Consider the following 255,841-nt stretch of genomic DNA (forward strand, 5'->3'; position numbering starts at 1 on the left):
TTGAAAGAGAAAAACGCCTAGATTTCGACCCAAATCGGGAGATAGACGTTTATCTCACAAAAACGAATAAATCGGTATAATGGAAAGCCGATTTTGGACGTTTTCAACTGCACTCCATCGCGGAAGCGTACAAAGTTGACGGGGCGTGTCGGAGGCGTGGCGAAGGTGGAACTGGGGCGTGGTTATCGGCCAAGGAGAGGGGCGCCTTTCGCCGATAATGGAAAAAAAGTATGCGTTTGTAGCTAGAATTTAGGGCACTTTTCCTGGACCCTGTTTTTTCACGAATAAGGCCCCAAAAAGTGCCCTAAATGACCAGATTACCCCCAGAGGGAATCGAGGATGACCTCCCCTGACTCCCCCAGTGGTCACTAACCCCCTCCCACCACAAAAAATGATGTTTCACAACTTTTTATTTTCACCCTCAAATGTCATACCCACCTCCCTGGCAGCAGTATGCAGGTCCCTGGAGCAGTTGTTAGGGGGTGCAGTGGACTTCAGGCAGGTGGACCCAGGCCCATCCCCCCCTACCTGTTACAATTGTGCTGCTTAATGCTTAGTCGTCCAACCCCCCCAAACCCACTGTACCCACATGTAGGTGCCCCCCTTCACCTTTTAGGGCTATAGTAATGGTAAAGACTTGTGGGCAGTGGGTTTTGAGGGGGATTTGGGGGGCTCAACACACAAGGGAAGGGTGCTATGCACCTGGGAGCTCTTTTACCTTTTTTTTTTTTTTGTAAAAGTGCCCCCTAGGGTGCCCGGTTGGTGTCCTGGCATGTGAGGGGGACCAGTGCACTACGAATCCTGGCCCCTCCCACGAACAAATGCCTTGGATTTATTCGTTTTTGAGCTGGGCGCTTTCATTTTCCATTATCACTTAAAAACAAAAACGCCCAGCTCACAAATTGTCGAATAAAACATGGATGTCTATTTTTTTCGAAAATACGGTTCGGTCCGCCCCTTCACGGACCCCTTCTCGGAGATAAACGCCCATGGAGATAGACGTTTTCGTTCAATTATGCCCCTCCACGTGTCCTTAAATAAAAACCAGACAAAGGATCGGATGTAATACAAATCAAATGGTCTCCCAGCAGAAGAGCTGTATAAGGTTATATTTTTTAAAATTTTAATTCAATTTTAATTTTTATTTTTTACCGAACATAGTCCCATCATCAATATAATTTACATATCCTGTGTTATATCAGATCACATTCATTGTTGTTTTTCATACAGTATTTTCTTCACCGCATTTATTAATCGATTATTGCATATAAATTTGTTTTAATTCATAGCTATTTTCCCCATTTTTTTAGTCTGTGGCATTTTTTAATTTAATTTGCCGCTTTTTTAAACTTTGACACGGAAATGATGCATATAAACATCACAGGACACTTGCAATAGTTTTTCCAGCTTCAATAATGGTGTGTCCATTTGTGTATGCTAGAGACCACAGAAAGTATATTTTTGTTTTGAGACACATTTTATGTATGTGTATCATTGCACTATTGGCATTTACATTTTAATATTTAAACTGTAGCAAATTTTTTAGAGACGTTGCTATCCATACTCATGTTGGTCTCTGCTCTAACGCTGGAGGCGTCCTTGTTCTCATACATATTGCACTTTTGTTTTTAATCTTCAGACTGCAGCAGTTTTGCTTTTTAGAGACATTGATATCCACACTTTTTGTGGTCCCTGCTTTAATGCTGTAATCGTCCATGTTTTTATATATAATCACTCGAAGTAGTATAGCAGGATGTTTACTGGCAACGTGGTGGTTTAATTCTCCTCCGATGCTGTATTAATATTTCATTGTGCTTCTGTGAGCCTTTAAGGGCACTGATAATTGTTTGTCATACATAACAATAAGTGCATCAATTTATAACACGGCACTTGTAACATTTTAGATATTTTATCATTATATCGCACTTAGAGGGGCATAATTGAATGAAAACGTCTATCTCCATGGGCGTTTATCTCCGAGAACGGGTCCGTGAAGGGGCGGACCGAACCGTATTTTCGCAAAAAATAGACGTCCATATTTTATTCGACAATTTGTGAGCTGGGCGTTTTTGTTTTTCAGTGATAATGGAAAATGAAAGCGCCCAGCTCAAAAACGAATAAATCCAAGGCATTTGTTCGTGGGAGGGGCCAGGAGTCGTAGTGCACTGGTCCCCCTCACATGCCAGGACACCAACCGGGCACCCTAGGGGGCACTTTTACAAAAACAAAAAAAAAGGTAAAAGAGCTCCCAGGTGCATAGCATCCTTCCCTTGTGTGTTGAGCCCCCCAAATCCCCCTCAAAACCCACTGCCCACAAGTCTACACCATTACTATAGCCCTAAAAGGTGAAGGGGGGCACCTACATGTGGGTACAATGGGTTTGGGGGGGTTGGACGACTAAGCATTAAGCAGCACAATTGTAACAGGTAGGGGGGGATGGGCCTGGGTCCACCTGCCTGAAGTCCACTGCACCCCCTAACAACTGCTCCAGGGACCTGCATACTGCTGCCAGGGAGGTGGGTATGACATTTGAGGGTGAAAATAAAAAGTTGTGAAACATCATTTTTTGTGGTGGGAGGGGGTTAGTGACCACTGGGGGGAGTCAGGGGAGGTCATCCCCGATTCCCTCTGGTGGTAATCTGGTCATTTAGGGCACTTTTTGGGGCCTTACTCGTGAAAAAACAGGGTCCAGGAAAAGTGCCCTAAATTCTAGCTACAAACGCATACTTTTTTCCCATTATCGGCGAAAGGCGCCCATCTCTCCTCGGCCGATAACCACGCCCCAGTTCCACCTTCGCCACGCCTCCGTCAACTTTGTACGCTTCCGCGATGGAGTGCAGTTGAAAACGTCCAAAATCGGCTTTCCATTATACCGATTTATTCGTTTTTGTGAGATAAACGTCTGTCTCCCGATTTGGGTCGAAATCTAGGTGTTTTTCTCTTTCAATTATAAGGTGGTTAGTGTTTATATATGTGACATTGCTGTGCCATGATGTTGTTTTGATTGCAAGACTTTTTATTTATAGTATTCTTATAAACACATCGCACTGGTCATGTCAATACACAATGTAGTGTCAATACACCCTATGATACCTAAACTAATGTCATATTATTAGTCTTGATCCGCTCTAATTTTATTTTTTGTTTTTATTAATTCTTTTTGATTTATGATTATAGGGATTCCCGTTTGAGCTGGTTTTTTCTTGACTTTTATGCACCATATGTGAGTAACATTTTTATTGTTTACATTTGTCTTCATTTTTTATCTTCATTTATTTTTATCTTTCATTTTCATTTTTATTTTGTCATAATTTTTCTTTTTCCTTATTTATTTTTAATTCATTTTTCTTTTTTTAGTTCAATACATACTACCCCATTTCTCATTTTTGGTAGCATAGAATATTATTTGATTGTGTCCATGTTCACTTTTTTATAGTTGCCTCTTTACAAAGGTTTCACATTAGGTATGTTCCCTTTTATTATCTCATTTATACATTTTTTTATACATATTTATATTGTAGTTCGTAACCTATACCAGTGCCTTTGCTTTGATGTTATTTGATGTCAGTTTTTATTATGCTTTTATATATATGTTTATATGCACTGTCATACATACACTTCTTTTATATATATATTTTCTTATATATGCTCTTTTGTGTACATGTATATATATAAATATATATATATATTATTTATATTGGACAGTGCATAGCGATATGCTTATTCATGTAATTATTCTAGTATACGTATACTTAGTAATATTCCATATTTTATTATTTGTTTTTTGTCAGTTTATACATTTGATATATTATGCTTGTATGTGTGTTATATTTTATTTATTATGATCTATGATAATTATTATATATTTGTTCATTGTAGCCCCTGACGCAGCCCTAGGTGGGCGAAACACGGCCTGTGTCGGGCGATTTGTTCATACACAGTATCTTCAATAAAATCTTTTTGTTGTGATATTGATCTGCTGGCTTTCTTTTCCATATTGGATTTTGCAGATCGTTTGCCTTGTTGTTTTTTTGGGCCCTTATAAAATAGTCAAGTCACAACAATTAGTTCATGGGGGGGAGGGGGGTCCCTAAGACCAGAGAGGGGGAAAGGGGGTGCCTAAGAACACAGAGAGGGGGGAAGGGGGGTCCTCAGAGAGGGGGGAGAGGGGAGGACACTCACTGTCTCACATACGCACACTCATTCTCACATACACACACTCTCTAACAGACACACTCGCACCCACTTCCACTCTGTCCCACACACACACACTTGCACATTCAATCTCTCTCTCTCTCACACACAGTCACTCTCACAGACACTCTCTCAAACATACACACTCCATGGAAAACCCTGCTAGCGCCCGTTTCATTTGTGCCAGAAACAGGCCTTTTTTACTAGTAAAGGAAGAGAACCAGGAGTGGATCACTTTGTGGCCTTGACCTGAATTCATGTAAACTACAAGGCTGGAACTGCTGACCAAGAGATAGAAAGGCTCAAGAGACTCAGGACCCAGGGATATTATCACAATGGCACCTGGTGGGAATTCATGGAAAGCAATGTGCAAGCATTTGAATGAATAGGACCCTAGCCACCTTCGTAGAGCAATTGCCAGCAGTCACACATGGTAAGGGGTACCAAGTGTGGGCACTGCTGTATAGGTGGAGAAGCTAAAAGGATGGCAGGAGAAAAAGTCTTCAAGGACCCAGGGTGGGTTGGTGAAAACCTGGGTGGGGACTTAAGGAGCCACACTTGGGTCCCTGTCTGTATTTATTCCTAGGCCAGCTGATGCCATAGTGGTGGTGTAGGAGCATTCCGTCCAGGGAAGATAGAAACCCAACTTGAGGCCACCATAGTATTAAAAGGCTCTAATTTATTTCTTACCTAGTAGGAATATGCGGGAGAAAGAAAGAAAGAAAGAGGAGTGCAGAGAATGAAACGGTTGCATTCTGCACTTCGATTTGCCTGTTCTTTCTTTCAGGTCCAGGTTCGCCCAAAGAGGCTGCATGGAGATCAGAGACATGGGACGAGGCAAGTCCAGGAGGTCTGCAAAAGCAGAGATCCTGCTGTCATGGAAGACTCATCCTGGAGCAAGGCCCTCAAAAATGGACAATGGGGACTCTGAATTATGGGGTACTTTGGGTCTAAGGAGGGGACCTTTGCTGGGAGGGTATGTTGTTGACTGTGACTACCAAAGGGATTCTGAAGGTGGGGCCAAGGCATTTGAAGGCCTAAAGGTCCCATGGAAAAAGGGTATTGGGGGACCAGAATGGGAAATAGGTGATCATGTTGAAGGGATGTCCAGCTTGATTAATGGGTGTTGTATGGGTGACCAGGTAAAGATAAGGTCACGTGAAATACAAGGGGAAAAATGGTCTTCCAGTGCTTGTGTATATTTGCTGGGGGCCACACTGGAGAGGAATGTCTGTATGGAATAGGCCCCGAGAAAGGGATTGGAGTTTCCACTGGGGTGGTGAAAACTGAGCCTGGGCCTGAGGTGGGACCTTGTAGCCAGGAGAAGCCCAAGTAACCAGTCCCATATAGGGTAAATTAGGAATAGGAATGCCTGCAGGAAAATATTACCCAGGTGGCTGCAGACTTGCAGACCTTATGGGAGTGAGGAAAGAAACCTAGTAAGGTACAGTAGTGCCTTCATGTCACAATCATGACACTTCAGGAAGCTCTAGAATAGAACAGGGATTTATTGCAAGTCCTGATAGGAAACATGAAGGCAGAGGCAGCCAGTGAGTATGTTATGCAAAGATACCCAACTTTTAGTACTAGGTCAAGTTTGAATGGACCTGGAGAAGCGTTGCCGGAAAGAGAGAGACACAGCTCAGAAACTGGGAGTGGTTCAAGCTGAAGCTCAGCATCAGCAGGAGATTAGTGAACAGCTTCTGGCTACAGTAAGGGAAGAGCAGTTAGTAGAACAAAGGTGTAGAACCGAGAAAGAGAAAGAGTTGGCCCAAGTAGGAGGAATGTTAAGAGGCTTGAAATGGCAATATGAGGCTCAGTTGGCAGAGGTGCAGCAGTTACACATGTAAGCTACAGTGGCAATGGCCACAGAATTATAGCAGGCCAAGGAAATGGCTATAAGCTTAGAGGAGGTATAGCAGGGACAGGATAGGGTTACCATATGGCTCCAGAAAAAGGAGGACGGATTGAGCCAGCCGGGTTTTACTTCCATTGCTTTCAATGGAAAGCAATTGCTTTCAATGGAAGTAATTGCTTTCAATCGAAGTAATTGCCCATTGCTTTCAATGGAAAGCAATGGAAGTAAAACCCGGCTGGCTCAATCCGTCCTCCTTTTTCTGGAGCCATATGGTAACCCTAGGACAGGAAGTTCAGATGGTGGAACTTCAGAGGGCATTGGAGCACTCCAAGGTCATGTTAGACATAGAGAGGCAGCAATGCAAAGCCTTGGTTGAGGGTCTAGAGCAAGCCAAGGGGGAATTAGAAGCTCAGGTGGACCAACTTCAGCATGAGCATGTAGAAGAACTCACTGGGTTAGGAGTAGAGTTACAAGTAGCTCAAAAGAAAGCTGAGAGTCTGGAGAAAACTAACCAGGAGCAGAAAGCTCAGCTAGATAAGTTGCAACAGATACACACCCAGACAATAACTACCTGGATGTCAGAGGTACAGCAAGCCCAGGAGGAGGCCGAGGGCCTCAACAGGGCAAAACAGGAGTGTGAAGTTCATATAAAAGAGCTGTGGCGAGTATGTGCCCAGATTATGGAGGAGCTAGCCCTAGAGTTACTCCAAGTGAAGGAAAAGGCAGAAGGCCAGGAAAAGATCAATCAGAAACTGAATTATAAGTGTAATGAGTTAATGGTTAGAAGCCTCAGACAGGGTCAGCAGTGCGTAGAGCAAGAGCAGGAGTTTTTAGGGAATCAGGTGAAAAATCTCCAGCAGCAACTTCAGGTGGTGGAGCAAGCACCAGAGGCCCAGTTAGAGTTCAAAGAGAAGGGTAGAAAACCCTGATTAACAAGGAGTCCAAAACCATGGACTTAATGGACAGCAGTCCCAGGGAGATAGAGCTGAAAATCTGCTAAGATTGCCCAAGATACAGAGGAAGCAAGGAAGAGAGCAAGCAAAATCTTTGCTGGTGGTAAGAACCCCAAAATAGGTGGGAAAATGTGGGATACAAGTGCAATAATTAAATAAATAGCAACTTGCTGAGAGGAGTTAGAAAAGCCACGAGTAGGCAGCTACCTAACTCGGTTGGGAGTGAGGTTAAGGGTTCACCGTGGACAAGCTCAGAGTCGTCAAAAAGGATCCTAAAAGGGAAAGGGGACTTGATATACCACCTTTTTGAGGTTTTTGCAACTACATTCAAAGCAGTTTACATATATTCAGGTACTTATTTTTGTACCAGGGACAATGGAGGGTTAAGTGACTTGCCCAGAGTCACAAGGAGCTGCAGTGGGAATTGAACGCATTTCCCCAGGATCAAAGTCCACTGCACTAACCACTAGGCTACTCCTTAGTGGAAAAAAAGGTTGAGACGTCAGAATTAAAGGTAAAACGCGCCACTAAAAGCCAAAAGATTGGCCCCAGAAGAGATGTGACTTTCTAGAGTAGTATTCTAAAGGGGAGCTCAACTCCTATTTATAGGAAGGATTGCCCAAATAGGATTTACCCCCAAGCATGGAAGGCAGCCCCCACAGGGTATGAAAGGGATGTCAAGTATCAACAGGACAGGGCATTTCCTACGTAAAGTCATAAAAAGCTTCCAGGAGAAGGGTATAGCCCCAAGAAAAGGTAAGGAATACAATCTTGGTAGGAAATCATTACGGAGGGACCCCCTAAGGCTTAGGAAGGGTATTAGGTGGAAGTTTGGACAGATCATCCTTAGGATCCCAGGTCAAAGTTTTAGGCTACAATGGACCCTCATTGCAGTTAACCCTACTTCGAAGAAGAAAGGGAGAGACTTCCCCTGGGAGAGGGGGAAGACTAGTGGCTTCAGGTGAGGTATGTGTGGCAGGTGGGGCCCAGTGCCCAGTCATGGTCTGAAGAGCATTGCACAGGCAGGATACAGGGCCATGATGAGGCCCATCCTATTGTATATTATGGGTTCTTCTAAGGCGGATAAAGGAGAGTCAGAGAGTCACAATATCTTAGAGGGACGGGGTTAGGAATCTGTGATTATGTAATCCCAGGAAGCCCCTCTAGGGGGTGGATTCTCAGCAAAACAACCCTCAGGGATAAAGTTTCTGGCCTTAGACCTAAGGGAAAGAAAGAAAAACTGGAATGCCCTCAGGAAACAAGGATTAAGCTTGTTCCTCCTCTCTCCCCTGCTCTCCTCTCCATCCATCCATGTCCAGCAATTCTCCTCTCTCCCCTGTCCTCCCCTCCATGTCCAGCGATTTCTCCTCTCTCTCCTACCTTCCCCTCCCATCCATGTCCAGCGATGCTCCACTGCCCTCCCCTCCCATCCGTCCAGTGACTCATTCCAACCCCAGCCCAACTTGCCCGCCCTCTTCTCCAACAACCCTCCTTGCCTTCCCTCAGCGTCCCGCACTCACGGAAACAAGAAATGAGCACGGGATGCTGAGAGGGAAGGGGATGCTGAAGGTGAGCCTGCTCCTTTCACTGCCGCTGCAACTTGAGGTAAAATGAGTTTTAAATGCTGGGCAGCAAGGAAGGCTGTAGTTGGAGAAGAGGGCGGGCAGGTCAGGCCGGGGTTGGAACCAGAACCGACGCGTTCTGGTTAGGTGACGCATTGTGGTTGGGTGACGGGTCGCAAAAATATTGGGGGTGCTCAAGCACCCACATTACCCACAGAGTCAGCACCTATGCCTAGAGATACCACTGGTGCTGATGTGAGAACATTCATACATACCCTGAGGAGTCTCAAAGGCTTCTCTGAGCTGGAAGAGAGCACCGGCACAATGTCACCATCAGTGACATCATCACGATGTCTACCTGCATCTTCCTTGTTCATCTGTGAAGAAAATGTCATACAAAACTAAAAATGTGTTCTTCAATAAGTTGATATTATTGTATAATGGAAATGCTAATGTTTAGTGATGTTTAATAATATGATCACATCAGCTGTAGAAGGATACATCCCTTGTGGTCTGTATTCTGCAGTCACTGCAAAATTACTGAGTGATTAAAATTAGATTTAGTAATTGAAGTGATCCGAGCTGGCAGTCACAGCACAGTGAGACATGACAGTCACTCTTTTTTCTTTCCATCCAGCTTCTCCCCTCCCCCTTCCATCCAGCAAATCCCCTTTCTCTTTCTCTCCCTTCCATCTAACATCACCCCTCGTTCTCCCCCTTCTGTCCAGTGTCTCCCTCCTTTCATCCATCTCCTCTCTCTTCCTCCTTTCATCCAGCGTCTCCCCTTTCTCTGACTCCATCCAACATCTTTGATTTCTGTCCCCCCCCCCTCCATGCAACATTGCACACTGACACTTTCTTCCTCCTCCTTCCAAATAATATCTTTTTATTTCTATCCTTCTCCTGTACCCTAGATCCCCAGGCACCCAAAAGGCTGCTATCTTCTGGGACCAGCCAGGGAGCTCAGCTGCATCCCTTCTACTCGCTGCCACTGCTTCTCTGTGAGCAGCTGCAGCAAAAGAAGAAAAAGAAGTGTGGGGCCGCAGCAGCCTTTCAGGCATGCACTGTTGACTCTGCTGTCATCTGCCCCAGCTGACGTCAATTTCCCATTTCAGGGACAGAGGGCCGACAGTGCATGCCTAAAGGCTGCTGCGGCCCCACGCTTCTTTTTCTTCTTCTGCTGTGGCTGCTCAAAGAGATGCGGTGGTGGCAGAGGATCATCTCAGCGGGAGACTTTCCCACTTTGGCGGGAGATCACCCGCCAAAGCGGGAGTCTCCCGCTGAATGCAGGAGACTTGGCAGGTCTGTATGTACAATGTGATTCATTTTTTATCTTTGAGGGGCTTCAGGAATACAAATAACTGCCTCTTTAACATTGCTTTTGACTAGTAACCACTCGCCTCCACCTACCCTCCTCTCCTCTTTCCTCTACACATTAATTGATTTGCTTGCTTTATTTTTTGTCTATTAGATTGTAAGCTCTTTGAGCAGGGACTGTCTTTCTTCTATGCTTGTGCAGCGCTGCGTACGCTTTGTAGCGCTATAAAAATGCTAAATAGTAGTAGTAGTAAAACACATCTGACAAATGAGGAACTAGTTCAAAAGGGAAAAACTGGGGCACAAACCTAGCTAATACATCTCACAGTGGATTCTATACTAATTATTCATCAGTTCTAGGAGCTCTAAGAAGACTAGAACTGCAGCCTATAGGGATCAGTGAGAGACTGAGATTTGAGTGAGCTGAACTACTACCAGGGTTACCAGCTGGGAAAAATTTTCCCAGCCCCAAACCAGCCGTAAACCCGCCCAAAAACCACATGTAGCCAATCCCCGCCGTCTCCCGCGTCACCAAACCCCACCCCCAGTGTCACCAACCACGCCCCCTGCATCACCTAACCCCGCCCCGTGTCATTAACCCCGCCTCCAATGTCACTAGCCACGCCCCCTACGTCATCCCTGACGTCAACCTCGCCCCTGAAAGGCTTCTATTGGTCCAATTTGGACCAATAGAAGCCCCGGAAAACCTTCTATTGGACCAATAGAAGCCCCGGAAAAAACCACCAAACTCGCACAGCGGCGACGGGAAAACCGCATCCCGCGGCCGGCGAAATTTTCCCCCCGCCGCTGGCGAAAACCCGCCCAATTGGGCGGTAAAACTGCTCACCTGGCAACCCTGACTACTACATCGTGCTATGGGAACATGAGGGACCAATGAGGAGGCTTGTTTTATACAGCCTGTCAGTGAGTCAGCCAATTAGAATCTTTATTTCATCCATTTGCTCAGTAGAAGAGCCCCATAGGGTAAAATTACAGATGCTAACCAATAACATTGTTTTTCTGTAGGTTTGTCAGTGAATGATAACCAATAATGGAGTGTCTGTCATTGAATACGTGAACCTACCAATGAGAGCAGAGGTGGGTATGGGACGAGCCAATGAGAAATCTCTGCACATTTATTAATGTCTCCTCCCTGCAGTGAATGTGACTCTAGATCCTGAAATTGCTCATCTCCATCTGTCATCCTGTCTGAGGATCTAAAAAGTATCAGATAGAGAGACACCGGACAGAACCTGCTGGACAATCCCCAGAGATTTGATGTTTTTCTCTTTGTCCTAGGGTGTGAAACAGGGGCGTAGCCACGGGTGGGCCCAGGCCCACCCAGTTTTGTTTCAGGCCCACCCAGCAGTGGAGCGGAGGGAGCAGGCTGAGCTCCGATCCCGCATCTGCCTCCCCAGCCCGCCACTGCCCCGCCGCCGCCGCCGCCGCCCGCCGTACCTTTAAATATTACAGTTTTGCTGGAGTCGCGGGCAGCCGGCATTGAAGACATCGGCAGGCTTACGCCGGTTCCAGCAGACTTCCCTTCCCTCGTTGCAAGTCGGATGATGGCTCCGCCCTCTTCTGACGTATTTCCTGTTTCTACGAGGGCGGAGCCATCATCCGACTTGCAACGAGGGAAGGGAAGGCTGCTGGAACTGGTGTAAGCCTGCCGATGTCTTCAATGCCGGCTGCCCGCGACTCCAGCAAAACTATAATATTTAAAGGTACAGCGGGGGGGGGGGCAGGAAGGAAACAGGGCAGACGGGAGAGGAGAGGAGAGGAGGGTTGCTGCACATGGTGGAAGAAGGGGAGAGGAGGGTTGCTGGATGGAGGGAAGGGGAGAGGAGGGTTGCTGGACATGGTGGAAGAAGGGGAGAGGAGAGGGCAGGGGAGAGGAGGGTTGCTGGATGAAGGGAAGGGGAGAGGAGGGTTGCTGGATATGGTGGAAGAAGGGGAGAGGAGGGTTGCTGGATGGAGGGAAGGGGAGAGGAGGGTTGCTGGACATGGATGGATGAGAGGGAAGGGAGAGAGAAGAAATGCTGGACATGGATGGAGGGGATGGAAGAATGAGGAAGGAGATGAGATGAGGGAAAAGGAAGAGAGGAGAAAAACTGCACATGGATGAAGAAAATAGGCAGAAGCTGGATCCACTAGACAGTCAAAGTCTGCAGAGGACCCAGCTTTTACTTATGGATATAGAGCAAGAAATGAAGAAGAAAGGAGGAAAGTAAAGAAATAAATGGAAAGGAAGCCCTGGAAATGGAGTTAAGAGGACAGATAGCAGCAGAATCGGATACTGGGCCAGCATGATCAGAAAAACAGTCACCAGACAACAAAAGTAGAAAAAAATCATTTTATTTTCATTATAGTGTTTGGAATATGTCCACTTTGAGAATCAGGTGCTCAACATTAAAAGTTTATATTTATTTACTTATTTATGGCATTTTATCCCACATTAAACATGAATTAAATTGGAACCTGGGATCATTTAATTTTTTTTTCCTGGAGACAGTAATGCATTGCCCCCCCCCCCCCCCAGGCTCTCTCCCCGGCTATAGCCAGCTCTGCAATTTTGAGGGGAGGTGGACGGGGGAGGTGGACGGGCGCAGAGGTGGACCGGGGAGAGAGCCTGTTGTTAAACATTTACCAGCACACCACTGTCTAGTGCCCACCCATCCAACCTGTTGGCCCACCCAAAAATTGACTTCTGGCTACGCCACTGGTGTGAAAGCTTCACCTGGGGGAGACATTACTGGGAGGTGGAGGTGGGAGACAAGACTGACAGGGATTTGGGGGGTTGTAAAGATTCTGTGAGCAGGAAGGGGATGATCCCACTATTATGTAATACTAGGAAAAAATGCCTGTTTCTGAGTGCAATGAAACGGGCGCTAGCAAGGAGCCCCCTCCCTCTGTCCCTCGGAGCTACTTGCGTTACTTGTTCGGGGTTCGCATTCGCCTCGCGTTTCGGCCCTCAAGTGTTATAGCTCCGCCCTCGACGTCATGACGTTTTGACGCGAGGGTGGTGCAGACACTCCAGGGCACACCGGATATCTCGGGCGCCTCAACTTCCGTGGAGGCTTCAGAACGTTGGGGTTGCCTTTTATATAGAGAGATATGGTAACATATATTAAATGTTTTTTCCTGGGGCTCTGGGGGGGCTTGTTCCAGGGTTTTGGTGGAGGCTGCTGGCTGGAAAAGGTTTAAAGTTTAGTTTGGGAATTGTTAATGGAGTTAGCTGAAGAAAGTGTGAGATGTTTCTTAAATATGGTTTTATTTTTCAAGGAATAAACCATGATTAGGTGGGGATTGTACTTTAAAATGTTCCTTTCTGTTTTGGGTACAAGTCAGGTTAATATTTGACTTTAAAATTCTCTGTATAGGAAGTTTTGCATTTACTTCTATGGGGGAGGGAGATTCGAAACAGATCAGAAAAAAAAACAGTCTTTAGCTGACAAGCTGATTGGTTGAGTGATGTCAGATCCTCTAGGGGGGGGGTGAGTTGCCAGGGAGACTGGAGTGAGCAGAGAGACCAGGGCTGTGAACATGGATTGAGAAAGAAAAAACGTATAGTGTGTGTCTGTGTAAATGTAAGAATAAAAGTATGGATTTTGTGAGTTTATGTTGCAGGAATGACCACTATTGTTAGCAGAATCTGTGGTACTTCAGGAGTCAAACAGCACACACCAGAATGAGAGAGAAGTCTTCTTTATTTGCCAGCAAACAAAGTAGGACATCAGCACTAGGTCTCTTCTTCTCTTTCTCAGCTCTCTGGATCTTATGGCTTCTGTCTCAGCTCCTTCTCTTCTTCTTAGCTCTCTTCTTCTAACGTAAGCTGCTTCTGCTCCCAGTTATATAGGGTCCTAAGCCCTCTCTAGCCCCCCTTACTTTCCAGATGGTAAAGAATAGATTAATTACCCTATCTTGAACTAATTATTACTTACATTTACTCCAAAATATCAGTTACATAGGTTTGATATTTCCTAAACTGACCTATGACCTGGGGCCTCTCACACTAGACATTGTGGCATCTATCTCTTGCATTTTATTACATTTCCTAAACAAGTACAGCCACATCTGAAGAAACTCATACCAAACCAGCCTTCTGTGGGCACATTCTACATGCTATCCAGAATCCACAAACCTGGAAACCCTGGCAGACCAATCATATCAGGTATTGACACACTCACAGAGGAAATATCTGGACTCATAGAGGGAATTCTGAAACCTCTTGTGCACAAAACTAACAGCTTCATACAAGACACCACAGACTTTCTAAATAAATTGAAAAATATCAAGCAATTACCACCAAACACCCTTTTGGTCACGATGGATGTATACAGCAACATTCCCCATGCGGATGGCATAGCTACATATGGGAGACTCCTAAAAACATCCACACTGGACCATCAATACTCACCAGAAACTATTACAAAATTAATCAAATTTATTTTAACTCACAACTACTTCCACTTCAACAATGATATCTATCTACAAATAATGGGCACTGCGATGGGCACCAGGACAGCACCCCAATATGCCAACCTTTTTATGGCTGAGCTGGAAGAGACATTTCTGAATACATGCCAGACCAAACCTCTAAAATACTACCGGTACATCGATGACATTTTTATGATTTGGACTGAGGGGGAAGAAACTCTGAAACAATTTTACTATTCCTTCAATACATACCATCCTACAATCAGATTCAAAATTGATTACTCCCCAGAAAAAGTCAATTTTTTGGACACCACGGTCTCAATCAGCAATGGGTATATACAAACATCTATATACAAGAAACCCACAGACAGATGCAGCTACCTCCACAACTCCAGCTTCCACCCTTCACATACAAAGAGATCCATTATTTACAGCCAAGCCACAAGATACCACCGTATCTGCTCTGACCCAAGGGACAGAGACAGACATCTTGAAATCCTGACTGCATCCTTTGAAAGGAAAGGCTAAAACCCCAAAATAATCTCCAAAAATATTGCCTCCTCCCTCAAAACACCCAGGGAAAATCTTCTACAGTACAAAGAAAAAAAAGCCACAGACAAAATCCCCCTTATAGTGACATACAACCCAGAGCTGGAAAAATTACGAAAAATCATAAAAGATCTTCAGCCTCTACTCCAAGAGGATGAATTACTGAAAGAGATATTCCCAGCCCCACCAGTGCTGGCCTTCCGACAGCCACCCAACTTAAAACACAAGCTAATTAGATGTACGCTTCCAACACAGACTCAAAAAGAAGAGAATGGCACACATCCTAACAATATACCCAGCTGCAAGCTATGCCAAAACATTTCACAGGAACCCACAGTCATTCACAAAGGAAAAATATTCAACATAAAGGAATCTTTCACGTGCTCATCTTCCATTCAGTGTAAAAAATGTAACGAAGGATGCTATATTGGAGAAACAGGCCAGATGCTTAAGACAAGATTTAATCTGCATAGACATAACATGAAGAATACTGGTGCCAGCCAGGTTCCTACCCCTGTGGGGCAGCACTTTACCAGACCAGAACACTGTACCAGTCATTTCATAGTAAGAATCCAGTCATTTCATAGTAAGAATCCTGAAAGGTAACTTTAAAACAATACAGGAACGTAAGATGTTTGAAATCAGAATGAATGAATATTTTGACACCCAACAGACAGGACTTAACAAAGATCTGGGTTTTCTAGCCCATTATAAACCATAAAGTTGTATTTATTTATTTATTACATTTGTATCCCGCACTTTCCCACTAAAAGCAGGCTCAATGCGGCTTACATTTCTCTGTTTATCTCCCTCTTCCCTCACCTACCCACCCCCACCCTGTTAGACTGTCAATGAAATGCTTGGATGTTTCACTTATATATACTGTCATCTTCCACATTTGCTTATTTCCGATCTGACGAAGAAGGGCAACCTTCGAAAGCTAATCAAGAAATGTATTAAGTTATGTCCAATAAAAAAGGTATCATCTTATTTTCTTTTCCATGTTTTATTTTGTTTGATTTCTATTGATAACCTTTAAGAGTGGACTAACACGGCTACCACACCTCTCTGCTGAGAACATGGAATCTGAATTTTCCTGGTGTCAGCTCCATTTTAAAACCACAAGTCCCGTAGACTTTAATGGGAAAATCACATTTTCTAAATATTTTGATACCCTGATAACTTTAGAATTTAAAAATACATATTCCACCAACCGCACCGCATTTTCCCCCCAAAAACCCCATAAAATAATTCATAAAATTCTCTGTTTACCATCTAAAAATTTCCCTTACATCCCCCTCCATCCTATATAACCACTGGAATTTCAAAACGCACCCCCGAAGATGTGCAGCCCCCCAAAACCGCGTATCTCTCTAAAGACAACTTAAAAACAATATTCATTTTGGTCAGATTCCCCTTTTGCACCCAACAAGGACCCCCAAATGCCCTTACCATCAAAAAGAATCTAATTAATTAATCCTCACCAAAGCCCTGTTCAGGCCCTGATTTCAGGCCTACTCAAAACTTAGAGTCTCACTGAGCATGTGCAAAACTTGCCATTACCCAGTAATGCTCTCTGTCTCTACTTCACTTAAAGCCAGCCAGCAGGGCTGGTCACAAACATCTCCTGCCCCTAAAAATGTCCCAAATCGAGCCTGGAACCCCATAGACTTCCAGAAGGAGCTCCCAATTAGACAAAGACCCAAAAGGATCTGAACTGGTCTCTGCTCTCCTCCAGAATACATCTCAGAATGCCTCATTAACCTTTGCAGCCCTGAGGACTCTCCCGCACTCCCACAGAAAAAGGTAAAACTTTTGTATTCTTTTTTTAACCATATTACATATATAATATATGTAAATAATATATTTAAAATATAAAATATACAATCTAAATAAAATAATTAAACTGTGTGTAGGTCTTCATGTTCAAGTGTACAGCGCTGCGTACGTCTAGTAGTGCTATAGAAATGATAAGTAGTAGTAGTAGCACTGTTTCACAGCTTTGGGGGCCTTCCCCATCACCAAACTTTGTATATCTCCTTCCCACACCTCTGTGCTGTAGCCACTGTGTCCTCTGCATTCCTTCCACAATTCTATGACTACCCACCTGTCTGTGTGGCTCTCTTGCACATCAGTTTCTGTAGTACACTGCGCTCCTTGTCTCCAGCTCTATACCATGTACAATGACATCTGTGGCTTGCCTGCCAATCCCATTCCTCACATCTCTTTGCTGGGTCTTTGCCTGTGGGGCTATATATATATGAATGCTGAAAAACAAAAGCGGGTTATTTTGACCAACACACTTCCTCCCCTTTTGCTATGCAGGTAATGACAGCCAGTCGGAGGAAGAAGCTGGCCCTAGTGGCCACCAGTCCCAGCACACAGAGCAGCAAACCAGTGGGCCTGCACAAGACACCACACAAGACCATGGGGTGGAACTACAGGACCCAGCAGCAGCAGCAGCAGCGCCGGCTCTCCCTCCAACACCCGCAGCAGAGGCTCTCCCTCCACCACCCACAGCCTTTGCTGATGGTGGCACTGAAGAAGAAGCTGAAGATGCAGAAGGGGAGGCACCTCCTCAGCAGAGGCCATCCAGCCAGAGGAGGCAGCTACTGAGCCTCGCCACACAATTGCTGTGCCAGAATGTGCAGATGGAAGACTACCAGCGCCAGAAATTGGAGCTGCAACGGGAAGCGCTCCAGGCCCAACGGGAAGCAGTACAGGCCCAACGTGATGTGATACAGCAGCTCCAACGGCTGGAGCACAGCATCGAGGGCCTACACCGTGACCTGAGAGCACCTAATACAGCCCTGCAGCAGCAACAACAACTGGCATCAACTTCCACCACTGCACAGCAACCACCTGCTAAGAAGTGAAGCTTGAGATCCTCAGCCTCCCCAACCACTGGTCGAGCAGCCACCACACCAGCTCCCCTTCTGGGTCCTGTGCCCAGGTTGCAGGGCAAGCCACAGAGCGCAATGTGGCCAGACTTCCACAGGGCAGCTGAGGCAGCAGGCTGCCTTGTGGATACAAAGGAGGAGAGTGGGAGCTCATCAGAGGACTCTCAAAAGAGTTCCCCTGCAGCAGTGAACGGAGAGGGATGGGGAGATAGAGGAAGGAGTAGTGGTGTCTGGGTTTGGGGGCTAGAAGGGGTAGGTAGGGAAAGGTGAAAAGGTAAAACACAAATGAGGCAGGTGAGGCTGAAAACGTTCCGACCACAGCACACAGACAAAGGTAATAGGTACTCAACAAACTCTCAGCTTTCTCTGCAAACACCAGTTCAGCTTTCTCTCCCAACAACGATCTTGCCACACTCCAACTCCACAAAATCGGTAATGGGTCTAAAGACGAATTCCCCCTTACTCCGGTTGCTTTTATTTCCGGTCTAACTAATGACGGCCATGTTCCCGCCCATGCGAAACCATTTCGCTAGCTGTTATACGTTGGAGGCGCCTATCTCTTAATGCCGCCCATAACACACCCCTAACACACCCCCTGTGGAGCTGGCCATAGATGTGCGTCCTCGCGTTGACGCTGCCCTTAGGGCCCGGTTTCAATTATTGGATTTAGCCAACTTTCTTTCACGGGGACGGCCATGGGCCTTTTGTGTCGCTTTTTGGCTGCCTTTCTTGTTCAAAAATAAGCAGGCTGGTCACCTGGGAGGCAATCACACCTGAGGTAATGGCCACTGACTACACAGGCAAGGTAATTGTAATTTTTCACACAACCACTTTCTTAAATGCTTCCCTCCCAACTGCCTAACACAGCAGTTAAGAACCCTGCCCGGGACTCTGGTTTGGCTCCAAGGGGTAGGGACTTGAGGCAGCTTGGGCAGAGAAATCATATTTGTTAAATTTGGTTCAGTCCTGTAAAGTGGAGGAATGCCATCTGGGTTTAATTACTCAGAAGTCTAGCTTTTGCTAGACTAGAGTTTAAAAGGTCAGAGAGAAGTAATTATTTACCACATCTGGATACCATTATAAGCAAGGCATATTGCAGGCAGTTTAAAGGATTAGGCTAATGCTGTCTAGAAGTAGATAGGGTAGGTTTAAATAATTCTAGATGAGTTAGAATTTGTCTTATAAGGAATTCTGATTTCTGCTTATTTTAGAATATGTTTTATTCTGTGTAATTAATAAGTTCTATTTCTATGTAGAATATCTTTTCAATTTAGTGTTACATCTTTGACTGACTTTTCAAGTGAGCTTTGTCTGCAGTTTAAGAGGTCATCATCTGGTTTGAATTATCCACAGTCCTAGCTAGTTTTGTGTATGAAACTAATAGGTGAAAGAGGTAAGGGAAAGTCTTGATTAATTATAGCTAAATGAAGGACTGGTAGTCTGAAAGTAATAAATGTATGTGTGCCATTAAGCAGGATTGGCCCCTTGACCCCTTAATGAATGCCAGAACCCAGTTAGTATGAAGTTAGCTGGGAACCTAAGAATTTAATAATAATAAAATGCAAGAGATAGGTGCCACATTGTCTAGTGTGAGAGGCCCAAGGTCATAGGTCAGTTTAGGAAATATCTCAAACCTATGTAACTGATATTTTGGAGTAAATGTATAGAGATAATTAGTTCAAGACAGGGTAATTAATCTATTCTTTACCATCTGGTGAGAAAGGGGGGCCAGAAGGGCTTAGGACCCTATATAACTGAGAGCAGAAGCAGCTTACGTTAGAAGAGAGCTAAGAAGAAGAAGAAGGAGCTGAGACGAGAGAGGACAGACAGGAGACGCAGGATCCAGAGAGCTGAGAAAGAGAAGAAGAGACCTAGTGCTGATGTCCTACTTTGTTTGCTGGCAAATAAAGAAGACTTCTCTCTCATTCTGGTGTGTGGTGTTTGACTCCTGAAGTACCACAGATTCTGCTAACAATAGTGGTAATTCCTGCAACAGACTTACATTTGTAATAAGCCTATTTCTTCATAAAATACCTATCTCCAAGCCACACCTGTTTATTGTATTGTGCTGTAACCCCCACTGCTTCTGAGAAATGGAACCAGGCCCACAAGAAAAGTACAAGACTAGAAATGAAGTTGACACCTGCATTTTACAAAAAATTGTGATCTTGGGCAAGCCACTTAAACCTCCATTGTCTTAGGTACAAAATTAGGTTGTGAAACTTCCAGGGAAAGGGAAATACCTCGTGAACCTGTATGTAACTCACCTTGAGCTAGTACTGAAAAAGGTGCAAGCAAAATCCAAATGAATAAATAAAATATATAAAATGGTCTCTGGCGAGCAAGTGATGCAACCGCTGTGAGATGGCTGCGTGATCACGGAGCTCCACTGGAGCCAAATTATATTAACTGGATTCGCCCAGGAATTAAGACCAGATTCCTCCCCAGTTTAGTTTTGAAGTACCCAAAATGATCTCTGGCACCTGAGCTCAAAATGGCTGCTCTAACCCTCATAGTGGTAGTATTGTGGTACTACCACTAGGGGTCAAGCTGCCAAATAAGAGCATTCAGATGCACCAAATAAGGGCTTAGAGATGCCATTTTAAACTTGGGTGCCCATGAGGCAGCACCATTCAGCGATCGCTGCTGCCCCCATGGATCAGTCCTGCCCCTACTAGAAACCAGGGAAACCTCCAGTATGAGCAGGGAGGATCAAGGAAGTAGGGGGTTATGGATCTTGTCTGGGGGGGGGGGGGGTGGAGGGGTCATGGATTGTGTCAGGATATCCAGGGGGCAGGGGGTATTGGAGAATTTGTTGTTGGCCCAGAGGATGGAGGGGTTTGTATTTTCCGCTTCTGCCCCTGCCCTGGCAAGCTAGTACTTGTGCGTACTTCAGAGCAGATGCACAAGTCAATATGGATATTTTTTTTAATATAGACGTAATTTTCCACTGTAAAATGGGATATATATGTCAGTTTTGGAGGCACACCCCTTTTAAATGTCTGCATCCTAGGGGAAGGGGTGAGGTAATACATGGCTTCCTAAAATCACTATTTGCACTGTATGCAATCTAGATGTGTAAAAGGTGCTGTTTGCATGTTTTTTTATAAAGCACTAGGGCTAAGGTGGAAGAAATCTGGGCCAGAATGAAGCTGTGGACATTTACACCTGTTCAGAAACAGACATAAATGTCCATCTGTTAAATATGTGTGAACACATTTACTTAAAAAAATATACATGTAATCATGACTGCACCCAAAAGTCCCTGAACACCCCTTAAAAGTATGCACTTTCTTTTGACCATGCACACTTCTGCATGTATATTTTGGGATAACTGTATAAAAGGCTTTTTACATAGCAAACATTTGTTTATAAAATTACCCCCATAGAAAGTGAAATTGCTGGACCATCTTTTTTATTTGTTTTTATGGATTTTATGTTTTGTACAGTGTTGTGAACCGCTTTGCTCTCTTCAAGTTATATGGTATATTAAGTTTTAAATAAACATTGTATAGAAGGACTGCTTTATTAGTATTTTATAAAGGTGATGTGTGTCAATGTGCCTTTATACAATAGGGTTCTACAATGACTCTTAGCCAAGTTTACATCTGCTCTGAAAGGGTATAAATATGTGCATTTTCTCTATAGGAGAACTTGCATAGCTCAGCCCAAACTACATCCTAGTACTGCCTAGCCTGCAGCCCTCATAAAAGTAGGAACAATTTTGCAGTGTATCTACCAACCTTTCACCCATTTATATTCTCATGCAGTTTTACAACACCCATTTTTCAGGTGCAAAGCTTCCTTTGCAAAATTATCCCCGGCCGTGTTTTGTGAATTATGTATGGGCTGTTGTGATCTGCTGTGAATGTTTTTTTGGAACAGATTGGCAGAATATAAATATTTTTAACAAATGATTGAATGCCACAGCCTGATTGCAGTGTTCTCACTCTGGTGTGTGGCTAGATGGGTGGAGAACTGTTTCAGTTGAATAAATTGCACCTGCCATAAAGCAAGGGCAAAGTCTAGAGGTCCCAGTTACTTTCACTTTCTCTCAGAAAGAGAAGGAAAAAGCAGATTTAAGAAAAGAAATGTAACGTTTATGCTGGAAAAGGTAGAAGAAACCTCTGACATCCTGGATTTTAAACATTTAGGTGGACAAATATGTTCCTGTTTTGACATTTCCAAACTGTTGTGGTATGAAGGACAGAAGACCGGACAGTTCCGAGGGAGCTGATCTTCCCAAGACTTTCACTGTGAAGACTAAACGCAAGAGGTAGGATACACCCCCCCCCCCCCTCCACCCTAAACATCCCCAATTCTTCTTCTAAACCTCATTGCCTCCAGTTATCCTGTCAGTAGACCTACAGAGGGGGAGTGAGGGGAGGAACTGGGGTTTATTGCTGGGAATGAATGGGTGTGTGGTCAGTGTGGTATGTAAAAGTGTCCATGGGGAGAGGCAAAAATATCCTTTTCTTCCCTAGAAGCCCTAGACCCCCTCCAGACAACCCTCGCCATCATTTCAGTGAGATTACCCTAATTGCTGCCCTGCAGAGCGCCTTCATTTTAAATACAGAAAGGAGATAACAGTAGATGAGATTTATCATTATTGCTACACTGGCACATTTTACAAGGCTGTTCAAAAGTAAATTTCCATCACCAAATCTGAATATAAACCTCTTTTTGTAAAACCAGGTATGACCAGAGCAGATGCATTTGAACATTGGATTCCCCTATTCTCCTACTGAAACACATATATGCACACACGTCACTCTCCCGACGCACCTTACTCCTGCTCTGCAGCACCTGAAACCTTCTTTTGGTTTTGAAACCCAAGATCTTTCATGTAATTGTAATTCTGATTTCACTCTGTGCTAGGTAACAAACAAACATGATTATTGTATCCTGAGGGGTACTGGAGATGTATTTTCCTGAATGCTCCCGGAGAATGGCTCTCGCCTCCCTTCACGGTTTTATTCTTCTGTTGATTTCTCCTTACTTCCAGACTATAAATGCAGGTAAGAGTGTGTGTTTCCTGTTCAGCGCTGCGTGCGCCTGGTAGCGCTATACAAATGTTAGTAGTAGTAGTAGTAAGAGTCACTCCAGTATTTTCTGGGTCTTTCATGAGTGTGCACTTTTCAGAAAGCACATTTTGGTGCTAAGCTGTAGAGCCTTTGCTCCCATGGACAAAGGGACAGTAATTGTGTGGTTTCTTTTTTGATGTTGGTGGTGCGAAATGTGCACATGCTCACTTATACTTGCTGTTTGAATGGGATGAATTTTGCTTGAAAATAGCCCTCCGTGACCCAAACACATTCTCAGGACACCGCCTTTGTTTCTTTATAGAACAGGCTTCTGCCATGTTCCCAGTTCTAGAACCCCTCCCTCTCCCCATGACTCAATATTGTCCCAAAATGAGTAATCTGTGGTTATCACCATTGCTAGACTGGTTCACACCTTAGTGCTTTCTCATACTGTTTGTTATTCTTTCCAGCCCTCCATTGCCCCAGGTACAAAAACTTAGATTGTGCATCCTCTAGGAACAGAAAAAGTACCTTCACATAATGTGTACAGTGCTGCCTATGTCTATTAGCATTATAGAAATGATTAGTAGTAGTATTCCAGCCCAATTGAAGTTGGAAAGAATGATACAAAAAGAGGTTGAGAATGTCTGGGGGCAAAATAATTCTTGAAAATGTAACAGAATGGGATGAAACTTTGCATGAGGGAAAAACTGGTAAAAAGATAAACAAGCTTCAAATGGACCAAATTGTACTCGGGGTTCCAGAGAAATAGAGAAATGAGCCCCCCCCCCCCCGAAAAAAAGAATAACCCAATAAATTATTATGGGAGAAATCATTCCAGCCTTTATACCAAAGAAAAATTACCAGCATGGGAAAAGTCAGTAAAAAGACATGTGGAGGGGCATAATCGAATGAGGCGCTCACATTTTCATGAGGGTGTCCTCGCAAGATGGCCCTGTAAAGGGGGGGGGGGGCAACCCGTATTATCGAAACGAAAGATGGACGTCCATCTTTCGTTTCGATAATACGGTCGGAGACGCCCAAATCATGAATTTAGGTCGATCTTAGAAATGGTCGTCCTTAGGTCGTTTTTGAGATGGTCATCCCCAGTTTTCGGCGATAATGGAAACTGAGGACTCCCATCTCAAAAACGACCAAATCCAAGCCATTTGGTCATGGGAGGAGCCAGCATTCATAGTGCACTGGTCCCCCTGACATGCCAGGACACCAACCGGGCACCCTAGGGGGCACTGCAGTGGACTTCAAAAATTGCTCCCAGGTGCATAACTCCCTTACCTTGGGTGCTGAGCCCCCAACCCACTCCCCACAACTGTACACCCAGGGCCGTGCCAAGGGTCTCTGGCGCCCCCTGAAGACTATCAGTTGGCGCCCTCCCCCCCCCCCCCCCCCCCCCCCCAGTGAAAATGATGGCTCACCACTTACCACACTGACAGGAATTGTCAGCAATATTCTTAGAAACAAATTGCTATACATTGCAAAATAAGATAGCAGATGTAAATTCTCAAAGTGGACATATTCCAAACACTAAAATGAAAATAAAATGATTTTTTTTCTACCTTTGTTGTCTGGTGACTTTCTTTTTCTGATCATGCTGGCCCAGTATCTGATTCTGCGGCTATCTGACCTCTTAACTCCGTTTCCAGGGCTTCCTTTCCATTTATTTCTTTCCTTTCCTCCTTTCTTCTTCATTTCTGGTCCTCAGCTTCTGCCTATTTTCTTCATCCATGTGCAGTTTTTCTCCTCTCTTCCTTTCCCCTCATTTCATCTCCTTAATCTCTCTTCCCTCCCCTTTATGTCCAGCAATTTCTCCTCTCTCCCTGAGCCCTGTCCTGCAATCCATATCCATCCATGCCCATCTGACCCCTGCCCCCCTCCATTCATCCCTATCCAGCAATTCCCCTCTCTCCCTGAGCCCTACCCTCCCATAAATCCATGCCCATCTGTCCCTTGCCCCCTCCATTCATCTCTGACCCTATCCAGCAATTTCCCTCTCTCCCTGAGCCCTGCCCTCCCAATCCATGCCCATCCATGCTCCTCTGTCCCCTGCCCCCTCCATTCACCCCTATCCAGCAATTCCCCTCTCTCCCTGAGCCCTGTCCTGCAGTCCATATCCATCCATGCCCCTCTGTCCCCTGCCCCCTCCATTCATCCCTATCCAACAATTCCCCTCTCTCCCTGAGCCCTGTCCTGCAATCCATATCCATCCATGCCCCTCTGTCCCCTGCCCCCTCCATTCATCCCTATCCAACAATTCCCCTCTCTCCGAGCCCTACCCTCTCATCAATCCATGCCCATCTGCCCCTTGCCCCCTCCATTCATCCCTGACCCTATCCAGCAATTCCTCTCTCCCTTCCATGAACCCTGCCCTTGCATGCTCCTCTCTCCCTTGCTCTCCCGCTCCCATGTCCCAACTGCCCGCCCTCTTCTCCCTCCCCTTCCAACATCCCGAGTTGCCAACTCAGTAGTTTTCATGCAGAATTGAGTGGCTGTGGCTCTTTTAAACTTGCCACAGGCAGTTTTCTCCAGTCGTGGGTTTCTTTTTGTGGGCAGTTTTTTGCCGCGCTGGTTGTTTCTTCCCCCCTCCCCCAGCTCCTCAGGCAGCTGTTTTGCGTGTCAGGCTATTTTTGGGCTACTTTTGGCCCCGAATTGGGCCGGGGAATTTTCAGACATCCGGCAACTATTCCCTTTCTTTTTTTTTTTTTTCTTTTAATTTTACCTCCATGACCATCCGGCAGCGCAGCGTCAGTGCAGGAGGCGGCGCTCCCGACGTGTCTAGTGTTCCCCTTCGCTCATGTTCCGCCTTCTTCTGACGTCAAGGAAATGATGTCAGAAGAAGGCGGAACATGAGCGAAGGGGAAGGCTAGACCGGGAGCGCTGCCTCCTGCACTGACGCTGCGCTGCCGGACGGAGGTAAAATTAAAAGTATTAAAAAAAGAAAAAGGGATCTTGCTGCAGGAGAGAAGAGAGTGCGGGCAGTTGGGCAATGGGAGTGGGAGGGCGAGGAGGTTAGCATGGTGCGGCGGCGCCCCCCAAATGACGGCGCCCCCCTGCCATGCTTACCTCGCTTACCGTATTGGCACGGCCCTGTGTACACCACTACCATAGCCCTTAGGGATGAAGGAGGGCACCTACATGTGGGTTTCTGGTGGGTTTTGAAGGGCTTACATTTACCACCACAAGTGTAACAGGTAAGGGGGGTGGGCCTGGGTCTGCCTGCCTGAAGTGCACTGCACCCATTACAACTGCTCCAGGTACCTGTATACTGCTGCGATGGACCTGAGTATGGCATTTGAGGCTAGCATAGAGGCTGGCAAAAAAGTATTTTTACACTTTTTTTATGGTGGGGAGGGGATTAGTGACCACTGGGGGAGTAAGGGGAGGTCATCCCCGATTCCCTCCGGTGGTCATCTGGTCAGTTCGGGCACCTTTTTGAGGCTTGGTTGTGAAAAAACATGGACCAAGTAAAGTTGTCCAAGTGCTCATCAGGGCGTCCTCCTTTTTTCCATTATCGGCCGAGGACACCCATCTTCTAATCACGCCCCAGTCCCGCCTTCGCTACACTGCTGACATGCCCCCGTGAACTTTGGTCGTCCCTGCGACGGAAAGCAGTTGAGGGCACCCAAAATCGGCTTTCGATTATGCCGATTTGAGCGACCTTGCGAGAAGGACACCCATCTCCCGATTTGTGTCAGAAGATGGGTGCCCTTCTTTTTTGAAAATTCACCTGATAGAGTGAAAAAATGGGCCAAATTGGATTGGGAGCCTGCAGAAATAAACCCTCCTTTTAAAAAAAAGTTCCAATATATTTCTATGAGAAAAGAAGTTCCAGATTTTGTAGCATAGAATGAAATGTATCAGTTGGAGATCAGACAAGTGTAAATCACTGCCCAACTGTGGCGTGGGCTGAGTGACTATGAAGACGTCTCCTAGCATTCTCCGGCTCCTGCGGGCACAGAATCTCTCTCTTCTAAATGAAAACAGTTAGGTAATTCCTCAAACTGGGTGGCCATTCCTGAGTTCCCTTCAGTCTTCACAAAAGCCTCTCCAGGAGGGGCCTCATTGGACCTGGAGATCATGAGTCTATTTCTCAATTCAATTCAAAATGTTAGCTTAGTCCAAAACATTTGGCCCTAAAATGTCCTCAAATAGAGAAGCAGACAACTTTAATTCATCCATTTAAAATGACTGCAATAACTTCAATAATATGTAGGGTCAGGCATATCGCAAGAGCCTATCCTCCTGCCACCACTGTATAGTTCTTCCATTTATCTGGCGGGAATAAATCTACATAATCTTACTAACACTATGTTAGGAGAGTTTTCATTAAAGTTTTAATTACATTTAATCAGTTTCTGAGAAGTAAACACTAAACAAATTACATATTACACCATATAATCTTAAGACTCTTTATATTCATCTGATATCCCTAGTACCTTAAGAAGTTTTAATTAAACTACTATAATACTAAGATGCAGACAAAAGTTCAGCAGCAAGAGGGCTGGTATCCAGTCTTTTGCAATGAGTGCCACATGTATGATTATCTCCCAGTTGGCAAGATGCTATATGTTTGTGCTCAATGCAAAGAGCTCCTATCTCTCAATGAATATGTTCTCTTGAGGCTAGAGTAGCAGACTTGGTGGAACTGAGGGAGACAGAGAGGTATATAGAGGAGGTCTACAGGGACGTTGTAGAGATGTCCCACCTCCAGCCTGGCAGCCCCTCTGCTGCCTTGGAGGATGGAGGTCTTCTAAAAGCAGAGCATCACCCTGGTGCAGCTGGAAGTAATCCTGTAGCCAGAACCAACCAACCAAGGGATGCAATATTCTCTTACACTGAGTATGTGTCTCCAGGAGCTTCTGGAAAGAAGGGAAGAGTTAGGACTGCTGTTGAAGTTGGTGATTTGATTATTAGGCATGTAGAAAGCTGGGTGGCTGAGGGATGTAAGGATCGCCTGGTCACTTGCCTGCCTTGTGAGATGGTGGCGGACCTCACGCATCACCTAGATAGAATTTTAGAAAGTGCTGGGGAGGAGCCGACTGTCTTGGTACATGTGGGCACCAGTGACATAGGAAAATGTGAGAGAGAGGTTCTGGAAGTCAAATTTAGGCTCTTAGGTAGAAAGCTCAAATTCAGAACCTCTAGGGTAGCATTTTCCAAAGTTCTCCTCATTCCATGCGCAGAGCAAGAGACAGGCAGAGCTCTGGATCTCAATGTGTGGATGATGTGATGGTGCAGGGAGGAGGGTTTTAGATTTGTAATGAACTGGGAAATATTTTGGGAAAGGGGGAGCCTATTCCGGAATGATGGGTTCCACCTTAACCAGGATGGAAGCAGGCTGCTGGCATCAGCACTAAAAAAGGAGATAGAACAGCTTTTAAACTAGAAACTGGAGGAAGGCTGACAGTCATTCAAAAGTGAATGGTTTGAAACAAGATATCTTTCAAAGATATCATCAGAACAGGGAAGATAGGGTATCCCGATAGTGAGGTTGCAATAGACTACTACTACTTAACATTTCTAGAGCACTACTAGGTTAACAAAGAAGAACTGGCAATAGAGACCATAGTAGATCAGATGTCCTTAAATAAAAATCAGAAAAAAACATTGCAAATTAACACTGTCAACTACTGAGCAAGATGTAAATAGGAACAATGAACATAGTTTGAAATGTCTCTATGCGAGTGCCAGAAGCCTAAGAAATAAGATGGGAGAGTTAGAATATATTGCACTAAATGAAAAATTAGATATAATAGGCATCTCTGAGACCTGGTGGAAGGAAGATAACCAGTGGGACACTGTCATATCGGGGTACAAATTATATCGTAGTAATAGGGTGGATTGAATTGGAGGGGTAGCATTGTATGTTAAGGAGGGCCTTGAATCAAACAGATTGAAAATTCTGCAGGAAACAAAATACATCTTGGAATCCCTATGGATTGAAATTATATGTGTAAAGGGGAAAAGGATAGTGATAGGAGTGTACTACCGTCCGCTTGGCCAGGATGAACACACGGATGTAGAAATGTTATCAGAAATTAGGAAGGCTAACAAACTGGACAACACAATAATAAGTGATTTCAATTACCCCGATATTGACTGGGTAAATATAACATCCGGGCATGCTAGGGAGGTAAAATTCCTTGATGAAATCAAGGACTGCTTTATGGAGCAGCTGCTATAGGAGCCAACAAGAAGAGGAAAAATTCTAGACCTAGTCCTTAGTGGAACAAGTGATTTGCTGCAGGAGGTAATGGTGATGGGGCTGCTTGATAACATTGATCATAATATGATCAGATTTAATATCGACTCTGGAGTAAATACACACAGGAAATCCAATTCGTTAGCATTTAACTTTCAAAAAGGAGACGATATTTATTTATTTATTGCATTTGTATCCCACATTTTCCCACCTCTATGATAAAATGAGAAAAAAGGTGAAAAAAAACCTTAGAGTAGCAGCTGCGAAGATCAAAAATTTACTTCAGGCGTGGAAGCCCAGGCCAAATATATTCTGTATGTTAAAAAAGGAGGAAGGAAGACCAAATGACAGCTGGCATGGTTAAAAAATGAGGTGATGGAAGCTATTAGAGCTAAAAGAAAATCCTTCAGAAAATGGAAGAAGGATCCGACTAAAAATAATAAGGAATGGCAAGTCAAATGCAAAGAAGGCAAAGAGGGACTTTGAAAAAAAGATTGCATTGGAGGCAAAAACACATAGTAAAAGTTTTTTTTTTTAGGTATATTAAAAGCAAGAAGCTGGCAAAAGAATCGGTTGGACTGCTAAATGACCGAGGGGTAAAAGGGGAACTCAAGGAGGACAAAGCCACAGCAGAGAGATTAAATGAATTCTTTGCTTCGGTCTTCACCAAGAAAGATTTGGGAAAAATACTGGTGCCAGAAAAGATATTCAAAGTTGATGAGTCAGAGAAACTGAATGAAATCTCTATAAACCTGGAAGACATAATGAAGCAATTTGACAAATTGAACAGTAGCAAATAGCCTGGAGTGGATGGTATTCATCCCAAAGTACTAATAGAATTGAAAAATGAACTTGCAGAACTATTGTTAGTAATATGAAATTTCTTAAAAATCAAACATGGTACCGGAAGATTGGAGGGTGACCAATATAATGCCGATTTTTTAAAAAAGGTTCCAGAGGTGATCTGGGAAATCATAGACCAGTGAGCCTGATGTTGGTGCCAAGCAAAATGGTGGAGAGTATTATAAAGAACAAAATTACAGAGCATATTCAAAAGCATGAATTAATGAGACAAAGTCAACATGGATTTAGTGAAGGGAAATCTTGTCTCACCAATGTACTATATTTCTTTGAAGGGGTGAACAAATATGTGGATAAGGGTGAGCTGGTCGATATTGTGTATCTGGATTTTCAAAACGTATTTGACAAAGTACCTCATGAAAGACTCCAGAGTAAATTGGAGAGTCATGGGTAGGTGTTCTATTGTGGATTAAAAACTGGTTAAAATGTAAATATATATGTTACTTTTGTATTATTCTGAAAACTTATAAATAAAGATTTTTTTAAAAACTGGTTAAAAGATACTACTTAACATTTCTAAAGCGCTACTAGGGTTACGCAGCACTGTACAATTTAACATAGAAGGACGGTCCCTGCTCAAAGAGCTTACAATCTAAAGGACACGTGAACAGTCAGTCTGATAGGGGCAGTCAAATTGGGGCAGTTTGGATTTCCTGAAAGGTAAGAGTTAGGTGCCGAACGCAGCATTGAAGAGGTGGGCTTTAAGCAAAGACTTGAAGATGGGCAGGGAGGGGGCTTGGCGTAAGGGCTTGGGAAGGCTGTTCCAAGCATAGGATGAGGTGAGGCAGAATGAGCGGAGCCTGGAGTTGGCGGTGGTAGAGAAGGGTAATGAGAGGAGGGATTTGTCCTGTGAACGGAGGTTTCGGGCGGGAACGTAAGGGGAGATGAGGGTAGAGAGGTAGTGAGGGGCAGCAGACTGAGTGCATTTGTAGGTAAGAAGGAGAAGCTTGAACTGAATGCGGTATCTGATTGGAAGCCAGTGAAGTGACCTGAGGAGAGGGGTGATATGAGTATATCGGTTCTGGCGGAATATAAGATGTGCAGCAGAGTGCTGAACAGATTGAAGGGGGGATAGGTGGCTAAGTGGGAGGCCGGTGAGGAGTAAGTTGCAGTAGTCAAGGCGAGAGGTAATGAGAGCGTGGACGAGAGTACGGGTGGTGTGTTCAGAGAGGAAAGGGCAAATTTTGCTGATGTTAAAGAGGAAGAAGCGACAGGTCTTGGCTATCTGCTGCATATGCGCAGAGAAGGAGAGGGAGAAGTCAAAGATGACTCCGAGGTTGCGGGCAGATGAGACGGGGAGGATGAGGGTGTTATCAACTGAGAAAGTGGAGGAAGAGGAGAAGTGGGTTTTGGTGGAAAGACGATGAGCTCAGTCTTGGCCATGTTCAGTTTCAGGTGGCGGTTGGACATCCAGGCAGCAATGTCAGATAAGCAGGCTGATACCTTTGCCTGGGTCTCCGCGGTGATGTCTGGTGTGGAGAGATACAGCTGGGTGTCATCAGCATAGAGATGATACTGTAAACCATGAGATGAGATCAGGGAGCCCAGGGAAGAGGTGTAGATTAAGAGAAGGGGTCCTAGGACAGATCCTTGGGGAACACCCACAGATAGCGGGATGGGGGTGGAGGAGGATCCATGAGAGTGAACTTTGAAGGTGCGGTGGGAGAGATAGGAGGAGAACCAGGAGAGGACGGAGCCCTGGCTCCCTCAATATTCTGGGGTGGATCCCGTCCGGTCCCATGGCTTTGTCCACCTTTAGCTTTCCAAGTTGTTGATACACAGGCAGCTCCTTGTGACTCTGGGCAAGTCACTTAACCCTCCATTGCCTGCCGCATTGAGCCTGCCATGAGTGGGAAAGCGCGGGGTACAAATAAAATAAATAAATAAATGAGGACAGTGTGGCAAGATGTAAATCATGATTGACAGTGTCAAAAGCGGCGGATAGATCGAGGAGGATGAGGATGGAGTAGTGGCCTCTGGATTTGGCAAGGAACAGGTCATTACAGACTTTAGAGAGTGCTGTTTCTGTCGAGTGTAGAGGGTGAAAACCGGATTGAAGTGGATCGAGGATGACATGAGAGGAGAGAAAATCGAGGCAGCGGCTGTGAACGGCACGCTCAAGTATTTTGGAGAGGAAGGGTAGGAGGGAGATGGGGTGGTAGTTGGAGGGACAGGTAGGGTCAAGTGATGGTTTTTTGAGGAGAGGTGTGACTACAGCATGCTTGAAGGTGTCAGGGACAGTTGCAGTGGAGAGAGAGAGAGGTAGAGGATATGACAGATGGAGGGGTTGACAGTATGAGAGATGGTGTTAAGTAGGTTGGTGGGGATGGGATCAGAAGAGCAGGTGGTGCATTTCGAGGAGGAAAGAAGGCGAGCGGTTTCCTCCTCGGTGATGTCAGGAAAGGAGGAGAAGGAGGCCTGGGTTGATTGGTCGAGGGAGAGGGTTGAAGGGTGAAGAGGAGGAGATGGCTTGGTAGTGAACTCAAGGTTGATCTTTTACACCTTGTCGCGGAAGTAATCGGCCAGTGATTGAGGAGAGAGCGAGGGGGGGGGTGGGAGCGGAGGGCACTTTGAGGAGGGAGTTAAGGGTGGCGAAGAGACGACGGGGGTTGGAGCTGAGAGAATTGGTCAAATGGGTGTAATAATCCTGTTTGGCAAGGAATAGGGAGGAGTGGAAGGAGGATAGTATGAATTTGTAGTGAAGGAAATCTGAATGGGTGCGGGATTTCCTCCAGAGGCGTTCAGCAGATCGGGCGCAGGAGCGAAGGTAACGGATGCAAGGGGTCAGCCATGGCTGGAGAATAGTATGCTTAGTGGGACGGGTGGTGGATGGTGCGAGGGTGTCCAGAGCAGAGGAGAGAGTGGCATTGTAAGCGGACACAGCCTTGTCGACAGACTCGGAGGACATGATGGAGAGGAGGAGATTAGAAATACTAGAGGATAGGGTGGGAGGGTCAATAGCCTGGAGATTCCTGGAGGTAGTGGTTAAAGTTGGACGGGGCTGAGGGGGGGGGGGGTGAAGAAGTGTGAAGGTGATCAGGAGATGATCGGAGAGAGGAAGAGCTGAAGCGTGGAAATTGGGGGGAGAGCCGGAAGAGGAGAGGACGAGGTCAAGACAATGGCCATCTCAGTGAGTAGGGGTGGTGGAGCAAAGCTGGAGGTTGAAGGAGGATGTTAGAGTGAGGAACTGAGAAGTGTGAGGGTCGGATTGGTCATCAACGTGTATGTTAAAGTCTCCGAGAATGAGGGACGGAGATGAGGGTTCGAGAAAAACGGAAAGCCAGGCATCAAGGTCGGTGAGGAAGGAAGAGAGGGATTTATTAGGGGGGCGGTAAATGACTGCCACTCTGAGTGGCAATGGGTAGAGTAGCCAGATGGAGTGTGCTTCAAAGGATGAGAAGCAGTGAGACTGCGGTAGGAGGAGGGGTTGGAAACTACAGGAGGGCGAGAGTAGAAGCCCGACGCCTCCACCACGGCCAGTTGGGCGGGGAGTGTGGGAGAAGAGATAACCTCCATGGCAAAGGGCCGCGACTGAGGCAGAGTCATCAGGGGAGAGCCAGGTTTCAGTTAGGGCGAGCAGTTGAAGGGAACGAGAGATGAAGAGATCGTGGGTGAAGGGCAGTTTGTTGCAGACCGAGTAGGCATTCCACAGGGCACATGAGAAGGGGAAGGAGGAGGGGGGAAGGAGGGGAATAGAGACGAGATTGGAGACTTCACGGAATCGTTTGCATGGATAGGAGGAGGACAGGTGAGGGGGGCCTGGATTAGGATTATTGTCTCCCGCGGATAGCAAGAGTTAGGAGGAGGGTGGGGGAGGTCAGGCGACGAAGACGGGATGCACTTAGGAGGAATGGTGATGGGTTAATGGCAGGAAGGAAGTGTTGAAAGTTAAGAGCTAGGAAGGAGGAGGGGGACAAGAGAGATGGTGAGGTGGTGAGTGATGGGGGTGAATAGGGTAATGCCGTAGCGAGCAGGACGGGAGGGGACATGGGTGGGCAACGATTTCCAGTGGTAGACAGCGGTAGGGGGAGGGGGAAAGATTAGGAAGGGACAGGGCAAGGAAGAGAATGTGGACAGGTGCCATAAGTACTGATTGAGGTGTAACAGGTGTATGTGTAGTGACTGGTGTGTGAGGCAGATAGATAGAGCAGAAAAGCTAGATTGGAGGTTTGGAATTGGTGGAATTGATGGAATTGATGGACTGGAGAGCAGGTAAGTCAATGGCTGACAAGCTAGCAGGCGGGCTGGAACAAGCTGGTGCAGATGGACAGGAACGAGCAGGGAGAATTGATGGAATTGATGGACTGGAGAGCAGGTAAGTCAATGGCTGACAAGTTAGCAGGCAAGTAAGTCAATGGCTGACAAGCTAGCAGGCGTGCTGGAACAATCTGGTGCAGATGGACAGGAACGAACAGGGAGAAGCTGGATCAGGCGGGCCGGAACAAACTGGATCAGGCGGGCTATAACAGCTGGAGCGGAGGGATTGGAACAAGCGTGTGCAGATGGACAGGAACGAGTAAGGAGAAGCAGGGAGAAGCTGGATCCGACGGACTGCGGCAAGCTGGAGCAGGTAGCTGATCAGGCGGGCTGGAACAAGCTGGTGCAGATGGACAGGAACGAGAATGGAGAAGCTGGATCTGACGGACTGCGGCAAGCTGGAGCAGGTAGCTGATCAGGCGGGCTGGAACAAGCTGGTGCAGATGGACAGGAACGAGAATAGAGAAGCTGGATCCGACGGACTGCAGCAAGCTGGAGTAGGTAGCTGAACAGGCGGGCTGGAGCAAGCTGGTACAGATGGACTGGAACGAGCAGGGAGAAGCTGGGAGAGGCTGGATCCGACGGACTGCGGCAAGCTGGAGCAGGTAGCTGATCAGGCGGGCTGGAACAAGCTGGTGCAGATGGACTGGAATGAGCAGGGAGGAGCTGGGAGAAGCTGGATCCGACGGACTACGGCAAGCTGGAGCAGGTAGCTGATCAGGCGGGCTGGAGCAAGCTGGTGCAGATGGACTGGAACGAGCAGGGAGAAGCTGGGAGAGGCTGGATTCGATGGACTGCGGCAAGCTGGAGCAGGTAGCTGGAACAGGCAGGGAGAGGCTGAACGAGCTGGATCAGGCGGGCTGGAACAAGCTGGAGCAGATGACTGGAACAGGCAGGGATAAGCTGGATCCGACGGACTGGGACAAGCTGGAGCAGGTAGCTGGGACAAGCGGGGAGAGGCTGGGTCAGGTGGACTGGAACAGGCTGGATCAGGAGAGGCTGGATCAGGTAGACTGGAACAAGCTGGATCAGGCGGGCTGGAAGAAGCTGGAGCAGATGGGTGGCACAAACAGGGAGGAGCTGGATCAGGCGGACTGGAACAGGCTGGTGCAGATGGACTGGGACGAGCTGGATGAGCTGGATCAGGCGGGCTGGAATAAGCTGGAGTAGATGGCTGGAACAAGCAGGGAGAAGCTGGATCCGACGGACTGCGGCAAGCTGGAGCAGGTAGCTGGAACATGCAGGGAGAGGCCGGACGAGCTGGATCAGGCGGGCTGGAGCAAGCTGAGGCAGATGGCTGGAACAAGCAGGGAGAATCTGGATCCGACGGACTAGGACAAGCTGGAGCAGGTAGTTGGAACGAGCAGGGAGAAGCTGGATCCGACGGACTGGGACAAGCTGGAGCAGGTAGTTGGAACAAGCAGGGAGAGGCTGGATCCGGCGGGCTGGATGGGCTGGCTGGAACAGCAGGGAGGAATTGGGTCAGGTGGCCAGGAACACTCTGAACAGATGTACCGGAACAGGCCGATGGATCAGAGCAGGCAGGGAAAAGTTGGGTCTGCAGACTGAAACAAGCTGGGGCCGGTGGACACTGCCTCTGTCGGCCCGACGCAAAGGGCGCTGGACGCAGCCAGACGCAGGCCGGGGCTGATGGACTCTGCCTCCCTCTGTTCCCAGTCGTGCCCCGAAGCCACCGCGTGGTCAGCAACTGCAATTCGCGCCCAGCCCGTTCCGGCCGGGGAGCGTGGCTGCAGCGCACGGGACCATGGGCGCAACCAGTGCAGCAGACTATGGCCCGCCTGGTCCCTCCGCGCAGAGACCCCGAGCCCGGGCTCCCCCAGAGTGCACGGGGCAAGGCAGAGAGGCCGCGGGAGCTGGACGACAGTGGGGAAAGGCCGCAGCCACGCGGCAGGCGGCAGATAGCCGCAGTCAACCCCGGGCCGCACGCCCGCGTCGGAGTCCAAGGAAGCCGCCGCAGATCTCGCCCGACGGCTCCCCGATGTCCGCTCCCCTCCTCCTCCCCCCTGATCGATCCGGGAGGGTCCAGGACAGCGCAGGTAAGTCCTAATTCTTAGGGCCCCCTGAGCTCATCACGGAGCTTCCTACCTGGTGGCCATCTTTGACAGGAACAAGCTGGAGAACATGCTGGAAGAAGCTATGGAGACAAGACAAGCAATGCAGGTGGGCTGGAGCAAGCTGGAGAGGACGGACTGGAACAAGTTGGAGCAGAAGGAAGTGGAGCAGCAAGACTGGAACAAGCTGGAGCAGGACTGGAAAAAGCTGGAGCAAGCTGGAATAGGCAAACTGGAACACGCTGGAACCGACTTCTCTGACCTCATGTGCAACTTTCTTTGAATCACTCACTTGCTGTGTGCTTTGATACCAAGGTGAAAGCTGGATCAGCAGAAGCTGGTAGAAACGCTGCAGGATCAAGAGCTGGGACAGGCTGGAGAGCTTCAGTAGTGCGCCGGTAGTTGAGGCTATGTTGCACAAGGGCAGGAACGAGGTGGTTGGGCTGTATGCAGTTCTGTGGATCCCCACCTGGAGTGACTCCCTGTGTGCTCCGATCGCTGATTTCCCCCTTTGGCTTGCCTGATGGTTTGTTGTAGTTCGGTGCCCTGACGTGTTCACTTTAGCCGATGCTCCGATGACCAACTCAGTGTGGTGGGCCCGGGCTGAGGGCTCCTCATGGGCTGCGAGGCCGGCTTGGGAGGGGACAGAGATGAGGGAGTTGATGCTCCGAGGGCCAGCTCGGCATGGTGAGCTCAGTCTGAGGGTTCTTGTCGACTTCGGTTCTGTTGGGTCTGTTCCGATCAGGATCTGGTCCGGTCCAGGTCACTTCATGGCGGTATATTAGCAGAGAGCCTTGTTTGGTTTGTGGGCCTCTGTTCGAGTTGGGATCGGTGAGTCGGAGGGTCAGGCTCTTTGGATTTCGCGCTCAGCAGCGACTCTCCGCAGTGTGCCATGAGGCAGGTAGTGAGCCGCGATCGGTTTGCGTGTCGTCCGTTTGTACTGGGGTTCAGCTGGATGGATCAGCGATCCCCGTGTTTAGCGACCACTTTTTAGACCGTTCCGGCATTTGAGCGGTTCTTTTTGGCCGTTTATCAGTCGGGGTCATCGGAGCAGTAGCTCCGTGACTCTCCTGTCGGCGGCCATCTTGAAAGCATAGATAGAAAACAGAGAGTAGGGTTAAATAGTATTCTCAATGGAGAAGGGTAGATAGTGGGGTTCCCAAAGGGTCTGTGCTGTCATCAGTTTTTTAACATATTTATAAATGATCTAGAGATGGGAGTAACTAGTGAGGTAATTAAATTTGCTGACAACACAAAGTTATTCAAAGTTGTTAAATCGCAAGAGGATTGTGAAAAATTACAAGAGGACCATACGAGACTTGGAGACTGGGCATCCAAATGGCAGATGACGTTTAATGTGAGAAAGTGCAAAGTGATGCATGTGAGGAAGAGGAACTATACCTACGTAATGCAAGGTTTCATGTTAGGAGCCACGGACCAGGAAAGAGATCTAGATGTCATCGTTGATGATACGTTGAAACCCTCTGCTCAGTGTGTGGCGGCGGTTGGTAAGAAAGCAAATAGAATATTAGGTATTATTAGGAAAGGAATGGAAAACAAAAATGAGGATGCTATAATGCCTTTGTATTGCTCCATGGTGCGACCGCACCTTGAATATTGTGTGCAATTCTGGTCACATCTCAAAAACGAGTGGAATTAGAAAAGGTACAGAGAAGGGTGACGAAAATGGTTAAGGGGATAGGTCGACTTCCCTATGAGGAAAGGCTAAAGTGGCTAGGGCTCTTCAGCTTGTAGAAGAGACAGCTGAGGGTAGATAAGGAAGGGGTCTATAAAATAATGAGTGGAATGGAACGTGTAGACATGAATCGCTTGTTTACTCTTTCCAAAAATACTAGGACTAGGAGGCACACAAAGTAGTAAATTTAAAACGAATCCAAGAAAATATTTCTTCACTCAACATGTAATTAAACTCTAGAATTTGTTTCTAGAGAATGTAGTAAAAACAGTTATCTTAGCGGGTTTTAAAAAAGGGGTTTCCAGAAGGGATACCTTCTGGAAAGAAAAGTCCATAAGTCATTATTAAAATTACTTGGAGAAAATCCACTGTTTTTTCTAAGATAAGCAGCATAAAATGTACTGTTTTGGGATCTTGCCAGGTATTTGTGACCTGGATTGGCCACTGTTGGAAACAGGATGCTGGGCTTGATGGACCTTCGGTCTGTCCCAATATGGCAATACTTATGTACTTATGTAACAGTTTAACAGGTAAAGATCAGAAGGAAAATAACAAGTTAGTATCTTCTCCCATGCAGTGCAGTCTTCAGCCTCTGGCTCAGCTTCTTTCCATTGGACTTTCAACAGGAAGACTGAGCTCTGTCTCAACTTCCAGCCTCTTATAGGGCAGTAGACTTCTCCTCTAAGTCCCACCTAGAAGCAGGATTGGTAAGGAATAACTGTCCAATACTTTGTTTGGAGGGACTGGAGGGTCCTGTCTTCAGAGTTAAGGTGGTTTCTCTTCTCTGCATTTATCCCCAGGGATTGATTCTGCAGTTCACCAGGAACTTATGTTATATAACTCCCTGTGGAGGCTGATGCTAGTTTTTGGTTTCTAGTCCCTGCCTTCACCTTTTTCTCCAGGCCCTGGGTTTTCCTATCCAAAGGAGCATAGACCCTGTTACAACAAGGCAATTTAAAAGGTGAAATTCCCTACTCTTCAAAACCCACAAATAGCCCCTACCTCCCTAAAATTACGTCTTGAAACTTCCTCACCCCAAACTGCCCCCACAACTGTTATATCACACCACAAACAGCTCCATCCCCTAAACCTTCTGCCCTGTAACTGCCCCAGCTCAAGAAATTACCCTTCCATATCTGCCACTTCATCCTGTAAACTACCCTGTAAAACTAACCCACCCAGCCCCCAAATTGACCCACCTCCAAAATTAGTCGCCCACAACTACCCCTGCAAGTTGTAGGCAGGGCCAGATTAAGCCATTGGCAAACTTTTCCCATATATTCTGGCCACATATTTAGGGAAGAGGGGACTTTGAGATGTGTTCAGGACTCAGGAGGTTATGATTGCTGTCTATGTCTTTTTGTATTTATGTGTTTAAAATAATTATCTGTAGTTCCCTCTGCCCCATTCCCCCCCCCCCCCCCACCCCACATGGCCCTGCCTGCTCCCATTGTAACCAGCAGCAGAGACAGTAGGAAGCATCCAGCCGATGGGAATGCACTGGGGGCAGAGGATTGAAAAGTAGCTCTTGTCACAGGAAGGGAGGAGGTGATCTGGAGGAAGTTTCTGTGCTATACAAGTGAAGTTCCTACATGTGATTAGAGGTGGAAGAGTAATGAACACACTCCAAAATATATAATTCTTGTTCTTGCTTCTTTATATTGGCTTCCTGTTAACTAGTGATTTCTGTTGAAATTACTTTTGTTGGTAGATCAAAATTGGTAGGTTATTTCCATACATCCCAACTCAAGCTCTCAGGTCTATCCAGGAAACATCTATTAATTGTCCCTTCTCTTTCGCTTACATGATTGATATAGAGAAGAGAGAGGGAGGGAGCTTTTTTGGTGATTTCCCCCCCTCCCAATTCTTGCAAAGGAACTTAGATAGGTTTAGGGTTGTTTCAGGAAAAACAAACTAACGGCTTGGTTGTTCCAAAAAGCTTTTTTCTGTTATATGACTCTTATGATTTTGTTTGGTATTTTAAGTGATTTTATGCTTGTATCTTGATATACATCAACTTTAGATTTTGAAAGTGTGATTTATAAATGAAATAAATGGCACTCACACTCACTCACTCTCTGGGATGGGTACTTCTTGTTATAGGAGTCATGATTTATACAGACTGAGATGATCACTTTGAAGATTATCCAGTTTTATACAGAGAAAAGTTTTTAGAATTATTGGTCATTTTTATTCTTTGCATCTCTCAGTAATCAGTCCCATATTTTCCATTGCTAATTAATGTCTTTCCATTTGTTTATCATATAATTAGCAGAAGACTTTAAAGTCATTGGCCCTGATCAGCCAGTGATTGCCGTTCTGGGTGAAGATGTTGTGTTACCCTGCCACCTCTTCCCAGCCATCAGCGCTGAGCATATGCAAGTGAGCTGGCTTCAAACCATCACCAACGTAATTGTGCACCAGTACGAGAATGGGATCGATCAGAACCAGCATCAGATCTCAGAATACAGAGGCAGGACGGTGTTCATCAAAAATTACATTTCATGTGGAAGTGTGTCATTGAGAATAAGCAATATTGGGTTCAATGATGAAGGACCATACACCTGTTACTTTCAATCTGATACTTATTATGAAGAAGCAATAGTGCAGCTGAAAGTAGCCGGTAAGTGGAAGTTTTCATTTTCTTTTGACTTTCCATCTTTTCTGTTTGTTCTAACATTGACTTAAAGACATAAGGAGCCTTTATTGCAGGAGACATCACACTGCCATATTGTGGATACAGTGCAGGACTCGCTGATCTTACAGACACATTGATAAGGACGGAGACAGAGAAGTGATGGAGATTTTGTGTGGACAGTGAATGAACCAGGAGTGAATGTACAAAGCCAGGCACCTCCAGCAAAGAAAGCCACATGTCAAAATGTATTAAATGGAACAAAGATCATCATGAACCTAGATAAGATCCTTCTAAGGCACCTGGAGAAGTCACCCAAAAGCTTCCCTGTAAGAATGATTAGTAGAACCCTCTGGGAAATGCTGAGGAAAACGTGATAATTTTTCAAATAAGTAACTTAAACTCTCTGAGACTAAGACCACCAAAAGCTTTTCACTTCACAAGAATTCTCTCAGGTTGTTTTTCTATTGATAAATAGGATGGATGCATCCACACAGATGGTGACATCATCCAGATGGCCCCAGAATGGATAAGCCTAAAAAACTTTTCTAGGCTCAGGCAGTTGTTCCTGCATTTACCACAGCTAAAACGGGCTTTAGTTTCATTCATCTGCTTGACTCAACCAGACCTGTATCAGTGCTTCTACAAATATCATATCCTTTAGCTAACATCGTCTTCTGATGCATCCCTGCCTGATCAATGCATTCTTAACATCAGCTCTGTGCAGCAGTGCACAACACCCTGAGCTGACGCACATGGGTCCTCCTCAGGCCATACAAGTCCATATTCCTCTTTGCCTTGCAGCTCGAAGGACCAAACTGAGGAGTGTGAGGCCAGAAAGAAGAACAAAGAGGTTGCTGGCACATTGCACAAGGCAGCCTACAGCACCACCCAGAGGCTACCAGAGTCAGCACATGCTGATGCTTCAGGAGGCAGCTCTAAGCATACAGCATCAACTAAGATGGATAAAACCAAAGCATCATTGAATAGGACCCATACTGCCCCTGTATAACCTCCACCCCAACAACCATCTGCTAAGGTACACTGGATCTGATACTCACTCTCCACCCCATAATGCCGACATGTGAGGAGTCACCAATAGCGCCATCTCAAGCAGCCTCACAAAACGTATCCCTTCTGCTTCAACTGTTGCAGAAGATTACTCAGGACAGTCAGTCCTTTTTTCAGGCTAGTGTTCCAACTTACCTGGGTCAAGACCTGACCCCTCAGCAACAAGTGCCCCATGCCCAGAGAATACTAGCCATCATAGTCTCACTATTCTGAAGGCACTTTCTTCAAAGAACTTGACTCACAAGTGGCCCAGACCCCAGAATGGGGTTTTACCTCAAACCACCCAGATTATGACACAACTGAGCCGTCCATTACTGAAACTCCTCATGAGCAGCCATCAGTGCAGGAGCCAAATATCTCTTGTCAACATCTCTGAAGACAACACTTACTCAAAAGTTTCTAAGTAATTGGTGAAGCAGATCTCTATCCTTGCAGAGACCTGCTGAGCCCAATCGGAAACTGACCAGTCTTCTGAAATGTATGGACACAGCAAAAAAAGTGATTTGATCTACCAGTTCACAAGTTCTTACAGGCCCTATAATCGAAAAATTGGCAAGCATCCTTATCTATATCCATAACTTCTAAGAGACTCAAAGCAAAGTACAGAACACAACCAGCACCTAGACATAACTATTCACAGCTTACACACTGTTATGATTCTGCTAAATAAGCAGGGGAATGGCTGGAACCCATTTTGCTAGCAGGCAGGGGAATAGCTGGAACTCGCTTCTCATTGTCCTGTCAGGGATTAAGTTGACATCTGTAGCTGCATACGTCAGAAGCCAAGATCTACTTAACCTTACCTCTCCCTACAACCTTTGCTTTAGCATTTTATTCCTGTCAGCTGAAGCCTGCTCCCTGTTCTCTGTCTGTGCTCTAGCACTCTGTGTGTTTGTTGGAGTTTGCCTACTCTCCTTGTAGCTTCTAGGTTCTGTGTTTCCTGGGTGTTCCCAGCGTGCGCTTGATTGTTTCACTCCCCTGCACCTGAGTCTGTTCCTTACTTCGCTGATGTAGTGTTATCTGTGGTAAGCTTGTCTGTTGTATCGTTCCAGTCTGTTTGTTTAAGTTTCCATTTCCTCTGTGTAACCCTTTATGTGCTGGGCTTAGTATTTGCCTCTTGTTGTCCTGCCTCTGTTGGCAGTCACCCTGTCCTTAGTTTGCTCCTGTTTGTTTAAGTCTTCCTTTGTTTGTTTGTTTGCCTTACCTTTGTCTGCTGTGTATACCCTGCTTCCTGCAGTTTAGTGTCTCAGTAGCAGCCTTTCCCTTTAGCTTGTTTTTTCCCTTTGTTTGTTGAGCCTGTCTCCTGATTATGGTGAGCATTGCTCCTTATCTGATCTGTGTATGTTAAGGCAACTTTCTCTGTTAGCTTCCCTTTACCCTTCTGTGGTGTGGGGCCAGCCTTGTGCATTCCTGTGTATGGATTCCCTCTACCCTTGAGCGCTGTGTGGCACAGCCTTGTGTATTCCTATAGGCAGCTTCCCTTTACCCTTGTATGTTGTGGGGCCAGCCTTGTGCATTCTTGTGTGTGGATTCCCTTTACCCTTGTGCGCTATGTGGCACAGCCTTGTGTATTCCTATAGGTGGCTTCCTCTTACCTTTTGAGTGCTGTACAGTATAGCCTAGAGTATTCCTTTGAGGGGCTTCCCTTATCCTTGTCTGCCATGTAGCACAGCCTTGTGCAGCTTCTGTCCGTCACCCTTTCCCTTGTGTCTCTAGTTAGCGCTGTGTGCGTTGCTTGTGCTCCAGTCCCTTGGAGGACCCTTCATTTTTCTTTCTCCCTTCCCAGTGTATGACTTGGTTCCTGTTCGGCCGTGAGGCCCGCATGCTTGGACTCTGTACGAGTGGGTTCCCATTCGGCCCGCCTGAGTGGTCTGTGTCTCTTTTTCTGGTGGTGCTGGTTGTTTGTCCTGCGTGTGTGGGGCTTGGTGGCTGGAGTTGTGCGTAGTGCCTGTTTGGTCTACCCTAGGCCTTGGTCAAGATCCTTCCTAGGCCTCGGTCTGGGCTGAAGGGCTCATGAACAGATTAGCACACACCAATCAGTGGTGGTCAAAGCAGCCCCCCAAAAGCTAAAAGATCAAACCCATCTTCAACTGCACTGCCAGGAAAAGACTTGAATACTTGGTCTTGTAGGGAGGAAAGTCTTTCAGGACCCCATATTGAATAGCACCAGTTACAAATGCTCCAAGACCACCATTCCATACATGAGCAGATTTTGATCCTCCTCCCAAAACTACCTTCTGACCAACAGATCCCAGTCTCCCAACTACTGAAAAGCATGGAAGAGTGTGATATTTACTTGAAGTGATCTACTTGCAGTTCATATGACACAACAACCACAACAGCTGCAGTCACCATCTATGCAAGCAGAATGGCACAGCTCAGAGCATCCAGACTCCTTGAGAACCTCCACTAATGACTGACAGATGCTCTTTGTCTAGGGGATCACTTAGTTTAGTTTGTTTATTTATATTCCGCATAATAACTATGCTGATTACAAAAAATACATACATAATCATAAAATTGAATGACAAACCAAAATACAAACACATTCACTTATCTCTGCTATACAATCATTGATTTCTCTAGCCAACTGTAAATAAATTATTTATTTCAAATCCCAAATGCCTCTGCAAATAAGTTTGTTTTCAACGTGTTCTTAAATTGACTTGTATTCATCGTTATCCTAATCTGTTCCGGCAATGAGTTCCACAATCTTGGACCCACTATCGAAAACGTTTGCTGCCTCATCTCTTCAAAATGGATCTTCTGCAAACCTGGAATAGATAATAAACCAGTCCCTGCTGATCTCAGAGACCTATTTGGTTGATAGATCCTGAGAACAGTTCTCAAATAATAATCAGCTACCTGCACAATCAACGGACTACACATCTAGCACCCAGAAGAATGTGCAGTTTTCACAAGCAGCATTATTATCAGAAGGTTCAAACCATATGTTTGCAACTCACAGCATGTTCTATAGCATCCTCAATTTACAAGAGCAAGACCCAGGAAGTGGAAACAACAGATCTCCTCCTAGCCAGCCAAGAAAATCTCTCCTAGTTTTTGACAATTTGCCAGTTGAGGGTTGCCTCCTCTTCTTCAAAAAATCATGACTGAGCAGAACGTGGTATTGTCACTGTAACTACTGCACAAGCTTGCAGGGTAATCATGGTAAAGCGCAAAGGAGAGATACGCTCCTATCTGTCGGGTGATGCTTCTTCCTCAGCAGTCGATAACCAACTACAAGACCAAAATAGAGGTGTTTTAGACCAGAGGACTCAAGAGCTTGGTGAAGGAGAGCCTATTCCCACAGCATTGGATATCTCACTAAGCCCCAGCCAACTAGAGATTCCTTGGTTGTTCTATTGGATACTCCTGGAATAATGAGAACTTACCCCAGAGAGTCTATCCACATGGGAGAGGTATGTGGCTCAAAAATGCTGAGAGAAGTTTGAGCAGCAATTGGATCCTTGGAGAAGTCTCAGCTATGTAAGATTGATAAAGGTTTAGAAATGAATATTTTTCTTCAAATTCAAGTACATTCACAAATTCAGACTTTGGCTGGGCAAGATCAAAGAATTAAAGAGGTAGAACACTCTGTTAAAGTTCTGAAAACTGTTCAATGGGAAATGCTCAAAGATAATAACACAATAATGAAGAAGACAGAGTCATTAGAGAACTATGAGGGGCAATTAAACCTCTGATTTTGGAATTTTCAAAACTCTCCCTGATGGTCATTTGTGGAAGCCTTGAAGAAATATCAGAGGGGTCTTTTTACTAAGCAGCCGGAAAAAGGGCCTTGCAGTAGCTGTGGGGGCCATTTTTCCTGTGTGCCAGGGACCTTTTTACTGCAGCCAGTAAAAGCCACCCAAAAAATGTCTACACGGTAATATAACTCTTACCATGTGGCCATGTGGTGGGGAGCCCTTATCACCACCCATTGAAGGCTCCCATAGTAACCTGGCGGTAAAGACCCGATTACTGCTGGGTTACTGCCGTGCTAACCATTTCCTGGATTTTTTTCCTTCCCTCCAGAAATGGTGCACACTTGACTCGGAACTACTTCCAGTGGAGGGAATCAGGGATAGACCCTTTCCCAAACCCCAAAAATGTGATTAATAATATTTACCAGCCTCTATGCCAGCCTCAGATGTTATATTCAGGTCCACTAGAGCAGCATGCAGGTCCCTGGAATAATCTATGGTATTTTTGAAATAAAAGACATGTTTTCCTTTTTTTCGAAAATGACCACCTTTCCTATTTGGGTTTTGGACATTTTGTGCAAAACATCCAATGTCAGACTTAGACATCATATCAAAAATGTCCCTCTATATACAGTGGGGGAAATAAGTATTTGATCCCTTGCTGATTTTGTAAGTTTGCCCACTGACAAAGACATGAGCAGCCCATAATTGAAGGGTAGGTTATTGGTAACAGTGAGAGCACATCACAAATTAAATCCGGAAAATCACATTGTGGAAAGTATATGAATTTATTTGCATTCTGCAGAGGGAAATAAGTATTTGATCCCCCACCAACCAGTAAGAGATCTGGCCCCTACAGACCAGGTAGATGCTCCAAATCAACTCGTTACCTGCATGACAGACAGCTGTCGGCAATGGTCACCTGTATGAAAGACACCTGTCCACAGACTCAGTGAATCAGTCAGACTCTAACCTCTACAAAATGGCCAAGAGCAAGGAGCTGTCTAAGGATGTCAGGGACAAGATCATACACCTGCACAAGGATGGAATGGGCTACAAAACCATCAGTAAGACGCTGGGCGAGAAGGAGACAACTGTTGGTGCCATAGTAAGAAAATGGAAGAAGTACAAAATGACTGTCAATCGACAAAGATCTGGGGCTCCACGCAAAATCTCACCTCGTGGGGTATCCTTGATCATGAGGAAGGTTAGAAATCAGCCTACAACTACAAGGGGGGAACTTGTCAATGATCTCAAGGCAGCTGGGACCACTGTCACCACGAAAACCATTGGTAACACATTACGACATAACGGATTGCAATCCTGCAGTGCCCGCAAGGTCCCCCTGCTCCGGAAGGCACATGTGACGGCCCGTCTGAAGTTTGCCAGTGAACACCTGGATGATGCCGAGAGTGATTGGGAGAAGGTGCTGTGGTCAGATGAGACAAAAATTGAGCTCTTTGGCATGAACTCAACTCGCCGTGTTTGGAGGAAGAGAAATGCTGCCTATGACCCAAAGAACACCGTCCCCACTGTCAAGCATGGAGGTGGAAATGTTATGTTTTGGGGGTGTTTCTCTGCTAAGGGCACAGGACTACTTCACCGCATCAATGGGAGAATGGATGGGGCCATGTACCGTACAATTCTGAGTGACAACCTCCTTCCCTCCGCCAGGGCCTTAAAAATGGGTCGTGGCTGGGTCTTCCAGCACGACAATGACCCAAAACATACAGCCAAGGCAACAAAGGAGTGGCTCAGGAAGAAGCACATTAGGGTCATGGAGTGGCCTAGCCAGTCACCAGACCTTAATCCCATTGAAAACTTATGGAGGGAGCTGAAGCTGCGAGTTGCCAAGCGACAGCCCAGAACTCTTAATGATTTAGAGATGATCTGAAAAGAGGAGTGGACCAAAATTCCTCCTGACATGTGTGCAAACCTCATCATCAACTACAGAAGACGTCTGACCGCTGTGCTTGCCAACAAGGGTTTTGCCACCAAGTATTAGGTCTTGTTTGCCAGAGGGATTAAATACTTATTTCCCTCTGCAGAATGCAAATAAATTCATATACTTTCCACAATGTGATTTTCCGGATTTAATTTGTGATGTGCTATCTCTCACTGTTACCAATAACCTACCCTTCAATTATGGGCTGCTCATGTCTTTGTCAGTGGGCAAACTTACAAAATCAGCAAGGGATCAAATACTTATTTCCCCCACTGTATATTGGCAAACAGAAAATATATTTATTATAAATCTGACATATGTATGAATCAAAACTTATTCACAAAAATACAGTGCCAGCATTAAACATATTTAAAACAGAGCTCAATGGGCAAGTCGGCTCATTAACTCAATGGGCAAGCAAATATCAAACTCCAGCATCCAGGTCAATTTGTCATCATCACCCAAAATTCCATTTTATAAAATATTATTTAAATAAGACTGTCTCTCAAAGTCCATGTATTCATTAACATTCTATTGGAAATATGTTCTTCATCACACATAATGCAAAATAGATTTTAAAAATAGGAAAATCATCATACATTTCATTCTTCTGTGTTCCACATGGAATATCCATGATACACTGCTCAACCCACAAAAACATCCACTGGATACCATAGTTCTGCACCTTCTATGGTTCCACCCACCCTTCTAACAGACCTGTTAAACAGCATGATTTCATAATTTTTTTATTTTAGTTACATTTGTACCCCGTGCTTTCCCACTCATGGCAGGCTCAATGTGGCTTACATGGGGCAATGGAGGGTTAAGTGACTTGCCCAGAGTCACAAGGAGCTGCCTGTGCCTGAAGGGGGAATTGAACTCAGTTTCTCAGGACTAAAGTCCACCACCCTAACCACTTGGCCACTCCTAAAGTCACTCTGACCTGGCCATAACATTTTCACCCTAACCACACAAAGTTATTCAAAGTTTTTAAATCACAAGAGGATTGTGAAATATTACAAGAGGACTTTACGAGACTGGGAGACAGGGTATCTAAATGGCAGATGACGTTTAATGTGAGCAAGTGCAAAGTGATGCATGTGGGAAAGAAGAACCTGAATTATAGTTACGAAATGCAAGGTTCCACATTAGGAGTCACTGACCAGGATAGGGATCTAGGTGTCATCGTTGATGATATGTTGAAACCCTCTGCTCAGTGTGCAGCGGCGACTAAGAAAGCAAATAGAATGTTAGGTTGTTACGGTGGACGAGTTGCAGTGAGACAACAGAAGTTTGTGGAATTTAAGCTAACTAGCTCGCTCTGCCATTTAGCATTTTACTAGTTCTTGCTATTTGAAAAGACTGAATTGGATAGAATTGCATTGAATTAGTGGATTGCAGAGTTCCTCAATTAAAGGTTGGGGGGTGTTTCTCTAAAGTTTTCCACGGAGATTTAATGATGTACAGAGTATGATAGTGGGCCTTAGTAACGGCTAGACTTGCTGATACATTTGCTCGGCTGAAGGATCAGCCTATACTGAACTCTCCTGGGGTTTCCCTTTTATTGTTGAAGCATTAACAGTTTAGGAGTGTGGAATTTATTGAACACCCTACATCACTATAATGGTATTGATTATCACAACTATGGGCATATGAGAACTTGATTCCTCTTTGGCTTGCATATAGTGCCTGGGTCTAAATGGTCTATCTATGGGAACCCATTTTCTTGCCTAGTCTTATCCAGCCCTCAAACTTCCCTCCCCTCCCCCCCCCCCCCCCCCCCCCCCCCCCAACACACACATACACACTTTCTAGGCTCAGTGAGCTACATTCAGATGCACTACATATTTCCCTCACCCTGGATGGCTCATAATCGAATTTTAGAAACCAACAGAGAAAAATGTTTTCTTTTCAACTACTGCTTTTGAGAACCAAAGTGGCCTTCTGTTGCCAGATGATCACCTACTATAACATCAGAAACATTCTCCCCATTAGTAAGCACTAACTCCAATATGACCCCATCCTGTGTGGGTTCCATTATCAACTGCTGGAATAGTTCCCCCTGTACAGAATCCAGGATCTCCCACTTCAAAAAGACCCCACAATAGGGATACCCAAATCGCCAAGACTTCACTAAATAGATTATTCAAAATTCGGCAGCTCGACTGATTTTTTTTCTTTCAGTCTTAATGATTCAATTACACCATATCTACTCAATCTACATTGGCGGCTACCAATGGACTCGAGGGAGCAGTTTAAACTAAGATCATTGTTTTTAAGCTACTGCTGGTGAGGTTCCATCTTATTTATTAACAACAATAAATGTATCTACTAGTGCTAAATCAGGTCGTTTAAGAGGACAATTTTTACTAAAATTTCCTTTGGTGCAAAAGATTAGGTTTAAGAAGATTTTGTTCACTTCCGTTTTCTATCAGGCAGTCTCAGTCTGGAACTCCTTACTGTTAGATCTTCACAAAATTAATAATTATCTAACCTTTAGGAAGGCCCTCAAAACTTTTTTTATTTCAAAAATATTTTAATGTGTAACTTTTAATAGATTTGAAGTAAATGTTTTTATTTTATGGCATCATATTGTTAACTGATGATGTCTATTTAAGCAACTGGTTCATTTTGTTGTATGTGATCCACTTTGAACTATGATGGTATTAGCGGGGATACAAGTCTGTCATAAAGTAAAGTAAATATCTGGTATATTAAAATCGCCTATTAGTAGTGCTTCTCCTTTCACAGTTATATTTTGAATGCATAAGTACATAAATATTGCCATACTGGGACAGACCAAAGGTCCATCAAGCCTAGCATCCTGTTTCCAACAGTGGCCAATCCAGGTCACAAATACCTGGCAAGATCCCAAAAAAGTACAAAACATTTTATACTGCTTATCCCAGAAATAGTGGATTTTCCCCAAGTCCATTTAATAACGGTCTATGGACTTTTCCTTTAGGAAGCCGTCTAAACCTTTTTAAAACTCCACTAAGCTAACTGTCTTTACCACATTCTCTGTCAACGAATACCAGAGTATAATTACACACGTTGAGTGAAGAAAGATTTTCTCTGATTCATTTTAAATTTACCTGAGGCAATCTCTAATATTCTGACAACAGGATGTTCTTTTCCTATAGTTCTGGGCAGTGTTCCTTCCATCTCTGTGAATGAACATCAGGACAAAGAGATAAGTGTCCTGTGTCAATCTGAAGGATGGTTTCCAGAGCCTGAAGTGACCTGGAGACATGAAAATGGACAGAGTCTGACACCAGCATCTGAGACAGAAACAGAAAAGCACAATGGTCTGTTCAACATCAAAACTTCCCTTCAGAGAACAAACCAATATGGCAGGATTTCCTGTCACATCAGAAATGTTATCCTCAACCAAGAGAAAGAATCAGCGATTTCTATACCAGGTCAGTTATAGTCAGACAGAGAAGCTTCAGTAATACAAAGTGTTCATGTGATTGAGATCTACTTTATATCATGAAAGGGATTGGGACTTTATATTTTATTTATTTATTTATTTATTGCATTTGTATCCCACATTTTCCCACCTTTTTGCATGCTCAATGTGGCTTACAATACATCATGAATAGTGGAAATAGAAGAGAATAGACATTTGGTATTACAGAAGGTTTTTGGGTTACATGATAATGTTAGAACATGATAGTAATATTGCAAGAAAACATTATGAGACAATTCTGGATACATGTGGGGGAGATTCACAGGTGTTGATCTTTGTGGTATGTCTTGTTAAAGAGATGGGTCTTCAGTAGTTTGCGTAAGTTGGCCAGTTCATAGATCGTTTTTAGGGTGCGCGGCAGCGCGTTCCATAATTGTGTACTCATGTAGGAAAAGGTTGATGCGTGCGTTAGTTTATATTTTAGACCTTTACAGTTGGGGAAGTACATAAGTACATAAGTACATAAGTAGTGCCATACTGGGAAAGACCAAAGGTCCATCTAGCCCAGCATCCTGTCACCGACAGTGGCCAATCCAGGTCAAGGGCACCTGGCACGCTCCCCAAACGTAAAAACATTCCAGACAAGTTATACCTAAAAATGCGGAATTTTTCCAAGTCCATTTAATAGCGGTCTATGGACTTGTCCTTTAGGAATCTATCTAACCCCTTTTTAAACTCCGTCAAGCTAACCGCCCGTACCACGTTCTCCGGCAACGAATTCCAGAGTCTAATTACACGTTGGGTGAAGAAAAATTTTCTCCGATTCGTTTTAAATTTACCACACTGTAGCTTCAACTCATGCCCTCTAGTCCTAGTATTTTTGGATAGCGTGAACAGTCGCTTCACATCCACCCGATCCATTCCACTCATTATTTTATACACTTCTATCATATCTCCCCTCAGCCGTCTCTTCTCCAAGCTAAAAAGCCCTAGCCTTCTCAGCCTCTCTTCATAGGAAAGTCGTCCCATCCCCACTATCATTTTCGTCGCCCTTCGCTGTACCTTTTCCAATTCTACTATATCTTTTTTGAGATACGGAGACCAGTACTGAACACAATACTCCAGGTGCGGTCGCACCATGGAGCGATACAACGGCATTATAACATCCGCACACCTGGACTCCATACCCTTCCTAATAACACCCAACATTCTATTCGCTTTCCTAGCCGCAGCAGCACACTGAGCAGAAGGTTTCAGCGTATCATCGACGACGACACCCAGATCCCTTTCTTGATCCGTAACTCCTAACGCGGAACCTTGCAAGACGTAGCTATAATTCGGGTTCCTCTTACCCACATGCATCACTTTGCACTTGTCAACATTGAACTTCATCTGCCACTTGCACGCCCAATCTCCCAGTCTCGCAAGGTCCTCCTGTAATCGTTCACATTCCTCCTGCGACTTGACGACCCTGAATAATTTTGTGTCATCGGCGAATTTAATTACCTCACTAGTTATTCCCATCTCTAGGTCATTTATAAATACATTAAAAGCAACGGACCCAGCACAGACCCCTGCGGGACCCCACTAACTACCCTCCTCCACTGAGAATACTGGCCACGCAATCCTACTCTCTGCTTCCTATCTTTCAACCAGTTCTTAATCCATAATAATACCCTACCTCCGATTCCATGACTCTGCAATTTCTTCAGGAGTCTTTCGTGTGGCACTTTGTCAAACGCCTTCTGAAAATCCAGATATACAATATCAACCGGCTCCCCATTGTCCACATGTTTGCTTACCCCCTCAAAAAAATGCATTAGATTGGTGAGGCAAGACTTCCCTTCACTAAATCCGTGCTGACTTTGTCTCATCAGTCCATGTTTTTGTATATGCTCTGCAATTTTATTCTTAATAATAGCCTCCACCATCTTGCCCGGCACCGACGTCAGACTCACCGGTCTATAATTTCCCGGATCTCCTCTGGAACCCTTCTTAAAAATCGGAGTAACATTGGCTACCCTCCAGTCTTCCGGTACTACACTCGATTTTAGGGACAGATTGCATATTTCTAACAGTAGCTCCGCAAGTTCATTTTTTAGTTCTATTAATACTCTGGGATGAATACCATCAGGTCCCGGTGATTTACTACTCTTCAGCTTGCTGAACTGACCCATTACATCCTCCAAGGTTACAGAGAATTTGTTTAGTTTCTCCGACTCCCCCGCTTCAAATATTCTTTCCGGCACCGGTGTCCCCCCCAAATCCTCCTCGGTGAAGACCGAAGCAAAGAATTCATTTAATTTCTCCGCTACGGCTTTGTCCTCCCTGATCGCCCCTTTAACACCATTTTCGTCCAGCGGCCCAACCGACTCTTTGGCCGGTTTCCTGCTTTTAATGTATCTAAAAAAATTTTTACTATGTATTTTTGCTTCCAACGCTAATTTCTTCTCAAAGTCCTTTTTTGCCCTCCTTATCTCCGCTTTGCATTTGGCTTGGCATTCCTTATGATCTATCCTGTTACTTTCAGTTGGTTCTCTTCTCCACTTTCTGAAGGATTGTTTTTTGGCTCTAATGACTTCCTTTATCTTACTGTTTAGCCACGCTGGCTGACGTTTAGTCTTTTTTCCCTTTTTTCTAATACGTGGAATATATTTGTCCTGAACCTCCAGGATGGTGTTTTTAAACAGCATCCACGCCTGACGCAAGTTTTTTACTCTGCGAGCTGCTCCTTTCAGTCTTTTTTTCACCATTTTTCTCATTTTGTCGTAATCACCTTTTCTATAGTTAAACGCTAGCGTACTTGATTTCCTAGTTTCACTTCCTTCAATGCCAATATCAAAACCGATCATATTATGATCACTGTTATCAAGCGGCCCTCGTACCGTTACCCCCTGCACTAGATCATGAGCACCACTAAGGACTAAGTCTAGTATTTTTCCTTCTCTTGTCGGCTCCTGAACTAGCTGTTCCATGAAGCTGTCCTTGATTTCATCAAGAAATCTTATGTCCCTTGCGTGTACAGATGTTACATTAACCCAGTCTATATGCGGGTAATTGAAATCCCCCATTATTATTGTGTTGCCCAGTTTGTTTGCGTCCCTGATTTCCTTTAACATTTCCGCATCCGTCTGTTCGTCCTGGCCAGGCGGACGGTAGTACACTCCTATCACTATCCTTTTCCCCTTTGCACATGGAATTTCAATCCACAGTGATTCCAAGGAGTGTTTTGTTTCCTGCAGAATTTTCAATCTATTTGATTCAAGGCTCTCGTTAATATACAATGCTACTCCTCCACCAATCCGATTCACCCTATCACTACGATATAATTTGTACCCCGGTATGACAGTGTCCCACTGGTTATCCTCCTTCCACCAGGTCTCAGAGATGCCTATTATATCTAATTTTTCATTTAGTGCAATATATTCTAACTCCCCCATCTTATTTCTTAGGCTCCTGGCATTCGCATATAGACATTTCAAACTATGTTTGTTGTTCCTAAGTACATCATGCTTAGTACTTGACAGTATTAATTGGCAATCTTTTGTCTGATTTTTATTGTTATTTAAGGATACCCGATCTACTACAATCTCTTTTGCAACCTCACTATCAGGATACTCTATCTTCCCTGTTATGGTGATATCTTTGAAAGATACCTTATCCCGAACCATGCTCTTTTGAGCGACTGTCGGCCTTCCCCCCATTTCTAGTTTAAAAGCTGCTCTATCTCCTTCTTAAACGCCGATGCCAGCAGCCTGGTCCCACTCTGGTTAAGATGGAGCCCATCCTTTCGGAAGGTTAAGGAATGTGCGAGATGATTTTTTATTCCTGGGTGGTAAGCCGATCAGGTCTGACATGTAGGCTGGGGCTTCGCCATGAATGATTTTGTGAACTAGGGTACATATTTTGAACGTGATGCGTTGAGTGGGAGCCAATGCAACTTTTCTCGTAATGGTTTGGCACTTTCATATTTTGCTTTTCCGAATATTAGTCTAGCTGCAGTATATACTGCCTTTCTGTGGGGTTTGCAACTACTTTCAAAGCAGTTTACTAATATATACAGGTACTTATTTGTATCTGGGACAATGGAGAGTTAAGTGACTTCCCCAGTGTCACAAGGAGCTGCAGTAGGAATTGAACCCAGTTCCCCAGGATCAAAGTCCACTGCACTAACCATTAGATTGTTCCTCCACTCTGCTCAGCAGCACCTCCTACAATCGGATCCAAAAAAGGATACAACTGTGTCTTTCCTCTTCAGAGAGGAACATTTCTATATTTGGTTCTCTCTCTCAAACACACACACTCCCAGGAAAACCTTGCTAGCGCCCGTTTCATTCGTTCCAGAAACGGGCCTTTTTTACTAGTATTCTATAAAACTGTGCCCAATTTTCTGGAACACTCCTGAGCTGCCCATGCCCCTCCCATGAGAAACCCCCCTTTGCAGTTACATGTGGATGCACTTGGGCACTGTCCTATAACTCAGCACATAAATGTATTTTCGTGCTGATCTGTCCTTTCGGCACCTTGCATTCGTTAGAACACATTTCCGTGCCGAATGGTCGGTGCAGAATTAGCACCTAACTTCATGTGCCATATATAGACTTTCCTAGTAAGTGTGTGATACTAGAATAATTAAAGCTGCCATCAGCTGATTTTATCTTTTCTTTTTCAGCTGTATTTTACCAGCGGGTGTCCCGTTGGATGGTCTCTCTCACCCTCATTCTGGTGTCTGTGATAATCCCTTGTGGTTTACTGGTTGTGTTGGCTGTTTACCACTTGAAGAAGGAAAGACAAGAGAAAGGTAAAGTGTCTGCCCCCACCAAAAAACAAAAAATGCTGACAGTGCCTCAGGAAACTCACAGCAGGAGAAAGGAGGGGAGGATCCCTGTAGAGATAAACAGCTGTGAGAGCTAAGGAAGAGCTTTAGCTAAGGTTCTTTATGTCACTGTCAGCTATGATTTCCCAAATGTCAGATGTGACTGGCTTTCATCTGGTTCTGAGTTCCTTTCTTTGGTCCTTCCCAATGCTCAGAGGGCAGCGCGCCAAACGAGGGCACTTCTCCCGTGGAAAACCCAACACCAGCTCAGAGCTGGCATTAGGGTTGTGCTGAGGAGGGGTGTAATAGGGAGCCCTGACCTGTGAAATAGCCCTAGTGGTACAGTGGAACCTAGACCCCCACCTCCCAAAGACCAGACCTGGTGGTCCAGTGGACCCCTGACCCACCCACCCATCAAGGACATAGGGGTCTGATGGTCCAGTGGGCTCCAGACTCCCCACCTCCCCCAAAATAATAAATAAAACCATGCTGTTCCAGTGGGACCCCTGGCTTTGCTCCCCATCCTGAAGACTAGACTTGGTGGCCTAGCAGTGCCCCCCACCCCTCCTACATTGACGGAGGAGGGAAGGAGTCCTAGTCCCTCCTCCTGCTGGATGTGCCATCAAAATAGCGGCACCGTGTCCTGCCTGGTGCAACCTGGGATGCATTGGGTGGGGCTTAACTACCATATTGTCTCTTATATGGTTGTTAAGCCTCACCCATCTGAATTCTCTTTTTTTCCTAACACCTTCATGTGTATAATTTGGTTTGTTTGATTTGATATTTCCTGATTACCAATGAGGTGTGACTTCTTCTGAAGGCCCAGTTGTTGGAGACCAGTTTTTTTTAGTTTCTATTGTTTTTCCTGAGCACTGGTCCTAAGACATGTAATCTAAGCCCCAAAGGGTAGGAGACATCCTGTCTGTCTACCTACACTGACATCACCAGGGATCAGATTGGGGGGGGGGGGGGGGGAGAGGAGGAGTCAATGTTGCTCTCCCAGAGACCTTTATCTAATTCTCTGGGTAGGCCCTGGATCCTTAGGCTAATTTTCAGGTTAGACTCTGATCCACACAAGGTAATGCTGACATCTCCCACACTTTTTTTTTTTTTTTTTTAAGTGTGCACGGGAAAAGATGGCAGCACACCTGGGTACCTAATACAGCAGTCACACCCGCCACTGCTTTATACACCGCAGTGACTAGCTTGCCATTCTTTTATGCATCACATACCTCCAATAGTACCTCTCCTGCTAGTTCCAGCAGGTTCCCTGTCAAGATAAGCAAGTCCCATTATGAGTCCAAACCTCATGTCTTAAGTAGGGCAGCCAGTACTGGGTGGGAAAACTCAATATGCCACCTCAGTGCCCGTCATAGAGAGAATGGACAGTGCATAAGGGCTGCAGGAATTTCTGAGGCGGTTAAGGCCTAATGGTACCAGGATGCCATGGGTGAGGGTATGATAGTGTGGGAATCAACAATATACTATGATTGACCCTAGTATACAATGCAGTAGAAAAAGCCAAATTAGCAGGCCAAATTAAATTGATTTCAGAGGTAGATGCTGTGAAAAAATTATTTGTAGCTACCTTAAAATGTTTATGGTATTTTGTAGGACATGGGCTGCATGGAGATGTACATGCGTCTCATTTTACAGCACAGGAAAATCCTGATGCATAGCAATAGTTATACAACAGTTAAAATAATAGTGTGAAAAAGAACATAAAAGACATGATCAGCAGTAGGTGAATATCCAAATAAAAGTTCCCATGCAGAGACATAAGTATCTTGTAGCAGATTTTAAACAGTTTGTTGAATTTGTCTGTTCTGATAAACGATGGTATGAGTCACTTTTTTGGAGGTTGTCTTAAGGTGATCAATATAGGCATAGAGTCCTGTCAAGTTCAATAGTTTAGAGTCTCTTCCCCCATGCCAAGAGGAAATGGATGCACAATGTATGGGATAAGGTCTGGAATTTCAATAGAGTCATTGGTAACCAGAGGCATGAAATAGGCTGGCCCATTAATAATGATGGAGACCAGAGGTGTATGACTGCACAAGGTATTGTTAAGTAAATAGTTCGAACTGTACAGCAACTTAGGAAGGTGGATGCCATGTACTCAGGGTGCAATAGAAAAAAATATTTTGGGGAAAAAACAGGTGAAAACAAAAATGTTCAGTTCTGAGGGAGTACAAAATGTGTGATATAGTGGGTGAATATGAGAGCTTGGCAGGCAGGGAGCAGGAGGAAGAATTGTTCCAGCAGGAGCTGTCAACCTCTTTAAACTGATAAGGTTCACACTGGAAATGAAAGTGTATCTACTTACACAAACTGGGATCCAGTGGCTGAACCAAGTGAGATGGTCCAAAGGATACATTAGCATATTATCAAACTGCATACCAATGTTAGCCAGAGGATAAATAACAGTGTGGTGTCCTGGTGCTAGCCATCTGAACAAGAGATGGTGGCCAATGACCTAACTTAGCAGTGATCAGAATGTCCTTTAAGATAGTAATAACTTGATCTGTACTTGATCACAGGCCATAGCCTATTAAATATTCCTTCCAACCTATATTCTTCATGTGCTAAGGTCACAATTTTCTGTTCTATAATGGGTGATAAGAGCAAAGGTATCTACAATTACATTGGATAGTTTAGAAGGACATTCAACCTGCCCAGAAATGCAACATACCACAGCCTTGTCAATATTTAAGACCAAATAATGGTCCTGAAGCCAACCCAGAATGGCATCAAGGTAATTTTGCAAAGAAATTAAATCAGGGACACGGGCTTCTACCTTTGCAACCAACAAAATGACATCCACATAAAGATGGACACCAATACTAAAACTTTGAATGAGTGTAAAGAAGGGACTCAAAAATATATTAAAAAGCATGGGAGATAATGATGAACCTTGGGGGACACCATACTGCACAGCAAAAGTATTGAGATTGATGACTGAAATTTAACACAAGAAGATCTATCTTGCAAATAAAGATACAAACCAATTCAATATTGAGCCTCTAACTCAATATCATGTAACCACTCACACAATAATTTATATTCCACAAGATCAAATGCTGACATTAAATCTAAAGACACAATCAATGCTACATATCCCTCATCCATAAAGCTGTCATAGTAGTTTCTGTACTGTGTCCTACACAGAAACCTGCTTGCTGAGGATGTAAAGCATTCTTTCTTTCCACAAAATCTACTTAAAAATTGTTCCAAAACTACTTTGTGCAAAACTTTAGCTAGAAACTTTACAATTTGCTATAGGCCTAAAATTCTCTTCTTCCAAAACAGCTGAAGGGGCAGCTTTTAAAATAGGTCAAATCAAAGAGGGTTTCCATGATAAAGGAACACCACCAGAAGATAAACTCTGATTAACCATCTGCAACAAAAATGGGATTAATCCATGTTTTGTGATTTTAATCCAGGCATTAGGAATCGCATTCAATTCACAAGACTTGACACTCATTGCAGAATTTAATTTAGAAAAAGACTAATGAACATGGCTTAAATTTGCTCCGTTGAGCAGTAGGAATTAGTGCCTCGTCAGGACAGTCCTCCTCATTAACGAAGTTAAACCTAGATGGAGACAATGCAAAGGAAGATTGTAAACTAAGAATTTTAGATTTTAAAAAATCTGCCAAAGAATCTTATGGAAACTTAGAAGAGTGAGGGTGTATTTTCCCTCAAATGCGTTTCATTTACTAGTTCAAACATTGGTTCTAGCTAATTTAGATTACTGCAATATTGTATATGCAGGTTGTAAAATGGCCGTGGTGAGGAAACTTCAGACAGCACAAAATACTGCAGCTCACTTAATATGATAGGGTGACTCCACTGTTGGTGATTCTACATTGGTTGTCGATAGAGGCGCATTCAGTATTTAAGCTAGCAGACACTGTATGGTATAGCTCCCAGTTACAACATAACATAACCATTTATCTTATATTCCGTAGTACACCTTGCAATTTTACGTGGATAATACCGAGAAAAACTGGCTATTTCCAGAAATAACAAAATCTCATAAAAGAAGAAACACTTATGTCCAGGAATTACATTATACATATTCTCAATATGATAGAATCCAATTTATAAGATAACCTGCAATAACATCAGATCTAATCCTTATCCAGTACAAATTTTTGAAACAAGCATGTCTTAATTAGATGTCTAAAATTCCTATAGCCAGTAGCACTTAAGAGCATACCAAAAATTTCCTTGTCCAATTTTGAAGTCAGTAAAGAAAACAAGTTTTCCAATTGTTTAAGTCTTTTCCTTCTAAGTCTTTTCCTGTCCCTTGGGGAAGGAAAAGCAAACAACTTAATATTCCTAAAAGAGCTAGTAGGTGCAAAAATAAAGTGTTTGATCAAATAATAAGGTGCCAATCTGAATAATACCTTATATAGGGCTCCTTTTACAAAACCACGGTATGATTCCTGCACGGGAAATGCAACAAAGCCTATAGGAATTGAATGGGCTTCATCACATTTCCCACGCTGGGAATCACTACTGCAGCTTTGTAAAAAGAAGCCCTTAAGAAACAAAAAATAAATTAAATTACCTTTTTGCCAGTACAAGAAGCCAATGTGTTTTAACATAGGATACTGAATGTTTGTCGGATTTTTTCAGTGAATAAATCAAGCATAAAGCTGTATCTTGGACTTTTTGTAGTTTTTTCAACAATTAGGAAGGGCAGCCCAAGTAAATTGTATTACAGTAATCTAAAAGACTCAATAATGGAGCCTGCACAATTAAATGAAATCAGTTCCAGTTTGCGAATATGTTGGGTCGTCTGATCCCGGTATTGTGCTAGAGAAAGGGCCGCTTGATCTGCTAGCGATTCCAGAGATTCCACTCGGATTTGAAAAGCAGAGTGTGAAGCTGTAAGCGATTGTATTTGTAGTTTTAAATCACATGTGGTTTCATAATGCTTAGTGGTGAGGTCTTTTAGAGCACAGATTTCATCCATCATAAGGTCAGCTGAAGTAAGAGGCCTTCCCGGAGAATTTCTCTGGTGAAGGAGGATCTTGTTTACTTCGTTTAGATCCAGATTGTAGAAGGGTAGTAGTGGAGTCCTCTTTGGTTAGTTTCGACATTGACATGTTGAGTGTAGGTTTATAATGAGGATTTGCAAAAAAATAATCTATAAATAATTATCACCTCCAACATTCTGAAGCTCAGTCTGTGGCAGGGAAACAGTGAAGCCCTACACTGTTGGTAGGCTAGGCTGTCAGAGCCACTCACTTTCACTCATGCACCACTCACTCTCACTCATAGACCCGCCCTCAGCCACGCCCCTTCTGGACATAATTCGCAACCCCAACGTTCTAAATGAAGCTGCAACTTCCTCTTGCATGGTGGTGTAGATCGGAATTTCTCTTTTCCACCATGACTGTTTGCCCCGCCCTTGCGTCAAAACGTCATGACGTCGAGGGCGGTGCAATGACATTCAACAAACACCATCGCTCACCCGCCCCAGCCTCACCTGTAAACCTCATCCCCTCCCACCGACTTGCACACTCCACCCTCCCTCCGAAGTCAACAACCCCCCCGTCCACGTTAAGACCCCTGGACCTCCCTTCCGCAACCCTGTCGACCACCGCCGCTAGTACCTGTGCTGACGGGGGACCCAAACCCCCGACAGCCGAAGTCCTGTTCTAGCCTTCCCCGTTGCTTCCTGAATGCTCTTCTGTTCAAGTTCCTCTGCGTGCGTCTGACGTCAGACGCATGCACAGAAACTTGAAGAGAGCTTTATTCAGGAAGCAACGCCAGGCAACACGACAACAGAACTTCGGCTGACGGGGGTTCGGGTCCCCCGTCATCACAGGTACTCGACGGCGGTGGGGGCCGGTTTTCGCCGGGAATGGGGGGGGGGGTTGACATCATCGCAGAAAGCGGGGGTCCACGGGGTCGTCACGCGGAAGGGGGGGGTGTTCAATTGAACTCCGTGGGTGGGAGGGAGGAAAACTTTTCTAGCGCCCGTTTCATTTGCCTTTGAAACGGGCATTATTTACTAGTAATAATAATAATTTGCAAAAGTTAACAATCTGTTTGGAACAATTTTCTAGATAAGGAGAGGAGAGACAGTTTCAAATGTCCGTGCTTGTCAGTGGCTCAACAGTGCCCCCTCAGCTGAAACTATTCCAGTTCCTGCCATTCTATAGAAATGTAGTATCTAAGTGTGGATCTCTTGGTAACTGGACTGCCTGGTTTGAAGGTGGTGAACCTCATATGTTACCTAGATAAGATTTTAGACAGTGCTGGGAAGGAGTCTGCTGCCCCAGTATTTGTCACTACTGAAAACAAAGGAAGATGCAGGAGGGAGGCTTTGGAAGCCATATTATTTGCAGAGAGAGGGCTGAGCTACTCATTGAATGCATTTATCTAGGAGGAATATTTGAGTACCTGTTAAATGTCACTGTCTGTTTGTGTGCACTGATTCTTCCCTTTTTTTTTTCTTGTAGAAAACCTTTCTGCACAACTTGGTGAGTCATTTTATAATCATTTTCTGTGGCTGAAACTACCCCAGTTCCTAAGTCAAAGGACAGAAATGTATCTGAGTAAGGATTTCTTGATAACTGGACCGCCTGGTCTGAAGGCAGTGCTGGGAAGGAGTCTGCTGTCACAGAACATGTAGATATTGATAACATAGGAAGATGCAGCAGTGAGACTCTGGGAGCCAAATTATTTGTGGGGAGAGGGCAGAGATACTTAGTGAAGGGCCCTTTTACTTACCTGTGCTAAAAAGTGGCCTGCGGTAATGTGGGCGTGTGCTTTCGGCATGTGCTGGGCCATTTTTTACTGTGGCTGTGAAAAAAGGTATTTTTCAGTAGAGCAATAAATGGCCGTGCACTAAAATTAAATGTAGCAGTATTTACTGCCTGAGCCCTTACCGCCACCCATTGTCCTAGCGGTAAGGGCTCACGTGCTACTCACACAGTAATTATGCAGTGTGCACCAATGTGGCTGCACTGATGGTTACCACTGGGAACTAGAGACTTGTATGGGAATGGGATTCGTGGGAATCCCGTGGAACCTTCAGGGTTCCCGTGGGGACGGAAGCCATTCCTGCGGGGTTCCTGTGGAAGTGTATGCTGTACTTGCGCCAGCCTCTCACTTACCAAGTACCAAGTTCTTTGAGTGTTGTCTCTTCCCCCTCCTTGTTTTAACAACACAGAAAGTCTCCATTAAGGAGGTAGTAGAGACACAAATGGTGACGGAATTCAAAAAGGCATGGGTTGAAAACAGGATCTTTAATTAGAAAATGGAAGTTATAAAAAAACCTAAACTTAAATGGCTGCATGTGTGTGGATGTGTCCAGTGACGCTTAGATGGTGACTCCAGCTATGATGAACTAGGACCAATACTAGGCAGACTTTTATGATCTGTGTCTCGTATATGGCATCTGGTTTAGGATGGGCTGGAAAAGGCTTAGACAGCAACTTTAGTAGCTGGAACATGAGGACAGTGCTGGACAGACTTTTACAGTCTGTTTCCTGCTAGTGGGAAGACAAATAGGCTGGAGTGGGCTTAAACGACATAAAGAACATAAGGATAGGGCCGGTCGGACTTCTATGGTCTATGTCCAGAAATGCCAAAAAGAGAACATAACCAAGTATATAATATCACATTCATTGTTGATTTAATTATGAATTGATAATCAGCGTGATTATTGGGCAGACTAGACCGTTCAGGTTTTTAATCTGCTGTCACTTACAATGTTACTATTAATCCTCTCTGCATCCAGGCTGATGTGCAGACCTCAGTTCTGACACAGGCACAAGCATCAGATGTCATCTGACCTACTAGCACGCGCATGTGGCAACTTCTCAGCACACAGTGCCAGTGATTCAGAGACAAGTCTTACATGTGCGCACCAGAGTGTTCCAAGTTCCAGCTTCTGTTCCTTCCTTGCCTGCATTGCAGAGACAGAAAGCCAACCAGAATTTTTTTATGTACCATGAAATTCTTGCGGGGACAGGTGGGAACAGGTTAAATTCTTGCGGGGATGGGTGAGGATAGGTAAGATTCCAGTGGGGACGGATAAGATTTCTGTCCCCATGCAACTCTCTACTCGGAACGCCCCCTGCAGTAGAGATTACCGGAACCAACACATGCCAACTTTGGAATTACCACTGGGTGCCCGCGCTATCTCGCTACCTATGCGTTAGCCTTACATAAGTATTGCCATACTGGGACAGACCAAAGGTCCATCAAGCCCAGCATCCTGTTTCCAACAGCAGTCAATCCAGGTCACAAATATCTGGCAAGATCCCAAAAAGTACAAAACATTTTATACTGCTTATCCCAGAAATAGTGGATTTTCCCCAAGTCCATTTAATAATGGTCTATGGACTTTTCCTTTAGGAAGCCGTACAAACCTTTTTTGAACTCCGCTAAGCTAACTGCCTTTACCACATTCTCTGCCAATGAATTCCAGAGTTTAATTACATGTTGAGTGAAGAAACATTTTCTCCAATTTGTCTTAAATTGACTACATTGTAGCTTCATCGCATGCCCCCTAGTCCTAGTATTTTTGGAAAGCGTAAACAGACGCTTCACATCTACCCGTTCAGCTCCACTCATTATTTTATAAACCTCTATCATATCTCCCCTCAACTGCCTTTTCTCCAAGCTCAAGAGCCCTAGTCACTTTAGCCTTTCCTCATAGGGAAGTCGTCTCATCCCTATTATCATTTTCGGCACCCTTTTCTGCACCTTTTCTAATTCCATTATTGTTACGTTCCTCACCTGGCTCCAGGCCTGCGCGGCCGATTCGCCGGCGAGGTGCGGTCCGGCAGAGATAGCCGGCTATTTTGGATGTGGTTTCTCCAGGATGGATCGGTTTCTGTTTCCTAGTCCGGCAGCCGTCATCCGGTTTGGAGCAAGGACAGCAGCCATCTTTAGCTCATGAGGGGGCAGCCATCTTGTTACGAGAACAGGAAGGAAGCCCATATTTGGGCGCTGTGCTACTCTGCTGATGGGGGCAGCCATCTTGGATCAGCTGCACATGTTTGAGCCTAATTCCTCCACTACTTAAGGCTCTGCCCCCAGCCCTTCGTTGCTTTGGCTTCTGCTGCATAGAGGTCGTGGTTCTCATCCATGTTCCATATCAGCTATCCGGATTCCAGTGTTTCCTGTGTTCCAGACCTTGGCTTGTTTTCCTGACCACGCTTGTTTGCTGCCTGCCTAGACCTCGGACTGTGTTGACTATTCTTTGCCCTACGGATTACTTGGCTATTGGACTGTGTCTGCTTGCTCGCCAGCCTGGTCAGCGGTTATGCAACCCCGCCGGTTCCAGAAGTCCTGGTGGCCGCCTGCACCTGGGGCTCAACTCCCAGGGAACGGTGGTCACTTCCCAGGTGAAGCTAGGGGTTGTCTGGCTGCCTGACCGAGTGCGGTGCCACTCCATCTTCGCCGTGCTCAGTCGGGGCACAAGGGCTCACACTTACCAGGTCATAACAATTATCTTTTTTGAGATGTCGTGACCAGAATTGAACACAGTATTTGAGGTGCAGTCGCACCATGGAGCGATACAAAGGCATTATAATGTCCTCATTTTTGTTTTCCATTCCTTTCCTAATAATACCTAACATTCTATTTGATTTCTCAGCCGCAGCAGCACACTGAGAAGAAGGTTTCAATGTATCATCAATGGCAACGCCTAGATCCCTTTCTTGGTCTGTGACTCCTAACGTGGAACCTTGCATGATGTAGCTATAATTCGGGTTCCTCTTTCCCACATGCATCACTTTGCACTTGCTCACATTAAACGTCATCTGCCATTTAGATGCCTGGTCTCCCAGTCTCGTAACGTCCTCTTGTAATTTTTCACAATCCTCCAATAATTTAACGACTTTGAATAACTTTGTGTCATCAGCAAATTTAACCTCATTAGTTACTCCCATCTCTAGGTCATTTATAAATATGTTAAAAAGCAGCGGTCCCAACACAGACCCCTGGGGAACCCCACTAACTACCATTCTCCATTGAGAATATTGACCATTTAACCCTTCTCTCTTTTTTTTTCTATTTTTTAACCGGTGTTTAATCCACAACAGAACTACCTCCTATCCCATGAGTCTCCAATTTCCTCTGGAGTCTTTTATGAAGTACTTTGTCAAACGCCTTCTGAAAATCCAGATACACAATATCAACCGGCTCATCTTTATCAACATGTTTGTTCACCCCTTCAAAGAAATATAATACATTGGTGAGGCAAGATTTCCCTTCACTAAATCCATGTTGACTTTTGGGCTCATTTTCGAAAGACAAGGGCGTCCATCTTTCGACATAAATCGGAAGATGGACGTCCTTATCCCAGGGACATCCAAATTGGTATAATCGAAAGCCGATTTTGGACATCCCCAACTGCACTCTGTTGCAGGGATGTCAAAGGTTCAAGGGGGTGTATCGGAGGCATAGCGAAGGCGGGACTTGGGCGTGCCTAACACTTGGACGTCCTTGACCCATAATGGAAAAAAAGAAGGACGTCCCTGACGAACACTTGGATGTGTTCACCTGGACCTGACCAGATGACCACCGAAGAGAATCGAGGATGACCTCCCGTTACTCCCCCAGTGGTCACTAACCCCCTCTCACCCTCAAAAACATCTTTAAAAATATGTCGTGCCAGCCTCAGATGTCATACTCAGGTCCGTGACAGCAGTATGCAGGTCCCTGGAGCAGTTTTAGTGGGTGAGTGCACTTCATACAGGTGGACCCAGCACCATCTCCCCCCCCTACCTGTTACGTTTGTGGAGGAAATAGCGAGCCCTCCAAAACCCACTAGAAACCCACTGTACCCACATCTAGGTGCCCCCCTTCACCAGTAAGGGCTATGGTAGTGGTGTACAGTTGTGTATACTGGGTTTGCGGGGTTTGGTGGGGCTCAGCACACAAGGTAAGGGAGCTATGTACCTGGGAGCAATTTCTGAAGTCCACTGCAGTGCCCCCTAGTGTGCCCAGTTGGTGACCTGGCATGTCAGAGGGACCAGTGCACTACAAATGCTGGTTCCTCCCATGACCAAATGGCTTGCATTTGGTTGTTTCCGACATGGACGTCTTTGGTTTCAAAAATCGCTGAAAATCAAACGTTCATGTCTAGGGACGTCCATCTCTAAGGATGACCAAATTTGAGGATTTGGACATCTCTGATGGTATTTTCGAAACGAAAGATGGACATCCATCTTGTTTCGAAAATATGGGTTTCCTCGCCCCTGGATCGGGACGTTTTGCAAGGACGTCCAAATCGAAACGTGGACATCCCTTTCGAAAATGCCCCTCTTTGTCTCAATAATCCATGCTTTTGAATATGCTCTGTAATTTTGTTCGTTATAATAGTCTCTACCATTTTGCCCTACCACAGCTTAATAAAAGGGCTCCTAAATGAATTTATCATTAGGGAATAAATCCAGGACAAATATTAAATACCTGCTAATGTCACCGTCTCTCTTGTTTTCTTGTAGCAAATCTTCCTGCAGATAATGGTGAGTAATTTTATAATTTATTGTGGCTGAAACTATTCCAGTCCCTGTCATTCTATAGACCTGTAGTATCTGAGTGAGGATCTCTTGATAACTGGACTGCCTGGTTTAAAGTTGTTGAACCTCCAGTGTTACCTAGGTAAGATTTTAGGCAGTGCTTGGGAGAAGTTTGACATCACAGTACATGTAGATAACAACAACATAGAGATGTGCAGGAGTGAGGATCTTGAACAAAAATTAGGGAGAGGGCTGAGCTACACAGTGAATGCTTTCATCCTTAGGGGCCGATGCAGAAGGCTTTCCATATGATCACTTCAGGTTTAGCTCAGTTTTACTATGGGATAGCGATACAGAAAGGGTTTCACATGGAAACCCTTACCACAGTTGCATTTAAATGAATGCATGTGTTAACCCAAGGCATGCAAAATTTAACCACGTGACTACCACAGGAAAAATAACGCCAGGGTCCAGGGCAGTGTAGAAGGGTTGGTTAAGAGGAGTGGGTGTGTACCGGCACCCTCTGTCTTCCCCCAAGCTGACCACACTGTCCCAGATCCATGTATCAGCCCCTCTGGTGATCTAGGGGCCCCTCCCCAATGGTATAACCTGACCCTGTGGCCCACCCCATTCCTCCCCCCAAACCCAAACCCATTTCCTCCAATATAAAAAAAAACTAAAAATCCCTGGGGGCCGATATTCAGACTGCAGGAGGCAGCCTGGCTAACTCCCATGGTCGGTGTTGAGACCAGATACTCAATGCTGGGCCATTTCCAGGAACTGGCAGTGAATATCATGTTTATTTTTGGCCAGTTTAAACTTAACCAGCCAAGCCAATATTCAGCACTGGCCAGTTAATAATAATAATAATAATAATAATAATATTAACATTTGTATAGCGCTACCAGACGCATGCAGCGCTGAACACCTGACATAGAGAGACAGTCCCTGCTCAATAGAGCTTACAATCTAAAAATAATACAGACAGACAAGACAATTAGGGGCGAGGGAAGTACTGGGTGAGAAGGAACAAGGGGAGGCAATTGAGTAGTAGCTAGGAGCCAAAAGCAGTGGTGAAAAGGTGGGGTTTCAGCATAGATTTGAAAACAGGTAGAGATGGAGCTAAACGTACAGGCTCAGGAAGTCTATTCCAGGCATAAGGTGCCACAAGGGAAAAGGGACGAAGCCTGGAGTTAGCGGTGGAGGAGAAGGGGGAACGACAAGAGAGATTTGTCTAGTGAGCAGAGTTCACGGGGAGGAATGTAGGGAGAGATGAGAGTGGAGAGGTCATTATTATTTTTATTATTATTACATTTGTATCCCACATTATCCCACCTCTTTGCAGGCTCAATGTGGCTTACAATTCATCGTGGATACTGGAAATAGAAAAGAATGTACTTTTGGTTTTACAGCAAGTTTTGGGTACATGATGGTAAAATACATGATAGTGTTAAAGCCATAGACATTAGGTGCATGATAGTGTGAAAGCAAAAGACATTAAAGAACATTCCTGGATATCTTAAAGAACATTCCTGGATATCTTAAAGAAAGTAGAGTTACGCGTGTTGTTCTTTATGATATATTTTGTCGAAGAGATACGTTTTCAGGAGTTTGCGGAAATTGGTCATTTCATAGACCGATTTCAGGTTATGTGGCAGTGAGTTCCAGAGCTGTGTGCTTGTATAGGAAAAGGTTGATGCATGCATTGATTTGTATTTCAAGCCTTTACATTTGGGAGGATGAAGATTGAGGAATGTGCGGGAGGATTTTTTTGCATTTCTGGGTGGTAGTTCTATTAGGTCCGACATGTAGGCTGGGGCGTCACCATGGATGATTTTATGGACCAAGGTACAGAGTTTGAACGTGATGCGTTCTTTGAGTGGGAGCCAGTGTAGTTTTTTGCGAAGGGGTGTTGCGCTTTCGTATTTTGGTTTGCCGAATATAAGTCTGGCTGCCGTGTTCTGGGGGAGCCAGTTAAGTTAAACCAGCCTAAGATTGACCTGCTATTTCTGCGGCCTGATTTGGCCGCCAAATATAGTTGGCGATGAGCTGAATATTAGTGGATAGCCAGTTATATCACATGATATAACTGGTTAGCCGCTAACGGGGGGGCGGGGGGGGGAATTCTATATATGACGCCTAATATTACCACACGGTAAGCAATTTCATCTAAGCATATTCTATAAAAAATGCTTGGATTTATACACAGTATATAGAAAACACCTAGACGGACCACTGCAACTAAAAGTATGTGTACCCATTTACACCAACGAAAACATGGTGTAAATCCCTGCGCGTAGATGTGGTCTCACTGGGCCATATTCTATAATAATGCAGGTAAATTTTGGAACACCCACAAAACGCCCATTTCCCCATCCATATCCACTCCTCCTTTTGGCTGAGTCTGTTAGGATTTAGTCACACTGTGTTACAGAATATCCTTAGGGATTTGTGTGCATAAATTGTAATGATTGCCAGTTAGTGCTTATTATTGCTTATTAAGAGTTAACAATGCACCTAGATTTCTGCATGGAAATCCAGGTGAATTCTATAACAATGTGCGTTACTTAATTGATATGACAAGGTAATTAGCATTGGTAACAGCATACTTACTCCAGAGCTTATATCAGATCTTCATGTTATGATCACTGTTATCAAGCGGCCCCAGCACCATTACCTCCTGCACCAGATCATGCGCTCCACTAAGGAGTAGATCTAGAATTTTTCCTCCTCTTGTTGGCTCCTGAACCAGCTGCTCCATAAAGCAGTCCTTGATTTCATCAAGGAATTTTACCTCCCTAGCATGCCCTGATGTTACATTTACCCAGTCAATATCGGGGTAATTGAAATCACCCATTATTATTGTGTTGCCCAGTTTGTTTGCATCCCTAATTTCTGATAACATTTCTACATCTGTCTGTTCATCTTGGCCAGGTGGATGGTAGTACACTCCTATCACTATCCTTTTCCTCTTTGCACATGGAATTTCAATCCATAGAGATTCTAATGTGTTTTGTGTCCTGCAGAATTTGTAGTCTATTTGATTCAAGGCCTTTCTTAACATATAATGCTACTAATTCGATCCACCCTATCACTGTAATATAATTTGTATCCTGGTATGACAATGTCCCACTGGTTGTCCTTCCACCAGGTCTCAGAGATGCCTGTTATATCTATTTTTACATTTAGTGCAATATATTCTAACTCTCCAATCTTATTTCTTGGGCTTCTTGCATTTCCATATAGACATTTCAAACTAGGTTTGTTGTTCCTATTTGCATCTTGCTCAGCAGTTGGCAGTGATAATTTTTAATCTTTTGTCTGCTTTTTATTAAAGACACCTGGTCTACACCTGCCACCTCGTTTTCGGGATGCTCTATTTTCCCTGTTTTGCTGATAGCTTTGAAAGATACCTTGTTCCAAACCATCCACTTTTGAGCGACTGTCAGCCTTCCCCCAGTTTCTAGTTTAAAAGCTGCTCTATCTCCTTTTTAAATGTCAATGCTCACTCTGATATTGGCTCCTGGCCCATTCAGGATGGTTTAAATGGGTAGGAGATCACAATCTGTCCTGGAGGAGCCCATCTTGAGTTATTCTTAATTAGTGATTCATAAGATGCTCTTGCTGATCTATACCTTCATACTAAAGTTAAATAGATCCTCACATATCTGAAAAGTGTTTTATCTTTGAGAGGGGACACAGACCAAACTCTTTTTGAAACAACTTTGTTTTTAATACTTCGAGTTCTATGTCAGTAAACTTCATTATAGAAATTTAGACAGCTGGATGACTGACGTGCATGATCATAATTTGGCATCTGGTATAGAGGTGGTAACTTTGTGTCACTTCCATAAGATTTTAGAGATTTGTGGGGGGAGGCTGTTATGTGACTACCAGCAACACAGGAAGGAGCAGGATGGAAGATGTAGAAACCAGAGTATTTGTGAGGAGAGGGCCAGAGTATTTAGTAATGCATTTCATCCCTGGGAATTAAGTTCTAGTGGAATTATTAAATCCCTGATATTATTAATGTCTCTAGCTGTATGCACTGATTCTTACCTCATATTTTCTTGTAGCAAAACTTTATTCGCATATTGGTTAGTAATTTTACCATTAACTGTGGCTGAAATTATTCTAGTTCCTAAGTCAGTCAATAGAAATGTAGGTAACTGGACTGACTGGTTTGAAGGTGATGGACCTCATGTGTTACCTAGGTAAGATTTTAGACAGTACTGGGATGCAAATAACCTAGGAAGATGCATGAGTGAGGTTCTGGAAGCCAAATTATTTGCAGGGTGAGGGCTGAGCTACACAGTGAATGCATTTATCCATGGGAAGGCAGTCCTGAAAGAATTTTTAAATATCTCTTAATGTCACCGTCTCTCTTGTTTTCTTATAGCAAAACTTACTGCAGATTATGGTAAGTAATTTTACAATTTACTATGGATGAAACTATTCCAGTTTCTAAGTCAGTCATCAGGAATGTAGGTAACTGGGTGAGAATCTCCTGATAACTGGACTGCCTGGTTTAAAAGCGATGGACTTCCTGTGTTACTTAGGTAAGATTTTAGCAGCGGCATTCCTAGGGGGGCTGACACCCGGGGCGGATCGCCGATGTGCATCGTCCCCCCCGGCGAAAGAACCCCCCCCCCCCCGGGTGCACGCCGCTGGGGGGGGGGTTGCCGCGCGCCTGCCGGCTCTTCATTTTCATGCTCCCTCTGCCTGTTCCGGGGCAAAGGGAGCATGAAAACGAAGAACCGACAGGCGCACAGCACCCCCCCAGCGGCATGCACCCGGGGCGGACCGCCCCCATCGCCCCCCCCCCCCCTTGGTACGCCACTGGATTTTAGACAACACTGGGATATCAATAACATAGGAAGATGCAGGAGTGAGGCTCTAGAAACCAAATTATTTGCAGGGTGAGGGCTGAGCTACACAGTGAATGCATTTATCCATGGGAAGGGAGTTCTGAAAGAATTTTTAAATATCTCTTAATGTCACCGTCTCTCTTGTTTTCTTATAGCAAAACTTACTGCAGATTATGGTAAGTAATTTTACAATTTACTATGGATGAAACTATTCCAGTTTCTAAGTCACTCATCAGGAATGTAGGTAACTGGGTGAGAATCTCCTGATAACTGGACTACATGGTTTAAAAGTGATGGCCTTCCTGTGTTATTTAGGTAAGATTTTTAGACAGCACTGGGATATCAATAACATAGGAAGATGCAGGAGTGAGGCTCTGGGAGCAAAATTATTTGCAGGGACAGGGCTGAGTTATACAGTGAATGCATTCATCCTTGAGGAGGAAGTTCTAAAGGAATATTTAAGAATCTGTTAGTCTCTTGTTTTCTTGTAGCAAAGCTTACTGCAGATAATGGTGAAAGTAATTTTATAATTTACTGTGGCTGAAACTATTCCAGTTTCTAAGTCAGTCATTAGAAATGTAGGTAACTGAGTGGCTGACAGGCGTGAGGATGACTTGGTAAATTGGCTGACTGATATGAAGATGGTACCACATAGAAAAAAATTTAGAACGTGCTGGAGAAGAACTGGTTATCAAAGTGTATGTATGTTCCAGTATTAGTATTACTGCATGAAATGATTCTTCCCTCTTGTTCTCTTGTAGAAAAGCTTTCTGACTATAAGGGTGAACAATTTCATAATTATTTACTGAAACTGAAGTCAGTGATTAGAAATGTTGATAGCTGGGTGACTGGTGGGTGTGAGGAAGAGCTGGTTAACATAATATAGGTAGGTTCTAGCATCTGTATCATTACATGAATTGATTCTTCCCACTTTTGTTCTCTTGTAGAAATGCTGACTGTAGAGAAGAGTAAGTAGTTTTCTATGTATTTTTTTGTTGCTGAAATAATTCCACTCTTAGTAATGACTGGTATAGCGCCTATGCATTACCAAGTTTTTATTTGGAAAAAATGTTTTTGTTTTTTTCGAAGACCTCAGTCAAACAGAGAAGTGGAGCTGTGTGTTTTCTCGGCTGCCACTCTCCTATCATCACCAGTCTTCAATTTTCTAAACTTTGCAACTTCTCAAAATTAATTTGAGTTTCTTCAATATTTCTAATTAAATATCACATTTAAATGGTTTGAGTGAAATTATCTGGTTCACTTATCTTAATGTGAGGAAATGTTTTCAACGGGGAGTCTTATTCGACATGGCGTCATGTTTCGCCCAGCGGCTTTATCAAGAATTATCCCCTGAAAAAAGGTGCATCGCATTAGATGGATTCAAATGAAATCATTCCCAATATACAGCACTCATTTTTACCAGAAAATGTTCTGCCATCCGTGTCTTGCTGAAGATGAAATGCTTGGACTATTCGGACAATCATGCTTTTCACATAGTAGAAATTAAGACATAGTTCAACTTGCAACTCCTTAAATATCAACCCAGCCCAAGTTCCACTCGTAGACACTTAGGCTATCTGGATAACCACAGGACACTGCAGCATAAAACCCTCACCCATGAGCCAGCCCTCGAGCAGGAAATAAAATGACAGAGTGACACACCCAAAACCCATGTAAACAAATAAAGACTACCACAAAACCACACAAACTCAACCGAACTCAAACGCACACACAACCACACACATACACGTCTGAGCCACAAACGAACCCCAAGATGGCAAACATAAAAGCATGGGTCCTCTAGTACACAATAACACTGTGGATTTTGGGAATACCAGCAACAACACTGAAAGAATGGAACAAAATACCAGTATGCATCACAGGAAGAAGATGAGCATCCATACAATTGGAAGAGCCCAACCACAACACAAACAACAACACAGAGGCCAAACAAACAACCGGTAGCATGAAACCAAACACAAACTATACCCAACCCCCCCCCCCCCCCCCCACAAACACACAATATCAAAACAGACAAACAACTCAGACAACTACAAACTGTGAAAACAAACACTAAATATAGCATGTATGCCCAGATACCCATAGGCTACATAAACGCGAGATTGGCAGTAAACAAGACAACACTACTAAGAGACTGAATAGACACAAAACAACTAGTACTACTACTCATAACAGAAACATGGCTACACCTCGAAGTTGACCATGCAATACTAGACCTCTGCCAACCAGGATACAAAATAATACATATCAACAGAACTAAAACGAGGAGAAGAGGCAATTGTATAGAAATCCTCTTTCATAGTAGAACCAGTCACTAAACATGACTAACAAAACACTAACCGACCAATTATGCATCAATACTATTCTACACCCCCCCAGGAAACTGGACAAATGCCCAAGATGACTTTATAGACTTCATATCAAACATCTGCACCAACCACCCCAATGTCCTACTTATGGAAGACATAAACTTGCACCTAGAAAAAACAATAGCAATACAAACACCAGAACTCTAATGAACTTCTTAAACCAATGGAATTTCATAACTGCAAAAGGTGACTCATCGCACATAAAAGGTCATCTATTAGACATACTAGCCCACAGACTCTTAACACAAAACAATCACAAACTGCCAAACCACAAGTGGGAAGAGGTACCATGGTCAGACCAAACTCACTGTCACACTGCAATGGAAAGAAAATGGTAAGAAAAGAGAACCCAGAACTGCACACACATTCACAGCCAGAGGGAAAGTGGACAACAATACCTTCTGGACAACAACGATTAATGAAGAAAACAAATTATTACCCAAGGAAATACACTTCATGAGAAACTGGGACGAAGCAAGTAAAAACACACTGAACAAAATAGCACCACTCAAAACCAAAACAAAAACCAACCACGACCATGGTTTAATGACAACCTACTACTCATGAAAAAACTATGCAGGAAATTTGAGAAAGCATAGGCCAAAAACAAAACGGACACAAACAAAACCATATGGAGAAAAGCAATAAGAACATACTCAAACAGCATAAAGAAAGCAAAAGAAGAACACTACAGCACATACACAAACCCCAAAGAGAAAAACACACAAAATTGTTCAAGCTCATGAACAAACTACTGAAAACCCAGAATATACTTGCGACAACTGAAATACCACCTTCTGCAGATGAGCTTGCACAGCACTTCAAAAACAAAATAGCTAATACAAGATCCAACTTTGTAAAACCTCAAACAATTATCATAGACTATCTACAAGACTGTGAAACAAATGACGACCACACTGCGGCAGACAGAATATGGACCACTTTCACACCACCCCATCTAAACACAGTACAGTCACTACTGACAAAATATGCTCCTGCATACTGCCTACTAGACAACTGCCCCAAGTACCAGTGGCGTAGCTAGGTGGGGCACAGGGGGAGCGGTCGCTCCCCTAAACAGCTGTTTTGAAAAAAATGGCGCCTATGCGCCTCGTGGAAATAAATATTTTTTAATGCTCCCTCCTTCCCGAGTCCTCTTCTGGCCGTCTCTCCCGTCCTGTCCGCATGGTCACTTTTTACTTCCCTGAAGCCTTCTCCAGCTCCCTCCTGCGCAGCACTGGCAATTCACAGTCAACCTTCTGCCAGCGGCGGGGGCTCTCTCTCCTGAGGCGCGTCACGCCTACTCTATTGCAACTTCCTGTTTTCCGCAGAGAGAGGCCCCGATGCTGGCAGAAGGCTGACTGTGAATCGAATCGCCAGTGCTGCGCAGGAGGGAGACGGAGAAGGCTTCAGGAATGTAAAAAGTGACCACGCGGACAGGACGGGAGAAACAGGCAGAAGAGAGGGTGAAGCCAATTTTGGTAATCTGTTTCCACTCTTCCCCCCCCCCCCCCCCCCCCCCCCCCCCCCCCGCGCAGCCGTTGTTGACGTTTAAAGCAAGCAACCTTACAATCTGCTGCATGCACATTGTCATTCTTTATTGTTGGTCCATATGTAAAAATGCTAAAGCTGTTTCAGATGATAGAATATACTGAAATTAAATGGAAGCAGAATTAAACTCTCCTTTCATTGGGGCACATGGAATCACATCTTCATCTGTGTTGTAGAAGTTTACCTTTTAGATACACAAATTGATTATTCTGTTTTTTGAACATGTTTCAGGGGCATGTGATTTTATAAGTCAAAATAAAATTAAATATTTTGTTTCATGCAGATCTCTTTTGTTTAAATATAAATGGGCAATAAGCCCCTAATGCAGTCCATTTGTTTTCTTATATTTTGTTCTTATGATGACTTATACTGTGCCAAAACTGAAAACTCTTATCTCTATCTGGTCGATAATAAAAGGAACACTATCCACCCTAAAAAAGTTGTTTTGTGGCAGTACATGAGGAATTGTGATATTGGATAAATAAGTATATGTTTGTGTCCCTAGTCATGCATCCTACGTTTATATAATTCTTTCAAGAAATCCAGTTAATTGTGTGACATTAGTGGAACATAGCCACAGAGGCATGGTATGGTTGCATTTTTAATATGCTAATACTAGGGCCCAGCTAAGGAACAAGTTATTTTGAGTTAGTCTTCCCTGGACCAAACTTGCTTTCCTTGTGCCATCACTATCCAGCAGGATAGGCAGTGTCGTGGAGGATAAAGGATTTATTTATTTTTTTTACATTTAAATCGCACATTTTCCCAAGCAAAGTCGGATTCAGTGTGGCTTACATATAACACATGCTAGAGTGTCCCTATAACCAGCCCCTCCAGATGACACACTGATTACAATTTATAACCTATTACTACTCTTCCTATGAAAATCTATTCTGTTATACTTCTGTGTACATCCGTATACTGCACAAATCGACATGTTTGAAAATATAAGTGAGCTTAAATACAAATGCTACCAATAATAAAGAGTGACAACGTGGATGCAGCAACTCATACATTTGCTTGCTATCTTTTGAGAATGCGGCGATGACAGCTGCGCGGGGTAGGGGAAACTGAGGCTGGCCTAATTCTTTTTACCGTTTTGACGTCACTTGGTCTCCTGTCTATTAAAACCTCCTTGGAGCTGCCAGAGGATGGACCGTGGGAGCAGGCCAGGGAGATATGTGGCCCTAAGGAGGATGGGGAGTGCTGAAAGAGATGGGGAAGAAGGTTAACATGGGGAGAGAGAAGGATATAGTAAATTCTGGATAAGGAGGGAGAAGGACACAGAGTCAATACTGGACAGGGAGAGGGTAGGGACACTGGAACACAAAGAGGCAATGCTAGAAAAAGAAGAAATGGGGACACAGGGCACTATGGAAAAGGGGGAGAGATAGGGTCTCTCCAGTACTGCTCCTCTGTGTCCCTATCCCCCTCCTTTTCAGTAAAGGGGGGAAGGAGATAGGGACACTACTGGAAAGGTGAAGAGGAGACAGGGACACAGAGGGGCACCACTGGAAGGGGGATATAGGGACAATGGTGAAAAGGGGGTGAGATGGGTTCAAAGAGGTAATACTGGAAAACGGGGAAGATGGTAACGGGGGTAATGCTGGGAAAATGGGGACACAGGACAATGTTAGAAAAGGGGAGAGGTGGGGATACCAGATGCTAGAAAGGGGGAGATAAGGAGACCAGATAGGCTTGTGCTGAAAAAGGGGGGAGATGGGGACACAGAAAGGGCAGATGCTGAACTTGGGGATAGGATAGGAACAAAGAATGCAGAAGGGAGATGCTGGACAGGACAAATAGTGGTGCAGAGGAAAAAAAGGATTGTGCACTTGGAGACAGATGTAGAGAAGGAAAGGAAGAAGACAAGAGGCAAGCGAAGAAATGGAAAGGCCAACCTGGAAAATAATTTGTAAGGATGACTCATGGAACATGGAAAAAAAGACTGGGACCAGCCAAATTTCCAGACAACAAAGGTAGAAAAAATTATTCTTATTTAATACTTTGTAAGGACTGAGATGTACCTGCTTTGTAAAATGTACATTTTTTCTATTTTTATTTTGCAAAGTACAGGAGAAAATGCATGTCTCTCTCTCTTTTTGTTTTACCAGTATTGCACTGTTTAGAGTCTGGCTTCCTTGGGCAGGGAGGGGTCTCTATTTCAATTTTTGTTATTTTTTTTTGTGGCTCCATATTCTGCATTAGATTGGTAGCATGGAATGTTGTCACAATTTGGGTTTCTGCTAGGTGCTTGTGACCTGGGTTGGCCACATTGGAAACAGGATACTGGGCTAGACGGACCATTGGTCTGACACAGTATGGCTACTCTTATGTTATATAGATGAGGGTCTGTCCATGTTCTGCATGTTTGACTGAGGTGAAGGATTCTGCTAGCATGTAGTATCTGTGTAGGAATGTGTAATGGTGCAGCTTGTTCCAGTTTCCGAATAGTAGGTATATTGGTGCTCCAGAGCCCAGTGTACTATATATAGCACTGTCGTCTGATAGGTGGGTTAGGGCTGTTATGGTGTGGCAAGTTTTGTGTTCTAGGGTAGTCCTGGAGTACCCCCCTTGTCAGTCAGGTTTTCAGGATATCCACAATAAATATGCATGACATTGATTTGCATATACTGCCTCCATTATATGCAAATCCTTTTCATGCAGATTCATTGTGGATAGTGTGAAAACCTGAATGGCAAGGGGGTACTCCAGGACCACCTATGGAAACACTTCTCTAGGTCCCACTGTAATATTTATAGCACTGTCTTTTCATAGGTGGGTTAGGGCTGTTAGGGTGTGTTAAGTTTTCAGTATAGGTTTTGGGTGTCTTTTTGCAGGGGTTTGTGTTATTTCACAAAGTGTCTAGCCCTATTTGAAAGTAGGCTCTGGGGCAAGGGCCTTGTCACCCAAAATAAAAATGCTCAAGAGTAGTGTTCTTCACATCCTGTAGTCACCACACAAACAAAAGCCCATCTTGATTTAAACAAGGTGTCTGGCAGTGGAAAGACTAGGTGTGCTATTCCTGAGGTGATGGTCTCGATTTGAATATTTTTATTTGAAGTTAAGAAGACAGGTTGCCTGCTCTGGCCAGTCCAGGGACCTCTTCTGTGTCCTGCCTCCTGATGTAACTTACTGTTTCCTTGTAGGCAGGACGCAACAGAGACAGCCTGTATAGTCTGCTCCCCCTGAGATCAAAACCTGGCTACGCCTCTGCCAACTACATGCTGAAGAATCCACTGGACTGGTTCACCGAGTACTACACCAAACACATCACATACATGTTTGAACTAGGCCATTTCCCAACAGACAAAGGTGACATAGTACTCACACCTATCCCCAAAAACGCAACCAGCAAGATCCACGATATAATGAACTACAGACCAGTGTCCTCAATACCACTACTGACCAAAATGATGGAGGGTCTTGTAACACAACAACTAACAGAATATCTGACAAAATTTTCAATCCTTCACATATTACTACTTCATATTACTACTTCAATTCAATATATTGAGTGCATTCGACTTAGTAGACCCATACTAAGTCTGCTCAACAGCATGGGAATAAGCGGGGCAGTGGCAAACTGGTTCAATGGCTTCCCAAGGGCCAGATCCTATTAGTAAAAATGTCTAGCCAGATATCTGCCCCATGGATCTCTGAGTGCGGGGTACCACAGGGATCGCCAATATCACCAATACTGTTCAACATCATGATGGCACCACTCAGTAAAAAGCTGGAACAAATGGGGTTCAACCTGTTTTTTTTATTCAGATGTCACAATCTTCATACCTTTCTACAACAGCACCACAAGCATACTGAACAAAATTTTAAAAGGCCTGGACCTCATGAAAGAATGGGCAACAACGTTCAAACTCAAACTGAACAGAGACAAAACCAAATTCCTGGTTCTATCCAGCCCACACAACCCTACATTGTACAAAAACTTCACGATCAACCAACAAACGTACCAAATCGAATCACAACTAAAAATACTAGGAATCATCTTCGACAAACACCTAACACTGGATAATCAAATATCAGCAGTTACATCAAAGTGCATCAGAACACTATGGAAACTGAGAAGGATAAGAAACTACTTCCCTAAACACTCATTCAGGCTACTAGTCCAAGCAACGATATTGTTGCAACTAGATTACTGTAATGCATTATATGTAGGGTGCAAGGAAAACGCATTAAAATCCTTACAAACAGTCCAAAACACGGCAGCAAGACTGATGTTCAAGTAATCAAAATACGAGAGAGCAACCCCACTATTAGAAAAACTACATTGGCTACGAATCAAGGCAAGACTACTTTTCAAAACAAGCACCCTAATCTTCAAAATACTATTTGGAATGGCACCCGAATATATGCTGGACATGAAATGCAAGCCCAGAAACCAGGAACTGCCTGCTACTACACCTACCCAACTGCAGAAACATTACCTACAAAACCATATACACAACAGGATTTAGCTATCAGGGCTCCAAATGGTGGAACTCAATACCAAAAGCCATAAGATGCATCACAAACCTCCTCCAATTCAGGAAAGAAATGAAAACCTCTCCAAAAAAGTTCTACAACTAACTACAAAACTACCAATTACCCGCCCGCTGAATCTATCTCTCCACAAACTCTATTGAATAATTACACAAACTACAGAAGCCCTTTTTACTTCAAATGTAGTTGTAAGCCACTTTGAACTGAAACTAGCTTTTGGATAATAGTGGGATACAAGAATGCATAAATAAATAATCTTTCACTCATTACCTGAGTCTAGCAATACATTTCTTGATTCAGAGCACAAAGACCTGTTAGAGGTGTAACAGGCATTCTCCGAGGACAAGCAGGCTGATCATTGTCACAATTGGGTCGTTGTCCGCGACGGCCCAGAAGACCGGCAAAATCTTTGCTAGCAAGAAAGAAACTTCTCGAACGCTGCGTCGTGCGAACAGCTTCCCGCCCGCCGCATGAGATCCACAGTTTCTTTTTGACCGCGTCTTGGGTGGCACGTTATTTTTTCAAGGCACTCAGTTTAGGCCCAGGAGACTATTTTTTCGCGTTTCATCGCTTTCCCTTTTGTCTTTTACCCTTCTAGTCTTAGTTCTTCTAGAATATTGTTTAAAAAAGTTTTTTCCCTTATTTTCTTAGTTTTATTCACTTGTTTAAGTTTCCTTTTCTTTTTCGTCGCGGCCGCCTGTTAGGCTGCTCGGCAAGGTCTTTTTTCCCCTTTTTGTGCCCTTTTCTCTGGCAAGATCGAGACCTTTAATTTCGCAGCCGCTATTTTTCCGTCCATGTCATCGAGGACTCCCAGCGGCTTCAAGCGTTGTACTCGCTGCAACCGGACCATCTCGGGTACTGACCCCCACGCGTAGTGTCTCCAGTGCCTTGGGCCCGATCATCTGCCAGCTGCTTGTAAGCTGTGCCCTTTGATGAAAAAACGGACCCAGGTGTCTCGGGAGGCTCAGCAGGAAAAACTTTTGGCTGATTGGTCCGGTCCTTCGACATCGACATCAAGGGAAGCAGCGACTTTGAAAGCACAGGTAATGGCTGCCGAAAGACCACAACGCGTTGGAAGCAGCGAGGCATCGAGTGGGTCTCCACCTGTCTCGAGGCCTACTGCTATGCAAGCCCCCTGGGACCGGCCTTCGTCAAACCTAGCCCTGAGGAGGCGTGTGGATTCCATGTCCTCCTCATCTGTACCCAGGAGTCTCGATGATGGGCGTTGAGCGAAGGCTAAGAAGCACCATCATCGTTCCCCTTCCAAGCATGGTACTGAGAGCTCCGGGGAGCCGAGTGATTCGGCACCTAAGAGTCTGCGCCGAGAGGACCGCTTGCCCTCTATACAGGAGGTTCTGATGCGTCGGTCTTCTGGCAGCCTGGTACCACCTCTTGAGCCCCAGCAGATTCTGCCACCGGCTCCTACACTGGCCCCGCAGCTTTTTCCGATAGAGGCTCTCGACGAGCGCATCAGGACCCTTCTTCCAGAGCTTCTGGAGGGATTGCTGTGCCACTCTGTGTCGATGCCAGGGGTGAATGCGCCTTCTGCATCAACTGTGGAGGCAGCATCTGGGCCTTCGCCTGTGGTGAGGTCCCCGGCATCGGGGTTGGCCGCCGCTCGGGTCTATTCCCCCTCGACATCGGTGGAGGTAGCATTGCCGCAGTTCAGGCAGGGGTCGACTTCTCAACATCCCCCTTGAGGACGTTGATCCTCGACGTCGAGACAGGCTCGGGTGCGGGCTGCTCTTAGAGAGCTTTTGTCTGACACCGATAAGGAGTGCTCATGGGAGGAAGAGGAGGATCCCAGATACTTTTCGGAGGAAGAGTCATGTGGATTTCCCTCTGATCCTACTCCACCAGTTGAAAGAAGGATGTCTCCCCCTGAGAGTCTTTTTTTTTTCTAAGGACATTCCTTTCCCTATGGAGGTTGTGGATGAGCCCAGGGCCGAGATGCTCGAGGTCTTGGACTATCCTTCTCCGCCCACAGAGGTTGCAACGGCCCCCTTGCATAACACACTCAGGTAAGTTCTTATGCGAAACTGGTCGTTCCCTCTATCTAATCCAGTGGTCCCCAAAAAAGCTGAGTCCCAGTACAGAGTCCTTGGAGAACGAGTAATGGTGAAGGCCCAACTACCTCACGATTCCATGGTGGTGGACTCTGCTCTCAGAAGAGCCAAGAGTACGAGACTATGCCTCGGCGCCCCCAGGCAGAGAGTCTAGGACCTTGGATTCTTTTGGGAGAAAGACATATCAGGCCGCTATGCTTGCAGCCAAGATCCAAACATACCAGCTCTACACGAGCATCCACTTGTGGAACTCGGTGAGGCAACTGTCCAGTTTGGTTGAAGCACTTTCTCCGGAGCTTGCCGAACCTTTTCACCAGGTGGTCAGGCAGCAAAAGGCGTGTCGCTAATTCCTGGCCAGGGGGGTCTTACGACACTTTTTATGTGGCATCCCGAGTAGCTGCTCAAGGTATAGTGATGCGCAGACTCTCATGGCTGCGTGTCTCTGACCTGGATCATAAGACCCAGCAGCGAATGGCGGATGTTCCTTGCCGGGGGATAATCTTTTTGGAGCAAAAGTAGAGGACATGGTTGATCAGATCAAAAAGCATCATGACGCCATGGATTCTCTCTCCCGCCGGACGTCTTCTGCTACTGCCTCCTCTTCTAGGAAGTTTTTTTGGGGGAAGAGGAGTGCTCCCTATTCCTATAGCAGGCGTAGGTACACTCCTGCTTCTCGGCAGCTGGTTCAGGCTCAGTCCCAACATGTGTGTTCTCATCAATGCCATGCGCCCAAGGCCCCTAGGGCTCCCCAGCAAAAGCAAGGGATGGGTTTTTGACTGGTTCCAGTGCAGCATAGCCACAAAACAAGTGTCTGTGCCGGATGGCTTGCCTGTCAGGGGGAGGTTGATATTTTTTAACCAAAGGTGGCCTCTTATAACCTCCGACAGGTGGGTTCTTCAAATTGTTCGGTTAGGATACACTCTCTCAATCTGGAATCTATGCCTCCAAATTGTCCACCGGGAGCTCAGTCCTTCAGCTCCCAGCACAAGCAGGTTCATGCAGAGGAACTCTCCGCCCTTCTAAAGGCCAATGCGGTCGAACCTGTTCTACCAGGGGAAGAAGGGCTGGAATTCTATTCCAGGTACTTCTTGTGCAAAAGAAAACAGGGGGGATGCATCCCATCCTAGAACTAAGGGCCCTGAACAAATTTCTAGTCCGAGAAAAGTTCAGGATGGTTTCCCAGGGCACCCTTCTTCCCATGATTCAGAAAAGCGATTGGCTATGCTCTCTGAACTTAAAGGATGCCTATACTCTCATCTCAGTACTCCCAGCTCACAGGAAGTATCTTCGATTTCGGTTGGGAACTCGGCATTTTCAGTACTGTGTACTGCCTTTTGGCCTCGCGTCTGCGCCCAGGGTCTTCAGAAAGTGCTTGGCAGTTGTCGCAGCATCGCTATGCAGGCTGGGAGTGCATGTGTTCCCTTATCTCGACGATTGGCTGGTGAAGGCAGGCGCTCTACAGTCCATGTGGATGACTATTCAAGTGCTGGAGCTACTGGTGTTTGTAATCAATTATCCCAAGTCCCACTTTGTCTCGGTCCAGACATTGGAGTTCATTGGAGCTCTGTTAGGTACACAGATGTCTCGAGTTTATCTAAATTTGATCACATTTCCCCTGTACTTATGCAGTTACAATGGCTTTCCATAAATAGGTGTGTTAAATTCAAGGTGCTCACACTAATACACAAAGTATTACCAGATAACTTTAACCAGATATTCAGTGAGACTTAACTTTTTAAGTGTATTCCTCTCTCAATTTCCTCCTCACTTAGGGGCAAAGGCAGCAAGCCGTAGCTCTATCACAAAAGTACTGCTGCGGGAAGACCACGGGATGCAGTATTCAAAGAATATGCAAATTACTGCCATATTAAAATCATGGCGGTAATCTACAGTTCATTGGTGAATGTTATCCTCCTGTCAGTGCATGACATTTATAAACAAAAATAAAACATCCCACCTCCCTCCTGACCCAATCCCCCTACCCACATTAAGATTTCCCTGTTAGTCTAGTGGCCCCCCACCCTTCCACCCACATATCTATACATTTCCCTGGTAAAGCCTAGTGGTCCACCCCCTGTCTACCCCAATACCCAAACCTCTTTTATCAAATAAAAAAAATAAATCCCTGGGGTTTAGTGGCACCCTTCCACATCCCTTATATATTATTTATTTATTTACAGTAACTTGATATACCGCCTTAACTAACACGTAGGCCTAGGTGGTTTACAATCTGAAACAACAATAGTCTACTATAATAATTTGCACCTCCAACTTTCTGAAGCTGACTCCGTGGCACACTGCAGTGAAGGGTTTGTAGGGTTCGTAACTCTGTAACCATCTCTCTCTGTCCCGTCCTCGTGTCAAAACGTGATGACGTCGAGAGCGGAACGTTCTGAAGCTGACTCCGTGGCAGTGTGGCAGTGAAGCCGTGTAGTGTTAGGGTGATCCTCCCTCCCTCCTTCCACTCCCCTCCTAGTTCCACGCCTCCCCTCCCTTCCACTCCCGTGCGACTTTCATGCCCCCCTCTCCTACAAGTTCCACGCCCCCGCACCTCCCTCCTTCTCTGTCTCCCCTCCTACTGCGAGCACGACCTGTCCTCCGGCAGACCCTCACCTTTCTGCGTGTTGGCTCTAATTTTAAAATTGTTACCTTGGGGTCTGGCATCAGCATTGAAGGCGAGCGGCGCTTCACACTGCCTTCGCATCTGTGTGAGCTCTGCCTCTGGTCCCGCCCTTCCGGAAACAGGAAGTGACCACTGCAACTCCTTGTGACCATGGACAAGTTACTAAACCCTCCATTACCCCAGGTACAAAAACTTAGGGCCCCTTTTACTAAGTGGGGGTAAGCCCAACATGGGCTTACCGCTCACTTAACAGGAAGTACTGCCAGCCTACTGCAGCAACCCGGCAGTACTTCCCACCCCTAGCATGCTGTCATATCTGGCAGGTTAGCGCAGGAGCCCTTACCACCACCTGAATGGGTTGCAGTAAGGGCTCCCCCTTAAATGGCTGCATGGCCATTTCCTGCAGGAAATAGAGACTTCCCTTATATACTCTGCAGTAAAAGAGGAACTTGGCGCGCGCTTGATAAAAGGGGCCCTTAGATTGTCTGAGATCTCTAGGGACATAGAAAGTACCTGCATATAGGAGGGAGTTCTATATATGACACCAAAGAACTTTGCAAGTAACTGAAAATAAGCCAAAATTTTAAAAAAGGACTTCAAAGGCTCCAGTCACATCTCAGTATAACTTTGGACTAATGACTGGGCAAATTTCTTAACCAGTCCTAAAAAAAGCTTCCAATTTCACTCAATTTTTATTTCTTGTTATCTTTTTATATAACAGTATTCTGTATTACTCTGTGCTTATCCATTCTGCAGTGAGAATTTATCAGGGTATATGCGCTGCCTTGCTCTACAGTGCATCACCATTTCATAAAGGCTTCATCAGGAACGTCTTATAAATGCAGCCACCAGAGTACCCTATACATAGAAATTTTAGCATTATTAACTTCTGTGGTACCAAGGATTCTTTGTACTTGCAGCTGCTCAGTGATAAATAAAACAAGACCGCTGCTAGATCATCTCTTACCCTTATGTTTAACCTGTGAGTTCTTCTTACATAAGTATATAAGTATTGCCACACTGGGACAGACCAAAGGTCCATCAAGCCCAGCATCCTGTTTCCAACAGTGGCCAATCCAGGTCACAAATACCTGGCAAGATCCCAAAAAAATTCAATACATTTTATGCTGCTTATCCCAGAAATAAGCACTGGATTTTCCCCAAGTCAATTTAATAATGGTCTATGAACTTTTCCTTTATGAAGCCATCCAGACCTTTTTAAAACCCCGCTAAGCTAACTGCCTTTACCACATTCTCTGGCAACGAATTCCAGAATTTAATTACACACTGAGTGAAGAAACATTTTCTTCAATTGGTATTAAATTTACTGCTCTGTCGAGCAGGGACTGTCTCTTCATATTGAAGTGTACAGCGCTGCTTACTTTGTAACTTCAGCGCATGCCCCCTAGTCCTATAAATTTTGGAAAGTGTAAACAAATGATTCACGTCTACCCATTCCACTCCACTCATTATTTTATAGACCTCTATCATATCTCCCTTCAGCCATCTTTTCTCCAAGCTGAAGAGTCCTAGACGCTTCAGTCTTTCTTAATAGGGAAATTGTACCGTCCCCTTTATCATTTTCATCGCCCTTCTTTTTACCTTTTCTAATTCCACTATATCTTTTTTGAGATGTTGTGACCAGAATTGAACACAATATTCGAGGTGTGGTCGCACCATGGACTGATACAAAGGCATTATAACATCTTCACTTTTATTTTCCATTTCTTTCCTAATAATACCAAACATTCTATTTGCTTTCTTAGCCGCCACAGCACACTGAGCAGAGGGTTTCAACGTATCAAAAATGATGCAGAGATCCCTTTCTTGGTCAGTGACTCCTAACGTGGAACCTTGCATTACGTACCTATAGTTCAAGTTCCCCTTTCCCACATGCATCACTTTGCACGTGCTCACATTAAACATCTGCCATTTAGACGCCCAGTCTCCCAGTTTCGTAAAGTCCTCTTGTAATTTTTCACAATCCTATTGTGATTTAACAACTTTGAATATCGTTTATCGTTTATTTATTTACTATACCGTTTCTAGTTGCATACACAAAACAATGGTTTACATCTTAGAATAAAATCATGTTTTAAAAACATATAAGAAATCCATTGATTTGATAGAAAAGCACAGCAGAACTAAAACAACCATTCTAAAAGATACTAACACCAGTGGACAATGGACAACCATTCATAACAAACTATATAAACAAATATATTATTTTTACTACGTATTCATTCTGCCTGTTTTTCCCCTTTTATCCCAGATTATTATGAAACGTATTCTGAAACAGATGTGTTTTCAAAAGTTTACGAAACTGAACATAGGACGCTTCCAATCTAATAATTTTAGGAAGACAATTGCAATAAGAAGGGGCTAGAAAGAAAAAAGCTGAGTTCCTAGTGGATTCCCATCTAGCCTTTTGTGGTGGTGGAATTACTAATCTGTTATCTGTAAGCGATCGAAGTGTTCCTGTAGGTGAGTATGGTAAGGTAAGATTAGCTAAATATGATGGAGTCAATAAATATAAGGCTTTATGTGTCAGCGTAAGAATTTTAAATTTTATTCTGGCTTCAACTGGAAGCCAGTGAAGATGATATAAAAGTGGTGTAATCCTATCATATTTTGATGCCCTAGAGGTAATACGAGCTGCAGTATTCTGTATCATCTGTAACCGTTTTATGCTAGTCTTAGTAAGTCCCGCATAGACGGTATTGCTGTAATCCAAACGTGTTATAATATATGCATGTGCTAGGGTACATAGCGAAGCTTCATCAATTGAATTTCTAATTGAACGCAGCTTTCGCAGATGATAAAATGATTTCTTGACTACCTCAGATATTTGCTCACTAAACGATAGAGCTGAGTCAATAATGACTCCTAAGTACCTAAAGGATTTCACCGTTGGAAACTGTTTATCAAATAGTGTAGGTATTACAGAAGGAATTGTTTCACAGCCTGTAATCCAGGATGTAACATTCTTGTTTGTATTTAATATTAAATGATGTTTTTTGAGCCAGCTAGCCACCTCATCAAGACAATTTTGAATTTGTGTTAGTTCAATATCTAATGGTTTTACATAATGGATCAAAAGAAAATCATCTGCATATGAATAAAAGCTAATACCCAAAGACTGGATGAGTAATGCAAGAGGGCTGATATATATGTTGAACAAAATTGGTGATAGAACCGATCTTTGTGGTACCCCACAAGAAACAGGATATCCTTTTGAAGTAGAACTTTGTGTCATCAGCAAATTTAATTACCTCACTAGTTACTCCCATCTCTAGAACATTTATAAATATGCTAAAAAGCAGCGGTCCCAGCATAGACCCCTGGGGAACCCCACTATCTACCCTTCTCCATTGAGAATACTGACCATTTAACCCTGCTCTCTGTTTTCTATCCTTTAACCAGTTTTTAATCCACAGTAGGACACTACCTCCTATCCCATGACTCTCCAATTTCCTCTGGAGTCTTTCATGAGGTACTTTGTCAAAGTCCTTTTGAAAATCCAGATGCACAATATCAGCGACTCGCCTTTATCCACATGTTTGTTCACCCCTTCAAAGAAATGTAATAGATTGGTGAGGCAAGATTTCCCTTCACTAAATCCATGTTGGCTTTGTCTCATTAATCCATGCTTTTGAATATGCTCTGTAATTTTGTTCTTTATAATAGTCTCTACCATTTTGCCTGGCACTGATGTCAGGCTCACCAGTCTATAATTTCCTGGATCCCCTCTGGAACCTTTTTTAAATATTGGCGTTACATGGCCTACCCTCCAATCTTCCGGTACCACACTCGATTGTAAAGAGAAATTACATATTACTAACAATAGTTCCACAAGTTCATATTTCAATTCTATCAGTTCACTGAGATGAATACCATCAGGTCCAGGAGATTTGCTACTCTTCAATTTGTCAAATTGCCCCATTACATCCTCTAGGTTAGAGATTTCATTCAGTATGTCCGACTCGTCAGCTTTGAATACCATTTCTGGCACCGGTATCTCTCCCAAATCTTCTTTGGTGAAGACCAAAGCAAAGAATTCATGTAGTCTCTCCGCTATGGCTTTGGCTTCCTTGATTGCCCCTTTTACCCCTTGCCGCCTCATAATCGAAAGAGAAAAACGCCTATATTTCGACCCAAATCGGGAGATGGGCGTCTTTCTCCCGTGGGCGCCCAAATCTGTATAATCAAAAGCCGATTTTGGGCGTTTCCAACTGCAATCCATCGCGGAAATGGATAAACTTGACGGGGGCGTGTTGGAGGCATGGTGAAGGCGGGACTGGGGCGTGGTTATCAGCCGAGGAGAGATGGGCGTCTTTAGCTGATAATCGAAAAAAAAGGCGTTTTTACCGCAATTTTGGGTCACTTTTTTTGGACCCTTTTTTTTCACAAACAAGTCCCAAAAAAGTGCCCAGATGACCACTGGAAGGAATCGGGGATGACCTCCCCAGACTCCCCCAGTGGTCACTAACCCCCTCCCACCAAAAAAAAATGCCACTTTAAAACTTTTTTTTCCAGCCTCTATGCCGTACCCACCTCCATGACAGCAGAATTTGTTCTATCCTCTGACAGCCTTTCCCTAGTTCTGATGTGGCTCTCAAGTGAGTTTGACACCTTTTCTGTTATGCGCACTGCAGAATCACATCAGCAATGCATTGTGGTGGGTGTAGGGTATTGGGCTCCGTGATTCCACTAGCGTGTGGTAAATGCTCACAATGTTGGTGGTTGGTAGGCTGTACTCCCATGGTGCTTTTCCCCCTGCTAACTGGGTCAGAGTGTGTCCAGTTTTGTTTCCAGTAGTCCATGAGGTAGTGGCCATTTTTGTAAGCCAGTTTTAGATCCCTTTCATGTGTTTACCACGTTAGAGAACTTAGTTATTACCTTGAATGTGACTGAAAGAGGGCATTGTACAGCATTCTGCCAGCTCTGACCTACTGCTAATCTCAGTACCAGGGAGACTTGTTGCCAGTGGGCCACAACCTCTGATCTGCAGTTAACTGTGAGTAAACGTGCTTATTCCAATAAAGGACGTTTTCGGAGAGATTAGTGTTCAGGTGTAAACTGGTGTGCCAAAGTTATACAGCAGCAACAAGTCCTAGAGGTCTGCGTGTATGCAGGTCTCTGGAGCACTTTTAGTGGGTACCGCAGTGCACTTCAGGCAGATGGACCCAGGCCCATCCCCCCCTACCTGTAACACTTGTGCTGGTAAATGGGAGGCCTCCAAAACCCACTGTACCCCCCTTCACCTTTAAGTGCTATGGTAATGGTGTAGATTTGTGGGCAGTGGGTTTGGGGGGGGGGGTTTGGGGGGCTCAGCACCCAAGGGAAGGGAGCTATGCACCTGGGAGGTAATTTAATGTTTATTTCTATTTTTTTACAGTTGCCCCCTAGGGTGCCCAGTTGGTGTCCTGGCATGTGAGGGGGACCAGTGCACTACGAATCATGGCCCCTCCCTTGACCCAAAGCCTTGGATTTGTTCGTTTTTGAGCTGGGCCGCTTCGGTTTCGATTATTGCTGAAAAACTAAAACGCCCAGCTCAAACGCCCACACCCAATGCATTTGCCTGGCACAAACCGTATTTTCGAAACTAAAGATAGACATCCATCTTTTTCGAAAATACGGTTCGGTCCGCCCCTTCACGGACCCATTCTCGGAGATAAACGCCCATAGAGATAGGCGTTTGCATTCGATTATGCCCCTCTTGGTCATCTAGCAGTCCAACCGATTCATGTGCTGGCTTCTTGCTTTTAATATACCTTAAAATAATTTTACTATTTGTTTTTGCCTCCATCGCAATCTTTTTTTTTTAAAGTCCCTCTTTGCCTTCCTTATCAGCCTTTGCATTTGACTTGACATTCCTTATGCTGTTTCTTATTATTTTCAGTTGGTTCCTTCTTCCATTTTCTGAAGGATTTTCTTTTAGTTCTAATATCTTCCTTCACCTCACTTTTTAACCATGCCGGCTGTCGTTTGGTCTTCCTCCCTCCTTTTTTAATACACGGAATATATTTGGCCTGGGCTTCCAGGATGGTATTTTTGAACAGCATCCTCCACGCCTGATGTAAATTTTTGACCCTCGCAGCCGCTCCTCTAAGTTCTTCTCATTTTATCATAGTCTTCTTTTTGAAAGTTCAACGCTAACGTATTGGATTTCCTGTTTCTACTTACTCCAAAGCTAATATCAAATCTGATCATATTATGATTACTGTTATCAAGTGGCCCCATCAACATTATCTCCCGCACCAGGACTAGGTCTAGAATTTTTCCTTCTCTTGTTGGTTCCTGTACCAGCTGCTCCATAAAGCAGTCCTTGATTTCGTCAAGGAATTTTACCTCCCTACCTAGTCAATAATGGGGTAATTGCGCCAGAGAAAGTTGGAGACGGTGTGATACATCATGAGCTTGGAGATGTTGGATATGAAGAGAAACTCCCCTGAAGCAGCTATGTTTTAGCGAAACAGGGCTTCCCTGTTGGGATTTCAAGGAACCTTGTTGGGTACAGGCTGGACTTTAAGTGAATTGTGAAGACACCGTCAGTTAAGATAAGTACCCATTCCAAGTGGTTTTTTTGAAAGTTCAGTCTCTATAATTATTGTTTGTTGAGGCACTAAGGCAGTGTTTTTGTGAATTTGATATAGTGGAGTTTTTTTGTGTGAAGACATATGGTGGAAGTGGTTTCCTCATTAAACAAAAGGCGTGTCCTTTAAAAACGAGGAAGTTCCGATTTTTCTGAAGTCTTTTTTTTCTCCACTTTTTTTCATTATTACCTGCCGTAGTTGCCCCCAAACATATTATATATAAGGTAGAATTTTGGAAGATTTTTTGTATTTGAAATCACCCATTATTATTGTGTTGCCCAGTTTGTTAGCCTTCCTAATTTCCGATAACATTTCTACATCCATCTGTTCATCCTGGCCAGGCGAACGGTAGTACACTCCTATCACTATTCTTTTCTCCTGTACACATGGAATTTCAATCCATAGGGATTCCAAGATGTGTTTAGTTTCCTGCAGAATTTTCAATCTATTTGATTCATGGCCCTCCTTAACATACAATGCTACCCCTCCACCAATTCGATTCACCCTATCACTACGATATAATTTGTACCCCGGTATGACAGTGTCCCACTGGTTATCCTCCTTCCACCAGGTCTCAGAGATGCCTATTATATCTTATATTTCATTCAGTGCAATATATTCTAACTCTCCCATCTTATTTCTTAGGCTTCTGGCATTCGCATATAGACATTTCAAACTGTTTTTTGTTCCTGTTTACATCATGCTCAGTACTTGACTGTATTAATTTGCAATCTTTTGTCTGATTTTTATTTTTATTTAAGGACTCCTGATCTACTATGGTCTATTTTGCAACCTCACTATCTGGATACCCTATCTTCCCTCTTTTGGTGATACCATATTCCGAACCATGCGCGTGTGAGTGACTGTCAGCCTTCCCCCAGTCTCTAGTTTCTTACTAATGCCTATTCCAAAATGGCCTCTGAGATTTAAATAGATGCTAATATTTGTCTGCCAATAAGGATAAGGCTGGTGTCTAATTGGATAAGGCCAGTATCTGATTGGTAAAAAAAAGACACTTTCCACTCTATAGCAATATTTAGACCCTCTGGTTTAATTGTATGGAGTCTATTAATCCAATATTGTTCTCCATGTAATAATCTTATCCCCTAGCCCCTCCTCTTATTCCTTAATTTTGTCAATCACACAACATTTGAAATCCTCCAATTTATGTGTTTGTTGTATGCAATGTGACACCATCAGAGCCCCAAGCCTGTGATGTAAGATGTTAAACCTGTGTTCATTCAACTGTGTTCGCAAAGATCGAATGGTTTTTCCCACATGTACTTTAGAGCATGGACAGACTAAAGTATATACAACATAACTACTAATACAGTTAGTGCGGAATTTCAAGATATATATTTTTGAATCTCCTGAATTAATAAACTTTGCAGTTTGTAGCATAATTGGACATGATTTACATTGTCCACGTGGTGAATGTCCCAGTTATTCTTTGTCAATGTTCTTCTTGTGTGCTTGTAGTAATTCTCTAAGATTTTGTTATCTGGAATAAGCTATCCTTAAAATTTGTTGTGAAAAAACTGGAGAATTCTTCAGTGTTATCTCCTAATCCTAAATGCTTTAGGAGAACTTTGAAAATATCGTAGCACACATGTTTGTGTATCAGAGTCTGTCTCTCGTATTTCCCGATCTTGCAAATAGTGGAGTGATACAGGGAGCTGTACTGGGGTAGGGTTCAAGAGATGCTATTTAACATCTTAATAAATGATCTGGTGATTAAATTTGCAGATGACACAAAACTATTCAAAATTGTTAAAACACATGTGGACTGTGAAAAACTGCAGGAAGACCTTAGGAAATTAGAAAACTGGACATCCAAATGGCAGATGAAATTTAATGTGAACAATGCAAAGTGATTTACATGGGAAAGAATAATCCGAATCATAGTTACCTGATGGTAGGGTCTACTTTGGGGTTCAGCACCCAAGAAAAAGATTTAGGTGCCGTTGTAGACAATACGCTGAAATCTTCTGCCCAGTGTGCGGTGGCAGCCAAAAAAAGCAAACAGGATGCTAGGAATTATTAGGAAAGGGATAATATATACTATAAAGTCTCTTTATTGCTCCATGGTGCTACGTCACCTTGACTATTGTGTTCAGTTCTGGTCTCCATAACTCAAAAAAGATATAGCAGAATTAGAAAATGTTCAAAGAAGAGCGACCTAGGGGATGGAACTCCTCTCATATGAGGAAAGGATAAAGAGGTTAGAGCTCTTTAGCTTGGAGAAGAGGCAGCAGAGGGGAGATATGATTGAGGTCTACAAAATCCTGAGTGCTGTAGAATAAATAGAAGTGAATCGATTTTTTTACCCTTTCAAAAAGTACAAAGACTAGGGCGCACTCAATGAAGAATCATGGAAATACTTTTAAAACAAATAGGAGGAAATATTTTTTCACTCAATGAATAGTTAAGTTCTGGAACTCATTGCCAGAGGATATGGTAACAGCTGTTAGTGTATCTGGGTTTAAAAAGGTTTGGACAAGTTCCTGGAAGAAAAGTCCATAGTATGCTATTGAGACAGATATAGGGAAGCCACTGCTTGCCCTGGGATTGGTGGCATGGAATGTTGCTACTATTTGAGTTTCTGCCAGGTACTTGTGACCTGGATTGGCCACTGTTGGAAACAGGATACTCTGCTAGATAGACCATTGGTCTGACCCAGTATGGCTGTTCTTATGTTCTTAAAGTTACCCAGACAAATCTTTTGACTATTGCCTTGTTATGATTAGTAAAGTGAAGAACATTTTTATAAATCAGCAACTCTAACTTTTATCCCTTTATATTTTTATATAGAGTCTCTTCGTACAGAACTTGGTAAGTTTTTGTTCTCAAGTTTGTCAAACTTTTGCTTAAAGATGTTCTATGCTCTGATAGTTGTGTTTTTGTTTTTGATTTCAGAGTGGAGACGATGCTGTAGCTATGCAGGTAACACCATCTGACAATCTCACCTACTCAATGTGAAATTCCTCTTATGTGTAGCTGTTCTCAGTGTGATCTCACAGTACAGCCTTGTACAGATGGTGTTAGAGAGAAAAAAGTTATTTGCTGTAATATCCGCTGCTTTTGACACACTTGATCACAGCCTACTCCTTGATACGCTGTCTTCATTTGGATTCCAGGGCTCTGTTCTTTCCTGGTTCTCATCCTACCTCTCGCTTCGCACCTTTAGTGTTCACTCTGGTGGATCCTCTTCCACTTCTATCCCTCTACCAATCGGTGTACCTCAGGGTTCTGTTCTCGGTCCTCTCCTGTTCTCCATCTACACTTCTTCCCTTGGCTCTCTGATATCATCCCATGGCTTTCAATACCATCTCAATGCTGATCAGTGGCGTTCCTAGCGTCGACGACACCCGGGGCGGATAGCCAATGCGCCCCCCCCCCCCCGGTGAAATGACACCCACCCCTCCGGGTGCACGCCGCTGGGGGGGGGGGGGGGGGGGTGCCGCGGCGCGTGCCTGTCGGCTGCGAGTTCGAATCACTATGCTAAATTCTCTCGTTTGCTGCAGCTCCCTCCCTCTGCCCCGGAACAGGAAGTAACCTGTTCCGGGGCAGAGGGAGGGAGCTGCAGCGAACGAGAGAATTTAGCCTAGCGATTTGAAGTCGCAGCCGACAAGCGCGCGCCGTGGCACCCCCCAGCAGCGTGCACCGTGCACCCGGGGCGGACCGCCCCCACCGCCCCCCCCCTTGGTACGCCACTGATGCTGATGACTCCCAAATCTACCTCTCTACCCCCGAAATCTCAACCACCATCCAGACCAATGTCTCAGCCTGCTTGTCTGATATTGCTGCCTTGATGTCTCAGCGTCATCTGAAGCTCAACATGGCCAAAACCGAGCTTCTCATCTTCCCCCTAAACCTACCTCCCCTCTTCCCCCTTTCTCTATTTCGGTGGATGGCACTCTCATTCTCCCTGTCTCATCAGCTGGAAACCTTGGGGTCATCTTTGACTCCTCTCTCTCCTTCTCTGCTCACATTCAGCAGATTACCAAAACCTGTCGTTTCTTTCTCTACAACATTAGCAAAATCCTGAGCACTCTACCAGAAACTTTATCCACACTCTTATCACCTCTCGTCTTGATTATTGTAACCTACTTTTTACCGGCCTCCCTCTTAGCCATCTCTCTCCTCTTCAATCAATCCAAAACTCTGCTGCGCGACTCATCTTCCACCAAAGTCTCTATGCCCACATTAGCCCTCTCCTTAAGTCACTTCACTGGCTCCCTATTCGTTTCCGTATTCAATTCAAACTTCTCCTATTGACCTATAAGTGCATTCACTCTGCCGCTTCCCAGTACCTCTCCACTCTTGTCTCTCCCTAAGTCCCCCCTTGAGTACTCCGTTCTACAGATAAATCTATCTGTCCCTTTCTCCTCTACTGCTAATTCAAGACTCTGTTCCTTTTATCGTGATGCACCTCACGCCTGGAATAGACTTCCCGAGCCTGTACGTCTAGCCCTGTCTTTAGCCGTCTTCAAGTCCAAACTCAAAACCCACCTCTTTACCACTGCTTTTGACTCCTAACTCACTTGCCCTGTCCTTTATCTTCACCTCTTTATTCCCTTACCCTTAATTGTTCTGTCTGTTTACCTGTCTTATCTAGATTGTAAGCTGTTTGAGCAGGGACTGTCTTTTGTGTATGGTGTACAGCGCTGCGTATGCCTTGTAGCACTATAGAAATGATTGGTAGTAGTAATAGAAAAGAGTGTGTGTGTTTTCCCGATCATACAATGCAAAGTTAGGAAGATATCCCTCTGGTAAGGAGAGAGTAGACACAGAATATTTCTCCTAGGACAAGCAGGATGTGTCAGCCACATGTAGGTGTGCCCTCCCCTGATGGCTCCCATTGGACAGGGTTTCTCTCCAATAGCTCAGAAAACGGGGGGGGGGGGGGGGGGGGGGGTTCTCTCTCTCAGCATGCATGTGGGTTGTCTCAGTGGACACCCAAGATTCCCACTTCCACCGTCAGTCTACATTCCCATTGGTTGGAATTTGCAGTTCTCCACCAAAGACACCAAAGGAAACCAGCAAAACTACCTGGAAGAAGAAACCACAATGCCTGAAAAGACAGGGTTCAAGAGATGCTAACAATGCATGATTAAGATGAGCACCCAGGACTCTCATGATCTGTGTGTCAGCTGCCTTGGAGTGACACACCATGCGGAGTCATGCTTACATTGTGCCTGCATGTCTGTGCAAACCAAAAAGCATAGGAGGCAAGTCCTGAAGAAATCTCTGGCAAAAGAAAAGCCTTTGGGAACTTTCCTTTTCTCAGGCAGCACAGGCTCTCCCTGCTCCACCTCTGGGCTTGGCCACCCTGACTTCCAACAATACACTGGTGAGCCTCTCTGCCCCTCCTCCGGGCATAGCTCTGCTGTCTTCGGTGACGGCACACACATGCCTCCTTGCTCCCCTCCAGGGCTACAGCCATAACCATGCTGTAATCTTGGCCATGATGGGCAGACCCCCCCCAGCCAATCACAGAGCAAGCCCAGGAAGCACTGCAGCCATTGGAACAGCTTGGCACCACTTCCTCCAGAGCCAAGGAACACCTTCTGGCTCTTCCCCCCCCACACACACACACATCACTGCTGACATCATCGCTGATGTCAGCACCAATGTCAGAATGGCAGCCTACTCCCAGAAGCTCTGGAGGAACACACTCAACAGCACGCTAGCAGACAATGGAGGATTGCCCTGCAGGGAGCTCTCAGCACAACTGTGGGCAGCATATGCACCACAAAGGACAGAGCCAGGAAGCACACATCAAGGACTCTGCACATCCTGTCAGACACACAAGGGACCACCACTTCTCCAGTTCAGACTCCCCCTTCCTGCACTGACAATACAAGTCCCAGGACAGGCACAGTGGGCACCGCAAAGCAGGAGATCCCATGACTGAGGACAACACCACAAGCGCAGACACAATTCAATGGACTCCTCATCTGCATCTCTCATTCCGAGAAAGCAAACCAGTCAATCCAGTTTTGACCTTAGGTCTCACCGCACATCCATCTCATACAATTCAACAGGACACCACTCCTCACCCAGCTTGCAGCTTCACCCTTAATTATGGCTCAGCAACACCAGAAACTCCTACAATTACTGGCATACTTCCTTGCCCATGTAATCCATGGGACACTGCGAGATTTGTAATCCATGGGATACTGTAATTTCCTAGATATATTTGTAATCCACGAGACACTGTGATGTTTTGTAATCCACAGGATACTGTAATTTCCTGGAACATTCAAGTTGACAATCCTCTTACACGGAGAAACCAGGTTAGTCACTTATGCCTTCTCTCCCTTCTGGCTCAGGTGTCCGGTTCCCACTCAAATTGGAGCACTCAGCTTAGTCCTAGATGCCCACCTAGGGTGGCAGCTGAGATGATAGATTCTCACTGGGGCACCTCTATCTGCCCCTTACTAGTCTCTGTCCCACGCCTGTGACTGCAGCTTTGTTTCTGCTCAAATCTCTCAGTGCTCTACAAAGTCCACCCCAAATTCCAGGGCAATAGCAACTCTCAGACCAGAAGGAAAAACCCCCTCCAGCCTCCTCTCTTTCCCCTTCCCCTTATGGGGAGTAGGGCACTTGTATCTCCCCCCCCCCCCCCCCCAACTTCTAAGGTCCTTTTACCTCTTAATATTATCAAAGTCCACCCTTGTTCATAAACTCAGGTTAAATAGTTCTTTTATTCTTTCCTTTCTATTCCTCAAACACAGTCCATAGTATACACAATGCAACTGGTTCGGTTTCAACCCTTTCTTCACTTCCTCCTCTTACAGCTTGGGAAATGAAAGGGTCCCACCCATTCTTTGTCAGCTCCAACACCTGACAACCTCCCACTTGACGCAAGTTGAAACTATTATTTACAGTTAGAGTGCTGCCTTAGCCACTTTCTCCCTCCTTTCATCAAGTCAGAGAACCAGGCTGCCATGAGCCCATTCAACTGCTCACCTTTGACTCGAGCCAGAGCAGAAATGTCCATAGGCTGTTCCTCCGGTATCTCCTCTCTCTCTAATCACTCTCCTGTCTGCCAGTCCATGGGCTCCTCTACAGCACTCTCCCCCAGCTGTTTCTCATCTTCCTGATCAATCCCTCCCAGATCCTTCTCATTTCCCTTAGAATTCTGGGGCTGGTAGTGTGGGTAACACTTCCTGGTCCTACCCTATGTCTCCCTCAAGGGTTGCTGGGACTTGTAGTCTTTTGATTCCAATGACCTAACTGGGGAAGGTGACCAGCTACTCTTGGACCAGCCGGGATCTTTTGGTCATAGACCTTCTGGTTCTGTACTTCCATGAGAGTTTAGGATACAAAAGGGACTTTCCCCTTCCTGCTCCCTCTCCACGCTCCTTGACTGTTCACACCCAACAACAGCCAACACCTCAACTGGCTTCCCAAGGAAAACCCAAACAAAGACACTCAGCTGTGAAGTCAGCACCCTCAGTGACTCTGAAGCCAGCCTCCTGACTAACAAAACTTGGACTACTCATCCTCCACCTCACCACCAGCACTGCCCAAACCGTAATCTGCAACACCAACTGAACCACAGCCCACCTCGTAGCTGGAGGACTTAGACAAGGATCTGATAGAAGATATTCAAAAGATTGGACTGCTGGGAGATTTCAATTTGTCTGATTTGTATTGGAACAACCCGTCTGCAGAATCAGAAAGAAGTAGGGAGATTGTGGACGCCTGTCAAAGTGCCTTGCTCAGATAAATGGTGAAGGAACCCATGAGGGCATACGCGCCCCATATAAGAAGCTGTGACTTTTCCTCGCCTTTTCCGCCGCTGCCCACCCCCCGCTGAGCCCGCCCTCAGCTCCCCAACCTTTCTATTCCTGCCGTGGCCACCCAGCTTTTAAACCTTTTTAAGTCACAGTGACGGCTCACCTTCGCTCCAGCCTTTCCCTTCTCGTTAAGTGTCCCGCCCTCGTGGAAACAGGAAATACCTCATCAGAGGAAGGTGGGACACTGAGCGAGAAGGGAAAGGCTGGAGTAGAGGTGAGCCATTGCTGCGACTTAAAAAGGTTTAAACGCCGGGCGGCCACGGCAGGAATGGAAAGGTCGGGGAGCTGAGGGCGGGCTCAGCGGGGGGTGGGCGGCGGCGGAAAAGGTGAGGAAAGGTCACAGCTTAAGCCTCCCCAAGCCTCTTATACGGGGTGCCTATGCATGAGGGAAGGGTCAATGCTGGATCTAGTGCTCACGAATGGAGGAAGTGTTTCCAGTATCCGGGTGGGTGCCCACCTATGTAATAGTGATCATCACATGATATGGTTTGATAGATAATTCATGAGTGTACAAAGTCTTGAAACCCATTTCAAAGATTAAGAACCCAAACATATGCCCCACATGTTACATGCTAAACAGCTGGATTTTGTCAGCTAATTTGATTTTTTTATTGTATAATAAATTCTCTTTGAAATGGGATGTATCATCAAGTAAAGACTTTGGTTCTGGACCCTACAAAATTTGTGTTTAGCAACTAACAAAGTATTTTTAAGATATAAAAGTAATAAAATATGTATTTTAGTGGATTATAATTTTTATGGTGACATAATTAGGCTCCGCCCTGCCTGACCCCACCCTGCCCAGGTGTTCCAGATTGAAAACCAAAAATCTGGCAACTCTAAGCTGTGTGTTGTTGTGATTATCAGTTATATCTATAATTAATCTAACTTTCTTTGTAAGTCTTCCCTTTATAGTGTCATTGCAGAGTGAAAGTGCCAGGATGTGTTTTTGTTTGGGTAATAGCTCTTACATTTTGAGTTTTGTATTTTAGTTTTAAACAATTTTATTGATGACCTATCACAGACAATACAATATTCATATGCTATGTTCAAGATACATCAGGAAACAAATGAACAACTTGTAATCATAACATAGAGGTAGCCATCACTTTTCTCTTTAGCTTCCTCCCTCCCTACTCCCAGCTATTTCTCTTTTATCCATACCTCTATATCCCTCCCCGCAACCCTCCTTCTGCCCTTCCTTACCCCTCTAATATTCCTCCCCCCTGTAACCTCCCTCCCCCTTTTGTCCACCCCCCTTCCAGGCAGCTACATATCTCCAATAGCCCAGGGAAATTGACCTATTCACTATCTAAAACCCGTAGCTAACTTCGCTGGGTCCAAGCTCAGTCGATTAAGGATGGAACTTCGGACCCTAGGGGCTAAAGCATTAATATATGATTCCCATATTAAGTAGAATTTACGCTGTGTTTTGGGTTTATAATATGAATCTCGCAGCTCCATTAGTAGCAATGCATGCCACCTGTTGCGCCATTGCCAAAACGATGGTGCCTCTAATGTATCCAGTTAACTAAAATGCATTTTTTTCCCACGAGACATGCTTTAAAGATTAGCAGGTTATGACTAACCTTTCCCCTTCAGTAAGTCGACCCCCAAAAGGGCCGTTTCCGGTGTCAATGTCACCCTCCGCCCCAGGATTTCGCCTAAGAACTTCGCTATTTGCTCCCAGTAAGCGGATATCGCTGCACAAGCCCACATAGCATGATAATAGTTATGATTGGGATCTCCACACCTACCACAAGCTGATGATTCCGCCCTACTCATTTGATATAATCTCGACAATGAAGTGTATGCCCTGTAAATACTTCTTCCTTGGCATTCCCTCAATTCCGCGCTACTAATCCTTCCCCTGATCTGCCTCAAACTGCTCCTTAATACGTCTATACTAATCTGTTTCTGTATATCTGCCGTCCACTTCCTGGCCAACTTTTCGAGATTCTTTGGTGGTCTACTCATTAATAACCTTTTGTGCAATATTGAGATAGAAGTTGGATCAGTTGTTGGCGTATCAAAAAGTTCGTAAAATTTGGAGGTCACATCAACTTCCAAAAAGTGTGTAGGCAGCGTGAGAATGTAATGAGAAACCTGTTTAAAGGCGTATGTATCTGCCCATGTATTAGAATTGAGATTCAAGGAGTCCATGGATTTAAGGCGCCCATCCTTGTCTACAAAGTCCTCCACCATGTGAAGTCCTTTATCTCCCCAGCTCCGGATACGTTTATTCTCTAACCCTGGTTTAAAGTTTCCATTACCTCTAATGGGTAGCAATCTACTAATATGTGCATCAAAGGACCAGAGCCTTGCCATCTCCCCCCATATCGTCCGCAACGACTTCACCAACATACTTCGAACATAAATAGGCAGATCTAAAGCTTCAGCCTGCAGTACATAATTTGTATTTTATGGTCACTGCAGTAACTGTTCATGAAACAACCTATCAGTACTTCTGTCTTTTGGTTGAATTATATGGTTCATAAGGTTCTTCCTTTATTGGTGTTGTATACCGTATTTTTCGGACTATAAGACGCACTTTTTTCCCCCAAAATTTGGGAGGAAAATGGGGGGTGCGTCTTATAGTCCGAAGGTAGACTTCTTCCTACTCACGCGATCTTCCCTGGTGGTCTAGTGACGTCAGGGCAGGAAAGACCCTCCTCTTTCCTGCCCAGCGTGCTGCTCTCCATCCTCCTGTATGCAGCTTGACGGTCTCGGCGAGATTCAAAATGGCCGCCGAGACTTCAATTCTCGGCGGCCATTTTGCATCTCGCCGAGACCGTCAGGCAGCAATGCATACAGGAGGATGGAGAGCAATGCGCTGGGCAGGAAAGAGGGGGCTCTTTCCTGCCCCGACGTCACTAGACCACCAGGGAAGATCACGTGAGTAGGAAGAAGTGGTGACAGGGCCGGGGGGAGGACGGGATTCGGACAAGACGCACCGGAGCACCTAGGTTTTAGAGTTGGGAAAAAGGAAAAAAAAATTTTTTCCTATTTCCCTCCTCTAAAACCTAGGTGCGTCTTATAGTCCGAAAAATACGGTAACTAGAGTCTCTGAAATGCATTACTGCATTGACTAAGAGAAAACTGAAGATCAGCGGAGAGGGAGATATTAATTTTGTTCCTGCTGTTTTAATGTGAACTTGCAGTTGGATGTTTTTATTTTTGTTGTGAACCACTCATCTGTTATGTACGATGGATGATAAATCAAATGAATAAAGTGAAAAGGAAACAGGAAAGTGAGGAGATGAAGAAGGCAGTGGCGTAGCCAGTCCTTACTTCTTTTTTGGGGGGGGGCACAGCTAACATGGGGGGGAGGGCACTAGGCATATAGGTGTGAGTAATTCTTGATGTACTCCTAAATTATACTGTAGAGTGCACTTGATGATGGATTTCTAAGTAAACAGTCTGTCCTGCATCAACATAAACCCCATACGAACTTATGGAAACTTTTAAAACACTCCACCAATGTGTGGATAATGTGGAGTCACCAAAGAAGAACCTTTATTGTATCAAATGATATCTTCTACATACTCCAAATGTAAAACTGGGGGGAGGAAAAAAGACTTCAGATGTCAACTGGCAACTTCATCTATTCAGATATTCACCAGACATTTTAGTTGCTTTCACTGTTGACCCTGAAACAGAACACTTACCTTAATGTCTAGAATTCTGGACATTGGGGCCTTCTTATTCAAGCTTAGTGCACTCTAAATGCTAAGAAGCTTCTTAGCATTTAGAGTGTGCTAAGCTTTAATAAAAGGGCCCCTACGTTAAGTGCTCGCTCGGAGAAAAATTAAATTCAAGATTACCATTTTGATTAAACTGTTGGGAAGGAGTTGGAGGTTTTTTTTTTAAATCTATGATTACACAGGTCAACAGTGAAAGCAACTAAACAGTTTGGTGAATATCTTTACTTATTTGGATTTATATCCCACACACATCCGAGTCTAGGACTCAGTTCTGTGTGGCTTACATTAAGTTAATCAGATATACAATAATCAGATATACGAGTACAGGATGGGGAGGCTAACATTAACTTGAACATTAGATTGACTTGGTTATACATGTATGGAATGAGGTGCGATAAGCGGGAGCAAGAGAGTTAAATAGACATGTTTTCTTATCTTGGGTAGTGTCCCAGTCACGGCCTCAGGGCTTTTGCAATCTGTCAAAGGCCTGGTTGAAGACCCAAACTTTCACCTGCTTCCTGAAGTAGAGATAGTCTTGTTTTAAGCAGAGCCTTTCAGGCAATGCATTCCAGAGTGTGGGGGCTACTGCGGAGAAGGCTCGCTTGTGGGTATCACATCGTGTAATGTCTTTTGGAGAGGGTGTGGTTAGTAAAAGTCCTTGAGAGGACCTTAGTGTCCTTGGTGGTATGTGGAGGTTCATCCTATTCTTCAGATACTCAGGGCCATTTCCTTTCAGGGCCTTAAAGATCAGACATAGAGTTTTAAATTTAGCCCTCTGTTGTACTGGTAGCCAATGAAGTTTTTGCAAAAACGGTATGATGTGGTCACATCGCTTGCAACCTTCTATGAGTCTTGCTGATGCATTCTGAATCAACTGGAGCTGGTGCAGGTCCTTTGTAGTCAGACCACTGTATAGTGCATTGCAGTAATCCAGTCTTGATGTTACCATGGCATGCACAACTGGGATAAGATTTACCATCTCAATGTAAGGAGAGAGGCAGCGTAGCTCTCGCAAATAGTAGAAGCAGCTCTTGAAGGTTGCTTGGATTTGGGGAATCAGGGTAAGTGTTGAATCTAACTGTATTCCATGGTTCCTGACTTGTGATTTGAGGGGGAGTTCATACTTCCCAAAAGGGATTTTGATGTCAGGTATGTTGTGTTATGGACCCAGAGAAGCTCGGTTTTACTTGGGTTCAGGCAAAGTTTGTTGTGTTTAATCTATTCTTGAATTGATGTTAGACAGGTAATCAGTTTATTCAAAGCTGTAGGTAAGTCAAGTTCAATGGGTATGAGTAGCTGCACATCATCCACATAGATGTAGAACTGAGTGTTCCACATAGATGTAGAGCTGAGTGTCCATTGACCAAATCAGCTCAGCTAGTGGCTTGAGGTAGATATTGAACAGAATAGGTGACAGTATCGATCCTTGTGGTGTCCACAGTGGTGATGAGTTGCTGCCAAACATTATGGATTGTTGCCTGTCTGATAGATAAGATCTGAACCAGGCAAGTACTGTTCCATTGATACCTGTTTCTGTCAGTCATGCTAGCAAGATATCATGATCCAAAGTGTCAAAAGCTGCTGAGAAATCTAGCAGTACTAAAATCGAGGCAAATCCCTTGTCTTGGTTTTTATGAAGTTCATCTAGCAGGGATACGAGGACTGTTTCTGTTCCATAACTGGGTCTGAATCCAGATTGACATGGATCTAGCCAGTTACTTTTTTCTAGCCACTCATTAAGTTGAACACAGATTGTTTGTTCAAAGAGTTTCCCTAGAAACAGGATGTTGGATACTGGCCTGTAATTTTAAAGTTTGTCATGGTCAAGGTTGTTTTTCTTCAGCAGAAGGCGAACCACTGCCCTTTTTAATGCTGTTGGTAGTTGCCCATTAGAAAGAGAGGTGTTCACAATTTTTGTGGCACCTTCTATAAGGCCTATACTTGCCTGCTGCACTATCTTTGATGGGCAGGGATTGAGGGAGCAGGTAGTTGGTCCAAGGTCTTTTAGGATTTTGTCAAGGCTCTCCTCTGTCATTAGGTTAAGTGTTCCATTTGTCTCTGTTAGGAGAGGGCGAGTGTGTGCACCTCTTGTTGACTGGTTGGGGACTGGGTGGGATTGCCTGTAAATCCTGGTAGTGAATTAATTTTGTTGGCAAAGTATGCAGCAAAATCATTGCAGTTCAGTTTAAACTGAGCAGGCTGGTTCTGTTGTGGGGGTTGCAGTAGTCTGTTTACTATACTGAACAGCTGTTTGGTTGAATTGGCAGCCTGTGCAATGCATTGAGAGAAATACTGTTTTTTGGTTGCTGTTAAGGCTTTGCGGTACTTTGCCATGTGCTTCCTGCAGTTTAGCCTGTCTTCATCCAGGTGAGATTTGTGCCATCTCCTTTCCAGTTTTCGTCCTTCGTGTTTAAGGATCCGAAGTTCTGGAGAAAACCAAGGTGAGCATTTTTGAGTGGGGCATAAGACCTTTTTTAGTGGTGCTATTTTCTCTAAGGTATTGTTCGCTAAATGTGTATTCCAGATGTCAACTTATTCTGACACTGTCTTTTCATCTACATGTGGATAGTCCAAGGCCTCTAGGAAATTCTCAGCGGACAGCTTTTTTTTGTCTCTGATCTCCTTCCAAACTCTGAGAGGTGCCATTTGTTTCAGGTGGTCACTTAGGGAGAATTTAATTAGAAAATGATCTGACCATGATAGGGGTGTTATTTCAATACTGCTATCCCAGATTCTGGGATATCCATCCCTTTGTAGAATACCAGGTCTCGTATGTGACCCTTTTTGTGGGTTGGAGAATTGATCACCTGTGTAAATCAAATGTCTGTTGTCCGCTGTCAGATCCTGTGTGTCCAGGAGACCATTTACCAGCCCAAAAGGTTTTTTGTAGTTTAGTAGATGACCTCCTACCTTTTCTTCATAGTACTTTACTTTGGCTTTCCTGATATCAGATTTGTACAATTGCATTCAGTTTTCATCTGATTTGTCGCGAATCCATTTCATCTGCGATAGTTCCTGGTTGAACCACAGGTGTATTGTTTTCCTGTGGTGATTTTTCATCTTTTCTGGTGCTATTTTGTCCAGTGTTCTACTGCTCTCATTGTCCCATACATTTAGAAAGGTAGTTATGTCGTGTTGATCTAGCACATGACTTTGGTTTACTGTATGTTGTGCCAGAATTGTTCTGCATCGAATTTTCCTCTTGTTTTTTCAGAGTTGAGTCGGGTGTTGTGGACTCTCTCTTTTAATCCGATTCTGGCAACTCCAGGATGAATGTTAGCTTCTAATGGCCTGACCATGGGGTTGGTGTCCATAAGGTATCTATGATTTCATCTTGAGATGATTCTCGAGTCTGTAGGCTAGCATGTCTAGCTGGTGGCCTTTGTTATGGGTGATATTGGTATTTGGTAGTATCTGTTGGTATCTGGATAGATGAAGTTACCAGTTTACATGTAAGGTCTTTTTCCTCCCCCCCCCCCCCCCCCCCCCGTTTTATATTTGGAGTATTGAAAACAATGGGTTCTTCCTTGGTGATTCCACATTATCCACACATTGGTGGTGTGTTTTTATATATATTGAACTTTTCTTTGGAAATACTGACATTTTTAAATATAGTTGCATTATTCCATAAATTAAACTTTGCCATTATAGTAGATTTGTGTCTGGTCAACATCTGAACACACATCACATTACCCTTCAATATAATTACCACAATGGCACACATATAACCTTCAACTTTGCTTTTTAACAAATATAAATTTCTTATAAGCTGTATTAATAAATCAAGTAGATACCTTTGAAGTAGCAGTTTAATTATGTAATCTGAAAATGTAAAACAATACCAACCCTGACACTGCACACTGGACCATCATACTATTAACTTAAACATATATTTTATATCGGGAGGAAGTGATGTTATCAGGCAGTATGGCTGCTTGAGCCATGCGTTCCATCCCACCCCATGCAGCAAGTAGCGATTTACCGCAATCTGAGCACACCCAGCACCCAAAGTATCTCTCTGTGGGGGCTTGTTAGGTGGAGGATCCACCATGATGAGTAGGCGCAGTGGATTTAATGGCATTCACATATGAAGGCGGCACTGCACCTGGCTGCACAGCAGACCCTGCAGCAGCAACTGAACCAGAGGCCCTGCTTCCCGCTACTGATTCTCCACCTGACCTGTTTGGGGCAGGTGTTGAGCCCTCAGTTCTCCCATTGAACCCCATCAGGGACTTGAAGGAATGGTTGCAGGAGATGCAAGCAGATATCAAGGCGGTACGCATTGTCCTGGAAGTGCTGGGAACGGATCTGCATGGAAAAATCCAGGAGCTGGACCGAATTGAAGATGCAGAAGAACGCTTAGAAGAGCATATGGAAGTCCTGGGCTCACTTGACCGGCAGGTTGCAGATCTCTGTGTAGGCACTGGCAATTTATATGACAAGCTAGAGGATTTGGAGAACTGGAGCCAGAAATGGATTCTACGCTTCAAGGGTCTACCCGGATACCCCCATGTACATGGATTGTGAGACAGTGGTTCAGCAGCCAGCACCCTTTTGTCCGATAGGCAGACCACAGTTGACCCGCATCGATTCTTTTGGAGTGGGCTCATAAGGCTCTGAGGAACCCTGGGATCAGCCCAAAGACATTGTGGCCTGTTTCTGTGATTATAAGATGGAGAAGATTCTTAAAGTGGCATGACAGGCCAACAATTTTCCAGTGGGATTCCAAGCAAGTGAAAGTCTACCAAGATTTATAATTAGTGCCACCCTCAAGTGACACTCTGAGCTGGGACCCTTCACTGTTTCGTTACGAGAGCTAGGGATTAAATACAGATAGCGCTATCCCTTTGCACTCCTCTTCTACAAGAATGGACAACTACACCAGATCCATACGCTGGAGGAGGCCCAGGGAATTATCCCAGAGGGCAAAGCATGAACAGCTCCACCATCTAAACAGTCTTCTTCTGCGGTGAAGGGTCACCCGAAGTGACATAGGGTGATGAAAGGCCACAAGCACCTGCAGCGTCAACAATCTGCCAGTAAGCTACCCTAAGAATTCAGCGTAGGTGAGTTTCCTAAGTTATGCTTCTCAGGAGACATGGGGGATTGATTTTGGTTGCACCGGGGATGGGCTGTGGCTCCCTAGGATGAGAGACTGTTATAGCACACTTGCTTTGGACTGTGATCCAGTTAAGTTGGTTAGCATATTCGGGTTTAAATGTTTACATGTTATTGCTGCTGTTATTTACCTGGTTGTTAGAACATTGGGGGTAGGTAATAGAGAGCACTTCCTCAAGCAGGTGATTTCACTGGCTTTTCCAGGGATGCAAAAATGGCATAGGATTTGCGTTGTAAACCGTACGAGGAAAGACTTGCCCACCTGAACATGCATACCTTGGAGGAAAGGAGAAACAGGGGTGACATGATACAGATGTTCAAATATTTGAAAGATAATAATCCGCAAATTAACCTTTTCCGGAGATGGGAAAGTGGTAGAACTAGAGGACATGAACTGAGGTTGAAGGGGGGCAGACTCAGGAGTAATGTCAGGAAGTATTTTTTCACAGAAAGGGTGGTAGATACGTGGAATGCCCTCCTGCGGGAGGTGGTGGAGATGAAAACAGTAATGGGATTCAAATGTGCGTGGGATAAACACAAAGGAATCCTGTTTAGAAGACATGGATCTACAGAATCTTAGTGGAGATTGGGTGGTGACGCAGTATTTGGAGAGTAAAACCGGTGAAGGGCAGACTTCTACGGTCTATGCCCTGATCATGACTGAATAGATATGGATGGGCTGGAGTGTAAATTTTAAGGGTTTTCGACATTAGCTTCAGAACTTTTAGTACAGGAACAGTGTTGGGCAGACTTTTACGGTCTGTGCCCTGAGAAAGGCAGGGACAAATCAAACTCGGGTATACATATAAAGTATCACATACCATGCAAAATGAGTTTATCTTGTTGGGCAGACTGGATGGACCGTTCAGGTCTTTATCTGCCATCATTTACTATGTTACTATGTAAGGGGGATTGGGGAGGGAGGGAGGGAGGAGAGCGGTGGGAAGGGTTTAGGCTAGAGCATTATTGTGTGGTGTGTCAGTGAGTTAGGGTGACCTCTCTTTGGTGCTTCTTAATGTTCGAGGATTAAATGTGCCTATGAAATGACAGCTTCTCTTTTGGGAGCTGCTTTGTCTTAAGGTACATGTCACCCTGATCCAGGAGACATATCTGAAGCCAGCACATAAGAAGCTTTTCAGGCATTGCAGGTACCCCCCCCACACACACACATTTATTTTGCTTCCATTGCTGATGGTACTAAGGTCAGAGGGGTGTTGATAATTTTTTAAGACTCTAGGCCTTGGCAGGTACAGAAGGTAATATGGGATAAAATGGGGAGATACGTGATACTGCTTTTGAATGGACAGCTATATTCGGGTTAATGTTTATGCTCCCAATGGTGATTATGGGGATTTTGTGGGGCAGTTATTCATCAAATTCTGCATGGCAAGTCACCATCCTATATGAATGATCTCATTGAATTACCACCATGTAATTACATCATTACGTGCTATTACATGATCTAAGAAATATCTTATCTTACATTTCCCTAGCTGCAAGAATGTAACCTACAAAACAATTCATACTGCCAACTTCTCATATCAAGACACCAAAACTTGGAACTCTCTTCCTAAACAAATCAGATACACAAATGGTCTATATAATAATTTGTAACTCTGCTTCCCTGGATGGCAGGCTGGCTGGGTTCGTAACAGCATGCTGAGGTCAGCTCGCCTCCAGCGTTCCCTTCCCTCTCATTGTCCCGCCCTCGCGTAAAGACGAAATAACGTCAGAGGAGGGCGGGACACTGAGAGGGAAGGCAAGGGAAGGCTGGAGGCAATTCAAGCCCAGCCTGCCGCTGCTGCGACCTCAGGTAAGATGAACGGTGTAAAGGCAGGGCGGCAGGAAGGACAGGAGGAGAAGGACAGGACATGGAGGGGAGGGGAGAATCGCTGGACATGGATGGGATGGGAGGCGAGGGGAGAGTTGTGGGACACAGATGGGAGGGCAGGGCATACAACAATCGCAGGACATGGAGGGGAGGACAGAATTGCGGGACACTAAGGGGAGGGGAGGGCAGAGGAGAATCGCTGCACATGGATAGGATGGGCAGGGATGGGAAGGGAGGGAAGAATCGCTGCTAGCGCCCGTTTCATTTTTTTGTGAAACAGGCTTTTTTGCTTGTTACATGATGTTTTGAAGCTTACTGAAAACTCATTTTTTTCAGTTCAACCTTTAATAACATAAAGAACTAATTTGAATTGAACAATATTTGATCCTTATATATCATATTCTAACTCTCTAATTACTTCCTATCTCTTGGATAGTTGAATCCTTACTTGATCACTCTATAATTAAAAATTACCTATCTAATATTACTTAGTATAATTTTACTATGATTCTAGTTGAATCTCTTTATTTATCAATTCTATATTGAAATTGTCAACTTAGTTGCTTTTATTATCTATCAATTCTCAATATATAGAATTGTGTATTTCAGAATTATTGTTACTTATGTTGAAACAGCTCATTTTAAATTTCAACCTATGATGTATTGTAAAAATTGATACTTTTCAAAATGTGTATCATTCTACTGATGATTGTGATGTAAGCCATATTGAACCTGAGCTCTTCTTGGGCTAATATGGGATAAATAAATAAATACATTATTCCCCAGTTTTTTTGCTATTCTCCCTCTCTTCCAGCACTTTCTCTTTTCCTCTTTCCCTTCCCCCCCCCCTCTATGTTCACTTTTCTGACCAGTATCTTCTCTCTCTCTCTCTCACCCCCTCCATCTAGCATATCCTCTTTTCCCACCTCCATCAAGCATCTCTCCCTGACACCCTACTCCCCCTTTTATCATGTATCCCTTCATGTTCCGCTCCCTCTTCTGTGTCAACATCTCCCTATTCCTCCCATGTCCAGCATACCACTTTCTCTGTCTCTGTCTCAATCCCCATCCAATGTCAGCACCCCTTTTGTTTTCTTATCCCCCCCAATATCCAGCATCTCCTCTCTATCTTCCTATTCACCCCATGTCCAGTATTTTCCTTCACCCTATAAATCCAGCCCCCATGTCCAGCATATTCCCATATCCCCTTTTTCCTTCCTACCTGATCTAGTATCTCCTCTTTCTTTCCTCCTGCTCTAAGCCAGCATCTTCCCCATTCCATTCCTTCCCGTCTTTGCTCCATCCTGACTTGGTATCTCTTTTCTGTCACCCTACAGCCCCCATGTCCACTATCTCCACTTCTCTCGCCCTTTGTTTTCTGAACATTTTATTTCTCTAATTGGGTTGGTCCTACTCTGTTTCCCACTTATCTTGCATTAATCCTATATAATAATTTGCACCTCCAACGTTCTGTGTCTGGATGGCTGGGTTCGTAACATAATTCTCATTGGTCTGGCATCACATCGGAATGTGATGATGTCAGATAGCGGACCAATGAGAGGAAAGCAACAGCAGCACCAGCCACCAAAACAACGTTGTAGGTCGCACGCCCTTCCTCCACCCCTGTCCTCCGAATTCCAGGCTCCCCCTCTCCTCCGAGTTCCAGGCCCGCCCCTCCCCTCCCCTAACAGTTCCATGCCCCCCTGTCTTCGGAGTTCCAGACCCCCGTGCCTCCCTCCCTCTCTCTCTGTCATTGGCAGCCCGACCTGCGTTGGCCAGCCTCTTCATGCAGTCCTGCGCCTGCCCCTCTCCTTCCTTTGTGCTGGCTGTAATTTTAAAGTTCTTACCTCGGTGTACGCCAGCAGAAAGTCGAGCACGCACGCCGCTTCAGACTGCCTTCCCTTCTGGCTCAGCTCTGCCTCTGGTCCCGCCCTTCCGGAAACAGGAAATGAGGGCGGGACCAGAGGCAGAGCTGAGACACAAGGGAAGGCAGTCTGAAGCGGCGTGCATGCTCGACTTTCTGCCGGCGTACACTGAGGTAAGAACTTTAAAATTACAGCCGGCACAAAGGAAGGAGAGGGGCAGACGCAGGACTGCGTGAAGAGGCCGGCCAACGCAGGTCAGGCTGCCAATGACAGAGAGAAAGGGAGGGAGGCGCGGGGGCATGGAACTGTTAGGGGAGGGGAGGGGGCGGGCCTGGAACTCAGAGGAGAGGGGGAGCCTGGAATTCGGAGGACAGGGGTGGAAGGAGGGGATGCGACCTCCAATGTTGTTTTGGTGGCTGGTGCTACTGTTGCTTTCCTCTCATTGGTCCGCTGTCTGACATCATCACGTTCCGATGCGACGGCGGACCAATGAGAATTATGTTACGAACCCAGCCATCCAGACACAGAACGTTGGAGGTGCAAATTATTATATATAGGATTAATATATAGAGGGCGATTCTCTGTCTTTCACACACTCTCTGTCACACTCTGTAGCACACTCACACACACACACACTGTCTCTCTCACACACACACACACACACACACACACACACACACTCTCTTCTCTCTGACACACACTCTACACACACACTCTCTCAGAGGATAACCTTGCTAGCTAGTGCCCATTTCATTTTTGTGAGAAACGGGCATCTTTTACTAGTCTTCTCATAAGTTCTTTACCAGGCTGGCCTTTCTATTTCTTCTCTCTCTCTTCTGTCTTCTTCCTTTCCTTCTCTACATCTCTCTGGAACTGCTCTTTCTTTTTATGTTTTTAACCCCCACTTTTATCTTCTCTGTGTTTAGATAAGCCCATTTGATTTTACCCTCATAATCTATTTCTCTCACCCTCTAGACCTCAGTCTCCTCCTTTTCACATCTCATCTACCTACTGGTTTTTCCTATTTCCCTCTCATCCCTTCCAGCACTCCCAGTGCCCATTCTGCCACCCCATCTTTTACCCCCCTTCATTTCCATACTTTGTATAGACCCTCTCAGCCCTAACCTACCCTCCACTACCTTTCATTTTATCATTAGCCCCAGCTCCAACACTGTCTATCCTTCCTTCTCTTGCCTCAAGACCATTCTTCTTTTACTCTCTACCCCATCTCCTATTACCTCTCTTTTACCATCTTTTTCACCTCATTTCTGCTTTCACTCAACCCCTTCAGAAACATATCCCCTTCCTCTCCTATCCCTCCCCAGTACCCCCATTACTTTCAATGCCACTCAGTCTCTCTCCATTCTTTCAGGTCATTCACACTATCAGGCTTATTTTCAAAAGAGAAGGGCACCCATAATCTGACACAAATCGGGAGATGGGCATCCTTCTCCCAGGGTCGCCCAAATCGGCATAATCAAAAGCCGATTTTGGGCGCCCTTAACTGCTTTCCGTCGCAGGGATGATCAAAGTTCATTGGGGCGTCGGCAGCGTAGCGAAGGCAGGACTGGGGCGTGCCTAACACATGGGCGTCCTCAGCCGATAATGGGAAAAAAAAGGGTGTCCCTGACGAGCACTTGGCCGACTTTACTTGGCCCATTTTTTTCTTGCGACCAAGCCTCAAAAAGGTGCCTGAACTGACCAGATGACCACTGGAGGGAATCGGGGATGACCTCCCCTTACTCTCCCAGTGGTCACCAACCCCCTCCCACCCTAAAAACACTATTTTTTATTTTGCCAGCCTCACATGTTATGCCTAGATCCATGACAGCAGTATGCAGGTCCCTGGAGCAGTTTTAGTGGGTGCAGTGCACTTCAGCAGGTGCACCCAGGCCCATCCCCCCCCCCCCCCCCACCTGTTACACTTGTGGTGGTAAATGTGAGCCCTTCAAAATCCACCAGAAACCCACTGTAACCAAATGTAGGTGCCCCCTTCACCCCTTAGGGCTATGGTAGTGGTGTACAGTTGTGGGGAGTGGGTTGGTTTTTTTGGGGGGGGGGTTGGGAAGCTCATCACCCAAGGTAAGGGAGCTATGCACCTGGGAGCAAACTGTGAAGTCCACTGCAGTGCCCTGGCATATGAGGGGGGCCAGTGCACTACGAGGGGGACCAGTGCACTACAAATGCTGGTTCCTCCCATGGCCAAATGGCTTGGAGTTTGTCGTTTCTGAGATGGTTGTCCTCGGTTTCCATTATCGCCGAAAATTGGGGACAACCATCTCGTAAGGTCAACCTAAATGTGGAGATTTGGGCGTCCCCAACCGTATTGTCGAAACGAAAGATGGCCGTCCATCTTGTTTCAATAATACGGGTTTTCCTACCCCTTCACAGGGACGTCCTGAGAGGACAGCCCCAGGAAAACTTGGGCACCCCGTTCGATAATGCCCCTCTATGTCTCAATGTATCCCTACGCTTTATCTCCTTTCTCTTACCCCCATTTCACACCTTCATTTATTCTCCCAACCCATCAACATACCCCCACTTGTAACTACCAATTGTTAAGTACTCACTATCCCCTACAAACTCCCACTCAATCTCTCCCATTTGTAGTTCCCTGGTCTGCTCCCCAACACTTCCATTCAGTCACCATCCTAGTCTGTTCTCCCTCTCCTTCCTTCTCCCATCCATCTTCAAATCTGTTCCCCTCCCCTACCCCCTAGTGCCATCCATCTTCTACTCTGCCCCCTTTATCCCACCCCCATGCCATCCTCTACTCTGTCCTCATCTTTCCCCCACCCCTTATTGTCATCTACTATTCTGTTCCCCTCCCTCCAAAGTACCATCCATTTTCAGGTCTCCTGTCTATTTGAAACTTATTTTCTATGTCTACCATGAGTTCAGTGTCTTTCCCCTTCTCTTTCCCACCACCTTCCTTATTCAAACTTTCTCTTCCCACTGCAGTCTGGCATCTCTCACTCCCCCCCCCCCCCCCAACACACTCAATCTAGCATTTATGTTTCCCTCCTCCACATCTCATAGATCAGTTTCTCTCTCCCTTCCCTCCTCCGTGCAGTCTTGCATCTCACTCCCTTCCCTCCCTGCCCCCTCCAACTGTTACTGCTGTTGTATGACCTTCCAGCAGCATCGGTTCTCAAGGCATCCTCCCCCCCCCCCCCCCTTGCTGACCCCAGAAGCTTTCTCTCTGCAAAACTTCTTGTTTCCACATAGCAGGATGCTACAGAGAGAAAGCTTCCGGGGACAGCTAGAGGTGAGGCTGCTTTGAGAGCAGTGGCATAGCCAAGGATGGGCCCAGGTGGGCACAAGTCCACCCAGTAGCAGCATACCTATGATATGGCTGGCAGGGATCGCCAAGCCCCACCAGCCGAAAACTCCCAACAACTGTCCCTCTTACATACCAGTCTTCCCTATGATGTATTCCCGACTATGTGGAAACAGGAAGTTGCATCAGAGGGAAGGCTGTGGGGCCAACATGAGCAGTGTGTATTAGTTCTTTCTTGCTGGCAGTGAAAATCTGCTATTTAAAAGGTACGCAGGGGACTATGAAATGTGGAGGATCACACAGATTGTGGGGTGGGAGGATGTCAGACAAGTATACGCACAGACCCTGAGGGGTCTGAGTCAAGAATGGGGGGCCTGGGCCCCTGAGGACCCCCTCCCGTGGCAATCTCCCTGCAATAAGGTGAAGATTCTGTCTATGCAGATGTCTTTCCATTGCCTGCTGAGAAGAAATAGTGCTGCACAGTGCTTTGCCTAATAACTGAATGTGAAATGGACACATGGGGCCAGTAGGGTTGTGAGTTATAGGAATCCTGGCGGATAATTAACCAATCAGATTCTCTCTTTCATTAAGTCATGGAGACATAAACGCAGTCTATTGGGGAACACTGAGCTCTAGGAGGTTGCCAGTGAATAATAGCCAATAGTGGAACTCCTGTCATAATTAGTCACTGACTGAGGAACTAGCCAATGAAGGTTAGAGGTGTGTGTGTGTGGGAAGCCAATGAGAAGTGTGTGCTCACGTTTATTAATGTGCTTCTTTCTGCAGTGGATGTGACTCTGGAGGATCCTGGAACTGCTCATCCTATGCTCCTTGTGTCTGAGGATCAGAAAAGTGTCAGTGTAGGACCAAGACAGAACCTGCCGGACAATCCTGAGAGATTTGATATTAGAGATGGTGTGCTGGGGTGTCAGAGCTTCACCTCGGGGAGACATTACTGGGAGGTGCAGGTGGGAGAAGCAAGTTTCTGGATTTTGGGAGTGTGTAAAGATTCTTTGAGGAACAACGGGGGCAGCAAAGTGTACCTGGGGGATGGACACTGGACAGTGAGGCTGTGGGAAGAAGAATACTCAACCCTCACCTCACCTGAGATCCCGCTTTCCCTAAGAGAGAGACCTCAGGCAGTGGGGATTTTCCTGGACTACGAGGCAGGACAGGTCTCACTTTACAATTTAAATGATAAATCTCTTCTACACACCTTCACCAGTACCTTCACAGAGACACTCCGACCATTCTTTAGTACTGATACAACTCTACGAATTCGGCCAGTGGCATCCTGGGAATGAGAGAGTCAGGCTTAGGATTTACAGCTGCAGTCTCTGGCAGGATTGTGAGAGGTGGAAGGATTTTACTAATTTATGTTAAATATGTATTTACCAAGTGTAATTATGATGGAAACACTGCCCACAATATCAAAAATTATACACAACAAGCCTGTGAGTGTGAGGAGGGGTCTCTGACATAGTGAGAGGAACAGAGATGGGATTAAAGCTTGTGAATGAGAGGAGGGGTCTCAGTGACACAATGAGAGGGACAGAGATGGGATTAGAACCTGTAAATGTGAGGAGGGGACTTGGTGACACAGTGAGAGGGACAGAGACGGATCACATATTCTGAATAACATGTACATCTACAGCTCTGTTCTCAGGGTGGAAGAATATTAAGTTAGATTATAAATTTAGCAGGACAGGGACTCATTGTACTTCTATATAATTTGTGTTAAATCTCAATGTTTTATGATGTGCCATAAATACTGAAACACTGACAATTGAAATGCTAAGAATAAAACCTATTTTCCATTCACTTTTCTGCTTGTCAGTCCTCATCTTCTTTCCATAAATTTTTCCTGGAGACCGTCGCTGTCTGAGATCACACTGTGCATATATATCCACATACAGTCCTTTAGGGGCAGAGTAATAACAGTATAGATTAGAAGCACTTTGGGTTAGGGAGCCATTGTACTTTGTGGGGTAATTTCTAGAATTTCTATGGAGCCTGCAGGCTAATTTTCTACAGCCTTCTGATGTGATGATAGAATGATTTTATTTTGTCTCTTTGATAATATGTTTTTATATATATGTTTTTTTAATTATGTGATTATGTATGTAATGATGTAAACCGCCAAGAATGGTAGATTCTGTGGTCTATAAATGTTAGAAATAAATAAATAATTTTCAATCTGATTGACTTCCATTTTATAATTCAGGGCCTGCAGCAACTCAGCAGCCCTCCAGTGCCCAGAAAGTCCATGGGAGGGGAGAAAAGTTTATTTTGGTGAGAGGTGGGAACTCATCTGATGATACACCTGGCCTGCCAGAGTCCCCTTCTAGTAGTACAACCCCCTTTAATGGTGGTATAGAGCACTCATAGCCCACCCTTCATGAGGCTCATTGGTGTAGGGAAGAGGATTTGATTTAGCTCACACTTTTTTTCAGTTGTAGCTCAAGGTGAGTTACATTCAGATACAATAGGTGTTTTCCTGTCTTCAGTGGGCTTCCGATCTAAGTTTGTACCTGAGGCAATGCTTACAAGGAGCGGTGCCCTGGACAAACCTTCAGCCTTGTTCCCTTCTCCCAATTTAACTTTTAGCCCCCTCCCCAACAATTATCACTCCAATAACACCCCTCGCAGAAAGCGAATGCTACATACCTGTAGAAGGTATTCTCCGAGGACAGCAGGCTGATTGTTCTCACTGATGGGTGACGTCCACGGCAGCCCCTCCAATCGGAACACTTTCTAGCAAAGTCCTTTGCTAGTCCTCGCGCGCCGATGCGCACCGTGCATGCGCCGCCGTCTTCCCGCCCGAACCGGCTCATGCCGGCCAGTCTCATATGTAGCAAGACAAAGAGAAGGGAAGACACAACTCCAAAGGGGAGGCGGGCGGGTTTGTGAGAACAATCAGCCTGCTGTCCTCGGAGAATACCTTCTACAGGTATGTAGCATTCGCTTTCTCCGAGGACAAGCAGGCTGCTTGTTCTCACTGATGGGGTATCCCTAGCCCCCAGGCTCACTCAAAACAACAACCATGGTCAATTGGGCCTCGCAACGGCGAGGACATAACTGAGATTGACCTAAAAAATTTACCAACCAACTGAGAGTGCAGCCTGGAACAGAACAAACATGGGCCTAGGGGGGTGGAGTTGGATTCTAAATCCCGAACAGATTCTGAAGCACTGACTGCCCGAACCGACTGTCGCGTCGGGTATCCTGCTGCAGGCAGTAATGAGATGTGAATGTGTGGACAGATGACCACGTCGCAGCTTTGCAAATCTCTTCAATAGTGGCTGACTTCAAGTGGGCTACCGACGCTGCTATGGCTGTAACATTATGAGCCGTGACATGACCCTCAAGAGCCAGCCCAGCCTGGGCGTAAGTGAAGGAAATGCAATCTGCTAGCCAATTGGATATGGTGCGTTTTCCCACAGCCACTCCCCTCCTGTTGGGATCAAAAGAAACAAACAATTGGGCGGACTGTCTGTTGGGCTGTGTCCGCTCCAGGTAGAAGGCCAATGCTCTCTTGCAGTCCAATGTGTGCAGCTGACGTTCAGCAGGGCAGGAATGAGGACGGGGAAAGAATGTTGGCAAGACAATTGACTGGTTCAGATGGAACTCCGACACAACCTTTGGCAAGAACTTAGGGTGAGTGCGGAGGACTACCCTGTTATGATGAAATTTGGTGTAAGGGGCCTGGGCTACCAGGGCCTGAAGCTCACTGACTCTACGAGCTGAAGTAACTGCCACCAAGAAAATGACCTTCCAGGTCAAGTACTTCAGATGGCAGGAATTCAGTGGCTCAAAAGGAGGTTTCATCAGCTGGGTGAGAACGACATTGAGATCCCATGACACTGTAGGAGGCTTGACAGGGGGCTTTGACAAAAGCAAACCTCTCATGAAGCGAACAACTAAAGGCTGCCCTGAGATCGGCTTACCTTCCACACGTTAATGGTATGCACTGATTGCACTAAGGTGAACCCTTACAGAGTTGGTCTTGAGACCAGACTCAGACAAGTGCAGAAGGTATTCAAGCAGGGTCTGTGTAGGACAAGAGCGAGGATCTAGGGCCTTGCTGTCACACCAGACGGCAAACCTCCTCCATAAAAAGAAGTAACTCCTCTTAGTGGAATCTTTCCTGGAAGCAAGCAAGATGCGGGAGACACCCTCTGACAGACCCAAAGAGGCAAAGTCTACGCTCTCAACATCCAGGCCATGAGAGCCAGGGACCGGAGGTTGGGATGCAGAAGCGCCCCTTCGTCCTGTGTGATGAGGGTCGGAAAACACTCCAATCTCCACGGTTCTTCAGAGGACAACTCCAGAAGAAGAGGGAACCAGATCTGACGCGGCCAAAAAGGAGCAATCAGAATCATGGTGCCTCGGTCTTGCTTGAGTTTCAACAAAGTCTTCCCCACCAGAGGTATGGGAGGATAAGCATACAGCAGACCCTCCCCCCAGTCCAGGAGGAAGGCATCCGATGCCAGTCTGCCGTGGGCCTGAAGCCTGGAACAGAACTGAGGGACTTTGTGGTTGGCTCGAGATGCGAAGAGATCTACCAAGGGGGTGCCCCACACCTGGAAGATCTGTCGCACTACACGGGAATTGAGCGACCACTCGTGAGGTTGCATAATCCTGCTCAACCTGTCGGCCAGACTGTTGTTTACGCCTGCCAGATATTTGGCTTGGAGCACCATGCCGTGACGGCGAGCCCAGAGCCACATGCTGACGGCTTCCTGACACAGGGGGCAAGATCCGGTGCCCCCCTGCTTGTTGACATAATACATGGCAACCTGGTTGTCTGTCTGAATTTGAATAATTTGGTGGGACAGCCGATCTCTGAAAGCCTTCAGAGCGTTCCAGATCGCTCGTAACTCCAGAAGATTGATCTGCAGATCGCGTTCCTGGAGGGACCAGCTTCCTTGGGTGTGAAGCCCATCGACATGAGCTCCCCACCCCAGGAGAGACGCATCCATGGTCAGCACTTTTTGTGGCTGAGGAATTTGGAAAGGACGTCCCAGAGTCAAATTGGACCAAATCATCCACCAATACAGGGATTTGAGAAAACTCGTGGACAGGTGGATCACGTCTTCTAGATCCCCAGCAGCCTGAAACCACTGGGAAGCTAGGGTCCATTGAGCAGATCTCATGTGAAGGCGGGCCATGGGAGTCACATGAACTGTGGAGGCCATGTGGCCCAGCAATCTCAACATCTGCCGAGCTGTGATCTGCTGGGACGCTCGCACCCGCGAGACGAGGGACAACAAGTTGTTGGCTCTCGTCTCTGGGAGATAGGCGCGAGCCGTCCGAGAATCCAGCAGAGCTCCTATGAATTCGAGTTTCTGCACTGGGAGAAGATGGGACTTTGGATAATTTATCACAAACCCCAGTAGCTCCAGGAGGCGAATAGTCATCTGCATGGACTGCAGGGCTCCTGCCTCGGATGTGTTCTTCACCAGCCAATCGTCGAGATATGGGAACACGTGTACCCCCAGTCTGCGAAGTGCAGCTGCTACTACAGCCAAGCACTTGGTGAACACTCTGGGCGCAGAGGCGAGCCCAAAGCGTAGCACACAGTACTGGAAGTGATGTGTGCCCAGCTGAAATCGCAGATACTGTCTGTGAGCTGGCAGTATCGGGATGTGCGTGTAGGCGTCCTTCAAGTCCAGAGAGCATAGCCAATCGTTTTCCTGAATCATGGGGAGAAGGGTGCTCAGGGAAAGCATCCTGAACTTTTCTTTGACCAGATATTTGTTCAGGGCCCTTAGGTCTAGGATGGGACGCATCCCCCCTGTTTTCTTTTCCACAAGGAAGTACCTGGAATAGAATCCCAGCCCTTCTTGCCCGGATGGCCCGGGCTCGACCGCATTGGCGCTGAGAAGGGCGGAGAGTTCCTCTGCAAGTACCTGCTTGTGCTGGAAGCTGTAAGACTGAGCTCCCGGTGGACAATTTGGAGGTTTTGAGGCCAAATTGAGGGTGTATCCTTGCCGGACTATTTGGAGAACCCACTGATCGGAGGTTATGAGAGGCCACCTTTGGTGAAAAGCTTTCAATCTCCCTCCGACTAGCAGGTCACCCGGCACTGACACTTGGATGGCGGCTATGCTCTGCTGGAGCCAGTCAAAAGCTCATCCCTTGCTTTTGCTGTGGAGCCGAGGGGCCTTGCTGAGGCGCACGCTGCTGACGAGAGCGAGCGCGCTGGGGCTTAGCCTGGGCCGCAGGCTGTCGAGAAGGAGGATTGTACCTACGCTTGCCAGAAGAGTAGGGAACAGTCTTCCTTACCCCGAAAAATCTTCTACCTGTAGAGGTAGAGGCTGAAGGCTGCCGGCGGGAGAACTTGTCGAATGCGGTGTCCCGCTGGTGGAGCTGCTCTACCACCTGTTCGACTTTTTCTCCAAAAATATTATCCGCACGGCAAGGCGAGTCCGCACTCCGCTGCTGGATTCTATTCTCCAAGTCGGAGGCACGCAGCCATGAGAGTCTGCGCATCACCACACCTTGAGCAGCGGCCCTGGACGCAACATCAAAGGTGTCATACACCCCTCTGGCCAGGAATTTTCTGCACGACTTCAGCTGCCTGACCACCTCCTGAAATGGCTTGGCTTGCTCAGGGGGGAGCGCATCCACCAAGCCCGCCAACTGCCGCACATTGTTCCGCATGTGTATGCTCGTGTAGAGCTGGTAGGACTGAATCTTGGCCACGAGCATAGAAGAATGGTAGGCCTTCCTCCCAAAGGAGTCCAAGGTTCTGGAGTCCTTGCCCGGGGGTGCCGAAGCATGTTCTCTAGAACTCTTGGCCTTCTTTAGGGCCAAATCCACAACTCCAGAGTCATGAGGCAACTGAGTGCGCATCAGCTCTGGGTCCCCATGGATCCGGTACTGGGACTTGATCTTCTTGGGAATGTGGGGATTACTTAATGGCTTGGTCCAGTTCGCCAGCAATGTCTTTTTGAGGACATGAGGCATGGGTACTGTGGACGCTTCCTTAGGTGGAGAAGGATAGTCCAGGAGCTCAAACATTTCAGCCCTGGGCTCGTCCTCCACAACCACCGGGAAGGGGATGGCCGTAGACATCTCCCGGACAAAGGAAGCGAAAGACAGGCTCTCAGGAGGAGAAAGCTGTCTTTCAGAAGAGGGAGTGGGATCGGAAGGAAGACCCTCAGACTCCTTGTCAGAGAAATATCTAATGTCTTCTTCCTCTTCCCACGAGGCCTCACCATCGGTGTCAGACACAAGTTCACAGACCTGTGTCTGCAACCGTGCCCGGCTCGACTCCGTGGAACCACGGCCACAGTGGGAGCGTCGAGAGGTAGTCTCCCTCGCCCGCACCGGCGAAGCTCCCTCCGCCGACGTAGTCGGGGAGCCTTCCTGGGAGGCTACCGCAGTCGGTACCGCAAGCGGCACCGATGTCGGAGACCTCACCCCGGGCAATGGGCCAGCTGGCGCCTCGCTCGACGGTACCGGTGGCGCAAGCACCCCCGGTACCGGAGGGGAAGGGCGCAACAGCTCTCCCAGGATCTCTGGGAGAATGGCCCGGAGGCTCTCGTGCAGAGCGGCTGTGGAAAAAGACATGGAAGCCGATGCAGGAGTCGATGTCAGAACCTGTTCCGGGCGTGGAGGCTGTTCCGGGCTGTCCAAAGGGGAGCGCATCGACACCTCTTGAACAGAGGGCGAGCGGTCCTCTCGGTGCCGATGCTTACTGGGTGCCGACTCCCTCGGCGACCCAGAGCTCTCGGTGCCGACACGGGAAGGGGACCGGTGACGATGCTTCTTCGATTTTTTGGAGCGAAGCACGTCACCGGAGCTTCCCGGCACCGACGAGGAGGACGTAGAATCCAGCCGTCTCTTCCTCGGGGCCGAGGCCGAAGAGGGTCGGTCTCGGGGGGGATGTACCGCAGGAGCCCTCAGGGTAGGGGGAGACCCACCTGAAGGCTCACCGCCTCCAGCAGGGGAATGGACAGCCCTCACCTGCACTCCAGACGAAGCACCACCGTCCGACGACATCAGCAAACGAGGAGGTCTCGATACCACCGACGCAGCCCTCCGATGTCGCCCCGATGCAGAGGGCCGATGCACTCGATGCAATCGGGGGCGAGGATGAAGGTCCGGGCGCCGACGATGTCGAGGCAGTCGATACTCCCGGTGCCAATGCCGACGAAGAGCCCGAGAACAAAATGTTCCACTGGGCTAACCTCGCTACCTGAGTCCGCTTTTGTAAGAGGGAACACAGACTACAGGCCTGAGGGTGGTGCCCAGCCCCCAGATACTGAAGACACAACGCGTGCCTGTCAGTGAGCGAGATTACCCGGGCGCACTGGGTGCACTTCTTGAAGCCGCTGGGAGACTTCGATGTCATGGGCGGAAAAATCGCACCGGCGAGATCAAAACTCGAAATGGCGAAAATGGCACCACAAAAATAGGGGAAGAAAAAACTTCGACCGAGGCCTAAATAGGGCCTACCCCGACGACGAAAGAAAACTTACCGGGGCAAAAACTCGAAGTACGGGAAGGGAGAAAACCAAAAGGCCTCCTCCCGACACGTTTTTTCTTCTCTTTTTTTTTTTTAGAACAAGTCGAAGAACGACGCGCGAGGTCAACTTTGGGGCGCGAACGGCGAAACACGACCGTACCGAGCGCGGACAAAAGAAGACTGGCCGGCACGAGCCAGTTCGGGCGGGAAGACGGCCGCGCATGCGCGGTGCGCATCGGCGCGCGAGGACTAGCAAAGGACTTTTGCTAGAAAGTGTTCCGATTGGAGGGGCTGCCGTGGACGTCGCCCATCAGTGAGAACAAGCAGCCTGCTTGTCCTCAGAGAATAATCTTGACAAATGCGCTATTTGAAAACTTCTCACTCTCCCTGGTGAAAGTTGTTTTGAATTTGGCTGGCTCTCAGAATCTACTGTATTTGCTTTGACGGCAGCTGTTCTTTGATTCCTCCCACAAGCTGCTACCCTAGGTGATGGTCTAGTTTTGCTTAATGGGTTGAGCCACCCCTGGGGACAGAAGTTTGTGTCTCTCTCCTTCCTGTTCAGAGTGATACAAGAATGACAGAAACTGTATCCAGCATCTAAGATCATCAGTTCTGTAAATTAATTCAAACAGATGGGACAAGAAGCTGCTTCTTGCAGACTCTCAGTTGTGTTTAGAGCAGTCATCATTCTTACATGAAAGAAGACCAAGAACTTGTAGAAAGTTGACTAGTTTAGCAGTGTGACTTCTGAAACACTTATTAGTGGCAGCTGAACTCTTCACCTCCTGGACTGATAAAGCAAAGTTTCAGATTTGTGATCCTCATCCCTTCAACCCACACCTGCCAGAAATAGCTGGGTTAATTTAGCTCCTTTTCTTGGTCCACAGAAGCAAAAGAGGCTGGAACCACAAAAGGTGATCAAAATTAGAGACAAGTCACAGAAGAAGGCAAAGGAAACAAACATCAGTATGGAAAAGGGGGAATTTATTAAAGAAGTAATTCTTAAACAAGGACCCAACACTGCCACATTTCAGCAACCGCCTGCTTCAGAAGTAGAGCGATATCACTGAGAACAGTGGAGGAGTGGCCTAGTGGTTAGAGCACCGGTCTTGCAATCCGGTTCAAATCCCACTGCTGCTCCTTGTGATCTTGGGCAAGTCACTTAACCTTCCATTGCCTCAGGTACAAACTTAGATTGTGAGCCCTCCTGGGACAGAGAAATATCCAGTATACCTGAATGTAACTCACCTTGCGCTACTACTGAAAAAGGTGTGAGCAAAATCTAAATAAATAAATAAACAGTTGATGAGAAAAAAACAAATAAGACAAAACATTTGTTGGTTAAAGCCATCAAAACAACCACAGCAGATTCTTTCAATAAGGTCAAGCAAGCATGCAGTCTCCAAAAGCCCTTTGCTGCAAAATTTTGGAGTTTTTTCCCCAGCCGATCTGATATTTTAAGAAGGGTTTAAAGACATTAGACCACCACAACTTTTTTTTTAAACATTACCTTTACTATCAGTGCATGAGTAATCACTGCTCAGTCACAGATAGCAAAGGTGACATTTTACAATGAGCTGTGGATTATTGCCACATTTTTAATATGACAGTAATTGACATGCTCCTTGCTTACCGCATGGCCATGGAATTTTTTCAAGTTAATTTAGTGGTGAAATTGGTGTGCTGAGCAAGCTGTACTGCATGTCCTTCTGCTTTGGTCCCTATGATAATAAAGATACTGACAAATGCCTTATAGTCCTGAACAGCCTCCTCTGTGGGGATCACAGGGTGAGATCTGTGACCCCAGGACACACTGTGATAATAAAGATACTGATTCACACCTCCACAGCTTCCTCTATGGGGATTACAGTATGAAATTTGTGATTCCGGGACTCTACAAATAAGACATACTTTTCTGATCCTCTGCGCAGAACAGCTTCAGTTTTTCTTCATTCCTTTCACACAGATTCTCCTCTTTTGGTCTCACTGAATTTTGACTGAGTTTTTGTGCTATTTCTGTTACATTTGCCAGCTGCCTGTTAGGTCTGAAGTTCCTCTGCTGAGAAGTGAATATAGGAAATCAAATACACTAGCGTTTAACTTTAGAAAAAGTGATTATGACAAAATGAGAAAAACGGTGAAAAGAAAGACTGAAAGGTGCAGCTCGCAGGGTGAAAAACTTGCATCAGGCATGGATGCAGTTTAAAAACACCATCCTGTGGGGAAGTAGATGGGGGAGTAGGTTAATAGGGAGTGAGGAGGGGAGGGTTTTCATAAAATGGAAAAAACTGAAGTACAACATGTGATTAAAGTGGGACTGATGACTGTACAAGGTATTTGCTGATAAAAAATATTGTATTATAGTTGTCTCACTTGGGAAAGATGTAACGAGCCGTACATTGTATATTATGTGTTCTGTTTATATTACTCAATAAAGACTTCAACAAAAACAAAAAAAAAACACCATCCTGGAGGTACAGGACAAATATATTCCGTGTATTAGAAAAAGGGGAAAAAAGACCAAACATCAGCCGGCATGGATAAACAGTAAGGTAAAGGAAGTCATTAGAACCAAAAAACAATCATTCAGAAAGTGGAGAAGAGAACCAACTGAAAGTAACATGATAAAACATAAGGAATGCCAAGCCAAATGCAAAGCGGAGATAAGGAGGGCAAAAAAGGACTTTGAAAAAAAGTTAGCATTAGAAGCGAAAGTACATAGTAAAAAATTTTTTAGATACATAAAAGCAGGAAGCAGGCTAAAGAATCGGTTGGGCCGCTGGACGAAAATGGTGTTAAAGGGGCGATCAGGGAAGACTGGGCTGTAGCGGAGAAATTAAATGAGTTCTTTGCTTCGGTCTTCACCGAGGAGGATTTGGGAGGGACACCGGTGCCGGAAAACGTATTTGAAGCAGGCGAGTCGGAGAAATTAAACAAATTCTCTGTAAACTTGGAGGATGTAATGTGTCAGTTCTGCAAACTGAAGAGTAGTAAATCGCCAGGACCTGATGGTATTCATCCCAGAGTATTAATAGAACTGAAAAATGAACTTGTAGAGCTACTATTAGTAATATGCAATCTATCCCTAAAATCGAGCGTGGTACCGGAAGACTGGAGGGTAGCCAGTGTTACGCCGATTTTTAAAAAAGGTTCTAGAGGAGATCCGGGAAATTATAGACCGGCGAGTCTGACGTCGGTACCGGGCAAAATGGTAGAGGCTATTATCAAGAATAAAATTGCAGAGCACGTACAAAAACATGGGCTGCTGAGACAAAGTCAGCACAGATTTAGTGAAGGGAAGTCTTGCCTCACCAACCTACTGCATTTTTTTTAGGGGGTGAACAAACATGTGGACAGTGGGGAGCCGGTGGATATTGTGTATCTGGATTTTCAAAAGGCGTTTGACAAAGAGCCTCATAAAAGACTCCTGAGGAAACTGGAGAGTCATGGGATTGGAGGTAGGGTATTACTCTGGATTAAGAGCTGGTTGAAAGATAGGAAGCAAAGAGTAGGGTTGAATGGTCAGTATTCTCAGTGGAGAAGGGTAGTTAGTGGGGTCCCGCAGGGGTCTGTGTTGGGACCGCTGCTTTTTAACATATTTATAAATGACCTAGAGATGGGAGTAACTAGTGAGGTAATTAAATTCACAGATGACACAAAATTATTCAGGGTCGTCAAGTCGCAGGAGGAGTTTGAAAAATTACAGGAGGACCTCGCAAGACTGGGGGATGGGGCGTGCAAGTGGCAGATGAAGTTCAACGTTGACAAGTGCAAAGTGATGCATGTGGGTAAAAGGAACCTGAATTACAGCTATGTCATGCAAGGTTCCGCGTTAGGAGTTACGGACCTAGAAAGGGATCTGGGAGTCATCGTGGATATCTGCCCAGTGTGCTGCGGCGGCTAAGAAAGCGCACAGAATGTTGAGCATTATTAGGAAAGGGATGGAAAACAAACACGAGGATATTATAATGCCGTTCTATTGCTCCATGGTGCGACCGCACCTTGAGTATTGTGTCCAATTCTGGTCGCCGCATCTCAAAAAAGATATAAAGGAATTAGAAAAGGTGCAGAGAAGGGCGACGAAAATGATAAAGGGAATGGAACGACTTCCCTTTGAGGAAAGGCTGAGAAGGTTAGGGCTCTTCAGCTTGGAGAAAAGGCGGCTGAGGGGTGATATGATAGAAGTCTACAAGATAATGAGCGGAGTAGAGCGAACAGATGTGAAGCATTTGTTTACACTTTCAAACAACAACAAAACCAGGGGACACAAGATGAAGCTAGAATATGGTAGATTTAAAACAAATGGGAGAAAGTTTTTCTTTACTCAGCATGTAGTTAGACTCTGGAACTCGTTGCCGGAGAATGTAGTGACAGCAGCTCCTTACGGAATTTAAAGGGGGTTTGGACAGATTCCTGAGGGAAAAGTCCATTGAACATTATTAATTTTTTTTTTTTGGGGGGGGGGGGGGGGGGGGGTGCCGGGTTCTTGAAGCCTGGATTGGCCACTGTTGGAGACAGGATGCTGGGCTTGATGGACCCTTGGTCTTTTCCCAGTATGGCGGTGCTTATATACTTATGTACTAAGTTTCCCTGCACTAGGGACAGGAAAAGTCTGTGTCTCTCCCTTCCCAGCTCTGAATGATACAGGAGCAACAGAAGTTGTGTCCACAGGCTATAGATAGACACTGTCTGTAAAGTAATCCAAACAGATAGAACAAGAAACTTTTTCTCTCAGCCTCTCAGCAGGGTTTGCAACAGCCATGATTCTTACAGGAAATGAGAGTGAGATTTTCCTTTCTGTTCTTATCCTAAACACGATTTAAAAGCCTATTTCTTTATTTATCAGAGAAACCCCCCTCTCTTCCCCCCCATCCCTATATATCTTACAATTAACACGAAGTGAATCATATCAACATTCTGACATACTTATAATAAACCATTCTGTCAGATTTAACACTTAGATGTCCCTAGCCAAGACTAGACCCAACAGACCACAGAGAGTAGGGGGTCGGGGTGAAAGGAGGTTGGCAGAGATCCCAAAGATTTGAAAACTAGAAGAGGAGTGGAGAGAGGAAGGCCATAATTCTGCAGTAACTCTCCTCTGAAGCAACACATGCACATGGCCCTAAAGTAGTGGGATCAGGCTCCTCTTTAATCTGCGTAGTTGGTACCTTTAAAATTGGACTCCCTAGCCTGTTGCCAATGTTGCCTGGATATAGGTCTGAGGAGGAGGTGAATAAAATGAGGTCACTTACTTGTAGCAGGGGTTCTCTAAGGGTAGCAGGATAGCACAGCTGCAGCTCCACAGTCCTTCACCCTCAACCACTGTGGTGGCTGCAGCCAGAGTTGTTATAGTTTTTCTAATAGGTGGAATATACATATGAAACTTAAAACTTGAGTAGCCTGAGAGACAGTTCACAAAACCTGTGTGACCACAGATAAAGGGATACATTCCACCTTCTTTCCCCCAGTGAAATTCCAACTACCACCAGTCATAGGATTCCAACATTCTCAACTTTTCTATGGCCGTTTCTCATGCCCTAGAGATCTGAATCCTTCAGGCTCGCTACCTGTTTTAGAATGACAGAAACAAGATAATCCCTGAATTTTTCCTTAGATGAAAAGGAGACAAAAGACAAACCCTGTAGAGGTCAATGTGTTTTCAAATGCCAGCCACTGTGGGTTTTTTAATACCTGGATATTCAGCATTGAACTGTTCCCAGATACAAGTGCTGGATAGAAGTTTGCCCAGCCCTGTCCTTAGGTTCCAACTACTGAAGTTGCCATGAAAGCCCACTCCTGCCTATCCAAATCCTCATGTCCTTTCCAAGACATAGACTGTAAAAGTATGCCTGGCACTGACTTCATGTTCCAAATTACTGGAGTTTCCGTCGAAGCCCTCTCCAGCCCATCCTAAACCGGATTGCCATATACAGGATCCAGACCCTACAAGCTTGCAGGCCTTAGTTCTTCACAGTTGAAGTTGCCACTCGACACGCAAACACATGCAACCATTTAAGTTTTGTTTTTTTATACCATTCACTTTCTAATTAGAGATCCTCTGTGCTCATCCCACGCCTTTTTGAATTCAGTCACTGTTTTTTTCTCCACCACCTCCTTTGGGAGGTCATTCCAGGCATCAATCATCCTTTCCATGAAAAAGAATTTCCTGACCTTACTCTTAAGTCTACCATCCCACAATCTCAATTCATGTCTTCTAGTTTTACTGTTTATCCTTGTCTGGAAAATATTTGTTTCTATATTAATACCTTTCAAGTATTTGAACATCTGCATCAATGAGTTAATGAAAGAAAGGTTCTAAGCAATTAGGGGTCTTTTTACTAAGCTGTGGGGAAAAGGGCCCTGTGCTAACAGTAGGGGCCGTTTTTCCCACGCGCCAGGGCCCTTTTTCCTGCAGCCGATAAAAGCCCCCCCCCCCCCAAAAAAAATAAAATGGCCACGCAGTGAGCTAACTCTTACCGTGTGGCCATACAGCGGGAAACCCTTACCGCCACCCATTGAGGTGGCAATAAGGGCTCCCACGCTAACCCAGCAGTTACCGGGCAGTGCGTGGCGATGCCTGATTACAGCCGGGTTAACGCAGCACAAGCCATTTCCGGGGGTTTTCTTTTTCCCCTAGAAATGGCGTGTACTCGGGGCAGGACTACTGTCGACAGCCGCGTTGGGCCGGCGGTAGTCCTGAAAGAGCGGTAAGCTCACGTTGGGCTTACCACTACTCTGTAAAAGGGCCCCTCAATTCACTGCCAGGGTTCCTGTAACTCACAATCCTACTGGCTCTGTGTCCAATAGCGTTCAGCTGATCAGCGTGCACACAGTTGAAAAAAGTAATCATTGGTCCAAAAAACCTCCTGAAAAGTTCAATTTCAAAACAAAAGACTATTTAATGGCAAAAACAGTCTCAACACAGCTAGGTCATGCAAAATAAATCACCAAAAGCACTTAGTATCTTGAATTATGCAATGTATAAGTTCTTTTTTTAGAAATTAGTGCGCCATATCCAGAGCATTACTGCAGGAATACCAGACTGCAGTGTGCCCCATCCAGAGCATTACCACAGGAATATCTGACTGCAATGTGTCATATCCAGAGCATTACCACAAGAATACCATATTGCAGTGTACCACATCCAAAGCATTGCCACAGGAAAATCTGACTGCAGTATGCCCCATCCAAAGCACTACCACAGGAATACCAGACTGTACAGTACAGGAAACAAGTCTAAATCAAGAAAAATGAAAATGCCAGGTACAACAATGGAAATGGCAAAGAAATAATTTTAACAATGAATCCACTAAAACACTTGAGAAAGAAAAATGCATGAGAAGCGTGAAACACAACATAAGCAAATTAAGTATGCATACCAGCAAAGCTATATACTAAATATTGAGAACCATAGCACTATTTAGTAGCAAAAGTTAAAAATTATATACTATGTCGACTATGCTATGGCAAATAATACTAAAGACTGGAGCATAAAAAGCAACAAATGCAAAATATGCAAATGAGTTTTAAAAAAGTACCACAAAGGGATAACAAATTAAAATATGTAGAAGCATAGGCCCATTTAACAATGTAAAAACTAAAAAAAAACCAACTGTGCTACGTCAAATTTAAATGCTGGAACTTTTTTTAAAAAATAGTAGAAACAAGAAAAACACAATTTAAAATGTGTGCCAGATGCAAAATTGAAACCCCAAAGCATAATATATACATAAAACAGTAACACAAAGAATTAACATATTAGTAAGTGGGCTTACTGCTCGCTCTTCCAGGACTACCGCCGGCTCAATGTGGCTGCCGACGGTAGTCCCACCCCAAGCAAGCGCCATTTCCTGGGGAAAAAGAAAACCCCTGGAAATGGCTTTTGTGGCGATAATCTGGCGGTAATCAGGCATCGCCGCATGCTGCCCAGTTACCACTGGGTTACCACAGGAAAACTATCGTTTCTTTCTCTATAATATTAGCAAAATTCGCCCTTTCCTTTCTGAGCACACTACCAGAACCCTCATCCACACTCTTATCACCTCTCGCTTAGACTATTGCAACTTGCTTCTCACAGGTCTCCCACTTAGCCATCTCTCTCCTCTTCAATCTGTTCAAAATTCTGCTGCACGACTAATATTCCGCCAGTGTCGTTATGCTCACATTAGCCCTCTCCTCAAGTCACTTCACTGGCTTTCTATCCGTTTCCCCATACAGTTCAAACTCCTCTTATTGACCTATAAGTGCATTCACTCTGCAGCTCCTCAGTATCTCTCCACTCTCATCTCTCCTTACATTCCTCTCCGGGAACTCCGTTCACTGGGTAAATCTCTGTTATCTGCACCCTTCTCCTCCACTGCTAACTCCAGACTCCGTTCCTTTTAGCTTGCTGCACCATATGCCTGGAATAGACTTCCTGAGCCGGTACATCAAGCTCCATCTCTGGCTGTCTTCAAACCTAAGCTAAAAGCCCACCTTTTTGATGCTGCTTTTGACTCCTAACCCTTATTCACTTGTTCAGAACCCTTATTTTATCATCCTCACTTTAATATTCCCTTATCCCTTATTTGTCCTGTTTGTCTTAATTAGATTGTAAGTTCTGTCGAGCAGGGACTGTCTCTTCATGTTCAAGTGTACAGCGCTGCGTACGTCTAGTAGCACTATAGAAATGATGAGTATTAGTAATAGTAGCCCTTTTCCTACCTCAATGCACCCATTGAGGTGGGAAAAGGGCTACTACTACTCATCATTTCTATAGTGCTACTAGACGCAGTAAGGGCTTCCCACCGCATGACCATGCAGAAAGAAATCTCTTACCGCATAGCTATGTATGTCTGGGAGCTTTGTTACCTGCTGCAGTAAAAAGGGCACTGGTGTGCAGGAAAACCGACCCCCGCTGCTAGCGCAGAGCCTTTTTTACCTCAGTTTGGTAAAAGGACCCCAAAGTAGAGTGAACAACACTAATTGGTGAAAATATCATCATAAATAAAAAGGTGCTGGAAACTGCAATGCGTTTAAATGGAAAGGACATAGTTAAAGTGAAGTAACAATCCACAGAAAGTTTAAAATGTCATGTTGTGATGAGGTGTTGAAACTAAAAACAAAGCACACACAAAAAAATATCATGAGCAGCATAAATACAATGTTGAAAAGTGAAACAATGGGTCTCAGTATAATAAGAGGCCCTTTTACTAAGCTGCGGTAGAGTCTACGCGCATGCAGCATGTGCCAAAATGAGACTACCGTCAGGCTAGCACACCCCTTGGCAGTAATTTTGGATTTGGCGTGCACTCATTCCAGCAGTAGAAATTATTTTATTTTAATTTTCTACGGCAATTGTAGTGGTAATCAGCTGTTCGCATGTGTTGAATGGTTACCGTATGTGTTGCACATGAGCCCTTACTGCTAGATCAATGGGTGGAGGTAAGAGATGAGATCAGGCTGTAAATAGGTAAGTACTGGTTTTAATTTTAGCACACGGCCCATTTAAAAAATACCCTTTTTCCTCAGATGTGGTAAAAAATGGCCTGGCATGACAAAACACGTGCCCACACTACCGCAGGCCACTTTTTTTTACCACGGCTTAGTAAAAGGACCCCTTAGTTAAAATCACAACTACATAACAATTTCATATGTAGAAAATAAATAAATAATCTGATAGGAAGCATAAAACTAAAGCTAAAAATTAGATATGTATGAAAAATATGGTAAATATCATCACTTACATTACTACTACTACTACTTAACATTTCTAGAGCGCTACTAGGGTTACGCAGCGCTGTACAATTTAACAAAGAGAGACAGTCCCTGCTCAAAGAGCTTACAATCTAATAGACAAGTGAACGGTTGGTCCGATAGGGGCAGTCAAATTGGGGCAGTCTGGATTCACTGAACGGTAAGGGTTAGGTGCCGAACGCAGCATTGAAGAGGTGGGCTTTAAGCAAACACTTGAAGACGGGCAGGGAGGGGGCTTGGCGTAAGGGCTCAGGAAGGTTGTTCCAAGCATAGGGTGAGGCGAGGCAGAATGAGCGGAGCCTGGAGTTGGCTTTTCTTTGCTTTGTCTTTTCAATACATATTTCTATTAGGATTGTATATTGTTCTTGGTGATTTTTTATACTGATTATAGATTATCTGTAGTAGATATGAAGTGCAGAGTTTTGGAGATTATACATATGGAATGAGAAGGAGGAAATATTGAAAAATTGTTAAATTTTAGGGAACAATATTGGATATTTTTATTACGGACTGTTTCACCCAAGGAGTTAAATCTTGAGATTGATTGGGCATCTCTGTTGTAATAAGCCGATTGGTGGGTTGGAATTAGAGTTCCGGGGTTGGGGCCAATTGAAATATAAATATTGATGATGCGTTCAGCGTCCATGCAGAATAACTGAAGAGATGCCGAAGTGATATGGCATCTTAGGTAAGGTATGTGGGCAATTTTTTTTGCATTGGATATTATGTAATTGTCTTAAAATGTTTTACCTCAAAATAGGTATATATTTTTTGTTATAGGATTTATTGCCCTGATGCAGCATGGCAAAACATGGCCCATGTTGGTGTGGGTCTGAGTGCAGTGTGTTATGATTAAGAATAAGTAGAAGATAAATTTTAATGTGAATTTATATGAACTGACATTAAATGGCGTTTGAATAAAAAATTATATGAAAGTAAAGTTGTGATATATGGGAGTCCATGAAGATATACAGCAAGTCAAAGGTTTGTGTCTGTGTGTGAAATGTGTTGCTGCCAAGTCTCCTATTGACTGGATTACCTATTGCCTATATGTGTATTTAAAGAGAATTACAGTGCAGGATTGTTAAATTATTAGACTGAATTGCCTTGCTGATTACATTTACCAAATTTTGAGGTATTTTACATAAGACACATCCCTGTTATTTACATAATTTCTACATGATCATCTTATTTCTGTGCAGACCCCTTACAGTATGCTTTCCACGGACTTCCATGTCAAACACTGAATACGTGCCATCGTACTTCCCCACATTCCTACATTGACTGACTGTACAATTCTTAATAGCAGAAAGCATAGGCCTGTGCTTTCCTTCAACACTCATGGACGTCTGTCCCTCTGTTCCTGGGGCAGCTGGAGAGGGGAGCTGAAGTGCTGATTCTTGCAGCCAATAAAGAAGAAAATGCTTGGAAACCCAAATTCTTATATTGCAGTTAGCTTATAGAAAGTACAGACGGAAGGTATATTGGTCCTCAACTGGAGGCCTCAAAGATAAAATTCCCCCCTCTATGAAAGGGAACCACAGCATCCGCATCTTTATCTTCCAGGGCACATGCTGGCTTTATCTGTGATAATGCAGCCATTTTTCTATATGTGTCACCCTGTGTCCAATATGTGGTCTGTGTTTTTTTTTTTTTTAGGTAAATCAGACCTACCAATTCTTGTGCATGAGGGAGTAAAAACTTCAATCTATATCATCTGACAGAAACTTTTCCAGGACCCAAAGAGGGGCATAATCGAACGCGAACGCCCATCTCCATGGGCGTCTATGTCCGAGAACGGGTACGTGAAGGGGCAGGACAGACCGTATTTTCGAAAAAAATGGGCGCCCATCTTTTTTTCGATAATACGGTTTGTGCCAGGCAAATGCATCGGATTTGGGCGGATTTGAGCTGGGCAGTTTCGTTTTCCAGCGATAATGGAAACCGAAGGAGCCCAGCTCAAAAACGAACAAATCCAAGGCATTTGGTCGAGGGAGGGGCCAGGATTCGTAGTGCACTGGTCCCCCTCACATGCCAGGACACCAACCGGGCACCCTAGGGGGCACTTGTAACAATTTAAAAAAAAAGTAAAATACCTCCCAAGTCTATAGCTCCCTTACCTTGGGTGCTAAGCCCCTCAAATCCCCCCCAAAACCCACTGCCCACAACTCTACACCATTACCATAGCCCTTATGGCTGAAGGGGGGCACCTACATGTGGGTACAGTGGGTTTTGGGGGGTGGTTTGGAGGGCTCACATTTACCAGCACAAGTGTAATAGGTAGGGGGGGGGGGGGGATTGGCCTGGGTCCACCTGGGTGAAGTCCACTGCACCCACTAACAACTGCTCCAGGGACCTGCATACTGCTGTGATGGAGCTGTGTATGGCATTTGAGGGTGGCATACAGGCTGGAAAAAAAAGTTGTTAAAGTTGTTTTTTTTGGTGGGAGGGGGTTAGTGACCACTGGGGGAGTCAGGGGTGGTCATCCCCGATTCCCTCCGGTGGTCATCTGGTCATTTAGTGCACTTTTTTGGGACTTGTTCGTGGAAAAAATGGGTTAAAAAAAAGTGACCCAAATTCGGGGTAAAAACGCCTTTTTTTCGATTATCGGCCAAAGGCGCCCATCTCTCCTTAGCCGATAAACACGCCCCAGTCCTGCCTTCACCACGCCTCTGACACGCTCCCATCAACTTTGTTCATTCCCGCGATGGAGTGCAGTTGAAGACGCCCAAAATCGGCTTTCGATTATACAGATTTGGGCGCCTTTGCAAAATGGGCACCATCTCCTGATTTGGGTCGAAATCTGGGCGCCCATCACTTTCAAAAATAAGGCTGAAAGTGACTCAAGACCATTACCTCCTGGGGAGGGACAAAAGATCTCTGGACCCAACAAATCTCTGTCCATCAGTGTTCCCTCCCTCAGGGCCAGTATTTTCCACCTGTTTCAAGCAGACTATTTTTCAGCTTTTCAGGTTTTCCTTTCTTTTCATGTGTGGTTGCTTGGTTTAGGTCACAACCCTGGCCTCAATTTGAACTCTGCCCCTTTTTGAGAGTTCAAGATTGAGGAGTTTAATTTATCCACAATTCTTTGTTCAATGTCTCAGAAGACCCCCAGTGGCTTCAAGAGGTGCGCCCAGTATAATTGGGTGATTTTTGTCACGGACCTGGATGCTTGGTGCCTCAGGTGCCTTGGACCTGACCATTACCCCTCTGCTTGTTCTATCTGTTTGTAAATGCAGGTGATAACTCAGCTGGCACAGAAGGTTCAACAGAATCTTGGCACCTCAAAGGCTGATACATCGACTTTGGCACTGCAGTATCGACCTCAATGGCTGCTCACACTTCTACATCCACTGGGCGTGCACCAGCATCGAGAAGATCTCTACCTACTACTAATCATTTCTGTAGCGCTACTCAGGGCCACCGAGAGACTGGGCCAGGCCCGGGACAAGGCCGCCCCCAGCCCCCCTCCACCTGAGGTTGCCGGGCCCCCCTCCACCCGCCACCGGGCCAGGCCCTCTCTCCACCCCTGGGCCCTCTGTACTAACCTTAAGCGCCCCCCTCACCTTCGCAGCAAGCACCGGAAGACCTCTCCTTCCTTCTGTGTCCAGCCCTCGTGGACATTACGTCAGGCAAGGGCGAGACAAGGAAGGAGTGGTCTGCCGCTACTTGCTGCGAAGGTGAGGGAGGCTCTTAAAGTCAGTTCCGGGAGCGACAGAGGGTGGGTGGGTGGGTCGCTACTTTCTGCGAAGGTGAGGGAAGCGCTTAAGGTCAGTTCCGGGAGCGACGGAGGGCGGGCCGGACTACGGCGCCGAGCCCCGCCCCCCCGGAGGCCCGGGTCTGGAGAATTTTGTCCCCCCTCTCGGCAGCCCTGGCGCTACTAGATGTATGCAGCACTGTACACTTGAACATGAAGAGACAGTCCCTGCTCAACAGAGCTTACAATCTACCCTGCCTCGACATCGGACGCTGATAGACCTCGGGACCGGTCAATATCAGACCCGACACTGAGGATGCGCATTGGTTCGACATCATCGTCCTTGGCACTGAGGGATTGGGACCCTATGCCTCGGGGAATCCCAAGAAGCATAGGCACTGGTCCCCCTCACCGCATGGTACCAAGAGCCCTGGGGCATTGGATCTTCCTATACCTAAGAAGCACCGGCACCAGAAGGATCACTCTCCCTCTTTGGAAGAGGTGCCGGTGCGCAAGTCACTAAGCTGCCAGGTCCCAGATACCGGTTTGGCACTGATGCCTTCTCAGGCTGCCTTCCTCCCTGCTCTCATGCCTTTGCTGATGCCTGCCTTCGAGGAGCAGTTCTGAACCATGGGCAGGGAGGAGCTGGTGCAGTTACTGCAGGCACCTTCTTCTCAGACATCGAGGGCTCTTGTGCCATCAGCGGAACAGCCCCAGTTCCTCACTGAGACTCCACTGATACCGATGACGAGATCATTGATGCTGGCACCTCGAAGGGTGTCAGCATTGATTTCAACGCATGCAGTACCACTTTCGATATCGAGGCAGGGAACTGTAGGGGGTAGGACTGTACCTCGGAGTATGGACACTGATCCACTAGGCCATTGTTAGTAGACTGGCCAAAGAGACATCCCAGCAGAGCAGTTGGGCAGTCGAGGGGACACTGCAGTATCGTTCATATAAAAGATCCCAGGTATAACTTTCACCATAACCCCCTTATATTGTATTGTGAACCCTCCAGGAACAGAAAAAAAATCACTGTGCACCACTACAATAGCTCTCAGGTGTTTAGTGGTTTTTGGAGAGCTCAAAATTTCCACCACAAGTGTACCAGTTAGAGTAGGATAAGACCCTGGGCCCCTTTCTCTCCAGTCCACTGCACTGACCACTAGCCTATTCCTTGGACCAGTTTGCTGCTCTAATAGGAATGGCCATCATATCTGAAGATGTCATAGAGTCTGGTATGTACTGTCACATCTTTGGAGGTGGGAGGGGAGTCAGTGACCACTGGGAGATTAAGGGGGGCTATGTCTTAATCTCTCCACTGGTCATCTGGTCATTTAGGGTATCTTTTTGTAACTTAGGGCCAGATGCACTAAACCTAACGAGCCCACAACTTGCATTTTAAACTGGTTCCAGCCAGTTTAAAACGCAAGTAGTTTACCGGGGGCATGCACTAAGGGCATTTTCCCTGTCATGGTAGCAGGCAACAGAAACGGAATGCAAATTATCCAAAGGCTATTATAATGAGCTGCACTACCGTTTTCCGATTCTCTTACCATGGGAACCCTAACAGGAGTCTGCACCTCTCGTTGGGGCTCCTGTGAGGGAATCGGAAAGGAAAAGGGCCCCCAAAAAAGGTAAAAAAGAAAAAAAAAAAGCAGCGAGCGCACGTGAGGGGCGTCCTTTATGGACGTTCTCTGCCTGCGCTTGTGAGGGACGTCCTTTATTTGTCTTTTCGCCGTTTTTTTTAGGTTTGTCTCACCGGCGCTGCTTACCTTCTGTAGCTGTGCGAGGAGAAGGGAATTGGGTACGTGCGAGTCGATCGGGAGTTCGGGACGTCCCTTTTGATTATGCTCCTCTTCCAGGTCTCTTCAGCCAATCAGAGTGCGTTTAGCTGACACCAGCAAGCTAGACGCTCTTGATTGGCTGAAGAGACCTGGAAGAGGAGCATAACCGAATGGGATGTCCCGATTCTTTGACTGGCTACCGAGGTAATGGTGAATGCAATGGAGCTACAACGAGTAGCTCATTTGCATTCCCTTTCCTTAGTGAATTCCCGTTCCCTACCGATTAGCTATGGAATCGGTAGGGAACGGGAATTACCAACCACTTTAATGCATCTGGCCCTTAGTCATGTTTGAAACAGGTCTAGACAAAACCATCTCAATTTTTGTCCCAAATATTTTGGTTTTATTCCATTATAGCAGAAACATGTCTAATTTTTAGGAATGCTCAAGTCCCGCCCAAAACATACCTCCAACATGCCTCCTTCAATTTGAATGAATTGTGGAGAAAAACATCTCAAATCAGAGTTTTGAAAATGGCAGCTTAGACATTTTGTGAGAAAAAAAATCTTTCTGTTGCTTTATGATGTTTTTTAGACATTTTTCTTTTTTGAAAATGAGCACCTTAATCTTTATCCCTCCCTCCAAATTGTGGCGCACAGACCGTAAAAGTCTGCCCTTCATCGGTTCTACTTCCCAACTACTTGAGTTCCTGTTGAAGCCCCTTCCAGCCTTAATCCTGATCTGTCTTTGCCATTTATGGGACCCAGACCATAGAAGTCTGCTCAACATTGGTCTTACTTCCCAGCCTTTGAAGCTGCCATCAGACCTCACTCCAGTTATGAGGTCATTTAAGTTTTGCTTTAATTGGATTCCATCCTTTCTCTAGTTAGTTATCCTTTGTGTTAATCCCACCCATTCTTGAATTCCTTCATTGCTTTTGTCTCCACAACCTCCTGCAGGAGGGTATTCTATGCATCTACCATCCTATCTGTGAAAAAGTATTTCCTGACATTGCTCTTAAGTCTCCCGCTCTGCAACCTCAACTCATGACCTCTAGTTCCACCACTTCCCCATCTCTGAAAAAGATTAGTTTACATATTAATACCTTTTAAGTATTTAAACTTTTATATTATATCTCCATAGAAACCTACGTACTTTAATTAAATCATGGCCATGGTTGGGTCTTTTTTTTTTTCTTTGTCTGCTTATAGGCAGAGTCATTCAAAGAACAGAGAAACAAACAACAAGATCTAGTAGTATTGATTGCTTTTGATGCATCTGAAAATAGACAATCCTCTGTCTCTGGTGAGCAGGGGGAATCTGTTTTTTTAAATCTTTATTTTCCTTTGTGAACAGTGGGAAAACTCAATACAATAACACAATACAAAAAATGCAGCAATGAGGAGAGAACTGTCTAAATTGGTAGGCCCAAGGCCAGTTAGGAAAAAATACAATACCAGATCTTCTCCACTATTTACCCTCCTTCATTGAGACAAATGGCCATTTAACCATACCCTCTGTTTTCTGTCCAATAACCAATTCCTAATCCACACCAGAAAATTGCGTCCTATCCCATTACTTTTTAATTTTCTCAGGAGTCTCTCACCTTTATACACATTTATTACTAACTATTATTAGTAATATGTAATTTATCTTTAAAATCAAGCATGATACCAGAAGATTGAAGGGTAGCCAATGAGGTGATTGGGGAAATTATAGACCAATGAACCTGACGTTGATGCTGGGCAAAATGATAGAAACTATTATAAAGAACAAAATTACAGAGCATATTCAAAAGCATGGATTAATGAGACAAAGCCAACATGGATTTAGTGAAGGGAAATTGTGCCTCACTAATCTATTACATTTCTTTGAAGAGGTGGACAAACATGTGGATAAGGGTGAGCTGGTTGATATTGTGTATCTGGATTTTCAAAATGTATTTGACAAAGTACCTCATGAAAGACTCCAGAGGAAATTGGAGAGTCATGGGTAGGAGTTAGTGTTCTATTGTGGATTAAAAACTGGTTAAAATGTGTATCTGGATTTTCAAAAGGCATTTGACAAAGTACCTCATCAATGATTCTAGAGGAAATTGGAGAGTCATGGGATAGGAGGTAGTGTTCTATTGTGGATTAAAAACTGGTTAAAACAGAGAGTAGGGTTAAATGGTCAATATTCTCAATGGAGAAGGGTAGATAGTGGGGTTCCCCAGGGGTCTGTGCTGGGACTGCTACTTCTTAACATATTTATAAATGATCTAGAGATGGAAGTAACTAGTGAAGTAATTACATTTGCTGACAATACAAAGTTATTCAAAGTTGTTAAATCGCAAGAGGATTGTGAAAAATTACAAGAGGACCTTTCGAAACTGGAGATTGGGCAGATTACGTTTAGTGTGAGCAAGTGCAAAGTGATGCATGTGGGAAAGAGGAACCCGAACAATAACTACGTAATGCAAGGTTCCACATTAGGAGTCACCGACCAAGAAAGGGATCTAGGTGTCATCGTTGATGATATGTTGAAACCCTCTGCTCAATGTGCGGCGGCAGCTAAGAAAGCAAATAGAATGTTAGGTATTATTAGGAAAGGAATGGAAAACAAAACTGAGGATGTTATAATGCCTTTGTATCACTCCATGGTATGAACCCACCTCAAATATTGTGTGCAATTCTGGTCGCCGCATCTCAAAAAAATATAGTGGAATTAGAAAAGGTACAGAGAAGGGCGACGAAAATGATAAAGGGGATAGGAGGACTTCCCTATGAGGAAAGGCTAAAGCAGTTAAGGCTCTTACTTGGAGAAAAGACGGCTGAGAGGAGGTATGATAGAGGTCTATAAAACAATGAGTGGAGTGGAATGGGTAGACGTGAATTGCTTGTTTACTATTTCCAAAAATAATAGGACTAGGGGACACGCAATGAAGCTACAAAGTAGTAAATTTAAAACGAATCGGAGAAAATATTTCTTCATTCAACATGTAATTAAACACTGGAATTCTTTGCCAGAGAATGTAGTAAAATCAGTTAGTTTAGCGGGGTTTAAAAAAGGTTTGGCTAGCTTCCTAAAAGAAAAGTCCATAAGCCATTATTAAAATGGACTTAGGTAAAATCCACTGCTTATTTATAGGATAAGTAGCATAAAATGTATTGTACTCTTTTGGGATCTTGCCAGGTACTTGTAACCTGGATTGGCCACTGTTGGAAACAGGATGCTGGGCTTGATGGACCTTCAGTCTGTCCCAGTATGGCAATACTTATGTAGATATTCACGTCTTCAAAGAAATGAAGCAAATTGCTGAGGCAAGATTTCCCTTGGCTGAACCCATGCTAACCCTGTCCCATTAAACCATGTTTATTTATGTGTTCCATAATTTTATTCTTTATAATAGTTTCCACTATTTTACCTGGCACTGATGTCAGGCTTACCGGTCTATATTTTCCCAGATCACCTATGGAACCCTTTTTAAAAATAAGCGTTAGATTGGCTACCCTCCAATCTTCAGGTACTACAGACTATTTTAATGACATGTTAAATATTACTAACAGGAGATCAGTAATTTCATGCTTGAGTTCTTTCAGTACCCTCGGATGTATGCCATCCAGTCCAGGTGATTTACTACTCTTTAATTGGTCAATTTGGCTCAGTACATCTTCCAGGTTCACCGAGATTTCTTTCAGTTCTTCCGCATCATCTCCCCTGAAAACCATTTCTGGTACAGGTAGATGTCTTACATCTTCTTCCATAAAAACTGAAACATTCATTCAGGGGATCTTTTACTAAGATGCGCTCATGTTTTTAGCGCACGCTGAAATTGGTTACGCGTTAATTGTTAGAGGTGCCCATATATTGAAGTCTCTAATGTTTAGCTCACACCCATGATTGTGCCTTAGTAAAAGACCCCCCTCAATTTCTTCGCTATGACCTTGTCCTCCCTGAGTACCCCTTTTTGCTTCTTCATGATCTAACGGACCCATGGATTCCCTCGCAGGCTTTCTGCTTCTGATGTATCTTGAAAAGTTGTTACTGTGAGTTTTAGCCTCTGTAGCTAGATGATGGGGAATGGAGATCAATGCTGTAGAACTTGGGGGGAGAGGGCTGATGAGCAGGAGGTCATGGACTGGGCCCTGGATGGTGAGAGCTAGGAGGAGAATTGGGGCCATAAAGAGCAGGCTATCCATAAAATCTGCTTACAGATGAGCAAGATTCAATAATTGGTACTTATTACTGACATCTAAGTATCCAGGTTCTGATGAGTCTAAAATGGTATGTTTAATTAGGTATTCAAAGGGTAGGGATGTGGTGGCGAATGCATTATACAAGAATTGGGATATTATGAAGACACATACATTGTTTGCCAATCAGCAACTGATAATTGCTCTTTTCAGAGGAAGACATGTAAAGGAAATTTTAAGTTCAGCAATGTTACCTTCTTTAAATAATGCTTCAGTTGGCCAACAACTTATAGGACATTTCAAATGTGGGAACTGTAAAACATGTCATATTACTATTGAAAGTGACAGTTTCACGAATTCAGTTGACAACAAGGTATATCATTCAACTAAGAGAACTGATTGTAAATCCATGCATTACAGTGTCCCTGTCGCAAACTTTATGTTGGCAAGACTATCAGAAAATTAAACATCAGGATGAATGAACATAGACATAGTTTGCCAACAATGAGCAGGAGCTCCTTTAGTTTTTCATAATTTGAAGAAACATCATTCATTTGACGATTATACGTGTTGGGTGATTGACAGTATCTTCCCCAACATCTGGGCAGGTGACTTGGGATAGGAAATTACTTCAACTTAAACATCACTGGATTCATTGTCTCAAAACAGTAGAACCCAGTGGGTTGAATGGTCAGCATTTTAAAAAACTTTTTCATTGCAATTATTTTGGGTTCTTTAATATGTTTCACATTCATTTTTTAGATAGCTGATGCTGAATGCATTGTCAGCACTGCACATGCATCAGCATTTTCCTTAAAGCAGTCGTTATCTTCAATTCTTCTGGAACAGAGTTAATCCTTGATTGGATGAAGCTGTTTTTCTCAAGTAAGCTCTGCTACGCTATGTTGTCTTTTCACTTCTGTTTTTTTCATTTCAGCTTAAATTCATTATGAGAGCTTTGTTTGTTTCATCCACAGCTATTACGTTGGCAGTGAGCTAATTCCTCTGAAGAAGCTGGGAGGTGAAACAGGTCCCCGTTGGGATTGTTCTAACTGCCAAAAACTAAGTTTTGCTTCCTTATATTGTGGATGAGAAGCATTTATGGGAATTATTAGATGCTATGTTACATAGAATACACTCTCCATTTCAAAGTGAAAGCTGATGAATATTTATTATTTTCTTATGGGAGCATGTTGGATTATAAATAAACATTAAAAAATAAAGATTGCATCCATATGGAGGTTTTTAGACCGTTGATAGAAACTGTGAATTGTGGGATGGACGTGGAGGGGCATAATCGAACAGGGCACCCAAGTTTTCCTGGGGACGTCCTCGGACGGCCCCATGAAGGGCGGGGAAACCCGTATTATTGAAACAAGATGGGCGTCCATCTTTCATTTTGATAATACGGTGGGGATGCCCAAATCTCAACATTTAGGTCGACCTTAGAGATGGTCGTCCTTAGAGATGGTCGTCCCCGGTTTTCGTCGATAATGGAAACCGAGGACGCCCATCTCAAAAATGACCAAATCCAAGCCCTTTGGTTGTGGGAGGAGCCAGCATTCGTAGTGCACTGGTCCCTCTGACATGCCAGGACAGCAACTAGGCACCCTAGGGGGCACTGCAGTGGACTTCAGAAAAAGCTCCCAGGTGCATAGCTCCCTTACCTTGTGTGCTGAGCCCCCCAAAACCCACTCCCCACAACTGTACATCACTACCATAGCCCTAAGGGGTGAAGGGGGCACCTACATGTGGGTACAGTGGGTTTTGAAGGGGTCACATTTACCACAAGTGTAACAGGTAGGGGGGGATGGGCCTGGGTCTACCTGCCTGAAGTGCACTGCACACACTAAAACTGCTCCAGGGACCTGCATACTGCTGTCAGGGAGCTGGGTATGACATGAGAGGCTGGCAAAAAATATTAAAAATTTTTTTTAGTGTGGGAGGGGGTTAGTGACCACTGCGGGAGTAAGGGGAGATCATCCCCGATTCCCTCCGGTGGTCATCTGGTCAGTTCGGGCATCTTTTTGAGGCTTGGTCGCAAGAAAAAAGGATCAAGTAAAGTCGGCCAAGTGCTCATCAGGGACCCCCTTCTTTTTCTCGTTATCGGCCAAGGACATCCATCTGTTAAGCACACCCCAGTCCCGCCTTCGCTATGCTTCGGACACGCCCCCCCTGTGAACTTTGGTCATCCCTGCGACGGAAAGCAGTTGAGGACACCCAAAATTAGCTTTTGATTATGCCGATTTGGGCAACCCTGATAGAAGGACGCCTATCTCCCAATTTGTGTCAAAAGATGGACACCCTTCTCTTTCAAAAATAAGCCTGATAGTGATACCCTGATATGGGGTCCATTTAATTGTCGGCAGATGACAAACCACAGTCAACTGAGGTCTTTTTCCTCCATTGCTCCTTGTTTACTCTTTACTTTTTGTGTTTAGAAATATTGAATCAGGAGTGAGTTTGGTTCCACTTCCTTTTTGGCTTTTGTTTACACATTTTTGAGTGGTTTCTCCATTGTTATATTTTTACTCCTATTTCTTATAAAAATATTTCCATGTAATTTCATTGAGTGTCCTCTGGCCTTTGTACTTTCTGAAAGAGTGAAAAATCGATTCGCTTTTATCCATTCTTTTTTTTTATATTATTATTATTATAAGTTTTAACAAATTTTACAAGAACACTTGTAATGAAAAAATGGAAGAAATTATACACCATTTTCATAGGAAATTTAAAAACTAGGCAAATTATTTTAATTCATCCATTTCAAGTCCACTATTAAGAGAGGGAACAAGGTAAAATTCCAGGAAAACGTATTTCTCATTAATACATAAGATAGAAAAAAAGGAAGAGAACATGATGTGTTTGTTATTTTCCTATTTACAGAGTAGATATAGATAGAGCGAGTACTTGCTGACTAGGACTAGCTGCAAACTTAGAATCAAGAAAATTGCTCCATTGAGTTACATCATAAAAAATATATTTAACTGAGCTAATTTTTATCATGGATCTGCATGGAAAGTTTAACCAGAATAGTCCTCCCAACTGTAGAACCCTTGGGCGGAGCTTCAAAAACGCTTGCCGTCTCTTTTGTGTTACTCTAGCGATATCTGGGAATACTCTAACTTTGTTATTCATAAAGAGTTCATCTCTATGACGAAAAAATTGTTTAAGGACCCAATCACAGTCGGGTTCTAACACAAAAGAGACTATCAATGTTGCTGGAATCGTCGTTGTTTCTTCTTTTTGAAGTTCTTGTGTTAAATTCAATATGTCAAATGAGGCATCAGGTCTTTGTTCTTGTTGGCCCACTATATCTTTTTGTTTCTCAATTTTATATGGAGGTAAATAGTAAATTTTTGAGATTGGAGGATACGCTTGTTCAGGAATCTTTAAAATATCTGATAGATATTTCTTAAACATTATTAGTGGAGCCATTAATGAAGTTTTTGGAAAATTAATCAACCTAAGAGTTTTAGCTCTTAGTTGATTTTCCAAATTTTCAGTCTTTTGGTGCAATATAATATTCTCTTTTATCAAATTGTTTTGTATTTGTTGAGAGGTTTTTAACGCTTCATTATATGATAATAAAGATTTCTCAGTGTTACTCATTCTCGTTTCTAAGTTTGCAACCTTTTCCAAAGGTAATTGAGTTGCTTGTAGCACCTGAGATATCTTCTGCGAAAAAGAATTCTCCAGCCCCACCAAGGCTTCCCATATAGAGTCAAGAGTTATATTCCCAGGTTTAGAGGGCAAAAATGACTTACTGGGTATAGCTGGCTCAGTCAAATTCTTCTTCAGTGTCTGCTCCTGGTTCCCAGCCAGCAGTTCACTAACTCTCCTCTCTCCGACGTCTATAGCAGGCAGTTCTTGGTCTGCAGCAGTTTCCTTTGGTGAATGCACTCCCAGGTCAGAGACGCCGAGTGCTTCCTGCCCCTGCTGTAGACCTCTTGCCGGCATCATCGGAGGACTCCGCTCTTCGGGGCTAAAAGTGATGTCAGCCTCAAGCTGGGGGAGTGAGGAACCTCCCATCGCTCCCTCCTGCAGCGAGGAATCCTGCCCCGTGCTTCCTAAAAGCACCGCGAAACGGTCCATCGGTCCCGTTGCTACAGCAGCTGTGGAGGGGGTCACATGCAGGGCCGGTCAAACCCAGTAAGTGCGGTAAGCACCACAGGGGGGCGCCTGCCTTCAAGGGCGCCGCTGCGGCACCGCCCTTGGGAGTTTAAGTCTTTTATTTACCTCTGTCCCAGTGGCCGCGTCATTTCAAAGCCCTGCCTGTCTCTAGCCTTCCCTCCCTTCGTGAGTTCGTTCCTGCAGAGTCCCGCCTTCTGATGTCATTTCATTGAGGGCGGGAACAAACTCACGAAGGGAGGGAAGGCTAGAGACAGGTAGGGCTTTGAAATGACGCAGCTGCTGGGACGGAGCAGTACCTGTACCAACCAGTCCTGAGGTAAATTAAAAAAGACTTAAACCACGCAGGGTGGCAAGAAGAAAAAGGGGGATGTTGGGGGGAGAAGAGGGCGGGCAGGTGGCCATAAGTGGGAAGGGGATGGGGGCGAAGGAGAATCGCTGGACAGGGGCAGGGTGGGAGAAGAGAGAAAGGAGATGGGGGCGCAAACTGATAGTCTGCAGGGGGGCGCCAGAGACCCTAGGACCGGCCCTAGTCACACACTGCCTGCCCCTCCGCTTCGGCATCTCAAAGGTAATTATTTTAAGTTTGAGGGAATCGGATGACGAGCCGTCCAGCCATAGGCGTAGTTTGACTGTTTCATTTGGGGGGGCAAAGAATGGGCGGAGCATATTAGCATATCATTTGCATATATAAATATGCAAATGAATATGCTAATATGGAGGAAGGAAATGAAATTTACAGGCAAAATATCACAGATGCATATTTCAAAAAGCTGACACATTTCAATTAATAAATTATGAATAAAATACTTTTATTTACCTTTGTTGTCTGATCATTTAGTTTTTCTATTCGCTTTGATCCCAGTGTCTTCTGTTTTATGCAGTGTCTTCTTTCCAGTAGGCTTCCCTCTGCTCCCCACCCTCCCAGTCCCATCCATCTCTTGCTCCTTCCCTCTGCTCCCCAACCCTCCCAGTTCCATCCATCTTCTGTTCCTTCCCTCTGCTCACCATCCCTCCGTCCCATCCATCTTCTGCTCCTTCCCTCTGCTGTGCCTGACCTCTCCCAATCCCATCCATCTCCTGGTCCATCCCTCTGCTCCCCACCCCTCGCAGTCCCATTCATCTCCTGCTCCTTCCCTCTGCTTCCCACCCCACCCAGTCCCATCCATCTCCTGCTCCTTCCCTCTGCTTCCCACCCCACCCAGTCCCATTCATCTCCTGCTCCTTCCCTCTGCTTCCCACCCCACCCAGTCCCATCCATCTCCTGCTCCTTCCCTCTGCTTCCCACCCCTCCCAGTCCCATTCATCTCCTGCTCCTTCCCTCTGCTCCCCACCCCTCCCAGTCCCATTCATCTCCTGCTCCTTCCCACCCCTCCCAGTCCCATCCATCTCCTGCTCCTTCCCTCTGCTTCCCACCCCTCCCAGTCCCATTCATCTCCTGCGCCTTCCCTCTGCTTCCCACCCCTCCCAGTCCCATCCATCTCTTGCTCCTACCCTCTGCTTCCCACCCCTCCCAGTCCCATTCATTTCCTGCTCCTTCCCTCTGCTTCCCACCCCTCCCAGTCCCATCAATCTCTTGCTCCTTCCCTCTGCTTCCCACCCCTCCCAGTCCCATTCATCTCCTGCTCCTTCCCTCTGCTTCCCATCCCTCCCAGTCCCATCCATCTCTTGCTCCTTCCCTCTGCTTCCCACCCCTCCCAGTCCCATTCATCTCCTGCTCCTTCCCTCTGCTTCCCACCCCTCCCAGTCCCATTCATTTCTTGCTCCTTCCCTCTGCTTCCCACCCCTCCCAGTCCCATTCATCTCCTGCTCCTTCCCTCTGCTTCCCACCCCTCCCAGTCCCATTCATTTCTTGCTCCTTCCCTCTGCTTCCCACCCCTCCCAGTCCCATCCCTCCCAGTCCCATCCATCTCTTGCTCCTTCCCTCTGCTTCCCACCCCTCCCAGTCCCATTCATCTCCTGCTCCTTCCCTCTGCTTCCCACCCCTCCCAGTCCCATTCATTTCTTGCTCCTTCCCTCTGCTTCCCACCCCTCCCAGTCCCATTCATCTCCTGCTCCTTCCCTCTGCTTCCCACCCCTCCCAGTCCCATTCATCTCCTGCTCCTTCCCTCTGCTTCCCACCCTTCCCAGTCCCATCCATCTCTTGCTCCTACCCTCTGCTTCCCACCCCTCCCAGTCCCATTCATTTCCTGCTCCTTCCCTCTGCTTCCCACCCCTCCCAGTCCCATCCATCTCTTGCTCCTTCCCTCTGCTTCCCACCCCTCCCAGTCCCATTCATCTCCTGCTCCTTCCCTCTGCTTCCCACCCCTCCCAGTCCCATTCATTTCTTGCTCCTTCCCTCTGCTTCCCACCCCTCCCAGTCCCATTCATCTCCTGCTCCTTCCCTCTGCTTCCCACCCTTCCCAGTCCCATCCATCTCTTGCTCCTACCCTCTGCTTCCCACCCCTCCCACTCCCATTCATTTCCTGCTCCTCCCCTCTGCTTCCCACCCCTCCCAGTCCCATCCATCTCTTGCTCCTTCCCTCTGCTTCCCACCCCTCCCAGTCCCATTCATCTCCTGCTCCTTCCCTCTGCTTCCCACCCCTCCCAGTCCCATCCATCTCTTGCTCCTTCCCTCTGCTTCCCACCCCTCCCAGTCCCATTCATCTCCTGCTCCTTCCCTCTGCTCCCCACCCCTCCCAGTCCCATCCATCTTCCCCCTGCTCCCCCCCCCCCCGCGAGGTCCAAGATCGTGACTCCGTTTACCCCCTCTCTTCCTCCCTCCCTCCCTCCCTCCGGCGCAGGCAACAGTCTTCAGCTTTTTCAGCGTTCCTGGCAGCGGTAGCGATGTACACGCTGCCTTCGGTCTGCCCCGGAAGCCTTCTCTTCAAGTTCCTGTTCCCACCTATGCGGGAACAGGAACTTGAAGAGAAGGCTTTGGGGCAGAGCCGAAGGCAGCGTGTACAACGCTACCGCTGCCAGGAACGCTGGAAGACTGCTGCCTGCGCCGGAGGGAGGGAGGAAGAGAGAGGGGTAGACGGACACGCTCCTCTCGGTCCGCTTGGCTTCCCTGCCCTCTCTGTCTGTGTCCCGCCCGAAAGGAAATGATGTCAGAGGAAGGCGGGACGCAGATAGAGAGGGCAGGGAAGCCAAGCGGACCGAGAGGAGCGCGTGCCTGCCTGCATGTGGTTTTTTTTTGTTTTTTTTTTAAACTAATGGCGCGGCGGCGCCTCGCGTCGTTTGGGGGGGCATTGCCCCCCCTCGCCCCCCCCCAGTCTACGCCTATGCGTCCAGCTAGCATTCCCTTCTGGACGCTTTCTTGCTCCCGACCATCTGCTTATATCTATTCTACACCACTCTGGATTTTGTACACCTCAATCATATCCTCCCTCAGCTGTCTGTTTTCCAAGCTGAAGATCCCTAACCTTGTTAGCCTTTCGTCATATGGGAGGAGTTCCTTCCCCTTTATCATTTTGGTCGCTCTTCTTTGAACCTTTTCTAATTCCACTATATGTTCTTTGAGATATGGTGACCAGAACTGAATGCAGTACTCAAGGTAAGGTCGCACCATGGAGTGATTCAGAGGCACTTTATAGTATTCTTGGTCTTATTTACCATCCTGTTTGCTTTTTTGGCTGCCACCACACACTGTGCAGAAGATTTCATTGTATTGTCTACATTGACACCTAGATCTTTTTCTTGGGTGCTAACTCCAAGGTGGACCCTAGCATCAGGTAACTACGATTCATATTATTTTTCCCAATGTGCATCACTTTGCATTTGTTCACATTAAATTTCATCTGCCATTTGGATGTCCAGTTTTCCAGTTTCCTAGGTTCTTCCTGCAATTTTTCACAGTCCGTATGTGTTTTGACAACTTTGATTAGTTTTGTATCATCTGCAAATTTAATCACCTCACTTGGTCTGATTTCCAGGTCATTTATAAGAATGGTAAACAGCACCAGTCCCAGTAGAGATCCCTGCGGCATTCCAATACTCACCCTCCTCCAATGAGAAAAATTTCCATTTAACTCTACCCTCTGTTTTCTGTCCAATTGCCTTATGATGTCCAATTGCTGTATGGCACAGCAGTTGAACATCATAAGGCTGGAGAGCCAATGAGGTTGGATGGGCATTCCTCCCTCTTTTCTCTCACTCCTTTATTAGCTAGCAGCTTCTGATGTGGAGAGAAGAGGTCATGTGACCGCCATGTTCTTTCTTGTCCACTCTCCGAGTGATGGAGGAGGGTGACCACCATTTTCTTCCTCGTCCAATCAACCCTAAACAGAAGTTTGATTCTGCGTCTCTATCAAAACTGTGGGCTGTAGTGGCAGTGCAGTACCGAGGGTGTGGGCTGTGAAGTTGAGCCAAGCACCTAAACGCAAGTTTGATTCTATGTCTGTACCAAAACTGGGCTGCAGTAAGGGTGGAGTATCAAAGGTATGACCTATAAAGTTGAACTGAGCACCTAAACACTCTGGCATGTGTAAAGCGCTATCACTCACAGGTAGGATCGATGTTATAAAAAGATTGGACAATAAGGAATGTCAGGCTTTCATTGTAATAGACTATAGGGTGCATCCAAGTCAAATCTCATGCACCTACAAGCAGAAGGACAAGCTTCTTGAAGATTGGCAGAACAACACCAATCCTGAAAGGAAACACAAGAGAGCTGGAAAAGCAGATGTGGAAGAATGTCTTCTTCGCTGGTTTTCACAAGCAAGAAGCCATCAGTTTCCTGTCAGTGGTCCCCTACTGATGGAGAAAGCCAATCATTTGGCAAAAAACCTTGGATTGGCCAATTTCAGTTCAAATGTTGGATGGTCAGAACAATGGAAAGTAAGACACAACAGCATGGTGAAAAACAAGATGCAGATGACATGGATGAGGAGAAATGGGTATCAAATGTTCTACCGGGCATCGTGAAAGATTACCAACCATGTGACATTTTCAATGCAGATGAAATAGGTCTTTATTTGAGAGCTATTCCAGATGGGATGCTGGAATTCAAGCAGGCTGAGTTGGCCAGAACAAAAGTGCCAAATGAAAGACTGACACTGCTACTCTCATGCAACATGTATGGAAGTGAAAAATTGGAGCCACTGGCAATCTGAAAAAGTAGCCACATTACTTCAAGAATGTCAAACTACTCCTAGTGGTCTATGAGGCAAACAAAAATGCTTGGATGACCTGAGAAATGTAGCTGCAATCGCTGAAATAAATTGGATAGCACAATGCACAGGCAGAAGTGTGAAATTTTGATGCTACGTGACAACTCTGCAGCACACATCGTTGACGCTAGACTATCAAATATTAAGATTGTGTTCCTACACCAAACATAGCTTCACTTATCCAGCCAATGGATCAGGGTATCATAGCCAATTTCAAGAAGCATTACAGAGCACTGGTGCTGTGCCATCTGATGGGGACAATGGACAATGATGAAAACATTGGCAAGAGAGAGTCCGAGTTGGCTTGCAAGCTAAGCCTACTGGACTCACTACATAAACAGAAGGAGGCCTGACATCGTGTTAAACAAAATATGATTGCCCACTGCAACAGATGGCTACCTTTATGAAAAGAATGCTTTGATGATAACCCTGCATTTACTGTAGATGTCTCAGCGGGAGTTACTCCAGAGGAGTCTGACTGCTATGTGGCTGTTGATATAAACGATGAAGAGATTTGCTCAGTCTGTGGCTGAGGATGCTGGAGACACAGATGATGAGCCATTGGGGGTGAAAGTTGGCAGTGAGTGTGAAGCAAGACCCATTGTGACATTTGCTGCTGCGTGGACAATGTAAGAGCTTATCTAGAGGGTAAAGGTTGCCAGAGTTATGAACATTATTATGATCTGCTGGACCTTGTCTACAACACAAGTAGACAAAACATTGTACAGAAAACAATTACAGATTTTTTATATACCTTTAAAATGACACTAATTTTTGTTTTATTGTTCTTTTTCAGAAAATGGGCGATGTCTCACAACATTTTGTATTGAATGAAAATTGTTAACTGTCCAATAGCAGTAATAAATAAGTTAAGCTACACTGGCTACAGTGGCTCTGTGTGATTTCTTAAATAATGGTGTGAAAATGGTAACTTCGGTTATGTAGACGCTCCAGTTAAGTGCAAGTGCTGACGACCCTCTCGACCCCCCGCCCCCTTCCGCTGCCAACCTGCCGTCGCCTACCTTTGCTGGTGGGGGACCCCAACCCCCGCCAGCCGAGCCGAGGTCCTCCTCTTTCCAATCCCGCGCAAGGCTTCATTCTGTTTCTGTAAGTCTGACGTCCTGCACATACAACGTGCAGGACGTCAGACTAGAACGAAGCCTTGCGCAGGATTGGGAAGAAGAGGACCTCGGCTCGGCTGGCGGAGGTTGGGGTCCCCCACCAGCAAAGGTAGGCGACGGCGGATTGGCAGCAGGAGGGGGGGTCGAGAGGGTCATCAGCAGGGGGGGTCAAACTTTGACGGTCAAAGTTGGTGGCGGGGGGGTCAAAGTTGGTGGCGGGGGGTTCGGCAATGGGGGGGGTCGGTGGCACCGGGGGGGGGGGGCTAAAAGGTACCCCCTCACCTCGGGCTCTGGATCCCCCTCCTGCTGGTCTGGCTACGCTCCTGGTTTTTAGAATAGCGCTTAGCGCTGGGAACTACAACTAAATTAAGTGTGACCATTTACACCAATCAAACCCACACGTTAATTAGGAGCAGATCCTGCTAATTCTCTAACAACGCACATATATTTAGGTACACCCCAACCTGCCCATGTCCTTCCCGTGCCCACACCCCCTTTTCAGATCCACGCACCAGAATTTATGGAGACTGGGCGGCTAAATGGCAGATGATGTTTAATGTGAGCAAGTGCAAGGTGATGCATGTGGGAAAAAAGAACCCGAATTAAAGCTACGTCATGCAAGGTTCCACGTTAGGAGTTCCCGACCAAGAAAGGGATCTGGGTGTCGTCGTCGATAATACACTGAAACCTTCTGCTCAGTGTGCTGCTGCGGCTAGGAAAGCAAATAGAATGTTGGGTATTATTAGGAAAGGTATGGAAAACAGGTGTGAGGATGTTGAATAGAATGTTGGGTATTATCAGGAAAGGTATGGAAAACAGGTGTGAGGATGTTATAATGCCGTTGTATCGTTCCATGGTGCGACTGCACCTTGAGTATTGTGTTCAATTCTGGTCTCCGCATCTCAAGAAAGATATAGTAGAATTGGAAAAGGTGCAGCGAAGGGCAACTAAAATGATAGCGGGGATGGGACGACTTCCCTATGAAGAAAGACTAAGGAGGCTAGGGCTTTTCAGCTTGGAGAAGAGACGGCTAAGGGGAGACATGATAGAGGTATATAAAATAATGAGTGGAGTGGAACAGGTGCATGTGAAGCGTCTGTTCACACTTTCCAAAAATACTAGGACTAGGGGGCATGCGATGAAACTACAGTGTAGTAAATTTAAAACAAATCGGAGAAAATTTTTCTTCACCCAACGTGTAATTAAACTCTGGAATTCGTTGCCGGAGAAAGTGATGAAGGCGGTTAGCTTAGCAGAGTTTAAAAAGGGGTTGGACGGTTTCCTAAAGGACAAGTCCATAAACCGCTACTAAACGGACTTGGAAAACTCCAAAATTCCAGGAATAACATGTATAGAATGTTTGTACGTTTGGGAAGCTTGCCAGGTGCCCTTGGCCTGGATTGGCCGCTGTCGTGGACAGGATGCTGGGCTCGATGGACCCTTGGTCTTTTCCCAGTATGGCATTACTTATGTACTTATGTACTTATGTTATAATGCCGTTATATCGCTCCATAGTGCGACCGCACCTTGAGTATTGTGTTCAATTCTGGTCGCTGCATCTCAAAAAAGATATAGCAGAACTGGAAAAGGTGCAGCGAAGGGCGACTAAAATGAAAGCGGGGATGGGACGACTTCCTTATGAAGAAAGACTAAGGAGGCTAGGGCTTTTCAGCTTGGAGAAGAGACGGCTGAGGGGAGACATGATAGAGGAATATAAAATAATGAGTGGAGTGGAACAGGTGGATGTGAAGCGTCTGTTCACGCTTTCCAAAAATACTAGGACTAGGGGGCATGCGATGAAACTACAATGTAGTAAATTTAAAACAAATCTGAGAAAATCTTTCTTCACCCAACGCATAATTAAACTCTGGAATTCGTTGCCGGAGAACGAGGTGAAGGCAGTTAGACGGTTTCCTAAAGGACAAATCGATAAACCACTACTAAATGGACTTGGGAAAAATCCACAATTCCAGGAATAACATGTATAGAATGTTTGTACGTTTGGGAAGCTTGGCAGGTGCCCTTGGCCTGGATTGGCCGCTGTCGTGGACAGGATGCTGGGCTCGATGGACCCTTGGTCTTTTCCCAGTGTGGCATTACTTATGTACTTATGCGCATCTCTTTATAGAATATGCCTAAAAAGATGCATGTGCAAATTCTAATTATTGCCAATTGGTGCCAATAATTGCTTGGTTTTTTTGTTTTTTTAAATCATTTATTTATAATTTTTCAGTTTACAAGGGTCACTTGCAAACAGTAATACAGAGATGACTGTACATTAATACAATATTAGAGGAAAACAATCTCAACTAGATAAATGGATTATATACAATCTTTCTCTTTCTTAGACCACAAAATACATAGGGAGAGTGAAACAAGACAAGGAGATCAATTAAACAACAGTAAACCAAGAAAACGTGGTATTAACCTGATTATCCCCAGTTATTATTTATCTGAATCATTATTCCACATTGATCATCTGGTTGGCTTCCCCAAACCCAAAACGGTGTATAGTCAATTAATTTAGTTGGAAACATACTTATTGTCCAATATTAGTGGAAATAATACACCTGATTTCATTTTTTTTTCTCTTTTAAAACCAGAAATTATTTAACAATACAAACACCTGAATCTCTAATCCAATTCCCACTGATTAAGGTAATCCCAGTTTCACAGGCTTCTCTCCTTTTGAATTAATATACTAAGAGGAATCATCTTATATAATAATTCTCACCTCCAACATTCTGAGGCTGCCTGGAACCGTGGATCATGTTGGAGTAGATAATAGTGATGTCACACAACCCACACCAGATTGGCCAGTAGAAGGGAGAGGGGAGGAGCCACGATACAGGGAGCAGCGAATCAGCACAACACAGAATGTACAGCAGCAGGAACAGAAGCCTCTCTCACACAGTCACTCTCTCAAACATACACACTCTGAGGAAAACCTTGCTAGCGCCCATTTCCTTTCAAACAGAAACGGGCCTTTTTTACTAGTTTGCCAATAATTGCTTGTTATTGCCAAATTATCTGTGCTGATTGGCTCATTAATCAATTAAGTTACACATGCAATTTGGAAGCGCATCCAAATTTGCGCACACAACTTAAAGCACCACATATAGAATCTGGGGCCCAGTGCATAAATGTACATTTCACCTGTATTTTAGCAGATTCTGACAACTGAAACATACTGACCTACCTGGCACAATTCCTATTTCTACAACCTGTCTAAAATGGGGCTGCACGTGTTTAAAAAATGTGATCCCAGCTCTGTCACTCTCACTTGAATACTGAGACCCCCCCCCCCCCCATATTCACAGGCTCTAATCCCACCTCTATCATTCTCACTGTGTCACTGATTCCCCTCCCCACTTTCACAAACTCTAATTCCATCTCTGTCACTCTCACTGTGTTACTGATTCCCCTCCTCATTTCACAGCCTCTAATCTCATCTCTGTTGCTCTTTGTCACAGTGACCCTTTCTCACATTCACAGGCTCTAATCCCATCACTGTCACTCTCACCTTGCCACTAAGACCCCTCCTCACATTCACAAGCTCTAATCCATCTCTGTCACTTTCACTGTGTCACTGAGACCCTCCTCACATTTACAGGCTCTAATCCATCTCTGTCACTCTCACTGTTTCACTGAGACCCTTTTTAAACATAGATTCTAATCCCATCTCTGTCACTGGACATCTGAAAACTTCTCCTGTTTAGAAGTTTTATTAAAGTATTTTATTACACTTGAAGTCTTGTGATTATTTGTATCCCAGTAGATTAAAGAAATCCTCACATTTTTATTTTTCTGTGGCAGTGATTTCTTTGAACATTTAACACAAATTTGTAAAAATCGTTTCACGCTCACAACTCTGCCAGAGACTGGAGAAGTTAATCCTGAGCCCAGTTCTCTATTTCCCAGGCTGACACTGGCCGGATTCTTAGAGGAACGTTTGCAAAGAAAGTCCAGAAGAAAGGTTTGAATTTCTCAGTGAAACTGTTGGTGAAGGTGTAGAGATGAGAGTTGTTATCTGCATTGTAAAATGAGACATTTCCTGCTTCACAGTCCAGGAAAATCCCCACTGCTTGGGGTGTCTCTCTCGGAAACAGCTGGGTCTTCATGGGGGTGGTCAGGGCTGAGTATTTATATCCATGCCACCGCTGTATTGTCCAGTATCCATTCTCAGGTGACAATGTGATATGTCTCTTTCTCTTTACCGAATCTTTACACACTCCCAATCTCCAGAAACCTGCATCCCCCACCTCCACCTCCCAGTAATGTCTCCCCGAAGTGAAACCCTCACACCCCAGCACACAGGAATCAGTATCAAATCTCACAGGGGTGTCTGGCACATTCTGATTTCTTTTTCTCCACTGGACACTTTTCAGATCTTCAGACAGAAGGAGATCAGGATGTGCAGTTTCAGGATCCAGAGTCACATCCACTGTAGAGAGGAGACACATTAATAAACATGAGCACACTGTCTCTAACCTTCATTGGCTGGTTCTTCAGTCACTCACTAATTCTATGGCAGAAGCTCAGCTATTGACTGTTATTCACTTGCTGCCACATAGATTCTATTGATCTGATTGAACATCGATTTTCAGTGTTCACCATTGGCCTGAGTATATTCACACATCTCATTGAATATTTCCTTTAACTCACAGCCAGGGTTGCCAGGTGGGCAGTTTTCCCACCCAATTGGGCGGGTTTTTGCGAGCGGCGGCGGGACAATTTCAGCGGCTGCGGGGTGCGGTTTTTTGGGCGGTTTTCCCGTGGCCGATGTGCGAGTTTGGGCGTTTTATTTCCGGGGCTTCTATTGGTCCAATTTGGTCCAATAGAAGCTTTTCCGGGGCTTCTATTGGTCCAATTTGGTCCAATAGAAGCTTTTCAGGGGTGGGGTTGACGTCAGGGGCGGGGTTAGTGATGTCAGGAGGCGGGGTTAGTGACGGCATGGGCGGGGTTATTGACACGGGAGGCGGGGTTGATGATGCAGGAGGCGGGGTTAGTGATGTGGGAAGCGGGGTTACCGATGCGGGAGGCGGGGTTAGGTGACGCGGGAGGCAGGGTTAGGTGATGCAGGAGGCGGGGTTTGGCTTTGGGCGGTTTTTGGGCGGGTTTACGGCTGGTTGTGGGCTGGGAAAATTTTTCCCATCTGCAACCCTGCTCACAGCCCCCTGTGTCCAATAACATTAAGTTGTTAGGTAAAGCAGCTGTGCAGCACTATTTCTTCTCAGTAGATAGTGGAAGTAGAGTTGCCATTGAGCGGATTCCTGCCGACCCCTGTGGGAAATTTTCAAAAGTCGTGGGTAACGACTTTCTGGGTGGTTTTCACCGCCAGGGCCCGCGGGTTGGTGGGTTTTTCCCCTCACCAGCCCACTTTTTAAATGCTTGTCCCACCCACTGCGTCTCTGAGCACCTTATTCATTTCTTCACATTTCTATTTCCTTTCCATTTTCCTTTATTCGTTTGATGTAGCACCGATCATACATAACATCTGAGTGAGTCATAACACAAATAAAAACATCTACCTGCAAGTTCAGATTAAGACAGCAATAACTTTTACAGACTACTTCTCATGTAGAGCATCCAAGGAGGCCAGCCTTTTCAGTGGAAGATTTAGGGCATGCTCCCAGTCTGCCCATAGTCTCGCCAGCCCCACCCATAGATCACCCCTGGCATACCCCGATGATGGATGGTGGTCCACGGCACCGGTACTCACTTCCCCTTCCAGCAGCAACAGCAGAAGATGCCTTTAAAAAATGTCATCTCCTGCTACCACAGGGCCAGTCCCACTGCTCTTATCGCAAGACTGGTCACATGGTAGCAGGAGATGATGTTTTATTAAGGTGTCTCCTTCTGCCTCTGGAAGGGGAAGTTGCTCAGTGGGAAATCCTGGCTCCCCAGCAGGAACGCAGGAGATGACCCACAAAAGCGGGAGTTGACTTGGTAGGTCTGGTTTATGGACCCATAACATGAAAAATCGGCCATTCTCAACATTTTGGATCCACTACGTTAGTCACCTTTTCCCAGAGAAAGTTACTTATAATATTTCCCTCTCCTCTGTTAATCAGTTTTCTCTTAATGACCGTGATAATGATTTCTAGAAATTCTGGCTATGCAACACCAATAAAGGAAGAACCTTATTAACTGTATAATTCACAGTGGAACTTCACTTTCATCCAGAACACAGAATAGATAATAGATTTAAATTCATGAACAATTACTGCGCAGTGACAATAAAATATAAAGCTCCAAATGTAAGAGCTATTATAACAACCCCTCCCCCTCTATACACACACACACACACACACACACATCCTGAGCTTTCTATGGCACTTTTAGTTGCACTATAAAAGAAGGATTTACAAAAAAAAAGTGAAGTTGATTATAATTTACAGTCTCAACCTCCCATGGCTACTAATATGGCGCTGCATTTACAAAAATGTTATTTTATGTGACAAAAATCCTTTAAATATTCTCACCAGTACGCATATTACCAAATTTCAGAGGGCATCATTTCCTAACTCTCCACACACACTCTTCTGTATTATAGCAGAGAAATATTCTGTCCCTATTCTCTCCTTACCAGAAGGATCACTCCCTGACTCTGAAGTGTATGATCAGGAAACACCCACATTTTCTGTACTACAACAAAGACATTTTCTTTCCCTAACATAGTCTGTAGCAAGCTGCGCTGTGACACCACAGAGGTGTATAGATAAGATTGTAACACACTGCTACCTGCATAGTTACAGCGTTTTATCCACTCTGAAATTAAACACAGAAAAAGAATAATTAGAGACCAGCAAATCTTTCATTAACACTTTGATATACTTGAGAATAAAATCTTACCAAGTTTTGCAGTGAGACATTCTATGGTAAAAATAGAAATGGAGAGAAGTTAGAACTACTACTTTGTGAAAAGTCCATCAGTTTACTCTTCTGAATTAAAAATTTTATAAGGGACTTGAGCATATAGAAAAATGTTGAACAAGGATTGTTTCCAAGCCAGTTCAAGCAAGGATTGTTTTTAAGGCGTTATGCTTGATATTTAAATCTTTGCATGGTGTCTGAGCTGAGGATCTTTCACAATCTTTTAAAAGTTTTACAATCCAGTTTCAAGTCTCTGACTTGGAATTCATTTGTTCTACCTCTTCCTTCTGTTAAACATATTTGATTAAAGGTATTTTTTATCACTCATTTAGGGTCCTATTTACTATGCCACGCTGTAGGTGTGGTTTTTAGTGCGCGCTAAAAATTAGTGCTTGCTAATTTTAGGCCAAAGTCTATAATTCCACATGCAACTTTTCAGAATGCCCTGACACGCCCCCTGGCCATGCCCTGTATTCAGATATGTGTTATGAGAATTAGGCGCCAAGCCTTATAGAATAATGTGCAGCCAGTTGCATACGTGATACAACCGGCTAGTTGTGAATAGTTAGCGCTTGGCCAGCTAAGTTTAGCAGTCAAATTGGGCCGCCTAAATTTTGGCTGCTGTAAGTTTGACCGTCCAGCGCTGAATATTGACTTGGCTGGTTAAGTTTAAGCCAGCCAAAAAACACTCTGGATATTCAATGCCGGTCACCAGAAACTACCCGACATTGAATATCCTTGCTCAGTGCCGATTGTGGCACTTAACCAGCATGCCTCCCATGGGCTGAGTATTGGCTAGACTTTTATTAAAATTACCCAATGTGGCTTCAGGGGCAATGACTAAAGGGGAATATGAAATCACACTTACCCTTAGTGAAGGCAAAGAATACTGGCACCAGGCACAGGACTCCTTCCAGTGAAGTAGTCACTGCCCCTGACTCAGCCTGCATTGGCGAAACATGGCCATGTCAGGCAATTTTAATAAAAGTGTGTTTTATTTTAACCTCTTCGATCTATTGTTGTTCTTCACAATTCTATTACTTTGTACATTTAAATGGAAGCACCCAGTTATAGAATTGCCCTTCACATACCTTTTTGTTTTCTTCATTCTACTTTTTTATTTATTTTATTTATTTATTAGGATTTATTAACCGCCTTTATGAAGAGATTCATCTGAAGCAGTGTACAGCAGGTACAGTTTAACATAAAACTTACAATTTTATTAACAGCACAACAATAGTAAAATAACCAAAATTAAACATAAATATAATAAATGAGGTAAACTTGAAAAAAGTAGATTGAAACCTAATAACAGAGCTTGTATCAAAAATATACACATTTAACAGCACTGGAATTCAAATACCAGAGATATAATACAATGTTTGCATAATATTAATGACTAGTAAAAAAGGCCCATTTCTGTTTGAAAGGAAACAGGCGCTAGCAAGGTTTCCTCTGAGTGTGTATGTTTGAGAGAGTGTATGTGAGAGTGACTGTGTGAGAGAGGCTTCTGTTCCTGCTGCTGTGCATTCCCCGTGTTGTGCTGATTCGCTGCTCCCTGTATCGTGGCTCCGCCCCTCTCCCTTCTACTGGCCAATCTGGTGTGGGTTGTGTGACATCACTATTATCTACTCCAACATGATCCACGGTTCCAGGCAGCCTCAGAATGTTGGAGGTGAGAATTATTATATAGGATGTACCTAATAAACATACATTAGAACATTCAACTAACATAGATATGATGCTAAAGAATTTCTACAATACAGCTTACCATATAGCTGAGGGACCAAGAACAAATATATGATGGGAACAAGATGTGTGGTACAGAGTCAGTTGGGAGTTTTGCAGCTTATGATAACTTTGGGCTTCTTTTACAAAACCGCGCTAGCGATTCTGGTGCGGCACATGAGAGGAAGCCCTAGGAATTGAATGGGCTTCCTCTCATTTGCCACATCAGAATCGCTAGCATGGCTTTCTAAAATAAGCCCTTTAATAGGTCCAGTATAAGAATTACCCAACAATACTGCTCTGCCTGAACTCCAGAAACCACACCACAGCCTTCCACACCCACCAGAAAAAGAGATATTTGTAAGACATTTATAAACCAGGAAATATGGGATAATGGCCAAGACTTAAGAAACTGAATCTTTTTCATCCACAGAAAATAATGATAAAGTTACTCACCAACATTTGCAGAAAGCTTTGCTGCAAGAAAAGAAAAACGGAAAAATCAGAAGTCATGAACAGAGACGTTAAAAGTAACCATCCCTGGGTTTGATGGGTAAAAAAGATGGCATTCTCTTAGAGCACCCAAGATTTCTGCAGTGTAATAAAAACCTTTAAGACTGAAGGATTTTCATGAATCAGAGAATGCAAAATTTCACCTTCATAGTGTATCTAATAATCAACAGCAGTGAAGATCTAAGTGAAATCCTCTAAAAAAAAAAAAAAAGAGGGTATCTTGAAATGTTTTTGTCATGCACACTGATTTCAAACCCAAATGTAGAGTGTGTGGCTGATAACCTGTGCAACCGGATTTCAAAGAAAGTAAAGAAAGAAGAAAAACAGGAGGGGGAATGAAGGGCATGCTCTCTTTCCCTCTACAAGTCCAAGTGATTGGTGGCCTTTGGCTAAAATCAGATTATAGCCATGAAGAGGGCTCATGCTGGGATTCTCTGCCCAGCATTCTGAACCATACTGTTTTGTAAGAATAATATATATTTTATTCTATTCTTCTATATTCTCCACCAATTACCTATAAGGTAATAAGATAAGAATAAGAATAAGTAAGAAAAGGGGGAATTAAATACTATATTTATGGAATTACATTAACCTGCACTGTAAGGTTTAAGGACATGTGCTAAGAACATAAAGACCATATATTTAACTTTAAAAAGGTTTATTTACAATACAGGTACATAAGTAATGCCACACTGGGAAAGACCAAGGGTCCATCGAGCCTAGCATCCTGTCCACGACAGCGGCCAATCCAGGCCAAGGGCACCTGGCAAGCTTCCCAAACATACAAACATTCTATACATGTTATTCCTGGAATTGTGGATTTTTCCCCAAGTCCATCTAGTAGTGGTTTATGGACTTGTCCTTTAGGAAACTGTCTAACCCCTTTTAAAACTCTGCCAAGCTAACCGCCTTCACCACGTTCTCCGGCAACAAATTCCAGAGTTTAATTATGCGTTGGGCATAGGCGCCCCGTAGAAGAGGCTTAGCCTCCCCAGCCCAATCGTGGACTTCCCTTGGCTGCTAGCCTGGTGGGGCGCAGGGGGAGTGGTCGCTCCCCCAAACAGATCTTTAAAAGAGATGGCGCCTAAGCGCCAAATGCTGCCTCCTCCCCCCTCCCGCGCGAGTCTTGCACCTCCTCCCCGCTCTCACCCACCCACGTGGTCACTCCGGCCTGAGGCGTTCTCCCTCTGACGCCGGCGATTCACATAGTCAGCCTTAATCTGCCTGCATCGGAGCCTCTCCCTCAGAGGCGTCCCACCTCTGCGTAAGACAGGAAGTTGCATTAGAGGAGGCGGGATGCCTCTGAGGGAGAGGCTCCGACGTAGGCAGATTAAGGCTGGCTATGTGAATCGCCGGCATTGAGGGAGAACGCCTCAAGCTTTAAAAATGAGCGACCACGCGGATGACTGAGAGCAGGCAAAAGAGACAGGACCCCGGGGGGGGGGGGGGGAGAAAGCGAAAGCTATGGATGGCTGGAAGGGGGCAGGGGGGAGAAGAGTCACTGGTCGGCAGGGAGGGCAGGGAGGGCAGGGGGAGAGGAGGGCTGCTGGACATGGGTGGATGGAGGGGAGAGCAGGGTTGCTGGACATGGGTGGATGGAGGGGAGGGCAGGGGGAGAGGCGGGTTGCTGGACATGGGAGGATGGAGGGGAGAGGAGGGTTGCTGGACATGGGTGGATGGAGGGGAGGGCAGGGTTGTTGGACATGGGTGGATGGAAAGGAGGGAGGGGAGGGTTGCTGGACATGGGTGGATGGAGGGGGGCAGGGGAGAGAAGAGAATTGCTGGGTATGGATGGATGGAGGGAGGGCAGGGGAGAGGAGAGGAGAGCTGCTGGATATGTGTGGATGGAGGCGAGAGGAGGATTGCTGGACATGGGTGGATGGAGGGGACAGCAGGGGGAGGGGAGGGTTGCTGGGTGGGTGGTTGGGTGGGTGGATGGAGAGGAGGGTTGCTGGACATGGATGGAGGAGAGGGAAGGGAGAGAGAAAAAATGCTGGACATGGATGGAGGGGGAGGGAGGGGAGAGGAAGGAGATGAGATGAGGGAAAAGGATGAGAATAGAAAAACTGCACATGGATGAAGAAAATAGGCAGAAGCTGGATCCACTGGACAGTCATGTCTGCGGAGGACCCAGCTTTTACTTACAGATGTAGGACAAGAAATGAAGAAGAAAGGCAGAAAGTAAAGAAATAAATGGAAAGGAAGCCCTGGAAACGGAGTTAAGAGGACAGATAGCAGCAGAATCGGATACTGGGCCAGCATGATCAGAAAAACAGTCACCAGACAACAAAGGTAGAAAAGATCATTTTATTTTCAATATAGTGTTTGGAATATGTCCACTTTGAGAATCAGGTGCTCAACATTAAAAGTTTATATTTATTTACTTATTTATGGCATTTTATCCCACATTAAACATAAATTAGGGTGTTTTGTGGCTGTACATGAGAATTGTGATATTATGATCCCTTGTTTCATATTGTTGATGGTCCGCATTTTCCGTATGGGTGGTATATTGGTGTATTAGGTTCTGCCCAGTGTAATATTTATGGTACAATAAGGTTCTGAGTGTGTTTTTGCACAAAGTTGTGCATAGTGTTTTGCAGTTGAGCGATTGTGGTTAGTATATGCTTTGAGCAACCACTTTATTCTTTGACATATGATACATATCTAATATCTAAATTTAATAAAAGGTATTAATTGTGACTTTTATTTTTTTTCTGTGTGTTATCAGACAATTATGGATTTAAGCTCCACCCTTGGCCCCATCCCTAACCCCGCCCCATTTAGCCTCCCCAAACAGTTGGGCCACCGACCGCCTATGGCGTTGGGTGAAGAAAACTTTTCTCCGATTTGTTTTAAATTTACTACACTGTAGTTTCATCACATGCCCCCTAGTCCTAGTATTTTTGGAAAGTGTGAACAGACGCTTCACATCCACCTGTTCTACTCCAATCATTATTTTACATTCCTCTATCATGTCTCCCCTCAGCCGTCTCTTCTCCAAGCTGAAAAGCACTAGCCTCCTTAGTCTTTCTTCATAGGGAAGTCGTCCCATCCCCGCTATCATTTTAGTCGCCCTTCGCTGCACCTTTTCCAATTCTACTATATCTTTCTTGAGATGCGGCGACCAGAATTGAACACAATACTCAAGGTGCGGTCGCACCATGGAACGATACAATGGCATTATAACATCCTCACACCTGTTTTCCATACCTTTCCTAATAATACCCAACATTCTATTCGCTTTCCTAGTCGCAGCAGCACACTGAGCAGAAGGTTTCAGTGTATTATTGACGCCGACACCCAGTGTTACAAGAGAGAGTCCAATTGATTGGTGGCCTTTGGCTAAAATCAGATTATAGCCATGAAGAGGGCTCATGCTGGGATTCTCTGCCCAGCATTCTGAACCATACTGCTTCATTCTGACCAACTGGCTGGTACTTCCTATTGGGTGGGTATAGAAGAGGCATCTTGTGAAGAACCCCCCCCCCCCCCCCCCCCAGCCAGGTAAGAATAAATGGCAATCTTGAATCTAGCAGAATTACCACCACTGAGCAAAGAAACTCTTTCCAGCCAGGGAGGACCAGAAGGAAGGCTATAACGCCTAAGCAGAGTTTTGGTCCCCTAAAGACAGATGTTGACCCAGAAATGAAACAGTGGTAAAGTTTGGTCCCCCCAAGAGGGATACGGACCCAACAGGGATAGCATGATTTGAAGTACTCATAGGCCCAGTTGCATTATTCCACATGGGTGAAACTTTGGGAAGTACCATAGGAAGGAAACAAGGGGGCTGGGGTAGGGGGAATTACAGTGAAATAAAAGAAACATTAGGGATTCTTTCTTTGAACGGTGATGCCTTGTGGGGGCTTATGCCTTAAATAGTTAAATGTGCTGTTTGATATCTTAATGTACATTATTATCTAATACAATTTGTGCTTACTGCCAGTCCTATTCACAGTACCATCCATTTTCAGGTTTTTCTTGGAGAGAAGGGAGGGAAATGCTACCTGTAGCACCAGGAAGAGGAACTAACTACCATGTCTTCAAGGTCTGATGAAGCCTGCCCAAAGGGGGATCCTGCCATGATGGCCCTGGTGAGCATCAGGGTGTTACAGTGGGATTTGAAAATTCCTCCAGGACTAACCAGGGATGAAATACACTTGTTACATACTCCAGACTCCCCGCCCCCAACACCAATAATATTATTTTCATAGGGGTAAAGTGCATTAGGTAGTAAGCTTACAATATGTAGTCATTTCACTCTTGTTCTCCAGACTCCTCTCAACTCACCCAGATACATTTTCTCTCTCCTACTCCTGCACAGCTCTCTCACCCTCCTCTACTCCCCCATCACCATGAGAGCCCTCCTAACTTCCTCTGTGGCCAAAATGTTGGTAACTAAATCTGAGTGCTGTCGACCGAATTCAAATATGCCGTTCAGGGATAATTTTATAAAGTCATTTTACACACATACCTGGCCACAATTCCATATAAATAACCTTTTATAAAATACCAACTAGTGTAAAAGTGTGTGCTTGACACGGTGGTGAAAGAGTACAGGGTTGGAGTTTAGACAGAATTCACAAGTACTTTCATTTGAGGAAAGACTAAAAAGGTTAGGGCTCTTCAGCTTCGAAAAGAGACAGCTGAGGGGGGATATAATAGAGGTCTAATTGGTATAGAATAGGTAAAAGTGAATTGATTGTTTACTCATTCAAAAAGTACAGAGTGTAGGGGACACCAAATGAAGTTACATAGTCATACTTTTAAAACAAATAGGAGGAAATATTTTTTCACTCAGTGAATAGTTAAGCTCTGGAACTCATTACCAGAGGATGTGGTAACAGCAGTTAGCGTATCTAGGTTTACAAAAGGTTTGGACAAGTTCCTGGAGGAAAAGGCCACAATTTGCTATTGAGACTGAAATGGAGAAGCCACTGCTTGCCCTGGGATTGGTAGCATGGAATCTTGCTACTATTTGAGATTCTCATGGAATCTTTATACATTTTGGAATTCTGCAAGGAGTCTTGTCACTCTTTCAGATTCTTGCTACTCTTTGAAAGTCTGTCAGGTACTTGAGATCTGGATTGGCCACTGTTGAAAACAGGATACTGAGCTAGATGGACTATCGGTCTTACCCAATATGGCTATTCTTATGTTCTCATGTAGATTATAAAATCTGCTAATCTAGGTTTGTGCATGAATAATCTCCATCTGCAAGGCAGGCACGTACACATACACAGGCCCATTTTAATTTTTTTTTATTTTATTTGTTACATTTGTACCCCACATTTTCCCACCTATTTGCAGGCTCAATGTGGCTTACATAGTACCATAATGGCGTTCGCCAAGTCGGTTGATAACAAATACAAGGTTATATTGTGGTCTGATGAGGTAGGTGTGTGTCAGGCACCATGAGGGTCGAAGGGAATGTAAATTGTTTATTCTCCCGTACAATCATTGGTTATGCAGTGTTGCTGGGTATGGTAATTTACAGTGGATTGGTGGGGTAAGCCTTTTTGAAGAGGTTGGTTTTTAGTGATTTCCTGATTTAGATGGTCATGGATTGTTTTCACAGCTTTTGGGAGTCCATTCCATAGTTGTGTGCTTATGTAGGAGAAGCTGGATGCGTAAGTTGTTTTGTATTTAAGTCTTTTGCAATTTGGGTACTGTAGGTTTAGATATGATCATGATAATCCGATTCTGTTTCTGGTTGGTAGATCTCTGAGATCTATCATGTATACTGGGACTACGCCGTAGATAATTTTGTGGATCAGAGTGCAGATTTTGAAGATGATTGTTTCTTTGATTGGGAGCCAGTGCAGTTTTTCTCGGAGGGGTTTGGCACTTTCGAATTGTATTTTACCAAATATTAGCCTGGTTGCTGTGTTTTGGGCAGTCTGGAGTTTTTTTTGTGAGTTGTTCTTTGCATCCCACGTAGATTCCATTGCAGTAATCTGCATGGTTTAGGACCATTGATTGTATGAGGTTTCAAAAAATTTCTCTCGGGAAGAAAGGATTTAATCGTTTGGGTTTCCACACTGAGTAGAACATTTTCTTTATTACGGACTTTACTTGGCTCTCAAGGGTAAGGTTGCAGTTGATTGTGACTCCGAGTATTTTTAGGCTATCTGAGATAGGGAGGGTGTGACCTGGGGTGTTTATGGTTGTGGGTTTGTACTTGTTATGCTGGGATGAGAGGATGAGGCAGTGTGTTTTTTCAGTGTTCAGTTTCAGTTGGAATGAATTTGCCCAAGAGTCCATGATGTTCAGGCAGTCATTGATCTCTTTGGTTATTTCTGTTAGGTCATGTCTGAAGGGAATGTAGATTGTTGCGTCATCTGCATAGATGTATGGGTTAAGGCCTCGATTGGTTACGGACTTTGCCAGCGGGATCATCATTATGTTGAAGAGTATTGGTGATAGTGGTGATCCTGGGGGTACTCCACAGGCTGCTTTCCACGACAGTGGCGTAGCCAGACCTGACATTTTGGGTGGGCCCAGAGCTAATATGGGTGGGCACTATGTATATATAGGTGTGAGTAGTGTTTCTTGGGATACTCCTAAATAATGCCTTAGAGTGTACTTGATGATGGATTTCTAAATAAATAATCTGCCCATCTGTCCTGCATCAACATAACCACATAAATACTCGGAGCCTATGTTGCAAACCTAAACACCACCAATTCTGAACACACAAATACCAATAACAGCATCTTTAAAAAGGCAGCAGTGAATATACACACCAAAGTGTGTCCTACTGGAAAAGCCAGACAAGTCAGACTGATATAGATACCCACACAAGCCACATGCCAGAAGAATCTCTCACATGCAGAACACAGATCAACCTTCATCAATTACAGCATAAAGGATCAAAACTTTTAAATTGTCCTGTAGACAAGCGTCAGCCCTGCCCTTCCCTACCCCCTATCCCTCCCTGTAGCCCGACATCAGCCCTACCTTTCCCTTCCCTATCCCCCATCCATCCGTATAGCCCAGAATCAGCCCTACCCTTTCCTACCCCCCTCCATCCATCCCTGTAGCATGGCATCAGCTCTACCTTTCCCTTTCTACCACCCCATCTACACCTATAGTTCGGAATCAGCCCTACCTCTCCCTTCCTACCTCCCATCCACCCCCATAGCCCAGCATCAGCCCTTCCCTTCTCTACCCTACCCTCCATCCCTCACTGTAGCCTAGTGTCATCCCTATCCTACCCCCTACCCATCCCCCCATAATCTGCCATCTACCTACCCCACCCTGAGGCACATCAGCATTAAATATAAAACCTTTTGCTTTTTAATGTCCTGGGCATAGCAGAGCCTCCACCCACATTAAATATAAAGGTTTTTTGGGTTTTTTTTTAAATAATTTTAACCTGGGCACTGCAGAGACCATCACCACCCAAAAACCCACCAAAATGCAAGAAATAGACAACTTTTTAAAAATTAAACTGGGCACTATTAAAATTTATTGTTGGTAAATTTCTGGGTGGAGATGGGCTCCTCATTGCCTAGGGCACAAGAGATATATTTAATGATTAAAATATACCTTTTTTTTGCCCTAGGCAGTGAAGAACCCACCCCCATCCAGAAGCCCACCACCACCAGCCAACATTTTGAATACAAAAATTACATGACATAAAAAAATGTATTTAAATTTTATTACCTGGTGTGCTGTGTAGCTGCTTGCAGTTGCACGTCTCACGTGGTGCACAGCACCCTGGCTCCTGTAGCTGACTCAGACTGTGTTGTGGGGCTGCAGGGGCAGGGGAGTGATACTGTGACTGTGATCGAAGATTCGAGTGACTCACTGTTTAACCCAACCGGTACTGAATCATCTAGACAGTAGACCCAGACGTGGATGGCAGGCACAGCTGTGGACTAAGGAGTCAAGCCCACGACACAGCCAGGTCAACAGCAGCCTTTCCTATACGGCACTGCATGTGGCCCGGCCGGCACCATCGTGCCATGTGCTGTGCACTGCGGACCGGGGGGAAGCAGGCAGTGCCGCGTGGCTGCGGCGCATGCAGCAGCTAAGCTTCTTATTTTAGTGTGAGTCGCGAGAACGAGGCTGAGGCAGCGCGCACGGCCGTGGCATAGGATAGAAGGCAGCGCTAGCTGAGGAGGAGGAGGACCAGAAGTTAAGAGCTGTCGAGACTGGCAAAACGCAGGTGGGTGGGACGTCAGCTGAGCAGGCTGCCACCGCGACGGCAGAAACTACGGCTGTGGCCCGTTCAGCTGCTGCTTTGCTGTGTACTTTTCGCTGGCGCAAAACTGGGTGGGCCTGAGCTGAGATTGGGTGGGCCCAGGCCCACCCTTAGCTACGCCCCTGGTGGTATATGTTTGAGTTTCATTTTACTTGGTATGTTCTGGTGGTTAGAAAACCCTTGATCCAATTAAGTACGTTTCCATCGATCCCAAAGTGGCCAAGGAGTTTTAGATAGAATGTAAGAAATTGGAATCGAAACATCCACGTCAGGATGTTTACAATTCCGGTAGTATTTTAGAATAGGATGCTGACTCGAGGCATGTTCTAAAATACATGCAGGAATTGATGTGTATGCACCACTTACATATGGTGGGAGCATCAGTTTACAAAGATGAACATGGATAACATCAATGGAGAAAACATGGCTACGTAGATGTCTATGTTTATTTTAAAAATTTGCTATACTGCCTAGCTAATAAAGTAGATAGTAACGGTTTACAATCATATTAAAACTACATAAATCTGAGAATAGAAAAGAATGCCAAAAATAGGATAGAAAAGAATCTAATCATCCCAGATCACAAACCATCAAAAAAATAAACGAAGAAAAACCCCATCCCCATAAACATTCTTCAACACCAATCTCTATTCAAGGATCAAGAAGATTAAAGTCTATATAGATATTTCAGAATGTCTATAAAGAGTCTGCAAAAGTCCTGCACAATCAATTTTGGGGAACATAAAAACACAGGCCCCTCCCCTGATATTCAAAGCTATTTAACTGGCCAGAAATTGCTGCTGACCAGTTAAATAGCGTTTCAGCTCCTAAACGCAAATATTCAGTGTGAGATAACCAGTTATCTTAGCTGAATATTCATGGTCAGTGCCGAAAGGTTAACCGGCAATACTGAGTGATAACCGGTAATATTCAGTGCTGTCCAGTTATGTTTAATGGGCAAATCGGACCGCATAAATAGCAGTCCTATCTTTGCCCACTATTAACTTAACCGGCCAGCATTGAATATTTGCTTAGTTGGTTAAGTTAGCACTAGCCAAAAAGAACCTGGATATTCAATGCTGGTTACTGGAAATGACCAGACATTGAATATCTAGGTTTAGCGCTAACCAACTTATGCAGGCAGCCTCCCTCTGGCTGAATATTGTCCCCAGGGGGATTAAGGGATTGACCTCCCCAAATCCCTCTTTTCTGAGACTTAGACATCCCAGGGAGCAGCTGTGAATCCTGACCTTGATCTCTTTTATCTTTTTTTTTAAAGGGAAGGGAAATAGGACTTGATATACTGCTTTTCTGTGTTTTTGTTTTTTTTTGCAACTACATTCAAAGCAGTTTACATAGCTATATTCAGGTACTTATTTTGTACCAGGGGCAATGGAGAGTTAAGTGACTTGCCCAGAGTCACAAGGAGCTGCAGTGGGAATCGAACTCAGTTCCCCAGGATCAAAGTCCACTGCACTAACCATAGGCTAGGCCACTCCTCCACTCCACTTCTGAAACAGGGATACAATTTATCTTTTGGTCTCACCCTAGAGTAGCTCAAACCACATCCCCTTGCCATACACATGTAAATCAGGATTTAAACATATCTACATGTTGGTTTATGCATGTCCAAATTGTGACTAAGGCTTCTGAAATAATATGTATTTTCATAAAGTAGTGCCTAAGTAGGTGCATACTTACCCTCTGAAACCAGGTGGCTCTCTTATAAAATTCCTTCCACGGGGTCAATATTCAAACAGATTTAACCAGCCAGAAATGGCTTCTGGCCAGTGAAATCGCCTGTTTGGGGGTAGCCACTAATTTTCAGTAGCACTTAACCAATTAGTGCTACTGAAAATGACCAGTTAGTTCCAAACGCAAAACCAGCTATTTTGGAGAGGCATTCTTGGGGGTGGAGTAGGCACTTGGCTAGTTGTGCCAATATTTAGCATTTAACCAGCTAAGGTTTAGCTGGCTCCTGCAAACCCAGAAATTCAATGCCAAAGCCCAGACACGCCCTGGCCATAGGAGCCAACTTTTCAAAATGATTGGGGGTGCTGAAATTTTTTTTTTTTTACAGGCAGTGCTCCCCCCCCCCCCCAAAATGCCTTAAAATTCTGTCTACTGCAGTCTTCACCTGGGCAGTGGCAGCGCCACTTATAGGCTGCCTGCAACCTGCACCAGGACTTCTTCCCTTAACAGTCCCACCCCTCAGTCCCCCTGTACTGTGCAAATATAAAAAGATGCAAATGATGCAAATTTCAAAAACTGACATATTTCTATCACTATACTATAGGTTAACAAATACAAATAAAACAAAAAATGGAAAATATGATAATATCATTTTAGTGGATTAAATACATTTTTCAATTAGCTTTCAAAGGCCAAAACCTCTTTCCTCAGGTCAGGACAGTATACTGCTGTTGTGGTATTCTGTTCTGACACAAGAAAGGAGGGTTTGGTCTCCAAACATTAGTCAAAAATGTATTAAAATTAGTCCAGTAAACATATCATCTTACTTCCATTTTATGTATTTATTAACACAGCTACCGCACTACTTTATCCTAAACTAAAAATAAAATTCATTTTTTCCTACCTTTGTGGTCTGGCCGTTTACCGTTTCTAATTGTGTTGGTCCCAGTCTCTTGTTTCTTCTTTCCTCGATATTTAACTTTCCCCCCTTTCCATCCTGCGTCTACCCCCTCTCTGTCTCTCCTTTCCATCCAGCATCTATTTTCTCCATCCATATGTAGTTTTTCTCCTCTTTTCCCTTTCCCTCATCTCTGTCAGTATGCATCTCCTTCCTCTCTCTTCCCTCTCCTCCATCCATGTCCACCATTTTTCTTCTCCCTCCACCCCTCCATCCATGTTCATCTCACTTCCTCTCTTCCCATTAGGGACAAGGAAAATTACCTACAGTACCTGTATATAATATATAAATCACTTTGGCTGTACCACAGAAAGGTAGTATATCAAGAATCCCAAATGAAAAGCATGTCAAGGAGTAGCATAGTGCTATTCTTTTAAAGTTAGTTACACCTCGCTGGGGGCTAAGTTGCTACTTCCTGCTCCTTGGACAGTCTCACCACTCAAAGACAGTCTTCTGCTGGCTTTGCTTTGTCATCAGATGAAAAATAGAGAAAGCAATGTGTACAATTGTTTGATCTTTTTGTTGGTTCTAATGAATCTCATTATTAGCTTTATTTCTTCGTAGTTTAAATCTACTCTCATCATCTGTATATGAACACTAACCTGGTTATATCAGAATCACAGAAAAATTAAGAACTTCACATCAACCACAACTTCACTTTGTGCTATGTGACATGCTTAGTGAATGCATGGCCCATTTATCATGTTAAAATGAAACAATGATAAAGTATTAATAACCTTTAAAATTGAATAAATGTGTCAGGTCTCAACTAGGGTTACCATATTTGGCGTGACAAAGCAGAGGACAGAAAATAAAATTCAGCCCCACTCCACCCCTGTGCAGTGGCTTTCCGTGGTTGGCTGACACCCGGGGCAGATCGGCGCTGCGCGCACCCCCCCCAGGTACAGTGCAACACAGTGCCCCCCCCGGCGTGGCACGGCACCCCCACTGGCGTGGACCCCCCCCCCCGGCGCAGCACCTCTCACTCCCCCCCCGACAGTCCCCACCTGCCTACCAGCTGAGCTCCGTGCACCCGGCACCTCGAATCTGCAGCGCTGCTGACTGTAAAAGAAGAAAATTGTCTCGTTGTTGGCCCTTCCCTCACACTGTGTCCCGCCCTTGAGGAAATAGGAAGTTACATCAGAGGGCGGGACACAGTGTGAGGGAAGGGCCAATGATGAAACAATTTTCTTTTTCTACAGTCAGCAGCGCTGCAGATTCGAGGTGCCGGGTGCACGGAGCTCAGCTGATAGGCAGGTGGGGACTGTCGGATGGGGGGGGGGAGTCAGAGGCGCTGTGCCGTGGGGTCTACGCCAGGGGAGGTGCCGGGCCATGCCGGGGGGGGGGGGATGGACGGAGCACCCCCCCACCCGTTGACACCTGGGGCGGACCGCCCCGCCCTTGCTACGCCACTGCCCCTGTGTCACACAGTCACCTTGACCCCCCCCCCCCCCCCAGAAAGCCAGATGCTATAAGCAGTGAAAATTCTGGTAAAGTAACTGAAATGCATTTCTTCCATACTCTGCTAAATACAAAATGAAAAGATGTACTTGACATGCTCATGAAATCTACATTTCTAAGCATTTCATGAGCATGTCATGTACATCTTTTCATTTCATGAGCATGTCCCCCTTTTTTTCCCTCCCATCCATGAGCAGCATATCCCCTTCTCTTCTCTCTATCCCCTTCTATATAGATCCCTCTTTTCCCTCCCTCCTCCCCATGTACATCCCCCTCCCCAATCTTTTTACCAGCCTCCCTCCACCCACCTTTTTTTAAAACTCACTCCTACCACCCACCCCTCCTGACTCCATCCACATCTCCTCCCCACCCCTCCCCTCACGTACCATTATCATGCCCTGGTAGTTTACTGGCCTGTTTGGGGAAGGAAACAACCTTACTCTTTCCTGCTTGGTGCTGCTGCTGACCGCTCGCTGCCGGCGCTGTTTCAAAATGGTTTCTGAGACTTCAAGCGGTGACTTCGCAAGACTTTTACAGAAGTCTCATGAGGCCACCACTTGAAGTCTCAGCAGCCATTTTGAAGCAGCACCAGTAGAGAGTGGTCAGTGGCAGCGCTGGGCAGAAAAAACTGAGGTTCTTCACTGCCCCAAAGAGGTCACTAGACCACCAGGACACGATAACGGTACATGAGGGGAGGGCACCCTGAGGCCCACCAGCCAGCCCGCCTGCAAACCTGGACAAATGGGCAGGCTGGAAAAACCCACCTGGATGTCCCCCAGTGCCCTCAAAAGAGGACATGTCCAGGTAAAATCGGACACATGGTAACCCTAGTCTCAGCTAAAGCTGTCTTTCTACTCTCACAGCTGTCAGTCTCTGGTGGGATCCTTCCAACCATCTACACCAACTGTTCCCCTCCTCTCTACTGCTGTGAACCTCCTGAGATGCTGCCAGGGTTGGGGTAGGAACTAGGATGGGGAAGAGATACTTTACCTTTCACTTGTCTTTCCTTCTTCAAGTGGTAAACAACCAACATAACTAAGAAACCACACAGGATTAGTACAGATACCAGAAGGATGGACACAGAGACCTTCCAACGGGAGACCCGCTGATAAAATGCATCTGAAAAATGAATTTAAACCAGGTGATATAAACTTTAAAATTATTCTAGGATATCACGCTTAGAATGTCATTTTAGAAGCATTAGGTATTAATTGCATATGTAAAAATCTGATTTATATATGCAAATGGACAGAAATGTATTAAGTGAAGTTATTTACCTGTAACAGAGGTTCTCTGTGGACAGTAGGATCAATCAGCCACACACTGGTGATGTCATCCAACGAGCCCAGAAACGGATATGCTCACTCAGAGCTCAGAGGAAAACCTTTTGGAAGGCTCCTTCTGAGCATACGTGCTTGCCCTATATATACCCTTGAGTGACCCATTACCCCTCAGGTGTTCCCAGCTTGACCATGTGGCATCATCTGTAGGGGAGGAGGGAGAGTCTGTGTGGCTGACTAATCCTGCTGTCCACAGAGAACTTCTGTTACAGGTAACTTCTCTTTCTCCGTGGACAAGTAGGATGAGTCAGCCACACACTGGTGACTCTCCAGCTGAGGGGTAAGAAGGGGCTAGATAGTAGGTGATATTTAGCCCATAGAAGGGGCCTCTTTAAGAGCCCACTATCCCGCTGAGGTAGGATGAGACTGTGGGGACAGAGAAGGCATTAACTGAATTTTAACTTTATTGATGTCCACACTGGAGACCAAACATGCAAAAAGAACGTAACCAACATGACAAACAAAAGCATTACCAACATGGCAATCTGGTTATGGAAAAGAACAGTAGTACCAAAATGGCAAAAAAGCAAAACAAAACTAGAATACAACCAATCTATCATTTTACGTCATGACAAACAATAACCATATCAGCATGACAAAGAATAACCGAATCAGCATAGTGTGTAAGCACATAAGCATCACCATGCTGGGACAGACCAAGGGTCCATCTAGCCCAGCACCCTGTCACCGACAGCGGCCAAAAGAACAAGCAATTTGCCCCGCCCATCCCAGAAATAGCGTATTATTCCCTCGTCCATTCAATAACATTTTATGGCCTTTTCCTCCAGGAAGCCGTCCAACCTTTTTTTTTTAAGTCCGCTAAGTTAACCGCCTTAACCGCTTTTTCCAGCAGCGAATTCCAGAGTTTAACTACACGTTGAATGAAGAAAGATTTCCTCCGATTCGTTTTAAATTTACCACACTGCAGCTTCATCACATTCCCCCTTGTCCTAGTATTTTTGGAAAATGTAAACAGATGCTCCACATCGACCCGTTCCATTCCACTCATTATCTTATAGACCTCTATCATATCTCCCCTCAGCTGCCTTTTCTCCAGCCTCTTCAGCCTTTCCTCATAGGGAAATCATCCCATCCCCTGTATCATCTTTGTCGGCCTTCTCTGCACCTTTTCCAATTCCATTATATCTTTTTTCAGGCGACCAGATTTGAACACAATACTCGAGGTGCGGTCGCACCATGGAGCGATACAATGGCAGAATAATATCCTTATTTTTGTTTTCAATCCCTTTCCTAATGGTACCCAACATTCTATTTGCTTCCCTAGCTGCAGCAGCACATTGAGTAGAGGTTTTCAGCGTATCTTCAATGATGACACCTAGATCCATTTCTTGGTCCACATTGAGCAGAGGTTTTCAGCGTATCAATGATGACACCTAGATCCCTTTCTTGGTCCGTGACTTCTAACGCTGAACCTTGCATGACGTAGTTATAGTTTGGGTTCCTCTTTCCCACATGCATCACTTTGCACTTGTTCACATTAAACGTCATCGCCCAGTCTCCCAGTCTCGTAAGGTCCTCTTGTAGTTTTTCACAATCTTCCCGCGATTTGACGACTTTGAATAACTTTGTGTCATCGGCAAATTTAATTACCTCACTAGTTACCCCCATCTCTAGGTCATTTATATGTTAAAAAGCAGAGGTCCCAGCACAGATCCCTGAGGGACCCCACTAACTACCCTTCTCCATTGCGAATATTGACCCTTTAACCCTACTCTCTGTTTCCTATCTTTCAACCAGTTTTTAATTCACAGTAAGACACTACCTCTGATCCCATGTCCCTCTAATTTCCTCTGTAGTCTTTCATGAGGGACTTTATCAAACGCCTTCTGAAAATCTAGATACACAAAATCAAATCTAGATACACAATATCAACCAACTCACCTTTGTCCACATGTCTGTTTACTCCTTCAAAGAAATGCAGTAGATTGGTGAGGCACGACTTCCCTTCACTAAATCCATGCTGACTTTGTCCCATTAGTCCATGCTTTTGAATGTGCTCTGTACTTTTGTTTTTGATAATATTCTCTACCATTTTGCCCGGCACCGACATCAGACTCACCGGTCTATAATTTCCTGCGTCTCCTCTGGAACCCTTTTTAAATATCGGCGTTACATTGGCCACCCTCCAATCTTCCGGTACCACGCTTGATTTAAGGATAAATTACAAATCACTAATAGTAGCTCTGCCAGATCATTTTTTAGTTCTATCAGTACCTTGGGGTGAATACCATCCGGTCCAGGAGATTTGCTACTCTTCAGTTTGCAGAACTGCTCCATTATGTCTTCCAGGTTTACAGATATTTCATTAAAATTTTCCGACTCTTCAGCTTCAAATACCCTGTTCGGCACCGGTATCCCACCCAAATGTTCCTCGGTGAAGACCGAAGCAAAGAACTCATTTAGTTTTTCTGCTATTTCTTTGTCTTCCTTGATCGCCCCTTTTACACCCCGGTCATCCAGCGGGCCAACTGATTCCTTTGCTGGTTTCCTGCTTTTAATATATCTAGAAAAAATTTTACTATCAGTTTTCGCCTCTAACGCTATCTTTCTTTCAAAATCCCTCTTTGTCTTTCTTATCAGCACTTTGCATCTGACTTGACATTCCTTATAGACACTTCAAGCTAGGCTTGTTATTCCTTATTACAGCATGTTTTTTTACTTGTCAGTACTAATTTGCTATCTTTCATCTGGTTTTTATTATTTTTATTTATGGACATTGAATATACTACAGTCTCTTTTTCATACTCACTATCAATAAACCCTGTCTTCCCTGTCTGGGCGATATCCTTGCAAGATACCTTATTCCGAACCATACCCTCCTGTGCGACTGTCGGCCTTCCCCCCTGTTCCTAGTTTAAAAGCTGCTCTATCTCTTTTTTAAATGTTGATGCCAGCAGCCCGGTCCCATCCCGGTTAAGGTGGAGCCCATCCTTTCTGAATAGGTTTCCTTTTCCCCAGAATGTCGCCCAGTTCCTAACAAATCTAAATCCCTCGTCCTTGCACCATTGTCTCATCCACGCATTAAGACTCCGGAGCTCTGCCTGTCTCTTAGGCCCTGCGTATGGAATGGGAAGTATTTCAGAAAATGCCACCCTAGAGGATCTGGTTTTGAGCTTTCTTCCTAAAAGCCTAAATTTGGCTTCCAGAACCTCTCTCCCACATTTTCCTACGTCATTGGTGCCCACTGTAAAGAGTATGTAGGACAGGCCCCAAAGGAACCCTGGGATAGGCCAGAATACCCCCGTTATAGGCAGGCATTCCCCAGGAAAAAACTAGAAATAAAGAACTACAACTCCCAGCATGCCCCAAGGGAGACCGGGGATAAGAGAAACTATCTGCATTCCCAGGAGTCTCCAGAGGAGGGCCGCAGGGGAAGGAATAAGGCTGATTCTCCAACCTGGTGGAAGAGGTGGTGGAACAGGTGGGTGGAGAAAGAAGAGCCACCAAAGAGCTTTAATGAAAGAAAGGGTGAGCAGCTGGGAGAAGGGCGGGGCGAGGAGAATATGGATTGGGCTCCTGAGGAGAGAGAGGCAGAGAGTGAGCCTTGCCCTATGGAGTTGACTGAACCGGAGAACACCCTGGAAGAGCCGATGGACTTTTCAGCTCTGGCTCAGCGAAAGCCAAGGAAGTAGCGGGGCCAAGCCGGGTCAAGCGGGAGGAGGTCAGGTAGGAGTATGACTGACCAAGAGGGTGGGACCCTAGGCTTTGAGCCCGCGCAAAGCCATTACTGTGTGTTTTGAAAGCTTGGCTAGACCTGAACTGTGTTTTTGAAAGCCTGGCTAAACTGAGCTGTATTTTGAAAGCTTGGCTAGAACTGAACTGTGTTTTGAAAGCCTGGCTAAACTGAGCTGGGGTTTTGGCAAGCTTGGCTAGAACTGAATTGTGTTTTGAAAGCCTGGCTAAATTGAACTGGGTTTTGAAAGCCTGGCTAAACTGAGCTGTGTTTTGCAAGCTTGGCTAGAACTGAACTGTGTTTTGAAAGCCTGGCCAAACTGAGCAGTGGGGTAAAAGCTTGGCTAAAAGTGAACTGTGTTTTGGAAAACCCCGCTACACTGAACAGGGTATTTTTTTTTATTTTTTTTTTATTTGCTGCTACTCTTCCCCCAGGAGGGAGGGAGAGGGAGCAGCTGTGGAAGCCTGGACGGGGAAACTAACCGGCTTGAGAAAGGTGAACTATAACTGTGCTTTGTTTTTCTGTTTTGGTGCCACAACTGAGGGAAGGAGGGAAGCCCCTCCTAGGCAATAAAAAGCTTCATTGTTCTGAGGGAAAAAGGAGCAGTACGGGAAGGTGTTCTTCAGGTTGTGGAGAGCTGCAACCACTGAGGAAAGAGGATCCACTTTACACCACATATACCAAGACAGCCGGCTCCTCCCCAGCACTATCTAAAATCCCATCTAGGTGATGCGTGAGGTTCGCCACCTTCGCACAAGGCAGGCAAGTCACAAGGCGATCCTCCCAGCCACCCAGCTATCTATATGCCTAATGATTGAATCACCAACCACAACAGCTGTCGTATGCTTTCCTTCGCAGGCAGTACCTGGAGACATATCCCTGGTGCGGGGGGATAGTCCATTCCCAGGTGTGCAGGTCCTGGCTACAGGAGTACTTCACCTTCTGGGATACCTCCCTCCTTCAAGGCAACACAGAGGCTACCTGACTGGAGTTGGGACCTCTCCACAACATCCCTGTAGGTGTTAGGACTGGAGGAATGTGAGTCCTTGTGCCCCGACTGAGCACGGCTAGGATGGAGTGAAACCACACTCGGTCAGGCAGCCAGACAACCCCTAGCTTCACCTGGGGAGCGACCGCCGTTCCCTGGGAGTTGAGCCCCCAGGTTCGGGCAGCCACCAGGACTTCAGGAACTGGCGGAGTTGCACGACCACTGACCAGACAGGCAGGCAAACAGACAGTCCAAAAGCCAGGTAAATCCGTAGGGCAAAGAGTAGTAAAAAACAGTCCAAGGTCAAGGCAGGCAGCAAAACAAGCGAGATCCAGGAAACAAGCCGAGGTCTGGAACACTGGAACTGAAGATAAGGAGCACCGGCGTGGACCTCAAACACAATTGAGGCCGAAGCAACGAAGGACTGGAGGCAGGGTTTTAAATAGTGTTGAAATCACTCTCAAACATGTGCAGCTGATTCAAGATGGCTGCCCCCATCAGCAGAGATGCCTATGTCCAAATATGGGCTTCCATCCTGACCTCGTTACTCCAAGATGGCTTCTCAGAGCCTGATCTATCCAAGATGGCTGCGGCCATTGCTCCAACTCAGATGACAGCTGCCAGAAATAGGAAGCAGAAACAGACCCTTCCTGAAGCTAGCCAACACCAAGCTGGCCGGCTATCTTCGCCGGACCACGACTTGCCGGCAAATCGGCCGTGCAGGCCTGGCACCAGGTGAGGAACATAACAGTATCCCCCCGAAAGCCTCCCCCTTCTCCCTGGCCCGGGCCGAGTAGGATGAAGAGAATGGTACTCACGGACCAGGTCTGGAGCATGGACGTTAGTGGCTGGCTCCCAGGAGTTGTCTTCTGGTCCGAAGTGTTTCCAGGACAGAAGGTAGAACAACTTTCCTCCAGGCAGCTTTGAATCCAGGATGCGGTCCACCTCATACTTGGGATCCGGATCACTCTCGGGCACAACCACCTTCTTGGGTTCAGGATGCCACTTGGACCTGCGGAAAGGCTTCAGAAGGGACACATGGAAAGCATTGTGCACTCTGAGTTGACCGGGTAGGTGCAACCGGTAAGTCACCGCTCCTATCCGGGAGCGCACCGCAAACGGCCCGATGATGCGGGGGGCAAACTTGAGTGATGGGAGCCGCAGCTTCAGGTACTGGGTGCTTAGCCATACGTTCTCTCCTGGCTGGAATGTGGGAGCTGCCTGTCTCCTGCGGCCTTAACCGCTGCCTGGCGCAACTGCTCCTGAAACCTTCCTCCAAGCCTCCTGAAGCGTACGGACTGTGGGCTGTACCTGAGGTGGGACCTCTGCGGGGGAAATTGGCGGAGGCAGACGTGGATGATGCCCATAGATGGTACTGAAGGGTGTAGTCTTGGAGGCTGAATGCAGACTGTTGTTGTAGGCGAACTCCGCCCAGGGTAGCAGGGTGGACCAGTCATCCTGGCGCTGGTTCGAGTAGGCCCGGAGGAACGCCTTCACCGTCTGGTTGATCCGTTCCACCATCCCATTAGCTTGCGGGTGATATGCTGAGGAAAAGAGAGTGGTTACTCCAAAAGCTGAACATAACGCTCTCCAAAAACGAGAGGTGAACTGGGAGCCATGGTCACTTATAATCCTTTGGGGTAATCCATGGAGCCTGAAGATGTGGGTGATGAAGCTGGTGGCAAGGCTGGCAGCAGTGGGCAAGGTCTTCATTGGAACAAAGTGGGCCATCTTGGAAAACCGGTCTACCACCACCCAGATAACGGTGTTGCCCTGGGAGGTCGGTAGATCAGTGATAAAGTCCATGGACAGGTCCTCCCAGGGTTGCTGAGGTACCGGCATGGGCTGCATCAAGCCCCACTGCCTCTGATGGGAACTCTTAGTTCGGGCGCACACCGGACAGGTGGACACATACTGCAGCATGTCCTGCGCCATCTGCAGCCACTAGTACGACCGCGAGATCAGATGGAGGGTCTTGTGGAATCCAAAGTGTCCGGCGAATTCGGACGCGTGCCCCCAGCGTAGCACCTTCCTACGGAGACCCACTGGTACTGCCCTCTGGCATGCGGCGCTAGCCCCGGGCATGGAAGGAATGCCCGCCAGGTTCAACATAAGATATGGTTCCTCCTGGTCCCCGGGAGCCTCAAAACTGTGGGACAAGGCATCCGCTTGGACGTTCTTCTCCCCCGGTCTGAAAATCAGGCAGAAGTCGAATCGTGCAAAAAACAGAGACCACCGGGCCTGATGAGGATTCAGTCTGGTAGCATTTTGGAGGTATAATAGGTTCTTGTGGTTGGTGATCACTGTCACCGGATGCGCTGCTCCCTCCAGCAGGTAACGCCATTCCTCGAAAGCCAACTTGAGTGCCAGAAGCTCCCGATCCCCCACCATATAGTTTTGTTCTGCGGGGGTGAACTTACGGGAGAAGAAGAAGCAGGGATGCTTCTTCCTGGCAGCAGATGTCTGGGAGAGCACGGCCCCTACTCCCAAGGCTGAGGCGTCCACTTCCACCAGGAAGGGCTGGGTAGGATCCAGACTGCGGAGGACTGGTGCAGAAAGAAACGCTTTCTTCAGGGTAGTAAATGCAGCAACCGCCTCTGGCGTCCAGTTCTTGACATCAGCGCCCTTCCTCGTGAGGGCCGTTAGGGGAGCCGTGATGAGGGAGTAGTCCTTGATGAACTGCCGGTAGTAGTTGGCGAACCCCAGGAACGTCTGCAAGGCCCGCAGTCAATTTCCCAGGATCCATTTGCAGTCCGGTGGAGGACATGATATACCCCAGGAATGGAAGACTCTGCTGGTGGAACGAGCATTTCTCCAATTTGGCATATAGCCGATGCTCCCGGAGGCGCTGAAGCACTGTGCGGATGTGGGACACATGCTGGGACAGTGAGGGAGAGAAAATCAAAATGTCATCTAGATACACGATTACAGAAGTGTAAAATAGATCCTGAAAAATGACGTTCACAAAATTTTGAAATACCGCAGGGGCATTGCAGAGGCCAAACGGCATTACCCGGTATTCAAAGTGTCCCTCATGTGTGTTGAATGCCGTCTTCCACTCATCTCCCTCCAGGATCCGCACCAGGTTGTAAGCTCCGTGCAAATCCAGCTTGGTGAAAATCTTGGCCCCCTGAAGACGGTCAAACAACTTCAGGATGAGTGGAAGCGGGTACCGGTTCTTCACCGTGATCTTGTTCAACCCCCGGTAGTCAATGCAGGGACGGAGAGACCCATCCTTCTTTGATACAAAGAAGAACCCGGCTCCTGCCGGCGATGTAGAAGCTTGGATAAACCCCTTGAGGAGATTCTCTCGGATATACTCCCTCATGGTGCGGGACTCATCACGGGATAGGGTGTAAAGACGTCCCCGGGGAGGATCGGTTCCTGGCAGGAGGTCTATGGCACAGTCGAATGACCGATGCGGAGGCAGCGTGTCAGCCGCCCGGGCACTGAATACATCACAAAAGTCCTGATAGTCCCTAGGCAGCCCGGGCAGCTCTTTTGGCGGGGTCTGAAGCTGAGCCAAGCAGAGCAACAGGGGAGGCTTGACTTGCTGTAGGCATTGCTTGACACACTGGGCGCCCCATTGCCCGATCTCACCGGTGGACCAGTCGATCACTGGAGCATGTAGACGGAGCCAGGGCAATCCAAGAATCACTGGATGAATGGCTCAGGTGAGGACCAGGAACTGAATGTCTGCCTGATGTAATACCCCTACCTGCAAATGCAGAGGCACGGTGATCCGGGTGATGGTCTGGGGAAGACTATCCCCCTGGATGGAGGTCACTCGGAGCTCCGGTTGGCAGGGCACCGTGGAGCCACCCAGCTGGGACAGGAACTCAGCATCGATAAAATTTCCTCCGGCCCCGGAGTCCAGTAAGGCCCGAGCATGAACCTGGCCTCCTTCACCTTGGAGTAGTACAGGAACGGAGAGCAACTTGTCGGGAAGGGCAGACAACCGGCCCAGAACCACCCCCTTCATAGGGCTTGGGCCGGAGCGTTTCCCGACCTCCCGGACTTCTTTGGGCAGGTACGCGTTAAATGGCCATCCTGCCCACAATACAGACATAGCCAATTCTGGAGATGGTGGATCCTCTCCTTCTTGGACAGACGATGGCCGGCCATTACCATGGGTTCCTCCTTGGTTCCTTCCGTACCCTCCTCACGGGACCCCGGCGCTTCTGGACGACAGGGCAGGCCTCTGGATCTCTGCACCACCCGCGGCGTGGCCCTCTCCTGAGCTCGCTCCTGGAACCGGATGTCGATCCTTGTGCAAGTGCAATAAGGCCGTCCAAGGTAGCAGGAATCTCTCGGCTGGCCAATTCATCCTTTATTTGGCCGTCCAACCCCTGCCAGTAAATGGCCGTCAATGCCTCCTGGTTCCACTGAAGCTCCGCGGCCAGAGTGCGGAACCGGATGGCGTACGCCCTGACCGACCCGGAGCCCTGCTGAATCCGCAGCAGCTCCCCCGAAGCAGAAGAAAGCCGGCCAGGCACGTCGAACACCATCCGGAACTGCCGCAAAAACTCCTCTAGGTTCGCCAGGACCGGATTCCGCTGTTCCCACAGTGGGGATGCCCACGCAAACGCGGGACCAGTCAGTAGAGAGATGAGGTAAGTCACTTTAATCCTGTCAGATGGGAAGGCCTCCGGTTGTAATTCGAACAAGATCTGACATTGATTCAGGAACCCCCGGCACGCTGCGGGGGTACCATCAAAACGAGGTGGCTCCGGAACCCGCAGCCGGGCGGCGGATGACCCCGTCCCAGGGGTCGGAGGATCCGGGACCGCCTGCTGCTGGAGCGTTGGAATCTGATTGCAGACCTCCTGCAATGCACTGGAAAAGCGAGTGATTTGAGCCTGCTGCTGGTGTAGCACCTGAGCCAGGTTGGAACGCTCGGTATTGTCTGGTAAGCTCATGACTTCGGCCTACTGTTAAGCACCGGCGTGGACCTCAAACACAATTGAGGCCGAAGCAACGAAGGACTGGAGGCAGGGCTTTAAATAGTGTTGAAATCACTCTCAAACATGTGCAGCTGATTCAAGATGGCTGCCCCCATCAGCAGAGATGCCTATGTCCAAATATGGGCTTCCTTCCTGACCTCGTTACTCCAAGATGGCTTCTCAGGGCCTGATCTATCCAAGATGGCTGCGGCCATTGCTCCAACTCAGATGACGGCTGCCAGAAATAGGAAACAGAAACAGACCCTTCCTGAAGCTAGCCAACACCAAGCTGGCCGGGTATCTTCGCCGGACCACGACTTGCCGGTGAATCGGTTGCGCAGGCCTGGCACCAGGTGAGGAACGTAACAGTAGGTCTCGTCTATGAATTTCTCTATCTCCCTCATTTCTACCAAGTCTGCTACTCTAGCCTCAAGAGTACGAACACGCTCTCTGAGGTCTATCAACTCTTTGCATCGGGCACACACGTATGACATCTCACCAACTGGGAGATACTCATACATGTGGCACGCCATGCAAAAGACTAGGTAGCACCCTACTCGCTGCTTGTCTGCTGACTTAATTTTCTTGCTCTCACGTTTTTCAAACTTGTAAGAGTTGCTGCAGTATTAAGAATATTAGTCTGATATAAGGAGTCTTTTAGTTTATATAAGGTATTGTATGACCCTTGTAGTGATTCCTCCTTAAATGGTAATGAATGGTAATGTAAGAGCACTCCTAGCTTATTCCCTAATTACACTACTAGTAGAATAAAAGAGCTCATGGCAAAGGAATATAGAACAATAATGTCCACAAGTGGAACTGTCGCACATCAGCAGATGGAGGGTGAAGCCATCAAAATCATGATGTCCTCACGGTTCAGAGCCCTTGGTTCTCCTGGGTTCCCATGGTGCAATTGCCGGTTGGAGGACAGTCAAAACTCATTTGTAGTCCATAGAGGGTGGTCCAGGTAGTAGTGTCTTGTGAAGGTGTGTATGGAGGAGCAGGTTGCCACAGATGTTGCAGATGTTGTCTACTGAGGTCGTGGAGGCTTGCCAGTGTGGTGTCCATGGCTCATAGCTGGTACACTGAGGCCCTGTTGGGGAGAGATAGGCTCTCTTCCTCGTAGCAGAAGGCGATGCAGTCCGATATCCAGGAAGGGAGGGTACTTTCCAACTGGTTTGTTGGCATTGAAGGAGATGAAGAGCTAGGAGGCCTTCCACCAGGGCCATGTGTGGTAGAGATAGAGGCACAGGGCACAGGTGCAGTCCCTTGGGCAGAAATTTGGGGTGGGTTCTGAGCAGAGTATGGTCATAGCAGAGCTGAATATATGGCAAGTAGGTCACAAGACCCTGGAGCTCGCTGATGTGCCAGGCTGACTTTATGGCAATGAGGATGATGGTCTTCCAGGTGACGAACTTGGTGTTTGTAGTTTCCAGTGGTTCAAAGGGGTAGAGCATGAGGCGGCTGAGGACAATGTTTAGGTCCCAAGCTGGGGGTGGATGCCAAACCAGCGGGTGGAGGTTAGCAAGTTCCCTCATGAACCTGGTCACCAGATAGTATGAGGCCAGTGGTCTGCTGTCCTGTATGTCATGGAAGGCAGATAAAGTAACGTGGTAACATAACATAATAAGTGATGGCAGATAAAGACCTGAATGGTCCATCCAGTCTGCCCAACAGTCTCATTCATTCTCAATTCAAGATTAAAACCAACAATGATCATGATATTATATGCTTGATCATGGTCTTCCTTTGCTGTTTTAGGGACATAGACCGTAGAAGTCTGCCTGGCTCTCTCTTTATGTTCCAACTACTGGATTGCCGTCAAAACCCACTCCAGCCTATCTGAATCTGTCATTTGCAGGACACAGACCATAAAAGTCTACCCAGCAATGTCCTCATGTTCCAAATTACTGGAGTTTCTGTCAAATTCTCTGCAACCCATCCTAAGCCGGATCGCTATATGCGGGACTCAGACCGTACAAGCCAGCCCAACACTGACCTTAGCTGATATAGCCAGAGTTGCCATCTAAGCACCATTTGACATGCAAGCACATATAAGTTTTGATTCTTTATACCATTCATTTTCTAATTAGAGATCCCCTTGTGTTCATCCCATGCCACCTTGAATTCTGCCAGTTTTTTTCTCCACCACCTCCCTCAGGAGGGCATTCCAGACATCAACCACCTTCTCTATGAAAAAGAATTTTCTGGCATTACTCCTAAGTCTACCACCCTGCAACCTCAATTTATGTCCTCTAGTTTTACCATTTCCCCATCTCTGGAAAATATCAGTTTTTATATTAATACCTTTCAAGTATTTAAACTTTAAATTTAAGTATTTATCGTATCTCCCCTGTCCCTCCGCTCCTCTAGGGTATACATATTCAGGTCTTCCAATCTCTACTCATATGTCTTTTGGTGCAATTCCTATATCATTTTTGTCACCTTCCTCTGGATACAACTTGGCCATCGCCCTAGCCACCCATAGGCCTGCCTCTGGGGTATCCCACTGATCTGAGATCGCCTTAGAAATAAGAGAGGTTAACTCTTCTTGGCAGAATAAATGTGCCATCATGGTGTTGTCTCCCTCATCCTGGGACAATTCTCCTCCTCTAAGAGATCTCTCAATGAGCACCCTGAGACCATAGACCCGCAGACCTCTGAGTCAAGGTCCTACACCAGCGAAACCATCCACCTCCCTGGCTAGGTCCAGATGCGACCATGGGCCCCCTGCCAGAGCCTCCAGTGGGGAGAGGGGGCCGGGCCAACTGAGGCCTCTTCAATAAAAAAGCTTTGTGCATAGTGATTTTGAACGCACATTGTTGCTTTGATCAAGGACTAGGGTAGTGAGGGGGGAGGGAGGGGCACATTTTCATAAAACAAAAACGGGATCAAATGTGATTCAGCTCTTGTTTTTGATTATTGTTCTGCAATATTTGACTGAAGATCTTGTCTAGACTTGATATTTTGTTGTTGGATGTTGGATTTGCTTGATCCTGAATAAAAATTGTTTAAACTTAAAAAAGCTTTGTGCATTAAAAACACAAACATGTGGGAATCTCAGAGGGCTCCCCTCCCCTCGACCTCCAGCTCGGTCATGCTCCTAGTTATCCTGAACACTGCAGAGAACACTTCCTCTCCCCACAGTAACACCTGCCCCAAAGTCAGAAACTGACATGCATCGGTGTGTTCAAAATGGTAGCCGTGACCCTGCCAGGTCTGCGGACCCTGCCTAAACTGTCCTGGAACAGGTCTCCGATGCACTGGAGCACTGGGCTGGGTAGAGGCACACCCCCAATGCTGCTCTCTGGGTTTCACACTGCTTCACAGCTTCAACCGGCACTGACATCCTGTGCAAGCCCTGAGGGAAAGAGGTACTTACCAACTCCAGGGTGAATCAAGGCAAAGGCAGAGCAGCACCTCCTGACTGAAAACTCATCAGCTTCCACAGCCCCTGCACAGGGGTCTCCCCAAAAGACTTGCCCCAGTTAAAAATGTACCCCTCTGGGTACTTTTGTTTTATGCTAAACTCCCCAAAGCTGTCTTTTTGTTTTTTAAGAGGCAGGAGATTGCTGCTCTACCTACAACCAGAAAGCACCATAGCAGGGAGAATGGAGAAGAGGAGAAGGGGGGAGAGACCTGGCCCCACCAGGTGTACCACTCAGCCCCATTGCTCAACTGTGCCGTAATGAAGGCCAGGAGCCTGTATCCATCCAGAGCCTGCCAGGGTACGTCTGACCACCTGCTGGATAGAGAGAATACTGAAAGTGAGGCTGCTGCTAGGGTCCTATATGGCAGAGCTCTGACGTTCTCTCTATCTTCACCTGCTGGTAGACGGATATAACCCACAAGTGTCTGGCTTGATCTGAGGGACGCTATGGAAAGTTATTTTATAAAAGATTCCAAGTTCAAAGAGCTTTTTGTAAAATAGCTTCCAAATTGTAAACTTGCCAAATTAGAACTCATTTTTCTGCCTAGATGACTTCTGCAAAATTCGGCTTTTAATATTTGAGAAATCTTAATCTGAACAAAATATAGAAATTTTCAATACACATAGTTACAACCTTCTCTGGATATGATTCTAGGAGGTGCTGCTAGTTTCATGATATGAAGTATGTCTCAATCATGTGCACACTTTATATTAGCTTCTCTTTGTGACTGTAACTGACCTGCTATAAAAATCACTGATTGTCTCTCTTGGTTCACAACGGTGTTTCTGATACGACAGGAAATCTTGCCATACTGATTTGTTCTCATAAGCAGGTGAGTTCTGACGTTGAACAGACCATTGTGCTCTTGTGTTTCTGTTTCAGATAATGATGTTAAACTGTGTCCATTTTCTTGTTTCCAGGTCACTTCAGGCTTTGGATACCATCCTGCAGATTCACACATGACCCTTATCCCTCTGTCTTGATAGTCATTCACAGAGATGGAAAGAGGACTGCCCAGACCTAAAGGAAAATAACATCCATCTATTAGAAACAAGGGGCCTGATATTCCAAAATAGTTTAACCAGGCAGGGCAGGCTCTTGCCTGGTTACACTATGCTGAGTAGGCCGGCACTTAACCGAGCAGCGCTGTTGAATATCAGCTCTAATTGCTCATTCCAAAACCAGGCAGTGGGGGAGGAGCCAGCACTTATGCAGGCATGGACTATTTTCAGTGCCGCTGCCTGCATAGCTAAGTGGTTAGACAGGACTGCACAAAAGGCTGTCCTATCTTTGGCCCCCTAGCTATGCGGGTTCCAGTACTCAATGATCCAACCTCCCAGTGCTGATCTCTCATGTACACAGATCCCCCCAATGCTGATCAACCTGCCTGCCCCAGCCCCCTGCTGAACAAAACTCATGATGCTCATCCCCCTAGAAACAGAATCCTTGATGCTGATCCCTCCTGCCCACCCCATCCCTCTTGTAAACCGACTCCCTAAGGCCAACCCCCCCACCCTCCCCTCAAGATTCCCTTGCCCCTCTTGCCTGCAACAGTGTTAGCATAATATTTCTTATTTGAATATTCTAATACATACCTATTAGGTGTTTCATTGGTATTGTGATGACTTCTTGAGTGTCGTATTTATGCTATTTAAAAGTTCTTCCATGCTGTCTATTATTGTACTGACATTTATCACATTTCTGCTATGTAATTTGTTTTACAATGCAGTTAAATGTGGATATTTCGGATCCTGTATGATGTTAGTCCTATTACTAGGTTTCAGTATGTCATCTCTAGGTTTACCTCATTGATTATACTTTTGCTCATATTTGGCCATTTTACTATTGTTATGCTGTTATCAAAATTGTAAATTTTATGTTAAATTGTATCCGCAGTATACTGCCTTTGGTGATCCTTTTCATAAAGACAGTTAATAAATTACAATAAATTAAATAAGTTAAAAAATAAGACAAACCCTTCCCTCACCCCCTTTCACTTTCTATCACCCACAGGACTTATCTGGTGGCAATCTCTTGTGTGTAGTGGACCAGGGTGGGAGTGGTTTCCCTCTGCTCCTACGTTGTCTGGCTCCAAGTTCAAAAATGGCAGTCTAATCCCTAGCAGTCATCTTACAGTACTACCACTAGGGGGTCAGCTTTCCATATACTGAACAATACACATGCTTTAGCTTAGTTGTCACGTTTTCAAAGCTGGAAACTGGGTTTGTGAGCCCTTGAGCCACTGCCGAGGAGCGGCAGTGGCAGGCAAAACCACCCCACACTAGATACAGGGCAGATCTCTGACAAACAGTTAGGCTTCACCTGCACCTGGCCACTTTTCACCAAGAGTTGAGCTCCAGGCTTCAGGTGGCCAGCAGGCATAGTTGCCCGGTATAAGAGGTTTGGGGAGGCTAAGCCTCCCCAGCCGGAGGACCATCGGATCATGATTGACAGGTCGGACCGACCACGACGCAACGACGACACGACACGACACGCCATCAGCCCCCAGTTCCGCCCGCGGGGCTCGCCGCTCGGCCCAGCCGCAGGATCATCATAAAGACTCTGACTGTTTCGGACCAACGCCGACGCGCGCGACCACAATGCCGAGCTGACACGGACACGCCATCCCAAATTCAGCCCAGGCAGTTGAGTTCCGGCGCGCCGGTCCTGTGAGCCTGCAGTGCAGTGCTCTACTGCTTCTTCTTTCTTCGCCCCTTGGCTGGGCTCGCCCTCAGCTCAGGCAGCAGCCAGTCAGCCTTGAGCCTCTTCGAGCGCTCGCTCCCGTGGTGTACTCCTATTCCGCAGAGGCGGGAACGCGCGGGAGGGGCATGTAGGGAAGGCAAGAAGAAGAAGAAGAAAGAGACTGAGAGTCTGAGATGTTCCCTCCCACTTCCTTCCAGAAATTTGCACCGTACCTTGGATTTTTCAGGAGACAGAGGTAGGTGCTGCTGACTGACTCTGAAGCAGGTTTTAAAACAAAACAAGTAAAAAAAAAGAAATATTTTGTAAGTTTCATGCAAATCTCTTTGTTTAAACATAACTAAATGCCTGGGCTATATAAGCCAAACAAGCCCCTAATGCTTTTGGGTTTTTTTCCTATATTGTTTGTGATGATGATGACAGACTGTGATCTCAACTATTAGGCAGAGGTGCTGACAGACTCTGAAGCCTGAAGGTTTTAAAACAAGTCAAAATAAAAAATTAAATATTTTGTTTCATGCACATCTCTTTTGTTTAAACATAACTAAATGGGCTATAAGCCCCTAATGCTTTTGGTTTTTCCTATTTTGTTTGTGATGACAGACTGTGATCCAGTGCAGTAGCGAGGGCAGCTGACACCAGGGGCGTGTCGCCGCTGCGAACCCCCCCCCCCCCCCCCCGCCCGGAGCATGTACTTACATGGGAAAGCGGCGAGGGACGGGCGGGAGGGCCGAACTGCCCCGAGTGCATGTCGCTGGGAGCTGCGTCGGCTCCGCTGGTTCCCTGCTCTCTCTGCCCCAGAACAGGAAGTAACCTGTTCCGGGGCAGAGGGAGCAGGGAACCAGCAGAGCCGACACCCCCCCCCCAGCGGCATGCACCCGGGGCGGACCGCCCCACCGCACCCCCCCCTTCCTATGCCACTGCTGTGATCTCAACTTTTTGGATACAGGAATTTGTCCATTATTAACCCTCAGGACCTTTCAAGTCCATTTTTTATATTAATTTTGGCCATTTAATAGTGTGGAGTTTTTGGTGGGCTAGATGATGTTGCGCCGGGCCTACTACGCCTTATATAGTCCGATCATCTTGGGCTGGCTGGGTGGCATTACTGAACCCCCCTTTTTTCTCCACTCTATATGCTGAAAGAAGATTCTACTACTACTACTACTATTTAGCATTTCTATAGCGCTACAAGGCATACGCAGCGCTGTACAAACATAGAAGAAAGACAGTCCCTGCTCAAAGAGCTTACAAAGAAGATTCACATTTAACTGTGGGTGATGATGATAACGTTTCCTGTATCCTGTTTTATACACAGGTAGTGTGAGACTGTGGCTTTGGAGTTTCAAATTAATTACTTGCAAGCTTGAATGCATCAATAGTCATAAAGATGACATATACTGTGCCAAAATTGAAATTTGAAAACACTTATCTCTATCTGGTCATTAATAAAAGGAACTCATTGTGAATACTATCCACCCTAAAAGGATGTTTTGTGGCTGTACATGAGAATTGTGATATGATCCCTTGTTTCATATTGTTGATGGTCTGTGATGTTGTCCGTTTGGGTGGTATATTGGTGTATTAGGGTCTGCCCAGTTTAATATTTATGGTACAGTAAGGTTCTGAGTATGTTTTTGCACAAGTTTGTGCACAGTGTTTTACAGTTGGGATTGTTGGCCTTATTGAGGTGACAAACATCAACACTTTAATTTAATTTTAGTTTGTGATAACACCAGACATGGTTTGGTTTTAGAATATTTTGGAGGATCTGGTGTTGAATTGTTCCAGATGTGTATGTGGTTTAATGTTGGTTAAGTGCTTGAAATAATTGAGTTTAAAATATATGTCATTTATGATATATAAATCCATTTTTACACGCACATAGAAGCATTACTTGTCAATAATCAGCAGCAGCAGCCCTTTCTTGGGATTCAGTCTCTTCTTCTCCACCATGACAAATTTATATACCGAATACACTGCAAGAAAACTTTCACTTGCTAACTTTCAATCTCACTAATTAGAGTGGTACTTGTAACTTTTCAAATTTGGGATGGGACAACCTTCGCTCCCCTACAGTATTTATGGTGATGCACAAGTAAATAGGGTATTTTAGACTTTCAGATCTATAGTCTTCAACCAGAATATACTAAACATTGACTTCTGTGCTATGAGTCTCTTTGAAAGCCCTATTAATTATGCCCCTGCTGCCGCCTCTTTTCTCTTTCTAAAGGCCCTGGGACTTGAGACTGAAGATCCTCTGCTGGCGACCCTCCTGACTCAGAATTTGAGTTCAGATCATCTCAAACAAACCCAGGCAGTTACTCAAAACATCATGGATATTAGAAAATATTTTGGGCCAAAAGCCACAATGCACTCTGGACAGTGCACTACAGAGAAAACAAGTTCTGGAGAGAATGAGATACCAAGTGATTCTGAGCAAGATTCAAATATGTCATTGGCTGGCTGCTCTAGCAACATCTTAGTTCCTAATCCACAGGAAGAATTCTCATCAAATCAAAATCAGCCTCAAAATCTTGCAATTTCAACTGAAAAAAATATTGTCCTTACTCCTGTATTAGATCTTGGGTCAACTACAATGGGACCATCACAGCCTCATTTACCTGAGTTTCCAAAATCTGTGTTTGGAAAGCAAAACCGTTCCTTCACATCAGAATATTAGAAGACATTTTCATTTTTAGAGTATAGTCAGCAGTTAGATGCAGTTTTCTGCTTTCCTTGCAGACAGTTTTCAAGTTCTAGTGTTTTGAAAGGTTCTGTTTTTACTGAAAAAGGAGTCAGGGACTGGAAAATTTTAAAGAAAAAGCTTCAGAAATATGTAGATTCTGGTATACATAAGCAGCCTTCTGAAAGATGGTGTGTTGGAGTATAATACTTATGATATATGATACCTTATGCTGACCCAGAATATTTGTTTTCTGACATGCAGAATGTTTGTTTTGACCTGTTGCTACCAGAATATTTGTTTGACAGGGTGCTACCACAATGTTCTTTTGCGGTGGGTAACTCACTACAAGAGTGTGCTGAGAAACAAGTCCAAAGGCTGGTGTTTCATCAGAGTGTGCCTGTGAGAGAGGAATGTAGCTTGGCCACTTCATTGTTCTGTTCCAGGCACACTTGTTGCTGCTTCAACACATTTTTATCCAAATTTTACAAAGCTTTTGAAACTGGCACTTACTCTTCCTGTTGGCACAGCTACCTGTGAGAGATCTTTTTCTGCCATGAGACGTGTCCGAAACTGGCTGAGATCCACAATGGGTCAGGAAAGACTGACAGCTTTATGTTTACTGAACATTGAAAGTGATCTTGTTGGAGATATTAACCCTGAGCAGATCATTGACACCTATGATGCGAAGTCTAGTCGCCGGATGTTACTTCACTAATGTGACTATTTCATTTTGGGATTTTCCATGGATAGAAATAGCAGTGTTTAATAATTGATAACATTTTTGAATAGTATACACATTGGTTAGTATATGCTTTGAGCAACCACTTTTTTTTGACATATGATACATATGTAATATCTAGACTGGATGGACCATACAGGTCTTTCTCTGCCGTCATCTATTATGTTACTACTAGTAAAAAAGCCCTGTTTCTGATGCAAATGAAACAGGGGCTAGCAAGGTTTTCTTCTGTGTGCATGTGGGAGTGTGTGTGTCCCAGTCCTCTGCCCTCTCTCCCTTCCCCTCTGCTCTCTGTCCCGTCCCCCCTCGGAGTCGAGTCCTTCAGTGTTAAGTTTCCTGCTGAGCTGTGTTTGTGTTACAGAGATAGTGAGGGCTTCTGCCCTCTCTCCCCTCCCTCCTCTGAGTCCTTCACTGTTACAGAGAGAGCGATTTGATTTCGTGCTTTGCTGTGTTTTTCTTCACTGTTTGTGTTACAGAGAGAGCGAGGGTGGGGCAGACACTCATGGGGAAACCGGATATCTCTCCCCCTTCACACTTCCGGCTGGAGGCTTCATTTAGAACGTTGGTGGTGCCTTTTATATATAGAGATGTTATGTTACATTTAAAATTTATTTATTTATTGCATTTGTATCCCACATTTTCCCACCTCTTTGCAGGCTCAATGTGGCTTACAAAACATCATGGATAGTGGTAATGATAAAAGAATAGACATTTGGTGTTACAGAAGGATTTGGGGTTGAATGGTAATGGAATACATGATAGTGATATAACAGAAGGCATTATTAACATTTCTGGATATATGTAGGAGTTTCACATGTTTTGATCTTTGTGGTATATCTTGTCGAAGAGATGGGTCTTTAGTAGTTTACGGAAGTTGGTCAATTCATAGGTCGCTTTTAGGTTGCCTGGCAATGCGTTCCAGAATTGCGTGCTCATATAGGAAAAGGTTGATGCGTGCATTAATTTGTATTTTAGACCTTTACAGTTGGGGAAATGAAGATTAAAGAATGTGTGAGATGATCTTGGATAATAAAAGGTATTAATTGTAACTTTTATTTTTACTTATTTTTTTCTGTGTGTTGTCAGACAATTATGGATGTAAGCCCCACCCCGGCCCGGCCTGGCCCACCGACCGCCTATGCCGGCAGGACTTACTGGACAGGGCAGGACTGGATAACAGCTAGGCAGCACAGGGACTGAGGGTCAGAGGGAAAAGGAAAAAAACAGGGACAGCAAGGCAGGGAAAGGATAGGCTCAAGGACAGGACTGAAAGCTGCGAGCAGCCACTGAAACAGGGAACAAACACAGCTAGACAGGAGACTGAACTGAAAGCTGCAAGCAGCCACTGAAGCAGGGAACAAACACAGATAAACCCAGAACTAGATAAGGACATACAAACAAGACACAAGACTGGGAAACAAGCAATACAGTAAACAAGCAATACCCTAACTAAACAAAGACTAACTAGAACAGGCAAGACTTCAGGCAAGAACAAGAGCAAGGAAACAAACTCAGGCTGAAGTGCAAAAGCACCAACATACCAGGGCCTTTGACGCACTGCAAAGGCAAAGGCAGAGAGGTTCCAAATGGCTAATAAGCCCAGCAGCAGCTGAGCTTCAGCTGCAGCAATCACCAGGCAGCTACAGGTGCTGATCAGGGACAAACAAGAGTAAGTCTGGCAGTCTGGACCGGACTGGCCTGAAGTCTGGAATGGGTAGGAACAGCAAGACAGTCTATAGCAGTTCATAGCAGCCACCGGTTCTGGCCACCCGAGGGCGAGGTGAGCACAGACGTAACATTAGTTTAGTGTATTTGGTATTTGATATACCTCCTTTCAATCAAAGCGGTGTACAATTCAAAAACAAGAGACCAGAAAGGAACTAAATAATGCATAGGAAAGCAGGAAAAAAAGGAGAGCGGAGGAAGCGAGAATGCAGAGTCAAACTGCCTGAATTCACTGATACTCCAGGAACACTAGAATAAATATATGGGTTTTTTAAGGCAGCTTTGATCTTTGGATAAGAGCATTCAGAAACGAGATCAGCAGGGAGAGAATTCCAGAGGAAGGGACAATGAAGAAGCAAGCAGAATGAATGGTGGATTGAAGGTGAAAACAATAGACTGAAGGTAGAAAGCAGTACTGTCCAAAAGCCAAATGCAAGACATGTGAAGGTCTGTACTGGGTAATACTCAAGGATGCAGAGTAAGCAAAGAATCCAATAAAGTGACCACATGGAGAGTGTGGCACATCTCACAGGGAGGCCACACTTTGTGAGATGAACAGGAGGTGATACATTAGACACCAAGTGCCATGGTGGCCACCACATTTAGTCTATGACTATGACTAAGGCAGGCTTTTCTAATAGAAACAAGATACCAGGATTCAGCACATTGATAATCTGGTTTCCAGGACTCTGCCCCTGAAAATCTAGAACAGCCTGATTTAATTGGGCAGAAGCCTCTCCTGCTGGTTAAATCAATTTTATGTTTATGCTGCTTCATTTGGATGTCCTGCACTCACAGCTGAATGTACAGGTATTTCTGGAACTTCTGGGCAACAGGTGATATGAGATTAGCCTGGAGGAGTTCAGTTTTAAGTCTTAACTTGATGCCAGAGAGAACATAAGTTCTCAAGGGCACTTGATTGCAGCATTTGGCCCACATGGGTTTTTTCCTGAGGCATTTCAGATGTAAGGCACACATTGGGACTGAAGGCAGCTCTCCTTAGAGGTACTTGGACTATAGCTGTGGGTTCACTAGACCTGGTCCTGAGGGAGTCCAGGTTTTGGCAGGGCAACAGTAGCAGTCTAGAGTTTTGCTGCAGTCATTGCACCTGAGGTAAACTCCAGATGTTCTCAGGCAAAAGTCCTAGGGGGAGGCCCATTGGTCATGTATGTTGGGCCGTTAGTTCTGGAGGTCCCTATGGGTGTGCAGAATATTAAGGAAGCCAAGACTCAAACAGGCAACTAAATTTAGAGAAACAAATTTCAATCTGTACAGCAACCCTGATCTCTTATGGTTCACGAGTTGGAACAAATGAAGGGCAATCTGATTTTGCATTATTTGCCTCTCCCTTTGCAAAGGAAGGGCATCCATTTTTATGCATAAGCAGCTACAGGGATTCTTCTCAATATTTTTTTATTTTTCTGGAAAGGTGGCAGAATTACTGTTTCACCTGTTCATTCATATTTTTCTGGCTCTGTTTTTAATTCCCTGGGTGCAGAGTTTTTCAGGTGAAAGGAAAGAGTAGGAAAAGCTGGTCCTCTCCAAACAATGAGGAAGACATATGTAAGGTTCAAGATCTTTATTGAAAAACACTGAATGACTCGACACAGCTGCTGTGTTTCGGCGCCAGAGCACCTGCTTCAGGAGTCTACAAAACACGTAAAATCTAATTTAAACATCTGTTTAATATCAACAATGAAGGTATAAAAATATAATAGTATAAAAATATATAAATGCATGAAATAATATGAATATATCTGAACATAATCCATATGTTGATGAAATTATACTTTAAATATTCCTCAAAATTTTTCTATGGCCAGAAAGTCTGGATGTTTCCTGACGTTACAAAGACTACACAACAAAGGAGGAAACAGTTCTTATCCTTGAGAGAAGAAGTTAAGGGAATGGGTTCAAAATTTATGTTGGCCTATCCCTGTAAGTATCTGATTCGTTTGTCATGGAAAAAATATGCTTTTTTTGAACCATCTCAATTAAGGAAATTTCTGGACTCTAAAAAACCATCTAGCTGAATGAGGGAACAACAATCAGCTATAATGTAATAGGGATAAAGATCAGGACTAGCCTAAGTTGATATTTAACTACATTTTCCTTTGTTACAATCTCCTTAAAGTTGTATTTAGGAACCACTACCCCCCGATATTGTGGTCTGAGAAGGAGTATAAATAATTGTTTTCTAGATATTTCTGTTGAAATTTGACTGTTTTCTTTTTTTTTCCTTTAAATAATCTCTCCGTATTGCCTTACAAATGAATATTCGTTTGTATTATTGAAAATGTATAAATAAATAAAATAAAATAAAAATATATATATAATCCACAGTTTTTCATTTCAATATCAGTGTTTTCTGTTTACATATGTAAGAGTTACGATTATATTTTATGTTCAGATATATTCATATTATTTCATACATTTATATATTTATATATAGCTGTGTCGAGTCATTCGGTGTTTTTCGATAAAGATCTTGAACCTTACTTTTGTCTCCCTCGTTGTTTGGAAAGGACTAGCTTACCCTACACTCCTTCCTTTCGCCTGATTGACTTTCTTGGGTATTTAGTGCACCTCCACCTTCCTGTGGATTTTTTGCCTGCAGAGTTTTTCACTCAGGGCAATTCTCGCTTTAGGAGCATCTTAGTTTTACTTTTGTTCTCTGCCCTTTTAAACTTAAATTTACCTGGCGTGGTATGAAGTGTGGGGATTGCTTTTATCCTAAAGGACAGACTACTTAATCAACAAAAGGTGGCTGTAGGTATTCTCTGTCTTGATGTATGACATGATTGCCTGGTTTCTTGTAGAGCACAGTGTTAGCTTTTGTTTATTTATTTATTTAGCCCATTTACAGCCCACATATTAACTAAGTGGGTTTTCTTATTTCCTACTTAGCCTGGGGAAGCAGTGAAATTCTTCTCTTGAAAAGTGCATAAGTATTGCCATACTGGGACAGACCAAAGGTCCATCAAGCCCAGCATCCTGTTTCCAACAGTTGCCAATCCAGGTCACAAATACCTGGCAAGATCCCAGAAAAGTACAAAACATTTTATGTCAGTGGCGTAGCCACAGGTGGGCCTGGGTGGGCCAGGGCCCACCCACTTAGGGCTCAGGCCCACCCAACAGTAGCACATGTTTAGCGGTAGCTGGTAGGGATCCCAAGCTTTGCCAGCACAAGACTCCCCCCTGATGGTAATGAAAACACTACTCTCCACGATACCGGCACCTGCACATGCTCAGTTTTCAGTGCATGCCTGCTGCAGACTGCCAAGGTGGAAAGAAGCATTTTCCCGCCAGCTGAGATATTTTTGTGGTCGGAGAGGGGGAGTACACTTGGTGCCCACCCTCTTCTTGCTTAGGCCCACCCAAAATCTGTTGTCTGGCTACGCCCCTGTTTTATGCTGCTTATCCCAGAAATAAGCAATGGATTTTCCCCATCCATTTTAAGGTACCCACCTTTACCACATTCTCTGGCAATGAATTCCAGAGTTTAATTACACGTTGAGTGACAAAAAAGTTTCTCCGATTCGTTTTAAATGTACTACTTTGTAGTTTAATCGCATGCAACCTACTCCTAGTATTTTTGGAAAGAGTAAACAGACGCTTCACGTCTACCCGTTCCACTCCACTCCATGTCTGTCAAAAAAAAAAATGAACGAACAAAAAACACCTCTGGGCATCATTGTTTTCATTAAACAGTTATAGAGACTTATGAGTCAGACAGAAAGTTAGTTACATAGTAACATGGAGGGGCATTATCGAACGAGGGCGGCCATCTCTGAGGGCGGAGCCGACCGTATAATCAAACAAGATGGGCAGCCATCTTTTGTGTTGGTAATACGGTCCAGGCCGGCCAAATCCTAACATTTAGGTCGACATTACAGATGGTCGCACACTCGGTTTTCGGCGATAATGGAACCCGAGTGCGGCCAACTCAAACCCGCCCAAATCCAAGGCATTTGGTTGTGGGAGGGGCCAGCATTCGTACTGCGCTGGTCCCCCACACATGCCAGGACACCAACTGGGCACCCTAGGGGGCACTACGGTGGACTTCACAAAAAGCTCCTAGGCACATAGTCCCTTACCTTGCATGCTGAGCCCCCCCAACACCCCCTCAAAACCCACTACCCACAAAAGTCCAACACTGCCATAGCTCTAAGGGGTGAAGGGGGGCACCTACATGTGGGTACAGTGGGTTTCCGGTGGGTTTTGAAGGGCTCACATTTACCACCACAAGTGTAACAGGTGGGGGGATGGGCCTCGGTCCGCCTGCCTGAAGTGCACTGCACCCACTAAAACTGCTCCAGGGACCTGCATACTGCTGTCATGGCTGGGTATGACATTTGAGGCTGGCAAGGAGGCTGGCCAAAAAAGTTTTTGAAGTTTTTTTTTAATGGTGGGAGGGTGTTAGTGACCACTGGGGGAGTCAGAGGAGGTCATCCCCGATTTCCTTCGGTGGTGATCTGGTCATTTAGGGCACTTTTTTGAGGCTTGGTCCTAAAAATAAATGGGCCAAGTAAAGTTGGCCAAATGCTTGTCAGGGATGGCCTTCTTTTTTCCATTATCGGCTGAGGACGGCCATCTCTTAACCATGCCCCCGTCCCGCCTTTGGTACGCTGCCGACACGCCCACCTGAACTTTGGCCAGCCCCACGACGGAAAGCAGTTGAAAGCGGCCAAAATCGGCTTTCGATAATGCCGATTTGGCCGCACTTAGAGAAGGCCGCGAATCTCCCGATTTGTGTCGGAAGATGGCCGCCCTTCTCTTTCGAAAATAAGAAGGATAGTAACATAGTAGATGATGGCAGAGAAAGACCTGCACGGTCCATCCAGTCTGCCCAACAATATGTGCTACGTTATGTATATACCTGACCTTGATCTGTATCTGCCATTTTTTTTTTAGTTACATTTGTACCCCGCGCTTTCCCACTCATGGCAGGCTCAATGCAGCTTACAGGTACTTATTTGTACCTGGGGCAATGGAGGGTTAAGTGACTTGCCCAGAGTCACAAGGAGCTGTGCCTGAAGTGGGAATCGAACTCAGTTCCTCAAGACCAGAGTCCACCACCCTAACCACTAGGCCACTCCTCTTCAGGGCACAGACCGTAGAAGTATGCCCAGCACTAGCCCCGCCTCCCACCACCGGCTCTGTCACCCAATCTCCGCTAAGCTTCTGAGGATCCATTCCTTCTGAACAGCATTCCTTTATGTTTATCCCACGCATTTTTGAATTCCGTTACCGTTTTCCTCTCCACCACCTCCCGCGAGAGGGCATTCCAAGTATCCACCACTCCCTCTGTGAAAAAATACTTCCTGACATTTTTCTTGAGTCTGCCCCCCTTCAATCTCATTTCATGTCCTCTGGTTCTACCGCCTTCCCATCTATGGAAAAGGTTCATTTGCGGATTAATACCTTTCAAATATTTGAACGTCTGTATCATATCACCCGTTTCTCCTTTCCTCCAGGGTATACATGTTCAGGTCAGCAAGTCTCTCCTCATACATCTTGTAACGCAAATCCCATACCATCCTTGTAGCTCTTCTTTGCACCACTTCAATTTTTTTTACATCCTTAGCAAGATACGGCCTCCAAAACTGAACACAATATTCCAAGTGGGGCCTCACCAATGACTTATAGAAGGGCATTAAAACCTCCTTTCTTATGCTGGTCACACCTCTCTCTATAGTTCTTATTTTATTGGAAATGGACTAACTGGTTTGGAACCGGTCAGCATTCTCTGGTTCAGGTTCAGTTTATTTGATAAAACATAATATTAAAAAAAAAACCAAAAAACTAAGTGGTTTATTTTTGTAAAACAAAAAGCCAACAGGGGAGGAATAACAAGACCAAAAATATCAACACAAGGAAAAACATTAGGATAGTGGGGGCAGGAGAAAGTACAATTTAAAACAGAGGAAAGCATTGGACAGGTAAGACAAATAGGTAACAATAATGACTAACTCCAAAGATGTGATGAGCGAAGCGGAAGCTGTGAAATACAGATTAGTTGAGTTCCAGGGCTGGAGGAAAATGCCAAGGAAAATTAAAAGAGTTAAGCTGAGATCTGAACCTAGTAAATGAGCTCTCAGGCCTCAAGTAAAGAGGAAAGGCATTCCAGAGACATATTGAAACAAGTATTTCTAATAGAATCCAATAAAACCTTATGAAAAGATGGGCAGCAGATCGCAGGGATCTTGTAGAAGAGTAAGGGACCAGGAGACTAGACAAGAAGGATAGTAGGTCTGAGGACTGAATCTGATGACAGAAAATTGATTTTAAAAGGAATTCTGTAAAATACTAACAGCATATGTTCAGAAACCAGGATCGGAGTGACATGATCAAATTTCTTATGGCCATGTAGCAGCTTGATAGTGGTATTCTGTATCAGTTGGAGCCTACAAATCTGATAGGCAGGTAAACCTAAAGAAGGGAATTACAGTAATCAAGCCGAGATAAGACCAATGAGTGTAGAAAAATATGTAGAGAACTAGGTTCCAGGAGAGAATGGATTGACTGAATCTGTCTAAGTGTCAGAAGAGGAGACAATCCTTGAGATATGAGCATTGAAAGAGAGGGTATTATCAAATGGTTACACCCAAGATTTTAGTAGATGTTGAGTAAGGAAGAGAGTTCACTTTGATAGAGAAATTTGGGAACATCAAGTCAGATTGATGAGAGTTAAATATTATGACAATGATTTTAGTTTAGTCTAAGGCCATTATTAGTCAGCCAGCTGCAATTGTATCTACTTTGCTGGAAATCAGTGGGTAACTGAAGGGGGAACAAGAGTCAAATGGGAGAAGAAGTTGAATGTCACTGGCATAAATAAAGAAGATAAAGTCCAGAGATTGAAGAAGGAGTGTTAAGGGTGCCAAAAATAAGTTAACGAGTGTTGGGCTCAAGATCGATGTTAGTTGTTGGGAAGAAGAAGAGGAATTTGAGTATCGTACAATGTAAGAGTGATCAGACAAAAAGGAATGAAACCATTGAAAATCTTTTAAAAAGTTCCTCCTGGAAGGTGGCTACCTTGGTGTAGCCATAGGTGGACTGGGGCCCACCCAATTTGGACTCAGGCCCACCCAAAATTGTGGTACTCTTGCTGGAAGACTTCCTTCTCCTCAAGAAGCAAATGTTCTTCCAAGTGGCAGCCAGAAGCACTTGACTCAAGCTGATGCCAACAGCAGCCTTTCTGAGTATGTTGTTTTTCACGCCCCCTGCCGTTTAGCCCTGAGTCACAGATTCAAGGCTATCTGGCCTCTGGGGACCCTTACTTTTTGCCTTAGTATAGCGGTTGTTATGGAGGCTCCCTTTTTTCTTGTGGAAGGCTCATTATTCTACTGCATAGGTTTGATGGTTTGCTGAAGCCTTTTGTAGAGACTTTTCTGCTCTTGTTTTTAGCTCTGATGCTTCTACAGAACATCTGAGCCTACAGAGCTTAAGTACAATGCCTTTCCAATGCATCTGCTTGTTATTAGAGGAGCTGCTTTAATCTCTGATGATTCTTCAATTCCTTTTTTTTTCAGTTAATTAGTACTGAGAGACATCTTGATGGAGAGAAATTACCTGGCCCTGCTGGAAAGCCCCCTCTTTACTTGGGACTCAGAAATTCATTTCTCAGGTATAGAAGGAGACCTCTTCCTAGGAATAGTTAGAGGGTACTCCAAGATGCTTCCATTTTATATTTCCATTTTACTTAAATTAGACCAACTTAGAAATATTCAGCTGCTTGGGAGTAATAAGAGCAACAGCTGGTCAGTACCTTTGGTTGAAGGCGTAGCTCAGAGCAATGTGCTGAGAACCAGACAAGCTCAGTTTAAATCACATTGCAGCTCCTTCTGATCTTGGATCCTCCATGGCTACAGGTATAAACTTATATGTGAGCCTTATAAGGACAGAAATATACCTACTATACTACTACTACTACTATTTAGCATTTCTATAGCGCTACAAGGCATACGCAGCGCTGCACAAACATAGAAGAAAGACAGTCCCTGCTCAAAGAGCTTACAATTGAATGTACATTGCTTTGATAGCTTACAGACTTGTAGGTGGTATATTGCCTTTTCAGTGTGATTCTTTGAGTGATACTGAGCTCTAAGAGGACTATGGTTCCAGAGTATCAGAGCTCTGGGAACAATAGCACAGCATCGCTATTGGTGACCATCATTTTGGGGATCTTTGTCCACATCTTCAAGGATATTTGTCAGTACTTATGTTTTTTCATTCTCTCTATATCTGCAGCAAAGTAGGTGAGGATAGAGAGAACATGCCATTGTTTCCCATAATCAGGAAGGTTGTATTGTTCCTCGTTGCAGTATGCCCTTCACGATAGAAATTATGTTTTAAAGCTGCATTTTCAACATCTTAATGAACAGTTTCTGGGTTCAAATATTCGTATATTTCCTGATTTATCCCCAGTGACACATGAAGCTCAGACAGTTGGCTCTAGAGTGGTATATCAAGATTTAAATAACCTTGAAACTTGGAGTTGTATTTTATCAGCTATAACATTAAACTGGCTTGGACCCATGTGACAGCAGTAGTGGGAAGGCACATGCATGTATGGTGTACCGTACTCAAAGGCTTCTCTGCGTCGCTAGAGAGTGGTTCCCATGCAGGAGTCCATCGGATGATGCTACCCACAAATGTGGATATTCATCCTGCTATCCTTGGAGAACACCTGCTACAGCTTCATCTTCCAGGGCACCTAATAGAATGGAATCAGTCAGTGCAGTGGCCTCCTGACTGTATTCAGCCAATAAGGTTAGTAAGCATTTTTCCTACTTTGGAACCTTCTCATTATGCTTGACCTGCAATACCTTGTTTTATATTCAGCTGTCCAGAAGATCTGAAGTAGTTCACACAGAGGTGCCTTCTATATCCTTTTTTGTTCTATTGATCTCCAGCAAGCTGACTGGTCTCTACAAAGGGAAACTTGCAAGATCAAAGGGAAACTTGCAAGATCAATGTTCAAGGCTGATTCTAGGCCTAGCCTCGTACCCACTTCAGATGACTAATCTCTGCTACTTTTATGATTTGATTCTGGCTTTAACTCAGTCATAAAGACGTTCAGTCAAATGGGTTAACTCTCCCTTAACTGGGCGATCTTGAGTGGATCCACTCTCTAGCTATGAGAGGCTTCTCCTTCCTCTCTAAATGTGTCCAAGTGACTTAGGTCTTGCTCACTTAGCTGGTAGAGCTTATTTCTTTATACAAAAAAAAAAAAATCACTCAGTTTCACAAGGGCTCAGAAAACCAATGTAACAGACATGCTGTGATAATAGGGGTTTATTTTTTTCCCCCCAGTTCAGCAAGTCTGCTGGAAGTTTTCTGCAAGGCTGGGAACAGGCACATAAGTGGGGTCTAGCTATGAGAGAGCTTTATGGGTTTTTCTCCTTTGGATTCCAGAGTGTCTAGAGGAAATTAGAGGTGTTGCCCTGCTATCAGATATTGACAGTTCAATGAATTATGTTGTGCAGTTAGCTCCAGCTGGGGTATTGCTTCTCTTTTCATCATTGTATCCTTCTACAACTTGCATAAGTGAGGGTCTCATGTTTCGTCTCACTCTGGGCACATCAAGATTCATTAGGCATTTGATATACCACTCAATTGGACAGCCAAGTGGTTTACATATGTAAACTTCATTTGATGCACTACTTTGTCATTCAAAATGCTGATTAGCTTATGCCACACGGTACCCTTACAGGGCAAAGCACACAGAACGTTTTACTTCTCTGTCAATATCCATTGGTCAATGAACACAAACCCACAGGTCTGGTAGAACTAAAGGAAAGAACATTATCAGGTAAGACACAGTGGCCAATATTCAGCCGGCGGCACTCAGTGTTTTGCCCAGAAAATCAGTTCAGGGCCTTGTCCAGGCTCCAGCATTTCATTTCCAGGTTACAGAGATGGCTACACCTAGCTGGTTAATGCTGCTGAAAATGAGCGGTTAGATACCAACAAGTGATTTACTGGCCAGGAGCCGTTTCTGACTGGTTAAATTGTTTGAATATTGACCCCAGTATTTCTCTATAACTTACAAAGCTGCAGACTCTAAGTACAGTTCAAATAAATATAAATATGAACATATGAGAGTAAGTTCAGAACAGACGGTGTAGTTTTATGGTACATTTGCTCCAGCTGCACATTTAAGGAAATAAGCATGTTTTTCCCAGGGTCCTACATATATTTTACAAAAGGCTCCACGTTCAGCAGGCCTTTTGTAAAAGAGGCTGAAAACTGAGACCATTCTCACTTGGCCATTCCATTTCTGACCTAGACACTCTTTGTAAAATGGGCCTTCACCTGTCTCAGTATCAGCGAGTCCTGCAGTCTAACCACAATATGGCAGTTAGGTGTTTCCAGTAATAAACGCTCCTTATGTCCTTCTATTAATGTTATAATAAACAGAGAAAGAAAGGAAAGTCAGAAAAGTATGACAACTTCCACTTACCAACTACTTTCAGTTCCACTGTTGCTTCTTCATAGTAAGGATCAATCCGAATGAAACACGTGTATATTCCTTCATCATACAGTGTTATATTGCGTATCCTCAGCGACACATTTCCATTGGAGATATGACTTCTGAGCTGCTCTGTCCTGCCTTGGTATTCTGGAATCTGTTTCCAGATTTGATCCCTCCCATCCTCATACAGGTGTACAACTGAGTCAAATCCAGTTCGGAACCACCTCACCTGCATATGCTCAGCACTGAGGGCTGGAGAGAAGCAGCAGGGTAGTACGGCATCTTCATCCAGAAAGGCAACAACAGGCTGATTGGGACCAGTGACTTTAAACCTTTCTGCCAATTATGTGACAAACAGAAGGGAAATACATTAATTAGTAGTAGAGAATATGGGACATTGCTGAAACATGAAAGAAATATATGTCTATTATAAAGGCTCTGGGGAGGAAAATAACTGATAATTCTACAACTCTTCTTATAAAACTGAATAATCTTGAAAACATTCAACTCCTAGTAAAGGAGTGGAGGAGGTGCCTAATGGCTAATGCAGTGGATTGAACACCTGGATTCAGTTCCCACTGCTGTTCTCTGTGACCCTGGGCACATCACTTAACCCTCTAGGTACAAAAAAAAAACCCCTTAGATTATGAGCCCACTAGGGGCAAATCACTTTGATTGTAACACAGAAAGGAAGTATATCAAATCCCTTCCCCTTTCTTTTCCTTTCCTCTCCTCTGTATAAATCCTATAGTCCATCCAGTCTGCCCAACAAGGCAGCCAGAGCCACACCTGTCACTCTGTGCAGGTTATACTCCTTCATGATCAAATACTGGCATCACAAATAGGGTGGTAGGCAATTTGCTACAATACTAACCATAAATGAATGTGATATGAAATATGTATATTTGTTCTTGATCTGTTCTTGCTATTTTTGAGTCACCAACCGTACAAGTCTGCCTGGCACTGGCCTTACAGAGAAATTTGATCTTACCTGCTAATTTGCTTTCCCATAGTCCTTCTGGACCAGCAGAGATGGGTTATGCACGCCTACCAGCAGATAGAGACTGAGAACATATTGAACAAGTGTGTGTATAAATGGGCTGTGCAGTCCCTAAAAGTCAGTCTACAAATAGAAAAGCAGATACCCAGAAAAACAGCCCACTGTGAGAGGACACCTCAAAGAACAAGGAAAGACAACCAACTAAAGACAATCAAATGACACGTGAGGCCAATAGTGGGAAGCAAGCTCCCCAGCTTCCTTCTGAGCTGCTGCCAAAAACTGAGAACACTCAGACCTGATGCCAAGGAACAGAGCATCTGGATGGTTCTCGTGCTCATAGAGGGGCATTTACCTCTGTTTCTTTGGGGGTCTTTTTCCTATTTGTTTTGACTTTGTCCATGTGGATCTTCAGAAAAATGAAAGAGCCACTCTGTAACTGCCTTACACTGTCCCCAAAACAAAAATCCTAGCCCCTGACAGGACCACAAAGCCTCTGGCAAGAGCGAGCAGAAACACAGATCAACCATGCAACCTCAGGTGGGCTCTGTGCTAGTCCAGAGGGACCAAGGGAAAGCAAATTAGCAGGTAAGATCTAATTTTTCATTCCCCAGCAACCCTCTGGACTGGCACAGAAGGGAAGTACCAAAGCAGTGACTTTGTGTGTGGGAACTTCGGAACCCGGATTCCAACATCAAAGCCCCAAAGGTCACATCTCAGTTTGCCTGCACATTCAAATGGTAATGACGTGCAAAAGAATGCAACAAGGACCAAGTCCCCACTTTACAAATGTCGAGAAATACCACCAAACATTGCTTCCCCCCGGAAGATGCCTGAGCCTAGGTGGAATGAGCCTTCAAAAGGTCCAGCACTGGCCTTCCTTTGAGCGAAGCAATGGTCTCCTTGATCCAGAAAGCACTAGTCACCTTGGACATTGCTTTGCCTTTCCCAGCACCCCTGACTAGCACAAAAAAACAATCAGTGCAACAAACTCCTGCGAAACCCTCAGGTAATGCTGCAGCAATCTGCAGACATCCAGACAATGAAGATGATGCTCCTCTTCTGACCCAGGATGATCATCAAGGGCTGGAAGAACCACAAATTGGTTGACATGAAACAAAGAAACCACCTTTGGCAGGAAAGAAGGAACCAAATGCAGCTCCAGAGAAGAAATTTAAGAAGGGCTCCTGACAGGACAAAGCCTGAAGCTCTGAAACCTGACACATGCAGGTCACTGCCACCAGAAACACATCTTCAACGTGCTCAAATGGTGGTGAAATCAACACTGAAAGGTCCCAAGAAGGAACTGCTGGATGCACGGGTGGCTAGAGAAGCCACACCCCCCACAGGAAATGCTGCATGTCAGGATGAATGGCCAAGGACTTTCCCCCCAAACGCTCACGAAAGCAGCCCAGTGCTGCTACCTGAACCCTGAGGGAAGACCATGCAACTCCTCTGGAAATACCACCCTGCAAAAATTCCAGAAGGTGCAAAAGAGATGCCTTGAAAGGATTCACGCGATGATCCTCATACCAATCTTCAAACACCTGCCAGACTCTGACATAAGCCAGAGAGGTCAACTACTAACAGGAATGCAGAAGAGTATCAATAACAAAGAATGAATAATCTCTTTTCCTTAAAATGTGCCCTCTCAAGAGCCATGCCATAAGACAAAACTAACCCGGGTCGTCCAGGAACATTGACCCCTACACCAGCAGAAAGGGTGAATCTGGTAGATAAAAATGCAGTTCCACCAAGAGACAGACTAAATCCCTGTACCAGAGCCACCTAAGCCAATCCGGAGCCCTAGAACTACCCACCCCGGATGTCACACGATGCGTTGAATGATCCTGCCCACAAGTGGCCAAGGGAGAAATATGTAAAGAAGCCCCAATGTGGGCCAAGGCTGGATTAAAGCATCCAGCCCTTCCATATGGCTGTCCCAGTGTCTGCTGAAAAACTGTGGCACCAGAGCATTGAAGGATATCACCATCAAGTCCATCACTGGCACTCCCCAACGGTGATCAAGGAGAGCAAACGCTGTATTCTTAAGGCTTCATTCTCCGGGATCCAGCAGATGCTACTACTACTACTTTTCATTTCTAAAGTGCTACTAGACATATGCAGCGCTATACATTGGACATGAAGAGACAGACCCTGCTCGAAAGAGCTTACAATCTAACTAGGACACACAAAGAGGACAAATAAGGGATAAGGGAATTACTAAGGTGGGAATGATCAAAATGGGTACTGAACAAGTGAGTAAGGGTTTGGATTTAAAAGCAGCATCAAAAAGGTGGGCTTTTAACCTAGATTTGAAGGTGGCCAGAGATGGAGTTTGATGTACCGGCTCAGGAAGTCTATTCCAGGCATATGGTGCAGCAAGATAAAAGGAATGGAGTCTGGAGTTAGAAGGAGGAGAAGGGTGCAGAAAAGAGAGATTTACCTAGTGAATGGAGTTCCCAGGGAGGAGTGTAGGAAGAGATAAGAGTGGAGAGGTACTGAGGAACTGCAGAGTGAATGCACTTGTAAGCCAATAAGAGGAGTTTGAACTGTATGTGGAAACAGATAGGGAGCCAATGAAGTGACTTGAGGAGACGGCTAATATGAGCATAGCGACACTGGCGATGTGAGCCAATGATGTTTTATGGAGGATTTGTCAAGGTTGTGATCCCAAATGCTGGTCACAACCTATAGTCGTGCAGCAGAATTTTGAACAGATTGAAGAGGAGAGAAATGGCTTAGAGGGAGACCTGTGAGAAGCAAGTTCCAATAGTCTAAGTGAGAGGTGATGAGTGTGGATAAGGGTTCTGGTAGTGTGCTCAGAAAGGAAAGGATGAATTTTGGTGATATTATAGAGAAAGAAACGACAGGTTTTAGCAGTCTGTTGAATATGTGCAGAGAAGGAGAGTCAAAGATGACCCCAAGGTTACAAGCTAATGAGACAGGGAGGATGAGAGTGTTATCCACGGAGATAGAGAATGATGCCAACTGAGATAGTCAGCTTGAACGCTGTTGACCCCCGCACGTGCACCGCTGACAGATCTGTGAGACAACCCTCCACCCAAGTGGACTCTTCATGCCCCCCTGATAATTCAAATATGCCACCACTGTGGCATTGTCGGAGAACACACATACCGCCTTGCTGAGAAGAAGGTCCTGAAACATGGCCAACGCTAGGTGGATCACCCTGGTCTCCAAACTATTGATGGACAGAACTGTCTCCTCAGGGGGACCAGCAGCCCTGAGCCATGCGCCCCCCCCCCCCCCACAGTGGGCCCCCAGCCTGAAAGACTGGCATCCGTGGAAACTACCGTCCACATTATGGCTTCCAGGCTGACGCCCCCTGTCAGATGAGAGGTCACCAGCCACCAGCGTAAACTTGCCCGCGTCAGAGCCCAAAGAGGCAACCTGATCTCCAGATCCTGCAACTGAGGCGACCACCATGACAGAGAAGCCGTTTGGAGAGGATGCATATGCACCCTTGCTCACTGAATGACATCCAAGGACACCACCGGACCCCAACACCTGGAGATGATATCTGACCTGCAGACTTCTGGACTGAAGAAGAGAAGACACCTGGCCCTATAAGTTCTGAGCACACTCATCCATCAGAAACACCCTTCCCTGAGCAGTTTTGAAATGAACCCCCAAGTAGGTCAAGCTCTGTGACAGCTCCAAATGGTTTTTGGCCAGGTTGACCACCCATCCCAGCTTCCATAGGGCCTTGCGGGTTCCCTCATTCCACCTGTACCACCAGAAAGGATGTCATTGAGGTAAGGATTAATGAGGACTCCTTTCACAAGGCTGCTGCGACTATCACCATCACCTCGGAAAAGGTGCACAAGGTGTCAAGGCCAGACCAAAAGGGAGAGCACAAGATTGAAAGTGCCTCCCCAAAACAGCGAAGCAAAGGAACCTCTGATGGGCCACCTGAATGGAGATCTGAATATAGGCCTTGGTGATGTCAGGAATTCCCTGGGCTGGACCGCAGCAATCACCAACCGAAGTGTCTCCATGCAGAACAAGGGAACCAGCAAGGCCCGATTCATGCCCTTCAGATTGAGGATGGGCTGGAAGGAGTCCTCCTTTTCTGGAAACCATAAAATATATGGAGTAACGATCAAACACAATCATGGAGACTGGAACAGATATCATTGCCCAAAGAAACAAAAGGCAGCGCAGAGTCTCTTGAACCTCCTATACCTTCCATCGTTTACAGCAAGGAGACTTCTCCACAAATGCATCTGCCAAACAATGAGCAAACTCCAAAGCATAATCATCCCGAAAGACCTCAAGGACCCACTGGCCTGAGGCAATGTGGGTCCACCTCTGGTAGAACTCCTGCAACCTTGCCCCTACCTGCAGCAGAGGCTGGACCCCTACACCTTCATTGGGTAGTTTGACCAGAGGAGACAGAGGGACCGGAATCCCTGTCGCCCCTGCAGGTCCCCTGAAAGGATTGCACACATTGAAAGAAATGACTGTGCTGCTGTCCTCCACCCCTGCCAAGCCAGTACTGGTGAGCCTCTCTGAAACAGCCCCTTGTGGAAGAAACTCTAGACCCCACACAAAGCCGGTCCTCTGAAAGATGTGAGACTCCCCCAAACTCTTGAACAGCTTGCCCAAATCCTCACTGAACAAGAGCGAGCCCCTGAAGGGAAACTTGCTAAGCTTAGATTTAGATGCCGTATCCACTGACCAACCACACAAACAAAGAGAGATCTCCGAGTTGCAACACTGAGAGACATAGCAGAGGCACGGAGTAGATCATAGAAGGCATATGACAAAAACGAAGTCCCCATCTCGATCTTGGCCACTTTCTGATCCACTAAGGATCAGTTCAGCACATTCTGATCAAGGATCTGCTCAGCAAAATGAAAACAGACTCCAGCAACCAAGCCACCACAAACAGTGGCCTGCACCCCGAGGGCAGCCACAATCAAATCCCTGCTTGAGGAGAGTCTCCATATGCCGGTCCGCTGGGTCTCTTGAGGGCAGTACCTCTGTCCACTGGGACCATGTTCTTCTTAGTGACCGTGGAAACCATCGTATCTACCTTTGGAGGACACAAGCAGGCTTATTTTCGAAAGAGAAGGGCGCCCATCTTCTGACACAAATCGGGAGATGGGCATCCTTCTCTTAGGGTCCCCCAAATCGGCATAATCAAAAGCCGATTTTGGGCGTCCTCAACTGCTTTCCGTCGCGGGGACGACCAAAGTTCAAGGGGGCATGTTGGCACCGTAGCGAAGGCGGGACTGGGGCGTGATTAAGCGATGGGCTCCCTCGGCCGATAACGGAAAAAAGAAGGGCGTCCCTGACGAGCATTTGGCCGACTTTACTTGGTCCATTTTTTGTTACGACCAAGCCGTGAAAAGGTGCCCGAACTGACCAGATGACCACCGGAGGGAATCGGGGACTCACCCAGTGGTCACCAACCCCCTCCCACCCTAAAAAAAAACTTAAAACATTTTTTTTGCCAGCCTTTATGCCAGACTCAAATGTCATATCCAGCTCCATGACAGCAGTATGCAGGTCTCTGGAGCAATTTTAGTGGGTGCAGTGCACTTCAGGCAGTGTTCTCTGTAAACCAAATGTTGGGTCAGATAGGCTTTTTCTTTTTTGTTTTTTTAAATAAAGGCCTAAATCCCAAAGGAATTGCACAGACTAATCACTCCTACCATCTGCTGAGACTGAGAACAGACTGACTTTCAGGGGGCTACATAGCCCACTTATTCACACACTTGAAATTCAGTATGTTCTCAGTCTTCATCTGCTAGTAAGAGTGCATAACCCATCTGTGCTGGCCCAGAGAGATGCTGTTGAAGCACCGCTAAGTTTTTCTTTGATTCCATCCTCTTTCCATAAAGGGATCCTTTGTGTTTATCCCACAGATTTTTGAATTCTGTCACCATTGTTGTCTCCACCAACTCCCTAGGAAGCATTCCAGGCAACTAACACACTCTTAAGTCAACCACTCAGTAACCTCAATTCATGTCCTCTGGTTCCACACCACTTCCCCTTCTCTGGAAAAGATTTTTGCAGTAGTGTACCAAGGGTGGGGCGATCCGCCCCGGGTGCAGGCAGCAAGGGGGTGAACGGAGCAGTTGCGTGGTTGTCGGCTCTGCTGGTCCCCTGCTCCCTCTGATGTTACTTCCTGTCTGGGGCAGGAGACCAGCCAGCTGCATGACTGCTCCGTGCAGTGCACCCCCTTGCTAGGAGGAAGGGTGGTAGGTATGACGCTAACTCCTTAGTTATCTGCCTAGATACTTCTAGAAATTATGCTCCATACATCCTCTTTGGGTAAGAGTAGGTTCCTTACTGAGTTCTCTATTTGTGGAGGTCACTCTTCCTGCAATAAGTTACATTCCTTAACTTGGAAACCCTTCCAGCCCTTAAATTGCTGTTCCTTGTTTACTGTGTTTTAAAATAAATAAAGGAGGATAAAAAGAAGTTGTATAGCCAACCAGAAATTTCCAAAGAAGACGATGGAGTCAGATAATGTATAGAAATAGCGTTTATTCTAAAAGACAAAGGTGGAATTCTAGGGGGCGTTTCAAGATGGCCGCATATTGACCAGCAGAGAAGCGCTCGATATTCTCGGGAGGATTATACCTTAAACTATGCCACATACCAAGCGGAAAGGCGTGGTGAAACGGCTTCCCTCGCCTCCTACGACCTCGACGCCAACACAGCCGAGAATTGAACGCTTCTTCTCTGGCTTCTCTCGGAACAACCAGGAGAGGGATCCCCTAGAGGAGTTAACCGGAGAAGCGGAAGCTTCACGGGGAGAGGAAGTCTCCTTGTCGCCACCGTTGTTGGTACTCCCTCCGTGCCCGGCGTCGCAGATAGCCCTGGAGAAGACGTACTCAGCCACCGGAAGTGTGGAGGAGAAAACGCTGTCTGAGGGAGCAGTGCTGTCGGAGGAGACGCCGGGAAGTGAGACAAGTTCTCAAAGAAAATCTTCGGAGGTAAACCTAGGGATGATTTGGACTCTGTTGAAGAAAATAGAAGGGGCTTTGCAGACGACATCGGGTGAGGTACAAACTTTAAATGAAAAATTTGATGAGATGAAAAATGCAGTGGATATGGCGAAACAAGAATTTGCAGCAAAAACAACTAAACTAGAGAAAGAAATAGAACATTTACAAGACTTTAAAATAACAACAATTAAAGATAATACAGACTTAAGGCGAAAAATAGAACAAATAGAAAATTATAATAGACGCCTGAACCTTCGCGTCCTGAATTTCCCTAAGCTCTTAGGAAGTTCCCCATTGGATTTATTTAAAAGATACCTTAAAGAAAATTTAAAAATTCCTACAGACGTTATGCCTCCAATAAATAAAATTTATTACATTGAAAATTCCAGAGGGGAAGTGGGAAAGACGGGAACCGAGGGTGAAGGTCACATTGATCTAAATAATGTTTCGCTTTTATTAGAACAATCTTTGGAAAATGTAACACAAAGAGCTACTCTTCTAGTATCGTTTGTGTTTGAGCAGGATTCCAATTCTATAATGAGACTGTACTTCAGAAATGCAAAATCTCTTTTTGGAGGAGAGCGAGTGTGGATTTCCCCCGATGTCACCAAACAAACTCAGCAAAAGAGAAAGGCATTTCTTGCTTTGAAAAAAGGGACATTGGAGGTTGGGGGTTCCTTTTTCTTAGCATACCCATGCAAATGTATTGTAAAGCTGGGATTAACAAAATATGTGTTTTATTCACCAGAACAGCTCAAGTCATTCATAGAGATGAGACAACTGAAATGAATAGTAGAATGAGAGATATGCAACCTTGTTTAATTATAATAATATAAGATAAGTAATCTTCTCTTTTCATTAGCCCCACTGTATCATAGTTTGTGGTCTAAGGAAGCATGATAGTTTATTTTGTTGATTTTATTTATGCCTTTTGTAAAATATTTTGCTGTATTTCAATGACCTTTGTCGCTGTTTAAAAGGTTGAAATAAAGAAATATATTAATCATAAAAGACAAAGGTGACTCAATACGGCACCATGTTTCAGCAAAGTGCCTGCCTCACGAGTCTATGAGAACAATAAATATTGAGCCATATAATACCCAAAATTGAGGAGCTGTCTGCTGCTTTGGTTGGAAGGGGTCCCCATGCCCCATCAATGGCAGCCCTCCTTCACCCAAAGCATGAGAGTTGGCGGGGCTGTTCCTGGGCTGCTGCCCCACACACCACCCCTTCTTGTTTTTTATGTGAAAATTAACATGCATGGAGGAGGCCTACCCCCCCCCCAACACCCGTGCATGTGTAAAAATCAAGCATGTGCAAGGGGCAGGCCTCCCTTGCGCATGTTCAGTTTTGTGAAAATTGAGCATGTGCTGGGGTGGGGGCCTTGTGCAGCAGTGGCCCAGGAAATGCGCTGTCAACTGCTAGGCTTCGCGGATGGAGGAGGGCTTCCACTGGTGAAGTTTGGGGACCCCCGCCAGATCAGATCAAAAGTTTGTTGCCCCCCCCCCCCCTCCACTCACACACACTTTTGGCTCAGGTCCCTCCTCAAAACCTGAGGTCTGGCTACACATCTGGTTAAAAAATGTGGAACTGAGCCCAAACAGCAGGTAAAGTGAAGGTACTTACCTGTTGAAGGTGTTCTATGAAGACAGCAGGCTTTATATTCTCTCAAGTGGGTGACACTGATCCACGTCACCTGGTCCGGGACTTATAAAAAGTATAAGTAGAGCTTTGTGGAGAGCGAGACATGATCCACCGTGCATGTGCAAGTGCCTTCCCGCTCGCCGCAAGAACGTGGTCTCCTCAGTTTTATACTACAGCAAAAATAAAGTAAAAATAACAAAGGAGACAACTCCAAGGGGAGGTGGGAGGGATTGTCAGTATATAAAGCCTGCTATCCTTGGAGAACACCTGCTACAGGTAAATACCTTCGCTTTCTCCGAGAATAAGCAGGCTTATCTATTCTCACAACGGGCCTAAGAAGGGCCTAAGAGGATGGAGTTGGATTCTAGAACCCAAACAGATTCTGCAACACTGTCTGCCCGAACCAACTATCGTGTCATGATGAAACTTAGTATAAGGTGCATCTATCACTAAGGCCTGAAGCTCACTGGCCCTACGAGCTGAAATAACAGCAACGAAGAAAATGACCTTCCAAGGTCAAGTACTTCAGATGGCAGGAATTCAGTGGCTCAAAAGGAGCTTTAATCAGCTGGGAGAGAATGACATTGAGATCCCATGACACGGGTGGAAGTTTGACAGGGAGCTTTGACAAAAGCAAACCTCTCATGAAGCGAACAACTAGAGGCTGTTCAGAGATGGACTTACCTTCTACACGTTGATAAACACTAATTGCACTAAGATGAACCCTTACAGAGTTGGTCTTGAGACCAGACTCTTACAGTTGTAGATGGTATTGAAGCAGGCAAGCAAGGAGATCTAGGGCCTTGCTCTCACACCAGATGGCAAACCTCCTCCATTTGAAAGAATAGCACCTCTTAGTGCAGCCTTTCCTGGAAGCCAGCTAGACCTGGGGGTGCCAGCTTGGGTGGTAGTCAACACAGGAGCCACATGCAGCATCGGTGTTGGAAGCCGCACTACAGGCTGAGGGCCAAGCGGGGCTGCAATGGAAAACAGGGTAGGTGCAAGCACCTGCAATGCCGATGCACACCGTTGCATAAGGCCATCCAGCAGCTCAGGAAGCAAGGCCTGAATGCGCTCATTGAGGGCCAACACCGGAAAAAGCTGAGGTGCCAGTTCAGGCACAGGTTGCAGAGCTGCCTGGGTCGATGCAGGAGCTGAGGTTTGGCTGCTGGGAGATCAACGCATCGGCACCTCCAGTATGGAGGGGGAGCAGGCCTCCTGGTGTCAATGCTTCTCGGGTGCAGAATACTGTGTCAAGGGTGATTGATGACGATGCTTCTTGGCCTTCACCTGAAGCGTCACTGAGGCTCCTCGGTGTAAATGAGGACGATGTAAAATCCACATGTTGCTGTGGGGTCGGGTCCAACAATGGACGGTCCTGGGGGCCCTGCACAGCAGGAGGCCCTGAGGCAGGTGGAGACCCACTCAATGCTTCACTGCTCCCTGTGTCTAAGGATCTAGCAGCAGCCATGCATACCAACGCTCCCGATGCCGGTGCGATGCTTGACGTTGATGCCGACGCCTCCGACCTCGATGCTGATGCTGACATCGATGAACTGGACTTGGCTCCAAAAATCCTCTCTTGTTGAGCCTTTCTGGAAACCTGGTTCCTCTTCTTCATGCGAAGACAGAGAACACAGTTAGTTGGGTATGGTCGGGCCCAAGACACTGAAGATACCAAGAATGGGTGTCTTTTCCAGAGCTTGTCCGATTGCACTAGGTATAGCACTTAAAGCCACTGGGAGCCTTCGTGGACATGGAAGAAAAAACTTCCTCGGCTAAATTAAATGAAGCGATAGTGCCTGAAAAAGGGGCAAGGCACAGTAAAAAAGAAAGGGAAACCTGCCAGCTGAAGTCAAGGCCTAAAAGCAGCCTGATGACGATGAAAAAGAAAAGAAACTTAACACCGGGGAAAATAAACTAAGAATTTAAAGGAAAAAAATAAAATTAAGGAGGTTCCATAATGGGAATACAATAACATAGTAACATAGTAAATGACGGTAGATAAAGACCTGAATGGTCCATCCAGTCTGCCCAACAGGATAAACTCATTTTACATGGTATGTGATACTTTATATGTATATAATGGATGAAAAAATTGCCGAAAGGCACAAAAAAAGCTCTTTAGGACTGAGCGATGTGAGGAGACAGTAAAAAAAACACGCCCTCTTCTCACCGCAGGTGAAAAAGAACTAAGGAGACTGCGTTCTTGCGGTGGGCAGGAAGGCACTCGTGCACATGTGGTAGAGTGTGTCTTTCACCACAAAGCTCTACTTATACTTTTTATAAGTCCCAGATGGGGTGACACAGGTCGGCGTCACCCACTTGTGAGGATAGCTAAGCCTGCTTGTCCTCGGAGAATGTCCAATATATTGATTGCAGACAGTGGAAAGAAGCAGAGGAAGGTAGGAGGGAGCACAGGCATGAAAAACCCAATACAGTCTATCCTTACTTGAACTGATTTGCCAGGATATATCAAAGATGTAGAAGATATAATTTTCTTTTCATTATTACTCCATGACCCAGCTGTACACAGAGGATAAGAGAGAGAGAGAGGAAGTTTCAAAGCCACCGTGCCCAGGTAAATGCTGAAAATTACCCACCCTCAGCTAAAATTATGGGTGGTCTTCCCACATTCCAAGGTTTTATCCTGGAGTATGTTTAGGTCACAGAAGGTTATTTTCCCCACAAAATTCAACTCACAGAAACATCAGGTACAAGTGCACAATACATTCAACTTCAGCAATATTCAAAGAGAAAACGTGCATGTGCAAAGCTCACCTGTGAAAAGAATACATGGATTTGCACCAGAATACACTTTCTGAAAAATTCCAAATATGAAACTCCCAGAAAGTTCTGGAGTGTTTCTTACCTGCATTTACAATCTGGAAGTGATGAGAAATCAACAGAAGAATAAAGCCAGGAAGAGAGGAAAGAGACATTCTCCAGGGGGCATCTGGGAAATACATCTCCAGGAACCCTGAAAATAATACAATCATGTTACCTAGAGGGGTAAAGGGTCATGGATTTAATACACTACCGTTATGTGGGTACAACCAAAGCAGTTTACTTATATTATACTAGCCGTTAAGCCCGTAACAACGGGCTAGTTTTTTGTTTTCCTATGGCCTCCCCCCTCCCTCAACCCTGCTCTCTCCCCGGCCCTCCCCCCAGCATCTGTTTCCCTCAGTTCCGCCCCCTCCTCCCCTCCCTGCTCCCTCCTCCTTTGATTTCCACGCCCATGTCCAAGCCCTCCTCCCTATTGGGCTGTACTGCTGGTGGAGGCGGGGCTTGGACTTCTACACTCTCAGCGTCCCGACTCTACTGCGCATTTGCAGGTGAGTCGGTCACTTGCAGGTGAGTCGGTCACTTGCCGTTTATAGAAGGATCTGGAGGACCAAGGACAGAACAGTACATTGGCAGAGCTGTGTTTACAACAGGGTCTCTGTACTGTTAATAGAAAGGAGTGCTGCAGGGCAGGGTTGAGATACCTTGACAGAGCTGTGTTTGTGTGAGGATCTCAGAACTGGAATACTAGGGGGTGCTGCAGGGCAGGAGTGAGGTGTCAAAGCAGTGCACATTCAGGTACAGTAGATATTTTTCTGTTCCAAGAGGGCTCACAAGTCACAATCTAACTTGTTTGACAGGTCCAGGCTGTCTAAAGCCCGGACCTATCAGGCACAGGAACTGGAGGTCTCAGATCCCCTCAAAACCAAAGGCCCTGGTGGCCTAGTGCCCCCCCCCCAATCCCCCACACACTCCGACATGAGCGCACAGGGAGGGGCTGGAGGTCCTGTTGATCTCCAGCCCCCTTAACCTCCTCCCCCCTGACAACCAAAAAATCCCTGGTGGCCCAGAGGCCAACCCTCCACCCACCCTGGTGGTCTAGTAGTCCCCTTCCCCTGTACCTCATTGTTTGGCGGAGGAGGGAGTAACCCTCCCTTCTCTTCCCGCGCCACCTCCAAAATGGCGGCACCCTGCCCTGCCCAGTGCCACCCATCCCGTTCTGCTCCCCCCCCCCCCGAGAGTGACTGCCGCTAAGCCACCCCTGTAACTGCCCGAAGGCCCTCCCTGAGCTATCCCAATCGATCCTGCCCACGCCAGTTCCGCCATCAAAATGGCTGCCAAGAGTTCCTGCAGTAGCCTCGTGAAACCTGTTGCAGTCTCACAAGGCTACCGCAGGAATTCTCAGCAGCCATTTTGATGGTGGAATCAGCAGTGGCAGGAGCAATTGAGATAGCGCCTGCCCTGAAGAGGTCACTAGGCCAATTGGTGGGGGAGGAGCAATTGGGATAGCTCCTGCCCTGAAGAGGCCTCTAGGCCTCTGGAGGGACTTGTCAGGCTGGGTCTCCTCTCCCCGACAGCCCTCCTCTCCGTTCCTTCCTGCCCCCCCCCCCCCCGTGCGTTTAAACCTTTTATTTTCAGCAGCAATGAAAGTGAAGAACAGAACAGCAAGCGGGCTCACCTCCAGCTTTTCCCTTCCCTGAAAGACAGTGTCTCGCCTTCCTATGATGACGTATTTCCTGTTTCCGCGAGGGCGGAACACTGTCTATGAGGGAAGGAAAAGGCTGGAGGTGAGTCCGCTTGCTGTTCTGTTCTTCACTGTCGTCGCTGCTGAAAATAAAAGGTTTAAACACGTGGGGGGGGGGGAGGCAGGAAGGAACAGAGAGGAGGGCTGTCGGGGAGAGAGGGGAGGGCAGGGGCATAGAAGAATTGCTGGACATGGAGGGCAGGGGAGAGAAGAGAAATCGCTGGACATGGAGGAGAGGGCAGAGGAGAATTGCTGGACAGATGGATGGAGGGGGCAGGGGAGAGAGGACATTTGCTGGATATGGATGGAGGAGAGGGCAGTAGAGAATGCTGGACATGGATGGAGAGGAGGGAACTAGAACTCAGGGAATGAAAAGGGGGAGCTGGGGAAGTCACTGGACATGGATGGGAGGAGAGAGTGGGGGGGTCAAAGGAGAATTGTTGGACATAGGGGGAGGACAGAGGAGAATCACTGGACATGGATGGGAAGGAGGGCAGGGGGAGAGAAGAGAAATCGCTGGACATGGAGAGGAGGAGAGGGCAGGGGAGAGAGGATAATTGCTGGACATGGATGGAGGGTGCAGGGGAGAGAGGAAATTTGCTGGATATGGATGGATGGAGGAGAGGGCAGGGGAGAATGGAGAGTTGCTGGACATGGATGGAGAGGAGGGCAGGGGAGAGAGGAGAGTTGCTGGACATGGATAGAGGGAGGAGACAGGAAGGAGATGCACATGGATGGTGGGGAGGGCAGGGAGAGAGAAGAGAAATTGCTGGACATGGAGGGGATGGCAGGGGAGACAGGAGAATTGCTGGACATGGATGGATGGATGGAGGGGGCAGGGGGGAGAGGAAATTTGCTGGATATGGATGGATGGAGGAGAGGGCAAGGGAGAATGGAGAGTTGCTGGACATGGATGGATGGAGGAGAGGGAAGTCAGGAAGGAGGTGCACATGGATGGAGGGGAGGGAAGAGAGGAGAAATGCTGGACATGGATGGAATGGAGGGCAGGGAAGAGAGGAGAAATGTTGGACAAGGATGGGGGGAAGGAAAGACGAAGGAGATGCACACGGATGGAGGGGAAGGGAGAGAGGAGAAATGCTGAACATGGATGAAGGGGAGGGGAGTGAGTAGAAATGCTGGATATAGATGGAGGAGAAACTGATGAATTTAAGGGCTGGATCGGAACACTTAGAGGGCAGATACTGAAACTCGAGGAAAGATAGGGACAGAGCTACAGATGGTAGACAGGACGCATAAGGACACAGGAGGATGGTGGACATGGTGAGTGAAAAAATATCAAATGGAAAGAAGACACTGCATAAAACAGAAGACACTAGGTCCAAAGCGAATAGAAAAACTAAATGATCAGACAACAAAGGCAGAAAAAATATTTTATTCAGAATTTATTAATTGGAATATGTCAGCTTTTGGAAATGTCCATCTGTGATATTTTGCATGTAAGTTTCAATTTTTCTAGTATTGCTGCATGCCGAGTCTAACTTTTTGAGGTAACTTTCCAGTTCAGTATTTTGCCTTCATATTTTTTTTATTTCTAGTTCCTTGTGTCATATCTGTTGTCATGTGTTTTCCATGTGTGATCAAAAGGTGCAGTATTCTGCTAGTGTGTAGTATTTGCAGCCCTTTTTGTTTTGCTTTCTCACTAAGTAGTGTACTGGTGTTTTAGAGCCCGGTGTAATTACAGTGCTGCCTTTCCAAGCATAAGGTTGTAGTTCGTCCTGTGCTTGGAATTAGTGCTGTTATGGTTTGGTAAGGTTATGAGTGTGTTTTGTGTATAGTGTTTGCAGTGGAGAGATTGTGTGTTGGCCTTACTGAGGTCACACCAAAACATCAGAAAGGGTTTTAGAGCCTAAATCATGACACACTACCTCTTGAAGGATCTACATATAGAGCTTATGCATTTTTAAGGTCTACACTGGCATGGAATGGGAAAGGGGGTGAGGAAATACTACTGGAGAGGAAGAGGGAGTGCTGGTTAAGGAGGAAAGAAGGAAGGAAGGGAGAAAGAACTGGCTTTTTTGGGAATAACCATAATGTATATATGAGGTATCTTCAGTGCTTTTTTTGTAGAAAAAAAGGTGCCGGTACTCATTCTGGGCGGAGTCACCACATATGACTCCACCCCTATTATAGCCACACCCACATTTGCCACACCCCTTATACCAGCCATAGTGCATATAAACAGACATCATTGAAAATATTATACTAGTATAGGAGAAAAAGAATAACGTGATTTTTTTTCATTATAAATAATTTCTGTAAGCTATTACTGCTCCAGTATACTCAGTGCAAAATAAGACAGCAGATGTAAATTCTCAAATTGGACATATTCCAGACACTAAAATGAAAATAAAATTATTTTTTCTACCTTTGTTGTCTGGTGACTTTGTTTTTCTGATCACGCTGGCTCAGTATCTGATTCTGCTGCTATCTGCCTCTTAACTCCGTTTCCAGGGCTTTCTTTCCATTTATTTCTTTACTTTCCGCCTTTCTTCTTCATTTCTTGCCCTACATCTGTAAGTAAAAGCTGGGTCCTCCGCAGACATGACTGTCCAGTGGATCCAGCTTCTGCCTATTTTCTACATCCATGTGCAGTTTTTCTCCTCTCTTCCTTTTCCCTCATCTCATCTCCTTCCTCACTCTTCCCTCGCCTCCATCCATGTCCAGCATTTCTTCTCTCTGCCTTCCCTCTCCTCCATCCACCCATGTCCAGCGACCCCCCCCCCCATCCCCCCTGCCATCCACCCATGTCCAGCGATTCTCTCTTCCCCCTGCCATCCACCCATGTCCATCGACCCTCCTATCCCCCCTGCCATCCACCCATGTCCAGCGACCCTCCTGTCACCCCTGTCCCCCCTGCCATCCACCCATGTCCAGCAGCCCCCCTGCCATCCACCCATGTCCAGCGATTCTCTCTTCCCCCTGCCATCCACCCATGTCCAGCGACCCTCCTGTCTCCCCTGCCCTCTACCCAACAACTCCCCGTCCTGCCTGCCACCCACCCATGTCCAGCGATTCTCTCTTCCCCCTGCCATCCACCCATGTCCAGCGACCCCCCATCCCCCCTGCCATCCACCCATGTCCAGCGATTCTCTCTTCCCCCTGCCACCCACCCATGTTCAGCGACCCTCCTGTCCCCCCTGCCCTCCCCTCCCCTGCACTCAGGGCCAGCACCCAGAGCCAACTTTTCCTTTGGTGCCCCCTGCCCCATCCACAATCTGGTATCTCTCCCTCTATTAATGAGGCCATTTGCATACACATGACGTCATTAAGCCCACCTCCGTTGGGCTTCTACTGGCTACGGCTGTGGGAAAACCAGCCAACCCGTAGTGGACGAAAAAAACCACTGGCGGGGCTTAAAAGAGCCGGCCAAAATCCCGCAACCCACACGCGGCGTGAAAAAGCCGCAGTGGCTCGCGGAAAGGAGCCCAATTGGGCGAGAAACCCGCAGCCCTGGCAACATGTTATTGCAGCAGCATCAGGAGGAGGGGAGTGGCTCAGCAGTAAATTTCTTTGGCTGGCGGGGCTTCAGCATCCTCTCCAGCAAAGGTATTATTTTAATGCACTGGGGATGGGGAGGGAATATGTTGACCCTCCAGCCCACCTCTGGGCCCCCCCCCCTAATTGGAGGGCTGGTTATGCCCCTGGATGATAGATGTGTGGAATGGACCCCTGCTAGAGGTGATGGGGACAAGAATTGTATCTAAATCTAAAAAAGCATAGGACAAGCACATAGGATCTCTTAGGGAAAGGAAGAGAAAGTAATTTTCTCTGTTTGTCCCACATTCAATACACAAGCAGTCACTGGCAGTAGCAAAAATCCTCTCCCTCATCTTTTGTAATTCTACTGAGAGGTTCAGCAAGGGTGGGGGATGGGACAGTGGGGCTTGGAAGAAGAATCAGGGGTGTTTGTGGGGGGAGGGGGTGGTTATCCTACCTCTCCTGTTGTCATCACAGAGAAAGTCATTCTGAAGTCTCAGGCTTTCCTCTCCTCTCTTTCATAATGGTGCAGTTCCAAAATGTAAAAATAGGAATATATTAAATTAGTCCATGTCCATCTAAGTATTTATATATCAAAGCACTGGGGATTCACAGATGTCAGCCATTAATATTTTTCCATCTTTTACAGCATAAACTTAACTTTTTTCTTAGTCTTTCTGAGAGAAGTGAAAGTAAACACTCAGGACCTTTGATGTTTGCACTTAGATACGTAAGTACTTCCTCCTGGCTTTATGGCTGGTGCAATTCATGCATGTGACATCTCCACCCACCTTCTTAAACACACACAGGACTGGGTGGAGTAACCTAAGTAAGGTTACTATGTATAAACATATTTACTGTATGTATTTAAACATATTTAAATTCCAGTGACCAGTCCATATCACAAAAGCCCTTACAGAATCCACAACATAAATATATAAAGAACAAAACACATATTTCAACATAAAACATATTCCTCAAGACAAAACAGACAACTTAGATTAAACTCTATCACGTACAGTCCAAGTCTTCCATGACATTTCAATCTCTCAAAATAACTTTACACTTTAAGTAACAAAGCTGCCAGTTCACCAATGTCCCTGCACTAACCAATTAGCACAGGGCACGCCTACTCTCCGCCTCCAAACATGCCCCCCCCCCCCCCCCCCCCCCGTGCTAAGAAGTAAAATTTATTTTTTAGCATGTGGGAAGTGTGTGCCAATTCCAAAACAACCGTGGGACGCCTGAGTGTGCTCCATGGTAGTGCTTTTTTAACCCGCGGTAAGCATGCGTTAGTGCTTACCGCAGCTTGGTAAAACAAAAGGATCCCAATATAAAGAAAACATACATAGAATTAATCCTACCCCACAGTAGGACCATTCTAAACGATTCTAGGAATATTAATTATCAGAGAACATATCCTCACCCAATGGAGGAAACAAAACCCTAGGAATTTTCAATATCATTCAGAAAACTGTCAAGTTGTGTAGGATCAAAGAGGACGTAATTCTTCCCCTGCCAACCAACTCAGCACTTGCATGGGAACAGCAAAAAAAAAAAAAAAGTGTCTCCCAAAGCAAGTGCGTGAACTTTTAATTCCAGGAATTGCTTCCTTCTCAGTTGAGTGGATCTAGCCACATCGGGAAAGATCTGAATTCTTTTCCCACAAAACAAGAAAGTTTTATTTTTAAAGTAACTTTTAAAAACCCTCAATTTATGCAGCGTACCGAGGGCGGGACGGTGGGGGCAATCCGCCCCGGGTGCACGCTGCAGGAGGGGTGCAGAGAGCTGCTGCACATCTGTCGGCTCAGCCATTTCCCTGCTCCCTCTGCTGTTACTTCCTGTTCCGGGGCAGAGGGAGCAGGGAACCGGCGGAGCCTACAGCCGCGTGCTGCTCCCTGCACCCCAGCACGTAAGAAGAATGCACCTGGGGGGGGGGCTTGGAGGTGATGTGCTGGGGGGGGGAGTACGCAGTGGCGATCTGCCCTGGGTGGCAGCCAACCAAGGAACACAAATAGGCTAGCCCTAGTTTTAATATCATCGTTAGAACTTTCAAGGAAATTAGTCAGATCGAAACTGGCTCCCCCAAGGGCTTTCCGAAGAGAAATGTAGAGAAATATAAAAGCATTTAGCAATTGATATTTCTTGAGAAGCTGAAATTTTTTAGCACCTCCTTAAAATATTTATCCAAAACAATCTCTACTGAAAGCAATCTTGTTTGAGGAAAATATTTTAAAAATTCTCAGGTTTTTGGAACGCAGAGAATTTTCTAGCATCTCCATTGCAAAACGCAATGTGAGACTATGGAGCTCATTTTCGAAAGAGAAAAATGTCTAAAAAGTGGCATAAAGCAGCATTTTGATGTTTTTCTCACAAAAACATCCAAATCATTATTTTCAAAACCAATTTTTAGACGTTTTCCTATGTTTTTAGATGTCAGAAGTGCGTTCAAAACACAAGGGGGCGTGTCGGGTTTGTGTTAAGGGCGGGAGTTGGACGTTCCTAACAATTGGATGTTTTACAGTCATAATGAAAGAAAACAAAACCATCCAGGACTAAAATGAAGACGTTTTGAGCTAGACCTGTTTTTATAACAAATAAGGCACAAAAGGGTGCCCTAAATGACCAGATGACCACTGGAGGGAATCAGGGCTGACCCCCCCCCCCCCAATACTCTCCCCAGTGGTCACTGACCCCCCCTCCCACCCACCCCAAAAAATGTGAATAAAAATATGGCTTCCCAGGCTCTATGACAGCCTCAGATGTTAGAGCCAGGTCTATTAGAGCAGCACGCAGGTCCCTGGAGTAGTATAGTGGTCAGTGCAGTGCACCATGGCTTGGGGGACTCAGGTCCCTATCCCCCTCTACCTGTCACATTTATTATTATTTTTTAATTAGGATTTATTTACCGTCTTTTTGAAGGAATTCACTCAAGGCAGTGTACAGCAAGAATACGTTAAATTGTGGTGGAAACTGTGAGCCCCCTCCAAAACTCACCAGAAACCCACTGTACCCACATATAGGTGTCCCCTTCACCCATAAGAGCTACTGTAGTGGTGTACAGTTGGGGTGAGTGGGTTTTGGGTGGGTTCTAGGGGGCTCAGCAGACAAAATAAGGGAGTAACGGTGAGATGTGTATCTGGGAGCATGTTTTTGAAGTCCACTGCAGTGCCCCATTTATCTCCTGGGATGTCTGGGGGATCAGTCTACTAAAAATGCCAGCTCCTCCTACATCCCAATGGCTTGATTTTGTGCATTTTGCACTGGGACTTTTTTTTTTTTTGAAAATGGACCAAAAAGCAAAACGTCCAAATCACAAAACCTTGTTCAAAACAGTATTTTCTGTTTTGAAAATAACTTTCTTTTCTGTTCAGATTTTGGACGTTTTGATCAAAACGTCCAAAGTCGGATTTAGACGTCATATCGAAAATGCTCCTCTATGTTTAATTGCTGAGACTTCCGAAACCTGACGAGAGGAAATCTGAGACTCCAGATCTTGGAGCCGCTTATCCATTGAAGCAAATTTACCCCCCTGTTTACAAAGCTACGCTAGAGGCTGCTGCACAGCACTACCGACACAGCCCATTCACTTTGAATGGACTGTGTTGGCATTACTGCATCAGCAGCTGCTAGCGTGGTTTTCAGGCTTAGTTTCGAAAGAGAAGGGCGCCCATCTTTCAACACAAATCGCAAGATGGGTGCCCTTCTCACAGGGTCACCCAAATCGGCATAATCGAAAGCCGATTTTGGGCGTCCTCAACTGCTTTCCGTCGTGGGGACGACCAAAGTTCACAGGGGTGTATCGGAGGTGTAGCGAAGGCAGGACTTGGGCGTGCCTAACACATAGGCGTCCTCCAGTGGCGTAGGAAGTGGGGGCGGTGGGGCGGTCAGCCCTGGGTGCACGCCGCTGGGGGGGGTGTCGACTTTGCTGGTTCATTGCTTTCTCTGCCCCGGAACAGGGCTATGGTAGTGGTGTACAGTTGTAGGGAGTGGGTTTTGGGGGGCTCAGCACATAGGGTAAGGGACCTATGCACCTGGGAGCAATTTGTGAAGTCCACTGCAGTGCCCCCTAGGTTGCCCGGTTGGTGAGCTGGTTGATGTATCTAGATTTTCAGAAAGCTTTTGATAAAGTTCCTCATGAGAGACTCCTGAGAAAATTAATTCTCAGTAAATTAAAGAGTCATGGGATAGGAGGCAAGGTTCTGGTGTGGATTAGTAATTGGTTATTGGACAGAAAACAGAGGGTAGGGTTAAATGGTCATGGGAATCTGGTTAATTTTCATCTGTGAAAAGAAAACAACATTTTAGGAAATAACTAATTCTATAAATGTGTATAATTTAAAATTTTTGGTAGAAGTGTTAACCTGAAATACTTATCTAATTCTGAGTTGGAAGTGTTCCTTTGAAGCCTGGCATCTATTGGGCTATCTGGTGTTGTTCTTTCTTGGTTCATTCCTTTTATTATTTTATTTGTTGCATTTATATCTCACATTTTCCCACCTATTTGCAGGCTCAATGTGGCTTGCATAGTACCGTGATGGTGATCGCCAATTCCGGTGTGAGAAATACAGAGTGGTATTGCGTTAGTTGTTACCGCCTCTTCTTCAGCTGATCTCCCTCTGTCCTGTGGTGTTCCCCAGGGTTCTATTCTTTCTCCCCTTCTGTTCAACATTTTTCTTAGCCCTCTTGCCACCCTGATCCAAAGTTTCAATATCAAATTTTTCATTTATGCAGATGATGGATATCTTCTGACCACCGACTTGTTTTGAATCCAGGCAAAGCGGTAATTTGTTGGATCATGGGCACTTTCTCTAAGCCCTTCCTTATCCCATTCCTCTTTGATTGGTCAATTCCCCCTGGACTCCTTCTGAGACAGCATGGGCATAATTATACATATATAAGAAGTTATATTAAGTTTTAATTCTGCTTAAAAATCTGGTGTTTAAAAGTTTGGTTCAGTTCTGCAAGTGATGGAGGAATGTCATCTGGTTTAGATTATTTAGAAATTTTACGTTTGCCAGGCTAAAGGTTAGAAAGGTCAGAGACAGAAACTTTCTTTCACCTTTGTGAGTGATGGATTGCTAATGCTAGTTCAAAGATATTACCTTACCACACATCTGTATACCATTAAATCTTGAGGGGATACTATTATGAACAAAGCATGAGCCAGACATACTGTAGTTTAAAGCTGGTTAAATAATTTTAGAAGTTCTTGATATGTAGATTTTGTTATAAGGAATACTGATTCTGTATATTTTAGAATATGTCTTATTTTAGAATATGTTTATTCTGTGTAGTTAATATGTAGAATACCTTTTTAAATCTAATGTTTGTTCAACTCTTTGCCTTACGTTCTGAGTAGGGCTGCAGTGAAAAGGTCAGCATATGGTTTGAATTTTCTGCAGTCCTGGCTGGTTTAATGTATGGAGCTGGTGGGTGAAAAGGGTCAAGAAAAGTCTTGATTAATTATAGGTAAATGTAGGAATGGTCCTGAAAGTAATAACAAACTATAGCTGTATGCCATTAAGTAAGACTGGCCCTTGACCCCTTAATGAATGCCAGAGTTCAGTTAGCAGTTAGTATGAAGTTGACTAGGAATATGAGAAATTAATCATAATGAAAATGTAAGAGACTGGTGCCAAATTGTCTAGCGTGAGAGGCCCCAGGTCATAGGTCAGTTTGAGAAATATCAAACCTATGTAACTGATATTTTTAAAGTAATGATTGGCTGAGGCAAGGTAACCAATCTATTCTTTACCATCTGGAAAGTAAGGGGGGCTAGAGGTTAGAACTGTATATAAGAGGGAGCAGAAGCAGCTTACGTCAGAAGGAACAGACAGAAGAAGGAGAGCTGAAGGAAGACAGACAGCAGAAGAAGAGAAGGAGCTGAGACAGAAGCCATAACATCCAGAGAGCTGAGAGAGAGAGAAGAGAGCTAGAACTGATGTCCTACTCTGTTTGCTGGCAAATAAAGAAGATTTCTCCCTCATTCTGGTGTGTGCTGCTTGACTCCTGAAGTACCACAGATTCTGCTAACAATAGGGGTAATTCATGCATCCATTCCTGCAACAATTCTTGGTGTCAGAAGTGGGATCCTGAACCGGCACCCAACTGACTGAGGAACATTCGCCGGGTATGTATTCTGTATTCTGTATTGTAATCCTAGCTAGGAAACTGTAAACCAGCCCCTCACAAATTGAGGGAAGGGGAGTCTGATCAACTCTCAGCGAAGGCCTTAGTAGCTTTTAGTCTAGTGGAGATTAGAAGCGAAACCGCTTGAGCTTATCTGTATCTGAGAAATTTGAAATTGTTGGGTGGGATTTTCTGTATGGAATGTGTGATGCTTGAATGTTAATGAGTGCGGACTTCTTATAGCTGCGTTTCCAATTAACGCGAGTTCAATTGGCCAGCGACAGAAGGAAGCGATTGTTGTCTGTCTACCTAGTGTCTCGAGAGTGTGGACCCCTTACTGCACTCTCAAAAATTCCCTCCCTCTTTGTGTGTTGTAACTGTAAGCATTATGGGAGGGAAATCGTCTAGACAAATTGATACTCCCCTAGATTGTATGCTTAAGAATTTCAAGAAAGGATTTTTAATTAATGATTATGGACAGACTTTAAGCTCAAGTACTCTAAGAACCTTGTGTGAAGTTGAGTGGCCATCTATGGGAGTGGGGTGGCCCTCTAGTGGCAGCTTAGATATTGAAGTAATCCGGAAGGTCTACAGCATAATTGTAGGAGAACCAGAATATTCTGAACAACTCCCCTATATAGATTCCTGGGACAGCCTTGTGACTGACCCTCCCTCTTGGTTGAAAACTTATATGGGATCCCCAGTAAAATACATGTTGGGCCGCGTTCAAAGAAAGATTAGAAAATCTAAATTGGAAGAGGGAAAGAGCCCTAGGAAGTCTACCACCCAATCGGTGGCTTCCGCCCCTACCCTGTCCGAGAAACCTATACTCTCGGATGACCCCTCAGATCTTGAGCCACCACCTTATGGCCCATTGTTGGGGTTCCGTGCCACCCCCAGAGATCCACGCCGCCCAGCCCAAGCTTCTCCAGCACAGGCTTCTCCGGATAGCTCCTCTTCTGTGCAAACCCCGTCACATCCTAGGGTGGACCTTTCAGCCAGCCTCTACCCTTCTTTGCCACATTCTCCCCTGTTAACCTCCCAAGACCCGCTTTGGGCTGCACCCCCTGACTCCTCAACTCCCGACAGCCCAGCCTTTCCCTCTAGTACCCCTACCCACTCATCAGGGGCCCGGCATCCCTTTCAATGGACTGAATCACCTGTGACCACCTCTCAGTCTATGAGTACCCCTCCCCATCCCTCAGGGGTTCAACACACCTCCACTGAATGGGTTAGACCTGTTGCAATCACCTTTGAGCATGATAGGAGGGTAGCTCCTAGCTCTACCTCAGGTTCCATTCCTACCTCCTCGAGAGTTCTGCCCCTGCGTCAGGTAACCACCACTCGACCGGATCCTAATAATGAGGGTCAGGTTATACAGGCACAGGCCTACCAGTATGTACCCTTCACAACCACCGATCTCCTGAATTGGAAGACGCATTACCCCTCTTATACTGAAAAGCCTCAGGCAGTGGTGGACCTAGTGGCTAGCATTATGGCCACCCATAACCCAACCTGGACTGATTGTCAACAACTTCTCCTGACCCTCTTCACAACTGAGGAGAGGCGGAAGATTTTACAAAATGCTGAGGCCATCACGCGAGCGCGTGCCCCCGAGGGGACACAGAACCTAGAGGAATGGGTTAGAGTTCGGTTCCCTCGTGCAGCTCCAGCTTGGGATCCAAATAATGAGCAGCACTATGAACTGTTGTCTGGCTATTGCCGGGACTTGCTGGAAGGTATGAGGAAAGGCATAAAGAGGCCCATTAATCTGGCAAAGGTCTCTGAAATTCTCCAAGGGGCAACTGAATCCCCTGGGGCCTTTTTAGAGCGACTAATTGAAGCCTACAGAACATACACCCCATTTGACCCTTAGGCACTAGAAAACCAGAGAATGGTAAATAGTGCATTGGTGGCCCAGAGTATGCCAGATATCCGGAAGAAGTTGCAGCGTCAGGAGGGATTCGCAGGGATGAATACCACCCAGCTAATTGAGATCGCAACCAAGGTTTTCATTAATAGGGATCAGGAGATGCGCCGAGAGGCTGACCGGAAGATGCAGAAGAAGGCCGACCTTTTAGCGGCAGCCATTACTAACTCCACCCTTAACCGAGGTCGACCTCTAGCTAATGGAAAGCCAAAGTGGGACCCCGGACCACCAGCCAGGCCCCGAGATTCCTTCAATCAATCCCGGCCAAGGGGGGAGAATCCCAGACCAAGATTGGAGAGGGACCAGTGTGCCTATTGCAAGGAAAGAGGGCACTGGAAAGATGAATGCCCCCAGAGGCGCCAGGGACTGAGAAGGGGACCAGGAGATCGAGGAAGCCGAGGCCGAGTTCGAGAGGGAAGGTATGAGCCTCCTGAATCTGACATCATCGGGATAGCTGAGATGGCAGAATGGGACGAATAGGACAGACCGGGTTCCTACAAACTGGGCTCCCAGGAACCTATGGTCAAGTTAACTATAGGGAGCCGCTCAATTCCATTCATGATTGATACAGGAGCTGAACATTCTGTTGTGACGGAGCGATTAGCGCCTGTGTCTGGAAAAACTGTCCGAGTGGTGGGAGCCACGGGGGTGCAGAACCGGAGGCCCTTCCTGACGACCCGTAGATGCCAATTAGGCTCACACATAGTCACTCATGAATTCCTGTATATGCCAGACTGTCCAATCCCTTTGTTAGGTCAAGACCTGCTGTCCAAGCTTAGGGCTCAAATTTCCTTTGACTCTGATGGCCAGACTTCAGTCTCCTTTCGGCCCCCGACATCCAGCCCTAAGGGTATATTGAGTTTCTGCTGCCCCCTTGAAGAAGAATGGCGGCTGCATCAGTCGCATGGCCAAGTTGACCTACCCCTGGCAGACAGCTTTCAGGTCAGTGGGGTATGGGCAGAAGATAATCCCCCAGGGTTGGCCCGAAATATTCCTCCTGTCCATGTAGATTTACTTCCAAGTGCCCGGCCAATCCATCTTCGCCAATACCCAATTCCCCGAAAGGCTCTGGAAGGGATCCAAGCACACCTGAATCGTTTGTTATCCCATGGAATTATTCATCCTTGCCAGTCTCCATGGAATACGCCACTGTTGCCAGTCCAGAAGCCAGGGACTGAGGACTACCGGCCAGTCCAAGACTTACGAGTGGTCAACAAATCCACTATTTCATTACACCCTGTAGTGCCTAATCCATATGTCCTGCTAGGATTGATACCTTCTGGAGCTACCCATTTCACGACACTAGACTTAAAAGATGCCTTCTTTTGTATTCGGGTGGCCCCCGCCAGTCAACTGCTTTTTGCTTTTCAATGGGAAAACCCAGTAACAGGAAGGAAGCTTCAGTATACATGGACCCGCCTGCCACAGAGGTTCAAGAACTCCCCCACCATTTTTGGGACAGCCCTAGGACAAGACCTTAAGACTTTTAAATCTGAGCCTTCCAGGCGAGTTTTACTCCAGTATGTAGATGACCTCCTGATTGCAGCAGTGACCCAGGAAGAGTGTTTTGAGGCTACCAGAGAATTGCTGGAGCTACTCTTGGATGCAGGCTATAAGGTCTCACGCTCAAAGGCCCAACTTTGTCAGTCAGAAGTGAAGTATCTGGGCTTTTGCATTTCCCAGGGAAGTCGGAGACTGGATGTCAGTAGGAAGCAAGCAGTTGCTGCAATTCCCCAACCCAAGTCCAGAAGGGAAGTTAGGGAATTTCTGGGAGCAGCCGGATTCTGCAGAATTTGGATTCCAAATTTTGCATTGATGGCGAAACCCCTTTACCAGGCCACAAAGGGGGGTGAAAAGGAACCATTTGAATGGGGACCTACAGCTCAACAATCCTTCATTGCCATAAAGAAAGCCCTACTCCAAGCCCCTGCGTTAGGCCTTCCTGATGTGGAGAAACATTTCTCATTGTATGTCCACGAGCGACAGGGGGTTGCTCTGGGTGTGCTGACCCAGATGATGGGATCCTGGCAGAGGCCTGTTGCATACCTGTCTAAACAGCTGGATGGAGTGGCTAAAGGATGGCCAGCCTGCATGAGGGCCATTGCAGCAACAGCCTTACTGGTCCAGGAAGCTGATAAGCTGACCTTGGGGCAAGAACTGGTTGTTAAAGTCCCCCACGCAGTTCTCACCCTCATGGAGTATAAGGGCAATCATTGGTTTACAAATAACCGCATGGTTAAGTACCAAGCTAGCTTGTGTGAGAATCCACGGATACACCTGGAAACAGTGGCTACATTCAATCCCGCCACTCTTTTGCCAGCATCTGAGGGACCACCGGATCATGACTGTATCCAAACTATGGATGAAGTGTACTCCAGTCGACCAGATCTCAAAGATGTTCCTTGGAGGGACCCAGATGTAATTTATTTCACAGATGGAAGCAGTTACGTGGAGAACTCCAAGCGATTGGCAGGCTATGCTGTGGTGACAGAGGACAAGGTGATAGAAGCAAGAGCCCTGCCCCAAGGAACTTCAGCCCAGAAAGCAGAACTTGTGGCCCTCATACGAGCTCTGGAGCTAGCAGCAGGACTGGTAACCAACATTTATACTGATTCCAAGTATGCCTTCACAACTCTACATGCTCATGGAGCTTTGTATAAGGAAAAGGGACTCATAAATGCCGCAGGCCAACCTGTTAAGTATGGACCTGAAATACTTCAGCTGCTAGAGGCTGTTTGGGCCCCTAAGAAGGTAGCTGTCATTCACTGCAGGGGACACCAAAGGATAGATACTCCAGTGGCCCGAGGGAATCGCCATGCTGATCGGGTGGCCAAGGAAGCTGCTCGAGGACCCCCAGCAAGTACTGTGACTCCCCTGTTCCAAATCCGATTGCAAGAATGGACACCTATGTATACCCAAACGGAAGAGAAATGGGCTCAAGAGGAAGGTGCAGTAAGGAGACCTGATGGCTGGTTACATCTCCCTGATACCAGAGTTCCGGTGCCACGCCACCTAGCTTGGCCTGTAGTGTCTCAAGCTCACGATCTGTCACACTTAGGGAAAACAGCACTAGCCCGCCTACTCAGTCGAGTAGTGGTGCTGGAAGGATTGGATAGTCTGGTTGCCACTGCCTCTGCCCGATGTACTCTCTGAGCCCAGAATAATGCTCGTCAGGGACCCCGTATTCCACCAGGAGTTCAGTCCAGGGGACTAACACCCTTCGAGTCCCTAGTTATAGATTTCACAGAAATGCCCAGGAGCGGTAGGCTCCGATACCTCTTGGTCATGGTCTGTACCTTTTCTGGGTGGGTGGAAGCATATCCTACAGTCACTGAGAAAGCCACAGAAGTAGCTCGAGCCCTCCTTAGGGATGTCATCCCCAGGTATGGACTGCCCCTTGCCATAGGTTCAGATAATGGTCCCGCCTTTGTTGAAGCTACACTTCAGGCCCTGTCCCGCGCATTGCGCATTACCTGGAAATTGCATTGTGCCTACCGTCCCCAGAGTTCAGGGCAGGTTGAGCGGGCAAACAGAACCTTGAAAAATAGCCTAGCAAAGATTTGTCAGGAAACCCAACTGAAATGGCCACAGGCACTGCCACTAGCCCTCTTCCGCCTCCGATGCACCCCAACTAAAGGAACAGCCCTCTCTCCCTTTGAAATTGTGTATGGGAAGCCCCCAGCCATTTTGCAGGGAATTAAGGGAGACATAGGGATTTTAGGGTCTGCCCAGGTACAGGAGCAGGTAGCCCTCTTGGGCAAGATAATTTCTGAGCTTCAGTCTTATGTGAGAGAAATAAACCCTGTCCCCTTCCAGGCTCAGGTACATTCCTTCCTGCCAGGGGATAGAGTTTGGGTGAAAGACTGGAGGCTCCAGCCTTTGGGGCCCCGATGGAAAGGACCTTTTACTGTTTTGCTTTCTACCCCTACAGCTGTGAAGGTCGCAGGGATAACTCCATGGGTCCATTGGTCTCGAATTAAGTCTGCTGACCAGACTGAGCCCAGCACGGATCAGACGGAGCCTAAACAGTGGAGAGCAGAAAGTGATCCAGCGGAGCCATTGAAGTTGCGCTTGACCCGAACCAAAGAATCTACTAGCTGAAAAGAAGGGTCAACTGCATACTGCAGGAGCTGCTGAACTTCGGCTTCACACTGAGACTCTTTCTGTCCAGATTCTGGCTTTCTTGGAATTTGAGAGCTTGATCCTTGTCAGTTGAGGGTCTATCCCAACTGGTATAAGAACTCAAAGACTGAGAACATTATATTAGAGTAATCTGTCATTAGCACAGATTGTTGAAATATTATTGCTTAATTAGTTTGCTGTATTTGTTTTAGATCAGGAAGAAAGAAAATGTTAGTAGTTTGGGTGCTTTTGTTGTTTTCTACTCCTTGCCTCCTTGTTCCTAATACCCCAACTCGCTCCAACCTTTGGTTACACTCTGTCCAGGAACTAATTAGCCAGGCAAAGATTACTTCCCCTTGTATTGTGTGTTCCCGATTTTCTCCTTATACTACAGATGTCCCAGCTGTTCCTGTCCCTGTGCAGCTCCCAGCTCTTATACCTCCCTACTTTTCGAGTTCAGGCCCTTGGAGCCAGGATTATACTTGGTGGTCCTTTTATAATGCTACTTCCCCCTCTGAATCTTCTCTAAGGCCAGTCTTTACGTCTCCCTATCCAGCTTCTGGAGTGTTTTGTTTAACAAGAAGCATCTCAACTGTTCTTCCCATTCCCTGTAACTATACTAATGTTCTCCCAGAAAAAGGGGAATCTGTGTGGGTAGTCTCTCCAGGTACTCCTATGTGCCCTACTACCGTACCTGCAGATTATGACCAGGGTGATTATCTGGCTCCTAACCGTACTACTGAGAAGACTATAGTGTCCCGGCCTATTTTCTACTTTCATAAGTCCCCGGGGTATGAAAGGGTTGCAACATATGAGCAGTCTGTCACAATTGGGGATTGGCACCTATGGTGTACAAAGTCTCCATTTCTTCTTAGTTCCCCCTGGGATAGGGGCTCGCATTATGGGCATCCTAATGTCCATCCTGTGCCAACATTTATTGGGAACTTTCCTCGCCCTCTCCTTGGTCATTACTGGCTCTGTGATAATGTCCTCCACATGATTCTTCCCCCCACATATGATTTTTGTGTATTGGTAACCTTGAATTATTTTCCTAAAGTTATTCCTCTCCTCAGGCCACCATCCCCGCACCGCTCTAAGCGAGAGGCCTTGTCCTTACCTTCCTCCGTTGCCACAGAGGATGAGGCGATTGAATTAGCCCTCCAGTATATTAACTCTACTTATCCTCTGACTAAAAAGAGACTTGTAGCCCTTTCTGCTACGGCCTGGATTCCAATTGGGGGTCCGGTAGCGGGTATTACTGAACTGGGCATGGCTACCCGGAAACTTCAGTCTCTACTCCATGTTTTAGTTCATGAGCTGAACGTGGTAGTCAATGCATTGCAGGATCAAATTAATGAATTAAGTATAGTTTCTCGGTATAACCGTATGGGCCTTGACTACCTCTTTGCAGCCCAGGGTGGCCTCTGCACAGTGCTAAATTCTTCAGAATGCTGTACTATTGTCATAAATAGGACTGATGTAGTTAGGCATGCTATGGATAAAGTCCTACAGTTGGCCAGCCTTAATGTGGAGGATTACCGAGGAGGATTAGACCTTACCTCCTGGTGGTGGTCATTGACCTCCTGGATACGTCCTTTGTTTATTTCCCTAATAGTCTTAGTTTTAGCAGGGTTGTTGTTTTGTTTCCTGGCCTCATGTGCTTCGGCAGTATGCCGTCGAACCTTAACAAGTAGGGTAATGGTGATTCACAAGCCTATTCTTAGTTAGGATCACTATAATCTCCAGAGTTTGAGTTGTGAGACTTATCTCTGCATAAGCTGATTTTAGTCTCAAAGGGGGGAATGAGACAGCATGGGCATAATTATACATATATAAGAAGTTATATTAAGTGTTAATTCTGCTTAAAAATCTGGTGTTTAAAAGTTTGGTTCAGTTCTGCAAGTGATGGAGGAATGTCATCTGGTTTAGATTATTTAGAAATTTTACGTTTGCCAGGCTAAAGGTTAGAAAGGTCAGAGACAGAAACGTTCTTTCACCTTTGTGAGTGATGGATTGCTAATGCTAGTTCAAAGATATTACCTTACCACACATCTGTATACCATTAAATCTTGAGGGGATACTATTATGAACAAAGCATGAGCCAGACATACTGTAGTTTAAAGCTGGTTAAATAATTTTAGAAGTTCTTGATATGTAGATTTTGTTATAAGGAATACTGATTCTGTGTATTTTAGAATATGTCTTATTTTAGAATATGTTTATTCTGTGTAGTTAATATGTAGAATACCTTTTTAAATCTAATGTTTGTTCAACTCTTTGCCTTACGTTCTGAGTAGGGCTGCAGTGAAAAGGTCAGCATATGGTTTGAATTTTCTGCAGTCCTGGCTGGTTTAATGTATGGAGCTGGTGGGTGAAAAGGGTCAAGAAAAGTCTTGATTAATTATAGGTAAATGTAGGAATGGTCCTGAAAGTAATAACAAACTATAGCTGTATGCCATTAAGTAAGACTGGCCCTTGACCCCTTAATGAATGCCAGAGTTCAGTTAGCAGTTAGTATGAAGTTGACTAGGAATATGAGAAATTAATCATAATGAAAATGTAAGAGACTGGTGCCAAATTGTCTAGCGTGAGAGGCCCCAGGTCATAGGTCAGTTTGAGAAATATCAAACCTATGTAACTGATATTTTTAAAGTAATGATTGGCTGAGGCAAGGTAACCAATCTATTCTTTACCATCTGGAAAGTAAGGGGGGCTAGAGGTTAGAACTGTATATAAGAGGGAGCAGAAGCAGCTTACGTCAGAAGGAACAGACAGAAGAAGGAGAGCTGAAGGAAGACAGACAGCAGAAGAAGAGAAGGAGCTGAGACAGAAGCCATAACTGAGAGAGAGAGAAGAGAGCTAGAACTGATGTCCTACTCTGTTTGCTGGCAAATAAAGAAGATTTCTCCCTCATTCTGGTGTGTGCTGCTTGACTCCTGAAGTACCACAGATTCTGCTAACAATAGGGGTAATTCATGCATCCATTCCTGCAACACTTCCATTATCTTGATGTTGTCTTAGACTCTGCCCTTTCTTTTCATGCTCAGGTTTCTTTGGTTCTTCAGTGTGGCTTTCTGTCTCTTTGTTATCTTTGGCCCATTGCTAAATTTTTGGACTTCTCCACGCTATATACCTTAATCCACTCATTTGTCTTATCGCATTATTGTAATGTGGTTTACTCTGGCCTTCCCGTTTCCCAGCTTCCACATTTACAGACCTTCCAGAACACAGCTGTCCGTTTCCTCTGCAAGGCTCATAGGTGTGAGCTTGTTAGTCCGCTTCTATCTTCTCTTCATTATTTACCTGTAAACTTTTGACCATGGTTTAAAGTTTTATGCATTACACATAAAGTTGTACATTTTGCCTCCCTATCCTACCTTTCTTCACTCATCACTCCCTATTACCCCCACTCACGCAATCCGTTCTCTTGATTTCCATCATCTCGTTCTTCCTTCCCCTTAACAGGCACATTATGAAACTACCCGTCGCTCAGCCTTATATTTCTTGGCCCCCAAACTGTGGAATTATCTCCCCCCTGTGTTTCAGTCAGAACTCTAATTTCCACATTTTGAGTCTCTTTTATAAACAGCAGCTTTGTGATGCTTCCATGAAAGTCTTGCGAGGCTGCCACGTGAACTCTCAGCAGCCATTTTAAAGAAGCGGCAGCTGCGGGCAGGAAAGAGTGGGGTTATTTCCTGCTCCAAAGAGGCCCCTAGACCACCAGGGCTGTAAAGTAAGTTCGGGGGAGGGGAGGGAGGTTGCTATGCTGCACATGGATGGGAGAGAGAGGAGAAGGGGACATGCTACTCATGGATGGGAGGGAGAGAAGGGGCAAGCTGCACATGGATGCGAGGAAGAGAAGGGGACAAGCTCCTCATAGATGGGAGGGAGGGCAGAGGATAAGCTGCAAGTGGATGGAAGGGAAGGGAGAGAAAAGGGGGACATGCTGTACATGGAGAGGATGGAAGGGAAACGGGGGAAATGCAGCACATGGATAGAAGGGGATGAAGAGGAGAGGAGAGGGGGACATGCTGCTCATGGATGGGAGGAAAAGGAAAGGGGGATATGCTGCTCATGGATGTTTGCTGTTTGGAAATGTACATATTTTCTAATTTTGTATTTAGCAGAGTACTAAAGAGAATGTATTTCTGTTACTTTTACCAGTATTTTCACACATAGAATCTGGCTTTTGTGAGGAGAGGAGGTCAAGGTGACTGTGAGTGCATTAGGGTGGAAGCATCCAAACCAGGCAGCATTTTATTTTTTTGTGTCCTCTTTGTTGTCTCCACAAATATGGTAATCCTAATTGGGGACTCCAGCTGGCTCATGGCTGCCAGGGTTCAGCTGCCTGATGCTGTGGAGGCAGAATGGAGAGCATAAGAATCAGTTTCCCAGGTGTTTGGGATTCCTGGCTGATGATTAGCCACCTCCTCCTTAGCAAAATTAAGGCAACATTGGGCATTGAAAATGACATCTAAATTGCTTATTTTAGATGTCATTCTCCACAAAACATTTTCATGTGTGAGCCATTATTTAAAAAAAAAAGTTTATCCCTCAAATATCTAAGTGCCTGCAGCTTTTTTTTTTGTTACATTTGTACCCTGTGCTTTCCCACTCATGGCAGGCTCAATGTGGCAATGGAGGGTTAAGTGACTTGCCCAGAGTCACAAGGAGCTGCCTGTGCCTGAAATGGGAACTGAACTCAGTTCCCCAGGACCAAAGTCCACCACCCTAACCACTAGGCCACTCCTCCACTCCTAGGGAGTGGGGATCTGACAAGATCTTTATGATTACACAGAGGCCTTGTCCAGCACAATGCCCACCCAGCAGGTGCCTGACCCTCCCAGGTGGAACCGGTGAGGCCAGCATTCCAGCAGCACAGTCCTCCACAATAGCTGCAAGTGCCACCAGTGCCCACACCACCCATCCCAGCATCACAGCAACCTTCTCAGCTCCAGTCAAGCAACCGGCATCCAAGTGGGCGCACATGGAACTTGCAGGACCTCAGGTCAGTGGGTGTACCTTGCAGCCAGGTCCTTCTGGGGCAGCAAACACTGCCTTGCTGGGTGTTGTGCTCAGCAGCAATGCAGCCACAGAGCCAACCAGATGTCCCAATTTCCATGAGGCAGAATCAGCTGCATCTCCTAAATGTTATCCAACGTTATTTGTTGAGGCTTTCCAGGTAAAAACGACTTACTTAGTATATCCGTTATAGGAGTTGAAGTTAAAGCTGGTTGACCTCCCACTGCTCCACGTTCTTCCGCAGGGACAACCTCTCCTCCACTCCCTTCTGCTGTATCCACAGCAGGGTTCGCCGGCGTCTCAGGCGTCGACTCAGCACCCGCGCCAGGAAACCCCGTCGCGTCCTGCGCATCGAGGGGTCTCCGGTCCGAGTTCAGCGCCATAGCCGGCATGGGAGGAGGAATCCTCATCTCGGGGCTAAAAGATGTCTCCTGTTCAAGCTGGGGAAACGGCAGACCTCTCCCTAATCCCTCCAGCAGCGAACCAGTCCCCGTCGGTGTGCCCGGTAAAAGGAAGCGACCCATTGTTCCAACTCCAGGTAAAAGGGGAGTAGCGGGACCTCCTCGCGATTTACCTCTCCTTTTAGGCATCGTTTAGGAAACTCAATCGAAGGCAAAAAAAAATCAAGAGTAAGAGCGGTTAACAGCGGAGCTTTCTTCCGTGCTTCCTACTTAGCCGCCATCTTGACCAGCTGCATCTCCTGATGCCTCTGAGGGAAGTGGGAGCCCCACAGGGAAAGACTCGGACACCTTGCTTGCTTCTGCAAGACCTGGACCCTCTCCTGCAGCTTGAGGAAGGGGTGGGAGAGAAGGGCTGCAGAGGAGATGGAAAGGGGGAGGTAAAGCTGTGAGGCAAATACCATGCTGTGGCGGTGTGTGGGAGTAGGAAGGTGTATGCTGGGGGGGGGGGGGGTGCTGATGGGAAGGGGTGTATGCTGAGGGTGGGGGAGGGGTAGGATGTGCTGGTTGAGGACAGGTATGTGTGCTGAGGGTGTGTGTGCTGGGGGAAGGATGTGTGGGGGGGGGGGTAGAATGGTGGGGGGATAGAATAAGATATGGTGAGCACAAATAAATACTGCACTGACCTTTACTTTAAATTGATCTGTATGAGTCTTTGTCTGGCACAGACCCCCAGCTGGTGAGATCCCTGGTCAGTTCTGTGGCCAGGGGGAGGGGTCATCCTTTTGTTTTGTCTGCTGAGTTCTAGGTCAGTTCTCACCTGGACAGTTCCCACCAGACTGTTCTCACCCACCAATTCCCATCTGGACAATTCCCACCACACCAGGGAGAACAATTCCCACCCATAACCCAAAAAACACTCTAGGACAAGTAATCTCCGTCCCTTTCCTCTTCCAGATCATTTGGGGGGCCAGTAACCCCTCACACCCCCCCCCCCACAACATTATCTTTTACACATCTCTTTCCCCTTCCAGACATGTAGTTCGTGTGGGCAGTGCCCCCCTACACACTCCCAAGCTAGGTTTCAACCTAATTCATGTTTAATCCAGGATCTAACTGTCATAAATAAATAAATAAATAGATAGATAAATACAAACTGCAGTCCCACACCCCCCCAGACTAGGTTTGAACCTAATTTAACCCCTCAAAATGACACACTGATTACAATTTATGACAAATTACCAGGACTTATGGGACCCAATACAAGATAGAAGCTATGATCAGTAAAAAAAAAAAAAAAAAAGGATAGGGAGGGTGGTAAATGACTGGGGGGGAGGGAAGTCCTTGGTGGGAATTTGGGAATTGTCCCTGGGGGATTTGTCCTAGGTGGGAATTGTCTCAGGGGAATTGGTGGATGGGAACTCACCTGATACCGTCTGCTGCTACTGCTGCTGTGCATCCTTTGGCAGGGGCTGTCTTCATTGAAGTGCAAAGTTGTTCAGCATACAGCAAGTCATATATATCTTGGCAACCTTTTCTGGGCTATAGAGGAGTTCCCCCCCAAGGAACGGTCGCAACATCTGAATCTGTTTTTGAGCTGGCCAAAGGTGTGCTCAATAATGTTGTGGATGTTCTTGTGACTCTTGTTATATTCCTCCTCCACCTCATTTTGGGGTGGGTGGACAATAGGAGTCATGAGCTAGGTTTGCAGGAGGTAGTCTTTGCCACCTGTTGGGGGAGCAGGATTCACAGACATGGGTGTGTATTTTAATGTGGATCTTGTGCAGTGAAGGTTATGGGTATGGGTTTTGAGGGCATCTTGAGGGAGGTAGGTTGGTGACATAAGGGTGGGGAGTAGGTATGGAGATTAGGAATCCTAATACTGCTTTCCTAGGAGCCAGAAGCCGGTCAAAACTGTGGTAGATTCCAGAATGCTGCAAGATATATGCATCGTAATAATAAATACAAATCAACCTACGCATCCAGTTTCTCCTACATATGCACACAATTGTGGAATGCATTACCAAAAGCCTTGAAAACAATATACGGCCACCTAAATTTCCGGAAATCACTAAAAACTAACCTGTTTCAAAAGGCTTACCCTACCGACCCAACTTAAATGCCGAACTCTGCAACACTGCAAAACTAAAGTACGTAATGGACATACCACAATTCTTACGCTTTATGATTCCTTAATGTGATCGTCCCACATGGATCCTATTTTACATCACTTTGTATTTGTTCACACCGGAGTCAGCGAACGCCTCTCCGGTATTATGTAAGCCACATTGAGCCTGCAAATAGGTGGGAAAATGTGGGATACAAATGTGACAAATAAAATAAAATAAATAAATCGTGGGTGGACCCTGGTTAGCAAGTACACACATCCACAATCTCCTCATGTGCATCACACACGATTTACATGTACATGGAGTGATATGGGGGGGGGAGAGGGGGTCCGAGTGCGATGTATGTGCAGTCAATGATGCCAGTGACTGAGGGGAAGCAGTCTATGGCATAGAACTGAGCCATGTTGTTCTGGAGGGCCTGGGCGGTAGTGGAGAAGGTAATATATTGTGAGGTATGGATGAGGAAGGCATCAAGGAACTGGGCAAGGCAGTTGGGGATGGCAGGCTGGATGAGGCCTGCACTGACTGCTAGAACTGACTGAAAAGTGCCGGTGGCAAGAAAGGCAGTACCCTTAAAATGGCTTGGCACTGGATTATTAGTGCATGTCCTGGTCTGGAGGAGGGATTGTAACTGGTCACAGAGGAGTTGTATGGCAGCCTTATCAAAGCAATATCTAGTAAGGCATTGCTGGCCAGTGAGGTACATGAAGTGGGTCCTGGCTTAAATACTCTGGGATTGGAATATCTCCTCCTGGGGCTCCTCTCCAACTCTCATCAACATCCAGCAAAGCGCCAGCCACAATAACATTCAGTGCATCCATGATTAATGCACAGGTGTCCCACCACCACCACAGGTGCAACCCACTAAGCTCAGGAACACCACAAAGAAAGTCTACTGTAGCAGCATTTAATTTTAGAAAGGGAGACTATGCCCGCCACAGGCAGAATTAGCCCCAGATATTCAATGCCAGGCTGAATATTGGCTGGGACCTGCATAAGGTGTTCTCTGCTCCTCCAAATCCCCCTCCCTCACACCCTGGACATAGGTAAGAGCTGACCGAGACCCATAGTAACATAGTAAATGATGGCAGAAAAACAGTAGTATGGGCCATCCTGTCTGCTCAACAAGATAAGCCATAGCATAAAGTATGATGTGATATAACATATGCATATTTTATCCTGATTTGTCCTTTTTTTTTCTTCACATAGACCACAGAAGTCGAAAAGGTGAGTATGATAAAATGAGGAAAATGGTTAAAAAGAAGTTAAAAGGATAGGCTGCAAAGGTTAGAACTTTGAATGAGGCATGGAGGTGGTTTAAAAATACTCCAAACCAGATGCATTCCATATATTTTTACAAGGGAGGAAAGAAGAGCAAATGACAGCCAACATGGTTAAGAGGTGCCAAGGATAAGACCCTTGATTGGCCCGTGTCCAGCAAGAGGTGAAGTGAAAGAGGCTATTAGAGCCAAAAGAACATCCTTCAAAAAATGGAAAAAGTACTGGAACGAAGAAAATAGGAAGCAACACAAGCACTGATGAGTTAGATGCAAATCAATGATAAAGAAGGCAAAAAGAGAATAAGAAGAGAAATGTCAAGTGAGGTGATTAAATTTGCCAATGACACAATACTATTCAAATCTGTTAAAACACGTGCAGACTGTGAAAATTCGCATCCAAATGGCAGAGGAAGCTTAATGTAGACAAATGCAAAGTGATGCACATTGGGAAGAATATTCCGAATCATAGTTACCTGATGCTAGTCACCTTGGGGGTCAGCATCCAAGAAAAATATCTAAGTGTCATTGTAGACAATATGCTGAAATCTTCTGCCCAGTGTGTGGCAGCGGCCAATAAAGCAAATAGGATGCTAGGAATTATTAGAAAAGGGATGGTAAATAAGACCAAGAATACTATTTATTTATTTTATTAGGATTTATTTACCACCTGTTTGAAGGAATTCATTCAAGACTGTGTACAGTATAATGCCCTTGTCTCTTTCCATGGTGCAATCTCATCTTGAGTATTGCATACTTGTGACCTGGATTGGCCACTGTTGGAAGCAATATACTGGGCGCTAGATTAACCATTGGTTTACCCCTCCCTCAAATAGCTAAATAGTGGAGGAGTGGCCTAGTAGTTAGGGTGGTAGACTTTGAGGGGCATAATTGAACGAAAACGTCTATCTCCATGGGCGTTTATCTCCGAGAACGGGTCCGTGAAGGGGCGGACCGAATCGTATTTTCGAAAAAAATAGACGTCCATGTTTTATTCGACAATTTGTGCGCTGGGCGTTTTTGTTTTTCAGCGATAATGGAAAATGAAAGCGCCCAGCTCAAAAACGAATAAATCCAAGGCATTTGTTCGTGGGAGGGGCCAGGATTCGTAGTGCACTGTCCCCCCTCACATGCCAGGACATCAACCGGGCACCCTAGGGGGCACTTTTACAAAAACAAAAAAAAAGGTAAAACAGCTCCCAGGTGCATAGCACCCTTCCCTTGTGTGTTGAGTCCCCCAAATCCCCCTCAAAATCCACTGCCCACAAGTCTACAACATTACTATAGCCCTAAGGGGTGAAGGGGGGCACCTACTTGTGGGTATAGTGGGTTTGGGGGGTTGGACGACTAATAAGCATTAAGCAGCACAATTGTAACAGGTAGGGGAGGGATGGGCCTGGGTCCACCTGCCTGAAGTCCACTGCACCCCCTAATAACTGCTCCAGTGACCTGCATACTGCTGCCAGGGAGGTGGGTATGACATTTGAGGGTGAAAATAAACAGTTGTGAAACGGCATATTTTGTGGTGGGAGGGGGTTTGTGACCACTGGGGGAGTCAGGGGAGGTCATCCCCGATTCCCTCCAGTGGTTATCTGGTCATTTAGGGCACTTTTTGGGGCCTTATTCATGGAAAAACAGGGTCCAGGAAAAGTGCCCTAAATTCTCACTAAAAACGCATATTTTTTTTCCATTATCAGCGAAAGGCGCCCATCTCTGATCGGCCGATAACCACGCCCCAGTTCCGCCTTCACCACGCCTTCGACACGCCCCCGTCAACTTTGTACGCTTCCGCGATGGAGTGCAGTTGAAAACGTCCAAGTTCGGGTTTCGATTATACCGCGTTATTCGTTTTTGGGAGATAAACGCCTATCTCCCGATTTAGGTCGCAATATAGGCGTTTTTGTCTTTCGATTATAAGCTGGTTTGTCTATTAGATTGTAAGTTCTTTGAGCAGGGACTGTCTTTCTTCTATGTTTGTGCAGCGCTGCGTATGCCTTGTAGCGCTATAGAAATGCTAAATAGTAGTAGTAGTAGTAGTCCTGGGGAACTGAGTTCAATTCCTACTTCAGGCACAGGCAGCTCCTTGTAACTCTGGGCAAGTCACTTAACCCTCCATTGCCCAATGTAAGCTACATTGAGCCTGCCATGAGTGGGAAAGCATGGGGTACAAATGTAACAAAAAAAAAAAAAAGGTGTGTGCACACAACAAAAATATTAAACTTGTACAAATAAAACCTGTTCTCCATCAGCATCACTGCTTTATTGCATTGGGTATCTCTGTGATGGTTTTCTGTTCTCTATCTGGAACCACGCAAAAAAAAACAGAAGAAACCAGTCTTCGCAAAATACAACACTGGACAAAACAGCGAAGATGACTAAAAAAAAGATAAAATAAAATAAAAGAGCGGCGACACTTTGGTTATTGAAGTTAAAAAGTAGGCTTTATTTATCATAGTAACATAGTAGATGACGGCAGAAAAAGACCTGCACGGTCCATCCAGTCAGCCCAACAAGACAACTCATACGTGCTACTTTTTGTGTATACCCTACTTTGATTGTACCTGTGCTCTTCAGGGCACAGACCATATAAGTCTGCCCAGCACTATCCCTGCCTCCCAACCACCAGCCCCGCCTCCTGCCACCGGCTCTGGCACAGAGCGTATAAGTCTGCCCAGCACTATCCCTGCCTCCCACCACCAGCTCTGGCACAGATCGTATAAGTCTGCCCAGCACTATCCCCGCCTCCCAACCACCAGTCCCGTCTCCCACCACTGGCTCTGGCACAGACCGTATAAGTCTGCCCAGCATTATCCCCGCCTCCCAACCACCAATAGATAGCAGGGAGAAAGGGACTTGACACAGCTGTGTTTCGGCCGTACAGCCTACTTTTTAACTTCAATAACCAAAGTGTCGCCGCTCTTTTATTTTATTTTTTATTATTTTAGTCAGCTCTAGCTGGAACCAACAGCTTCTTTGAAGATCCAAATGTTAGCTACTATCCTATCTAAAACAAAATGAAAGGAAGGAAAACCCTAATCTTCCTGTGTATGTAATCATAGTGTACAACCCTTTCCCCATAGTTTTAAACTGAAATTTTCTCTAGAAGTAGATACTTTTCCCATAGTTTTAAACTGAAACTTTTTCTAGAGGTAGAAACTTAACAGCCAAAGAACTTTAAAAAGGATAGTAGAAAGGCTCAAATCTTGTTCTAGGAATATTATGGGTGGCACAGGAACGAAACGAGGGCTGTCGGGGAGCTGAGGTAAGCATGGCTTGTGGCGCCCTCCAGAGGTCAATGCCCCCCCTGTCATGCTTACTGGGTTCCGCCGGCCCTCTCCAGAACTATTTTAAGAGCACTGTTTGGAACAGCACGGGGCTTTCGATCATCCGCCCATCATTGCTGAAAGTGAGATGATTAGTGAGTGGGGGTTTTGTTGTTGTTGTTTTTTTTAATTTATGTGTCCTGAGAGTACATTGACTGGTGAAAGTCTTGAGTGAAATCAGAAAAAAGTTGCTTGTTGGTAGAAAATAAAATTCTAGCATATCATTTGCTTGATGTGGAGGAGCATTTTCAATATATCTAAGTCCGACTTTGGACATTTTGCTGAAAATGTCCAAAAATCTAGTAGTGAAAATGACCATTTTCAAACCAGAAAAACATCTTATCTTTTATTTATTTTTTTTAATGGCTATTTTCTAGATGTCTTTGTGCTCCGTACGTTTATATTTTTGGTCCATTTTTGAAAAAAAAATGTCCAAGTGAAAAATGCACAAAATCAAGTCATTGGGAAGTAGGAGGAGCCAGCATTCTAAGTAGACTGGCCACACAGACATCCCAGGAGAGCAGTGAGGCACCCTAGGAGCACTGCAATGGACTTCACATAAAAGCTCTAAGGTACATAGGATAAGCAGCATGAAATGTATTGTACTTTTTTGGGATCTTCTTAGGTGCTTGTGACCTGGATATCACTGCTAGAAACAGGATGCTAGGCTTGATGAAACTTTGGTATGTCCCAGTATGGCAATACTTATGTACTTAATTCTTTGCTTCAGTCTTCACTGAAGATTTGAGAGAGATACCAGTGGCAGAATTCAAAGCTGAAGAGTCAGAGAAACTGAATCAAATCTCTGTAAACCTGGAAGATGTTATGGGGCAATTTGACAAATTGAAGAGTAGCAAATCGGACCAATGGCATCATCCCAGAGTACTGATAAAAATTGAAAAAAGAATTTACAGAACTATTGTTAGCATTATATAATTTATCTTTAAATTCAAGCATGAAGCTTGAAGAATGGCGGGTTGCCAATGTAACGTTTATTTTTTAAAAAGGTTCCAGAGGTGATCCGGGAAATTATATACCGGTGAGCCTGATGTCAGTGCTGGGCAAATTGTAGAGACTATTATAAAGAAAAAAAACAGAACAAATTCATAAGCATGGATTAATGAGACAAACGGGCTTATTTTCGAAAGTGATCACCGGTCATCTTCCGACATAAATCGGGAGATGGCCGGCGATCTCGGAAAAGCAGTGAAATCGGTATAATCGAAAGCTGCTTTTTTTGACAGCATCGCCGCTTTCCCGTCACCTCGCCGGCGAAAGTTCAGAGGGGCGTGTCGCCGGCGAAGCGAAGGAGGGACATGGGCGGGCATGGGCGTGGCTACCAGATGGCCAGCTTTCACGGATAATGGAAAAAAAAAAAACGCGGCGTTAAGCAGTATTTCACCAGGTTTACTTGGTCCTTTTATTTTCACGACCAAGCCTCAAAAAGGTGCCCCAACTGACCAGATGACCACTGGAGGGAATGGGGGATGACCTCCCCGTATTCCCCCAGTGGTCACCAACCCCCTCCCACACGAAAAAAATAAAAATAAAGCACTTTTTTGCCAGCCTCTATGCCAGCCTCAAATGTCATACCCAGGTCCCTGACAGCAGTATGCAAGTCCCTGGAGCAGTTTTTAATGGGTGCAGTGCACTTCAGGCAGGCAGACCCAGGTCCATCCCCCCCCTACCTGTTACACTTGTGGTGCTAAGTGTTGAGCCCTCCAACCCCCCCCCCAAAAAAAAAACCCACTGTACCCACATGTAAGTGCCCCCTTCACCCATAAGGGCTATGGTAATGGAGTAGAGGTGTGGGGAGTGGGTTTGGGGAGGATTTGGGGGGGCTCAGCACCCAAGGTAAGGGAGCTATGCCCCTGGGAGCTTTTTTTGTATTTTTTAAACATTTTTAGAAGTACCCCCTAGGGTGCCCTGGCATGTGAGGGGGACCAGTGCACTAAAAATGCTGGCTCCTCCCATGACCAAATGCCTTGGATTTTGCCGGGTTTGAGATGGCCGGCATTTTTTCCCATTATCGCTGAAAAACAAAACCAGCTATCTCAAACCCGGCGAACTCTGGCATTTGGCCGGGCTAAACCGTATTATCGAAAAAAAAGATGGCCAGCCATTTTTTTCGATAATACGGTTCCAGCCAGCTGTTGCGCTGCCACCAAAATAGACCACCGGTGATCTATTTCACCGGCGACGTTGGATTATGCCCCTCACTGTCAACATGGATGTAGTCAAGGGACATCTTGCCTCACCAATCTATTGCATTTCTTTGAAGGGTTGAACATATGGATAAAGATAAGCCGGTCGATATTGTCATAGGCGCCCCATATAAGAGGCTTGGGGAGGCTAAGCCTCCCCAGCCCGCCACTGCCCCGCCCTTCCCCCCCCCCCCCCCCCGCCGTACCTTTAAATATATTTTTGTATGTGTTAGGCGGAGAGAATCTGATAGGTACGGACGGGGAGAGGGATCTTGGGGTGATAGTATCTGAGGATCTGAAGGCGACGAAACAGTGTGACAAGGCGGTGGCCATAGCTAGAAGGTTGTTAGGCTGTATAGAGAGAGGTGTGACCAGCAGAAGAAAGGAGGTGTTGATGCCCCTGTATAAGTCGTTGGTGAGGCCGCACCTAGAGTATTGTGTTCAGTTTTGGAGGCCGTACCTTGCGAAGGATGTAAAAAGAATTGAAGCAGTGCAAAGAAAAGCTACGAGAATGGTAAGGGATTTGCGTTACAAGACGTATGAGGAGAGACTTGATGACCTGAACATGTATACTCTGGAAGAAAGGAGAAACAGGGGTGATATGATACAGACGTTCAAATATTTGAAAAGTATTAATCTGCAAAAGAACCTTTTCCGGAGGTGCGAAGGCGGTAGAACGAGAGGACATGAAATGAGATTGAAGGGGGGCAGACTCAAGAAAAATGTCAGGAAGTATTTTTTCATGGAGAGAGTAGTGGATGCTTGGAATGCCCTCCCGCGGGAGGTGGTGGAAATGAAAACGGTAACGAATTCAAACACGCGTGGGATAAACATAAAGGAATCCTGTTCAGAAGGAATGGATCCTAAGGAGCTTAGCCGAGATTGGGTGGCAGAGCCGGTGGCGGGAGGCAGGGATAGTGCTGGGCAGACTTCTACGGTCTGTGCCCTGAAGAGGACAGGTACAAATCAAAGTAGGGTATACACAAAAAGTAGCACATATGAGTTTATCTTGTTGGGCAGACTGGATGGACCATGCAGGTCTTTTTCTGCCATCATTTACTATGTTACTATGTTACTATGGGAGTAACTAGTGAGGTAAAGAAAGAGGCAGACCACACTAGGGGGATGCTGCCCACAAACGGGCGGAAGGCCAGCTGGGACAAAAGGGAATGGTGGGAGGGAAAGGGATAGAGACAAGGATAGTTACAGGGAGAAGGCAGGGAAAGAGTTAAAGAGGGAAAAGGGGCAGGGGAGGGGGGAGGGGCAATGAGTACAAAGGTACAGGTGAGGGAACAGAAGGCCTCTTTTTGGAGCTAGCCAGCACCCAAGAAGCAGCACTGAGTACTAACCTGCAGCAGAGAGTATTCAGCTCAGAGCGATTTCCCCTCCTTTGAGCAGCGCAGCTCGGGTAGTGCATGCGGTTGCACGGTCGAGACATTGGTAAGGTGGCTGGATACTAGCTGTCTTTTGGCAAATGTGGTTTTTCCTAGGGATAGCAAGGATGTATTTCTGCTACTTTACAATATTGTAAAGCAGTGGGTGCATAGGACAGGCGAGTTCGGCAATTAAAAAAAAAAAGAGAGTGGGCCTGGGACAGTAGCGTTGAGGTTGGTGGGAGAAGTTTGCGAGGGATACCAGTGTTGCACCTTGAGCGGCGATTGCACGGGGGCTCGCCCCAGGGCCCGCATGGTCCGCCTACAGGATGGTGCCATTGTCGGGGCACAGGAAAGCGGCGGCATGGGCAGTGCACGGGATAAGCAGGGGCGGCAAAAGAGCTCAGTCTGCCTTCGGGATGGTGCCATCATCGGAGCACAGGAAAGCGGCAGCATGGGTGGCGTATGGGATAAGTAGGGGTGGCGAAAGAGCTCGGAGTTCGCTCAGGGGCGGCTGTGTGGCAGCAACTCCCCCTCAAATGTCCAGGAAACAAACGGCCCTTGGAGGCAGGGGATGCATGGGCGGGCATACACGAGCCATACAGCAGCGAGTCAAGAGGATGCAGTAGCCGAGGGCGACATTCTTGGGCCGCGTGGTCACGTGTGCATCGAGGTCAGAGGTTTTTGCCCTCAGGGGCAGTAATGATCACACGCCAGCAGCCAGGGGCTGCGAGCGACACACGGCCCTGGGTTCATATGTGGCCAGTATGGGGAATGCGGTGCCGTTTTTTGACGCTCAGTCACCGTTTTGTAAAGAGGCACATTAACTTTACTACTTCCACCCCCTTCCCTGCTCCTATTTTGGTCAACAGTACAATATGTATCCGATGCTGATCAGAAGAGGGCAGTTCCCATAAGGAGCCAGCAGATGGCATCAGATCAGAGCAAACAGGCCACAGAGAGGATAAACCCCTAGATTTATATATATAGTTATATATCATGTAATCAATTAAAAAAAAAAGTAAAACCGCATGGGGCAGCAGAGCTGCAGCACTGAAAACAGTACAGATAACCAGAAAAATATTGTGGTGGTTTTGGTCCAATATTTTTTTCTCTCTCTCTACCTCTCTGTCTTGACACAGGATAATTAAGTATTAAGTAGCAGTGCGTGCTATTCCCTTCCAATGGCGGCATATGGTAACCCAGCAGAAATCAATAATAATAATCATAATATACAGAGAGACGTTGAGGATTAGTTTAATGACAATACAGTTTATATGTAAATGATACAGGCAGGTGTAATTAATGATCAATTCTGTTAGTATCTACATTGCAGAGATGCCATCACAACGGAACAAAAGGCAATCGTCAGCGGACAAGGCCGCCAGGCAGGGGAAAAAGACTACAGCAAAGAAACAATGCAGCCAAGCAGAAAGAAAGCCACGCGGAGAACCCAGAATCAATGCTAGACCTGTACAACTTGCGGAAGGAGTGTAAATACAACAAGCCCCAGACCTCGGAGCTCTTATGACTGAGCTCAGCGAACTGGTTGAGCGGCACGGCGTATCGTCAGTAACCCAGCAGCTGCAATCCTGGGGAAACATGGCAGCGACATCAGCACCACAAATACCCAATTCAGCAATGGTACCTGCGCTAGAGGTGAACATGACTATTCACGAAGCTACAGGGGGTAAATCGGCAGACACGGCTATGGCCACTTCACAGATGTCATATCCTAGTACACAGAGCCATGACACCTCAGTAGCTTTGGGAATTAAGAGTGCGCTGCATGATTATGAGTTAAGGCAAGCTGCAAGCTCTAATACGGGGCAAGCAGATAGGGTGCCAATTGACATGCCAATACACACATGTAATGTAGAGCGACAGCAAGCAGCAGGGGGACATGTGAAGGAGTATGTAACCCTAGAAGCGACTTATTATGTGGAGTATTCACGCTGTCTAGTAGTGTGTCTAAGGCGATGAAAGAGAAAATCCTGAAGAAAGAGTTTATTGATATATTTCGCTCCTCTTACGGGAGCAGGATGAGGACAGCAATGGTAGAGACAGAATTTTCTCACCATTTGAGCGGGACAGAAGACCTAGGATATTTAAATCTATTACCAATTGGGTGTCTGCATTTCACATGTTTATAACGGTTATAATAGAGAAAGAGCCAGAGATGGGCCCTTATATGATCAGGTACATGGACTCCATCATTAGAGCACATAAGCAGGGTCGGTCTTAGAGTGAGGCGACCGAGGCGACCGCATAGGGCCTCGCGCTCAAGGGGGGGACCGCGCAGCATGCCTCCGCCCCAACTGCCCGAGTTCCAGTCCCCCTCCCTCTGAATTTTAAAAGTTACTTCGTCAGGTTACAGGCAGCGGCAGGAGCGAAAAGCGTGCGAGCTGCTCGGTGCTTCAGGAGCCTTCCCTTCCCTCTCTCAGCACGCTTTTCACTGCTGCTAACTACCGCTGCCTGTAACCCGACGAGGTAACTATTAAAATTTAGAAGGAGGGAGGCATCGGAAGGAGGGAGGCCTTGGAGCTGGGAGGGAGGTAGGGGGGCCTTGGAGCTGGGAAGGAGGGAGGGGCCTGGAGCTCGGAGGGGATGGCCCGGGAGATTGGAGGGAGCTGGAGGGAGCCGGAGGGAG

At 45.5% G+C, this 255,841-nt stretch overlaps 2 protein-coding genes across 6 annotated transcripts; one reads left to right on the forward strand and one right to left on the reverse strand.

Moving 5' to 3' along the window:
• Positions 1-21,789: 21,789 nt before the first annotated feature.
• LOC115466357 (butyrophilin subfamily 1 member A1-like) lies at positions 21,790-116,492 on the forward strand. Of its 5 annotated transcripts, none has more exons than XM_030197543.1 (12): positions 21,790-22,056; positions 22,651-22,788; positions 40,173-40,523; positions 50,399-50,677; positions 55,340-55,468; positions 61,963-61,983; positions 66,967-66,987; positions 71,381-71,401; positions 72,797-72,817; positions 94,390-94,410; positions 94,495-94,521; positions 115,971-116,492. In XM_030197543.1, exons 2-12 carry the CDS (start codon positions 22,692-22,694, stop codon positions 116,486-116,488), a joined length of 1,506 nt encoding a protein of 501 aa, XP_030053403.1. In that variant the 5' UTR covers positions 21,790-22,056; positions 22,651-22,691; the 3' UTR covers positions 116,489-116,492. The 5 variants fall into 5 exon arrangements, with proteins under 5 accessions (XP_030053403.1, XP_030053402.1, XP_030053404.1 ...); XM_030197542.1 differs by having other exon boundaries at positions 21,790-22,046; positions 22,649-22,788; XM_030197544.1 differs by having other exon boundaries at positions 21,790-22,046; positions 22,649-22,788; positions 40,176-40,523.
• A 40,860-nt stretch (positions 116,493-157,352) lies between these two features.
• Positions 157,353-225,987, reverse strand: LOC115464432 (butyrophilin subfamily 1 member A1-like). Its single transcript, XM_030194814.1, has 11 exons — positions 225,739-225,987; positions 220,125-220,232; positions 207,617-207,964; positions 190,034-190,315; positions 175,890-176,018; positions 171,573-171,588; positions 167,584-167,614; positions 162,523-162,538; positions 160,318-160,338; positions 160,207-160,233; positions 157,353-157,906 (listed from the first exon to the last, which is right to left on the reverse strand). The coding sequence occupies exons 2-11, from the start codon at positions 220,219-220,221 to the stop codon at positions 157,353-157,355; spliced, it is 1,521 nt and encodes a 506-aa protein (XP_030050674.1). The 5' UTR covers positions 220,222-220,232; positions 225,739-225,987.
• Positions 225,988-255,841: the final 29,854 nt, after the last annotated feature.

Source organism: Microcaecilia unicolor, chromosome 3 (assembly GCF_901765095.1).
Source record: "Microcaecilia unicolor chromosome 3, aMicUni1.1, whole genome shotgun sequence".
Lineage (NCBI taxonomy): Eukaryota > Metazoa > Chordata > Amphibia > Gymnophiona > Siphonopidae > Microcaecilia > Microcaecilia unicolor.

Coding starts and splice junctions, on each gene's coding strand:
- LOC115466357 (XM_030197543.1), top strand. CDS start 22,692: ATGTATTTTCCTGAATGCTCCCGGAGAATGGCTCTCGCCTCCCTTCAC. Junction 71,402..72,796: donor AAAACTTACTGCAGATTATG/GTAAGTAATTTT, acceptor GTTCTCTTGTAG/AAATGCTGACTGTAGAGAAG. Junction 72,818..94,389: donor AATGCTGACTGTAGAGAAGA/GTAAGTAGTTTT, acceptor ATTTTTATATAG/AGTCTCTTCGTACAGAACTT.
- LOC115464432 (XM_030194814.1), bottom strand. CDS start 220,221: ATGTATTTCCCAGATGCCCCCTGGAGAATGTCTCTTTCCTCTCTTCCT. Junction 190,316..207,616: donor AGTGGAACTGAAAGTAGTTG/GTAAGTGGAAGT, acceptor ATTTTCCTTTAG/GTCTGGGCAGTCCTCTTTCC. Junction 160,234..160,317: donor ATGTCTCACTGCAAAACTTG/GTAAGATTTTAT, acceptor GTTTAATTTCAG/AGTGGATAAAACGCTGTAAC.